Genomic DNA, 223117 nt, shown 5'->3' with positions numbered 1-223117 from the left:
AAAAATAAGGTGTGGCCAGGGCCTGGCTGTCACCCGAGCTGCAGCCTGACCTACTTAGAGTCGGCTGCAAACGCCCGACTCCCGCAGACAGGGGGGGTGATCCTGATCCGTTTGTCCCGCTTGCCCCCGCCCTCAGGCTGCTTTAGGGCCCCGGCTCTTTGTTCTGGAGTCAGACTCCCAGGACGAGCTCTGCTTTATTTGCGGGCAGGACGGTTGGGGCCACCCGGCCGCCGAGGGGCTGCTCCCAGCTCGGTGCCCTGGACCGGCCAGGCTCCGCGGTGATAAACCTGTCACCAGCCCCTGCGTCTCCGTCCTGCCCCAGGGCTGGATTTTATCTCTTTCATTCATTCATTTATTTATTTGGGGGCCTGGGGCCACCCCTGGCACTGTGAGGGGGCTTCTCCTGGCTCAGCGCTCAGGAGTCACCCCTGGCAGAGCTCAGGGGACCCTGTGTGGTGTGAGGGACCAGGCTGTGAAGGCTGCAAGGCCTTAGCCCAGCGGCCGAGCACCCAGAACTGGCTTTAAAGGGGACAGGAGCGGGCACGGGGGGCCTGGGGCCCCCTCAGACTCCCAGCTGGAGGGTCTCGCTGCCAGGGCTCACTCTGCAAACACAGCACTCTGGAGTCTTTGCCCGCGGTCCCTGCAGCGCGCGCGGGAGCCGCCCACTGGACTCGCGCGAGAGCTCGGGGCACTTGGAGGGAGGCGCGGGGGCTGCCTGAGGGCAAATGCTGGGCTGTGGACAGTCGCGTCTCCGCGCCGGGTGCCCTGTCCCGGCGGTGCCCCGTGCCCGGCCCAGGGAGGGACGTGGGAACCCGCTGGTGTGTGGGCCCTGCCCTGCGCTAACCGCTCTCCGCCCGGCGGGGATCGACCCTGGGGTCACTCACTGAGTCCTGGAGCTCGCAGCCTCTTGCCCACGTCAGGCACAGCTCCAGGCGCGGGGCGGGCGGGCACGGGTGGGCGGGCACGGGCGGGTGGCGCGGCTTTGGATGGAGGAGCCCTGGACCGGGCCCACCGCCGCACGCCAGGACCAGGGCCCAAGTACAGACGGGGTCATCCAAACCGAAACGGGGAGAGCGAAGGCAGAGCGTTCCCGGGCCTGTCCCTGCCAGAGCGACAGCACAGTGGGGACGACGCCTGCCTTGCACCGGGTTCGATCCCCAGCTCTGCCTGGAGTGACCCCTGGGTAACACACCCCAGTGGGGAGCTGCTGGTTCGTGTGTGTGTGTGTGTGTGTGTGTGTGTGTGTGTGTGTGTGTGTCCCGTTTTCCTGACGAGGGCACAGAACACAGCTGTGTTAAGCGTGTTCCTGGCCCTGTTCAGAAAAGTGTCTGCCATAGAGGTGGGCTGCGGGGGTTGATGGGGAGGGGACCTGGGGACACTGGTGGTGGGAGATGTGCCCTGGTGAAGGGACGGGTGTCGGAACATTGCGTGACCAAAACCCAACCAGGAACAACTTTGGTTTTTTTCTGATTATTTTTAATTTTTTAATAGTTTTGGCTTTTTGGGTCACACCCAGCGATGCTCAGGGGTTTCTCCTGTTCTGCACTCAGGAATTACTCCCGGCGGCGCTTGGGGGACCTTGCGGGATGCCGGGGTCGATCCTGGGTCAGCCATGTGCAAGGCAAACGCCCTCCCCGCTGTGCGCCCGCCCCACAACTTCGTCACTGTGTATCTCACCGTGATTCAATTAAAAACTGAAAAAAGAGGGGCGGGAGCGATAGCACAGTGGGTAGGGCGTTTGCCTTGCATGCGGCCGACCCGGGTTCGATCCCTGGCATCCCATAGGGTCCCCCAAGCACCGCCAGGAGTAATTCCTGAGTGCAAAGCCAGGAGTAACCCCTGAGCATCGTTGGGTGTGACCCAAAAAGCAAAAAAAAAAAAAAAAAAAAAAAAAACCCTAAACTAAAAAAAGAACCATTTACACAAAAATTTTTTCAAAAAGAAAAGAGTCCTCCTGGGAATGAGGAAATAGGGTCACGGGCAGCCTCTGCCCGCGGTGCCAGGTTGGACCCTTGGCCTCCGCGCGGTCCCTGGAGCACCGCTGGGAGTGACCCGTAAGCACCAGGCTAGGGTGGCTCTAGGGCCTGGCGGGTGTGGGCCCAAGATTACAAATAAGTAGGTAAATTAATCAAAACTTTAAAATTGGAAAAACAAAGATAGATCCTGGGGACTGGAGCAGCAGCATGGCACGGGTCAGGCCCTGGCCTTGCGTGCGGCTGACCCGGGTTTGATCCCACACGCCGTGTGCTCCTCCGAGCACCACCAGGGGGACCCTGAGCACTGAGCTGGCAGTAAGCCCTGAGCACCACCGGGTGTGGCCCCAAAGACAAAATAAGCAAATTAATTTGAAAAAACAAAGAAGGTCCTGGAGTCTGAGCAAGCAGCGTGGGAGGGACGCTTGCTTTGCTTGCAGTCAGCCCGGGTTCGAGCCTCCTGGCCCTGCACACAGTCCCCTGAGCCCCACTGGGAGTGATCCCCGAGCACAGAGCCAGGAGTGGGCTGAGCGCTGCCCGGTGTTGGCGGGTGGGCGGGTGGAGCGCTTGCCCGCCTGGGGACGCCCTCCCCGGAGTGGGGCTTCAGCCTTGGGAGGAGGCAACTTTGCGACGGCCCAGCCCAGCCTGCCTCTCCCCGCCTCACCGTCCCGAGTCTGCAGGGCCTCCCCGGGCTGGGCCAGACCTGCTGGGACGTCCCTGGGTGCTCTTGGAGCTCAGGGGCAGGAAACAGAGCCGTGAGCTCGGGACCTGGGTGTCTCGGCCGCTAGTGACTCCTGCGCCCCGCCAGCCCAGGGGGGCCCCAGCCCCGGGGTTGGCCCCTGAGGACACAGGCTCCCGGACCCTCATGCTCTGTTCTCCCACCCTGAGTCTATTTTTATTTATTTTTGGGGCCCAGCATTGTCACTGGCTTTGGCATATGCATACGCCACGGGGAGTCTGCGAGGCTCTCCCACATGGGCAGGAAACCCTCGGTAGCTTGCCAGGCTCTCCAGAGGGAGAACTAGGCTGTAAGATGTTGCCTCCGGGAGCTTGGTTTGATAGTCTCTGGATGTTGGCTGTTGGTGGGATTACACGGCGCCGGGGGCAGTCCCTGGGTGTGACCGCCTGGCTTCTGGGAAATGGGAAATCTAGGCGGAGCAGGCCCAGTCCCAATCGGAGCAGGCTTGGAGGTCTCAGCCCCGGGTCCCACACACCTGGGTTCCTCTGCCGGTACCTTCATGCGTGAGGTTTGTCCGAACGTGTGGAGAGGGCCCTTGAGCATGTCTGTGGCTGGGCTCCGGAGGTCTTCAGCCAAGGGAGCTCTGCTCGAGGTGGGGAGGGAAGCTGGAGCCCACCCCCTGTGAGGGGGGCCCTGGGGGAGATAGCCAGGCACGCGGGCAAGAGACTCTCAGTGGCATCGTTGGGAAGGACGAGTGAAAAGAGGCTTCTAAAATCTCAGGGCTAGGATGAATGGAGACGTTACTGAGACTGCTCGAGAAATTCGACAATCAACAGGATGATGATGATGATGATTTTGGGGGCCACACCCGTTGGTGCTCAGGGCTCACTCCTGGCAAGCTCAGGGGACTATAGGGGATGCCGGAGACTGAACCTGGGTCAGCCGCATACAAGGCAGGTGTCCTGCCCACTGTACTAGGCCCCCATGAGTCTATTTCTTTTTTATATTTTGGTTTTTGTGCTTGTTTGGGGCCACACTCAGCGGTGCTCAGGGCCGACTCCTGCCTCTGCACTTAGGGGACCATATATAGTGCCGGGAATTGAACCCCCGCCGCACCCAGGTCGGTCACATCAAGGCAACCCGCTACTCAGTATACTATATCTCCAGCCCCAGTTTTTTGTTTGTGGGTCACACCCTCACACCAGGCAGGGCTCAGGGGTTACTCCTGACTCAGTGCTCATGGCACTCTAACTCTGGGCGTCCTCGCCCTGCCCTCGACTCCACACTTTGCCTTAGCAGTTAGCCAAGCTATCATGGAATGATACAGCTCAGGGCTGGACAGCGGGGAGGGCGTTTTCCTTGCACGCAGCTGTTCTGGGTCCGATCCCCGGCACCCATGCCATACCTGTACAGTGCCCGGAGTGATTCCTGAGTGCAGAGCCAGGTGCGACCCCTGAGCACCGCCAGGGGTGACCCAAAGAACAAAACAAACAAACAGAAAAATAACTATATCTTTAGTCTAGATAATATTAGGCTTAATGGAGTCAGGTTTGTGAAGTTGTTATTATTATTAATTATTATTATTTTATTGCTTTTATTTTCTGGGTCACACCCAGCGGTGCTTAGGGCTTATTTCCTTTCTCTCCCCACAGGCCTACCTGGGGTCCCAGCGGCTCTGTTGTGTGGGGGGTCCCTGCACCGTGAATTTGGGGCACCCCAACATCAGAGGAAGGGACTGAAAACAACAGCGGGGGCTATCACCTCACTTCTAGGAACACCCTTAGTTTTTGTTTGGGGTTTTGTGCTGCATCCTTGCTCAGGGCTGACTCCTGGCTCTGTGCTCAGGGATGACTCCCAGCTCTGTGCTCAGGGTTACTCCTGACTCTGTGCTCAGGGCTCTCTCCTGCCAGCGCTCGCGGCTGACTCCTGGCTCTGTGCTCAGGGTCACTCCTGGCAGGGGTTAGGGGACATGTAAAGTGCCGGGATGGAGTTGGGTCAGCACGTGCAAGGGAAGTGCCGTTAGCCTTGTTCTGACTCTCTGGCCTCAAGAACCACCTTAGTCTGGAGAAGTTGCTTAACGCACAGTAAAACACACAAAACACTGAGGGGATTGTCGGAAAGCATCACGACTCCCGCCACCCAGGTCAGGCCTGGAGACACCTTTTGCCCCCACGGAGTCTCCTTTGGGAGGGTCCCTCCCCCACTGGCAGGGACCCCACGTCCTGACTTTGTGGTCATTGTCTTGTCCTTTGTCTTAATAGTTCCACCACTTACCTAAGTTTTTCCAATAAATAGAATTTTGTAACTTGTTTATGTTTCTTTTTGTTTCTTCTTTTTTTTTTCACAGTGCTGGGAATCGAACCCAGGACCTCACACAGGCCAGACAAGTACTTTGCCAGGATGTTTCACCTCTGGCTGTCAGTTAGTTCCCATTTTGTTATATATCACTTGTATCATCCCCTTGCTCATCAGTTTGCTCAGGCAGGCGCCAGTAACGTCTCCATTCGTCCCTGTCGCATGCTACTGTAGCCCAAAGGCGCCTGCTCGCTCCAGGGACAGGAAGAGCCTCAAACGGTTCACTCAGGGTTTTGACGGAGAAGTCTGACCATCTCGTCGGTGGGTGGCCATGCGTTCTTTTGACGTCCCGTGGAATCTAGTCGGTAACAGCTCTAGTCTAGCGGTCGTCTCCAAATCACATTTCGTGTCCGGCCCATCTGAGTTTTGACACCTTGGCAAACGAGACAGCGTCTCTAATTCTTTTTTTTTTTTTTTCTTTTTGGGTCACACCCGGCGATGCACAGGGGTCACTCCTGGCTCTGCACTCAGGAATTACTCCTGGCGGTGCTCAGGGGACCATATGGGATGCTGGGAATCGAACCCGGGTCAGCCGCGTGCAAGGCAAACGCCCTCCCCGCTGTGCTATCGCTCCAGCCCCTCGTCCCTGATTCTTGATCATTGACAGAGGTCAGGACTCTGGATTCCTTCTCTCACTTGAGTGAAACGTGATACTCCAGGCATAGCTCTTTCGATTCCTCTTTAGGAGACCCGAATAGCGTTCTCATCCTGTTTCCGTAGGGCCCGGGTCTCTGAGGCGTATGTTAGTGCAGGAAGAACGGTGGAGTCAAAAAGATGTGCCTGGAGTCGGAGGTTCTTTGTCCTCTTAACACTTCTTTGATGCTCTTGAAGGTGTTCCATGCCGCTCTCTTCCTCCTGTGCAGCTCAGGTGCCAGGTCATTCGTCATGTTGAGTTCTCGACCCGGGTACACACAGCTGCTGCACTCGGACATGTTTGTTCCGTTGAGAGCAAATGGAACGTCAGGGACTAGTCCGTTTCTCATGAACATTGTCTTCATGAGATTCAGCTGCAGTCTGACCTTTCCACACTCACGGTCGAAGTCGGCCAGCATTCATGTCACTTGGCTAATGTTTGGTGTTACGAGAACGATGTCATCAGTGAGACGGAGGCGGTGTAGTTGCCGACCGTCTGTCTTCACTCCCGTTCCTTCCCATTCCAGTCGTCGCATGATGTTCTTGAGGGTGGCACTGAAGAGTTTCAGTGAAATGGTATCACCCTGCCAAACCCCTCTCTTTTTTTTTTTTTCTTTTTGGGACACACCCGGCAGTGCACAGGGGTCACTCCTCTGGCTCTGCACTCAGGAATTACCCCTGGCGCTGCTCAGGGGACCATATGGGATGCTGGGAATCGAACCCGGGTCGGCCAAATGCAAGGCAAACGCCCTCCCCGCTGTACTCCCCAAACCCCTCTCTTAACGTTGATGGTCACTTCCTTGTAGAATGGTGAGATCCTGGTGGTGAATCCATAGTACAGCTCTTGGAGGATCTTGATGTACTGAGTTTGAACACCCTGTTTGGCTACGGCTTCGATGACCACTTCCGTCTCAACAGAATCAAAGGCCTTCTTTGTTTTTATATTTTTATTTTTTTGGTCACACTCAGCAATGCTCAGGGGTCACTCCTGGCTCTGCTCTCAGGAATTACTCCTGGCAGTGCTTTGGGGACCACATGGGATGCTGGGAATCGAACCCAGGTTGGCTGCATGCACAGCAAAAGCCGTCCCCGCTGTGCTGTCGCTCCAGCCCCTTATATTTTGGCTTGGGGCCACATCGGGTGGCGTGTGGGGGACTGCTTTTGTGTTCAGGGGACCATGCAGTCCCGGGTGTCAGACCTGGTGTCCCCCATGTGGTCTAGCGGGCAGGCAGCCTCAACCCCCGCCCCCACTCCTGAGAGGCCTGTGCCGGGGCCAGCCGAGCCCCGTGCTGGGGTCCACCCGGGGCCTTGCATGTGGCTCTGTGGCGGCCCAGTGCAGACCCCAGCCCACAGGCCTCTCCTCTGCGCATCTCCTGGCTCGGGGTCCCTGCCGCACGGAGCCACTGACACATTGGGGTCCCCTTCACACAGGGCTGTTGTACTTCTCTCAGTGATGGGGCAGTTCCCCCGTCCACTCTGTGGGTGGGCATTTGGGCTACTGCCGGTTTCAACATACTACTTGTTTGTGTACCCCCTCTTTTGAAGGGGGCTCACCTACCAGGGACTGAACCCGGCCTCATGTTTGTTTGTTTGTTTTGTGTTTTGGGGCCACACCCGGCGATGCTCAGGGGTTACTCCTGGCTCTGCACTCAGGAATTACTCCTGGCAGTGCTCGAAGGACCATATGGGATGCCGGGGATCGAACCCGGGTCGGCTGCATGCAAGGCAAGCGCCCTCCCTGCTGTGTGATCGCTCCAGCCCCGCCTCATGCTTTCGAAGTTGTTGAACCCCCACGTGGCTTCCCCACTGTCGCTCCCTTGAGCTGGCCTGAACTCTCCCAGGCTCCACAGGTAGGATAGAAATTTCCGGGCCCCAGAGTGACTTTCGCCTGAGTATTTACTTCCGCTTCCCCAGGAGGCCGGGCCTGCTGCAGGTCCAGCTGCCGCCCGTGTGATTGCTCTCTGTCTGGCTCTCCTGACGTGGGGGAACCCCAGGGGGCGGAGCGGGGGCCAAGGGTAACGGGGCGGGGGGGGGTTGGAGCGTCTGGTGCGCTGTGAGGTGGGTGGGCGGCTCGCCCCAGGCTGAGTCAGACTCAGTTCCTGCCTTTGAGATCTGGGAACCACAACCCAGAGCAACCACAGGGCCCGGCAGGGGGGCCAAGGGAGGGGAATGTCCGGGTGGTGACAGCAGAGGGGCAGCCCACTCTGTTCCCTGGCTTCTCCCCCGCCCCAAAAGGTCACCAGTGTCAATTCTAGGAGACGCTATTTGTGTATCACGTATGTGTTGATCTGGGGGCCTTGGGGGTCACTCCCAGCGATGCCCAGTGCTGACTCCTGGCTTTGTGCTCGGGGTCACTCCTGGTGGGGCTCGGGGACCGTGCTGGGGGTCGAACAAGCTGGCGGCGTGCAAGGTCAGCGCTTATTCCGTCCCCGGCCTCTCTGCTCCTCCCGATTCTCGGCCATGTCCAGCCGTGCTCAGTGACGGTCGTTTGCGGTGTTCTCGGGGGACTGTGCAGTGGCTGGGGTCGAACCTGGGTCTCCCACATGCCAAGCCTGTGCTCAGCCTGGTCCCCTGGCCCCTCCTCACCCGACAAGCACAGCGCTGGCAGCGTCTGGAAGCTCTGGACGCATCACACGCCCGAGTCTCAGTTCTGCTGGGGCAGCCCTGCAAAGCAGCGCCTCTCGCTGCTGCGAACTTCGCTACCTTTGTATCCAGTCACGTGACTCCGCAGGGCTACAGCAGGTAACACTGTAGCACTGCCCTCCTGTTGCTCATCGATTTGCTCGAGCGGGCACTAGTAACATCTCCATTGTGAGACTTGTTACTGCTGTTTTTGGCATATGTAATACGTCACGGGTAGCTTGCCAGGCTCTGCTGTGCGGGCGGGATACTCTTGGCAGCTTGCCGGGCTCTCCGAGAGGGGTGGAGGAATGGAACCGTGTGCAAGGCAAGCGCCCTACTCTCTATGCTATCACTAAGTCTGGATAATTTTTTTTTGCTTTTTGGGTCACACCCGGCGATGCTCAGGGGTTACTCCTGGCTCCGCACTCAGGAATTACCCCTGGTGGTGCTTGGGGGACCCTATGGGATGCTGGGGATCGAACCCGGGTCGCCCGCATGCAAGGCAAACACCCTCCCCGCTGTGCGATCACTGTAGCCGCATTATGCATCATTTGTTCTGGTCGACACCTGGTGGTGTTTCGGGCCGACTCCTGGCGCTGGGGCCCCAGATGTGGTGCTGGGGATCGAACCCGTGTCAGCAGTGAGGGAAGCAGCACCTTCACCCCGGCCGTGTCTCGGGCTCCTGTGGCTGATCCTGATAATCCACAGAAGAGCCAAGGCAGGGTCGGAGTCCCTGCGGCCACATAGCCCACGGACTGCCGTGGCCTCCTGCAGTACTGAGAACCCCCGATTCCGAGAGACGCTCTTCTCGGAACTAGGTGCTGGTAGTAGGTAAAGCTGCCAGCTGCTCCTGCCGGAGGAGCGCACGTCCTCGTCGAGACCGCGGACAGGGACCCAAGTGACCGGTGTGCGTGGTCCCAGGGCTGTGGAGGTGGCCAGGGAGCTCAGCTCGGCCTGGGAAGTTCAGCGGGAGGTGACAGGCACTTCCTATTTTTGTTTTGGGGTCACTTGGCAATGCGCAGGGCTCACTCCTGGTGGGGCTCGGGGGGACTGTAGGGGATGCCGGCCTGGAACCCAGGCCCGCCGCTTGCAAGGCCAGTGCCCTGTTCGCTGTACCATGACCCGGGCCCCTGGGGAAGACATCAGGAGCGCCCTGAAGGCACGTGCATCACTGTGGGACATTCAGGGAGGCAGAGGGTGGCGGTGAGGCTGACCCGCCAGAGAAATGCCATGACATCCACTCTGAGCGTCCCACGGGCTGGGTGGGGCGGGACCAGTGGAGGCTCCCCGGCTGCTGGCTTGAGCAATGGGCAGCCAAATGGTCAGACCGGATGGGCAGTGGTCTGGGCAGGGGGGCGGAAGCAGAAAGTCAGGGCAGGTGTGGGTCACACGCGTGCGAGGAGCTGGGGCTCGGACGGGGTGTGTAGTAACGAGCCGGTGCCCAGCATGGGGGTGGAGAGATGGCACTGCCGGGGGGGGGGGGGCGTTTGCCTCGCATGTGGCGGCCCAGGGTCAACTCCCAGCAGCCACAGGTCCCCTGAGCACCTCCAGGAGTGATTCCTAAGCACAGGGCCAGGAGTGAGTCCCCAAATAAAATCATCATCATCATCATCATCATCATCATCATCATCATCATCACATCATCATCATCATCCCATTGTTGATCGTCAAATTTCTCAAGTGGTCTCAGTACCGTCTCCATTCGCCCTAGCCCTGAGATTTTAGAAGCCTCTCTCTACTCATCCTTCCCAATGATGCCACATTGGAGGCTCTTTCAGGGCCAGGAGAATGAGACCCAGCTTGTTACTGGCTTTGGCATATGAATACGCCACGGGGAGTTTGCCAGGCTCTCCCGTGTGGGCAGGAAACTCTCAGTAGCTTGCCAGGTTCTCCCAGAGGGAGAACTAGGCTATAAGATGTTGCTTCCGGGAGCTTGGTTTTAAGTCTTGGATGTTGGCTGTTTGTGGGATTACACGGCGCCGGGGGCAGTCCCTGGGTGTGACCGCCTAGCTACCGGGAAATGGGAAATCTAGGCGGAGCAGGCCCAGTCCCGATCTGAGCAGGCTTGTAGGTCTCAGCCCCGGGTCCCACACACCTGGGTTCCTCTGCCGGTACCTTCATGCGTGAGGTTTGTCCGAACGTGTGGAGAGGGCCCTTGAGCATGTCTGTGGCTGGGCTCCGGAGGTTTTTGGCTGCGGGAGCTCTGCTCGGGGTGGGGAGGGAAGCTGGAGCCCACCCCTCCGCGGGGACCCGGGGAAGACAGCCAGGTGCGCGGGCAGGAGGCTCTCTGCCCCCCCAAATAAAAACAAATTAAAGACCAAAAACCAAATGCCAAGTGTGGGAAAGGACTGGGGAAGGGGACCCTTGTGCTCAAGACAGATATTGGGGCCGTGTCAAGGGTGCCACCGTGCTGGCTGACGGCTCCAAGGACTTCGAAGCCGACCCCCGTAGGCGCAAGCAGTCACACTTGTTTTGTTTTTCAGGAAAGTGGAAAAGTCTATTGGAAAGTCAAAGAAAGAGGAGGGGCCGGAGCGACAGCACAGAGGGGAGGGCGTTTGCCCTGCACAGGGCCGGCCTGGCTTTGATCCCTGGCATCTCGTAGGGTCCCCCGAGCACCGCCAGGAGTGATTCCTGAGTGTAGAACCAGGAGTGACCCCTGTGCATTGCCAGGTGCAACCCCCAAAAACAAACAAGCAAAAAGAAAGTCAAAGAGGAACAGGAGGGATGGTGACCCCCAGGTGGGGAGGAGCCTCGAGCAGGGCTAAATTCTCAAGCCCACTCTGGCTCTGAGGGAGAAAACGATGTGAACTCGGTTGTCCCCACCCAGTGGTCTATTATTTTTTGCTTTAGTGGGGGGCCACACCTGGCAGTGCTCAGGGTCACGCCTGGAGGTGCCGGGATTGCACCTGGGGTGTGTGAGGCCAGTACCACCCCCCTGTGTGGATTCTTTTTTTTTTCTTTTTGGATCACACCCGGAGATGCACAGGGGTTACTCCTGGCTCTGCACTCAGGAATTACTCCTGGCGGTGCTCGGGGGACCCTATGGGATGCTGGGAATCGAACCCCGGGGTGGCCGGGTGCAAGGCAAACTCCCTGCCCGCTGTGCTATTGCTCCAGCCCCCCTGTGTGGACTTGAGCACCCCCAGTGTCACTGGCTCGGCTGGAGATGGCCACGTGCCTGTCCCCAAAGCATCTCCGGCTGCTGGAGTGTCATGCCGTTTGGCCAACAAGGATGAAGCGGGTCCCGCACGGCAAAGAGGAAGGAGCTGAACAGATCCCGTGCAGTGAAATGAGGTGGAAGGAGAAAGACAAATATTGGATGATTTCACCCACGTGTGCAGTATAAGGAAGCGGCGGGCGGAAGAAAAACACCAGATGATTAAAAATAAATATTTGGCAACAACTGAGGTGAGTGGAGGGGAAGTGGTTGGGGTGGGATCAAAGGTCATGGGGGTGTCTAAGGAGAGCCCTTGAAAAAAACCCTGAGATGAATTTGTAAGTTGAAATCCACAGGCGACTGAAGAACAATACAGTATGGAAATGAAGATGCGGGGCTGGAGAGACGGTGTGGGGAGGGGGGCACTCGTCTGGCACTCGCTGGGCCTGGGTTTGATGCATAGGGTCCCAGAGCACCAGCAGGAGTGGTTCCTGAGTGCCAAGCCAGGGGGAAGCCTCAGCACTTCCGGTGCGGCCCCGAGGAGAGAGAATTAAGACCCCGTTGCCTGTTCTCCTCGCTCTTTCTCCACAGAGGACGGGCGCTGGGGGCCCACAGTTTGTGCTGGAACCGGCCTCTCCAAAGCGCGGGCATTGCGTGGTGGGTACCAGCTTGACCTGGCACTGACGGTTCTCCAGGAGCCACCCAGGAACAGCCCCGAAGCATCGCTGTGTGTGGCCCAGAAACCCAACACACACACACACACACACACACACACACACACACACACACACACACACACAGAATAATATGGAGAACAATGAATCTGAGCTGCTGGGTCCAAGCCAGGCTCCAGAGGCCCTGGGGGGTCCCCAAAGAGCTGAGTGTGGGGGGCAGGGGGGTGGGGAGCTCAGGGGTGTGTCCGGACACCAAGGAGAAGTCTTTCAAGAAAAGGGACATCCTGGGGCAGGAGAGACCGTGCAGTGGGTGTTTGCCTTGGACACGGCCAACTCGGGTTCAATCCCCATAACCCCATGTGCTCTACTGGGCCCCATCAGGAGTGACCCCCGAGCACTGTCCGGGGTGGCTCAGAACCCCAAAGCAGAGAGAAAGAAATGGGCCTCCTCTGGCTTAGCCCTGCAGAGGCCACGTAAGATGACTCCCAAGCTCGGTCACGGGGTGAAGCAACGAGGGAGGATGGAGCAAGCTTGGTTAATGGAGCTGCAGAGACAGAACCCAGACCCGCTCCCGGGGACGTGGGGGGAGAGGGGGGAGCTATAAATAGCTCCTGGGAGACGGTTTGGGCAGAGACAGAGCAACAGCCCAGAAGCTGGAGGGGAAGGTAGGGAGAAGCCCAGGGGAGGAAGGGGGGTGTCTGTGCTAGGGGCCCCCCTCCTCTCGCCACCTCGGCAACGGGACGCGCAGTGGACAGAGGCTCCACGTTCCTGCCCAGAATCCTGGCCAGTGGCAGCTGGCCCGCCCGCCGAGGGGACAGGTGCTCCCGACACAGACAACCCTAACCCACATCACTCTCTCGCTCCCCTCCAGGACAGCGTTAGTCAGTCCGAAACCGTTCAGGCCTCTTGGCCAGTCGAGTTTCTTATGTGGTCAGCAGCAAACACTGTGTGTCGCCCACCATGCAAATGAAGAAGCAGAACCCACCCGAGGGGACTGGAGAGACAGTGCCGTGGGTAAGGGGCTTCCCTTGCACGTGGCCAACCTGGGTTCGACCCCCCAGCATCCCATGTAGTACCCTGAGCACCTCCAGGAGTGATTCCTGAGTAACCCCTGAGCATCACCGGGTGTAACTCACTTAAAGGGGGAAAAAAAAACACACAACCACACCAAAACCCTACATTAAAAAAAACCCAGTAAAACAAAACAAAACAAAAAACCCCTAAAAAACCCCTAAATTTTGGTTTCGCTTTTGGGACCCACCACCCGGCTGTGCTCAGGGCTTGCTCGTGGCTCTAATCTCAGGGATCACTGCAGGGAGACCATGTGAGACGCCGAGACGGAACCTGGGCTGGCTGTGCCCCGTGGCAGATGCTATCTCTCCGGGCCGGCTTGCCACCCCCCCTCCCGCCACGGTACTGTCTCTCTGGCTCCTTCCTTGTTCCTCTTTGCCCCTCACTGCACAATCTTCCCCAGACCCCCCCAGAGTTTGGGCTTTTTAAGAACAAAATGTTCCCAGTGGGGACACACATACTTGAACCGGGCAGGGCCTCAGTCAGCCCTTGACGCCGGCTCCGCGTGGCCGGAAGGCTCTTCAGAGAAAGAATGTTTGAGCAAGGAACGTGCGGTCCTCCCAAAGCGGGGCTGCGACTGTCTCACCCGTGAGGAAACAGCTCTGCCCTGGCCGCGCCACGTCCAGAAAATCAGGCCTTGGTGTTCCGAGACCCCTCAGAGACCCCTTCTGAATGAGGCTTTACAGGAAGCACCTCCTGGGGTGCAGGACCCAGCTGGCCCTGGGTTGTTTTGTCTGGTGCCAGGAATAGAGTTCAGGGCGCCCTGCGTGCAGAGCACATCCCCAGCCTCATGCATCATTTTGTTTTTTTGGTTTTGGGGCCACACCCCCAAGGGCTCAGGGGTTACTCCTGCCTCCACACTCAGAAATCAGTCCTGGCAAACCGGTGCTAGTGATCCAACCCAGGTTGGCCACATGCCGGCAAACGCCCTAACCACTGTGCTCTCTGCCGCACCTCCGGCTGTCTTTATTCCGGGAAGGGCGGCACACGTGGGGTGTTCAGGGCTTTCTCCTGGCTGTGCGCGGGGGCCCGTATGTGGTCCTGGGGATGGAAGGTGGGTGGGCTGCGCGCGCTGCAAGTGCCCTGCTCCCTGGCTGGCTGGCACCCCTGAGCTCCTGATTTTGCTTTTGGGCAGCACCGCCTGTGCTCGGGGATCATTCCCGGTGGTGCTGGGGCACTCGGTGTGGCTGCGTGCAAGTCCAGCCCCTAGGCCGGACTCTCTCCTGCCCTCCTTCTAGCTCCTTACAAAGCTCCTGCTGGGGGGTGATGCCCTCTCGGGTCCTGCCGCTGTCCGGTGCGCACCCCCGTGCCCAGGCGGGCCGGAGTGGGCTCCCCCGCGCGGGTGGCTGGCGGTGGGCTTCGGATGGCCGCGGGGGCCCTTTACGTCTGCAGCGGCTTAGTTGGACGCCCTCGAAGCCGGAGAGCCCCCGGCCCGCGCCCCCCGCCGCTCCCGGCCCGCGCCCCGCCCCGCCCCGCCGCGGTCCTGGGCGCGGGCGGCTCGCCCCTCCCGCCTGCCCGGCAGCGATTTCCGCTCCTTGTAAATATTTGGAAAATCCCGACTCCGCCGCGCAGCCCGCGCGCAAGGCCCGGGCTTGGTCTGGGGGCGGGGGTCCTCGGCCCGACGCCGCGGGGCCCGGGGGCGGGGGGGGGCCTCGAGCGGCCGAGGGGCGCGTGCGGGCGGCGGGCGCGGGGCCGGGGCCTCCCGCCCTTCCCGGCCGCTCGGGCCGCCGCGGGCTCGCCCGCTCCCGCAACGTGCGCCGCGCGGGCCCCGCCCGGGCCGCGCCGGCACCGCCCAACCGCCGCCGAAGCTTCTGGAAGCGGCGCCCGGCGCGGCGCGGGCGGCCTGCGGGTCGGGCGGCCCGCGGGGCCTGCGGCGGGCGCGGGGCGGGGCCGGGCGGGGCGTTAGGGGCGGGGCCCCGGCGGGGCGGCGCCCGATTGGCTGGCGGCGCGCTCGCCCCGCCCCCGCGCCGGCCCCGCCCCGGCCGCCCCCTCCATGGCGCCGCCCGGGCCCATTCATTCCGCGCCTGCCGGGCCGTCCACCTGCGCGCTGCTCCGGGCCCCGCCGCCGCCGCCGCCGCCGCCGCCAGCATGTCGGGCCCCGCCGCCGAGCCGCCGTCGGCCATCCAGATCTGCCGGTAGGCCGCGCCCCCGCCGCCGCGCCCGCGCCCCCCCCGCCCGCCCGCCCGCCGGCCGCAGCCCCGCGCCCCCCGCCCGGCTTTCGGGGCGCGGCCGGGCGGGGGGCGACCCGCGCCCTCCCGGGGGCGCGCGGGCCGGGCCGCCAGGGACTGCGGCGCGGGCCCCCGCCACCTGCCCGGCCGCCGGGGGATGTCCGGGCGGGGCCGCGCACAATGAGGGGCCGCCCCGGGGGGCGCCCGCAGGGCACGGGCCTGGGCCCCAGGGCACGCCCCGCCGCCGGCCCCCGGCCCCCGGCCCCCGGGACGGGCGGGAGGCGCACGGCGCCGCCTGTGCGGGCGCAGGCCCCGGCTGGGCGCTGGGCATCACGCTGACCTTGGGCCCCAGCCAGCCGCTGCCCGCACCTGCGTCTGCCCGCCCGCCGGGTGGGCTCGGGGGCCGGGGCCCGCTAGGTGGGGGCCGGCCCCACCCTCGCCCTCTGCTGGCCTGACCTCAAGGTCACCCCGACTTCCCTGCGGGGAGGCGCTTTGGGGGGCTGATCTGCAGCCTGGGGTGAGTCCTGGGCCGGCCCCACCCCCTCCACCTTCCCGGCCCAAGACCAGGCGTAACAGATCCCGGACGGGCCGCAACCCGAACTGGGCCCGGGGCCACCCGCTGGCCGCCTGTCCTTGGGGTCCTCCTCTGCGGGGGGCTCTGCGGGGGCTCTGCAGGGGCTGTGCGCTGTGCTCAGGCCCTGGCCTGCAGGGGGCCGTGCGTCCCGTCCCTGGGGGCGACCGCCAGCCAGTTGCGCCCCATCTGGCCCCAGTGTCTGCGGCTCAGAACCCAGACCTGAGCTCGGCCCCAGGGCCCAGCCCGGCTTTCCTGGTTTCCTCTGCACACGGTTGTCGCTTTGTTCCAGTAGCTGCTCACAGGCCTGGGTTTGGGTGGCTCGGGGCACACAGAGTGTGTGTGTGTGTGTGTGTGTGTGTGTGTGAGTGGATCTGCATCAGGGTCTGTGTGTCTCTGTCGGTGTGTGTGTGTGCCGAGTGTGTGAGTCTGTCTGTGTGAGTGCTTGTGTGTGTGTGTGTGAGCGTATCTGTGTTTGTGAGTGTTTTCTGTGAGATTGTCTGTAAATGTGTGTGTCTGTGTGATTGTGTCTGTGAATGTGTCTGCGTATGTCTGAGTGTGTGTTTTTGTGTGAGGGGTGTCTTTGTGTGTGTCTTTCTGAGTGTGTGTCTGTGTGTGGTTTGTGTTTGTGAGTGTGACTATGTGTGTATATCTGTGGAAGTGAGTGTGTCTGTGTCTGTGTGAGTGTATGTGTCTGCGTGTCTGTGCCTCTTTCTGAATGTGTTAGAGTGAATGTGTGTGTCTGTGATCTTGTCTCTGTGTAAATGTCTGTGTGAGTGTATCTGTGTGTGTCTGTGTGAGTGTTTCTGTGTGTGAATTAGTGTCTGTGTGTCTGAATGTGTCTGTATGTCTGTGAGTGTGTGTGTCTGTGTGTCACTGTGTGTCTGTGTGTGTGAATGTGTGTGTGTCTGTATTTGTGTCTGTGTCTGTGAGTGTGTGTGTCTGTGTGTCACTGTGTGTCTGTCAGGATCTGTGTGTCTGTGTGTGTGAATGTGTGTGTGTCTGTATTTGTGTCTGTGTCTGTGTGAGTGTGTGTGTCTGTGTGTCTGTCTTTGCGAGTGTGTTGTGTGTGTTCCCCTGTCACCGTGCAGGCTGCTGCCTGGTCCCTGAGTGGCTGCTGTCCGTGGGCCGTGGGCGGGGTGCTGGTGCCATGCTGTGGGCCAGGGCTCTGTGGCGCCCAGCCTGAGCACTCAGTCCCGAGCAGACCTGGCCAGGTGGGGGCTCTTTTCCATTGTCATTGTTTTGGGGCCACACCCGGCGATGCTCAGGGTGACTCCTGGCTCTGCACCCAGGAATTACTCCTGGCGGTGCTTGCGGGGCCCTGGGGGTTGCTGGGATTGGACCCCGGTGGCCCCACGCAAGGCAAGTGTCCGCCCCACTGTCCCCTGCCTGGGCCCCAGCGGGGGGAGTTGGGACACGTGGTCCAGCCTGAGCCGCTCTCCCAGGGCTCGCGCGGCCGTGTGGTCAGCCCAGAAGGACCCTGAGCTCCTGGCGTGGCCTCGTCATTGCACAGGTGGGAAACTGAGTCTCCGAGGGCCCTGGCTGAGGGGACGGCCAGGCCACACCCCTGAGTGCGGCTCTCGGTGGGGCCGGGAGGACCCCGAAGTGGAGTTGAGGGGCCTGGCGTGGAGCCGTGGGTGAGGGGCCGGGCTGGGAGGGACACTGTGACTAGGCCAACCCAGCAGCGCTCGGGCTGATCCCGGGGGCTGGGAGCCCAGCCAGGACCCCCCACGGGGAGCACTCGCACTCCCCCCGACCCTCACTCTGGCCAGACACGGGACTTCCCATGGGGCTTTGGTGGTGGTTTGTCTCCGGGCCAGAGCCCAGGGGTCACTCCTGGCGGGGCTCAGGTGGTGCTGGGGCCCGAACTGCGGCCAGCAGGTGCACCCAGAAGTGAATTTTCAATAAAAAGACTGATTTGCAGGGGCAGGGCGGGCTGCACCTCACTGCTGTGCGGGGCTGTTCCTGGCCCTGGGCTCAGGAGTGACCCCTGGTGGCACCTGGGGAGCAGACCTGAGCCGGCCACATGCAGGACAGACGCCTCGACTCCTGTGCTGTTGCTTTGGGCACCCCCCACCTCCGTTTTAAATTTATTTATTGTTTTGCTTTCGGGGCCATAACCGGGGATGCTCGTGGGTTGCTCCTGGCTCTGCACTCAGAAATCACTCCTCGCTGGGGCTGGAGCGATAGCACGGCGGGGAGGGCATTTGCCTTGTACGCGGCTGACCTGGGTTCAATTCCCAGCATCCCACATGGTCCCTTGAGCACCGCCAGAAATGATTCCTGAGTGCAGAGCCAGGAGTGATCCCTGAGCATTGCCGGGAGTGACCCAAAAAGTAAAAAAAAAAAAAAAATCACTCCTCGGTGCTCGGGGACCCTATGGGCTGCCACAGATTGAACCCAGGCGGCCACGTGCAAGGCTGTGCCATCGCTCTGGTTAATTGTGTTCCTTGTTCGGGGGCCGTGCCCGTCAGTGCTCAGGTGGTACCGGGCAGGGCTTGGCGGACCAGGTGGTGCCAGGGACCAAACCCACACGTGAAGTGTGCACTCTCGCCCGACGCCTTCTCCCGGGCCCCTGGTTTTGATTTAAACGTAGGTATCTGTGAGTCAGTAGCACTGGAGCACTGTCGTCCCGTTGCTCATCAACTTGCTCAAGCGGGCACCAGTAATGTCTCCATTGTGAGACTTGTTGTTACTGTTTCAGGCATATCCAGTATGCCACGGGGAGCTTGCCAGGCTCTGCCGTGTGGGCGGGATACTCTCGGCAGCTTGCCGGGCTCTCCGAGAGGGACAGAGAAATTGAACCCGGGTTGGCCGCATGTGAGGCAAGCGCCCTGCCTGCTGTGTGAGTCAGTATGTAGAGGAATCTAGACCCAGCGTCTAGGCGGGCCTTGCCGTAAGGGCCTGTGATGGGGGAGTCTGGGGGGCCTGGAGCGGTCGCGCAGACCCTCCCGTGCCCACAGGCTGCGGCCCTGACTCCCAGACCCTCAGCTCAGGCCCACCTGCCCGCCTGCCATCCTTCGTTCCTTCCTTCCATTTCCTGGTTTTGAGGCCACACCTGGCAGTGCTCAGGGGTTACTCCTGGCTCTGTGCTCAGGAATCACTGCTGGTGGGCTCAGGAGCCCATGTGGGCTGCCGGGGATCGAACCCGGGCCAGCCGCGAGCAAGGCGCATGCCCTCCCCGCTGTGGCATCACGCCAGCCCCTGCGAGGCCTCCGTTTGCTGGCTTTGTTCTTCTCAATGCTGTGGGGGGCCGTGAACCCCTCCTGCTGTGCCTGGCCCCTGGCCCCGGGCGCCGACGCGCTCGAGAGAAGGCGCCTCTCCCGTGGCCGCCCACTCTAGCTCCCGGGCGGGGTCTTTGGTCTCGGGGCAGACGGGACCAAGAACGCAGGATCTGACTTTGGGACTCGCCCTCGGAGCTGTGTTCCGGCACCTTCTCCAGAACGTGCACGGGGCTGGTGGGGTCTTGGCACGCAGGGGCGGACGCAGTCGGCCAGGGGAGCTCGGTCCCGCTGTCCGGCGTCCTGCCCGTGGGCCAGCCTTGGCATCGCCCCTGGCCAGCGGCGCCCTGTTGCAGATGGGGCAGGTGCTCCCTCCCTCACCCGGCTCCTCCCAGCCTCCCCGTCCCCCCGGGGCGCAGTGACACCTGCCGTCCGGGGGCGGGAGCTCCTTGGAGGCAGAGGCCGGCTTTCGCAGAAAGATACACAAAGTGTGAGCTCCGTTGCTCCCCCCGGCGCTCGGGAGCTGTTCCTGTGACCCCTGCCAGCCTGGCGCCTCACGCCCGTCCTGTACTTCCTCTCAGTCCCAGAGGGAGGTTCTGAAACATTTATGAGGTGCTTGGGGGCACGTGAAGGGTTTCTGATGACCAGAGGTAGAAGCGCGTCCCGGGGTTTCGCTGGGTGTGGGCGGGCTCCTTCCTGGCTCTCGGTGCTCCCGGCCGGCTGCCAGGGCCAGAGGCTGAGCCTGAGCCCCACACGCACAGCTGCCCTCTGCGAGCTTCTCCCCCTCCTTACTGTCAGGTGTGTTCACGTGAGTTACGTGTTTAAAGACTTAAGAGAGGCGTCATGGGCGAAAGCAGCTTTTTTTGGGGTTGGTTTGTTTTTGGGCCAAACCTGGTGTTGGGGCTCCGGGGACCTTAGGGGATGCCGGGACTCGAACCCGGGTCGGCCCTTCCTGGTGGACTATCGTTCTGGCCCCTGACATGCAGCTGTTTTGGGGGAAGGAGGGGCACCCACAGGCGCTCCGGACCGCGTTGCTGGGCATTGAACTTTGCTCAGCTCCGTGCCAGGCAAGTGCCCTGGCCGCTGCGCTCGGCCCCTAAAGCGCAGAGTTCTAATCACCCGGTTCCTGCTCCCCGTGCCCAGTGCTCTGTGCCCCCAGGGCTGGGCAGCGCCTCCGGCCCCACGGGCTGCTCTGGTCCCGGCTGGCCTCTCTCTCTCTCTGTGATTGCACAGCGGGAGGGCGCTGGCCCAGTGTGGCCCCCAGCACCATGGTCCCTTCAAGCCTCGCCAGGATCGTGCCGAGCCCTGAGCAACACTGGGTGTGACCCACACACACAACAAAAAGCAAATTCAGATTTATCTTTTTTTTTTCTTCTTCTTGGGTCACACCCAGTGATGCTCAGGGGTCACTCCTGGCTCTGCACTCAGGAATTACCCCTGGGGACTATATGCTCAGGGGCCCATATGGGATGCTGGGAATCGAACCCGGGTTGGCCGCGTGCAAGGCAAAGGCCCTCCCCGCTGTGCTATCGCTCCAGCCCCCAGATTTATCTCTTTATCAGCTGCGTGTGGTGCTGTTTCCTCCCACCCTGCCCCTGGGCGGCTCCTGCCAGGCCCGGCCCTGCTCAGTTTCCTCTCCAGATCCTGCCCTGGCCCAGGCCGTGGCGCGGGGAGTGTGAACGTCACGGTCAGGGGCCTGCATGCCCGCCGGCACGGCTGCCCCCCAGGGCTCTCTGCCTCCCGGGGAGCCGCCGGCGGGGGCCGCAGGCGGGGGGGGGGGCGGGGGGGGCCCCCGCGGGCGGGGGCTCAGCGGGGGCTGCTGCTGAGCCCCGGCCGGGCCTTTGATGTTCCTTTAACTGCCGCACCGAGACGCGGCAGGGGCGGGCGGTGGCGCCAGGCCTGCGCCCGGCTGCCCGGGCAGGGCCCAGGGGTGCTCCTGGCCAGGTCGGCGCCGGGGATGGCGCATCCCCAAAAGCCACGAGCCCGGCCGGGCCGAGTCCCCACCCAGCGCTGTCCTTCCTCTTCCCGGGAAAGGCCGGAATGCGAGAGCGAGAGCCGCGAGAGCCCGGCGGGGCGGGACTTTGTCCCGGGACCTCTGTGCCAGTTGGCGGGTGGCCGGCGGCCCAGGTGGAGCGCGGCCGCGACCCTCCGGCCTGCTCTGACTCAGCCTGACGCAGGATCCTGGCTTCCCCGCCGCGCCCGGCCCCGCCGCGCAGGGGGAGGGGGCCGGCCCCCTCGGAAGCCCCGAGGGGCGGGCCGGGCCCGGCGCCTCATTCATTCCGCCGCGGCCCCGCGCGCCGGCCCGCCCGCTCGCGCCTGCTCGCCATGCGGCTGCTCACGGCCGCCCGCGCCCTGCGCCTGGCCGCGCTCGGCCGGCCCGCCGCGCCCCGCGCCCCCCGCGCCCCCCGCGCCCCCCGCGCCCGGGCGCCCCCCGCGCCCAAGCCGCTCGAGGCGGCAGGCTGGGCCAGCGCCCCGGCCCGGGCACTCAGCGCCGAGGTGCTGTCGCCACCCTGCGTGACGTCCAGGTAGGACAGGCACCGCCTCCCCCCTGCACCCCGCGGGAGGGGGGACCAGGCTGGCGGGAGGGGGCCGCGGAGCGCTGAGCTGGGGTCCGGCCCCCCTCCCGGCCCCCTGCGCTGACCTGTCCCTCAGCCGTGCTTTAGTGCGTGCTGGCTGCGGAGCCTGGGGCTGAACCCGGGGCCTCGCACGCCAGACAGTGCTCTCTCCCCTGCCAGACAGTGCTCTCACCCCCGCCAGACAGTGCTCTCGCCCCGCCAGACAGTGCTCTCACCCCGCCAGACAGTGCTCTCACCCCCGCCAGACAGTGCTCTCACCCCCGCCAGACAGTGCTCTCACCCCGCCAGACAGTGCTCTCACCCCGCCAGACAGTGCTCTCGCCCCGCCAGACAGTGCTCTCACCCCCGCCAGACAGTGCTCTCACCCCCGCCAGACAGTGCTCTCACCCCGCCAGACAGTGCTCTCGCCCCGCCAGACAGTGCTCTCACCCCCGCCAGACAGTGCTCTCACCCCCGCCAGACAGTGCTCTCACCCCGCCAGACAGTGCTCTCTCACCCGCCATACAGTGCTCTCTCACCCTGCCACAGTGCTCTCTCGCCCCTGCCAGACAGTGCTCTCTCACCCCACCAGACAGTGCTCTAGTGCTCTCACCCTGCCAGACAGTGCTCTCTCACCCCTGCCAGACAGTGCTCTCACCCTGCCACAGTGCTCTCTCACCCCTGCCAGACAGTGCTCTCTCACCCCACCAGACAGTGCTCTAGTGCTCTCACCCCGCCAGACAGTGCTCTCACCCCTGCCAGACAGTGCTCTCACCCCGCCAGACAGTGCTCTCTCACCCCTGCCAGACAGTGCTCTCGTGTCCCTCCCCGACCCCTCCGTGCCACGCAACGCCATCGCCATCCACCTGCGACAGTTCTTGCAGCCCTGGCACCCCCTGTGGCCTCCTGCCCCGGGCCGAGCCCCCACCGAGTGCCGCCTGCTGTTGTGTGTCCAGCCGGGGCCGCTGTGGGCACCGCGCTCTCCACTGCCGCCCTGCTAGTGTCCACGTCCCCCTGGCCCGTGTGCGGATCCGTGTGGCTTCCCGGACCCCATCTGGCAGTGCTCAGGGCTTCCTCCTGCCAGACGCCGGGACCACCCTGGGTGCCGGGCCCGCGGGCAGCCCGGCGCCTGCCATCCTGTCCTCCTTCCTCCCCCTCCCTGGCTCCTGACTCAGTGCCCCTAACCTTGCTGTCTTTTTTTTTTTTTCTCTTTGGGTCACACCTGGCGATGCTCAGGGGTCACTCCTGGCTCTGCACTCAGGAATTACCCCTGGAAGTGCTCGGGGGACCATATGGGATGCTGGGAATCGAACCCGGGTCGGCCACATGCAAGGCAAACGCCCTCCCCGCTGTGCTATGGCCCCAGCCCCAGTGCCCCTAACCTTGGAGGTTTCCTGAGGGGAAGGTGTCCTGTGTCCTCTGCCTCCCCCCACCCTTTGGCTGCGAGTGGCTTTTGTATGCTAATGAGGAGGGGGAGGCCTGTCCCCTGGAAAGGTCAGTGCTGGCGTGGGCAGGAGGGAGCGGGCCCAGCACCCAGTGGGGCCTGTGCTGTGTGGGTGAGGGCTCGGCCGCGAGTGACCCAGGCTGCTGGCCCCTGGCACGGCCCGCCTGGCGCCTCAGTCTTCTCGGCACGGGGGCTTCATGCCCCCGTCCCTGCAGGACCCCTGAGAGAGCGGCTTAGGTGGGCATCAGCCCCGCCCCTGCAAATCCATCTCCTGTTGTTTGGCTTTGGGGTCGCCCCCGTGCTCAGGGCTGACCCCCAGCTCGTGTGCAAGGTTCCCCCGGACATGCTGTAGGGGGTGCCGGCATCAACCCAGGGGCCGCGTGCCCCCCAGCGCCTCCCCCGCCCTCCCTGCCCGGGACAGCATTTGCTGGGAGAAGGGAGGGGGAGGGCGGGCGCCATCCCTGGGCCTCGGGGGACGCGAGCCTGGTGCTGCCCAGGGGCGAGGGACAGCAAGAGAAGCTGGGCCCGGCCAGGCCCCGCCGTCCTGACTGTGTCCAGCGCGTGTCCAGAGGGGCCGGGGGCAAGGCAGCCCGAGCCCCACGCGGGCCGCAGGACAGCATGGCCCCCCCACCCCACTCCTGGCGGCTTGGACTCCGCCCCCCCCGGGGGCTTTCTGCCCTCCTGCCACCGTCCTTGTCCCTCTGCTCTGTCGCCCCTCGGAGGAGTCCTGAGGGGTGTCCGGAGGCCTCGGGCAGCTGGACCCCAGGAGCTCCTGCCCCGCCGGCCTCAGCCCTGAGGCCCCGCCTGCCCGGGCTCTGGGATACAGGCGGCAGCTCTGTCCGGAGACCCACGAGGGGGCGGGAGAATGCCGTGGGTGCGGGCACAGGGCCCCGGCCGAAAGTTCAGGGGACAGAGGCGCCCAGGGCCGTGGGCCGAGGTGGCGGACCGTCCTCGGGGCCTCCTGCCCGGGGGTCTGGGGTTCAGGCCTCCTCAGGAACCTCCCCGGGGCCGGGGTGACCCCCCCGCCCTCACTGCTCCCCCCACCGTGGGCACGTGCTGGGCCGGGTCCCATGTCCGCCGCCCTTGCCTGTCCTGGCTGCCAGGGGTCGTGCACGCGTGTGGGTGACCGTCCCAGCCCTGCTGGAGGCCCCCGGCCCCCTCGGCCTCCCGTCTCCCTGGCACCCCATCCTGGCTGCCGGGGGGCTCCAGGGGGGTGAGGGGTTGTTCATCAGGGCCTTGCACGACCCCCGCACCCCGTCTGCTGGGGGTTTCTCTGAGAGCCCCCGTCCTCGCCCCCTGGAGAGCACCCTGGGCCACTCCCTGCCCGGCCCCCATGGGCTGGGGACCCTGTGCGCAGGCGGGCAGCCTTAGAGTTCGGGCGCCAGGTGGGCCCCGGCTGGGGGGATGCCTCGTCAGTGCCGCTCTCCGAGCGTGTCGCCGCCTGCTCGTGGGGTCGGTGCTCACGGCTCAGCTCGGGGCTGGCGGGTCCCGGGCGAGCGCCTTAGCCCCGCACCTGCCCTTGTGTCTCTTCTGGCTTCCCGGCCCTGCTGACGGTGCTCGGCGCTCGCTTCCGGCCCCGCACTCAGGACTCACTCCAGGCAGTGCTCCAGGCAGTGCTCAGGGGATCGCCCGCCCCTCCCTCCTGCACTGACCTTCTGGCCTCAACCGTTGCACCGTTGCTTCTTTTTTTTTTTTTTTTTTTTTTTTGCTCTTTGGGTCACACTCAGCGATGCTCAGGGGTTACTCCTGGCTCTGCACTCAGGAATTACTCCTGGCGGTGCTCGGGGGACCATATGGGATGCCGGGGATCGAACCCGGGTCGGCCTCGTGCAAGGCAGACGCCCTCCCCGCTGTGCTATCGCTCCGGCCCCAACCGTTGCTTCTTGAAGCTCCAAAGTTGTTTCATTTTGTCTTTCGCTGGTGGGACTCAGGGCCCTGGGGGTGTTTCTGGCCGTGCTTGGGGGGGACTCAGCCTGGCGGTGCCGGGCAGGAACTGAACCCGGGTCTCAGCCGTCTCTGGGCCTGAGCGTCTGTTGCGACAGGGGCGGCGTCTGCATGCGTCCGTGCCGCCTTGTGAGGTGCTGGCCCACCCGGGGGGCTGCATTTCCTGGCAGGGCCTTCGAGTTCGGGCACCAGGTGGGCCCTGGCTGGGGGATGCCCAGACGCCCCCTCCTGGGATTCTCCGGGACGGTAATGGGGTCTGTTTGGGGGCCACACCCAGCGAGGCTCACTTCCTGCTGGCTCTGTGTCCCGGGATCGCTCCTGGTGGGGCTCAGGGGACCCCGGGGGGTGCCGGGGGGAGCCCGAGGCGGCTGCAGGGTGGATGCCCGCCCGCTCCCTGTGCTCGCGGCCGGCCTGGCCCCTTTGCTGGGCTGCAGTGCTGGCCGGGCCATGTCCTCCCCCTGATGCCCGTGTCTCCGGTCACCACGCACCCTCCACACACCCGCCTCGTCGCCCCATTTCTGGGCTCAGGGGGCGTGGCCAGCCCCCTGCCTGGTCCCCTGCCCCTCGGACCCCGAATGCTGCTTGCGTCACGGCTGTCTGGTCCGGGCACCCTGTTTCCTGTCCACTCCTGTGGGGGTCTTGCCCCCGATCTGCTGTGGGCCTCTCTGAACTTCCACCCCCAGGGGTCATCCGAGGACTCAGTTTCTCTCCCTCGTGTGTTTTGGGCTGTGGGGGGCCAGCGGGGTGGAGGGCGAGGCTCCCCGTGCTAGCCTCCCGCGTCCCGTGGGGCCTGTTGGGGCCACACGAGGTCCGGCGGCAGACCCCCTGCCCGTGTGCCTCGGAGCCCCCAGGCCGGACGGGGCCTGTTGGTGCTGGCCTGTGGCAGGGGCAGCCCAAGCCGGGCCCCGCCCTCCCCGCCACGTCCTGGGTTCCAGCACGCGTGTCCAGGCCCCATAGGCAGAGCCCGAGCCAGGGGTGTGTCGTGCCGGGCGGGCAGGGCCGGGCGGGCGAGGCCCCGAGAGCCCAGGTGCGGCTGCACTGTGGCCCCCTGCCAGGACACGCGCGGACACGCGCGGGGCTGGTGCCCCCCGGCGCGTAGGCAGCTCCCGCAGAGGGCACCCTGGGCGCCTAGGGCCGAGAGGCACCGCCCAAATCTGGGCGCGAGGCCAGGCGGCTCGGGGCACCCCCGCCTGAGGAAGGGGCCGGCCCGGCTCTACCCCAGGGATGGAGGCAGGAGCCGAGGCTGAGTCGGTCGCTGGTGACCAGCCGTGGAACGAGGTCCCCGAGACCCCCAGCGGGGTGGGCAGGCCCGGGCAGACAGTCTCGGTGGTCTGCCTCGTCTCTGCTCCTGGACGGCCGGGCACCGGGCGGGAGGCGGGGGACGCTGTCCTCGGGGTGGGGTGGGGCGGCCTGACACCCGCGGCTCCGAATTCCTTGCTGTGGCCCCGGTGCCCCCTTCAGTGGGCCCAGGGCCTGGCGCCTCTGTTGGAACTCAGCTTCCACGTGGGTTTTTTTTTTTTCTGAGGGGACCACACCTGGCAGTGCTCAGGGGTCACTCCTGGTGGTGCTTGGGGGACCCCGTGTGGTGCCAGGGATCGAACCCGGGCCAGCCACATGCCAGGCAGGTGTCCGGCCACTGTCCTATGGCTCCGGCGCCTGCATTTCTTTTTTTTTTTTTTTTTTTTTGCTTTTTGGGTCACACCTGGCGATGCACAGGGGTTACTCCTGGCTCTGCACTCAGGAATCACCCCTGGCGGTGCTCAGGGGACCATAAGGGATGCTGGGAATCGAACCCCGGTCGGCCGCATGCAAGGCAAACGTCCTACCCGCTGTGCTATTGCTCCAGCCCCCGGCGCCTGCATTTCTTGGTGGCCCTCGCAAGCCTCAGGAGCCGTGAGCAGCGCCCGGCCCCGCCCGCCCTCAGGGTCGGCTGGTTCTGCCAGGTGCGGGGGGGTGGGTGGGGTCTCCCCAGCAGTGCGCAGGGGCACTGGGGGCCCCTCCTAGCAATTTTGGGGTTTGTTTGGGGGCCACACCCAGCGGTGCTCGGGGGACCCTACGATGCCGGGGATCGAGCCTGGGTTGGCCACGTGCAAGGCAGACGCCCTCCCCGTGTGCTGTCCCTCTGCCCCCTCGGCGACCCTCGGCCAGCTGGGGGCACGCTGGTGTGGAGACGGGGAGCACTGCTCTGCTGAGCTGCAGGGCTCACACGGGCTCCTCGCAGGCCCTCACTGCCTCCCCGGGGCCCGCCTGCCTGGGCCTCCCCCCCTGGGGGACGGGCCTGCGCAGACACGGGCCGCTTCCCTCGGGTGCCCCAGGACCCCGCACTGGGGCTCGTGCTGCGGACACGCCTGGGGGCGGCCAGGCGTCACATGGGCCCCCCCCCAGTCGATCTACGGCACTTGGCCAGACATGCTCCGGAGCACTGAGCTGTGAGCAGCCTGAGCACTGCCGGGTCTGCCCTGACCCCCCTCAGGAAAGGGGAAGATGGCTGGGTGCACGGAAGCTGCCCCTGGCCACGTCTCGGGGCAGACGGCCGGGCTGGGGCTCGGCACCGCCCTTCCCCGCGTCCCCGCCGAGGCCCCCTCGCCCCTGCACCCCCTCCACGCCCAGGCTCGAGTGGTGGGCGGGGCACGCGGGCCCCAGGAGGGCCAGGCCCAGGGTCAGCGGTCGGGGACACCGTCCACCCGTCCAGCGGGGCCTGCAGTGGGAGTGGGCGGGGCTGGGGCCTGCGGAGAACAAAGATGCTTCCATGCACCACAGGGCCCGCGGCCCGGGAGTGACCCCAGGAGGCGGGAGGGGCGGGGGCGGGGGAGGCCAGGCCCAGCCCCGTCCAGAGGCCCCTGACGCCCCTGACGCCCGCCAGGGGGCAGCTCAGGGGGCCACGACGCCATGTCCGCGCCATGCTGACCCCGGGTGCGGGTCAGGCTGTGATCAGCCGAGGGGGTGGGTGCCCACGGCTGCGGAGGGTCCCCCAGGTAGGAGATGGACCTGCCCAGGCCTCAGGGGCAGCGCGGGGGGCTGGGGGGCTGCTGGCCTCGGGGTGCGGCCCCCCTTGTTCCTGTGCCCCCGGGCCTGGCGGGCTGTGCCCAGCTCTGCAGGGCCCGGGGGGTGACCAGGGGCAGGGCCCCAGACTCGCCCCCCACCCCCCACCTCGAGTCGCCGGCTGTGGCAGCTCCCGTGCCAGTGCCCCGCGTGGTCCCGCCCGGCTCCCCCTGCCCCGCCAGGCAGATGGCGCGCTGCTCGTTCTGGAATGTTCTCTGCTGTGGCGGGAAGGTGGCGTCAGGGCTGCTGGTGGGAGCTGCAGCACAGGCCTGCGGCCAAACGGCGGTGGCGGCAGTGTGGGTGCAGATAAGGGCCTGTCACCGCCCGTGCCCGCTGCCCTCCCGGGGCCAGGAAGGAAGGGGCGTGCTGGACCCCACTTCCTGCCGACTTTGCACCTGGAGGCTGCAGGGTTCCCAGGAAGGCGACCCCCGGGGGCCACGTGGGGCACCAGACGTGTGTCCTCCTCGGGCCCCGCGGGTGGGGCTGTTCCCAGGCCCCGGGGCCCCTCCAGCCGGGAGCTGTGCTGTCCCCGCGATCTTTATCTCCACCGTCATTATTTATGGTGACGTTTCCCGGGCAACGGGCAGCTGGCGGTCCCCTTCCTGGGGAGGGCGGGCAGTCCCGGAAGTGGGGTGCTCCCTCAGAGCCCAGCGTGGCAGGAGTCGGCGGACACCCTGGCATGGCCTGGCAGCTGAGCAGGTACCCGCTCGCCGCCCCCACTGAGGTGGGGTGCAGCTGTGGCGTCCCCGGGCTGGCGCGGGGTTCCGGGGGGTGCGGGCACCGCCGTCCTGGAAGTACGAGCCAGGCTGGCCCTGCCGGACAGAGCAAGCTCCAGCCGTGCCCGCCCCTCCCATGAGGAGGGCCCGGCAGCTCCGTCCGTCCGACTGTCTGTCTGTCTGTCTGTCCGCCTGTCCACCCCTCTGTCCCTCGGGCGCTCCCCAGAGTCACCCCAGTTTCCGGGCTGGTCCTTGCAGCCCAGGTCAGTGGGGCCTCCTGGGCGCTGGCGGGAGGCAAGGCCCGCCCCTCCCGCGGGGCCGCAGGGGTGCAGCCGCCACGGACCCCCAACCTGCCCGTGTGGTCTAGGTCGGCCCCGAGCAGGTCGGGGGGCTCAGTCGCTCGCTGCCTGGGCTGGTCTGTCCCGGGGTGACCCCGAGGGCCGAGGCCAGGGGCCGGTCAGTCCTGCCCTGCGCCCGACTCGCCCAGACCCTCCCCCTCCGTCCTCGGCCCCTCCAGCCTTTTATTGATGGTGTTTTGGGCCCCCCCACCACATGCTGCTCTGAAGGCGGGCCCCCCCGCCAGGGCCCCTGTGGGGCGGGGGGCAGGAGCCCACCCGCTGGCCGGGGCTCTGGCGTCCCCCTCTCCTGCCTCTGCTGGGGGCCGATCCGGTGCCACCAGCCCTGGCACTGGCCCTGGGTGGGCGACCGTCCTCCGTCTGCAGTGTCCAGCGGCTCAGGACACTCCGGGCTTTCCTGGGTGCAGGTGGAGGCCGACCCCGACCTGCCCCTCACGCCCCTCTGTCCCCCGCACCTGACTGACACCCCCTCAGCAGCCTGGGAGCTGGAGAGGCTGGAAGGTTCTAGATTCTTGTGTGCCAGCCCAGGGGCTTCCAGTGCAGGGCGGGATTCAAACCCGAGGCTGGGCTCCGGCTGGGGGCGGGGTGGGGGTGCCTGGGCCCGAGGGCAGGTTTCTGTTCCCCCCCTTGGGACACCCCACCCCTTCCTCACCCCCTGGCCCTCCCCGCCCCGCCCTGCCTCTGGCCAGCCCAGGAGCCGCTTCCTGCTGGAGCTTTCCTGAGTCCAGGTGGGCGCTTCCTGGGTGTGGCCCTGCGGCCCTGTCACCCGTGTCACCATCGGGTGCCCATCAGCGTCCCGGGAGGGGGGCGCCGAGCTGAGCTCTGGGATAGGCGTGGGGGACGGAGGGGCGAGGCCTTCCCTGAAGCAGCCCCCAGGCCCCTCCGGTGTCGTGGTGGCGGCACCCCAGCTCGGCGGCCTCGCGCTGGGCGTCTCGTCACCCTGGGTGTGTCGGTCGCTCGCTCATACCGGGTGGCCCAGGGTTGGTGGCAGCGGGTGTGTCTCTGGGCTGTGGTGTCACACTGGGCCGGGTGTCACTGGGTCAGTGTCACCTGGCTCTGCTCCCGAGGGGGTTTGTCCCGCTCTTGACTGTCATACTGGGCTGGGGCGTCCTGAGCCCCGCGGTCACCTGAGGGGCGGGGCCAGGCCGGCAGCCCTCGCCCCTGCTGCAGGGCGGGGTGCACATGTGTGACTGCGGTGGCCTTGGGCTTTGCCCCTTCGTGGATCAGAGCGTGTCGGGGCCCGGGGCCCGGCGGGCGGGTGGAGCCTGGGGTCTCTGGTCTCTCAGGGCCCCTCGGTCCCGCCCCTGCTCCGTCGGGGCCGGGCTGCCCGCCGGGAGGCCCCACCTGCCCGGGAGTGCCCGGGCCGCTGGGCAGCGCTGTCCTCAGACCCCAGCGGAGGGCGGGCCCCCCTTCCTGCCACACGCAAGGCCTTCCTGGGGTCCCGTGTCGCGTCACCCCCCACCCTCAGGGGACCGGACCCCGTCAGCCCCGCCCCGCGGGTCCACCCCCAGCCCACCCCCGAGAAGAGTCCAGAAAGTTCCTTCCTCGCGTCTGGGGTGGGCGCGGTGTGGAGGGAAGGGTCTCTCCCTGAGACGTCACCCCCTCCCCTCCCAGGATCATGCGGCCTGACGACGCCAACGTGGCGGGCAACGTGCACGGGGGCACCATCCTGAAGATGATCGAGGAGGCGGGCGCCATCATCAGCACCCGCCACTGCAACAGCCAGCAGAACGGGGTGAGCGCGGCGGGGGGTGCCCGGGGCGGGGCAGCAGGCAGGCTGGGGGGGGGGGTGCTGGGCACACCTGAGAGTAGCCTGTGTTGGCCCCTTGTGTGTCCCCGGCGCAGAGCTGGGGGTGGAGGTGGGGCTGTGCACGTGTGTCATGTATGTATGTGTGTGCACCATGTATGTCATGTATGTGAGTATGTAGCATGTACGTGTGGGTGGGTGCAACATGTTCAGGTGTGTGGCATAAATATGTGTGTGACACGTAGATGTGAGTTGCATGTATATGTGTGTGCAGCATGTGTGTTCATGTAAAGCACACATGTGAGCATGTATGTATGTGCAATGTGTGTGCAGTGTGTATGTGTGTGCATGTGAGTGGGCTTGAATGGATGGGGAGGGCTGGAAGGCAGCCCATGGGCGCCCCCTGCTGGCCGCGGGGGCGGGGCAGAGCCGGGGCTGCCTGGAGGGGCCAGGAGCTGGGTGCGGGTGCGAGGGTCCTTCAGGGGCTGCTGGAGGCGGTGTCCCCTCTCGTCCTTCTCCAAGTCCTGTGCGGGGGCTCAGTCCTCTGTTCTCCGTGCACCCTGGGGGTGCTGTGCCCGTCTGTCTGTGTCCGTCTGTCCGTGGAGACGGGGTGGTTGGGGCCCGTGCCCTCTCCGGACCTCAGGCGTGGGGGGGCTGCCCTCGGGATGGGGTTCGGCCCTCCCCGCTCTCGCCCTCGGGGCCCCTCGCGCACCGCCGGCTTCCCTGCAGCGGGTGGGTGCAGGTAGGCGGGCACCAAGGGGCAGGAGAGCTCCTGGGTTCCTCCCGGGCCGGGGGTCCTGCCCCATCCTCACCCGGCAGCCCTGGCCCAACTGCCCTGCCCCCCACACCGGACCGCCCCTCAGAGCTGCCGCCTGTCCCCCATCCGGGCCCCCCAAACTACGTTCCCCTCACCCAGGGCCCTGCCCGCCTGGTCAGGGTGGGGGCGTGAAGCAGGCGTTAACCGAAGGGGCTCTGCAGGGCGGCATGATGGGGCGAGGGACCCGCGGAGCCGAAGGTGGGGGAAGCAGCAGGGGGCCAGGAAATTCGGGGGTGGGGGGCCACCCCTCCTTCCTGGTCCTTCCCAGGCTCTGCCAGTGGGTGGCGCTAGAGCCACGCCGATGTCTCCAGGGACTGCGCTGCCGCTTGCTTCGCTCTCGCCGAAGCTGTGTCTCGGCGTGTATGTCTGCACTCACGCATGTGTATGGGTGTGTGAGGTGTGTTCATGTACATGTTCGTGTGCACCTATGTCCGTGTGAATGAACACACGTGTGTACAATGCGTGCACCCATGTGAGAAACGTGTGAATGCACACACCTGCCGTGCACATGTCTGTACACTTGGTGTCACGCGTGTTTGTGGAGGGGGATCCAGTGCCCTGTGCACCTGTGGGCAGCGAGGGCAGCCTGTGGCAGGCGGGGACACGGCTGGCCATGGTCCTGTGCCCCGGGTGGGGAGCCGGGAGGGTGGCACGACCCGCCCGGCAGCCTCGCGCCCGGCCCCTTCTCGGCCGGCCAGGTCGGCACATGTGGGCCAAGGTTCTTGGAGGACAAGCGTGTCTGTGAGCTTGACCTCCCGGGGGCCGGGGGCGGGGCAGGGGGCCCAGGCAGAGGGGCTGCAGCTGCCCTGCCCGCCGCCTCACCCCTGCTGCCCGCCGCCTCACCCCTGCTGCCCGCCGCCTCACCCCTGCTCCAGGAGCGCTGCGTGGCGGCCCTGGCGCGCGTGGAGCGCACGGACTTCCTGTCGCCCATGTGCATCGGGGAGGTGGCGCACGTGAGCGCGGAGATCACCTACACGTCCCGGCACTCCGTGGAGGTCCAGGTGCACGTCATGTCCGAGAACATCCTCACGGGTAGGAGCCCGCACGGGGGCGTCCGTCTGTCCGTCCCGCCCTCCCCGGGAGCACTGTGGGGGGGCGCACACAGGGGGCCGTCCGTCTGTCTGCCCCACTCCCGTGTCCGTCCCGCTCTCGCCCCGCCCTCCCCGGGAGCACTGTGGGGGGGCACACAGGGGTCCATCCTTCTGTCCGTCCGCCCCACCCCCACCCGCCTGTCCTGTCCTGCTCCCGCCCCGCCCTCCCCGGCCCTTTATATCCGGCGAGAGCACAGGAGCGGCTCCTGCCACCGGGGCCCTGTGGCGCCCAGCAGCCCTGCCCAGCTCGGGCTTCCGGAACATTCCTGTGCCCGCAGCAGCCCGGCAGGGTGGCCCTGTGGGGGGTCTGCGCTCCAGGCTGAGGCCGGGGAGAGCCCAGCACCAGTGGCCCCCCAAGGCCTCCCAAAAAGGGACCCCGGGTGATGGGCGGTCGCCCGGCCGAGGCTGCGTGCAGGAGCCCCCAGCCGCCCCCTCCCCCGCAGGGACCAAGAAGCTGACCAACAAGGCCACCCTGTGGTACGTGCCCCTGTCCCTTCGGAACGTGGACAAGGTCCTGGAGGTGCCGCCCGTCGTGGTGAGGACCCCGCCCCCGCCCGTGGGCCAGACCCGGGGGCAGCTCCTGGGGTGGACACGAGACTCTCCCTGGCCGCTGCCCGCCCCCGGCCCCCGAGTCCTCCCATCCCTCCTGGAGGCGCCGCTGCTGACCGTGGCCAGAGGCGGATGGACGAGTGGCCCCGGGGTAGCGCCGGGCACTGATGTCCCGTGCGGCCGTGTGCCCGCCTGGAGGGGCCCTAGGGGTCCCAGGGGGCTGCTGAGCGGGCCCTGGCCGGCCAGACCGTGCTCCCGCCCCCAGTGTCCACAGGCCCTTGGGCACCGGCCAGGGACAGACACTGCCTGGAGGCCACGGGCCACCCGTCTGCCGGGGAGTGGGCAGCGCGCGGGGTGCAGTTTCCTCCTAGCGCTGTCCACTCCCTGCTGACCGTCGCCCCGTCCCGGGTCCCCGTGCTCAGCCACTGCCTCCCCTCGGGGTGCTCCCTGGGCCCCCCGGGGTGAGAACATGGGCGTTGGGAGGGGTGGGGCGTGCCGGGAGGCGGGGGAGCTGGGCCCCTGGGGGTGGCCTGACTCCCCCCCCCACCGCGCCCAGTACTCGCGGCAGGAGCAGGAGGAGGAGGGCCGCAAGAGGTATGAGGCCCAGAAGCTGGAGCGCATGGAGACCAAGTGGAGGGACGGGGACATCGCACAGCCCGTGCTGAACCCCGGTGGGTGCCGCGGGGGGGGCGCGGGGGCTGGAGGCCTCAGGCAGTGTCCAGTCTGGGGACCCCTGTGGCCCAGCCCTCGGGGGCCCGTGTGTCCCGGCAGCACCGAGGGGCAGGCGGGTGGGCGCAGTGAGGGGGTCCTGGCCGGGGAGGGTGCCCGACCGTGGCCGTTTCCTGCTGGCCTCTGGGGGTGCCGGGTCGGGTCGGGTGCAGCCAGGCCCGTGCTGAGGCTACGGGGGTCTCGGAGAGACGGGGGAGCCCCACCTCCCGGCTCCTCGTCAGTCTGCCCGGGGGGCCCCGTCGGACCCCGTCTGTGTTGCCCCGGGCTGTGACGTTTCCCTGGTGCGTCCACTCCTGCAGGGGGCGGGCTGCTTCCCTGCAGCTGGCCGTGCTGGACTTTGAAGGCCACGTGCCCTTCAGGCTCTGAAAGGAGGGCGGGGCTGCCCGGGGTCTGGGAGCCTCTTGTGCGCGGTGCGGCCTGCAGGCCCGGCGGCCTCCCAGACCCTCCCTCTCCCAGGGCTTCTGGGGCTGTGCAGTGGCCCTGTGGCCCGTGCCTTGGCACCGTGACCTGTACGATGGCACTGTGGCATGTGCTATGGTCCTGTGGCCTGTGCCGTGGCCCGTGGCTGGGCGTGACAGGTGTGCTGCTCTCGGGGGAGCCGCGATGCGCAGGAAAGGGCAGTGTGTGCAAGGCCTGGCGCCCTCCCGCCCTGTCCACAGGCTGGGCCCGAGGCCAGCCGCCTCCTGGCCCGTGTGCCCTCGCGCCTGCCAGTCCCCGAGCCTGCAGCGACCAGAGAAACCAGCCCGCCCTCCTGTTGCCTAGCAACCCCGAACACAGCCGGCCACTGACTGTCCTTAGAAAATAGAGAAATTCTTTATTTTTTTTAATTGATTCTTTTTTATTTTTTATTTTATTTATTTATTTATTTTTGCTTTTTGGGTCACACCCGCCATGCACAGGGGTTACTCCTGGCTCTGCACTCAGAAATTACCCCTGGCCGTGCTCAGGGGACCATATGGGATGCTGGGATTCGAACCCGGGTTGGCCGCGTGCAAGGCAAACGCCCTACCCGCTGTGCTATCGCTCCAGCCCCTGATTCTTTTTTAAAGTGTTGGAGCCACACGTGGTGGTGCTTGGGGCTTCCTCCCAGCTCTGTTCTTGGGGGTCTCTCCTGGCAGTGCTCGGGACCCTGCGGTGGTGGGGAGCGAACCCCGGTCAGCCTCGTGCAAAGCGCCCTGAGCCCCTTCCTGCCAGAGCCGTGTGGAACCCCGTCTCCTCTCTGTGGGCGTCACAGTGCAGGGTCCTCGGACACACACGCACCCAAACACACAGTCTCTGTGCACACACACACATACAGTCTGCGCACACACACACATGTACACACATACAGTCTCTGCACACTCATTCTCCACACACACACACATACACAGTCTCTGTGCACACACACGCACACGTACAGTCTCTGCACACACACAGTCTGCACACTCAGTCTCTACACACACACACACACACACACACACACACACACACACACACACACACACACACACACTCTCTCTCTCTCGCTGCAAGCCTGTCTGTGGGGCAGGCTGCCCAGTTGCCTGTGCCCCCTGCACTGTGTCGGTCCGTCCGAGGGTCCCCTGAGGTAGGAGCAGGGGCTGCAGCGCCGAGGGGGGCCCTGGCGTGAGGAGTCTGTGTCCGGCCCCACCTGCTCTGCCGGGCAGGGGGGAGAAAGGGAGCTAGAGCCGCGGGGTGGAGGCGGGAGAGCCCGGTGGGGTTGCTGCGGCCCGCGGGGGCCCCGGAGAGGAGCCCCCGGCCGCGCCCATCGTGACCCCCTTGGATTCCAGAGCCCAACACGGTCAGCTACAGCCAGTCCAGCCTGATCCACCTGGTGGGGCCTTCGGACTGCACGCTGCACGGCTTCGTGCACGGAGGTAAGGGGGCCGCGCGCGGCCGCCGGGCTGTTCCCCGAGTGCCGCCAGTCAGAGGGGGGAGGGTCCTGCCCCCTCGGGACACTGAGGCGGGGGAGGGGCTGCGCTGAGGGCGCTGCCATGGGGGCTCCTGTGCCCTTGGGGCTGGGGCTCGGCCTCTGCCTGTCCCGAGCGCGAGCCACACCCGGTGTAGCCATTCGGAACACTCGGGAGCGAGGGTCGGGTGGGGCTGGCATCGCCGTCCGTTCCCGCTGCCCCCGGCTTCCTTGGAGTGGTCAGCCTCAGCAGACTGTGGAGGTAAAGGGCAGTGTGGGGCCTGGGCCACAGTGACCTTTCCTGTGGGCACAGTGTCATGTGGCAGCCAGGCGCGAGCCACCGGTGGTACGCACCTGCGCGGGCGTGTGGAGAAAGCAGTGGGTGGGCGTTGGCGGCCATGTCCTGGGGCTGGACATCGACCCTGCGCCTCCCGCGTCTCATCCCTCAGGCGCAGGTGGCCCTGGGCTCCGGGGCCCCGCCCAGCGGGCTCGGGGCTGGCCTGGCTCTGTGCTCGGAGTGCCAGCTGGCCCTGATGGGGGCCATAGCGCGTGCGAGACAGCTGCCCTGGCCGGCCCGTGCCCCTGGCGCCTGTGTGGCACGGCCGGGCTGTCCCCGGACGGCGTTGGTGACCGTTCCCCAGGGAGCGGGAACGCCGGGCCGCTGCGTTATCTGGGCCTCGGGACAGCACTGACCCCCACGGGGCCGGCCGCAAGCTGTTCTCGGAGCAGAAGCGGGCAGCTTGGAGCCGAGACTTAAAAAGAAAAGTTAAAAATAAACACCCCAGTGTCGGCGCTAGAAAAGAGAGCGTCAGGATCCGCCCCCAGGAGGGGGCCCAGTTCTGGGTGTGAGTCTGGGTGAGAGGCCGCCCACCCTGGCCCGAGCCCGCCTGCCTCCCCATCGTCCCGGGCCCCGTCCCTCTGTCCCCTGGGGGCACACTGGCCACCCCTCGGGGTCCCACCCCCCTCCGTGAGGCTCACTCGGGCTCTCCCGCCCCGCCGCCCGCTGGGGTGGACGCGGAGACCGATCAGGGGCCATGGTGTGGACGGCTGCCGGCACGCGGTCTCCGGGCCGTCCTGGGGGACACGGTGCCGGCGGCTGGGCTGGAGCAGGGGGGCGGCACCGGCTGGCGGCACCTGTGGGAGGGGCTGCTGTCCCGGCAGCGGCTCTGCTCGGTGACCTGGTTTCTCCGGCTGCGCGGTCGGGAGAGAGAGAGTGGGCGCAGCCGAGGGGGCCAGACCTCCTTCCCGCCACGCTGAGCAGACGGGCAGGGGACAGGCAGGGAGGGTTAGGCAGGGGCGGGCAGGGAGGAGCGGGCAGGGACGGGGAGGGTTAGGCAGGGAGGGGCGGGCAGGGATGGGCAGGGGACAGGAGGGACGGGCAGGGACAGGCAGGGCACAGGCAGGGAGGGACAGGCAGTGATGGGACAACAGGGGTGGGCAGGGGTGGGCCCTGGGGACACCCCGAGGGACAGGTGCCGTGGGTGGGCGTCCCCTCGTCCCCCTTTCCCGGGCGCTGGCCTCCTGGGCAGTGCAGGGGCCCAGGGCGACGCCCACAGTCCTGGGGTTCTGGGCGTGGGGCTGGCACACGGACCTAAGTCCAGGACCCCCCTTTCTCGAAGGGAAGGCAGCAGTGGGGGCGCCCGCTTCCCCCTGGTGGAAGGGGCCGTCTCCCGGGGCTCGGGGTTTGGTGCTCGTCGGCTCAGCATTGGCTGCTGCCCTTGGGGCCACGCCCCCCCGGGCACTCACAGGGGCTCCTGCAGGGTGGGGGGGGCCGGGGGTCGGCAGGTTCAGGGCTCAGCCAGCCCTCAGGAGTGTCTGCCCGTGGGGCCACACTGGCCAGGCCGGAGATGCCCGACCCCCCACAAGCCCGCTTTAAGCTGAGGGGCGGGGGGACACGAGGGCGGGCTTGGGCCTCACAGCTGGCAGTGGGGGCTCCCCCCGACAGCTCCCCGTGTGCCCGGCCCCCAGCTCACGCTCCTGGCATCCGGTGTCAGGAGCCCGGGGTCCCGGGTACACAGGCGCGAGCTTCCCCGGCCACCGCCGGTCGGTGTGCAGTTCCTCCTGCCGCGGAACACACAGGGCCCTTCCGTCGGGGGCCGGGCGCGGGGCCCTTGCGGTTACCCGGGGTCGGGGCGGCTGAGAGGAGACGCGCTTACTATGGTTTCCTGATATAGTGGCCGCCCCCGCGCGGCAGCCGCTGGCAAATACAGAAACAGGACACGTCACAGCCGCCCCGGCACACCAGGCTCCACGGAGGCGTGACCCAGGGACGGGCAGGCAGGGGGGAGGGGGAGGGGTCGCTGTGGGGCCCGGAGCGGTGCCCTCCCGTGTCCTGCCAGGACGCCCAGCGGCTACGGGGCCCCCGGCGGGGCTCAGGGATGACCCGGGGCGTAGTCCTGGCTCTGAACTCAGGGATCCCTCCTGGCAGTGCTCGGGGACCAGGTGGGATGCCGGGGATCGAACCCGGGTCGGTTCCGTGCAAGGCGAACGCCCTGCCTGCTGTACTGTCGCTCTGGCCCCTTGCAGGGGTTTGGTCTTGGCTGGTTCGGTTTTGGCTTTTGTGCCACCCTGGCGGCACTCGGGGTCACTCCTGGCTCTGCCCGGGGACCAGAGGGCCGCAGGGACGGAGCCCAGGCTGGTCCCACGCGTGCCCTGAAAACTGGAAGCTGCTTCCCAACTGGCCTCGCTCCCAGCCGTGGGCCCTGTTCACTGACGGCCTTTCCTGGCCCCGGGCGTGCGCTGCCCGGACACTGGCCCCGCCGGCCTTGGGCGCCACCCACTGCTCTCTGCCACCTTCCTAGAGGAGGCGGAGCAGGCGCCAATCTCTCAGGGGTCTGGCGAGGGTCTGCAGGAGGACGGGGGTGCGCCCCGCCCCGCCCTCGCCCGTCCCCACTCTCCGTGACCCCCAGTGTCCTGACCCCCGGTGCCACAGCCACCTCTGCCGTGGCTGTGGCCGTGGCCGTGTGTGTGGACACTGGGTCATCGTGGTGGGCGGCTGTGTCTGGGCTGGCGCTGCCCGTCAGCCCCTGGGAGAAGGTCCTTATGCACCCACAGCTGTCGGGGCGGGGGGCCTCGGGCCCGGCACGCGCCTGCCCCGCCCCCTGACCGCTTCCCTCCGCAGGGGTCACCATGAAGCTCATGGATGAGGTGGCCGGCATCGTGGCCGCACGCCACTGCAAGACCAACATCGTCACGGCCTCGGTGGACGCCATCAACTTCCACGACAAGATCCGGAAGGGTGAGCCTGCCCGGCGTGGCCCCGGGACTGGCCCTGCCGTGGCCGTGGGCGGGCTCCCTGCGTGCGGACCCCGGGGAGCTGCCTGCTGCGGAGACGGGGGTTCCCGCGTGGGCCCCAGGGCACCGTCCGGGCTGGACAGGGCCAGCCCCGGGCGTGTGTGGAGGACGGGCGAGTGTAGCAGTGGCCCCCGGGTGCTGCTTCTGTCTCGGGGCAGCCCGTGGCACTGTCCCCACCGCACACCATGGCGGACACACAGCGGGTCACCGCGCCCAGGAGAGGCAGAGGTGAGGGGCCGCTGCCCCTGGGGGCTTCCCGCTCGCCTGCCCTGCGGCGCGGGGTCCTGTCCTCCGCCTCCAGGCCCCGCCACCCTGCCCTGGGGCCTCTCGGGGCACGGGAGCCCGTTCAAGGCCCCTTGGCCCCTGCTCTGTGGTGTGTGGGCGACGGGAAAGCCGGGTGCCCTGGGCTCGTGTCCCCGCACGCCTCGGCCTGTCCCTGCCCGACCCCGGGAGCAGGCCCAGCCGTACTGGCCTCTGGGCTCTGCTGGTTGTGTGGGACCCACTCACGGGGGCAGGGGATGCCCAGGGACTGGCGTGAGGATGAGACGCCGCGTCCCCCTCTGCTCAGGCTGAGGTCACGGCCCCGACAGGGGTCCCAGGCAGGGGGGACGGACGTGCCAGGAGTCGGCCCCAGGCAGGCCCAACTGTAGGGGCGTCGCAGGATCGCACCGGTTGGGGGACCCAGGCCGTGGGGTGCGACCCTGCCCACCTCGTCCCGGGAGTGGTGGGCGCCAGAGCAGCGGCAGGCCGGGCCCCGCTGACCCTGTGACCCCGCACAGGCTGCGTCATCACCATCTCGGGCCGCATGACCTTCACCAGCAACAAGTCCATGGAGATCGAGGTGCTGGTGGACGCTGACCCCGTGGTGGACGACTCGCAGAAGCGCTACCGGGCGGCCAGCGCCTTCTTCACCTACGTGTCCCTGAGCGACGAGGGCCGGCCGCTGCCCGTGCCGCAGCTCCTGGTGAGTGGCCGGCCCTGGCCCCAGGAGGCCCAGGTCGGGTGGGAGAGGGGCTGCCCGCTCAGGTTCATGCCCTCCCCACGGCCCCGTGGCCACCCCCCCCCGAGGCTTGGCCCGTGTCCCGTTGTGTCCCCTGCATCCCGCCACATCCCGCTGTGTCCTGCTGAGTCCCGCTCTGACCCTTTAGTGGAGCAGCCGTGGCCCTCGGGTGCCCTGCGGGACCCCAGTTCCCGCCGAGAGGTCCCGCGGGCAGCCTGAGGGTGCAGAGGGGCCGGAATGGGGGGTCTCTGTGGGAGACGAAGTGGCCGAGGGGACCAGGCTCAGAGCTGGGGTCCCGACTCTGCCCAGCAGGACGCTCTGATCTAGGCTGGTCTAGGTGGTGGGGCTCGGGGACGGTGTGGTGGGCTGTGCCTCACACATGCACAGTCAGGGCACTCGGCTAAGCGCCCTGGGCGCCTCCCCCCCAAGCAGTCCGTGGGCGCTGCCCCGGGGGCTCCTGCTGAGGCGTCCCTGGGTGGGAAGCGGGCTGGGGGAGGCTCTCCCAGGGGCAGGAAGGACAAGCCCCACACTGACCACAGCTGCTGCCCACACAGTGGGGCCACCCCGGGGCGGCCGTCTGCAGGGGAGGCGAGTGTAGGGGTGTCCCAAGGGGGCTGAAGCATTGTCCCCGCCTCCCCTCACTCAGCCCGTTAGCCCTCCCCGAGCCCCCTGACCTGCAGGATGACCCCCCATTCCCATCCTGTCTCACACACGCATGCACATGCACAGCCCTTGTGTGTGCACGCACCTCACATGCGCACACCTTCATGCGTGCACGCAGCTCACATGCGCACACCTTCATGCGTGCACAGACCTCTCGTGCGCACACCTTCATGCGTGCGCACACCTCTCGTGCGCACACCTTCATGCGTGCACGCACCTCTCGTGCGCACACCTTCATGCGTGCACGCACCTCTCGTGCGCACACCTTCATGCGTGTGCACACCTCACGTGCGCACACCTTCATGCGTGTGCACACCTCTCGTGCGCACACCTTCATGCGTGCACGCACCTCTCGTGCGCACACCTTCATGCGTGCACGCACCTCTCGTGCGCACACCTTCATGCGTGTGCACACCTCACGTGCGCACACCTTCATGCGTGTGCACACCTCTCGTGCGCACACCTTCATGCGTGCACGCACCTCTCGTGCGCACACCTTCATGCGTGCACGCACCTCTCGTGCGCACACCTTCATGCGTGTGCACACCTCACGTGCGCACACCTTCATGCGTGTGCACACCTCTCGTGCGCACACCTTCATGCGTGTGCACACCTCACGTGCGCACACCTTCATGCGTGCACATACCTCGTGTGTGCACACCTTCATGCGTGCGCACGCCTTCATGCGTGCACACACCTCTCGTGCGCACACCTTCATGCGTGCACGGCTTCACACACCCGACGCACCTTCACTCACTGGGCCCAGCCTTGACTCCTCCTGCTTCCCCTCTGCGCCCCCTTCTGGGCCCTCACTGCGCCCTGAGCCCCACCCTGTCCCCTGCAGACCACCCAGGCCTGAATTCCCTTCGGCTGCGAGGCACCTGCCTCCCCCCTCCCCCCGCCCTGCGCGTCCTTGGCCTCCCCTCGAGGCCTCCCCTGCGGGCCCAGCCCTGGCCCAGTCCCTCCCCTCCCTGCTGGCTCAGTCCCGGGCCCCGCCCTCACCAGGTCTACACCGCAGCTGTGAGTGGGTTAATCCGGGCGCTCCGAGCCCAGGCACCAGCAGGCCAGCGGCAAACCCCAAGCTCTGGTCTGTGACCCCCCCCGGCCCCGGCCAGCTCCTCTGCGGCCTCTCCTGCCCAGGAAGTACCCCGGCCCCGCAGGGAGCCCCGGAACCTGCCTGACCCCAAGTGACCCCCAAAAGGGGGGCCCTAGGGACACAGAGGTCCCAGTACATGGGGGGTCCCGGTATATGGAGATCCCGGTACACAAGGGTCCTGGGACACGGGGTCCAGGTAAACATGGGTCCCGGGGCACTGGGATCCAGGTACACGGGGGTCCCGGGGCATGGGGGTCCCGGGGCACAGGGGTCCAGGTACACAGGGGTCCCAGGCATGGGGGTCCAGGTACATGGAGATCCCGGTACATGAGGGTCCCGGGACACGGAGTCCAGGTAGGAGTCCAGGTATACGAGGGTCCCGGGACACGGGGGTCCCACAGTTGTGCCCCCCCACCCCCAGCAGCCGTCCGGAAGCGGCAGGTGTGGCAGCTGTCCCCTCCCGTGCCCCTCAGCCCCGAGCTGTACGGGGTCACATCAAGGTGCACCCAGAGGCCTGAGGGCCCCAGCGCTGCTCTGCTGAGCGGGGCAGACGGTCACACAGACCCGCCCAGGACACCAGGGTCCCCTGCACTGCTGGGCCCGGCCCTGGGCAGTAACCCAGGTGACAGGTGGGAGGGGTCAGGGTCAGCGCCTTGCTCCTTCCCGTGCCGGCTCCTTGCGAGTTGTCGGGGGCCGTCCCGGCAGGTCCCCTGAGCTCACCCTGGCCCACTTCCCCACCTTGGCCTGGGGTCCTTCCCCAGCAGACCCCCAGCAAACGCCACACCCTGGCCTGTGTCCCTCCTGCGGGCGTCACTGACAGGCCTTCCCGGGACAGGGTAGCCCAGCCTCGGGTCCACCATGCCGCTGTTGGGGTGCCACCCCGGCCCACCCAGGCTGGGGGTGCAGGGCATGGGCTGGATCCCCCCGTGCCACAGGGACACCTCCCACGCACAGTCCTGGCCACGGGCCACGTGTGGACCCTCAAAGCCAGGCGAGGGTCGCCAGCTGCCCGCCCTGACCGCAGCCCTGCCTTCTGTGCCTGGAGAGGCTGGGGGGCCCTGGGGGCCCTATTAGTCAGGGAGGCCTCAGCACCCCTGGGGCTGACGGGGGCCGGAGCTCAGCCTCGGCAGGGTCTCGGGCCGCTCGGCTCGGCCCCCACTGGGCCTCCTGCCACCTCTGGCCAAGGCTGTCTCGACTTTGTCCCCGTCCCAGCTGGCCTCCCAGGCACCCCATGTCTGCGTGGGCCCCGGGGCACCGCTGAGCATCCGCCCGGAGGACCTGCCGGGTCCCCTCTGAGCCCACACCCGAGACTCGGGAAAGAGGCCCCGGACCCCGCCCCACTGCGGGCAGGCAGCCCCTCTGGCTGTGCGTGAGCGTGTGGGTCCCAGTGCAGCCTGCTGGAGCGGGCGTCCTCCCCGGTCACTGCAGTGGCCCCTGGGGACTCTCAAAGTGGGACAGCCCCTCCCCGAGTCTCCCCCAGCAGCTCCCGGCCCTGCAGGGGTGGACAGTGGGGCCGGCGCGAGAGGGCGCCCCCTGGCGGCCAGGTGGGGCAGGAGCAGCAGGGGCAGTGGGCAGGTGGCTGCCTCTGGCCCCCTGAAGTCCGTGTCGCCCTGGACAGCCTCCTCACAGCACCAGAAGCACAGGTGTCGCGTAAGGACAAGCTCTCGACTCCCTGGGCCTGGCACACACATGTTCTCTCGTGCCAATGGTGTTCTCCGAGCCCAGACAAAGACCCTGGCAGCCGAGTCCACATGGGCCGGCCCGGGGCCCCGGCGTGACCCTGGTGTCCCTGGGGCTGGCTGGGGCTCCAGACCCCTCCTCAGGGCTCCCCTGGTCATGCACGCGGCTGTGAAGGTGCTGGGGCTCCCGAGAACACACACACACACACCCAGCGCTGACCGGGCTGGGGGGAGATGTCACTTCCCACCGCAGTCGCCAGCAGCCACCGCCAACAACTCCTGTCTTTGTTTACTTTGCCGGCTGGAGGCGGGCGGGAGGCAGGAGGCTGCCAGGGCGCAGCTGGGGGGTGGGCGGGGCCAGCGCCATCTGTCTTGCACGTCAGCCCCAGCCCGCAGGAGGGCCCCTCTTAGTCACCTGACCGGGGCTGCTGCTTGTCAGCGCTGGGGACAGCCCCCGGGGTCGGCCCAGGGGCTGCTGAGACCCCAGACACGAGCCCACTCAGGCCTGGCAGCCCCGTCCAGCCCCACCCACCTCCTGTGCACGGGCCAGAGTCCCCCTGCCTTCTGGGGCCCAGTGTCCAGTGCCCCTGCCCAGGGTTACCTGCCCTGACACAGGGGCTCTGCGAACTGCCCCCGCCCCAGCCGCACCGGAGTTGGGGACCTGCAGAAGATCCCTGGGGACCTTGGGGTACGGCCCGAGGCCTGGCCATCCTGTGAGGGACCTTGGGGTGCGGCCTGAGGCCTGGCCATCCTGTGAGGGACCTTGGGGTACGGCCCGAGGCCTGGCCATCCTGGTGTCTGCGACTCCGCAGTCTGCTGCTAAGCTGGGACAGTCGGACATGGTGCCCTGGCGGCTGACGTGGCCCATGGGAAAACGGGGGGGGGGGCAGGCTACTCTGCCCGGGACCCCCCGCTGTCCCTGGCCTGTCCCCTCTTCTGAGTGAAGGAGGGGATGTGGCCAAGAGGACACCAGGCCGTGGGCAGCCACTGCGGGGGGCTGACGGCCACGCTGAGCCCAGCCCGGGGTGGGGGCCATGAGCCCCCTTGGGAACTGCACCCAGTTTCTGAGCCAGGTACCAGCAGGGGAGACGGGGCCGTCCCTCAGCTGTCCCCTCCCTAGCTGCCCTCGGGGTCCCCTTTGCTCAGAGGACGGGGGTGCGGGACAGGGCTGAGGGGCACCTCTGCCGCCAGCAGCCCGGGGCCCCGCCCTCCCGCTCCTGGGCAGCAGGACAGCCCGTGGGCCGCGGGCAGCCCTTTTGGGCCGGGAGCTCCCCCAGAATTGAGTCCCCCAGAATTTAGGGAGGAGCTGGAGAGAAGATACGGCGGGGAGGGCACTTGCCTTAGTATGCGGTGACCCGGGTCCGATTCCCGCACCCCACAGGGACCCTGTGCAGAGTGCAGAGCCAGGAGGGCCCTGAGCATCGCCGGGTGTGACCCAAAAAGCAATTTCAGGGGGGCCCAAAGGCAGTATAGTGGACAGGGCATTTTCCCGGCACACCGCCAGCTCGGTTCAATCCCCGGCACCCCATGTGGTCCCCTGAGGCCGCCAAGAGTGGCCCCTGAGCAGAGCCAGAAGGAAGCCCCGTGTAGCGCGACCTGTGACCCCGCCACTAACAGAGAGGGAGGGAGGGAGGGAGGAAGAACCGTCCAGGGGAGCCATGAAGGCTGGGCTCGGGCTTTGCATGCCAGAGGCCCACCTCAGGCCCCAGGGGACGGTGCTCCGGTGGGCGCTGCAGCCAGTCGCACCGTGTTCTCATCGCCCTGGCACACGGTGCCCCCTGCAAGCGTGAGTGTCTGGTCTGTTCTGGAATCTTTATCCCCTGGGGCCCCGCACGTGGGGCTGGACTATTGGGGGTCTGGGTACGGCAGGAGGGCTCGGGGCTCCCAGGCAGGTGGCCAGGATGCTCCAGGCCCAGGGAGGCCTGACTCCATCGAGAGTGCTCGGGGAGAGGAGGAAAGCGTCTCCCTAGGACGGGGGCGCTGGGCGAAGCCCCCAGAGGCCCTGTGGGACAGGCCGGTGGCCAGCTGGCAGAAGTCCCCATCTGGGGTGTTTGTGGTCCCCCCCTCCTGGCCCCCGCACACTGCCCCCGCCACGCCTGTCGGTCTCAGCTCGGCCCAGACCCCTGCGGGGGCATCTCTGCAGTGGGGTCTCGGCTATCCATGTCCCTGGGCGGTGCCAGCTCAGCGGGCATCACCGCCCGTTCCTGGCAAAGTCAGCAGAGACGGGTGGGGGAGGGCTGCTCCCCCCGACCCCGGCACCTGGCTCTATGCTGGTTCCGTGGTCTGCGCTCCCAGTGCCCATCCACGTGAGCACTGAGACATGAGCTTTGGACGCTCACACCTGGCGACATTTGGGGGTGCTTTCGGGGGAGGCGGCAGGCGGTGTGCTTGTGGCCTGACGTGACACCCTCCAGCTGACCGTCCTCGCCACTGTCCTGTTCGTCCTCAAACACTGGGCCCAAAATAGCCGCTTGGGCTCCTGTCATCACAGGTGAAGGCCCTGGCCTGCTTCCTGGACGGCCCGGCACCGTCAAGGCGGCGGGGCCCCGAGGCACTCGCGGGGCCGGTCGGGGCCCGGTGCCCACCCCATGGTGACAGGCGCTCTGGGGGCCCAGCGCGGGTTCAAGACCCCAGCGTGGGCGTTTCTGGAGGCACAGGGCACCCTGGGGCCCTGGGCTTGGTGCCCTCGGGCTGACCCGCGGGGCCCGCCTCTGACCGACTGCCTCTGCCCGCAGCCCGAGACGGAGGACGAGAAGAAGCGGTTTGAGGAGGGCAAGGGCCGGTACCTGCAGATGAAGGCCAAGCGCCTGGGCCAGGCGCAGCCCCAGGCCTAGACCCCGCCCGCCCGCCTGTTGAGAGCTGCCGTATCAAGCCTCCGCCTCTCAGTATTAGCCGACTCCTGAAGCCCCTACACCAAAGCTTTATTTATACCCTTCCAGTGTTGGCCCGACGGCCGGGGCGCGGGGCCCTGGGGGCCCTCGCAGCGTCTGCTTGAGAACCCGCCTCGCTAATAAAGCTGCTGTCCGGCTGGGCCTGCGTCCTGAGTGGTGATTACTGCGGGCCCGCCGGCCTCTGCCCGGCACATGGGGTGCCACGGGGGAGCCCAGGGGAGCGAGGGCTCACCCACATGGGAGTGCCACACGCTGGCCTCTGCCCAGGCACTGCCACTGCGCCAGGATGGCCGCAGGGGCTTTGTGCATGTGTGTGTGTGCATGTGTCCATCCCTGCTGTGCCCGTGTGTGCATCCAGTTCTCTGCACATGCCTGTCCCTGTGCCCATGTATGTGTGCAGTCATGAGTGCACCGACATCTTTCCCTGGTGTGCACGTGTGGCTATGTGTGCACACTCGTCCATCCCTAGTGTGTGCATGTGTATATCTAGTCACATGTCTACACATGTCCTTGGTGTGCACATGTGTGTGTCCAGCCACATGTGCACACATGTCCAGTGTGCACACGTTTGTGCCTCTGGTCTTGTGTACACACATGTGCATGTGTATGTATACATATAGTCACATATATACATTCATATATGTATGTATACATATAGTCACATTCCATCTATGTGTGCGCATGTCGTGTGCACAGTCCATCTATGTGTGTGTCTGTCATGTGTGCATGTGTCCATCCCAGTGTGTGCACGTGTGCTTCCATTCAGGTGTACACAGGTGTGCACGTGGATGTGTGTAGTCATTTGTGCATTTATCTGGCCCTGGTGTGTGCATGTGTGTGAATATGATCATGTGTGCACATGGCCACCCCGGTATGCACAAATGTGCTCTGGTTATGTGTACACACATGCACTTGCGTGTCTGCATATGGTCACATGTATGCACATGTCCATCCCTGGTATGCATGTGTGTATGTGTGCATAGGGTCATGGTGCACACGCCCATCCCTGGTGTGTACATGTGTGTCTGGTCGAGTGCATAAACATCCATCCCTGCTGTGTACCTTGTGTACAGATCTGGCCCTGCATACACATACACGCATCTCTACACACGTGTCCTGTGTGTGCAGACCACACACCATCCCTGTGTGCACAGGTGCGTGTGGATGTTCGCGCCACAGGCCCCGCCCCGCCGTGGTTGAGAAAGATGCCCCGTCCACCCGCAGCTCCGGTGCTGCCCCGGAGAAATGTTCCGGACTCAGGCAGCGCCCAGAAGGCGGGGGTGGGGCTGCTCCGCCAGCTGCAGCTCCCGCGGGGCTCGCCTGTCCCGGCGGCTCCAGATGGGCCAGCACCTGCCAAGAGCCTGGGGGTCCGTCCCAGCGGGGGTCCTGGCTGCGGAGCCTCTTTCCCTGCCAGGAGCAGGAACGCGCCCTGCCACCTCCCCAGGGCCACGGGAGGTGTCAGGCCCGGCCCAGGGGTCACGCCAGCCACGGCAGTGCCAGAGGCGGGGCCCCCAGGGGACGGCCCTGCGCGTGCCTGCCCTGGTGAGCCAGGCTTTCCCGCTCACTCCCGGTTTCTTGAGGCAGCCACGCGTCTGCTGAGGGCGAGCCTGGCGCGCCTGTCCCGGCTGGAAGGAGCCCAAGCCAGCGGGCACTGGGCGCCAGCACTCAAGGCGGACATCAGGCTGAGGCACCCCCACCCCAGCCCTCTGAAAGCAGGGCCAGGAGCCACAGAGCTGCCGGCCAGGGTGCTCCGAGCAGGGTGCTCACAGCACTGGCGAGCGCTCTGACGTCTCCACGGCCCGGGACTGGCTGGCTGACTTGCTGCCTTCGAAATGCCGCACTTGGAGGCAGCTGCCCCGTGCTGGAAGCTCGTAGCCAACCGGCCTGTCCACAGAGGGCTCTCTGGGACTGAGCGTGTGACGCCCAGACCTGGGCTGGGCTGCACTGGGGGGCTGCTTCTGGTGGGTCCCGCGGGCCAGGGACCCTTCTTCCTGCCTAACTAAGGCTGTCACTCACAGACACCCCCCGGAAGCAGATGGGCTGTGACCGGCCGCCCCGAGTGACCCGCATGGACTTGTTCAAAGCCCCAGGAAGGACCGTGGGCGGCGGGGGTCTCCGAAGGCCCCGCTAGGGGGCCGGATGTTTCCCCCACCTGTTCCCCACTGGTGGCCACCAGGAGCGCTGGAGGGTGGACGCTCCTCAGTCTGTCCCTCTCCACCTGTGTGGCCTGCTACTGGCCCTGGGGCGGTGAGCCCCACCTACTGAGCTGCAAGCCCCCTGAGTCAGAACCCTCCCCTGGGCCCGCGCGCTGCTGCCCACCCCAGGCCGCCACCCCCACCCCCGCTTCCAGCGGCCACTAGACCTGCCCCAAGACCCGCCGCGAGGATGGTCCCGCTGACCGTCCCGGGAGGTCGGGTCCAGGGCTTCCCGGAGGCTCGGAGGCGGCGTGGGGAGCGGGCAGGGGGGACAGCGCGGGGCGGGGCGCGGGGCGGCGCCGAGAGCCCGCGGGGACGTGCGCCCCGCTCCGCCCCCCGCCCCCGGGCGCGGCGGCCAACGGCGGGAGCCAGGCGCGGTGGCCGCGGCGCGGGAGGACGTGGGGCCGAGGGAGCACCTGGCCACGGGGGCCGCCGCCGCGATGCCCGGGCCCGCGGGCCTCCCCGCAGCCCCCCGCCCCCGCGACCCCCGGCGGGAGCGGCGAGCCGGAGCCCCGGGCGCCCGCACGCAGGGTGAGCACGGGGGGGACTGGGCCCCTGCGGGGTGACCTCCCGGGGCAGCTCCTCGGGGGTCCCCGACCGGCCCTGCCCGGCGCGGCGGGCGTCCGGGAGTGGGCAGCACGGCAGGCGGGGCACCCCGGGGCGGAGGGGGCCCCGCGGGGGCGGGGGGCGTGCCGGGCCGCGGGCTTGGAGCTGCCGGTCCCGCCTGGGCGGGGAGCGCGGGGGCGCGGGGGGCGCGGGGGCGCGGGGGGCGCGGGGCGCGGGCGGGTCCGGGGAACCCTTTCAAGTTCCGCTTCTTTGTTGCGCAATAGCGCCCGGGGGCCGCGCGGCCTCATTGGCCGGGGCGCGTGACGTCACGCCGGGTCCGCTCCGGCCCCCGCGGCCCGGGGTGGACTCGCCCGGGAGGGTGCGAAGCTAACGGCCCCTCACCGTGCACCCCGGAACGCTCAGGGGGCGGGCGGAGCGTCCCTGGGTCCCGGGGAGGGGGAGACGGTGCTGCCGCGGCGGGCCCTTTGGAGGGAGTTGGGGAGAAACTTCCCAGCGGGGGGCGGCGCACGGGCGGGGGTGGGCACCGCGCGCCCTGGCCGGGGTCCAGCCTGGTCTCCGCTCGGTGGGGAATGAGTGCAGAGGTGCCCTGCAGGGCGGCGGGGCCCCAGCGCCCATTCAGCCGCCCCTTCTGCAGGCGCTGTCCACCTCCCGGCCCCACCTCAGAACCCCTCCCTCTGCCCAGAGCCACCAGGCTCAGGAGTCTGGGACCCCACACCCTGCCCCCGCCTTGCTCCCAGGTTGCCCTGGCAGCACAGTGCTGGGCCCGGAGTTGGCCAGCGCACTCCTTCAGCCCCTAGGGCACTGGCTTTGCATGGGGCTGGCCCGGGTTTGGGCCCCAGGGCCTCATAGGGTGGGTCCCCCAGCCCGTCGGGAGTGACCCCCAAGTGCAGAGCCAGGAGCAAGCCCCGAGCGCCCCAGATGTGACTAAAAGAAACTGTAGCACTGTCATCCTGTTGTTCATGATTTGCTCCCATTGTGAGACTTGTTGTTACTGTTTCTGGCATAATCGAATACCCCACGGGGAGCTGGCCAGGCTCTGCCATGGGGCGGGATACTCTGGGTAGCTTGCCGGGCTCTCCGAGAGGGACAGAGGAATCGAACCCAGGTCGGCCGCGTGCAAGGCAAACGCCCTACCCGCTGTGATCGCTCCAGTCCAGAAAAGGATAATGAGGGGCTGGAGCGATAGCACAGCGGGGAGGGCGTTTGCCTTGCACGCAGTCGACCCGGGTTCGATTCCCAGCATCCCATATGGTCTCCCGAGCACCACCAGGAGTGATTCCTGAGTGCAGAGCCAGGAGTCAGCCCTGAGCATTGCCGGCTGTGACCCAGAAAGAAACAACAACAACAACAACAAACCAGAAAAGGATAACGAGAGACGGGGCTCATTTTTGAGTACGGGAAGGGTTGCGGGCCCGGCTGCCGCAACCCTGCTCCTGGCAGTGCCCGATTGTCTCTAACACTGGCGCCCAGGGCCCTGGTCATCAGAGTCGGACGCCGTTGGCAGGAATGGCCGGCTGCAGGAGCTGAGCCGCCCCCAGGCACGTCCCCTCCTGCAGAGCCCACCCCACCCCCTCTGCAGGAACAGCACACCCCCCACACCGCTGTATATGATCAACAGGGGGGCAGGTGACGGCTGGGGGCCGGGCAGGGACAAATAGCTGCTCGGTACCTGGCGAAGAGGGGTTTATTTTGTTTCGGGCCCCACGTGGGGTGCTCAGGGCTTAGTCCTGGCCCTGCAGTCAGGAGTCACCCTGCTGGGGCTCGGGGGACCGTGTGGGATCCCGGGTCAGCCGTGTGCAACGCAAGCGCCCTGCTGGCCCTACTCTCCCCGCCGCCCGGATTTCCTTTTGTTTTGGAACCACACCTGTAGTGCTCCCCGGTTCTGTGCTCCAGGGCTGCCTCTGTCGGGCCCCAGGGGACCGTGCAGTGCTGGGTGGAACCTCCTGTACGCAGAGCTTGGGGGGCCGTGTCCTCTGGCCCCCCTCCCCAGTACCCACTGAACTCCCTTCCTACTTCACCCATCACCCACCCTCTGCCCATCCAGGCCCCAGCAGGCAGCCTGGAGCCCCTGGGGTCCTCCCCAACTCGGCTCCGGTAGGGGGAGACACATAGAGACCCACATACTCAGGGATGTGAACCTGGCAGGTCCCCGTGAGGTTGGAGCCAGATGCTCTGAGTGAGCACTGTCAGGATGAGTCCACTGACCACCCACAGTGCTCTGTCCCCGGCCCATCAGGCCACCCTCATGGACCACCCCACAGTCCCCCTTTCCAGACGGCGGCTGGCCTCGCTGAGCACCGACTGCTCTGTCCGAGGCACTGGCCTGCTGCTGGCCAGGTGCCTCCCCCAGGGACATCATGGCTTCCAGATGGGGCAGCTTGGGGCTGTCAGGGGTAGCAGGGGTTCTGCAGGGGCCTGGGGTCCCCTTGCCATGAGCCTCTGTGCAGATGTGGGGGAAGACTTGGGGGACACCAGAACAGCTGCTCTGGCATCTCGGGGTGCTGCTGGGTCAGGTGGGGGTGGGGCCACTCTGTCAGCACCCCTGGCCCCCGGGGTTCGTGGCAGGAGCACCCCGATGAATAGGCCTCAGTCTCGGAGGTCAGGGGGCCTGCCCTGGACAGGCCAGTGCAACTGGAATGAGAATAGAGGTGCCTGCCGGCTGGCCAGGCCAGGGTGGTCCCCCACCCTGAGAGCCGGGGCCTGTCCACAGGGCTGCAAACCCCTTGGGGGACCCGAGGCTCTACTGGGCACCCAAAGCCAAGACCAGAGCTTCCAGCCGTGAGATCTGGGGGTTCCAGCCTGTGACGTCTGGTGTAAAATACTAAAGCTCGCCAAGGGGTGAGTGCACTCTCAGGCTCTCCGGGCGGCTCTGTCTCACCGCCCGCATTCAGTGCTCTGGAACCGCAGTGTGTGGACCAGATCAGGACGGTCGGCGGTCAAAGAAAGGCGAAGTAAGAATGAGGGCCAAGCTGGTTGCTGATTAGTTACCATTTATTCAATCTTCCATCTTTCTCATCTCCTGCACTCCCAGCTCCATCCTCTCTCTGGATCTACTGCTGCCTCTCCCTGGCTTCTTTGTCTCCTCCTCCTTCTCTCCCCCACCTTGCCTTCTAGGCTACACCCAGCCAGGTAGCAAAATCAACGTAAGAAAGCCCTTCCTGAGGGCAGGGCATTCCAAAGCCCTTCCTGACTCTTAAGGTTTTTTTCTTTTCCTTTGTCCAAGAACTTATTCACGTATGAATGCTTGTTATTTTTGTATGGACATAGCAAGGGATACATTGAGGCTTGCAAGGCAGCTCTCCTGGGAACATCTTGCCACAGGCTCAGACCACAGCACTCAGGCCAGATTAATCATTCCTCACCCTAGCAGGGTCCAAATCTAGTTATCACTGTTTGGATCATGACAGCATTTGTCCATAATCAAGCTCTTAACTTATAGTTAAGCATTAGGCACTTTGGCCAGGCCCATCTCGATGCCAGGGTAGCACACAACTCACCGCTTGCCCTGGGTCCTTCTTGTCCCACGTCGGGACCCTGCTTTGGGGATGCTAGGAAGTAAGGGCAGCTGAGGCTTAGGTCAAGAGAACAGATGCCCTGGAGGAAAATATCATGTAGAAAATATCATGTAGAGTCAAATGACTCCCAGATTACAAAAGCATAACATTTGTTAAGTCTTCCTGTGCCCATACAAAAAGGACTTGCTCTGAATAAACTTTGCAAAGGGCTCAAGGAGAAGAGAAAAACATTATTTACAAGTCAACAGAACACTAAGAAAGAAGCTACAAATAAACACGGAGGAATGGGAGCACTGTGATGGGAGTAACCCAATAAACCTAAACTACCTGAAGCTATGTTATCCTACAGTCTGGGGCTTCCCGCAGTGAGATCTGGGGTTCCAGCCCTGAGATCTGGGGGTTCCAACCCGCGTTGCCGAAGGCTCTCAGCTCACCGAGGCAGAGACGCTTCCTGGCGCCTCTGTGGGCTCCGCATGGCTCACCCACCCGTGCGGGGCCAGTCAGAGAGGCCACCCTTGTCCACTGAGAGGTGCAGGCTGCAGGTGAGGGTGACGGGGCAGGGGGTGAGGAGCGGGGTGCAGGCACCCGTGGCCCAGCGGCAGGAAGGATGGGCCCCACGCACGCACGTGTCAGCGGCATCCCCACTCCCCTGCACCTGACCCTTCCTCGGGGTCTAGGCCAGCAACCTGGGCTGTTTCCCGGACTGGGCAGCCCTTTGCCTAGGACTGCCCCCAGGGCGCCTGTCCTCCCAGGACACGGGGCCCAGAGTGTCCCTCCGGCTGGCCTGCCTGCCTCCCTGGGGACATGGGCCCCGCGGGCCCAGACTGGGCAGGGGCAAGGGCCCGAGGCCGCGTCCCACCCCCTCCCGCCAGCCCCAGCAGCAGCCGCGTCCTCGCTGTCCCCCACAGGCGTTGCAGGCCCCTGGACGCCATGAGCGAGCAGTGGCGGCCCCCCGGTAGCGCGGTGGGCTGGCTGGCCTGCGGCGGCCTGTCCCTGCTGGCCAACGCCTGGGGCATCCTGAGCGTGGGCGCCCGGCAGAAGCGGTGGAAGGCGCTGGAGTTCCTGCTGTGCGCCCTGGCCGCCGCGCACATGCTCAACGTGGCCGGGCCCATCGCCACCTACGCCGTCATGCAGCTGCGCCACCGCCGGCCTGAGGACGCGTGGAACGAGGGGCTCTGCAAGGTCTTCGTGTCCGCCTTCTACACCCTCTCCCTGGCCACCTGCTTCTCCGTCACCTCCATCTCCTACCACCGCATGTGGATGGTCCGCTGGCCCGTCAGCTACCGGTGAGGGGCGCGGGGGGCCGCTGGGGGGGCTCCGAGGCGTGCCGGCATCCTGCCCGGGGGCCCTGGGCGCGGGAAGCCCCCGGGTGGGCGGGCCCCTGGCGGACAGGCTTGGGGACCCCAGCAGGGAGTGACCGCCCGCACCCGCTCTGTGCCAGGCTGAGCAACGCCAAGAAGCAGGCCGTGCACACGGTCATGGGCATCTGGATGGTGTCCTTCGTCCTGTCGGCCCTGCCCGCCGTCGGCTGGCACGACACCACCCGGCGCTTCTACGCCCACGGCTGCCACTTCCTGGTGGCGGAGATCGGCCTGGGCTTCAGCGTCTGCTTCCTGCTGGTGGTGGGCGGCAGCGTGGCCGTGGGCGTGGCGTGCACGGCCATCGCCCTGTTCCAGACGCTGGCGGGCCGGGTGGGGCGCCGGGCCCCCCGCCGCGCCTTCACCGTGCCCGCCATCGTGGTGGAGGACGCGCAGGGCAAGCGCCGCTCCTCCATGGATGGCTCCGAGCCTGCCAGGACCTCGATGCAGGTCACGGGCCTGGTGGCCGCCATCGTCACCGCCTACGACTGCTTCATGGGCCTGCCCGTGCTGGTGAGTGTGGCCGGCGGGACGCGGGCTCCGGCAGGGCACGCGCCAGCCTCAGGGGGCTGGGCCTGATGCCACAGAGCCGGGCCTGCTGCCCACCAAGGACAGAGGGAGGGAAGGGGGTGCCCTTCGGGAGCCCATAGGGGGTCCTTTGCCCCCTTCATAAAGCAGCTGAGCTCAGAGAGGCCAGGGTCTTGCTGAGGGCTGCACAGCATGTCCACAGGACTGAGACAGATGCCCCTTGCCCAGTCTGCCCCAGTGGATGGAGGGGAGTGAGGGTACCTGGGCAGTGACCCAGTGGTCACCTGCAGAATCTGCCCTGGGCTTCTCGGAGTCCAAGGCCCGTGCGTTTAGTGGGGGCTGGGGCAGGGGCAGAAGACCGTGAGGCTGGAGACCAGGTTTTCTGAGCTCTTCCCTCTTCAAGGAGCTGGAGATTTCAGAGTGAGGGGACAGCGGGTAAGACCCCTGCCTGACCCGTGGCTGAGCCGGATTCAATTCCCTGGACCCCCTGCGGTCCCCCAGCCCTGCCAGGTCCCCCCAGCAGAGGCGCTCTTGCCGTATATGTGAAGGGCCATGTGCAGAGTGCTCCAGAGCCCAGTGCTCCCCGCACGCTGTGAAAGTGACAATTCTCATTTGTTGGGGGGTCGCACCGGCTGTTCTCAGAGGTTCTTCCCGGCGCTGCGTGGACATGGCTCCTGGGGCGCTCAGCAGACGCGGGCGCGGCAGGGATCTCACGCCTCATCTGGGGAGACCGCCCTCGGGACCCCAGCGCCACCTCCCTGCAGGGCTGAGCAGGGCGGGGCTGTGTCAGGTGCCAGGGAGCCTGTGCCCACAGGCGGTGACTCTCCGCAGCCTGCGGGCGGACGCCGCGGCACCGTGGATGGCGCTGTGCGTGCTGTGGTGCTCCGTGACCCAGGCGCTGCTGCTGCCCGTGTCGCTCTGGGCCTGTGACCGGTACCGCGCCGACCTCAGGGCCGTCTGGGAGCAGTGTGCCGCCCTCATGGCCAGCGACGAGGGCTCAGACGATGGTGAGCGCGCCGGGGCCAAGGAGCAGGGGCTCGTGCAAGGGCGTGGGGCCACCCCAGCCTTAATGGCCACACCCCCCCCAAGTCCCCCCTGCTCCTGAGCTCCGAGGGGCCCCAAGCCCGTCATCCTGTGGCCATTCTGGTCAGCTTGCCCCACCCTGGTGAGCGGCTGCAGACACCAGACTAACCTCAAGGGTCTTAAATAAATGGCCCCGCAGACACCTGACGCTGTCCTGCTCAGCCAGCAAGGACAGGGTCACTTTAGAGGGGCCCTGGCCATGTGCCGGCCGACCACTGTTGACTCCAGGTGAGTGTTTAGCCGCTCCGAAGCCCTTCAGCCTCATGTCCTGCTTCTAGTCGCCCTCCAGTTACCTGGTGTCCTGCCCCCCAGTCCCAGTGAAGGGGGTAGACTCAGATCCCCGCCCCCCACCAAGCCCGGCCCCTCTATCTGTCCCCAGTCCCAACCCACCACTAATCCCGTCCCTCTTTTATCAGCTCCGCCCCACTAGCCCCGCCCATCCTGTCTCCAGCCACGCCCCACCACTAACTCCGCCCCTTTATAATTTCAGCCCGCCCCACCACTAAGCCCCGCCCCTTACATACCTCCAGCCACGCCCTTACTACAACTTAAGCCCCGCCCCATGTGTCTCCAGCCCCGCCCCACCACTAAGCCCCGCCCCTTTCCCTGTCTCCAGCCACTCCCTTGCTGTAATTTAGGCCCCACCCACCGCCAAGCCCCGCCCTTTCCGCCTGGTGTCCTAGGGAATCTTGGTATGAAACTGCAGCCCCCCCACCCCACTCCACCCCACCCCCGCACTCCGAGGCCCTACACCTCTGCCTCCCCCGCAGACGCCAGCCTGGACGGTGGGGTCCCTCCGGAACTGCTGTCGGGGCGCTCCCTGAGCTCCAGCTACGGGGACCTGGTGAGCCTGGACCCGAGGGCCAAGTATGAGCTCTCGGCCCTGGACGGGGCGCTGTCCCCGCTCTTCCCGCTGCGCGCCCTGCAGGAGGAGCGGATGCAGTACCTGCAGGTAGGGAGGCCCCTCTCCGAGCCCCCCACGCGCCTGCGGGCCGCCGCGCCCCGCCCCGCCGCGCCCCTCACCACCCTCCTCCGGGCGGCCCGCAGGTGCCGGCCACGCGGCGCTTCTCCCACGACGACACGGACATGTGGGCCGCCGTCTCGCTGCCCGCCTTCCCGCCGCGCTGGGGCTCGGCCGAGGAGCCGGCCGGGCTGGCGCTGCCCGCGGGCCCGGGGCGGCGCGGCGGGGGCCCGCGGGGCCCGGCGGGGGACGCGCCCCCGTTCCGCGCGCGCCGCCGCTCGGCCGAGAGCCTGCTGCTGTCCCCGCGCGCGCCGGCCAGGGACGGCGCGGGCCGCCGCCTCGGGCCCGGCGCGCGCTCCGCCTCGGCCTCGCGGCTGCCCGACGCCTCGGCGCTGACCCCCTTCGCGCTGACCACCTTCGAGCGCGAGCCGCGGGCGCTGCGCCGCCCGCCCGCCGCGCCCCGGCCCTTCCCCGCGCGCGCCGCCCACGGCGAGGACGCGGCGCCCCCTGGCGGCGGCGGCGCGCGGCGCAGCCCCGGGCCGCCCCGCCCCGCGCCCGCCGCGCCCCTGCGGACCTGCCTGAGCGCGTCGTGGGCCGAGCCCGGGGCGCTGCGGGCGGCGGGCCTGGGCGCCGACGGCAGCACCAGCAGCTTCCTCAGCTCGCCCTCCGAGTCCTCGGGGTATGTCACGCTGCACTCGGAGTCGCTGGGCTCCGCGTCCTAGGGGCTGCCCTGGAGCACCTCTGGGCCCCCTGGCTCAGCCAAGTGGGGCCGGGTGGGAGGGGTGCCAGGGGCAGGGCCACCTTCCCCAGGGTCTCAGACTGGCCCTGGAGGAGTGGGAGCACCGGGCTACATCCAGTTACCCCCCTCTGCACGCTATTGCACTCCAGAGCCACGGGTGCGGCGTTCTGCCTCAGTTTCCCCGTCGCCCATGAGCAGATGACCAGTGTTAACTCAGGGTCATGGGCGGAAGTCACCGATCCGTGTGCCACTGAGTGGGAAGTATGCTGCGTCCCAGGCCCTCAGTGGGACCTTTGGGTCACCAGTCTGGCCCGCTGTGCACCCACTCACAAGGCCCCACTGGGTGTCCCTCTGCCCCGTGGGCACCCATCCCCCATCCCAGATAAAGCACAAATACAGCAGAGCCCTGCACACACAGGCAGCTCCCCTTGCTTCCGGCCCCTGCACTGGCCTTGAGCAGGACCCGGCCATCCTGGACCAGGCGGGAAGGGCGGGCAGCAGGGCTGGTGGGCGGCCCCTCCCCGGCCTAATTCCTGGAACAGGCTTCAGGTTTCCGCCTCTGGTTTTCAGTCCCTGGTACTACCCCCCCCCCCAGGGTGGAGGGAGGGCTTCCCTGGCCCCCTCTTTGCAGGGCTGGGCAGGGACTAGCTCACTGTCACCGGGAGTGGGAGGGACAGTCACCATAAGGGCTGAAGCTCTGGTCCCTCCTCGTCCCGCTCAAAGGGGCACAGCCACTGCCGGCTCCACCCATGGAGCCCGAGACAGGGAGCGGCCGGGCACTGCCCAGCCTGCTCTCACCTGCACGGCCCGTCCAGTGGCTCTCTGGGGGGTAACAGGACCAAGACCAGGGACTGCTGTCCAGCCCTGGCCCTGCTGCCGTGCCTTCTCGGACACATGAGCCGTCAGCGCGGCCGCCAGCCGGGTCACCTCCATCAGGCCGGCCCACCCGTCACTCTGGGTTTTCACTCTGCATTTCTTATCCAGTGGCAATATTTACAGGCCTCCCGAGCCCCCCACCCCAGCCCTGGTTTTTACAGAATAAAGAGAAAGGGCCACTTCCTCCCCCAACTACCACGACCATGTTTTAAACAACTGAGCATTTTTCTTCTGTACAGAGTCCAATAAAACCTAATGATTTGCACCCGGCATCCGCAGGCTGATTGCATGGAAACTGACAGCCCGAGCGGCCCCACACACCTGTCCCTCTGGGTCCTGGTTTCCCCCAGAATCTGCCGTTCCTTCTGGTCAGACCTGTCCTGGGTGCAGACTGCACCAGCGCCCCGGAGAGGACCAAGCACAGACAGGCTGCAGCGCAGGTGTGGGGACCTAAGGCGGGAGGTGCCCGCGGGTTTCCTTTCCGACGGGCTTCAGGGGCGCCCGTTTTCAGGAGGCTGATTCAGAAGAGCGGGGCTGCGGGGACCCCCAGCTTGGAGGCGCACCCGCGGCTTCCTCTGGGAGTTTGAGGCCACGCCCTGAGTCCACGGTGCAAGGTCGCCACCGGGTGGCCAGCAAGGGTACTGCTGAGCCAACCTCTCCCCCACCCCCACCCGCTGCGTCCCCAGACCGCTACCGCCGGGACCCCGGCCCCGCCCGAGCTGCCGGGACGGATACAGCGCCGCGGCGGCCCAAAGGAGGGTCTTTCCTATAAAGTTGTTATCTGCCGCTCCCAGGAAGCCCCCAACTGCGCGCGGGGAAGCACCTTCGTGGTCTTAGGCCCCTTTCACAGATTCACACTGTCTTTATTCGAGTTTCAAGCAGGACAGGGGATGTGTCGCGCTGGACAGGCCGGGGACCCCCCCCCCACAGCCCCTTCGGAGAGAGTACAGAGGGGAGGGCGCTTGCCTCTGGCATCCCGGGTGGTCCTCCCAGCACCGCCAGGAGTTAAGCCCTGCACACCCCCGGGTGTGGCCCCCAAACGAACAAAACTGGGGCCCTCCGCACCTGTCCCTCGTGGGCCGGAACCTCCAGAGTAGGGGTCCCAGGGAAGAAAGGTGTCGGGGCCTCCACCGCCCGGTCCGAGGCGTGAATAAACCTTCCTACGCGGTACCCCCAGCGCCCGGCGCTGCCCCCAACGGGTGGCACCCTGCGCGGAGCGCGCCCAGGAGTCGGGCGGGGCATCATTGGGGGGGGCGTCCCGTGGGGCGGGGCGTGGAGACGGGTGGTGCCCGGGCCCCGTGCGGAGGGGGTGGGGGTCCGTGGAAGCCCGGACAGGCCCCATCCCGGCGGCGGGGCGGAGCCGGCGCGCATTGTGCCGGTGGGAACCGGGCGTCCCGGGCCGGCTGAATGGGCCGGGGCGGGGCAGCGATTCTCCTCGCTGCCAGGGGTCCGCCAGCGCCGCGCAGACGGCGACCTTCCCACCGCGGCGCGGCCGGGGGGCGGGGGCGGGGGCGGGCCGCGGGCTGGGGCCCCTGGGAACAGGGCGCAGCCCCGTCTCGGGGGAGGGAGGGGGCAAGCGGGGGTCCGGGCCGAGCCTGGCGTGGGGGGGCGGCCCTGCGCCTGGCCGCCCGTGCTTCCTCGCGTCCGAGGGGCGCGCGGGCCCGGGGTGCCCGGAGTGGACGGGGTCGCCTGGAGTCCGAGGCGGCGCGCCGGGGTCTCACCAGGGCCTCCAGACGCGCAGCCCCGGCCCCGGGCTCTCGGAGCAGCGGGCGGGCGCGGGCGGCGGGGCGGGGGCGCCGGGGAGCGCGGCCGGCGGCGCGGGGCCGGGGGCGGGGCCCCAGCGGGCGGGGGCGCGGGCGCGGGCGCCGGCGCTGTCCATGGTGCTGCCGCCCGCGCGCCCGTGCGCCAGGGGGCAGCGCAGGCCGCCGCCGGCCTCCTCTCGGCGCGGCAGCAGCGGGTGGACGCCGGGCGAGCAGCCGCGGAAGCCCGACGCGTAATCGGCTGCGCTGGGCAGCGGCCAGAGCCCTGGGGGAGGGGAGCGGACGGGAGACATGTGGACGGGTCTGGGGGACGGCGGGGGAAGGGGAGGGAAGGGGCAGGGCGGAGAGGAGGGGAAGGGGGAGTGGACACAGCCCTTCTCTCCCCGGGGTCCAGGCCTGCCCATCCCGGTGAACACCCGAGGGCTCTCCCCCTCCCCGGCTCTGCCCCCCTCCCGCCACCCGGGGTCTTCTCTACCTTGCGCGGAGCCCTGGAGGCTCTTCATGTACTTGACGCTCAGCTCCAGGATGTCGGCCTTCTCCAGCTTGCGTTTCCGGATCTGCGGGTGCGGGAAGGGCCGGTTGAGGGGCAGGGCCCGGCCCGGGGGGCCGCGGGCGGGCCGGGCCTCACCTGGTGCGAGTAATGCTTCTCCAGCAGGGCCCGGAGCTGCTCCAGGCACCTGTTGATGCGCGCCCGGCGCTTCTTCTCCATCAGCGGCTTGGAGATCTGTGTGTGTGGGGGGAATGACCTTTGGGGGTCGTGGCTGCGGCCAGCCCACCCTCGACCCCTGCTGCCCGGTCAGGACCCCCCCCAGGCCCCCTGCAGACCCCACACCTTGCGGAAGCTGCCGGAGGTGGCTTCCGGGCCGCCCTGCATGTGGGGCTCGGTGCCCATGTCGTCAGTCTCTGGCCGCGGGAGGTGGGCGGCCTTTATAGGGGCACCTCGTTTACATGTCAATGAGGTGTGCCTGGACTTCTGGAACCCCGGGGGAGGGGAGAAGTGGGGGGCGCTGCCCACCTCTCTGCCCGGCCCCCTCCCAGGCTGCTTCAGCCCTGCCCCTCCCCAGGACCCGGGGCCCTTTCTCAGTCACCCCGGCTCTCCCTGCTGGCGTCGCCTCCTGCCTCCCTGCCCCGCACCCCGGCCCCCCCTTCAGTTCTGCCTCTGGCCTCGGCCATCGTGGCCCCCCAGGAGCCGGCCTGAGGAGCCGGTGGGCCTCGCCGGGCCTCCCGGGCCTGATGAAGACGCGGGGCCTGAGCACCCCAGCGTGGAGCCTTTCTGTGGGCTTCACGCTCCGGCCGCGCCGGCAACGCCGCATTACTCACCCTAATGTCGGGACAATGCAGCGATTTTCTGCCTGTGGCCGCTGAAAGCCCGACGCAGGCCGGGCGCGCGGGGACCACGCAGCGACATGTGTCCCATTAAAGCGTGCAGCCCACCCGCCGCTCAGCCCCCCGCGTGTGGGGGTCGCGGGGCTGCGAGGAGCCTCCCTGTTGGGGGCCTGGCTCCATCCTGCCCTGGCAGCCCCGGCACCGGACCCCCGGCCCTGAGGACCCTCCTGAGGGCCTCCTCTCAGCCTCCAGGCGGGGCGGCCTGCAGAGGACCTGGCACCCTGAGTGACCACCTGGGCTTTTGGACGTCCGACCCACCTCCATGAGGCTCGAGACGGGGTTGGTGGGCTCGCTGCTGGGGGTGGGGGGCTGTCCTGGAGAAGCCAGGGCCCACAGCTGGGTCAGGGGCAGCCCCGGGTGGGTGTCCAGGAGGCTGGACCCCAGTGGATGCCCCCAGTTTGGAGCCGGGTGTGCAGGGCCCCCCCTAGCTGGCCGGGCCTGATGGAGCCTGGGAAAGGCTGGGGGAGCCATGTGCCCCCCCCAGCAGGAACGCAAAAGCCCCCCCAGAGGAAGGCCCTCAGGGTGTGGGGGGAGGGAGAGTACGGTAGGCGGGTGGTTCTCCAGCTCCGTGGGAGCGGGGACGGACCCCCACGCAGCGCGGCGAGACCCTCCCCGCGGGATGGCGAGGCTGGCACGTGCCCGGAGCTTTGAAGCGCCGGAACCGGCCCCGGCCGGGCCCAGCGGCCCGGGCGCGGCGGGCGAGCCCAGGGCGCGGCGCGGCGCCCGGTACAAAGGCGCCGCGGGCGGGAGGGCGGCGCTGCGGGCACAAAGGGGGCAGCGGAGTGTTGAGGGCATTGTGACGGCCCCACAAAGCCGGGCCCGCGCCCGCCCCTCGGGGCCAACCCGGGCGCCCCGCGGCGCGCGGCCGTCCAGATGCCGCACATCTGCAGCCCGGCGGGCGCGCGCCGGCCCGCCCGGCCCCCCACGGGCCCCGCTCTCCGGCGGCCAGCGGGGCAATTTGTCGGCTAATGACGACCCCTCCCCCCTGGACCCCCGCCCGCGCCTTTCAGCCGAGCGGGGGAGCCGGGGCCCGCCCCCTCTCCGGGGCTCGGGCCATAAAGGGGCCCCGCCGGGCCGCGCGGGGGACCCCGAGCCGGGCCGCGCAGGGGGCGCCGCTCACGTGCGCGCTTCCAGGGTCTCTTAAGCAGTGGGAAATTGACCGCCCAGTGCGCTTATTCGCCGCGTTCCGCTTGGGCTGCGCGCGGCCGGGCGCGCCACGACGGCTCCTCGGCCCCGCCCCATCACCCCCTTACCGCCGGTCCTCAACCGGTCTCCCCTCCCCTCCTTGGGCTTGCCCGCCCCGGCAAGATCCGTCACCCCTTCCTCCGGGTGCCCAGGGACTGCCCCCCCACCACCCCCAGCTACCCCTCTTTCCGGCTCCTTCCTCCACTAAAGTTAGACCCTTTAACTAACTTTTGTGGGCAAGGACGGGGAGAGCATGGGACGTCCCCACCCGGGTCCTTCTGGGGGATGCAAGGGGGACGGTGTCCACCGCCTCCCCTATGCTGCCGGAGCCCCGAGGCCCCCAGAGATCCGGGCGCAGCCGCCGTGTCACCCTGTCCTCAGAGCAAACGGGACAAAGTGCTCCCGGGCCTCGGGAAGGACGCGGACCGACTTAGAAACCGGCTTATGCAAGCGGGGATGTAGGCCACGGCCCTTTCCTTCTTTAGCATCTGGGGTCCTCGGGGGCCAAAAAGGAGCACAAGGCCTGGCCAAGGGCAGCGGCCGCCCAGGAGGCCCTTCCTCAGCTAAGGGAAAAGGTTTTCTCTCCAGCGTGGAGGTTCCCTCTGCGTCCCGGAACGGGGACTGAAGGTAGAAACGACAGTTGTCCTCGGTCCCTTCTCGGCCCGGGCAGAAGCAGCACTTGGCAGGGGCAGGCGTGGGAAGGAACTGGGGAGAGGGTTTGCGCCCACCAGAGTGCAGGGGGTGTCGAGCCCCGCCCGCCCTGCACCGTCTCTGCACCCTGGATGCAGCCAGCCCCCAACAAAGGACAAACTGAAAGCCCTCCTAGGAGGGGTGCGGCCCCTGCGGGAGGGGGCTACTCCCTGCAGGGTGGCTGCCCGCCATTCTTCATGCTTATTTTGTTTTGGGGGGCTCCTTCGCAATGCTCCTGGCCTGCGCCCCAGCCACTGTCTGGCCTCTAGACGGGCCGAGGAGCAGGCAGCTCGGGCATGTAGCACACGCCTCACAAATGCAAGGCCCTGGGGGTCCCTGAGCACTAATGGCCCCAGGCCCTGCTGAGCCCATGCCTCCCCGCCCCCCAAAAGCAGCTTAGGGCTGTGAAGGCATCTGCCCCAGCCAGTGGCGATTGGAGCAGAAAAAGCCGGTCCCTCCGCAGATGCATTTCAAAGTGGAATGAAGTGATCGCTCGTGTAATTAACTACCCGGACACAGCAAAAGCCCCGAAATGACTCGGCCAATTGTCCACAGATGGGGTTGGAGAGGCCGATTGTTTAACTCTCTTTGGCCGTGCTGGGGCTCCCAATAGCCCGGCCTCTGGGGCCCTCCAGGGGACAAAGGCGGGTACTCCGGAGAGTGCATCAACGCTGAACCGGGCTGGCCCGGCGCAGGGAGAGTGAATCCAGGGAGACCCCCATTGTCCGGGCCTTTTGTGTTCCTCCCCAGCTGGCTCTAATCTTTAAATATTTACCCGGTCCTTTTGTGCACGTGTGACTTATGCACGCGGGGATGTGCTCATAAATTCCACGCCATTTCCCCGCTTCCAGACTGGAGCGAGCGCGGCTTCCGTGCCCGGGACTCGGTGACCGAGGGACAAGCGAAGTTTCCTTTCCTGCAGAGCTGCCGTCGCCTGTGGGAAGTGCCCGGGCAAAGGCCTGCAGAGGCCGAGGAGCTCCGGGGAGGCCGGGCTGCCCACCGGTCTGGCTGCCGTGACCCCTGGAAGGAGGAGCGGGACTCAGGGCTTTTTCTTGCGGAGTCAGGCTGGAGCAGGTGGGCAAAGTTTTCTGCAGGCCAAGCTGGTGTGAGTTGAGTGTTTGGTGACCACCCCCTTGCTGTCCCCCATCCCCCCAGCACTTTCTTGCTCGAGTAAGTGGTGACCAGCCCTTTCAGCAAAGGAAGCTAGTACAGAGATGGCGCAGGACCCGGTGCGCCTGCTTTGCTCAGTTCCGTCCTGACCCCTGGCACTGCCGTGGGAGTAGCCTCTGGGCGAGTGAAAGTGGCCCCCCAAAAGGTGGGCAGGGTGGGAAAAGGAACCCCACCTTTTTTTTGTTTCTTTTTGCTTTTTGGGTCACACCTGGCGATGCACAGGGGTCACTCCTGGCTCTGCACTCAGGAATTACCCCTGGCGGTGCTCAGGGGACCATATGGGATGCTGGGAATTGACCCCGGGTCGGCCACATGCAAGGCAAACGCCCTCCCTGCTGTGCTATCGCTCCAGCCCCCAGGAACCCCACCTTTATCTCAGCCTGCTAGAGCTGGAAAGATCAGGTGCTTCGACTGGCTCCTAAAGCTTTTTGGGGTTTGTTTGGGTTTTTTGTCCTTGTTTTCTGGGCCACACCTGGTGGGTGCTCAGGGCTTGCTCCTGACTGTGCTCAGGGATTATGCCTGGTGCCTCGCGGGCTCCGGGGACCCTACAGGGGGCTGGTTCTTGAACACAGGCCGACCTACCTGCTGTAGCATCTCCCCAGCCCCTTTGAAGCACGAGAGACTGTGCCCAGAGTGCTAGCACAGTGCGTAGGGACTGGCCTTGCCCAGGGCCAACCCAGGCCAATCCAACCCAGAGGGTCCCCGAGCCTGTCAGGAGTCATTTCTGGTGTAGAGCCAGGAGTAACTGGGAGTAACCCCCGAGCATGGCCAGGTACGGCCCCCAAACCAAAAATCAAACAAAATAAAGCAGGAGGGCTCCCGGGGGCCGGGGATGGCCTGGAGAGAGGGTGCGGAGGCTTCCGGCCTGAGGAAAGCCCCTCCGTTTGTGCCATACTCCCAGCGCCTAGAACAAAACACATTCAAGTGTTTATTTAGAGGCTGAGCTGTTGGGATTCAGCCGCAGGTCGGGGTTACGCAACGGGCGCCCTCTAGTGGCCCCAGCGGGTCCGGACCCCGAGAGACAGGTCCTGAGTTTGAAAGTGATCTTGAGAAAGGGGGGCTGGTGGCAGAGCCCCCCTCCCCGTAATGCCCAGTCCTCTCCCACATCTGGCGCTGTAGCTGGGGGCCTCCAGAGGCTGCAGAAGGGTTGGCAGTGCCAGGGATGGAAGCTGGCATCCATCCCCAGAACTATCTCACCCCAGAACTATCTTGCTAGCTCTGACTTTGCGTCTTTATCTCCCCCACCTAACTTGGCATTATTTTTAGCATTATATATATTTTTTTGGCTTGCGGGTCACACCTGGAGGTGCTCAGGGATCACGCCTGTGGTGCTCGGGGAGGGGGGCATCTGGGGTGCCGGGGATTGAGCTCAGGGCAAATGACTCACCCCCCAGATTCTCTCCCTCTGGCCCCCAGGTTAAAGCGGTAACCCAGCAGGCGTCTCTGAGCTTCACTTCCACGGGGTTTCACAGAATGGACCCGGCAGTGCTGAGTTCAGGGCCCGACCAGGCCTTCCCGCCAGGAGCTCAGATGCGGCTGCTGGCTCCGCCTTCTGCCCCAGTACACCGGGCTCCCTGGTGGCCTGTCCCCTATTCTGCCTTGGGCTTCCTCCCTCCTGCCTCTGGGCCTTCGCAGACTCCCTCCCTCCTCCTCCTTGCCCTTGCTCTCATTTCCAGGAGCTGCTGGCCCTGAGGGCCGGGGCCTAGCTCTGGGCCATTGCCCTGGAGAGCCCTGCCGTCCCGCCCTCCCACTCCTCCGGCTCCGGGACCCTTCTCCCGGCTGCCCTTCCCTCCTTGGCTCCTCCGGGTTATTCTCATCACTTGCTTCTCTCTTCCATCATTGTTCCACGGCCCCCAAGGCGGGGGTATGAATCCACAACAAAGTGAAGAAGGGTGTGTGTGTTGGGGGGGCTGGAGCCATAGGACGAGGGCAGGGCGTATGCCTTGCACCCGGCCAAACCCAGTTTGACCCCTGGCTTCCCAGATAGTCCCCTGAGCAATGCCAGGAGTAATTCCCGAGTGCAGAGCCAGGAGTAATCCTGAGCACCACCTGGTTAGGCCCCAAAACAAACCAAAGCAAAGAATGGGCCAATGAGAGTCTCAGGATTGGTTTGCCCCAGTAATGCCGGGAGTGCCTGTCCCCCTGAAAAGAGGCACAAAGGAATTTCTTTTCTTTCTTTTTTTTTTTTTTTGCTTTTTGGGTCACACCTGGTGATGCACAGAAGTTACTGCTGGCTCATGCACTCAAGAATTACTCCTGGCGGTGCTCAGGGGACCATATGGGATGCTGGGAATCGAACCCGGATTGGCCACATGCAAGGCAAACGCCCTACCCGCTGTGGAATTTCTCTTTTTGTATTTGGGCTACTGGTACTGAAGGTACCAGGTCATTGCTCCTGGGGGCACCAGAGGTCTGGGTCTGGGCTTCCTGCGTGTGAAGCTGCACCCCAGCCCAAGAACAAGTTCTGATTATGACACTGATGTCTGGGGCCCAGAGCCACAGGATGCCAGGCTGGAGCATTACATGGTCCCTTGAGCACAGCCAGAAGTGTACCCCCTCAGGCCCAGGCAGGAGTGAGCTCCAAGCACTGCTGGGTGTGGCCCCCAAACTAACAAGAAATCAAAGGGGCCAGAGACACAGAACAGAGGTGAAGGCTCTGCCTTACCCAGGACACGGGGTGGTTCCATCCTGGGCACCACCCGGAGTGGTCCCTGAGCACAGCTGCGGGCGGCCCCGCCGCTCCCGCAATAAACAGTGTTGACTTTAGACAATGGAGCCGGCACAAACCCAGCACCAGCCACTTCTCCCACTGCAGGCAGCTGCCGCTGAGCGCCCGCTTCTATTTCCAACACCCTGTCGCGGTCACACGTTCGGTCGTTTTCCCGGGTGAAGTCAGGCCCACATGATGAAGTTCTGCCGGCTGCCTCCCTAAAGGCCGGATGTCACACGAGTGCTGACATCATGGGACAGCGCGCTCCCAGCCGGGGGTCAGGAGGGGCCACCCCGCTGGCCAGCTCCCGGCAGCCTGGGGGCCCCTCCTCCCGCAGCGCCGTCGGAGGGGGCGTGGCCTCTGTGTTCGGGGCGGGGCCTGCGCCTGGGGCGGGGCCGGAAGGGCGGGGCCTCGGGCGGGGCGGGCCGCGCCAGCCAAAGCCGGGCCCCCGCGGCGCGGCGCGGCGTTCTCGCGAGAGCGCGGTGCGGGCGGCTGCCCTCCGCGGCCGGCGTCGGCGGCGCGGGGCGCAGGCGCGGAGGTTGTCCCGGCTACCGCGGCCGCCCTGCGCCATGGCGGGCGGCGGGGCGCGGGCCGCGCGGGGCCCCGAGGCGCGCCTCAGCCTGGCCGCCTTCCTGCTGGGCGCGTCGGTGCTGGCGCTGCCGCTGCTGGCGCGCGCCGGCCTGCAGGGCCGCGCCGGGCTGGCGCTCTACGTGGCGGGGCTCAACGCGCTGCTGCTGCTGCTCTGCCGGCCGCCGCGCTACCAGGTGCCGCGCCGCGCGGGGCCGCGCCGGGCGGGGCCGGGCGGGGTGGGGCAGGACCGAGCAGGACGGGGCGGGGGTCGCGGGGCCGGGAGGGGCAGGGGTCGCAGGGCCGGGCAGCGGGGCCGCAGGGCGGGGCGGGGGTCGCAGGGCCGGGAGGCGCAGGGACCGGGCGGTGCAGGACGGGCGCGGGTCGGGGCGGGGGTCACAGGATGGGTCGGGCTGGGAGGGGGTCGCAGGGCCGGGAGGGGCAGGCCCTCGGGTGTAGGCAGAGACACGGGCTGGGCGCTGGACACGCCTCGGGCCGAGCGTCCGGCTGCGCGCCCGATCCCGGCCGGGGTCCCCATGAGGCAGGAGCGAGATCGGGACCGAGCTGGACATCTCGTGCTGCTGACGGACGTCCGGTCCGGGACAGAGTCGGTGGTGGGCAGGGCGGGGTCTGGGCCGTCCCTCCGTCAGGGTGGGGATCCCCGGAGGGGCGACCTGACCTCCCCGGGCACGTGCTGGAGCCACGAGCGTCGCGGGAGGGAGCCCGTCCCGGGCAGGGCGGACAGGGGTGGCCGGGCCGTCCGCCCCGCGCGGGGTGTGGGGGGCATGAAGTGGGTTCAGCAGCTGCGGCACTTGCGCGTGGGGAGGGGAGCCGGGAGCCCACGATCCTATATATAATTCAGGGTGTGGGGGCGCCCTGCCCGCCGCAGGTGAAAGGGCGGGCGCTGGTGGCAGGGCTGTGTCCGGGCTGGTGCAGAGCCCCCCGGCCCAGGTTAGCTGCGTGGACTTGGGGCGAGTGGACCGTTCCCCCAGACTGCAGCCCCGTGGTAGTGGCCCTCAGAGTGGGAACTGCAGCTCAGACGTGGGGCTTTCCCCCGCGGGAGCAGCCTCACCGCGTCCTGCCCTTCCCGTTGGGTTGGCTGGAGAAACCCAAGGCCCAGAGAGGCTAAGCGACTGGCCCAAGGTCACACCGCCACAGAAGGGTGGGCCCGGGGCCTGAACGATGACAGAGGGGAGGGCACTTGGCTTACACGCGCAGCTGACCTGGTTTCTATCCGTGCTGTCCCAGCTGGTCCCCGAGCACTGCCGGCTGTGACCCAGACACCAAAGAGCAGGGTGGGTGGGTGGGCGGGAGGGCCCGCCCGAGTCACGGTGCCTTTCAGATCGCCATCCGCGCCTGCTTCCTGGGCTTCGTGTTCGGCTGCGGCCTGCTGCTGAGTTTCAGCCAGTCTTCCTGGAACCACTTCGGCTGGTGAGCACTGGGTGAGGGGCCCGGGAGCTGCGGGGCTGTGCCCTGGGTTGCTTCAGGTGCAGGCAGAGACGGGCCAGGCCTCCCCCCGCGGGTGACCCGCTGCAGCCGCAGTGACGCCCGGCAGCGGGGCAGGCGGCCTCCCCTGGCACCCTGACCTGGACAGGACAGCGGCCCAGGGAAAGGCTTGCTTTGCTGTGGTCAGCGCGCTGACCCTCTGCCCTGCTCGCCGCCCGCGGTGACGCCCCTGTGCTGGTCTCTTCGACCCCCGCTCCCCGCGGCCCCTGGCCTGTGTCGGCTTAGTCTGTCCCTATGAGCTTCGGGCGCGTGGGCCATGCGGGTGTCCACCCCACCCCTTCCCACGAGGCCCAGCCCCACCGCGGCCCTCGGTGGCTCCCGGCAGGTACATGTGCTCCCTGTCCCTGTTCCACTACTCCGAGTACCTGGTCACAGCCGTCAACAACCCCAAGAGCCTGTCGCTGGACTCCTTCCTGCTCAACCACAGCGTCGAGTACACCGTGGCTGCCCTGTCCTCCTGGGTCGAGTTCACCCTGGAGAACATCTTCTGGCCGGGTGAGTGCGCCCTGCTGTCCCCTATGGAGTGGCCCGAGGACAGGGGCGGGACGGGGCTCTCCCGGCGTCTCCCTCCCTGGCCACACGGACGCGCGCCGTGCTGTCCTTGGCCCGTGCCAGCCGGCAGCCGCGCATAGGCCAGAGGCGAGTGGGCACTGTCCGTTTTCCAGGGCTTGAGAACTTGCTGGCGGCTGTCACCAAAGCCTTTAGGGCTGGTGTCGGGTCTGAGCGAGGCTGTCCCCAGGGTCTGGAGAGACAGGGAGGGCTCTTGCCCGCGGCCGTGCAGGTTCCGGCACTCCGCGGGGTCCCCAAGCCCACTAGGGCTGAGTGCGGAGCCTGGGGTACGGCCTGAGCACTGTCGGGGGGACCCAGTCGCAGCAGACGGGCACCGGCGGGCGGTGGCCGGGACCCGGGAGGGCGCGGCCCGGGACAGCTCCGTCCTCGCTTTCTGGTTCTGGTGCTCGGGAGTCACTCCTGGGGTGTGGGCACCCGGCCCCCCCCCCCGCCCAGGGGGACCCCCCGACAGCCGCTGAGCGCCCGCTGCCCGCAGAGCTGAAGCAGATCAGCTGGCTCAGTGTCACGGGGCTGCTGATGGTGGTGTTCGGGGAGTGCCTGCGGAAGGCGGCCATGTTCACGGCGGGCTCCAACTTCAACCACGTGGTGCAGAACGAGAAGTCCGAGAGCCACACGCTGGTGACCAGCGGCGTGTACGCGTGGTGCCGGCACCCCTCCTACGTCGGCTGGTTCTACTGGAGCATCGGCACGCAGGTACGGGCCGCTTGCCTCTCGCCCCCGCGCCGGGGCGGGCCGCATCAGCGCTGCTCAGGCCTGACTCCCGCCGGCGCGGGACCCTCCACGCTGCTGGGCGTGAGATCTGGCGTGGCGGCCCCAGGCGGGACGGGCGCCCTCGTGCCCTGCTGTCCGGCTGCGGGGCTTGTTCTGTCTCGCTCAGAAACTGACCTGAGGGTCACAGACCCTAAACGCCCCATTCCCGAGCGTGCGGTCCCTGGTTCCCGTGGGTGTCCGGGTTCTGGGGTCCCCTTTAAAGAGGGGGCTTGGGCCAGAGAGACAGCAGCGCGGTGGGCACTTGCTTTGTGCGGCCACCTGGGTTCAGTGCTTAGGCCCCACCCAGTGCCCTGAGCCCCGAGAACGGCAGAGGCTCTCTGTGGACTCCTGTTGCCTGCGCCCTCTGCCTCTTCCCTCAGACCTGGGGCGCCGGGTGGGTGAGGGCAGAGGCGGGCTGGGAGCTCAGGGCTTCCCTCCCCGTCGGGCACAGGGCCTGCCGCGCTCACCCGGCCCGGCCTCTCGGCTGCAGGCCCAGCCTTGCTTTTCGTTTCTGTTTTTGTTTTTGTTTGGGGGCCTCACCCAGGAGTACTCAGGGCTGACTCCTGGCTCTGTGCTCAGATTTTGGGGAGTGCTCAGGGGATCATGTGGGGTGCTGGTGATGGACCCAGTGGGCCTCGTGGAGGGCCTGCTGCCTCTCCCATCCTTCAGATACGGTCTTTTCCTTTTGGCCTCACGTGGAGGTGCTCATGACTGCTCCCCGGTCAGTGCTCATAAGGCCGGGGTGAAGGCATCTATGCTGGCTGAGCCCGCTCTCGGCACCTCTTCCCGGCCTCAGCCTCGCTCCCTGTCTCTTATCTCTTGAATCTACTATTGGGTCGAGACTGCACCAAGCTTAGCACACACTCAGCCTCGGGGCCTCGCCTAGGCAAGGCCCGGGTCCTGGGGGCTTCCTGGTGACCCTGGGGCGGGGTCGCCGGCTGGTTCCATGTGTGCCTGGCTCTGAAGGCAGCGGCGCGGTCTGAGAAACCAGGCCCGGAGCACTGACCCTGAGAGCTGGACTTGCTGGGGCCACACCTGGGCTTCTGGCCTGTGCCTCACTGCTGGGCTGGGCGGAACCGTCTGGAAGGGCCACTGAAGGTACTGGCCCCACGTGGTGGTGGAGTCATCGGGTCCAGCCGCCACCGGGGACCATGTGGCCGGGGTGGACCCTGGCCCCACCCAGAGCAGGGGTTCCTGTGGGGGTCAGGCGCTGCCGGCTGCCCTGGACAGTGGCGAGAGGGTGGGTTGAGGCTCAGAGCCGTCCCCCCTCGGGGGACACGTGGTGGGCCCCGGCCCGGACACCTGACAGCCGCTGGCTCCCCGGGCAGGGCCGTGAGGGGGTGTCGGGAGGGGCCCCTGGGGCGGGAGTGGGGCCGTGCTGCGGGGAGGGCGCTGGCCTGGGACGGTCCCCGGGTCCGATGGCGCGGTGCCGGGCCCGTGACTCGGCGTCCCCCCGCAGGTGGTGCTGTGCAACCCGCTGTGCGGCGTGGCCTACGCGCTCACCGTGTGGCGCTTCTTCCGGGACCGCACGGAGGAGGAGGAGATCTCCCTCATCCACTTCTTCGGCGACGAGTACCTGGAGTACAAGCGGCGCGTGCCCACGGGCCTGCCCTTCATCCGCGGCGTCAAGGTGGACCTCTGACCGCGAGGGCCCGCCCTGCCCGCGGCCCCCGCTGCTCTCCTGAGGGACCACCCAGATGCCAGGGGCCGCGGGGGGAGCGGGCGGGCCGTGTGCAGGGCCGGGATTCGGGGTGACCCGGAGCAAACATAGCAATAGTCTCGGGGCCCCGCCCCGCACTCCTGAGCCACTGTGTGCTGCGGTCACCGCGCCCCCCGCACTGCGGCTTCCCCCGCGCGGCTCGTCTCCCCCGTGGGCGGCGGCTGTCTCAGGACGGGCACCTGGGCGGAGCCACGGGCTCCCGCGTTCCCAGCGCACTTACCATCCGGTCTGTACCAGTAGCTGCACGGATTCGCGCGGACGCCGCGGGTCAGAACACGCCACTGTGCCCGGAGGAAGCGTGAACGCCTCGGGGTCAGCTGCCTGGTGGCAGCGCCCACCAGACTCCGCCCGGGAGGGTCTCCGCACGCGCGGGAAACGCCCTCCTCCCTCTCCCAAGCACAGCTTCGGAGCCCCTGCTGCGAGGGCCCCCCGGCCACGGCCAGTGCTGCGCCGCTGTCTCCCGTCTCTCCGCCCCTCACACACGCTTGCGTCTAGCCGCGCCCCCTCTCCCACTCTCTCCCGAAGGGGTCCCGGCAAACGCAGCCGCACCCCGCAGGGCCGCTGACTCTTGGTTCTGTTTCCCAGTTGGGGGCTGCGCTGGGTTGTGTTTCTGCAAGGGAAGGTGTCGGGGTCCGTGTCGGGCCCCTGCCAGCGTCCCCACCCGCAACACGAGCCCCACCAGTGCAGGGAACCGGGGTGGGGGTCTCGGGCGGGGGGCGTGGCCAGCTCTCAGAGCTGCTTCAGCTGTGGACCGGGGAGGACCAGGGCGGGGCCCCGGCGACTCCTTTGTGCCGGGCGACCACCGTGGCCGGAGCCCCGAGGGGCCACCGCGAGAGAGCCACTCACCTTTCCGTGCCTACACGTCCCCATCTGCGGGATGGGGGGATACCACCTACCTCACAGGGTGTTGCGGAGACTCGGAAGGACAGTGTCCAGCTTTGGCCCTGAAACCGGGACCCGCGGGAGGCCGCCCGGGCCGGCCAGACTGTGTCCACGCTTCTTTGGACGTGGCCGCGGTGCTTGTCCCTCCCGAGCCGCGGCCTGTGGCTTTCCCCTTCGTTGTCGTACCAAAGAGGGTTACGGGGCTGCCGGCTGTGCCGGGGCCGCCTCGGGCACTGCTGCTGGGCACCGGGCAGGGGGCCCCTCCGGGCGGGACACTCTGGCACCGGAATCTTCAGGCTGCTCCTAACGCAGAGCCCAGGGCTGGCGAGGTACAGCTTCGGGAACACCCAAGAGCTGCTCCACCCGTCACCTCATGGGGACCGCCCCGGAGTTCCCTGTGCCGCAGCCCTGCCCAGGACCAGGCCGCAGGGGAGCACGCACCGGCTGTGTTGGGGGTCTCGCCAGCGCAGCTCAGCGGAGAGGTGATGTCCCCACCCCCTTCCTGCGCCGCGGCTCCCTCGGGAGAGTGAGCTGTGACCGCCAGGGAACCCCGCGGCCCCTCCGCGGTGCGGCTAGACTAGGGTCCCTGCTCCCCGCCCTGGGGGCCGCCGCTCCCAGGCACCTCCCTGCGGCCTTAGTGCACTGCGGTGGCCTCGCAGCCGGCCAGGCCACCCCGGGGGTCCCAAGCGCTTGCTTTTGAGGAAGCTGCCCCATAGCTAGGAAAGTAACAGTTACTGGAGTAATTCTTCTACTCTTCTTTTTACATGCAGAAATGTTTATTTAAATATTTTAAATGGAATTTTCTTTCACAGATACTATTCTTTCCAATTCTTAAATAAAATGTACTTGATTTCACTGTGCGGACGGGCTGGCTGTCGGGTACCCAGGCTCCCCCCACCTCCATCAGTGTGGCCAGCTCGAGTGCTGGGCGTCCCTGGGCGGGGCCCTGGGGCCGAGGCTCCCGCTTCCTGTCTGAGCTCGGGGCGGCGGGGCTTGGAGGAGCGGGTACGTGTCGGTGTATTACGAGCGCCGAGTGACGTGTGCGCACATGTGAGCTTTGCATGTGTATGAGACTGGGTGGGCGTGTCTGGGTTTGTGTGTGTCATGTGGTTCTGGGTGTGCATGAGTGAGGCGGTGTGTGTGTACGCTTGCGTGTGAATTGTGTGCTGTGTGACTGCGTATGTGCGCACGCGTGCAGGAGGCGTGTGCAGGTGTGCCCTCCCCGGCCGGCGCTCTATGCGGGCAGGTCTCTCCGCGCGGGCGCGTCGCCCCCGGCCTTCTGCTTGGGCCTCTGATGCTCTTTGCTCTTCAGCGGCTCCTCGGCGGGGCAGCCCGGGGCCCAGCTGGTCCCTCTCGGCTCCGAGGTCTTCTCTCGCTTCTCCGGGACACACCCCAGCTCATTCCTAAGGGCGAGTGGCCCGTGGGCTCTGCCTGCCGCACCCCTTCCCCGGGTCCTCCCTGGCCTCCACTGCCCACGGGGGCCTCGGGTGGGATGTGCCGTCACAGACGGACCAAGCGTGTTGCTGGTGATCGCCGGGGACCAGCAGCCCCGCGGGGGTGTGACACCGAGCTCTAGACTGACCTGAAACCCTGAGGCCCTCCGGGGGCCACAGAGGAAGGCGCCCCCCAAGTTCACGGGGTGCCTGCACAGCACCCCCCATGCCAGGACTGACTCGGTTCACCAGGGCGAGCCTCGGCTGGGGCCCAGATGGTGCTTATCTGCTGCCCGGGCTTCCCGGGTGGGGCTCAGGCAAACCTGGAGTCCCGAGAGTGACGGGTGGGCACGGGGGGCACCCCCAGTCCCAGCTGCGGGCCATGTCCTTCAGACCTCTGGCCCCGAGGTTGGCTGTTTGGGGCCACCCAGCAGTGCTCAGGGCTGACCCCTGGCTTCGCCTGTGCACGGTTCTCCGGCCCTAAGCCCGAGTCTCACCTACGGGGCAGGAGGGGGACGGGCCGCGGGGGAGCGCCGTCTGGCCTGTCCTCCGCCATGTGAGGGCCCGGGGGTGCTGGGCGGGGCAGGACCCCTTACCTGGGCAGGGCCTCGCCATCTGCGCCCTCCTCGTCCATGCCCTGGAGACGCTCCGCCTGCTCGCCTGCGGGGGTCTGGAACCTGCCGGAGGAGCCAGCGCTGGGGTCCGGCGGAGCCCTCGGGCCCAGGGCCAGGGGCCGTTCCCCTGGGCACAGGCCGAGGGCGGGGCAGAGCTCAGTGGACTCTGGTGGACACTGCTCAAGCCGGCAGCAGTGTCCACCGGCCATCGGAGGCAGGAAGGTTCCAGAAGGAGCCAGGCCCACTTCATTAGGATACAGGAAAGGTCATCGGGATGGGGTGGGAAGGCGAGTGGGCCGGCCCCCCTCTAGGTGGCTGAGAGGAGTAGGGGGCAATGCTGGGGACCAAACGGGCTGATGGAGCTGGGGGGCGTGGGGAGGGCAGGAAGGAGTCGGGCAGTACTTCCGGTTTTTCGTGGTTTGGTGGGCTTCCTTGCTCTTTTTTTTTTTTTTTTTTTGTATTTTTGGTTTGGGGACCACACCCAGCCATGCTCGGAGCTTACTCCTGTCCTTAGGAATCGCTCCCGGCGGTGCTCAGGGGCCACATGTGATGTCATGTGCACGGCAGGTGCCCTGCCCCGTGTACTTTGTCTCCGGCCCTCGGACTCGAGCAGTTGATGGAGTTTGGAGTGACCTGGAAACCGGTTTTTTAGTGTGTGTGTGTGTGTGTGTGTGTGTGTGTGTGTGTGTGTGCGCACGTGCGCATGTGGTGGTTCTGAGCACACCCAGTGGTGCGCGGGTCTTCCCTGGCTCCCAGTGCTCAGGGATCACTCCTGACAGGTGGCGAGCTCAGGGGACCTTACTCCGTGCCGAGGGTTGGGCTCGGCCACCAGCGAGGCAGCAGCCCGGGGAAGTGAGGAGCCGGGGCCGGAGCACAGCGGGGAGGGCGCCTGCCTCGCCCTGGGCATTCCACGCGGCGCCCCGAGGCCCACCAGGAGTGACCCTACACAGTCAGCGCTAAGCCCTGAGCTGAGCGTTGCCGGGTGTGACCCCAAAGCTAAACAGGTTTTGAGGGGCGGAGGCAGCACAAACACCAGAAGAGGCCTCGGGACTAGCTGGGCCTCGGCTGGGGGAGGGGCGGACCCTGGGCGGGGACAGGGACTCCGGGTCTGCCTGTGTCTGTGGGGGCGCGTGGAGCCCGCGGCAGGGCGTGGCGGCCAGCAGGGCCAGGGTGCAGCGGGCAGCTCCTGCAGGGGCGGGCCCCAGACGCCCAAAGCCGCCTTCCCCGCAGAGCTGCGGGTGCCAGCACAGTGCCGGAAGGCCGGGCCGGTTCTGCCACTGGACTGGCCCCTGAGCACGTCCGCCCAAGCTCAGACGTGGTTTTGTCACTCTGAACACCCCCTGAGCACTGTTCTGAGAGCCTGAGCTCTGGAAATGCGGCCAAGGAAGCTCCTCTGAGCCCAGAGTCCCGGGACAGCCGGGGGGCCTCATGATGCCCACCAAGAAGTGTCTTCTGCTTCCACCCACTCCCGGAGCCTGTGGGGTGCCGTGCGCCTCAAATTCACAGCAGCCCGTACACCTGCCTGGCCAAGCCCCCCTCACCTGCTCACTGACCCCCTAACGGGGCTCTCCTGCGGCCAGGGATACTGGACAGGGGTTTAGGCACCGGCTTTGCATGTACCCGAGCCAGGTTCAACCTCAGCACTGTAGGGTCCCGAGTCCCACCAGGAGAGAGCCCTGAGCACAGAGCCAGGCGTGAGCCCTGGGCACTGCCAGGTGTGACCTGTAAACATCAAACAAACTGCACTGCTCTGGCCCCGTGGGGCTCCTGCCAGAGGCCTCTCTGGGCTTTGTCTTGGGGTCACACCCAGCAGTGCTCGGGGGCCACGCCTGCCCGTGCTGGACAGAGCCGCAGGGAAGTGTCTCGTGTGGCCCCGGGGCCCCGCTCACCTGGGCTCCAGCCGCTCCTTCACCTTGGCGATGGAGCGCACGTAGGGCGTGATCTGCGTGGTGATGGTGGTCAGGCACGCGTTCTCCTGCTTCAGCTGCGCCAGGTCTCGGAGCTGGGCTGCGGGGGCCAAGGCCGGGCCTCACTCAGCCTCACCCCGGCTAGCCAGCAGGAGCCAGGCAGGACTCTGCAGCCACGCAGGGAGGGAGGCACTGGGGGAGCCGCAGGGGGCATGCCTGGTTAGTGGGGTGCTGGCTCCCTGTGCCTGAGCCCGTGTGGGTTAGGGTCAGCCCAGGGGTTCAGGCTGCGCAGCCCCCGCCGGGACCTTCATAGATCTCCTGCTCGTTAGCCACGCGCTGGTGGGCTTCCTCCCAGATCTGAAAGAGAAAGGCTCGTGGCACGTGCCACCGAGTTGGGAGTTTCCCGGCAGGCAGGCGCCTGCAGCCTCGTGAGCCAGCGGGTCCTGGAGGGGCGGGCGTGGTGGGCTACCTCCTGGAAGACGGCGCGCATGCCCTGCACGCAGGCGTACTCCGCGGCGATCTGCGCGTCCACCTGCAGGGCCTTGTGCAGGATGTCCCCCATGATCTCGGCCTTGATGAGCGAGTGGTGCTTGGTGAGGTCCCGGTGCAGCTCCTGGACCTGGTCCTTCAGGTTCTGCGTCTCGGCCTGCAGGCGCTGCGCGGAGAGGCGGCTGAGCGGGGCTGCCCGCGGGCGGCGCCACCGCAGGGCCCTCCCGGCGCTCACCCGGTAGGCGGCCTCGTAGTGGCGGCAGTGCTCGGCGAAGGGCGAGTCCTCGCCGGCCGACAGCAGCACCTTGGTGCTGATGGAGCGGTGCAGCGTGGGCTTCTGAACCGGCGAGCCCAGCGCCTTGCCCGCCGGGGACGGGCAGCTGGGCCGGGTCAGCGCCTTGGGGCCCGCGCCCCCGGCCAGCCTGGGAGAGAGACCGCGGGGACGCAGATGGCCGGCTGGAAAGGCCTCCCCTGCCCAGCCCGGCACACAGGGCTCCGCGCTGGACCCCGGAACCGCCAGGGAACCCAACGCAAGGACATCAGCACGGGGGGGACCTTCACGCTAGGGGGGTGCCCACGTGCCCGGCGCCCCAGGACGGGCCACAGAGGGAGCGCACAGCACAGGGGTTTCTCCCAGCTTCCCAGGCTCCCCGGTCCACCCCAGCCAAGCAGCTCCAGGGACCCCCCCATCAGGCTCCACCCCTTCCCGGGCCCCACCGTCCAGGTTCTATCCTCACCCAGGCTCCACCCTCGCCCCATCCCACGCCCCTGGCTCCCCCTAGCGCAGGCTCCTCCCACCGGGGGTCCAGCCCACTGAGGCTTTATCCCTATCAGGTATCACCCACCTTAGGTTCCACGCCAGGACCCCACCCCCGCCCAGGCTCCACCCACCCAGGCCCCGCCCGTCTCGGGCTCCACCCGTTTCGGCCTCGCCCACCTCAGGCTCTATACCCGTTTCGGCTCCGCCCATCTCGGGTTCCACCTGTTTAGGCTCCGCCCACCCCAGGCGCCACCCGTTTGGGCTCCGCCCATTCACCCTTTCGGCCCCACCCACCGGGCTCCCTCTGAGGCCCCGCCCACAGGGCTCCGCCCCCGCCGGCTCCGCTCCCACTTCGGGGTCCGCACTGAGCCTCCTTGTCCATCGCGCGAGCAGAGTCGCCAGCACGGCTCGCGGGCGGCCGCCCCACCCCGTCCCCGCTGCTCACGTGTTGGGGGCGACCCCGGCCCCTGCGGCCCGCCGTGGTCCCAGCAGCAGCAGCGGCTCCAGGCAGCGCGCGAACTCGGCGCGGTGGTCGCTGGCGATCTGGGCAGCGAGGCGGGGTGAGCGCCCCCCGCGCGCGCCCGCCCGCGCCCCCCGGCCCCGGGCGCACCTTACTGCTCTGCGCCGGCCGGAGGCGGTGCGGCCGCGTCACGATGCCCTGCAGCCGCTCTATCAGCTCCTGCGGGGGGCAGGGGCGGGGGCCGCGGGGGGCCGCGTCGGCGGGAGCCTCAGCCCCCTCCCGGCCCCTCTGCAGGCCGGGGCTGCGGGGGGCGCTCCGGAGGACCGCACCCCGGGGGGCGGAGCTGCTTCGCGTCAGTCGGGGCGGGGGCTGGTTTTGCGGTGCTGGGGTTACCCCAGGCTCTGGGATCGCTACGGGGGGGGCTCAGGGGGCCATACGGGGTGCTGGGAATCGAACCCTGGTGGCCTCCCGCAAGGCAAAGACCCTGCTGTAGACAGCTCTGGCCCTAATCGGGGGTTCTCTCCCGCTGATATGAACCCCACTAATCAGGCTGGACCACCAGACCTAGGTGTTTGGATGTGTTCCGGGGGACCCCAGGGGTGCTGGGGGGGTGCTTAGACAAGCTGGGAACGGAGCTGGGGGCTGGAGCGTGCGCCTGTGCGCCTGTGCCCCGCCCCGGGCCGGCTCCAGCCCCTGGCGTCCTGGCAGAGCCGGGCTGGGTGAGATGGGCAGAGCACTGGAGCCCCGGGACTGGGGGGGACTATCAGCTGCCTCCAAGCAGGGCAGAGATGGGGGGAGAAGGGAAGCCAGGGACCCCTACTCCGGCCCCAGGCAGTGTGGAGGGAGCAGGAACTCACATAGCCCAGGTCCAGGAACTCAGCCTTGTTGGCCAAGCTGAGGAAGGAGGAGCAGATGACCAGGTGGACCTGCCGGGTGTGGGGGGGGACAGCTCAGTGCCGGCAGGGGGTGCTGCCCCCCCTCCCCCACGTACCTGCAGGGTGGGCAGCAGAGTGGCCAGGTGGGTCAGCTGCTCCTTGAAAGCCTTGTCCTTCTCTTCATACTGACTGGGGGGTACAGACGGTCTCATCTCCCCGCTCAGGACGCCCAGCCCCCTCCAGGGTCCCTCTCCCCTGTGTCCCTGTCTCCTCCCGGGGCGGACACCTGGGCTGGGGAGCAGGACCTGCCCAGCCGGGAGCCGGGGATGGGCAAAGGGGTGCTGGACCCCTCACCCCAGCACAGCCTGGAGGGGAGCCCAACCCCCCTCACCTCTGCACAGCCTGGAGGGGGAAGCCCGCCCCCCCTCACCTCTGCACAGCCTGGAAGGGGAGCCCAACCCCCCTCAACTCTGCAAAGCCTGGAGGGGGAGCCCACCCCCCCTCACCTCTGCACAACCTGGAGGGGGAGCCTGCCCCACTCACCTCTGCACAGCCTGGAGGGGCACCCAACCCCACTCACCTCTGCACAGCCTGGTGCCTGCCCCCCTCACCTCTGCACATCCTGGAGGGTGGAGCCCGCCCCCACTCACCTCTGCACAGCCTGGAGCAGCAGCGCCTTCCTCTCTGCCAGCTTGTCCTGGGGGGACCACGGGCTGCTGGGGCACCCCTGCCCGCAGCCCCATTCCCTCTCCCAGAGCGCCCAGGGCTGCGGGTCCCGTCTCACCTGCATGCTGCCGAACAGGGCGTGGATGGCGGCCTCCTCGTCCGCCGCGCTGTGCCGCACCTCCTCGACCATGGCCTGCAGCAGTGCGATGGCCTCGCGGGTGGCCGTCTGCAGGGCCTTCACCGCCTGGGGACAGCGGCCTCAGTGAGGCAGGCGCTGGCGCCCGCACCCCCCCCCCCCGCTGGCCCCGCACCCCCCACCCCTGCACTCACCAGCACGGCCTGCTCCAGCCGCTCGCAGCCCTGCACGTAGGCCGACTCCAGGTCCACGCAGTGCGCACGACCTTCCCTGCGGGAACCCGCATAAGCCCTGCGCCGGCCCCCAGGCTCGCCCCCCCCCGCCCCCCACGCCCCCTCCACTCACCCCTGCATGTCCCGGAAGCAGCGGATACACAGCAGCGACTTCTTGTCGGTGGAGAACATGATGTAGGGCTCCGCGTGCAGGGCTGCGAGGGGGGGGGCGTAAGGGCCCCGGCGGCCCCCCCACGCCCGCCAGGCCCCAGGCTGCGCCCCACTCACCACATTTGGGGAGCACGTCGGGGCTGCGCTGGCCCAGGACCACGACGTCGTGGCGCGCGAACATACGTGCCCGGTGCGTCTCCTCCCGGCAGCGCCCGCACAGCGGCTGCCCGCACGTGTTGCAGAAGTACGTGGTCTCGGCGTCCTGCGGGCAGAACCCGGGCTCAGCCTCCCCCCGCGGGTGCCGAGCCCCACCCAGTGCCCCCCGTGTGGCAGCCTCCGCTAGTCCTCGAGTCACTCAATGAGATTCCCTCGCACGGTTCTGGAGGGCGCCCGGTGTGCCCATTTCACAGGTACGAACACTGAGGCTCTGAAGCCCGCCCCATTGAGCTCGAGGAGGCCGTTTCAGGGGGTGGGAGGAAAGGGCAGGCGCTGTCACAGTCTGACCTGTCCCCTGCTGAGTGTGTGGGGCTCGGGACCCCGCCCAGTGCGGGTGTTCCTGGCGCTGTGCTTAGAGACTTCCTGGGGGTGCTCCTGGCACTGCTCCGGGGAACACAGCAGAGCCTGGGGTGGGGCGGGGGCCGTCACCCCTGAGCTGGCTCTGCCCCCCCCCCCGAACATCTAGGAGCCTCTCGGGCGCCCCTTGTCACCAGTGGCGACACTGTGACACGGCACCCCCCACTGTGCGCTCTGGTCTGCACCAGGATTGTGTGTTGCCCTCGCCCGACAGCACGCACCCCTCCCCGCCGCCCTCGCCCCGCAGCACGCACCCCTCCCCGCCGCCCTCGCCCCGCAGCACGCACCCCTCCCCGCCGCCCTCAGCCCTCCCACCTCCCCCAGCCTCTCGCCGACCCTCTGTGGGCTCCAGGCCGGGGACCCCAGCACCTGCCCAGGCCCCAGCTTTCGTCAGATTTCCACCTTGGGGGGCTCGGAACCCCCATGAGCCAGAGACCCCCATGCCCTCCTGTCCAGACTCCCCGCAGAGACGCCACGCCGTGACCGCCCGCGGCCCCCACGCCCCCGTGGGCTGCTGGCCGCAGGCTGGCACCAGCAGTGAGCGGCCCCCACACCGGACGGCCTGTCTGCCCGGCGGCGCCCCGCACTTGCTCCAGACCTCGGTGTCCCTGCCTATAAAATGGGCCTGCATTTGGGAGGGGCCCAGGAGTCGTAGGTCAGCGTCCAAGTCGCCCCCCAAGCGTGGAGACGGCAGCCCCCCGGCCCTCCCTGCCTGCTCCGTGCACTCCCGGTCACAGTTGGCGCAGCGCACCAGCTCCAGGCCACCTCCTGAGCTGTCCACCAGGAACTGCAGCAGCCGGTCCACTGGGGGGAGCCCCCCGGGGCCCTTCACCGCCGTCGGGTGCCTGCGGGAAACGGCAGCCAGGACCCAGACGCCCCCACCCGCCCGGCCCCTGCTCGGCACCACCTTCCACTGGAGCTAAGAATAGTGCCCGAGGTGTGGGGCTAAAAATACCCCAGCCGGAGTCCTGCCCCCCGTCCTCCCCTGCACCGCTCACACCCCGGGGACCGGGGGACAAAGGCCCCTCCCGGCCCTCTGGCTGCCTTAGGGAGCAAGGAGGCCCCCCACTTTCAGAACCCGCACACGCAGGTGCCTGGGACCCCAGAGCCCCTCATGGGTGGGTCCTTGATGTTTTGTTTTTTGGGGGCCACCTTTGGCGGTGCGCAGGGTTGACTCCTGGCTCTGTGCTCAGGGATCACTCCCAGGGGTGCTTGGGGGATCCTGTGTGGTGTGGGGGGTCTCCCCGGGGTCGGCCCCCTGCGAGGCCAGCCCCTTACCCGCCCAGCCTGCCGCCCCGCGCGTGGGCCCCAGACCTGAGCCCGCACCCCGGGAGCAGCCAGCGGGGGCCTCCGTGATGCTGTTCGCCAGGGCCGGGGTGCGGGGGCCCTGCGGCCCTCCCGGCCCCCACGCGCGGCGAGGCGGGCACTCACTGGCACAGCGGGCAGGCGAGGCGGCCGTCGACGGCGCGCCCGCGCAGGCAGCTGCTGCAGAAGCCGTGGAAGCAGTCCAGGAGGCAGGGGCGCTCGTACTGCGCGTGGCACAGAGGGCACACCAGCGGGTGGCCGCCCGCCGCGTCCAGGGCGCCGGGGCCCTCCAGGGGCGGGAAGATCGCGCCGGACATCCTTGGGCAGGGCGCGGGGCTGGGATCAGGCTGGCCAGCTCCCGGCGCCCCTCCGGCCTCTGGCGGCCGCGCGGCAGTGAGCGGCCGGGCTGGGGCGCAGGGGGGTGCGCAAGGAGGGGCCGCCGTGGGCCCGCCCCCGCCTCCTGGCATCCCGCAGGCCGCGAAGGTCAGGCTGGCCAGGGCGCGCCAAGGACGCCCAGCCAGCTCGGGGCCTGCTTCTCCCACCTGCCTCCCCCCACCCCAGGAATTCCCTCCCCTGCCCCCCGGGTGACCCGCAGGCGATACCTCTTCCCGGGCCTCGCTGGGCTGGGGCGCGGCTCCCCGCCTACGCTGCCCGGGAAGGCTGGACCCCCCAGGAAGGCAGAGCTCGAGTCTGGACCCTGGGCCGGGCAGCAGTGGGTCCGCACGATGCCACTTCCTCGTCTGCCAGGTGGGGGCGCCAGAGAGCAGCAGGAGGCCGGGGGTTGGGGGCTCCAATTCCCACCGCAGGCACCCTAGGGGAGGGCATTGCCTTGCAGCAGCCCACCCGGGTTTGGTCCCCGGCATCCCATATGGACCCCCAAGCACCTCCAGCAGGAATTCCCGAGTGCAGAGGCAGGAGTGACCCCTGAGCATCACCAGGTCTGGCCCAAACACAACAAAAATGGATTAATTTGAGTGTGGGAGCGTTTGGGGTTCCGGGTCACACCCAAAGATGCGCAAGGGCTGACTACTGGCTCTGTGCTCAGGGATCAGTCCTGGGTTGCCGGGATCCAGCCTGGGTGAGGCGCGCGCAAGGCAAACCCCGCTGTGCTGTCTCAGCCCCTCTGGCCCGGTTTAGCGCCGTCCTGGCCAGCGTTGGCGGCCAAGTGCTGCTAAGGCCCTTTACTCCTGTCGATTCACTTACTCCAGATGGTCTCCCCAGGGGACGGGGCGGGCGCGCAGCCAGCTGGACTCTGGAGCTGGGCCCTGCCTTCGCTCCTCGCTGGTTCCTGCCACTCGGACACTCGGACCATCCGTATCCTAGTTGCTCCGAGTGGCCCGTCGTGAGCTTCTGCCACAGGCCAGGGATGGAGCCGGGAGCAGCCGCCAAGGTGAGTCCCGTGACAGAGACCTACAGTGGAGGAACAGCTGGTTCATGCCCCGGGAGCTGAGACCCGTTAAAGGCGCGACCGTACAGCAGGGGGGAGGCACTTGCTTTGCATGCAGCCGACCCGGGTTCGATCCCCGGCATCCCATAGGGTCCCTCGAACACCACCAGGAGTGATTCCCGAGTGCAGAGCCAGGAGTCACCCCTGAGCATCGCGGGTGTGACCCAAAAAGACAAAGTAAGAAGAAAGAGGAGGACGTGGGTGGAGAGGAGGCAGCTCAGGGCGTGCTGAGGACAGAGGGTGGGCATGAGGGTGCCTGGGGCCGGGATGAAGGTGGGCCGGGGGGTGGCAGGTGAGAGGGAGCCTGGGTGGGTGTGGTCGGCCTGTCACGCAGAGGGAACAGCTGTCAGGGGGACGTGGGGCTGCCCAGTCTGCGTGTCACATTTGCTGGCACGACGCTGGCCCCGGGCACGAGCGGGGGTGAGCTCTGTCTCCGTAGCCGGCCAGCCTGGAGGAGGAGGGTGGCACCTCCGGGCTTAGATGCGGGGGCCATCGCGCCCACCCTCCTGCGAACCGTCCTGGTGGTTGGGGGTTAGAGCCTGACCCCTTGAGTGGGTCTGACAGAGCACGGAGGGAGGAGTCCCCCAGAGGCAGGCTGCCTGTGGGCCGGGGGAAAGGTGGAGGCTTTGCTTTCTGAACACCCGGCGGTGCTCAGGGCTTATCCTGGCAGTGCTTGGGGGACCCTATAGGGTCCCAGGGACTGAGCCCGGGCAGCCGTGTGCAGGGCAAACGCCGTCCCCACTGTCCTATGGCCCCAGCTAGAGACTCCTTGCCTTGGCTACCAATGGCCTCGACACCCAAGCCCCTACCCAGAGCCCCTCCCAAGGCCCCCCAGGGGGCTTGGGCACCTCCACACCCACGCGGTGGACACAGTGCCCCCAGAGAGGGAGAGGGGGGATGGGGATGTGGGTGGGGGTGCAGCGGTGACCTGACTCACCCGGGGACACGCGGGGGCCAGGACGGAGATGCTGCCGGATGGGCCAATGCACCAGCTTCCCTGGGAGGCCGGGGTGGGGGGGAAGGGCTGGCGGCCAGCCCAGCCCAGAGACCCGGAGGCAACTGGGGTGCGTTTAAGGCCCGACTCTGCCCCAAGAGCAGCGTGAGGTTGGCGGGTCTGTCAGCGAGGGGAAACCCCACTGTGGGGGTTCATTTTGCTCCACTTCTTCTTAGACCACACTGAGAGGCTGCTCCTGGCTTGCTGCCCAGGGGTTGCCCGCCGCAGTGCCAGGCTCACCTGTGGTGCTGGGCAGCTGAGCTGGGTCTTCTGAACACGCCCCATGTGCCCAGCCTGGTGGGTGGTCATTGATTTGTATTTATTTATATTGCTGTTTGGGTCACACCTGGCGATGCTCAGGGGTTCCTCCTGGCTCTGCACTCGGGAATTACTCCCGGCAGTGTTCGGGGGACTCTATGGGATGCCGGGGATCGAACCCAGGTCAGCTGGTGTGCAAGGCAAATGCCCTCCCCGCTGTTCTACCGCTCTGGTTCCCTTGGGTTTTTGATTAGGAAGCAAGACTTATGGGGTGGGGTAGCAGGGTCGGGAAGGGGTCCGAGGGCCGGGGCGGGGACAGTCGGAGGCTCTTAGGGGTGCAGTCCCCCATGTGGCCCGACGCCCACAGTTATGGGTGTACTTGGCCCCGCCGCCATGTGAGATGAGCTCCAGCCCCGGTCTTCACGTCCGTCCCGTGAGACCAGGAGGAGTCCTGCTTCCTGCAGACGCGGGTCTTCCCCGTGTCCAGGGACCCGGATGGCGCCCAGGGCAGCCTCTGATGCACACGGCTCTGCAGTTTGCTGGGGTGGACACGATGTGGCCACGTGTCCTGGAGCTCTCCAGAGGTGCCCACACACCCATTGGGAGCTGAGGACCGTGGCGGGCATGACAGCGGGCAGACGTGTCCCCTGCCAAGGACGTGCTCCCGGGCCCCTCGGGGCTGTCCGCACGCCACCCTGCCACACCACCCCGCTGCTCACTGCCACCGGAGATTAGTCCTGGTTTGGGGGCCACAGCCGGTGGTGTTCAGGGCTGACTCCTGGCACTGTGCTTGGGGGTCACCCAAGGTGGGGCTCCGGGATCATTTGGGGTGCTGGGGATCGAACCTAGCTCCTCAGCTGCACGGTGAGCACACCCCCCTGCACTGTTGCTCCAGCCCCCCAAGACTTGTGTTTTTGCTTGTTTGGGGCCACACCCAGCAATGCTTGGGGGGCTACGTGGAATGCTGGGGATTGAACCCGGGTCGGCCATGCGCAAGGTAAGCGCCTACTTGCTGTCCTTTCCCTCTGAATCATTTTCACTTGCTGCTTCTGGAATGTTCCAGGGACCATTTAGCCAGGTGAAGAAACGAGAGTGGGTGAGCCTGACAGTGGAATGAGCAGGAACCCAGCAGGAAGAGCCTAAGACACGGCTGCTGTGTGGGGGCTGAGGCACATGTGGGCTGCCCAGGTTCCATCCCTGGCATGACACGGTCACGAGAGCATTGCTGAAGGGACCCACGAGCACCGAGAACCTAGCCAGGAGCAGCTGGCAAAGCAAACACGTGGTCTGCAGTCCAGAGTCGCGGGGGCCGAGAGAGAGGGCAGCGGTCAAGGCACTACCTTGTAGGCAGCGCCCTGGTCTGACCACTGCTGCGTATGGCCCCAGAGCACTGCGAGTGACCCGAGCAGAGCCAGGAGTCTGGGCACGGCCAGGCACGCCCCCCCCCACCCCCCCGAGACACATGGCAGAGGAGGGCTTGCATGAGGACACACCCGGGCCAGGGTAGGCGTGTCCTTCGCTGCTGGGGACTGGAAGGCTCTGTAAGGTGAATGCTTAATTTTTGGGGGGGTTGATGATGCTCAGGAGTCACTCCTGGCAGTGCTCAGGGGCCCAGATGAGGTGCTGGGGATGGACCCTGGTCTGCTGCACGACGGCAGGAGCCTCATCCGCTGTGCCACAGCGCTGGCCCTAGGCGGGTACCTTTAAGTCAGGGAAGAGGCACTGAAGAACTTGTGCAACTAAGGGCCCCGGTGGCAGCACAGTGGGGAGGGCATTTGCTTTGCATGCAGTAGACCCGGGTTCAATCCCCGGCATCCCATATGGTCCCCAGAGCACTGCCAGGAGTGATTCCTGGTTGTAGCGCCAGGAGTAACTCCTGGGCATTGGGTGTGCCCACCCCCCAAAAAAGAAAAAAAAAAAACCCAAAACCCCCAAACTCTTGTGCAACTAAGTGATGAGCTGAGATAGAACCGGCCCAGACCGGGATGCTGAGAATTTGGTTATTCCTTATTGTTTCGCTTCGGGGCACAAATGGCAAAGCTCAGGCTTACTCCTGCGGTGTTCGGAGGAACCATATGGGATGCCCAGGCTGGAACCCGGGCCGGCCTCCCCGCTGTGGCAGGCGCTGGCCCCCTCGCCTGGCAGTTTGAACTTTTATTTTTTTAATTTTTTTTTGCTTTTTGGGTCACACCCGGCAATGCACAGGGGTCACTCCTGGCTCTGCACTCAGGAATCACCCCTGGCAGTGCTGGGGGGGGGGGGCATATGGGATGCTGGGAATCGGACCCAGGTCGGCCGCGTGCAAGGCAAACGCCCTCCCCGCTGGGCCATCGCTCCAGCCCATCGCCCGGCACTTTGGAGGAACCGCCAACTCGGGGGTCGGGGGTCGGGGGCCCGCGGGCGCCAGGCCAGGCCTGCCACGTGCCGGGGGCTCGCCCGGCGCGGCGGGCGGGGAGGCCGGGCCGGGGCGGGAGGCTCGGGGCGGGGCTGGGGGGCGGCGGAGGGGCCGCGGCGAGACCCGGCCCGGAGCCCCCCGGCAGGAAGCAGCAGGAGACGCGGGCCGGGGTCCCGGCTTCCCGGTGGGAACCGGAAGGCGCCGCGGGCGCGGGGGCGCCGGGAGGCCGGGACGGAGCGCGGCTGCCCGCGAGGCGCGCCCCCGCCCAGCCCGCTGCCCCGCGGCCCCAGGTCAGTGCAGCCCCCCGACCCTGACCCTCGGGGGCCGGACGCCCGCGGGCGCGGAGCCCCCCGCGTCGGCCCTGGGCTCGGCCCGGCGCGCGTCCCCCCCGCGCGCCCCGGCGCAGTGGTACGTGCCGCCCCCGCCCCGCCCCCCGCGGGGTCGCGCAGGGAGAAGCAATCGCGCGCCGAGCGCCGGGCGCCGGGCGCCGCGCGGGCGGCGGGGGCCGCGGGCGAGCGACTGCGCGGGTCTGGGCCGGCGCGCGCCCGGCCGCGGCTCTTGGCGCCTGCGCGCTGCGCCCGCCGCCCTTTCTGCCTCCGCCGCCGCCATGGCGCCCGTGGTGAGTGCGGCTCCGCGCGAGGCCCGCGCCCGCGCGCACGTGGGCCGCGGGGTCTGGCCCCGGGCGGCGCGCGGCGCGCCCGGCTGCAGCGGGGTCCGGCCCGGCCGCCGCGGGCTGGGGCGCCGGGGCCGCGCGGGCGCCGGGGCAGCCGCGGGGACGCGGCCGGGACGCCCCAACGGGGAGGGCCGGGCCGGGCCGCGCGTCGGGGGGCGCGGGGGGCGCCGGGCGGGGGGCGGGGGCGGCCCCGGGGCCGAGCACGTGGGGGGCGCCGCCGGGGCCCCCCGAGAGCGGGCCTGCCCGCGTGCTTCCGGGGAGGACCGGGCTGGGCTCGGGCCCGGGGAGCCGGCGGCGGCCCTGGCCCCCGTGACGTGCGGGGGCGCCGGGCTGGGGGTCGGGGTGCAGCCCGGGAGCTGCCCGGGGCCGGGCCTGTGGGGAGACCCTGCCTGGGCGGCGGGGTCCAGCCCGCGGGGAGCCGGGCACCCGGCAGCGAGCCCGGCCGGTGTTTCTCGGGGGAGCCGGGCTGGGGGTGGGGGTGCGGCCGGGAGCGGGCCTGGCGGTGGGCTGGGGGTGGGCTGGCGGTGGGCGTGCGGCCCGGGACAGCCGGGCCTCGCCGTGTCTTTTCCGCGAGGCCCGCGTGGAGCTTCTCTGGAACTAGCCTGGGAAGTGTCCTCGGGCCGGGGGTGCAGTTCTCCCGGGGCCGCTGCCCGCCCCTTCCAGGGTCTGGGCTGGGACCAGGGGGCTGTCAGCAGCCTTCTGGGAGGGCCGCAGGGCCGGGTCGCCCCGGGTGTCAGGGGCGACTCGCGGGACGGTCTTAGGTGCGAGGGGCCAAGCAGGCCTGGGCAGGGCTTGGCCGTCCGGAAGCGCTGGGCAGTGCCCGCCGCGAGGGCGTGTGTGTGGGCGGGCAGCTCCCCGGTGACCGGCGGAGAGGGCTAGTCCACGGGTGGCGCAGGCAGGACCCGCACCTGCACCTCCCCGGCCCCAGGTGTGGCTTGAGTCCACCCTCTCCCGGGACTGCGCCTAAAGCTGCCGTTTCTGCTTTTGTAGAAAAAACTTGTGGCCAAGGGGGGCAAAAAAAAGAAGCAAGTTCTTAAGTTCACCCTGGACTGCACCCACCCTGTGGAAGATGGGATCATGGACGCTGCGAATTTCGTAAGTCACAGCCTGGTGTGCCCGTCGGCGTGCCCCCAGCAGCGTGCCCAGCCAGGCCCGTCTCTGCCCGCACTTCCGGTTCCCGGGGGCTTGGGAAGGGGGCATCCCGTGCAGTGCTTTGAGGGGCCCGGTGAAACTCAGTGCCCGAACCCTCTGCTTCACTGATCGCGTGGGGCTGGCCCTGGGCACGCAAGCCCCTGGGCCCTGCCTGTGCGTCTCCCCTGGACTCCGGGCTGGGCCGGTTCTGTTGTGATGCCGTGTAACAGCCGAGGGTGGCCAGGGGGCTGTGCCACGTGCCTGCCACGCGCAGCAGTGCTCAGGACTTTATCCTGGCTGGAGACTGTGTAGGTTGTTGGGGCTCGAACCCGGGTCGGCTGTGTGCAAGGCAGGCGCTCTCCCGGCTTTGCTGTTGCTCTGGCCCCTTCACTGCTTTTTTTTTTTGCTTTTTGGGTCACACCCAGCGATGCACAGGGGTTACTCCTGGGTCATGCACTCAGGAATTACCCCTGGCGGTGCTCAGGGGACCATATGGGATGCTGGGAATCGAACCCGGGTCGGCCGCGTGCAAGGCAAACGCCCTACCCGCTGTGCTATCACTCCAGCCCCCTGCTTCTTTTCTTTAGCGTGTGTCACTTTGGGGGCTTGCTGGCAGTGCTCGGGCCGTACTTCTGACTGGTGGGGCCGGGGCTGACCGGGCTGACTGTGGCCGGGTCCCTCCCTGCTGTGCTGTCCCCGGCCCTGTAGCCTCGCCTGAGCCCTGGCTTGCTCGCGGTCCCGGAGACAGGTGCCTTTCTGGGCCCGGCTGGGCGCCTGCCCTGGGCTGAAGGCTCAGCTGGACGCCTCGGCCCGCCCACGCCCAGAGCGCTGGTAGTACGTGCCCCGCTTCCGTCCTCCTCTGGCTCCTCTCTGATTTGGGGCCCATCGCCACTCCCGGGGCGGGGTTGCGCCCTGCGGTGCTTTAGGCCTGGGCTGCAGCTGGCCTCCCACGCAGCCTTGCCCTGGCCCGTGGGACTGACCCCTGCAGGCGCGAGCTGGGTCCGAGATGCAAAAGGCCAGACCTGATCGCTCATGCCGCATTTCGAGTTCATGGGTGTTCAGAGGTCTCTGGTTGGCTGATTTTGGGGTCGCTCCTGGGGAGGACCATGTCGTATTGGGGTCCCCACAGCAGCAGCTGGGAGGGCATTTGCTTTGCATTTGAAAATGCCAACCTGCGTTTGATCCCCGGCATCCCATACGGTCCCCCGAGCACTGCCAGGAGGAGCAGTCACTGCGCTGAGCAACGCCGCTGTGACCAAAAGGGCAGAAAGGGGAGGCTGCCTGCACCCCCCTCCCCTTTTTTGTCATATGTTTTAGGTTTTGGGTCACACCTGGTGATGCTTCAGGCAAACTCCTGGCTCTGCACTCGGGAGTCGCTCCTGGTGGTGCTCGGGGGACCGTCTGGGATGCCGGGATCCAACCAGGGTCGGTTGCATACACGGGCAGGCGCCCTCCCCACTGTGCTTTGGCCGAGGCTGCGGCTGCGAGGGGCCCCTGGGTGCTGGTCTCCGGGCCTGTGGGTCGGGGCTGGGCTTCCTGTCCGTCTTCGTGTTGGGCCCACGTGGACGCGTGGCGGTGGCGGCAGCGCCCTCTGTCCTCAGCACCACTCCAGGCCCTGGCCCAGGCCCGGACCTGAGCCACGGCTGGCCACGGATGCCTGAGAGCAAGCCAGTGAGGTCCGGGAGCTGGTCCGGGCGCCTGGGGCAGGAGGCAGCCCCGGGCACTGCTGGGTGTGGCCCTGCCCGGGGGGCCGGTGAGTCCGTTCCGGGTCTGGAGTGGGGGATCTGCCGTGGGCGGCGGCGACCTGGGCCTCTCCCCGCAGGAGCAGTTTCTCCAGGAGCGCATCAAGGTGAACGGCAAGGCGGGGAACCTGGGGGGCGGTGCCGTGACCATCGAGCGGAGCAAGAGCAAGATCACCGTCACGTCGGAGGTGCCTTTCTCCAAAAGGTGCGGCGGGGGCCCGTCCGTCTCAGCTGGCAGGCTGGGGGCGAGCTGGAGGCTTCAGGTGGTCTGTTCCCGGGAGGCGCTGGCCTCGCTCAGGCCACCCTGGTGGGCCCCCGGCATCCCGAGTGGTCCCCCAGGCACTGCCAGGAGTGCGGCTGGGCCCGGGAGCCAGAGCAGAGGAGGGGTTTGTTTCCTCTGAGGATGCAGCCCGGGGCGCTCGGCGTGGCCCCGACAAGGCCCTAAAATAAGGCCCCGCCGGGGGCTGCCCCTCGTGTGCAGATCCCCCGGGGGCTGACATCACTGGCCTGGGATTGGGAGTCGCCATCTCTCTGGAGTGGCCCGGGCGTGTCTGAGTTCCGGCTGGGGGGGCCTGGCCCACTGACACTGGGGATCGGGCTGGGCGCGCCTCTGTGCTCCCGTGCGTGTTCGGAGCCGTGTCCTCGGGGTGTAGCGCCACACGCCGTCTCCTGGGCACTGCCCTGGGTGTGGCCTGACCCCTCCCCCCATTTCTGTGGGGTTTTTCTTCCCTTCTGTTTCTGTGTGTGGGTGTCTGGGCTGCTTTGGGCAGGGCTCAGGGCTTACCCTTCCCTTAGGGATCATCTGGCAGTGCTGAGAGGGCCCGTGTGACTGGGGACTGAGCCTGGGCTGGCTGCGCAGTCGGATCCTTCCCCACTGACCTCTCTGACCACCCACCCACAACCCCCCCCAAAAAAAAAACACAACACTGTGCAGTTGCCACGGCGCAGAGCGTGGGTGCGGTGGTTACCCCTTCTCCGCCCAGAGCCTTCTCGGGGCTGCTGGGGCCGGGCCTTGACCCCAGGTGCAGGTGGGCCACGGTGAATACAGGAATGCCCGGGCCGGGCTGGCCGGGGGGCGGAGGGGCTGGTGGCTGGTGGCTGAACACGGGCTCCGAGAAGGGCCCCATACCTTCTCTCCCGTCCTCTCCCGAGGTCCAGTCCCTGTCTCAGTCCCCGCTGTAACTGGCCGTGCTGAGCCATCGGGCGGGGGGGAGGGGGGCTGAGTCCGTGTGCCAGAGCAGGCCCTGTGTCCCCCAGTTCCCCAGCGCTTAGTGTATGGGCCACACCCAGTGGTGCTCCGGGCTGACTCCCGGCTCTGTGCTCAGGGCTCTCGGCAGGGGATGGAGCCCAGGTTGGCTGTGCCCTCCCCACCCCCGCGTTTCTCTTTTCTGTAAGGTTTTTGTGTTTGGGGGGTTCCTGGGCTGTTTGGGGCCTACTGTTTCCTCTGCATTCAGGGCTCGAACCCAGCCCAGGAGTTTGCAGGGCAGGTGCCTTGCCTGCCGTCTCTCACCGCCCCTGCGAGCAGCCCTGGTGGGCCTGGTGCTCGGGGTCTCTGAGCGTGTCCCTCCCTGCCCTGCGAAGGCGCTTCCCGCCCGGGGCTGCCCCTGTGCGCCCCCCGGAGACAGCGCTGTAGACGCTGGGCTTGCACAGGGTGTCACCTGGGGGGGCAGGGGCGGTGCCTGCGGGCTGGGCTGGGTTGCCGGGGTTGGTTCTCAGTTGTTGCCTCGATTGGTCCTGCCAGCACGGCTCCTGTCACGGGGGGCGAAGGGGCTCCACCTCTCTGGGCACAGTGAGTGCCCGGCGGGCAGGGCGCACTGGCCCCTGAGGGCCCCCGGCGGGGCCCCAGTCCTGAGCCGCTGTCTCTGCAGGTATCTGAAGTATCTCACCAAAAAGTACCTGAAGAAGAACAACCTGCGGGACTGGCTGCGCGTGGTGGCCAACAGCAAGGAGAGCTACGAGCTGCGCTACTTCCAGATCAACCAGGACGAGGAGGAGGAGGAGGACGAGGATTAGTCCCGTGCCGAATGTTTTCTATGAGTTCTTGAATAAAACTTGGGAACCAAAGCGGTGGTTTTGCTTGTGTGCCTGCCGTGGGCACCCTCCCTCGAGACCAGGCTAAGGGGCAGTGCCCCGGGGGGCTGGGGCGGAGGTGGTGCCCCCGGGTGCACCCTCATTGCACTCAGTGGGGGCGCAGCCTGGGGGTTCCTGGCAGAGCCCGAGTGTGCGCTGGGCCCGGCTCCTGTCTCTGCAGCTTCTCCCACAGGCCCTGGGCCCTGACCTGCCTGACCGCCAGCTCACTGGTCTGCAGGGGGCCTGAGAGCTGGTCCCCTCCCAGGTCACTAGCCCAGGAGCTCCGGCCTGTGACCCCCCTGCCTCAGCCTCGCCTCCTCCCGCCCGCCCCGCCGCGGCACTGCACCCAGCAGGGGGCGCTGGAGGCTAGGACGCCTGGCAGGCCCAGGGTGTGGCTGGTCTCCGCCCCGCCCCAGCCTGTGGTGAGGGTGAGGTGGGACCAGAACCCCTCTGCCCTCGCCCGGCATGTGGCATGCCCCGGAGTTCAGGCGGGCGGACGGGTCTGAGCCCGGTGCTTCCTGCTTCCCTTCCAAAATCCTCACGAGCCTCGGGATTGACGCTTCCGGTTGCCATGTGCCAAGTTCACGTTTCGGAAGCCGGCACAGCCCTGAAACGTGCTTGGCCCTCGGCTGAGCCGGACACAGGCTGAGGCTTTGCATTCTGAGACCGGCGTCTCCCGCCGTGCGGCCTTCCGGGGACTGTTGGCCGCCCTCCGCCCGCCAGCGGTGGCTCCCGTCACCGGGTTGGCATCCGTCCCCCCCCCGACACCCCGTCACGGGGGCCGCTGCCGGCCGGACGTGGTGTCTGTCCCTGTAGCGACTAGTCTGATTGTTAAAAGGCGAGAATGAACCTTTTTCAAGAATTTTTAAACAATTCTTGGTTTTAAAACCTTGTAATAAAACTGTGACTCGGTTCTCTCTGATCTCTTGTAAATCACGGGGCTCCGGTGGTTTCTATTAAAGCGGCTGACGCGTGGCTACTGTTGCTGTACCGGGCTGGTTTTTTGTGGTTGTGGAAGTTGGCGTGAGTTTGGCAACAGAACCTGGGCTGTTGTCTCGGTCAGTGTGGGGAGGAAGGCCCTTTGCTTCTGTCTTCAGCTTAGGACGTTCTCGATTCAGAGCTGGGAGGAAAACCAGCACGCCCCGTCCTGTAGGGGATACGGACCATGAAGCTGGGTGCTGGGACCCTCGTTCCAGCAGGGACACCCGAGCCTCCCCTCCCCCTCAGCTGTGCCTGCCTTGCCTCCTGTCTCGGCCCGGGCCAGGGCTGGGGAGGCGCTGGGTGCCGGGCGTGCTTGGGCTGGAGCAGAGACTTCCTCACCCACCCTGCATGACCCCCCCCCCAGACTCGGGGCGGGGGAGGCATTTCTGAGCAGTTACTCTCAGGGGCTGGAGCAATAGCACAGCGGGGAGGGCGTTTGTCTTGCTTGTGGCTGGGTTCAAATCCCAGCATCCCATATGGTCCCCTGAGCACCAAGAGCCAGGAGTAACCCCTGCGTATCGCCCAGTGTGACCCAAAAAAAAAAAAAACCAAAAAATGAGCAGTTACTCTCCGGCTTCGGGCAGAGCTGACGGCCCAAGGCAGAGGCACCCGACGGGCTTGGCTTGTGCACGACAGACCCTGGTTCCGTGCCCTGTGCCAGCCTGTTCAGAGGGTCCTTGATGTCTTAGAAGAGGCCTGGGGGGCTGGAGGGATGGGCCGACAAGGCACCTTCCGCGCCTGCACCCACTTCGGTTCACCCCCAGGAGTGACCCCTGAGCACAGCCGGAGGTGGCCGGCCACAGTGGGCCACTGGGGGTCGCTGACGGTGGCCCTGGGCAGTCGGGAGCCGCGGTGCTGCCTTCACTCTGCCCTGAGGAGGAAGGTGGGCTCTGGCTCCCGGGGGTGGGGCCCAGGCTGGGTCAGGGTGGGAGGCTGGGGTCTGCCCGCCCGCAGGGTGGGCCTCTGGTATTCTCTGTGGGGCGGCAGCTTTCCCGAGAGGAAGCAGGGAAGGCTCGGAGTGCAGGCCAGAACAGGAAACTGTGCTACCCACTGCACCGCCTCTCTGGCCCCTGGAGAGTTGGGTTTGGGGCCACACCCAGCTGCGCTCCTGACTGCCCGGGCGTCACTCCTGGTGGTGCTGGGGCGGGTCAGGGACCAAGCCAGGTGCAGCCTCAGCGCCTGCCCTGTCCCCAGCAGGGAACATTTTTTTTTCTTTTTTTTCCTTTTTCTTCTTAGGTCACACCCGGAGATGCTCAGGGTGACTCCTGGCTCTGCACTCAGGAATCACCCCTGGCGGTGCTCGGGGGACCCTATGGGATGCTGGGGATCGAACCCGGGTCGGCCGCGTGCAAGGCAACGCCCTCCCCGCTGTGCTGTCGCTCTGGCCCCGCAGCATCTGGATGCCAGATGGTGCTTCTCTGAGGAAGGGGCAGTCTTGGCCCCCCGCACCTTTAGGGGCATCTGAGAGGCCTGGCTTGGAGTCCCAGTGACCAGCAATGAAGCTGTGCCCAACTGGGCCCGTGGGGCCTGCCTGTGGCCCCCTCGCTGGCCCTGGGTTCAGGGGGGCCGGGCCCAGGCGGTGGGGGTGCTGCACCTCAAAACCCAGAGGGACCCCAAACCCAGGGCTTCCTCCACCCCAGGCGGGGCTCTTGCACCTGTCACATCCTGGCCCCACCCCTGCGAACAGCCCTCCAGAATCCCCGTCTCTCAAGGCCCCGGGGCAGGATTCTCCCCCGGAGGCCAGGGGCCAGCCCAAGCATGTACCCCGCGCTGACCCAGGTCCAAGAGAACCTTCCCTTCAAGCCAGTGTATGGGGGGGTGGGCCACATTCAGCAGAGCAGCCCCCGCCCAGGGCGTACCCTGCCCTTTGAGGAAGTGTTGGTTTATTAAAGGGCCACAGCTACATTCTGCACTTGGGAATACTCGTAGCAGGCCTCAGGGAACCAGATGGGATTGGGGGATTCCCCTGTCAGCTGCAGGCAAGACAAGTGTTCTACCCATTGGGCTATCTCTTTGGCCCTAGAAAACTGTTGGTTCCACGCAGGTCTCTGAGACCCGCAGAAACAGGAACTTGTCTCCTCCAAAGGGGAGCCTAGGTGCGGCTTCTTGGTTCCTAGCCTTGGGTTCTTGAGTGTGTGGGGCTTTAGGTGACCTGGCATCGCTTTCAGAGATGTCCACTGTTGGGTCTGTTGTCACTCTGAGCCCGTTTAGTGGTTGGACGATAATCATGTGTGACTGGTGCTCTTGCATCAGGGCCCCGTGTAACTCTGCCTCTTTTTTCCGGCAGAAACTTCTCTCCTGGGTCTGTGCTTGGGGTCACTCCTGGGTCTGTGCTCGGGATCACTCCTGGTCTGTGCTCGGGATCACTCCTGGGTCTGTGCTTGGGATCACTCCTGGGTCTGTGCTCGGGATCACTCCTGGGTCTGTGCTCAGGATCACTCCTGCAGGACCGCATGATGTGCTGCCGGGCCGAGCACGCAGGGCCCGTGCCCCACTCATCCTGCTATACTGTTTCTCCAACCCACAGCTGTTTGCTTTTCCCTTGGGTCACACCAGCGATGCTCAGGGGTCACTCCTGGCTCTACACTCACTCAGGAATTCCTCCCGGCGGGGCTTGGGGAGGGACCCCGGGCTGGGCACGTGTGTGAAAGACAATTAAGGGCCTTCCCCGCTGGGCTCCTCTCCATCCTATGAGCTGCTCTTTTTAGAGACCTTTCTTTTTTTTTTTTTTTTTTTTTGCTTTTTGGGTCACACCCAGCGATGCACACGGGTTACTCCTGGCTTTGCACTCAGGAATTACTCCTGGCAGTGCTTGGGGGACCATATGGGATGCCAGGGATCGAACCCGGTCAGCCGCGTGCAAGGCAAACGCCCTACCCGCTGTGCTATCGCTCCGGCCCCTTGGAGACCTTTCTTGGCTGACTCAACCTCACCCACCCCGGGAATTGGAGCCAAAGTTAATGGCGGGGAGGGGGGCATTTTCATGTGATGGAAAATCTCTGAGGTGGGCTGGGGCCTCGCGCTGGGGGGAGATGGGTTCTCCTGACGACATCAGAAGACAGGAGGGCGCGGCCAGCAGGGAGCCCCCACGACCCTGGCCTCGCCCTGACCATGCCTGTGCTGGTTTAAAAGGGGTCTGGAGGGGCCGGGACAGTGAGGGCGTTTACCTTGCACACGACACACGACGCCCCGGGTTCACTCCCTACACCATGTGGGCCCCAGCACGGCCGGGGGCAGCCCTGGAGGCCCCGGGCACCATCGGGTGCCACACCCTCGGGCCTTGCTCGCTGTGGAGGGGAGGCCGGCCCCCTGAGCGTGCCGTGGGAGACCCCCAGTGGTCTGGCGTGGACCAGGCGCCTGGTGTCCTGCCTGTTTTGGGGGACGGGGCCACCCGAGATGCTCAGGACCGACTCCTGGCTCTGAGCTCAGGGATCTCTCCTGGCGGGATGTGGGGGACCGTATAGGAGGGTGGGGTGGGATCGGGTGGGCCGGGTACAAGGCCGGAGCCCTTCCCACTGCACCGCTGCTCCGGCTCCACCTGCTCTTGCACCCTGGGGTGAGCCGCCCCGCCCTCCCAGAACAGGGCCGGGGAAGCCCGGCGGGGGCTGCCTCTCCCCCAGTCCCCTGCTCAGAGGCCGCCTCAGGCTTCCCCTCAGGCCCAGGAAACGCTGAGCCCCCAGGCGCTGCCTGGCTTGAGTGTCCACCTGGAGTGGACACCAGCTGAGACCCAAGGTAGGTGACAGAGAGGAGACCTTGGCTTCCCCAGCCGGTGGCCACCCTGACGCTGGTCTTCAGGGCTCCCCCGACTGGTCACCGAGATGACCCTCCCTCGGGGGTTGGCCCCGCTGTCCTGGCCGCAGAGAGGCAGGCGCCCCCCGGAGTCCTCGTGCTCCCCTGGGGCAGTGGCCGCCTGTCGCCTTCCCTCCACCCCTGGGGCTGGCGGCGGCTCCCGCCCAGACAGGTGTGGCTTCTGGCGCAGGGCGGGCAGGTCGGGTGGGCCTCGGGGGTCCAGCCCGGAGGTCTCAGAGCTGGGCGTGAAGGCGGGGCCGCGCGCTCAGACTCTCCAGCAGCAGGTGGGAGCCCGGCCCGGGGCCTTCCCGTGCCCGGCGCCGCTCCTCTGGGAGATGCGTGTCCGGAGCGCGCGTCGGGGCCGGGCGCAGGGCGGCGCGGGGGTCTGGGCGCGCGGGAGCGGGGGGACCCGGGTCTCTGCGCCCTCGGGGGCCCCGGTTGGGGGGACCCCGGCGCCCAGCGCCTCCGGGGCAGGGGCGGCGGCGCGGCCGGGCCGGGCGCGCGGGGGACCGTCGGGGTCCGGGGCGCGCCCCGACGGCGCGCGGCCCCTCAGCCCGGCCGGCGCCGGGACTAGTCCCCGCAACTTGTTCGCGCGCGTTAACTAGTCGCCTGCCGGAGAGATGGGATGGGGTTGCCACAGCAACCAGACTGGACGTCACAATCCGGGCCCGTGCGCGCCCCCCCGCCGTGCCACCGCGCCGCGGCGCCGCCGCCGCCACCCTCGCGGGCTGCGGGACGCGCGCTGCGGGGCGCGGCGGGCGGAGCGGCGGGTGCGGGAGCGGCTCAGCGGCGAGCGCGGGTGGGCAGGGGCGGCGGGGGGCGGCGGGGGCCGGGGGGGCGCCGCCGCCATCTTCTCGCCGAGGCCGCCGCGCCCGCCGCGCCCGGCCGGCAGCGCACGGGTTAAGGCTGGCACCGCGCCCGGCGGGAGGGGGGGCGCCCACCTCCCCTCCCCCCCGCGCCGGGCATGCGGGGCCCGCCGGGCACCGAGGACGAGCCGCCGCGGCTGTTCGCGGACGAGATGGAGAACGAGGACGAGATGTCAGGTGCGCGGGGGGCGCGGGGGCCCGGGGCGCGGCGGCGCGGGGGGCGCGGGGGGCGCGGGGCGGGGGCGCGGGGTCAGCCCGCTGCCCTTGAGAGGGGCGGGCATCGCGCGGCCGCCCGGCCCCGGCCCCCCGCGCCCGCGACCCCCCGGGCCCCCGCGCCCCGCGCCGGGCTGGGTGCGGCCGGGCGCCGGCCGAGGACGGGGCGTGCTCCGGGGGTCGCGCGCGGGCCGCGGGGGCGCCGCGCCCGGACTGTCCCTCCCTCCCGCGCCGCTCCCGGGCACTTAGCGGCGGCCGGGCGGCGTCCTGGCGCGTGGCCTTTGGCTGCCCCCGGGCCGCCGCCCCTGCCCGGCCCGCGCCCCCGGGACCCGGCCTCCCGCCGCGCCCCCGGCGACTCGCGCACCGTCCGCTCGGGACCGGCCCGGGTCCCCCCTGCGCCGGCGGGCCGGCCGCGCCCTGGCCCCCGCCTCGCTCCCTGCCTTCCGGGGGACTTTGCCGCCACTTGGAAACGGGGCAGGGGCCTTCCTGGAGCACGCCCCCCACCCGAGACCCGCGGAGAGGAGGGACCCTGGCACACCCCACCCCGGATTCCGAGGCAGCAGCTTGGGGTGCAGGGGCCCCTGGGGCTCCCCCAACTCGCGGCGGAGCCAAGTTCCCGAGCAGCAGGGCAGAGGAGTTGAGTCCCCAGCTGGACTGTCCGGCCCATGCCTGGGCGCGGGGCCACTGCCCGGGGAGCCCAGAGGCCCCGCAGGCTCCTTGCAGGGTGTGGCCCTCAGTGGGGCTTGTCCTGGGGGGGGGCAAGGCGGGGCAGGCAGTGGGTCACCAGGCGCCCCGCCCCTCGCTGGGGTCCCCCTTTCCCTCTCCTGAACACCATGTGGTCTTCCTGCCATGTCCTGTGGTGGGGGATGGGAGGAGGCCGGGCGTGGGCACGGGCAGCCCTGAGCCCGCGTCAGGTGGCCCGCCTGCCCGCTCGGATCCCCCCGTGTTTGTGGCCACTGTGCCAGGGGCGGCCCCTGGGCCTCTGGGACTCTCCCCCAGACCCTGCTCTGGCCCCTCCAGCCTGCAGCGAGACCCCGAGTGCCGCGTGCCCACCGCCCCCTCCTCAGACCTAACCAGCCCCCCTCACCCAGCCTCCTGCTTCCCTCTGCCCCTAAGTCCTAACCAGTTCCCGGCCAGCCCCCAGGCCAGGCCCCGGGCCACCCCCTAAGAGCCCACCAGCCCACCCCGGTGTCCATGCTCCCTGCCTCATCCAGGGCCAGACCCCAGAGAGGCCCTGCCCTGGCCTCCCCCCACCTGCCCCCCCACCTCTCCCCTCCCCCCCACCTCTCCCCTCCCCCACCTGTCCCCCTCCCCCTCCCCCACCTCTCCCCTCCCCCCACCTGCCCCCCCTCCCCCTCCTCCCCAGCAGAAGCCTCCGCCCCTTCTTGGGGGAACGTGCAGGAGGCGTTTGGGCCCCGGGTCCGTCCATCCCGAGCACTCAGGGCTGGGCAGCACCCCCGAACTCCCTGGGCTCGTCCCCAACCAGAAAACAGGACAGCTGTGGTCTCAGCCTGAGGGCTCGGGGCCTGAGGTCGTAGGTGGCCACGGATGCCGCGCCCCCCTGTCCAGGTGCCATGTCCCCCCCTCCCCCCCGCGTCGGAGGCCCAGCCTTCAGCACCAGCGTCCGTCCGGGGCGGGGAGGAGCTGGTCTGTTGGGAGTGCCGGGAATTTTCACATCTGCCGCAGCTGCACTGGGTCCTCGTCAGATTCATCCTCTCCACCGTCCCCCCCCACCCCCGTCTCTCTCTCTGCACTGTCTCTCGGGTCCCCTGCCTCGCCACCTGCCTGCCCTCCGAGCTGAGGCAGGCCAGTGGGTCTTCCTGGAGGAGGAGGACTGGGCGGACCCCTCAGGGCCCGCAGCCCCCCCGTCTGGGTTGGGAGGGCAGCAGAGTGAGGGTCCAGAGTCCAGGGTCCGGGTTCTGCAGGTGCGGATGCTGATTGGCAGATGCCGACGCCCGTGTGCCTCAGTGGCCCCGGTGTGGCATGAGGTTGTCATCCCGCTACGTCATAAAGGGTTATTGTGAGGGCCGGGGACGGGGCCTGTGGAATGCCCAGGTCACAGTGCCCGCTCCGGACACGCTCCCGATGCCCGGGACGGCACAGGCAGCGCCAGTGCAGGGGCCCAGCTCGCCCGCCCGGGCAATGCCTCCAGGACCCGCACCCTCGCCCAGTGAGTGGGGGCCGGCGGGCCTTGAATGTCGCACCCTGGGCACGGGAGTCACGGGTGCTGGCAGGATCCCAGTCTCCGGCACGCCACACGCTGGCACGCCCGGCTTCCCTCCTGCCCGCACGTGGCCTCTCGGGGACTGTGGCCCTCGCTGCCCCTGAGCCCCAGGGCTGACCTTGGCCAAGGAGCGTCTCTGGCCTCTCTGGGCACAGCTGCAGGCGGCCGTGATGGCCGCGGGCCCCGCACGGTGCCAGCTCGCCCTGGGTGTGGGGTCTGGGCGCCCGGCCCTCCAGGCTCTGCCGCGAGCAGGGCCTCCCCGGGCGGCCGTCTCTGCCCGGGGCCTTCGGGTGCTCCTCTCAGTCCAGATTGACCAAGGACAGATTCATTGATCCACACCCGCCCAGACATCTCCACTGACCACTCACCGCCTTCTCCTCATCCTGCTGCCTACTCGCCTATCCATCCGTTCTACCACCTGGTCTCTCCGCCATCCACATCCCATCCGTCCTCCCACCCATTCCCCACCCACCCATCTGCCCACGCACAATTTCATCCATCCACCAGCCACCCACCCACCTACCTGTATGCACTCACCTGTCTATACACTGATCTGTCTACCCATCGACCCCCTCACCTATCCATCCATCTGCCCATCCGTCCATCTACCTACCCACACACCTATTTATTCATCCACCCACCCATCCACCCACCCATCCCTCCACCCATCCACCTATCTATCCATACACCCATCCATCCATCCATCCATCCACCTTCTCATCCATCCATCCATCCATCCATCCATCCATCCATCCATCCATCCATCCATCCACCTATCCATCTATCCATCCATCCATCCATCCATCTATCCATCCATCCATCTTCTCATCCATCCACCCATCCATCCACCTATCTATCCATCCATCCATCCATCCATGCATCCACCTTCTCATCCATCCACCCATCCATCCACCCATCCATCCACCTTCTCATCCACCCATCCACCCATCCATCGATCCTACCTCCCACCCACTCATTCACTCTACTGTCTATCAATCCACCATTATCGGTTCATCTACCAGTCTATCATTTCTATACATGTTTTTTCTTTTTTCTTTTTTTTCTTTTTGGGTCACACCTGGTGATGCACAGGGGTTCCTCCTGGCTCTGCACTCAGGAATTACTCCTGTTGGTGCTCGGGGGACCATATGGGATGCTGGGAATCGAACCCGGGTCAGCCGCGTGCAAGGCAAACACCTACCCACTATGCTATCGCTCCAGCCCCTATACATGTTTTTTCTTTATTTTTTGCTTTTTGGCTCACATATGGCAGTGCTCAGGGCTGACTACTGGGTCTGTGCTCAGGAATCACTCCTGGCCGGCTCGGGGCCATCTGGGCTGCCGGGGATCGAGTCTGGGCTGGCCACGCCCCACCCACTATACTCCTGCCCTGGCTCCTACTTCTTTGGAGGGGGTATAGGCCATACGCGGTGCAGCCCGGGGTCTACTCCTGGCTCTGTGCTCAGGGGATCATACGGGGTAATTTTGAACCGGGGAACTGAAGCAGGTCAGCAGGAGGTGAGGCCGGCGCCTTAAGCCCTGCAGCATTAGGCTGGGTGGACAGGACAGCAGGGAAGGCACTCGCCTTGCATGGAGCCAACCTTGGTGGCTCCCTGGCGCCGAGCGTGGTCTCCTGAGTACCACCAGGAGTGACCCCTGGGCACAGTGCTGAACGCTGTACGCCGCCTCCCGCCCCTCCCCCACCCGCGTCCTCTCCCCCACTCCGTGGATGCTCCCCTCTGTCCATCCAGCCCTCTGTCCTTGTGTCCGTCATCTATCTGTCCGTCTATATTTGTGCGCCATTCTTCCATTCTCTTCACACCTCCTTCTGTCTGTCCTTCCATTTATTTACCACCCACCCACCCACCCACCCACCCAACATAGATTTTTTCTTTTTTAATTTCGGGTCACACCTGGCAGTGCTCAGGGACCACTTCTAGTGCTCAGGGGACCTCCCGGGGCTCCAGGGACCACGCGCGGCTTGGCTGCGTAGACGGCGAGCCCCCTACCTGTGCCGTGGCTCTGTCCCCTCTACTGCCCTGTGGGCCACACCCGGCAGCCTCAGGAGTGTCCCCGGCAGTGCTTGCGGCTGTGTGTAGCGCCGGGGCCAGCTGGAGTCGGCGCATGTGAGGACGCGCCTTCGCCACCGTCCCGCCTCCGCAGTGTCCGGGGCTGCCCCTCGCAGACCCCTCGAGTACCTCCTCTGGGCGGGGTTGACGCCCACGCGAGCACAGTCCTGAGTGGTTCTGGAGACCGGGGTCTTGTCTGTGTGGGGTCACACTCTTGGCTCAGGGCTGACTCCCAGCTCTGTGCTCAGGAATCACTCCTGGCAGTGCTCAAGGGAACCATGTGGGATGCCGGATGCCGGGGATTGAACCCGGGTGGGCTGCATGCAAGGCCCTCCCGGCTGTCCTATGCTCCAGCACCCCACCCCCACTCTCTCTCTCCCCTCCCCCTCCTCCCGCCCCCCCACCTCTGGAGACTGTATCTTGGAACCTTCGTCCTTCTCTCCACCTCCCGTCTCTCCCTCGCTGCTTCACGTCTGTCTCTGCCTCCCTCTTCCCTCTCCCCCGGGCCCCGAGGGGACCGCCATCACTGCCTTTGCTTCTCCTTCCCTTCGTGCAGTGCTCTGAGCAGCTGTGAGCATCCCTCCGGCCACCCTGAGGCCCACCTTTGGGGTGACCACCTCCCCCGTCACCCCTCCCCCTGCGCCATCTCCTTTGATGAGATACCCATGAGGTGACGTCTGGGTTTTGTTAAATTATAATAAATAAGTTATTACTTGTCTCCTGGGCAGGCGCCCCCACTCTCAGTCGGGGCCTGCGAGGGTGGGTGTCCCACAGACACCCACAGAAGAGGGGTGCTCTTCCCTGCTGGGACTAGAGTGGTCCCGAGGACCCCTCGCCGCGCGGTGCCCCAACCACGACCCTCCCCTGCCTCTGCCGGGCACTGCCCTGGGCTCAGCAGCCTTGGGCACCTGGGCTCCCCTTTTTACCCTCCATCGCCCCAGAAGGGCTGTTTGGAAGAAAGGAGCCCAGGGGGGAGGGAACAAGGCGCAGGGCAGCGCCCCCCCTGGCCTGTGGGGGTACACAGGGCCCCTTCCTCCAGAGGGCGTGGTGGGCCCTGAGCTGTCCCCAGACTCCCCTCCTTCCCCCCCTCGCCGATCCCGTCCTCGTCCTCGCGTCTGATGACTGGGGGGCTGCCTTCCTGCCCAGGGACCCTCCCCAGACGAGGAGGCTGAATCCGGACCCTCCTGTGGGCTGGGGAGGACCCCCTGTGGCATCCAGACCCTGGCCGGTGCCCACAGCTCATGTCCCTGCTTGTGGGCGGGGCTGACCCTGGAGGGCGGGGCTGCCACCCATCCTGGGGGTGGGATTCTCCTGTCTCTGGACCCTCTGGCCCTTCTGCCTGAGCTGTGGGCAAGATTCCCCCAGACCCAGCGTCCTCCTCTGCCTGCCGTGTCCAGATGAACTGAGCAGAACCGTGCCGTGTGCAAATGAACAAGCAGGCCTGTGCCGTGTGCAAATGAATGAGCAGGACTGTGCCGTGTGCAAACGAATGAGCAGGGCTGTGCCATGTGTAAATGAATGAGCAGGGCTGTGCCATGTGTAAATGAACGAGCAGGACTGTGCCGTGTGCAAATGAACGAGCAGGCCTGTGCCGTGTGCAAATGAACGAGCAGGCCTGTGCCGTGTGCAAATGAATGAGCAGGCCTGTGCCGTGTGCAAATGAATGAGCAGGACTGTGCCGTGTGCAAACGAATGAGCCGAGCTGGGCTCCTGCACTGCGTGGGGGCTGGTGTATGTCTGAGCCTCTGCTCTGGACCCCCGTGAGGGGGATAAGCCCCCGCCCTGCCCAGTCCAGCCCTCTGGATTCTTCCCCCAGCCCCCAGGCCTGAGCCGAGCAGGAGCTAGCCAGGCGCTGGGGGTGGGCTCAAGAGAAGCCTCTGAAGGTGCCCTCTGCCCCGTGGCCCCTCCCTTTGCCCCCCCCCCCCCCCGCCGCCCTCGACTCCCCACCCCCCTGCAGGCCGCTTGGCCCTGGCCGTCTGGAGGTAGGAGCGCGGCCAGGCTAATGCACCCTAATTGCAGCCGACGTGGACGGATGGCGCCTGTGCAGGCTCCGCGGGGGCGCGGGCGGGCTGGGCACGAGGGCGCTGCTCAGGGCTGCCAGGGCCGCGGGGCACGGAGGGCGCTGCTCAGGGCTGCCAGGGCCGCGGGGTCCCGCCCCGCACCCAGGGGGGCCCAGCTGGAACCTGGGAGAGGAGGGGCTGGGCAGATGCTGGGGGTGGGAGGGGGCGGGCAGCGTCAGAGGTCTCCGTGGGCAGGACACGGGCAACGGCTCCAAACTGCACTGGACCTTCCTGGGGGGCGTCACCCGTGGGCGGAGCCTGGCGCAAGGGCTTCTGGGAAAGGCCCGTGTGTGGGGGGTCTGAGCCCTGCTCCTCCCTCCCGGACCCGCTGGGCACGCAGGAGGCAGCAGCTGCCCCGGCAGAGCACAGCTGTTCTTCCAGAACCTTCTGCCACCACCTGTCTCACTCCTTGTCGGCTGGGCAGTGGGTCGGCCAGAGGCGCTGCGCTGGCCTGAACTCTGGGGCCGGGACTGGCCCGCAGGGTTGGGGGTGCCGGGAGGGGGGAGGCAGGTGGGGGAGGCCCCCTGGGTCACTCGCACCCGAGCCTTGGCATGAGCCGTGCTGGCCTTGCTGGGCGCGGGGGCGGGGCCACCCTGTCCTGCTCCTTGCCAGCTCCCCTCTGGCCCACCCCGGGGTTCCCTGTGCCCGTGCGCCCACCCCCTGGCCCCACCGCTGTCCCCTCATGTCCAGACGAGCCCAGGAGGTGCCCAGCACGGTCCTGCCCTCAGCGCTGACCCTGTGTCCCTCGAGTGGCCGCGACCCCGGCCTCGTTCTCCTCACTGCCGGCCTGGAGTCCATCGCCCAGCAGGGCTGGGGCTGGGGGGGCTGACCAGGGCAGCCACTCGCCCCTGCCCACACTGCCCCTGCACGCCTGGGGGAGGGGTCAGGAGGGAGTGTCAGAGTGGGGGGTCAGGATGGGGGGGTCAGGATGGGGGTCAAGATGGGGTGTCAGGATGTGGGAGTCAGGATGTGGGGGTCAGGATGGGCGTGTCAGAATGTGGGGGTCAGGATGGGGGGTCAGGATGGGGGTCAGGGTGGGGTCAGGATGGGTGTGTCAGAATGTGGGGGTCAGCGTGGGGTGTCAGGGTGGGGGGGTCAGCGTGGGGGTCAGCGTGGGGGTGTCAGGGTGGGGGGCTCACGTGTCTGAGCGTGGGGGTTCCCGCCTCGCCCCAGGACTGGGAGTTCCCGTGTCAGTCTTCCCGGGGTGGGATTGGGGCGCTGGCCTGGTGTGCCCCCGTGAGGACTGAGGCGCTGCCCGCCCGAGCTGGGGAGGCTGTGCTACGCGGGCCCGGCTCCTGCCCAGGGCAGCAGGTCCCTCCAGAACCACCTTTGCCCAGGCCCGGCTGAGTCTCCCCTGCGGGATTGCTCCCTGGGGTGGTTTGCCCCAGCTCCGCCCAGGACTCCTCTCCGCCGGGGCCTCTTAACCCTTTGGGTGGGGGCTGGGCCCCCTGAGGCAGAGGGACCCCCCTTCCCGGGCTGGGCGCCAGCTGGTCTCCGCCCAGGGTGCCCACCTGGGGTGCCCCTTCCTGCCAGACTGCGGGGCGGGGCCTGTGTCCCCGGGTCCCTGGAAGGGTCCTGCCCCGGGAAAGGCGGGGGGAGGCCTGTGTGACCGCGCCCCGCTCCCCGCAGAGGAGGAAGACGGCGTCCTGGGGGGCTTCGAGGAGTTCTTTGCCGAGGAGCCCGTGAGCCTCCCCAAGAAGAAGAAGGCCCGGAAGCCCAAGGAGAGCAGGCCCAAGGGGAAGCGCAGGAAGAAGGAGGTGAGCGGCTGGGCGTGAGGGCGGGTCTCCTGGGCGTGACCCCATTTCCAGAAGCTTCCTCATGTGCCCACTCAAGGGCCCCTGTGGAAGGGGTGGGGCAAGGACGAGCCCGGCAGAGGACAGAGGGAAACTGAGGCTGACGCAGCACGAACTTCCCTAGACGGGGGCAGCCGGGCTGGGTCAGGTCACTGCTCCGGCCGCCCTGGCCGCTGTCCACCTTCAGGACCCGCCGTTGCTGAGCTGAGTGCAGGGGCGGCTCAGAGGCCCCATAGCACTGGCCCCGCCTCCTCCCTTGCCCTCCGTCCCCTGCCCAGGAGACTCTGTTTCATGGGGGCGGGGTGGGGGTCCAGGAGTCCTGATTCCCCTCCCCCCACTCCTCCTCACTCCTTACCCAGGTGCAGGCTCTGCAAGGGGGGAGACTGGGAGGGGGGATGGAGGCTGCGGATGAGCTTCCTGCCAGCCGGGTCCCCAAGGTCACCCTGGGCCACTGCGCCCCTGGCCCCGTGTTCCTGCCAGCCTGTCTCTGGCCGGCTCTGGGGTCTTAGGGGGGCTCAGAGGCCTGAGGCAGGATCCTGGCCTCCGAGCCCCCCTCGCTGTGTGGGTCCTTGGAGCGTGGGGAGGAGCATTCACCCTCCTTGCTGGTCATCCCTACCCAGGTGCTCCCCAGAAGGGGGGTGCAGATGAGCCCTGCAGGGGACAGGCGGGTGGCCTTTTGGGGAGCACAGCCCCAAGCTGTGGTTCTGATGTTCATAAAATACCCGGGAACCTGAGCATATGTAGATGAAGCGGCTTGTCAGACCCAGCACAGGACGAGAAACGGTTTCAACCTGTACCGCAGTGGTTCCCATGGCAACCAATTATTCAGTGCTAAATTGTAACTGTTTATAACACTCGTGAATGGGAAGGCTCGTATTTCATTCCTTCCTTCCCTCCCAATCTGGACGGCCCCAAATCGAGAGTGACCAACTCCCAGAGTCTGTCCCTTGGAGTTTAAATGCCTCCTTTCCCCGCGAGGCTGATGGGGTGTGCATGCGCGCGAGCGCGTGTGTGTGTGTGTGTGTGCGCGCACACACACATGCCTGCGCGTTGCGTTGCGTGTGGAGGCGGCGGCCTGGGCGGGAGCTGCAAGGGTGGGCACTGCCCGCAGGGTGGGCCCAAGGGGCCGGGCTGCTCTGCAGAGGGACTCAGTCAAGGTCTGCAAGTGCTCTGAGGTTCGACCCTGGGGTGAGCGCGGCAGGGGGCCCTGCCCACCTCTTCTGTCCCCCGGGAGTTTCAGGGTGCGAACACAGGTCATCCCTTCCCTCTGGGTCCAGATGATGGCAGCTGCTCTCGGGGGGGGGGGGGTTCCGGAAGCATCTGTGGCCTTTTCTTTGTGAAGAAACATTTGGGAATGTCCGGAAAGGTTTGGGAATGATTCGGAAAGGTTTGGGAATGTCTGGAAAGGTCTGGGAATGTCTGGAAAGGTTTGGGAATGATCCGGAAAGGTTTGGGAATGTCTGGAAAGGTTTGGGAATGATCCGGAAAGGCTTGGGAATGATCCGGAAAGGTTTGGGAATGTCTGGAAAGGTTTGGGAATGTCTGGAAAGGTTTGGGAATGATCCGGAAAGGTTTGGGGATGTCTGGAAAGGTTTGGGAATGATCCGGAAAGGTTTGGGAATGTCTGGAAAGGTTTGGGAATGATCCGGAAAGGTTTGGGAATGATCCAGAAAGGTTTGGGAATGATCCGGAAAGGTTTGGGAATGATCCGGAAAGGTTTGGGAATGTCTGGAAAGGTTTGGGAATGTCTGGAAAGGTTGGGAATGATCCGGAAAGGTTTTGGAATGTCTGGAAAGGCTTGGGAATGTCTGGAAAGGCTTGGGAATGGCCTAGAAGCGGCCAGCCCTCTCCTGGGAGTGGCATGTGCCATGAAGACGCGTCCCTGGTCTCCCTGAGCCCCTCCCGAGGCCTGTCCTGCACCCCACCCTGACGTGCCCGAGTTCTGACCTGCTGGGCGGGCGGGGCAGTGAGCGCCACCTGGTGGGGGGGAGGCGGCCGAGGAGCTGGTGTGGGTCGCAGGGCGGGGGGGCGTCGGGTGGCCTCAGTGCCTTTGCCCTCCTGCTCGAGGACTCGGAGCTGCTGGAGGAGGCCCGCCCCTCCCCCTCCCGCCGGCCACGCCCCACTGCCTGCACGTGGGCTGCCGCCCAGCTGCTGCCCAGCAGATGGCCAGGTTGGCCCCCTCAGACGCCACAGCCTGGCTGCGGGCACCGTGGGACGTGGCTGTGCGGAGGTCGCCCGGGCGAGGGGGGCAGGAGCCGATGAGACTGGCCGTGTGGTTGGCGTTCACGGGGGGCTGGGGTGGTCCTGGGCCACTGGGCCACTAGGCGGAGGGCAGCTGGGGAGGCAGCATCACGTCCGAGTGGTGTCCCGAGGGGCTGCCGGACAGTGGGTCTGGGCCCTGCTTCCTGGTCAGGTCCCTTTTTCGGAACGTGCCAGGTTCTGCCATGCTCGTTGCAGACAGAGGTCTGATGTCCCAGGGACATTCCTGTCCCCAGGCTGGCAAATCAAGAGCCCCCGAGGGTTCCAGCCTCCAGCCCCTCTGGGGAGCCCCGGCAGCCCCCTCCCCAATCAAGTGTCACCCCCTTCCCCCCCACCCCCCTCCCCGCCTCCACCCGGTCCTGCGGTCCTGGGCTGGCCGTGCCTCTGTCCATGGTGCTGAAGCTTGAGGCCCCCTCTGGCCGCCACTGGGGCAGGGCAGGGACGCTGGAATGGGCTGGACGCTACACCTGTCACCCTCTGCCTCAAGGGACACTCGGAGCCGGGCAGCTGCGGCCCCGGTGCCAGAACGGGAGCCGGGATCTGCACGGCCTCTGGGCTCTGTGCAGCCAAGCCAGCATTCCGGGAAACGGCCCGTGTGCCAGCCAGCAGCCGCCACTGACTCAGGCTGGGGGAGGAGGCTGGGCGCGGGAGCCAGCAGGTGGGGGATGGGCTCCTCTCCCAGCTGCATCTGGGGGTGCCTGCTGCTGGAGAGAAGTTGATCATGCGGTGGAGCGGCTCCTTCTGAGGTTCCTCTGCCCCCACCCCCACACGCCCCCTCCCTCTGCTCCCTCCACCCTGTCCCCTCTCTGGTCCTCTCACCCTTCCACGCTCCTCTCTACTCACCTTGAAGCCTCTCGCTGGCCTGAATGCCAGCCAGGAGGGGCCTGGGAGGGGCTTCCCAGCCACTGACATCTCCAAGGGCTGCAAGGGAACAGCTTTCATGGAGGGGCTGTACCTTTGGGGGGCGCTGTGCTCTGGCTTAAACCTGATCTCCATATAGATGGGCCGTTTTCTGCCCCTGCAGACAGGAGCCCTAAGTACGGAGGCTGCGTTGAAATCCTTGTCTCACAGTGAGATGGTGTGTGTGTGTGTGTGTGTGTGTGTGCACGCGCGCGCATGCATGTGTGTGTGTGCGTGCACACGTGTGTGTACATATGCATTTGGTGTGTACTAGGACATTTGGAAAGACCGTCAGAGCCCCCGGAGACAAGGCTTTGAGCCAGAGCCTCGCCCCTGCTAGCCCACAGCTGTGAGCACAGGCAGAAAGATCCAGGCAAGGGAGCAGTGGGCTCTGGGGGGGTCACTTGGGGCTCCTGTCCCTCCTGACCACCCCCTGCCCTCCAGGGGAGCAATGACGAGCTGTCCGAGAATGAGGAGGTGCCGGGAGGGAAGTCTGAGAGCGAGGGCAGCGACTACTCCCCGACCAAGAAGAAGAAGAAGAAGCTCAAGGAGAAGAAGGAGAAGAAGGCCAAGCGCAGGAAGAAGGAGGAGGAGGAGGAGGACGGCGAGGACGGGGGCCTCAAGGTACCCGCACTTGCTCCTGGGACCTGGCTCGGGCCAGAAGGGCAGCGGGTCTGCACATGTGCACTGAGTGTGAGTGCACACAGCTCATGTGGTCAGGCATGTGTGTCCACATGTGTGTCCCTATGTTCCTATGTACACAGGTATGTGCCTTGTGTGTACATACATGCGCCTGTATGCACCAGAGTACACATGTACCTGTGCCTGTGCGCAGCCCTGTACACATGCATATTCCTGTGCATGTACACATGCAGGTGTGCCCTATGAACTGTGACAAGTGCATGTGTGTCTATGTGGACCCATATACACATATGTGCATATATACATATGTGCTGTGTACACATCCACATATGCACCTGTGTACATGTGTGTACCATGTACATATCTGCATGCACCTGTGTACACATGTGTCCTTGATATGTGCCCTAGTGTACACGTATGTGTATGTATACACCCACCTACGTACACATTTGTGTGCACCAGTGTACACATACATGTGTCCATGTATGTGCCCTGTATGCACAGGGTCCACATGCAACCATTACATATGTACATGTGCATGTATATATTTGCACATGTGTGCATTTATGCACCCAGACACACATGTCTGCACCATGTATGCCTGTATGTACCCATGCACACATGTATGTGTCCATGTGTCCCTGTGTGTACATGTGTAGGTACCTATGCATGTGTAAAATACCTGTGTGCATGTGTGCATGCCAGTGTATGCATGCCTGAGTGTGCCTGTGTGCACTCACTCGTGTACCTGTGCATGTGTGTTCATGTGTGCCTGTATGTAGTACATCCATGTGTGCCTTATGTGCATGTGTGTGCATGCCAGTGTGTGTGTGTTTGTGTGTGTGTGAGCGTATGCATGTCTCAGCCAGGAGCGGTTTGGGGGAGTGGAGACCAGGGAGTTCTTGGCCTCATCAGCCCCTTCCTCCCCTGGGGGGGTCTGCTTGGGACTGTATGGGTGGGCCTGAGCCAAGACTTGGGCTGTGAGGGAGGGCTCTGGGGGACCATGCGAATTCATGGCCCAGGGCTCGTCACCCCCAGTGCCCGTCACCCCAGTGCTCGTCACTCCAGCGCTCATCACCCCAGTGCCCATCACCCCTAGTGCCCATCACCCCCAGTTCCTGTCTCCCCCAGGCTCCGTGGGAAGGCCAGGACGTAACCGAGGCACGGGTTCAGGCCCCAGCTGTCGTGGTCCCGTGCTCTCCCTAGCCGGCCCCTTCCTCCCGGGGGCCTGCAGCTGTCCCCTCTCCCGGGACACTTCCCTCCTGAACACCCACTGCCCGCCAGCCCCCTCTCCCGGGACCCCCTCCGGAACCTGTCCCCGCCCTGCAGCCCCTGCCAGCCCTTGCACCCTCCCCCCCCACCGGCTTTCGGTGTGAGCCCGGCCCCTGTGCGGCAGGAACCCAAGTCGTCCGGGCAGCTCATGGCCGAGTGGGGGCTGGACGACGTGGACTACCTGTTCTCGGAGGAGGACTACCGCACGCTCACCAACTACAAGGCCTTCAGCCAGTTCCTCAGGTGGGCGGCAGGAGGCGCCCCGAGGGGCCGCGCACTCGGTGCTGGGCCAGGGCCCCGGTGAGGAGGTTGCCAGTGGCACCCCCAGGAAGCGGGGGAGGGGGGCCCCACCTGGGGACCACCCATGTCCTGGCCTTTGTCCTCTCCTCGTCCCCCCTCCCTTTCCGCCCAGTTTGCGGGGTCTGACCCGCCTCGCCCCTGCAGGCCCCTCATTGCCAGGAAGAACCCGAAGATCCCCATGTCCAAGATGATGACCGTGCTGGGCGCCAAGTGGCGGGAGTTCAGCGCCAACAACCCCTTCAAGGGCAGCTCGGCCGCGGCGGCCGCGGCGGCGGTGGCCGCGGCCGTGGAGACGGTCACCATCGCTCCGCCACTGGCCATCAGCCCCCAGCAGCCGCCCCAGCCCGTGCCCATCCGCAAGGCCAAGACCAAGGAGGGGAAGGGTGAGGCCCGGGTGACTCGAGGGGTCCCCTCGGGGCTGGGGGGGGAGAGGGAAGCAAAGGGGTCGGAGAGGCGGGGTCAGGTGACACTGTTTCCAGGGGCGCCCAGACAGGCCCCTGGTCCCCAGACCAGCGGGGAGGGCGGGTTCCAGCAGGGACCAGACGGGGGACAGGACCAGAGAGACTCAGTGACCAGGCGTGTGGGGCCTTGGATCTCGGGGCAGCAGCTCAGCTTCCCCAGGTGCCTGTTGGGGCTGGGGGCGTCCTAAGTCAGCGCGAGGGACCTCTGACTTCTGGGGTGCTGCCCCCCGCCACCTCCTCACAGGGGCCCGAGGGTCCTGGGGGCTTTCCAGCCCCACCGCCTCTCACCCCGACCCCGCTCCCCGTCTCTGCGGGGGCTCCCGGGGAGGCTGCGCCTGGGCCGGGGCCCGCAGGAGGCCATCTTGCGGACCCCTGCTCGTCCCTACGTGCCGTGCAGAGACGCCTGCAGCAGGGCCAGCGCTGTCCGGGCCAGTACCATGGAGGCTGGCAGTGCCCGTCCCAGCCCGGCCCTGCAGAGGGGACGCTGGGAGCCTCGAGCGGAGGCCACGCTGGCCGGAGGGGCCTGGTGGGCAGCGCAGGCGTGGCCGGGCGCCCTCACCTCTGAGCTTTGGTCTCACGCCCGGCAGGGGGCTGGGGTCCACCGCAGGGGTCGGGAGGGCCCACTCTGCCTGTCCCCACCAGGGCCTGGCGTGAGGAAGAAGATCAAGGGCTCCAAGGATGCCAAGAAGAAGGGCAAGAAGAAGGCGCAGGCGCTCCGGCTCCGCCTTGGGGGGGCGGGCGGCAAGAGGAAGAAGGGGTCCTCGGTGAGTGGGGGGAGGGAGAGGGTCCTCAGTGAGTGGGGGGGAGGGGGAAGGGTCCTCGGGGAGTGGGGGGAGGGGGGAAAGGTCCTGGGGAATGGGGGGAAGGATCCTCAGTGAGTGGGGGGAGGGGGAAGAGTCCTGGGGAGTGGGGGAGGGGGAAGGGTCCTCAGTGAGTGGGGGAGGGGAGGGTCTTCAGGGAGTGGGGGGAGGGGTTAGGGTCCTCAGTGAGTGAAGGGGAGGGGGAAGGGTCCTCAGTGAGTGGGGGGAGGGGGAGGGTCCTCAGTGAGTGGGGGGAGGGTCCTGGGAGTGGGGGAGGGGGAAGGGTCCCTGGGAGTGGGGGGGATGGGGAGTGCGTGTGCATGGTCGTGTGAGAGACCCAGGAGTGAGTGAAGGGGAGTGGGAGTGACTGGCTGTGACAGTCAGAGGGAAGGTGGGCGTGTAACAGGGGAAAAGGGAGTGTGAGTGGATGGGCGTGAATGGGCGTGTAAAGATGCATGGAGGGGCTGGAGTGGTCTAGCGCAGCGGGAGGGTGTTTGCACTGCACGTGGCCGACCCGATTCCCTCCTCGGCATCCGGTCCCCTGAGCAATGTCAGGGAGATTCCCGAGTGCAGAGCCAGGAGAAACCCCTGAGCATCGCCAGGTGTGGCCCAAAAAGCCAAAAAAAAAAAAAGTATGAACGAATGTGTGAGCGCGTGAGTGGGTGTGCATGAGAGTGGGGGGTTCGTGTGAGGAGGGATGGGTGTGTAAATGAGAAAAGGAGCGTGTAAACGGGGGCAATGAATGGGTGTGTGAAGAGTGTGAATGGGAGTGAACGGGAGTTAACAGTGGGAGAGGGAGTAGGCGTGAGCAAACATGTGTGTGAGCGTGAGTGAGGAGGAAGAATGTTCTGGAACGTACACCACAAGGCACGAGCAGGTGAGCACAGGCGTGGGAGCACTGGGGCGAGCAGCTTGGAGACACTGCGCCTCACGTGGGTGGCCCAGAGAGCGAGTGGGACGTGGGGCCAAACGCGGCCAGCCCCCACCCTTTCGCGTGCTGAGAGCCCTGCCTCCATTTCCCCTGCTGACCTGCGGGTCCCCAGACTGGACTCCCCAGCATCTCTGCCCACACGCTCCCCCAGTCCCCAGCTGCCCGGTGGGCTGGGCAGGGGACAGGGGAGGGCTGGCTGGAGCCCCTGGATGCTTGTCTGCCCAGAACCAGCTCTGGGCTGGGAGCCTCAGGCCCGAGCTGAGCCCTTGGCTCCGTGTCCGCGTGGGGAGGACGTTCCCGCCCCGCTCGCAGGCACCTGCTCCTCCGACCCGCCCGCCCTGCGGGTCACGGGGGCAGCCCGTCTCTGTCCCTCGTCAGGCGGGTCACGGTCCTGGTTAGTCCTGTGCGGGGGCACCGGCCAGGCCCCGCCTCTGAGCTGCGGTCCAGCCCAGCTCAGCGAACCTTCCAGTTGGTGTGCCTGCAACTGGCTCTCGGCTCAGCCCCGAGGAGGGTCCTCCCCTGGGGGTGGGGGGAGGCGGGCAGGTGAGACAGGCCCACTGGCATCAGGAGAGATCTGGGAAGGCTCCCTGGGAGAGGTGTCTCCTGAGAGCACTGGAGGTGGAGTCTGGGAAGTCGGAGGGCAGGAGAGCGGGGGTAGGACTTCCCTGCAGAGCCTGCCATGGTCCTGCCCACCCCGTCCCCCATGGAGCTCACAGCCCACCCCCTGCAGAGCGAGGAAGACGAGCGGGACGAGTCCGACCTGGACAGCGCCAGCGTCCACAGCGCCTCGATGCGCTCCGAGTGCTCCGCGGCCCTGGGCAAGAAGAACAAGAGGAGGCGCAAGAAGAAGAGGAGTAGGACCCCCAGCTGCCCTGCCCCCGACTGCCCCCGCCCCCTGACTGCCCCCCGACCCCGTCTGCTTCTCTGGACCGTCCATGCGGGCAGCGGGGAGGGCTCCCGTGCAGCCCCTGGCACCTGGTCAGGAAGGAAACCCCGTGGCAGGAGGCCACAGAGGGGCCACGGGGGCTCCTTCGACCCAGGCGTCCCCTCGCAGTCCTCTGTCCGTTGATGTCCGACTCGCCCGTCACTCTCCCCTGCCCCCTTCACGCCCCCTGCCCTCTGCCCCCCACCTTCCTGGCTTCCCCGGCACCTCCCATCCACCTCTCCCCCCTTGCCCTCCGCCCCTCCGCAGTGGACGATGGGGACGGCTACGAGACCGACCACCAGGACTACTGTGAAGTGTGCCAGCAGGGCGGCGAGATCATCCTGTGCGACACCTGCCCGCGCGCCTACCACCTCGTCTGCCTGGACCCCGAGCTGGAGAAGGCCCCGGAGGGCAAGTGGAGCTGCCCGCACTGTGTAAGGCCCAGGGCTGGCCGGGGCGGGCGGCGGGCGGGGGGCGGGGCGGGCCCGTCCGAGCTGCCGCCCTGCGTCCCGCCCAGGAGAAGGAGGGGATCCAGTGGGAGCCCAAAGACGAGGACGACGAGGAGGAGGAGGGCGGCGGCGAGGAGGAGGAGGACGACCACATGGAGTTCTGCCGCGTGTGCAAGGACGGGGGCGAGCTGCTGTGCTGTGACGCCTGCCCCTCCTCCTACCACCTGCACTGCCTCAACCCGCCGCTGCCCGAGATCCCAAACGGTGAATGGCTCTGCCCGCGCTGTACTGTGAGTGTTCCGCCGCCCGCCGAAGCCCCGCCCCAGCCACGCCCACGGAAGCCCCGCCCCGCCACCAGACCCCGCCCACCTGAAGCCCTGCCCGCAGAAGCCACGCCCCAAAGCCACGCCCCGCCGCCAGGCCCCGCCCGCCCAAAGCCCGCCCACCCGAAGCCCTGCCCCTCCCACGCGAAGCCCCGCCCCGCCGCCAGACCCTGCCCAACAGAAGCCCTGCCTGCAGAGGCCACGCCCCGAAGCCATGTCCCTCCCACACGAAGCCCCACCCCGTGACTCCAGACGTCCCGCCCCACTCGCCTGAACCCCGCCCTGCTCCATCCTGCCCAACAAACGCCCTGCCCCTCTGAAGCCACGCCCAAAGCCACGCGAAGACCCGCCCAGACCCGCCCCACTCTACGCCACCAGAACCCACCCGCCCACAGAAACGCCCCCCAAGAAGCCTCACTCAGAAGAAGCCCCCACCCGCCCTACTGAGGCCTCGCCCATCTCAATACTGCCCACCAGGAGCCCCGCCCCACCTCGCCGAAACCCCACCCCGCACCTCGAACCTGCCCACCCTAATCCCGGCCCCTCCATGCCCAGCCCCACCAAAGTCCCACCCACAGGACCCGCTAGGGAGTCCCGCCAGCTGTTCGGACCCGCCCCACCCAGTCCCGCCTCTGGAAAGCTCAGCCCCACCAGCTCCCGCCCTGCTGTCCAGGCCTCGCCCACCGAAGAGACATCCCCGCCCTGGCTTTCCCAGACTGGCCTGGCCTGCGTCCGTCAGGCCCCGCCCATCTCGCTGCCCACCCACCAGGCCTGCCGGCAGTGGGCGCTTTCTACCCAGGCCCCGCCTTCCTCCAGGCCAGACCACGCCCTCCCACAAAGCCCCCCTAGGACGATGAAACTTCGCCCACCCACCAAAAGCCCCTCTTTGTCAGGCCCGAGACCCCCAAATTCCACCCCTGTTGGGGGCCACACCCCCAAACCCAGTCTGCAAAGGCCCCGCCCCGCCAGCTGTCACCCCACACAGCATTCCCCCCTCCCGCGGTGGGTGGGGGCGGAGACCCTAAGGGCCCTTCCCACCTCCTGCCCCAGCAAACCCGCCCCAGGCCCTGCCTGGAACACAGGTCACACCGGGTGTCTTTTCCTCCGACCCCGCCCCACAGCCCTGTCCCTGCAGACCCCGTGTCCCCCAGGGTCTCCTGCTTCTCCGTCCTGTCCTGGTACTGGGAGCACTGTCGGGGAGCCCCTGGCAGCCAGGGCAGAGCGCAGCCCAGGGAGACACAGTGACTCAGCCCACCCGGGCTGGCTCCAGTGCCCGGGCTGGGGAGGCAGGAGCCCCCTGGCAGAGCAGGGTGCCCACACGAGTCCCCAGTCCCCGCAGGCCTGGAGCTGTCCCTGAGCCCCCCGGGCCCTGTGCCGTCCCGCGTGTCCGTGCGTCTGCTGTGTGAGCAGCACGTGTGCCCCCGTGGGGGCTGCAGTCCCCGGCGGGCTCAGGGGTGAGGCCCTGCGGTGAAGCCCTGCGCTTAGGGACCCCCCTCTGTCCACAGTGTCCCCCACTCAAGGGCAAAGTCCAGCGGATCCTGCACTGGAGGTGGACGGAGCCCCCAGCACCCTTCATGGTAGGGCTGCCAGGGCCCGACGTGGAGCCCGGTGGCCCCCCGCCCAAGGCCCTGGAGGGCCTCCCGGAGAGAGAGTTCTTCGTCAAGTGGGCGGGGCTGTCCTACTGGCACTGCTCCTGGGTGAAGGAGCTGCAGGTGAGCGGCCGCAGGTCGGGCCCTTGGGCAGGCGACGCCCTGGCAGGTGACACCCTGGGCGGGTGACACCCTGGGCGGGTGAAGTCCTGGGCAGGTGACACCCTGGGCAGGTGACACCCTGGGCAGATGACGCCCTGGGCAGGTGAGGTCCTGGGCAGGCGACGCCCTGGGCGGGTGAAGTCCTGGGCAGGTGACACCCTGGGCAGATGACGCCCTGGGCAGGTGAGGTCCTGGGCAGGCGACGCCCTGGGCGGGTGACACCCTGGGCAGGTGACACCCTGGGCGGGTGACGCCCTGGGCAGGTGAGGTCCTGGGCAGGTGACGCCCTGGGCAGGTGACACCCTGGGCAGGTGAGGTCCTGGGCAGGTGACCCCCTGGGCAGGTGACACCCTGGGCGGGTGACGCCCTGGGCAGGTGAGGTCCTGGGCAGGTGACGCCCTGGTGTGTGAGGCCCCTAGGCAGGTGAGACCTCGGGCAGGTGAGGCTGTGCCAGGCAGAGCGGAAGGTGCTGACAGCACCCTGGGGCGGGGCGTTGCAGGGAGCTGGGGAACTGAGCGGGAGGACCCCGGGTGCGGGGAAGCTGGTTTGGGGGATGTGACCCCGCGCCCCTCCCCCGCCCGGGCAGCTGGAGCTATACCACACGGTGATGTACCGGAACTACCAAAGAAAGAACGACATGGACGAGCCGCCGCCCTTCGACTACGGCTCGGGGGACGAGGACGGGAAGAGGAAGAGCAAGGACCCGGTCCAGGCCAGGATGGAGGAGCGCTTCTACCGCTACGGCGTCAAGCCCGAGTGGATGCTGGTGCACCGCATCCTCAGCCACAGGTGGCTGCGGGCAGGGGCTTGGCGAGGGCGGGGGCGGGGGCGGGGGCGGGCTGTCGGGCTGCGGGGGGGCGGGGGATGGGCTGTCAGGGGGCAGGGCGGGCTGTAGGGAGCGGGGGGAGGGGCTGTGGGGGGCGGTGCAGGGGCTCTGTCGGGAGGGGTGAGGGGATGGGCTGGCGGGGGGCGGGGACGGGCTGTGGGGGGGCGGGGCTGTCAGGGGCGGGGGTGTGGCTGTCGGGGTGCGGGGGCGGGCTGTCGGGGGGGCTGGGGGCGGGGCTGTCCGGGGCGGGGCTGTCGGGGGGCGGGGGCGGGCTGTCGGGGGGCGGGGCTGTCAGGGGCGGGGGTGGGGCTGTCGGGGGGCGGGGGCGGGCTGTCGGGGGGGCTGGGGGCGGGGCTGTCCGGGGCGGGGCTGTCGGGGGGCGGGGCTGTCAGGGGCGGGGGTGGGGCTGTCGGGGTGCGGGGGCGGGCTGTCGGGGGGACGGGGGGCGGGCTGTCGGGGGGGCTGGGGGCGGGGCTGTCCGGGGCGGGGCTGTCGGGGGGCGGGGGCGGGCTGTCGGGGGGCGGGTGCGGGTTGGGGGTGCGGGGGGCGGGCTGTCGGGGGGGCTGGGGGCGGGGCTGTCCGGGGCGGGGCTGTCGGGGGGCGGGGGCGGGCTGTCGGGGGGCGGGTGCGGGTTGGGGGTGCGGGGGCGGGCTGTCGGGGGGCGGGGCTGTCGGGGTGCGGGGGCGGGCTGTCGGGCTGGATGGCAGGTGGTGTGGGCAGGCGGTGTGCTGGCTCTGCTGCTTGGGCCCCGGTTTCTCCTTGGGGGCTGCTGGCCAGCCCCGCCCCCAGCACTGAGCCCCTCGGCTTGTTCTGGGCGGTCTGTGCCTGTGTGTGCCAGGGCCACCCGGCCCGGTCCGGGGTCCTCCGGTCAGGAGCGGGTCGGGGAGCTTTCCAGCCCCGCGCTGGCCTCCTCTGTGGGGTCCGGGCGCTGCTCCCGGGGGTCGGGGGTGGGGGGGCTCTGGCTGCTGACGGCCGCGCTGTTTGCCGTGGGCAGCTTCGACAAGAAGGGGGACGTGCACTACCTGATCAAGTGGAAGGACCTGCCCTACGACCAGTGCACCTGGGAGATGGACGACATCGACATCCCCGACTACGACAGCCTGAAGCAGGCCTACTGGGGCCACAGGTGCGCGGCCGGCCCTCCCCCTGGGACCGCCCCGCCCCCTGGGCAAGCCCCGCCCCTGAGCTGCCCCTCTCTGAGCCCCGCCCCCTATGAACCCGCCCCGCCCCCTGGGAAAGCCCCGCCCCCTGGGCTGCCCCTCTCTGAGCCCCGCCCCTTATGAGCCCGCCTCGCCCCCTTTGAGCCCGCCCCTCCCCCCGGCCTGCCCCTCCTCCAGCCTGCCTCTTCCCCCCACCTCCCCTCCTGCCCCCCTCCCCCTCCCCTCCACCTGAGTCTGCCCCCCCCAACCGGCCCCTCCCACCTCTGACCTGCTCCTCCCTCTTGAGCCCCCTCTCCCCTAAGCCCCCTTCCCCTCCCCCGGCTCACTGACCCCTGCCCGCCCAGGGAGCTGATGCTGGGTGAGGACAACAGGCTGCCCAAGAAACTGGCCAAGAAGGGCAAGAAGCTCAAGGACGAGAAGCAGGAGAAGCCTCCGGACACCCCCATTGTGGATGTGAGCAGGGAGGGGGCTCCCGCCGGGGTGGGGATCTCCCCTCGCGCGGGCGGCCCTGTGAGAGGAGTGGGTCTGTTGCAGGAGCTGGTATGCAGACCACAGGCGCTCTGCCCTGTACGGATGGCGGCGTGGAAGGTGGCCTTGGTTCACTGGGCCTCTCTGCGGTGCCCACCGGCCCCTGGCCCTGGGATGGCCCCGGAGGATCAAGGGTTAATAGCCCTGGTCCCGTTTCAGCAAGTCCCCACTTCCCAGGGCCCCAGTGGGGGGACCCCGGAATACGGGGGTTCAGCCTGCGGGGTGGCGGGAGGCAGGGGAGGGGGCGGAGCGGCGGGGGCTGCGGGACAAAGGGTGCGGCAAGTGCAGGTCTGGGTGCAGTGGAGGAAGCCCCCAGGGTGCAGCGACCTGTACCAGCTAAGCGCCCCCGCGTCACAGGCACAGGGGACCAGGGTAGCAAACAGCACCCGGGGCGTGATCGCAACCTGGCCGCAAGCCAGGGGACGCTCATCCGACAGACAGAGCAGCCATCTGTGGGCGCACGGTTGTTGGGGGTGGCTGGAGGTCAGGGAGGGCTTCCTGCAGGAGGAGGCAGGGTGACGGAGGTGGTGGGAAGCGTCTCCCGGGCAGAGAGAATCGCCTGTGCCCAGGCCCCGCGTTCAGGGCCTGTCTGCCCCTCTGCGCCCACAGCCCACGGTCAAGTTCGATAAGCAGCCGTGGTACATCGATGCCACGGGCGGCACGCTGCACCCCTACCAGCTGGAGGGCCTCAACTGGCTGCGCTTCTCCTGGGCGCAGGGCACCGACACCATCCTGGCCGACGAGATGGGTCTGGGCAAGACCGTGCAGACCATCGTCTTCCTCTACTCCCTGTACAAGGAGGTGCGGGGCCGGGAGCGGCGGGGGCGGGGGGCCCTCGGGTGGCCGCCTCACGCCTGCCTGCGCCCCGCTCCCTCCGCAGGGCCACTCCAAGGGGCCCTACCTGGTCAGCGCGCCCCTGTCCACCATCATCAACTGGGAGCGGGAGTTTGAGATGTGGGCGCCCGACTTCTACGTGGTCACCTACACGGGGGACAAGGAGAGCCGCTCGGTCATCCGGGAGAACGAGTTCTCCTTCGAGGACAACGCCGTCCGCAGCGGGAAGAAGGTCTTCCGCATGAAGGTGGGCGCGGCCGCGGGCGGGCGGTGTGACGGGCGCGGGGGCCCGGGAGACCCCAGAGCCTCTTGCTTGCAGGCGGCTGCTCTGGGTCCCCAGGGGGCGCCTCAGACCGTGAAACGCAGACCACGAAACTCTCGCCCGGGTGCCGGTTCGTGGGGCCGGAGCAGTAGCACAGCGGGGAGGGCGCTCGCTTTGCACCCTTGCGGCTGACCCAGATTTAGTCCCCGGCATCCCGTGTGCGCCCCCGACCCCCACCGGGGAGTGACTCCTGAGCACAGAATTAGGAGTAAACCCTGAGCATTGCCAGGTGTGCGTCCTCAGTGCAGAGCCAGGGGTAACCCTGAGCCCTGCCGGGTGTGACCAGCCCGGCCCCGAAACCCCCTCCAAACCCCGGAAGGATTCTGGTTCAGCCACGGTAGGCCGTGTGGGTTGGGGTGGGCGGGGGTCATGCGGCCACAGCCCCCCCTCCCCGGAGCTGCGAGTGGGCCAGTGGCAGTGTCGAGCACTCAGACGGGGTTCGGGGAACGGCCCCTCGTGTTCTGAGCAGGACCACGGTGCCACGGCTGACCCCTGGGCCCTGTGACCTCCTTGGGCCCTCGGGGTTCCCGCGGACGCCCGCCCAGGCTGAGCGGCTGCCGCCCCCGCAGAAGGAAGTGCAGATCAAGTTCCACGTGCTGCTCACCTCCTACGAGCTCATCACCATCGACCAGGCCGTGCTGGGCTCCATCGAGTGGGCCTGCCTGGTGGTGGACGAGGCCCACCGGCTCAAGAACAACCAGTCTAAGGTGGGCGCCCCGGAGCGGCTGCCCGTGCCACGCCCCCAGCCCCCTCGGCCGCCCAGAGCTGCTGCCCGGGCCCCTGACCAGCCCCCTTGGCCGCCCCCCCCCCCAGTTCTTCAGGGTCTTGAACAGCTACAAGATCGACTACAAGCTGCTGCTGACGGGGACACCGCTGCAGAACAACCTGGAGGAGCTGTTCCACCTGCTGAACTTCCTCACCCCCGAGCGCTTCAAGTGAGCCGGGCCGGCCTCGGTCTCCCCGGGAGGGAGGGAGGGAGACTCGGCGTGGCGGTGTGACCCTCCCTCCCCGACACCCGATTCTCCTCCACGGGGCCCTGGGCGGTGGGACAGGATGGGGGGAACAGGGCGCCCGCGTGTGGGAGTCCCAGGGTCTCCTCCCCGCCTGACCGGGGTCAGGTGAAGCGGCTGACTGGGCTGTGTCCCCTGGGGCCCCGACAGCCAGCCTCGGTTTCCCCAGATGGTTCATGTGTTTGAGAGATGGGCAGGATGCGGGGCAGGGGTGAATGCCACGGGCTTAGCCGGTCAGCCTGCCGGCCCCGTGGCCTGCAGTGATGCTCTGGCCGGTGGCAGGGGCCAGGCGCCTCCCCCTTCACCTCTGCCGTGCCAGGTTCTGGCCGGATCCGCACACCCCTGTGCCTGGCGCCCAGCCCAGCTCTCCTCCCCTGCAGCAACCTGGAGGGCTTCCTGGAGGAGTTTGCCGACATCTCCAAGGAAGACCAGATCAAGAAGCTGCACGACCTGCTGGGGCCGCACATGCTGCGGCGGCTCAAGGCCGACGTGTTCAAGAACATGCCGGCCAAGACGGAGCTCATCGTCCGCGTGGAGCTGAGCCAGATGCAGAAGTAAGATGGGCCGCGCCTGGCGCTGGCCCCGCCGCCCGCCTCTGCAGGGCCCCGGGCTGTGCCCTCCCCTGCCCCGCCGCCCCTGCCTCTGAGCCCCCCCCCCGCCCGCAGGAAGTACTACAAGTTCATCCTGACGCGGAACTTCGAGGCGCTCAACTCCAAGGGGGGCGGGAACCAGGTGTCTCTGCTCAACATCATGATGGACCTGAAGAAGTGCTGCAACCACCCCTACCTCTTCCCCGTGGCCGCCGTGGTAGGTCCCGCCTGCTCGCTAGGCGCTGCCGTGCCGGCGTGGCCACGGGGACAGACCCCTGTGGCCGCTGCGGTGGGCTGTGGGGCTGCTGTGCTCGGGGCCTTGTGGTTGGGTCGGTTCTGTGGCGTCTGCAGTGGGTTCTCTGGTCACTATGGCCACTGTGGTAAGTTCCCTATGGTCACTGTGGAAGGTCCCCGTGGCCACTGTGGTGGGTTTCCCATGGTCACTGGTAAGTTCGCGTGGTCACTGTGGAAAGTTCCCCATGGCCACTGTGGTGGATACCCTGTGGTTACTGGTGGGTTCCCCAGTGTCACTGTGGTAGTCTCCCCGTGGTCACTGTGCTAAGTTCCCCGTGGTCACTGGTGGGTTCCCTGTGGTCACTGTGGTAGGTTTCCTGTGGTCACTGTGGTGGGTTCACCATGGTCACTGAGGTGGGTTCCCCATGGCCACTGTGGTAGGTTCTTGTGGTCACTGTGCTAAGTTCCCCGTGGCCACTGTGGCAAGTTCTCGTGGCCACTGTGATAGGTTCCCTATGGTCACTGTGGTAGGTCCCCGTGGCCACTGTGGTGAGTCCCCGTGGCCATAGCGATTGGGTCCCCAGTGGCTGCCATGGGTGGTTTCTGTGACCGCTGTGGCAAGTTTCCTGTGGCCACTGTGTTACCTTGCTGACTGCTTGTGGATGTCCCGCATCCCTGGCTGTTGTGGCCGCTATCTGCAGGCTCCGAGTGTCCGAGTGCTGCTCCTGCCCCTGTCTGGTGACCTTTTCCTTTCTCGGCCCTCAGGGACCCCACGGTCCACTCTGGCCAGCATTCTGGGGCTTTGGCTGCGGCGGCCAGCAATGGGCCCGGGAGTCTGCGGGCCTGGCGGGTGCCGAGCCCCTCTGGGACGCTGCCAGTGGCTCTGAGCTGCGTCCCTCCCTGAGGGGCCACCGAGGCATCACCTGGCAGGGTGGGCCTGGGAAGCCCCGCGTGAGACCACCGTGCTTACAGACCCCCGCAAACGCTCTGGGGCCCAGCTGGCCTGCACATGCCCTCTGGTGGCCGGGAGCAGGCCACGTCCCCAGGGAGACCCAGGGTTCCCCTCCCTGCCCCGATCTAGGAGTCTGGGCCGGCCCGAGTCCTCTGCTGGGCCCGCAGCCCCCCAGGCCCCACCTGCCCGTTGTGCCCGCAGGAGGCCCCGGTCCTGCCCAACGGCTCGTACGACGGCGGCTCCCTGGTCAGGTCCTCGGGGAAGCTGATGCTGCTGCAGAAGATGCTGAAGCGGCTGCGGGACGAGGGCCACCGCGTGCTCATCTTCTCCCAGGTGGGCGGGGGGCACGGTCGTGGGGCTGGGGGTGGAGACCACCGCTTCCTCTGCCACGCGGCTCTGCCTGCTGCACCCCGTCCCGTGAGACTAGACTCCGTGTGAGCCCCCCAAGGCGGGGGGAGAGGGGGACATGGTCCCCCTGGAATGCTCCTGCACCCAATTCTGAGACGGTCCCCAAGCGGGAAGCACACGAGAGGGTGTAGAATAGCCTGGAGAATAATAATTAATAAACACCGCCGGGACCCTCAGGAGAGCAGAGCACGCGGGGCAGAGAGTTCAGCGGCAGCGCACGCGCCTGCCTGTGGGAGACTCCTGAGTTTGGTCCTGGTGTCGCATGCACCCCAACCTCCAGCACCCTGGAGGGCCCCAGAACCCCCAGGCCAGAGCACGGAGCCACCAGGTCACATCTTGCTGGGAGTGACCTCAGGTCCCATCCCCCAAACCCCACTGCTGGGTGTGACCCCAGTGGGAAAAAAACTCATGAATTAAGAATCAGTTTAAGGGGCTGGAGTGATAGCACAGCAGGTAGGGGGTTTGCCTTGCACGCAGCTGACCTCGGGTTCGATTCCCAGCATCCCATATGGTCCCCTGAGCACCGCCAGGGGTAATTCCTTCATGCAAAGCCAGGAGTAACCCCTATGCATTGCCAGGTGTGACCCCCCCCAAAAAAGGATCAATTTAAAGGGACTAAAGCAATAGTACAGCAAGGAGGGCGTTTGCCTTGCACACAGCTGACCCAGGTTCAATCCCCGGCATCCCATATGGTCCTCCAAGCACCGCCAGGAGTAATTCCCAAGTGCAGAGCCAGGAGTAACCCTTGAAGCATTGCTGGTGTGACCCAGAAAGCAAAAAAAAAAAAAATCAATTTAAGAACTGGAGCGATAGTACATCAAGGAGGGTGTTTGCCTTACACGCAGTCAACCGGGTTCAGTTCCCAGCATCCTATATGGTCCCCCGAGCACTGCCAGGAGTAATTCCTGAGTGCATGAGCCAGGAGTAACCCCTGGGCATCACTGGGTGTGACCCAAAAAGCAAAAGCAACAAAATAAAAGAATCAATGAAACGCTAGTCAGAAGCGCAACCCTCAAAGGAGCAGGGTGTCCGCAGACTTCCGGCAAGGCCGGGCAGGAGACGCCTCGGAGCTGACCTCCGGGCGCTCGGGGGTGAAATCAGGGAAGACTGCAGGAGGAGGTGCTGTGAAGGGAGGCCTGGCGAGGGCCGTCTGCAGGGGCCAGGGGGCCATGGCTTGCTCGGGGGTGAGGCTGGAGTCTGAGCCAGAGACCCCGGGTGAGGTCTGCTGGGCTCCCCGGGCCCTTCTCAGAGTGGCTGTCTGCCCAGCCGCCCTGGTCATGTGATTCCCCCACAGATGACCAAGATGCTGGACCTCCTGGAGGACTTCCTGGAGTACGAGGGCTACAAGTACGAGCGGATCGACGGCGGCATCACAGGGGGGCTCCGGCAGGAGGCCATCGACAGATTCAACGGTACCCGCCCCGGGCTGGGGGGTCGCCGAGTCTGCCTCCCCCAGCTGACCCCTGGGCACCCTGGTGGCCGAGGCGGCAGGGCCGGCTCTAGGCCGAGCTTCCCCGCGTTCCTGAGGCCGAGAGGGCTCACGGCGCGGAGACCCCGGCCAGGGTGCCGGGAGCCCCGTGGACGGCAGACGGGGCGGGAGGCCGGGAGGCGACGGCCTCTGTGGCTGAGGGCCTGGACGCTGGGAGAGGATCTGGCCGTGTAGACAGAGCTGCTGCCCAGTGTAGATGAGGTTGCACCCAGTGTAGACAGAGCTGCTGCCAGTGCCGAGTTCCGCCCAGTGTAGACGGAGCCCGGCCGGCCCTCCCCTCTGGGGCGCCTCCCCAGAGGAGGTGAGAGGAAGGGGTGTGGCCGGGACCCCGTCTCTGGGCCCCTTCCCTCTGGGGTCCCCGCCGCCCGCTCACCCCGAGGGCGTCTTCTCTCCCCCAGCCCCCGGGGCCCAGCAGTTTTGCTTCCTCCTGTCCACGCGGGCCGGTGGCCTGGGCATCAACCTGGCCACGGCGGACACGGTCATCATCTATGACTCGGACTGGAACCCCCACAACGACATCCAGGTCTGCACGCCCCCCCCGCCGGGGCCCCTCGGTGGTTTCCTGGGCTGCTCCTCGTCTTGACACAGGCCCAGAACGGTCCAAGGCCAAACAGCACCCAGGGGCCCATCAGCCGGCCACTGTCCTGTCAGCTCTGACCAGAGCCATGGAGAGGAGCAGCACGGGGTCAGGGCCGCTGCTGGGAGGGCTGAGGAGAGGTGGGGGCACAGCCCACTGGAGGCTGGAGAAGCAGAGGCGAGGAAGGATGGGAGGGCCGGCGGCCATGACAGGGCCGACCCCTGGCCACCCTGTCCTGTAGACAGACCTGGTCCCCGCAGCCCCCAGCCCGGGTCACCTCTGCACCCCTCCCGCGTGGGCGGGCCCTGCCCCGGCCCGTGTGCTGAGGGTGCTGAGCTGCCACCCACCCCGCCCAGGCCTTCAGCCGCGCCCACCGCATCGGGCAGAACAAGAAGGTGATGATCTACCGCTTCGTGACGCGGGCCTCGGTGGAGGAGCGCATCACGCAGGTGGCCAAGCGCAAGATGATGCTCACGCACCTGGTGGTGCGGCCCGGCCTCGGCTCCAAGTCGGGCTCCATGACCAAGCAGGAGCTGGACGACATCCTCAAGTTCGGCACAGAGGAGCTGTTCAAGGACGACGTGGAGGGTGCGCGGCCGGGGCGCCGGGGCCCGGGGCCTGGGGCCTCCGTCCCCTCGGGCGCAGCCGCCAACCAGCCCCTCTGTGCCCACAGGCATGGTGCAGGGCCAGCGGCCCGTCACGCCCATCCCCGATGTCCAGTCCTCCAAAGGGGGAGCCCTGGCCGCCAGCGCCAAGAAGAAGCACGGCAGCACCCCGCCAGGTAGGAGCCAGCCCGCCCAGCCCAGCTCAGGTCAGCCCAGCCCTGCCCAGCCCGGCTCCTCCTGGGCCCTGGGGCTGCGCCCTAGAGAGAAGGCGTTTCCGTTACAACGTCAGTGCTCCATGGAGGCGTTTGGCGCTAGGGTTACACCTGCTGCCCCAACAGCCCCTGGCTTAGGTGCCTGAGACTGCCCGGGGCCCAGAGCGGTGGGTCCAGCTGCTCACGTGCGCGGTGCTCCTCGGCTGCAGGACTCGAAGGGCACTGCTTGGGAGATGACCATGACGAGGCTCAGCTGGGGCCCCTCCTGTCCCCTTACTCTGTGCCCTGTCTGCACCAGGTGACAACAAGGATGTGGAGGACAGCAGTGTGATCCACTATGACGACGCGGCCATCTCCAAGCTGCTGGACCGGAATCAGGACGCCACCGATGACACGGAGCTGCAGAACATGAACGAGTACTTGAGCTCCTTCAAGGTGGCGCAGTACGTGGTGCGGGAAGAGGATGGCGTGGTAAGCCCCGCCCCTGCTGCGGGCCCCGCCCTGGCCCCGCCCACCGTATTGGCCCCGCCCCGCTCACCCCAGCTTCCGCATAGGCTCCGTCCACCACACAGGCCCTTCCCTGCCCCGCCCCCGCCCTCTGCATAGGTCCTGCTTATAGCTACTGGCCCCGCCCCGCCTAGGTCCTGCCCACCACATTGGCCCTTCCCCGCCCAGTCCAGTCCCCGCCCCTCGCGTAGGCCCCGCCCCCCGCCATCCTCATAGGTCCTGCTTAGCCACTGGCCCCGCCCACAGCGTAGGCCCCGCTCCTGCCGCGGCCTAGGCCCCGCCCCCTGTGACTATGGCCACGCCCACGCCCCGCCCTCTCCTGCTGCCCTCTGCCCCTTTTCTCCACCGCAGACTGACCCCCCTTTTTCCCAAAGCCCAGCTCCTGGCTGCTCCTTCTACGTCGTCCCCAGCTCCCAGTGGTGCTAGTGACCCTCCACGCCCGGGTTCCCAGGCCGGGCCTCTTCACTGTGGCCCGTCAGGGTTGGGGGTGCAGAGCAGGGAAGGGCCAGCAGAATGAGCGCCGCCCCCCGGCAGGCAAGGGACGGGGCGCAGAGGCCGGCGCCCAGGGACGCGCCCTCACGCGTCCCGCCGCCCGCGCCCCCAGGAGGAGGTGGAGCGCGAGATCATCAAGCAGGAGGAGAACGTGGACCCCGACTACTGGGAGAAGCTGCTGCGGCACCACTACGAGCAGCAGCAGGAGGACCTGGCGCGCAACCTGGGCAAGGGCAAGCGCATCCGCAAGCAGGTCAACTACAACGACGCGACGCAGGAGGACCAGGGTGCGCGCGCCCGGCGGCGGCGGCGGCTGCGGCTGCAACCTGGGGCAGGCAGGACCCTGGCGGGCCAGAGAGGGCGGCGGGCGGGCGCGGGGCTCGGGGCTTCAGGGCGGCGGGGGCCGGGCGCGGGGCCCTGGGGCTGGCGGGCGCGGAACGCCAGGGCGGTGGGCGGCGGGCGCAGGGCTCCAGGGTTGCAGGGCGCGGGGCTCCAGGGCAGTGGGCGGCGGGCCCGGGGCTCCAGGGCAGCGGGCGCGGGGCTCCAGGGCGGCCGGGCACGGGGCTGCGGGGCTGCGGGGCGCGGGCTGCGGGGCGCGGGCTGCGGGCGCGGGTCCCCCTTCCGGGCCGCTCACGGCCGGCCCCTCTGCCGCCCCCAGAGTGGCAGGACGAGCTCTCGGACAACCAGTCTGAGTACTCCATCGGCTCCGAGGACGAGGACGAGGACTTTGAGGAAAGGCCGGAAGGGCAGAGTGAGTGGACGGGGGCCAGCCTGGGGTGCGCGAGGGGCGGGGCGCGTGGAGAAGGCCATCGGGGCGCGGTGGCGGCTGCTCGCGCCCAGCGGAGTGAGGCCAGTGTCTGGGCTCCCCGCAGGTGGACGGCGCCAGTCCCGGCGGCAGCTGAAGAGTGACCGGGACAAGCCGCTGCCACCTCTCCTTGCTCGCGTGGGCGGCAACATCGAGGTGTGGCCCCGCCCCCACTCACCCGTTCCTCCCCCCCCCCCCCCCCCCCGCCGCCGCCTGTGCCGTGGCCCGCGCTCCCCGCTGACCACCCTGTCGCCCGCACAGGTGCTGGGCTTCAACGCGCGGCAGCGCAAGGCCTTCCTGAACGCCATCATGCGCTGGGGCATGCCGCCCCAGGACGCCTTCAACTCCCACTGGCTGGTGCGGGACCTGCGGGGCAAGAGCGAGAAGGAGTTCAGGTGAGGGGCCTCGGGGTGACGGAGGGAGGCGGGCAGGGGGGTCCCCGGGCCCAGCGGGGAGGGCGGCGTGTGTGGCCTTGCCCTGAGCTGTGTCCCCGCCCAGGGCCTACGTGTCCCTGTTCATGCGGCACCTGTGCGAGCCGGGTGCTGACGGCGCCGAGTCCTTCGCCGACGGCGTGCCCCGCGAGGGGCTGTCCCGGCAGCACGTGCTCACGCGCATCGGCGTCATGTCCCTCGTCAGGAAGAAGGTGGGTGAGTGAGGCCCTCGCGGGCACAGCAGCTCCGGGCCCGGCCGGGCGCCGAGGGTGTCTCTGGGCAGGGGGGTCGGGCCGGGGGCGGGGGACGGCGAGGAGTGGGGGTCTTGGTGGACCCCGCCATGGACGCCTGTCCCCCCGCCCCCCCGCGCCCTCCTTCCCACAGGTCCAGGAGTTTGAGCACGTGAACGGGAAGTACAGCACCCCGGACCTGATCCCCGAGGGGCCCCAGGGCAAGAAGCCGGGCGAGGCCGTCTCCTCCGACCCCAACACCCCCGTGCCCGCCAGCCCTGCCTACCTGCCGCCCGGCCCGCTGGGCCTGCCAGGTCTGACGTCGGTGACGGGGGAGGGCGGCCCAGGCCCCAGCGCCCCTGTCAGAGGCTCCGCCCCCTCACTCCCGCCGTCCCCCAACCCTCGCTCAGGCTCCTGGCATGTGTCTTAGGTGGGGTCACCATCGCCCGCCCCTAACTCCAGGGTATTTCACTGTGCCCCAGAGTCCCCTGGGCTCTGGCCATTCCCCGGTCCCTGCCGAGCCGTGTCTGTCCTGGGCCATCTCTGGGACCTTCAGGCCTGTGCCCTGTGCCGGGCTGGGGCTGGGTCTGACTCCACTGCAGGTCACTTAACTTTCAGGGGACATGCCGGGTGGCTCCCGGCTGTGCGGCGGAGACGCTGGCAGGACTGGCACCAGACTCGGGGCTCCCCGGGCAGCCCTCCAGCCCCCGACAGCGCATCCCCACCCGGCACCGGCTCTCAGGGTCCCCTCAGTCAGCGGCTCAGTTCCTGGGCGGGGGCCTGTTTGCGTGTTTTAGCGTGTGGCCTGTCTGTCGGCCTCCTCGTGTGTGTGGGTGTGCCTGTCTCAAGGTGTGGGTGTGATTAGAGTGTGTGCGTGCATGTACGTAGGTATGCGTCTGTGTGCCTATGTGTGTGTGCATGTGTGTCTGCATATGTACATGTGTCCAGGGACCCTGGACGTGGGGTCGTGCTCAGGTCTTTGGAGGAACCACAGAGGTGCCCCCCTACCACTCTGCTTCTGGGGGTCCCTCGCTTGGCTCCTGGGCCTTTCACTGGGGGACGCCGTCCTTCCCCTGAGGTGCCGGCTCTGCTCTCAGCCCCCCTGCCCCTCCTCCCTCCCCGAGCTCCCCGTCTCACGGTGCCCCTGCCTTGGTCTTTCAGACAAAATGGAAGCCCCGCTGGGCTACCTGGACGAGAGGGAGCCGGGGGTGCAGAAGCCGAGGAAGCCTCCGGAAGTCCAGGTGTGGCGGGTGTGGGTGCAGGAGCGGCTGGCGGCCCCCGGCTTCATGCTCAGGCTCTGGGAAGGGAGCGGGAGGGGCCGTGGCGCTGCCCCCACAGCGCCGCGATGTCGCCCCCAGGCCCTGCCGACCACACTGGACAGAGCGGAGGGCGAGGCCAAGCACGAGCGCTCCGAGGGGAAGGACCCGGCCCGCGAGGGGCGCCTGGAGGAGCCGGAGAAGACCCCGCCCTCCCCAGAGCCGCTGCCCAAAGGTGCCGCTTCCCCGCTGGCAGCCTCTCCCCTTCTCGTCGGGCACCGCTGGGCACTGCCAGCGGCCAGAGCCCGTGCAGGATGTCCCGGGGCGTCTGCGTGTGCGTGGCGTGTTTCTCCGTGTGGGGCTGCTTTCCTGCCTCTCCCTCCCCAGCCGCGCCGTGGAGAGTTCGGGCGAGTCCACACTCCCATCACTTTCTCGGGTGTCGGGCCTCACCTGACGGTGCTCAGGGCTTCCTCCTGGTGGGCTCAGGGGACCCTCGGGGGTGTTGGGATGGAACCCGGCTGGCTATGTGCAGGGCCAGCGCCCTCCGTGCCGTGCTGTGCTGTGGTCCGGCCCCGAGGTGCCCTGACTTGTCTGTGCCCGCTTGCGTGTCCTGCTGGACAAAGGCCTTTGCAGCTCTTGGGGTCCTGCCACCCTGGAGGGGTCCGGCGTGCTGTCTGCTGGCGGGGCGCCCCCGCAGACACTTCACCAGCCGGGCAGGGCGGCCCACAGGGGCCCTCGGGCATGTCCGGGGGTCACCGGCCTACGCACGGTGCCACAGTGTGCCAGGCCTTGAGCATCCCGCAGCCCTGCCCTGTCTCCCGGGTCTGTATTCGGGTTCTTCACACTTGCGTGCTCCTTGGCAGATGCGGGGCTGTGAGCTTTCCCTGCCCGCCCTGCCTCTTTTTTTTTTTTTGGCCACACTCAGCAGTGGCTCTGGGGTCAGGAATTACTCCTGGTAGCCCTGGGCTGCCATATGCAACGCTGGTGGCCATACCTGCTCTGGCTGTGTGCCGGGCAAGGCAAGCGCCCTGCCCACTGCACCCCTCCTTAAGCGGGGGGGGGGCACCCCGCGGTGCTCAGGGCCTACTCCTGGCTCTGCGCTCAGGATCGTCCTGGTGGTGCTCAGGGGACCATAGTAGGCGTCTTGGGGCCACACGGGGCCGGGTGGCTGGGAAAGTGCCTTACCGCAGGCAGCACCCCTGCCTGGTCTCCGTGCCCCCCACGGTGCGGCCGAGGACGCGGCTCTGACGCCGCTTCTCAGCCTCTCGGTGCCTGCAGCCGACACTGACGAGGCCCGGAGCCTCCCGGCTCTGGGTTACGCTGACCCCCACCCGCTGTTCCCGGGGGCTCCCCGTGAGGGCACTGTCCTCCCCTTCAGCAGCTAAGCCCCCCTTTCCACATGTGGGCACCTGCAGGCGAGGTCCCTGCCGTCTCTGGGGGTCCCGGGGGGCCGAGACCCCTGCTCCCCCCAGGATTGCTGCTGACCGTTCTGGGGGCCTGGGAGGGCTGCCCCCCGCCCGCCTCTCCTGGAGTTTGCTGCCCCCGCCCCGACCCCCAGGGAGTGCTCCGTGGTGGCGCCCGGTGGTGGAGTAACGGCCGGGGCCCCCCGTGCCACCTCGGGGCGCTTGTGTCTTGCAGAGGAAGCGCTTCCCGAGAAGGAGCGAGTCCTGGACAAGCTGGAGCTCAGCCTGCTGCACGGCAGGGGCGACGGCAGCGACTTCAGGCCAGGTCCGGCTCCCCGCAGCCCCCTGGCCCTGGTGGGGCTGGTGCAGTAGGGGCCAACCCACCAGCCCCTGCGGAGCCTGCCTGTCCTTGGGGCAACGCGGGGGCTGTGGGGGAACCCGTCCCACTGCCTCTTGGGGGTGAAGCCCCTGGACAGGGAGGCGGGTCCCCCCCGGCCCTGGGTCCCCAGCACCCGCCTAGGATGTGCCCGTCAGCACCGCTGGGTGGTGAGCGGGGTCTTCCCTCCCGCAGAGGACTCCAGAGTGGATGAGAAGGAGCCCGTGGAGGCCCAGCAGAACGGCGACAAGGAGGAGGAGGAGGAGGGGAGGAAGGAGGAGCGGCTCGGGAAGTTCAAGTTCATGTTCAACATCGCAGACGGGGGCTTCACAGGTGCGGGCGGGAGGCCCGGGCGTCCTGGCCGAGGGGCTGGAGGGTGCCAGCGCGCCCCCGGGGTGAGAGGTCGGGGCACCTCTAGCTGCTCCCTGCCGGCTTCCCCAGAGCTGCACACGCTGTGGCAGAACGAGGAGCGTGCCGCCGTGTCCTCGGGGAAGACCTACGACATCTGGCACCGCCGCCACGACTACTGGCTCCTGGCGGGCATCGTGACGTATCCTGGCTGCGCCCCGGGGGCGGGCAGCACCGGGGACCTTTCCTGGGCCCCGTAGCGGTGACAGTGACGGGGACACTCAGAGTGGTGGCCGTGGGGATGGCAGGGACAAGGGTGACACGATACGGTGACAGTGCCGGGGACTGGGGTGGGATGGCGGAGAGGACGTGCCGGGCGGTGACAGTGGGGGGGTGGGGATGAGGACTGTGGTGGAGACGGTGGGCGGGGTGCCGGGGACAGTGACATGGCGGGGTGGCAGCCGAGGTGGACACTCGGCACCCGCGAGTGTGCTGGGCCTGTGTCCTGTGGGGCTGTGCTGAGTATTGCCAGGAGTGGCCCTAGGCGCCCCGTCACACCACCAGTCCCTGGAGAGGGGCCCCCTTCACCCGCTTACACCCTGTTTCACGCCATTGCAAGGGTAAAGGGCCGAGGCGGGGTGGGGTGGGGGGGCCGGGAAGTGCCCTCAGTGCCACGCCGCGGCCCCCGTGTGTGGCCAGCAGCCGGGTCAGTGCGGCAGGGGCGGAGCCAGGACGGGGGTCCAGGCCGGCCCCTCCCCCCAGGCCCCGGGTCGCGTTCTGTATAAAAATAAAAAGAAAAGGCGCGGGCGAGGGAAGAGATACCTCACCGCACCGAGCCAGGCACAGGGCCTAGGGCAGCAGCTGTCTCTCCCGCCACCCGAGTTCGGTAGCCTCCAGCCGCTTCCCCCACCCCGGGGAGGTTGATGGCGAAGATGTGGCAGGCGAAGGAAGGAACGGAGCCAAGATGGTTGGTCTCACTTGCAGTTTATTCCAATCTTCCCTCTATACACTCTCCTCTGGAACTCCCCCCTGCCCCCTCATACAGCTACCTTAAATCTCCCCGTCCCCCAGCAGCCTGGGGCTTATCTAAAGGTGTGGTTACAATCCATAGGGGGTATAGTTCTATCTCTTAGGGGAATGCCTTCACTAGGACAGAATCTCTCTTTCAGCAGGAAGACCCACCCAAGGGCAGAGTCCCATGAATGTGTTTCTCTTCTCCTCAGCCAGCAAACATATAAGAATTCATAATATTAATCATTTTGTATGGACACAATAAGAGATGCATTAAAGCTTATAGAATTGCTCTCCTGGGGCCATCTCAATCTCAGACTACAGTGCTCAGGCCAGATCAGTCTTTCCTATCCCTGGCAGGGTCCCAGTCTCATAATTACTATTGGATCATGACAGCATTTGTCTATGATTAAGCTCTTAACTTATAGTTAAGAATTAGGCACTTTGGCCAGGCCCATCTCGATGCCAGGGTAGCACATAACTCACCGCTTGCCCTGGATCCTTCCTGTCCCACGTCGGGGACCCTACTTTGGGGTGCTAGGAACTGAGGGCAACTGAGGCTTAAGTGGAAAAAGCAGATGCCCAGGAGGGAATATCGAGGCCAATTAAGTCTTAAGTTATAAAAACATAATATTGTCTTCTCGTGTCTATACAAAAAAGACATAGCTTTAAAGTAAATTATTCAAAAGGCATAAAGAGGAGAGAAAGGCAAAGTTATAATATTCAGTGTCCTAGGAAGTTCTGACCTTACCAATTAACAGAGTTTGATTAGAGGAAGAGCAGATAAACTGGTAGAAATGGTTACAGATAAACAAAGGAATGGGAGTGACTTGGAGCACTTTGATGGGTGTGACTGATAAACCTAAGCTCCTAGTGGCAAGGGGGAAAGGACAAACCAATGATATCCAACAGCGTTCGCCTTAACAGAGCTGCAGGCACGGCTACGCGCGCTGGCAGGACATCCAGAACGACCCCCGGTACACGATCCTCAACGAGCCCTTCAGGTCGGAGATCCACAAGGGCAACTACCTGGAGATGAAGAACAAGTTCCTGGCCCGCAGGTTCAAGGTCCGCGGCAGCGGGCAGGGGCGGGCAGGGGCGGGGGGGGGCACCGAGCTGACCCCAGGGGGCCTGCCTGGGCGATCAGGCCAGGCTCAGCCCCCCGCCCCGCTGCCCCCAGCTGCTGGAGCAGGCCCTGGTGATCGAGGAGCAGCTGCGCAGGGCCGCGTACCTGAACATGACCCAGGACCCCAACCACCCCGCCATGGCCCTCAACGCCCGCCTGGCCGAGGTGGAGTGTCTGGCCGAGAGCCACCAGCACCTGTCCAAGGAGTCGCTGGCGGGGAACAAGCCGGCCAACGCCGTCCTGCACAAGGGTGCGAGTGGGGGGAGCCGTGGCCAGCCCGAGCGTGCGTCCACAGGGACTGGGTGTTTCGGGAACCTTCCAGGCTGCTGGTGGTGGCGGTGGGGGGGAGGGGCTGAGCCCCCCCAGCTTGCCGGGACCCCCCAGGCTGCAGACCCTTAGTGTCTGCTGCCGTGCAGGTGGGCTGGCAGCGCTGCCCAAGGGTCCCCCTCTGTTCCTGGGCGGCCCAGACTGGCCCCCTGGGGTGAGGCTGGACCCCGCTGCCCCCTCAGCCCCCCGCTCTCCCCGCAGTCCTGAACCAGCTGGAGGAGCTCCTCAGTGACATGAAGGCCGACGTGACTCGGCTGCCCTCCATGCTGTCACGCATCCCCCCGGTGGCCGCCCGCCTGCAGATGTCCGAGCGCAGCATCCTCAGCCGCCTGACCAACCGGGCCGGCGACCCCACCATCCAGCAGGTCGGGGGCTGTCGGGCTCCCCTGGGCGGCGGCTGGGGGGCGGCCGGACATGACCGTTAAACTGGGTCCTTGCCTCCAGGGCGCTTTCGGCTCCTCCCAGATGTACAACAACTTTGGGCCCAACTTCCGGGGCCCCGGACCGGGAGGGATCGTCAACTACAGCCAGATGCCCCTGGGCCCCTACGTGACTGGTAGGTGGCCACCGCGCCCGGGCAGCGCACACGAGAGCCCCGGGGCCCCGCTGAGCCGAGCTTCTCCCCGCAGATACCTAGCCGTCCCTGGACAGCCTCTGCCGCCGTGCTCGTGGCCAGCGCAGGTGAGCCCCACGGCTGCCCCCAGCCCGCTGGTCCCCTGCGGGGTCAGGGCCCTGAGCCCCAGGCCTCATGGCTCGGCACCGAGGGTCTGTCCCAGCCTCCTGCAGCTCACGTCCTGGCTCCACCTGGGGCCGGCGTGTCTGCCTGGCCTTCTAGATCCTTCCCGGTGTGTGTGTGTGTGTGTCCAGGAGGCGGCAGCCCCCCGGCTTTGAACCCGTGTCTGCAGCTCGGACGCAAGCCCGTCACCCACTCACACTCCCGTCTCACCCTCGGTTCCCCAGGGTGGCCGAGCGTTCGAGGGCTCGCTGCATAGTGGGGCTTGTCTTAGGGGCCCACAGTCCCCGGGGCTGTCTGCTGTTGCACTCTGTCGTGAAGAAACGGCACCACGGGGGCGCGTGGGCCCAGATGGGGGTCCAGCCTCCCGCGCGGCGAGCCTCTCTCCTCTCGCCCGTGGGGGCAGGGCTCCCAGCCCGGGACCTGACCCCCACCTCTCTGGTCACCTGCCCCTGCAGCCCCACCTGCCGGCCACCTGCCTTGATTCTGCGGGAGAGAGAAGCTGCTGCCCTGGGACGGGAAGGACAGTCCGTCGGGGGAAGGACGCGGTGCAGCCCCGCCGGGCCTGAGTGTGGACGCGCCACCACGTCCGACCCGGGCGCCGCCAGCCGGGCGACAGCAGCAGGTGTCCCCCTGGCCTTCTCCAGAGCAGCCCCAGACGGGGTCTGGGTTACCTGTCCGACCTTTGCACTCTATTGAACACTTGCACACGTTCCTCTCCATGGCCCTTCGTCACGCCCGAGGGCCCGGCCAGCAGCGCCTCCAGCCACGGCCCCCCGCCTTGCCCCCCCAGGTCCCGGCTCCTGTCAGCACGGGCTGGGGGGCCAGTCCCCGCGCGCGTCCTGACCCTGCAGGCCCTGGGCTCTGCCGAGCCCGTGGGGGACAGGCCTGGGCTGGGCTCTGGGGGGCTGGGGGTGGCATCTGCCCCAGGTCCTGTGGTGAGTGCTGAGGGGCAGACCCGGTCCCCGTGGCACAGAGTGTGACCCGATGTCCAGTGCATTCTGGGTCCCGGACCCCCCAGTTCCCCACCTGGAGTGGCCAGGCTCCGGCGGACCCCTGCCCCCCCCCCCGCCTCCCCTCCCCGGGAAGAATGGCCAGAGGCTCCTGGCCTGCGGGGACTCTCCAGCGCGCCCCTCCCGTGTCCCTGTGTCCTGCCTGGGGGTGGCCGGGCGGGAGTGTGTGGGGGCTTACTGGGGCGGTGCCCTGCGGTGTTGGACCCTGATCTCCTGGCCCGGCCCACGGCGAGTGTCCCCGCGTCTCATGGGCACTCTGGGCAGACGGTAGCCTTCCCGGAGCCCCTTAAGCCTCACCTGTAACTGCTCTCAGCGCCCCTGGTGGGCTGGACCCCCCCAAGGCACTTTCCATCTTCGTGTCCCCCAAACGGGCTCCAAGGCCTACCAGCTCTGGCATGGCCCCTGGATGGATGGAGTAGGGCCTCGATGCAGCTGCTGACCCCCCGTGGGGTCCAGTTAGTGCCACCGCCACCAGGAGTGTGAAGGCCACTGCGCCCGCGCCCACTCAGCACAGAGCACGGGGTGTGGTGGGCGGGCCCGGGCCCATGGCCACGCCCCCGGGCTGGGGTCCCTCCTGGTTGGTCCGTGGCGCCCCGTGCCCCGCCCCCTGCCGGGATCTCCCCGCCCCTCGGCCCTCGGCCCCGCCCCCGCAGCGGGCCGGGCGGGCGAGGCCGCGGGTGGGTGGGCGCGGGCGGGCGGGCGGGGGTCCGGACGGCTGGCGAGGGAAGGATCTTGGCGCGTTTTCTTCTTGGTTCTCCTTGGTTGTCGTCGCCCGCCGGGGCGGGGGGCGGCCGCCGGCTCGGGCGTTTTCCGGCTGGCTTTGCTTTCCGCGGCGGGTGGTCGCGGGCCCGCGGGCAGGCGGACCCCCGGTGCCGCCGCGTTTTCTTTCCAGCCACCTTATCATTTCAGCCAGTGTGGCCGGGGGTGCGAGACCCGCGCCCGCCCCGCTCGTGCTCCTGGGGCCGCGGGCCGCGGGGTGCCGCCCGCCCACCGTCATTGGCGTTGTTGTGTTTGGGGATTTTTTCTTAGTTTTCAGGTTTTTTTTTTAAACAAAGTATTTTTTTAGGTGCGATGACCCGGGAAGGGCGCTTTGGGGATATGTGTGTGTGCGTGTCCTGGCCCCGGCCCGGGCGCCCTCGAGCCCACCGGAGAGGAGGGGGTCCCCGGCCGGCGCTGCGGGAGGGGCGGGCGGCTGGGCCCGGCCACTGGCCCTGACTTTGTACTCTGCGTGTGCGTCTTGGTTTTCTGTGTTTTAATAAACCCTTGGGAGTCTGGAGGAGCGTGCGCCTGAGGCTCAGGGCCTGCCTGGGGTGCCCCCAGGGGTGCGGGGCGGGGTCGTCCCTCTGCCCACACCCCTGCCGCAGGTGTTGCTGGAAACCCGTGTCCACCCAGCAATGTGTGTGTGCATGAGTGCTGTGTGGCGCGATGCGTGTGTGTGCATGAGTGCTGTGTGGCGCGATGCGTGTGTGTGTGTGTGCATGAATGCTGTGTGGCGCGATGCGTGTGTGTGCATGAGTGCTGTGTGGCGCGATGCGTGTGTGTGTGTGCATGAGTGCTGTGTGGCGCGATGCGTGTGTGTGTGTGTGCATGAGTGCTGTGTGGCGCGATGCGTGTGTGTGTGTGCATGAGTGCTGTGTGGCGTGATGCGTGTGTGTGGCGTGGCATGTGAAGGGAGCACGCGTGTAGGCCTTCATTTCTGAATCACGTGCAGGACTTCCCGCCCCCACCCTCTTCCTGCCCCCTCCAGGGCCCCCTCCTCCCAGCCTACCTTGGGGCTCAGGCCCTGGAAGCCCCCCTACCCCCCAGCTCTTATACCCCACGAAAGAGGGGGGCAGGAAGCCGGGCCCCATGGGCCTTGGGTTTTATTTTCATTCCGTAAATACAGAGGCTGAGTCTGGTGGGGTCACTGGGTCTGGCCTCTGCCGGGGAGGGAGAAACGCCTATTTACACCGGGTGGGGGAAGGCGGCAGGGCCGGCGGCCGATCCGGACATCTTCCTTGGACAGCAGTAACTGGACGATGGGCTGGGGGCGGGGAAGGAAGACAGACCCCCCCCACCACACTCTGCAGTCTGGGCAACCCCCACCGAGGGCCCCTCATCTCCCTGCTCACAGTCTCCCTAGGGGGGGCTCTCGCACCCTATGCCCCCCCAGTGGTGCCCATGGTGGTCCTGGCCAGGCACTGGCCTGGGCCCCCAGCTTGGTCAAGGTCACGGCAAGGGCGCAGCCTCCCCACAGACAGGCCCCTGGCCCCCAGCCCGGTGCCACCTCCACCAGCGCGAGACTCGGGGGGGGGGGTCCAGGCTCCCCAGGGCAGGGCAGGGCAGGGGTGACCCCGCACTGGTGATGGTGCTGTCTGGGATGGGTGTGACGGGGTCAGGCTGTGGGGGCAGCACGGGTGGGGAGCAGCTGGCCCTCAGCCCGTCCCCACGGGGTGGGAAGGGGCCCTTTCTGGGGGGGGGCAAGCCTGGCTCCTGACCTCCCTGCTGGGACCCTTCCCCTCCCCTCCCCTCCAGCCCCTGCAGCAGGCCGAGGCTGCAGAGGGGCTGCCCACCCTTCTTTCCTGAGCCCAGTGTGGCCACGGCTGACCCTCCGGCCTGTTACAAGCTCTGGCTCCCACAGCTGAGCATGTCCCTGTGTGGTCTGGGAGGCGCTGCGGGGCCCCCTGGCCCTCACACGCTCTCGAACACCCAACGGGGTCTCCCTGGGGGGCTGCAAGCACGGCCTGGGGCCTTGTGGGGGTGCAGCTCTGGGCCGGGGGGGGCCTGGGCTGGAGCCTGCTCCTCCGGACCCCACCCGAGGTCCTGGCCTCCCTGTCGGGGCTCACGCCTGGTGTGTGAGGAGGGGTGTCACCGTTTCTGGGGGTCCCACGCTGCAGAGCCCGCCCCCCAGACCCCTCCCCTGCCAGCAAGGGTGGGTCGGACGGCTGGGAGGGCCGGGGCGGTGGAGAAGGGGCCTGAGGGCCCAGACTGCTCTCCTCCTCCGAGTGGGGGTCCACAGCCTGTGGACACCGGGGTGGGGGCTGCGCTGGAGGCGGGGCAGAGGCGCTGGCGGGGACGCGCGGGGCTCAGGGCCGCCCCCCACCTCGGCCCCGTGAAGCAGCGGCGGGGGCTGGCAGAGGGCAGTTTCCGGGCCCTCGGTGCTAGTTTGCTCTGGGTGCCAGCCACGTGCCTGACTTGGCCTCAAGACAGCTGGAAGCGGACAGACGGGGGGGGGCACAGCGTCCGGCGGGGCCGCTCACGACCGGTAGTCCTTTTTGCTGTAGGGCTTGTTGCCCAGGATGCTGTCAATCTCGTGGATGATGGAGGACGACAGTTTGGGGAGGACCTGGGCAGAGGCAAGCACCCGTCAGAGGCCGCGTGGCCGCGGAGCCTCCCGCCGGCCCCGGGCAGCAGCGGGCAGTGGTCAGCCCTGGACTCCAGCAGGCTGGTGCAGAGAGGAGGCTGCCCGGATTCACAAGGCCCTTCAAACTTCCAGGAGGTTCTAGAACCTTCTGGAAGTACGGCAGAGGCGTGGGATGCCAACTGCAGGGCCAGAATGCCTGATCGCCACAATGCCCAGCCTCTGGCCTCAGAGGACAGCAGGCGGCCCTCAGGTGACAGAAGCCAGGGGCCCGTGACCCTCCTGTCCCCAGTCCGCCGGTACCTGCCTTCCCCCAGGCCTCCCGAGAGCCCGAGTCAGGCCGGAACTCCCAGCGACCCGGGCCCGCACCCCACCCCAGCCCGTCTCCTGCTCTGCGACCCCCTCGCTGTTCCGACTTGCCCCCCCCCCCAAGCCTCCCGCTCAAGCCTTTGGGACAATGACAACCTTGCACCAGCGACCTGGAGAGCGGCTGGAGCCGAGGGCCTAGGCGGGGTGGCCAGCAGGGGGCGCTGCCCCGCGCACTCACCTGGATGGCCCCGATGTTCTCCATCAGCTGGTCCGCGCTGGAGGCGCCCAGGAGCACGGAGCTGACCCCTTCGTTCCGCAGGCACCAGGCTGGGGACACGGGCGGGTCAGGCCCTGCCGAGGCCGGGAGAGCCAGCCCCGGGTCCAGGGGAAGGGGCACTAGGAGGGCTACCGGCACGGCGCTGGGCACGGGGGGCTTTAGGGGAGACAAGGCCCCGGCGCTCAGAGGCCCCCTGGCCCGTGGACCCTGAAACCCAGGGGCGGTCACCTATGGCCAGCTGGGGCAGGGTGCAGCCCAGCCGCTCGCTCAGAGGCCCCCTGGCCCGTGGACCCTACACCCAGGGGCAGTCACCTATGGCCAGCTGGGGCAGGGTGCAGCCCAGCCGCTCGCTCAGAGGCCCCCTGGTCCGTGGACCCTACACCCAGGGGCGGTCACCTATGGCCAGCTGGGGCAGGGTGCAGCCCAGCCGCTCCGAGATGGCCTGCAGCTCCTTCAGCTTGGCCTGCTGGCGCCGGCCCTCCTCGCTCAGGATCTTGTCCTTCAGCCACTGGTAGCCCTGGAGAGGGGCGGGAGCGGGTGGTCTCTCACCGGGCCCTCTGCCCCGCGCAGCCCAGCGGACCCCAGGGGCCCTGGGGGTCCAGGCCCCCGCACCACCCCACAGACGGGCCCGGGGGCGCCCCATGCCCACAGCGGTCACCTTCAAGGAGGCTCTTGAGTAGGGCGGGATGCCACTGTCGTACTTCCCGGAGACGATGCCGCAGGCCAGAGGGGACCAGGTCATGGCGCCGACGCCTGGGGTGGACAGCCAGAGAGAGGTCAGGGGGGCGATGGGACAGAGGGAGCAGTGGGCAGAGGGGCGTGGCAAACGAGAGTGGGCAGAGAGCAGGGTGGGAAGAGAAGGAAAAGTGGGCGCGGCAGGAGGGGGCTGGGTGGGGGAGGGGCGAGGCAGAGACCAGTGGGCGTGGCCACCGGGAAGGGGCATGTCCGACAAAGGGCGGGATGTGAACAGGAGGGCGTGGCCAACGAGGGGCAGGGCAAGGGGCGTGGCCAACAGGAAGGGGCGGGGCCTGAGCCAGGCGGCTCGGGGGGCGTGGCCGAGGCGAGCAGGCGGGAGCAGCGCGGGGCGGGGTGGGGGGGCGCCCTGCCCACCGATCTTGTGGAAGAGCTCAGGCAGCTGCACCTCCACCTTCTCCCGCTGGAACATGTGGTACTCGGCCTGCTCGCAGATGGGCGGGATCAGGTTGAACTGCCGGGCCACGGAGTAGGCCTCCTGCGGGCGCAGAGGGGAGCGGTCGGCACTGGGGGGCGTGCAGGGGTGCCGGGGGCAGCCAGGCACCCCGGGGAAAGGCTGGTCTGCCTGCCCACTGCTCCCCGCCCACGCTCTTCCTGGGACCCTTCAGGCACGCGGTCTGGGTCCTGGGCCCCACGGGGTTTGGTGGGCACAACCAGCACGGAGACTCGGCTCCTGGGGGCTCCTGGGCGCGGGCATCGCGGCAGGGCCGTGGCAGCCCCCCCACGCCCCCCGGAACCCTGCTGCCACCTAGCGTCTCTTGCTCGTGACTCAGGATGCAATGTCCATATCCGCATAACACGGTTAGCCGGCAGAGACATCCGTTAGCTCAGCGCTGACCCGAGGCAGCTTTGGGAAGAAGCCAGGGCGGGCACTGGCGTCTCCTGGGTTACTCCTGGCTCTGCCGGGGCCACTCCTAGAGGTGCTTGGGACCACGTGATGCAGAGGATGGGTCTGGGGTCCGCTGCCTTCCTCCCTGGACTCTCTGACTCTGGCCAGTACCGTGGCCATTGGAAATTTTTTCCCTTTTTGGGTCACACCCGGCGATGCTCAGGGTTTACTCCTGGCTCTGCACTCAGGAATTACTCCTGGCAGTGCTCGGGGACCACAGGGGATGCCAGGGATCCAACCCGGTTGGCCGTGCGCAAGGCAAACGCCCTCCCCACTGTATTATCGCTCCGGCCCCAGTGGAAAATGTGTGTAAGGCCTCCGGGAAGCAGGCAGAGGCCACTCAGCCGACCCGCTCTCGGGGAGGGCTGTGGCTTCTGGGAGCAGGGCGGAGGGAGGCAGGGACTGGGCCGGGTGGGGGTCTGAGAGGGGGCTGGGGGAGCCGCGGTCACCCTGCCCAGAGCGTCAGGAACCCTCTGCCTCTGACAGCATCTGCGTGGCAAGTGACAGGGCAGGAGAGCCCGTGTGGACGGGGCAGGGGGGAGGGGGCACGGGAGCCGAGTGTCAGAACTGGCCGGGGCGCCCCGTGACCCCGGCAGGTCTCTCAGAGGCCTCTTCTGTACAGAGGTGACGGGCGTGCTGCCCTGGAGGGTCTGTGGGGGCTCCTGGGATCCCCTGAACTTGGTGCCAACGTGGTGACCACTGCTGAGTCCGGCTGCACTCTGGACTCTCCCCCGCCCCGTCAGGGTCCCACAAGGCCAGGAGGGCCAGGCTGGAGACGCCGTCGTCTCAGCAGATGCTCCCACCCCCTGTGTCCCCCTTAGTCCAGTCCCAGTGTGAGTCTCTGGGGCCCTGACCTTCACCAGAGTGGACAAGAGGGCCCTGAGTGCGCACACAAACACATGCTCTCAGACATGCTCCACTGTGTACACGTATGTACCAGACGCTCAACATACCACATACATGTGCACACAAGCACATGCACACAAATACCAGCACACATGCATGCACACACATGAACGCACAATGCCTGTACACTTGTATGCACAGGTGCATGCATGCGATGCCTGAACACATATGCACAATGCTTACACACGAGTAGACACGAACACACACATGCACAGAGGTACGAAGTACCACATGTGCACACACACTGTGGCCCCTACCATGATCTCCATGGAACTCCAGCGTGACGTGCCCCAGTACATGGCCATCCCCTGGTTGATGACGTGGGTCATGGCTCGTACCGTCTCTGTCATGAGAAAAGGTGACAGTGCAGGTGGGGGGCGGGCGGGGGCAGGCGTGCAGCCTGGGACCCTGTGCAGACGCAAGCGAGGCCGGGGGGGCGGGTGCTGCGGAGACGGCTTGCAAGCAGTGTGCGCCCGGGCGGAGCCGGGGTGCGGGCACTTGGGGACGACAGGAAACGAGTCCCGTGACCCGGAAGGGGCTTCCACAGCAGTGCTCCCCAGCGGGTGTCTGAGCTGGGGTGGGGGCCGCTGGTTCCGGGGTGGGCGGTGGGGAGGAGGGCGAGGACGGGGGTGCCGTGCCAACAGGCTGCCGGCGGGCGGCCCAGGCACTTCCCCGGGAGCCGGGGGGCACGGTGGCATGTGGGAGGGCAAGGGTGAGGCCCTGGGGCCCCCGGGAGCAGCAGCGTCCTGTCCCTCCTGGGCTACACCCGCTCGGGCCAGCCAGGTTCAGGGGGGCCTGGGGCAGGACCGTCCATCTGTCCATCTGCACGTGAACCCTGACTTGGCCCCAGCAGATCTCTAGTCAGCCCCCGACCCCCGCAGCCTCCAGCCATGCCCAGGGGTCACCCCGGCGGGTTTGGTGACCATACGGATGCCGGGGGTTGAACCCGGGTCGCCTGTGTGCAGGACTGCGCCGTCCCCGCGGTGCTGCCTCTGGCCCATGTGGTTAGGAATCAATCTGGCCTGGGCTCGGGGCCCGCCAACACCTCAGCTTTCCGGGGGGAAAGGCCCCGTCCAGTGCTTGCCAGTCCAGCTGCCGAGGCCGCAGGGGCAGCTGGCAGTGCCTGAGACAGAGCGTGGCCTTCCCGGGCGTGCTGGCCCCGCGGGCGCCGGGCACGGGGCAGGTGGGAGGAGGAAGGGGAAGCCAGGCTGGCCCTGGAAGCGGGCACCTCCGGGCAGAAGCGGCGCTTCTCTCACACCACGGCCCCCAGCCCTCCAGGGCGCCCTCAGAGGGCCAACCCCGCATGGCCCCCGGGGAAGGGGGCCGGGGCCCGCTCAGCCCACCCCAGGGCGTGCGGCATGGAGGCTGCCAGGCAGGGCCTGTCCCCTGCCGTCCGGCCCCCCCGCAGACACGGACGGGAAGGAGAGAGCCCGCCGCCCGCTGAGGCCGTCTGGCCCCCGCCCAGACTCTCGGGGCCTGTGACATGCGGCATCTTTGGCTCAGGCCGCATGCCGGGAGACAGCCGGGCACGGCACGCCCCTCCCAGGCAGAGGGGACAGTGGTCCGGGCTGCCCGCAGGGGCCTGGGTCCTGAGGGTCTGTAGCAGCGGCTGGCAGGGTGCCAGGCCTGTGGACCCCCGCTCAGGCCTGCTGCCGGGGGATCACGACACAGGGACGGTCGGGGTGACTGCCCTTCGCCCGGTAATCAACGCGGCTAAGGTGGGTCCCTCCTGTCGCGTCACCAGCGAGACAAACAGGGCCCAGGGGGGTCCAGTGGCAGTGCCAGCTGGCGGAGCAGGCCCGTCCCCGGGGGACCAAGGCCTGCCCCTGGCATGGTGCCCAGCGGTCAAGCCTGGCCTGAGGCCGCCCTGCCCAGTCCTTGGCTCAGGCGGGCAGCAACATTTTCTCATGAAATCATCTGGCCGCATGGCACGGGCTGAGGGCACCCGGGCCAGACAGGCCAGAGGGGCCAGTGGAGGATGCGCCAGGACGCGCGTCGGGGGTCCCTGAGCTGACTGCCCCATGGGAACGGGGGCTCCCCTTGCTCCTCCCAGACCATCCAGGGTCAGGGCTCCAGGTGCTGACCACGGCACCCCCGAGGCCAGGGGAGCTGAGGGCCGCAGCGGTGCCAGGCGGGCGGGCGGGCGACATGCAGGGTGGAGGGACAGCGGCGTGGGGGCCCACCGCGGGCTCGTCCCTCGCTAGCAAGATGTCCTGTGGGGCACTTATGTTTGCTCTCTGCATTTTATGGAGAAGTCTGCCACCGACAGCGTAAATAACAACGCTCTCATAAAATGCAGCGGGCCCGGGGTCGGCAGTCGGCGGGGCCTGTGTACCTTCTATGACGAATGTCCTGGACTTGGAGGAACTAAATGGGTCCCCTGGTGATAAAAGAAAGATTTAAAGAGACCAGAGTTGAGGCTGCGGGCGCCGGGTGGCGGCTGGGACCAGGTGCTCGCGGCTACACGCACGCACAGCACGGGGCAGCGTGGCCGCAGAAACGACCCCGGGCCCCGAAGCAGCAAAGCGCAGATGAGAAAACGGCTGGAGCGGGAAGTGGGGGCCGAGGGACCCGCTGCGGGAGCGGGAAGGGCGGGCAAAGGGAGCAACTGCCTCAGGCGCGTCAGTGCTCCTGCCCTAGGGAGAGGCCGGCCAGCCTGGGCCGGACCCCCGCGGGCTGTGGCAGGGCAGAGGGCGGCGGCTGCCCGTCACGTGCCACGCCCTGTGGCTCGGAGGAAGGGCAACGGCAGGGCCTGCGGGGTGGGGTGCCCGCCCTGCCCGCCGCCCAGCCTGGCCGCCTCGGGCCCGGAACCTTCCATCCTCCGAGGAGCGTCGACGCCGCAGCCAGTGGCGCCCCCCCCCCGGGCACATACCTTCCATGGGCGTATTGGGGTCCGGGCGGTTGGCGAAGACCACGTCCACGTACTCCAGCTGCAGCCGCTCCAGAGACGCCCTCAGGCCTGGGGGGCGAGAGCAGGGCTGGGTGGGCTCGGCCGGGCGTCCCAAGCCAGCCAAGGGGGCACCTCCCGGGGGCGGGGGGCACAGGTGTCGCAGGGCCAGAGGCGGCTCGGGCGCCCATGGGTGGGGCCGTCCCAGCACCCAGCCTGGCAGGGCACGAGCACTCCCGTCACCCGCCCCGGCGTAGGGCCCTGGCTGGAGGCAGAGGGATGGGTGGGGGGCGGGGGCCAGGCGGGAGGCGGGGCCAGGCGGGGGGCGGGGCCGCTCTGGCCTCGCGCGTGTCCGCGGAGGACGCCCCGTCTCACCTTCTATGACGTGCTTCCTGGAGAGGCCCCTCTCGGTCTCCGCTCTGAAAGACAGGGCGTGGCGCTGGGGGACACCCCGGGATACAGCCAGAGGCACCAGGCGTGGACGCGGCCTTAGGGACACGCTGCCCCGGGCAGGGGTGCGGCCAGCTGGACTCCCCAGGGGCTGTGCGCCACGGGACCCCGCCTCCGCAGGGGCTCTGCCACCCCCGCCTCTCCCCGCCCCCCCTGCACACTCAGACCCCCCAGGCCCCCTAACCGGGCCCCTTGTGCTCCCACACCCCTGCAGGGAGGGGCACACCTACTTTCCTCCCCAGAAGATCTTGGTGGTGATGACCAGGCTGGACCGCCTGTGGCAGGAGAGAAGGGGGTCACTGGGCGCTCCCCGCCTCGGGTCTCACAAGGGTCCGGGCCCTTCTCAGTACGAAGCGGGCGGGAAAGGGGGCGAGTCTCCACCCCCCGAGGGGCAGGAGCGGCCTGTCACGGTGCCGGGGGGACAGAGGGGCCCTCGGGGGCAGGGCAGTGCCGAGAAGGGACGGAACTATCCCCCCGGGTTCTGAGAACTTGGGGGGCCCTGGGGAGCCCAGGGGAGGGACGAGGAGGGTCGGCCCAGGCTCTCGGCCCCTGGGACAAGGGGAGGGGTCAGCGCGGGGCCCGGGGCTGGGGCCAGCGGTCACCTCCAGCCCTTCTTCTTGATGATGTTGCCGAGCACCACTTCAGCCCTGCAAGGAGAGACGAGAGTCTGGAGCGGGGAGAAGCAGAGGGGCTGCGTCGAGGTGCCCGGAGCGGGAGCCGGTCACGGCAGGCCCCGCCCTGGCACTGCTGTGGGGCGGCACCTCCGGACGGGGCCGGGAGAGAAGGGGCGTCACCGGCCCAAGCGCCCGTTTCCTGATAACCCGTGTCCCAGGTTCATGTACACCTGGTACATGCAGCACGGATACACACGCATCAGGGGCTCACACACGCGTACAATGCACACGCTTGTTCGTGTGCGGGGCCAGGCATCTGTCCGTGTGTCGGGGTGCACACGTGCTCACATCACAGCACACGCACACCTGCAGAGCATGTGTCCACGTGTCAGCACACACATACACACAGCAGGGCGTGTGCAGACGGGGAGCAGCCCCCCCCCGCCACGCCCCGTGTCCCGGGGCTCTGCACGCCTGATCGTGTGAAAACGTCCCTGGCAGTGAAACACGTCTGAGCCAGAACAGACGGGGCAGTGGCCGCCCAGCGGGCGCTTTGACCGGACAAGCTGCCCGCCTCCGGCCGCTCCGGGTCTGACTGCAGACTCTGGCCTCGGCCCTCACCCCTGCTCCCGCTTTGGGGGGACACGGGAGCAGGGCCTGGCGGGGGGAAGGGCTGACGGCCAGCAGCAAGCGGAGACGCGCCCAGGTTGGCAGACGCCCAGCAGGGGGCCGGCCTCGGGGCTCCCCAGGGACGGCGTGGGTCCGCGTGGCTACGGTGCCCAGCAGTGACCGCCCGGAGGAGGCTGCCAGGACCTGTCTGCTGGCCCCGGCCGGTCAGCCCGAGCTTCCCGGTGCCCAGCGCAGGCGAAGGCAGTGACCCCGGGGTGGGCCAAGCCCAGGGCGCCTGGAGCTGGAGCTGGTGGCCCCGGGCTGGCGCCGTCACACGCTTGTGGGCAGGAAAACCAAGGCCGGGGGCCGGGGCCGGAGCAAGCGGGCCGGGCTGGCCTCACACGGCGGAATCCGAGCTGGGTCCCCAGCAGCCTGGAAGGGCCCCTGAGCACAGAGCCAGGGGTCAGTTCTGAGCACTGCTGGGAGTGGCCCCCAAACCAAAAGCAAAACCGAGGTGGGCACACGGAGACGGGGGTACCGGGACGGGCCCTGAGGGCTGGCGCCTGACCATCACCTTCGCCCACCTGTCTGGGCGCCCGTCACCGGGTGGGGGCAGCGTGGGGAGGGCCCTGGGAGGCGGCTGCTGGGGGACCCCACGGAGACCCCAGGACTGTAGCTCCCGGGACTCAGGGCACAGCCGGGCGGGCCCGCAGGAGGACGCAGAGACCACCCAGGATTCCAAAGCCGGAGCTGATACTGAGAAGCCGAGGGGCCGAGCCCCTGCTCCTAGCCTGCGGCCTTGGCTTCCCGCCACCGAGGCAGGGTCACAGCCACGCCGCGCCCCGCAGCCCCCACGGGCTCCCAGACCCACCGGCCCCTCCTGATTCTCGCCCTGCCCCCGAGGTGCTCGGGAGGCCGAGACTGGGCAGGACTCGGCGCGTGGCAGTGCCCAGGCCTTGCGACCGGCTGGCACACACTCCGCCCGCGGGGCCGGCTCCTGGGGGGCCCCGAGGGGGCGGGGCCCCAGCGCGGGGAGCTGGACACCTACTTGCCCGCCGCGTACACCTCCGCCGTGTCGAAGAGGTTGATGCCATTGTCGTAGGCCAAGGTCATCAGCTGCTCCGCCATCTGGAAGCAGGGAGGGGGTCTCGGCAGCTGCGCCCCCGCCCAGGGTGAGGGAGAAGCAGCTGCCCACCCACCCCGGGGCGAGGGCGCCCCCCAGGCCCACCCGCACCCGGGGCCGGGAACACACCCGGAACCGCGGCAGGCGGGAAGGTGAGCCCAGGAACCCCCAGCACCCGGCCCTGGAAGGGGCCACCTGCGTCCACCCCAGGTCCTGGGCTCAAGGGGCAGGCGGGGGCACCACGGAGGGAGCCCGGAACCCTGCGGCCAGGAGCCCCCGACCGAGGCCAGGGCGCCTGCTGCAGCTCAGGGGCCGGCCAGCTCACGGCTCGGGTTCAAGCCCGGGGCCCCGAGGGGACGCCTGCACTCAGCTCTGAGCCAATGCCCGGGCCCCAGGCTGACCTGGGGCCCCCGGCTGGGCTCCATCGGGGGCTCGGCCCCAGGCCCCCTGCTGTCCGCGACCCCAGCCTCGGGGCAGCGCAGGGTTCTCTGGGTCAGACTCCACTGCGCCTCCCCCCGCCCCTGCGAGCTCAAAATCCCGGGGGCACACGGGCCGGTGGGGGGCTCAGGGGAAGCGCCTGCCCGCTCCGCACACAGCCGGGCTGGGGCGAGCCCCCGAGCACCGCGGGGTGTGGAGGGAGGGCCGGCCCTGTGGGATTCAGAAGCCGCCTAATGCACGAGGCAGGGCCGGGCGAGAGAATCGGGCTATGGGAGCAGCGCCTGGGCGGGGGAGGGGGCACCGGGGAGGGGGCTGAGTGCTCGAGAGCCGGGGCTGTGGCTGAGAGGGCTGGAGCACTGGCAGCATGCGGGGCTCTGAGTCAGCCCCAGGCCTGAGCACTGAGCCGCCTCCCAGCCGGGCGAGCCCCCCGCTCCGGGGCCTCACAGCAAATGCCCGTCTAGGCTGGAGCCCCAATAACATGGTTTAAAGGGCGTCTGGGAACTAGGAAACGGCCTGGAGGCTTGTGCCACGTGGGGGGCCGGGACCCCTCGCTGCAGGGTGACCGCGGAGGACCCACACTGCAGGGTGCTGACCCCCAATGGAAAACAGGCCCCAGGGGCAATTCTTACATTGCTCGTGTTTAAGGGAACACCAGAGAGAGGAAACAGCCACTCGGGCCACACTGGCCTGGGGGGCGACACGCGGCCCGACATGTGGCCTGACACGTGGCCCGACACGTGGCCCCTACTCGGCTGACCTGCTGTCTTGAGGCCCCCCCCAATCCTGCCCCTTCTTAGGTTCCGACATTGCCCCCTGCACCGGGACCCTCCGGAATGGGGGTCCCGAGCGGCCATCCTGGCCCCGCCAGCGCCGTGTCCCGTGTCCCGGAGGTGCCGGCAGAGCCGGGCCCGGCCGGCCGTGTCTGCCAGTGAGCTCCGGCTCGAGCGACCCAGGCGACCGAGGGCTCTTCTGAGTGCCCCAGGTGAAATGACGCTGCGGGCCTGAGTGCCCCGAGGCCCCGCGGGCAGGGCGCGGCTCTGCCCCAGCGCCCCCAAAGGAAACAACAGTGACAGGCGGCAGAGCTCCCCGGGGTGGGGGGGCGTCTCAGCCGTCCTGATGGACGCGCTCATGAATTTTTCACGGCAGCCTCTCCCGCAAGGGGGGGGCGGGCAGGGGTGTGTGTGGGGGGCTGCCGCCACCCTGGGCGGGGGGGAGGAGCCTCGGGAGGGGCAGGAGCTGGGCTCTGTGCTCTGCGCGGGTGCCTCCCCTTCCGGCCCACGTGGAGGGGTGAGGGGTGGGGGTGTGGCCGGGCTCCGGCCCCCGGCCCCGCGGCCAGCACCCCTTCCCGATGGAGAAGCCGGCGCCTTACCTCGTCGGTGATCTGGCCTCCAAAGGTGACCCATGTTCCTGCAGGGGGACACGGGCCGTCAGGGCCACCCCCGGGCTGCCCGCCTGCCCACAGCCCGTCCCAGTGCGCGTGTGTGACAAGGGCCCAGTGTGAGCGTGCGAGCGAGTGACTGGTGTGTACGTGTGTGTGTACATCAGTGTGTGTCTGTGTGTGTGTGTCTGTGTGTATGTGTGCGCCAGTGTCCGTGCGTACAGACGTGTGTGTGACTGTGTGTTAGTACACTGTGCACGACTGGTGACTGTGTGATGCTTGGCGGTATCTGCAGTTGTCCCGGGGCCACGGGGCAGGGCTCAGGCTCCCTCCCGGGGGACTTGGGGACTATCTTCGTGCTGGAGACTGACCCCGCCTGCTGCGTGTGCAGCCCCGTGTGTGGTCACGGCTAGTGGTGTGTGTCTGTGTGCAGTGTGCGGTCTCTGTGCTGTGTACGTGTGGGCGCTGTGTGCTGTGCATGTGCGGGTGCTGTGTGTGGAGGTATGTATGTGGTGTGTGCGGTAGGTGCATGTGTGTGCCGTGCTTGCATGTGTGTAGCGTGTGCAAGTATGTGGCGTGTGCTGTGACTCCCCTTCTCCCCGTGGCCCCTCCGCCCGAGCCTGCAGCCCTGCCCCCGCCGGCCACCCAGGCCTGTGGTCACTGAGCTGCCCCGAGCAGGGGAGACCCCGCCCGCGACCCCGCCCCCCGCACTCACCGAGCCCCAGGCAGGAGACCCGCAGGCCCGACTTCCCCAGGTTCCTGGAAAACAGACGAGTGAGCCCGGGGCAGCCCCCCAGCAGCCCCCCAGGGATACTCGGGCCAGAGGGCAGTGCTCAGTGCTCAGTCCGCCTGCCTCCCCGCCTCTGTGCCCGCCCACCCTGTCCCTCCGTCCGGACGGGGTGGGGGAGACGCTGTCCCCGCTGGCCGCCCAGCAGAGCTGGGTGAGAGGGTCCCAGGGCCCGCCCCCGGCAGGGCTCTATCAGTCTCCCCTCGGACGAGCAGAGACGGGCAGGCGGGTCCCCTGGCAGGCCCCGCTCCCCTCCCGCCTCCCGCTGCCCTGTCCCCGCACCCGGCTGTCTCCAGCGGAGGCTGGCACAGGACGGCTCTTGAACCCGTGCCCAGTCTGGGGTCACTGGGCTGGCCCCGCACCTGGCAGCCCCCACTGTCTCTGCACACGCACGCACAGCCCGCAGGGGCTGGGCTTCCACCCCGGCACTGCATGCTCCCTGAGCACTGCCAGGTGAGCCGAAGAGTAAAAGAAAGCTACCGTGTGAAAGGGGCAGAGCCCTCCCCAGCCTGCACGTGTGTCCCTGCCCTGGCGGCCATCGCACCTGCTGTCCTCAGCTCCCTGGGCCCCTGTCCAGGGTGCAGCTTCGGGACACAAGTCAGGGGCTACACTTCCGGCCGGCGGCTCATTTATTTATTTATTTATTTATCTTTTTTTTGGTCACACCCGGCGATGCTCAGGGTCACTCCTTGCTCTGCCCTCAGGAATCACCCCTGGCGGTGCTCGGGGACCCTATGGGATGCTGGGGATCGAACCCGGGTCGCCCGCGTGCAAGGCAAACGCCCTCCCCGCTGTGCTGCGGCTCCGGCCCCTGCCCCACCCTCACGGCCAGAAGGTTCTGTGGTGGCAGATTCAAATGTTCTTTCTGGTCACGATGAATTTATCTATTTGCTTTTCTGGGCCGCCAGACAGTGCTCAGGGGTCACTCCTGGCCCTGCACTCCGAGATCTCCCCTGGAGGTGCCGGGGCCAGACGGTGCCTCGTAACCTCCCCTGTCCCGCCGCTCCGGGCCCTCGAATGTTCTATGCCTCCCCAGACTGAAGCCAAAGGGCAGAGGCTCCGCGCGGGGAGGGAGCCGAGCGCCCTGCACAACCCCCCAGCGCCACACCGGGTGGGAACCAGGCGGGTCTCCAGCTTGGGACAGAACTGGGAAGCCCTGGGGGGCGCACACCAGCTGAGGCCACTCGCGCTGCCTCAGACGCTGCCTCAGACGAGACATGACGGGGCAGGCTGACGGGGACAGGCTCTCTGCGGGGAGGGAGCTGAGGGGGGCAGAATCTCTGAGGGAGACAGGCTCTCTGAGGGGGACAGGGACAGACTCTGAGGGGGACAGGCTCTCTGAGGGGGACAGGCTCTCTGAGGGGGGACAGGCTCTCTGAGGGGGGACAGGCTCTCTGAGGGGACAGGCTCTCTGAGGGGGCATAGGGACAGACTCTCTGAGGGGGACAGGCTCTCTGAGGAGGACAGACTCTGAGGGAGACAGACTCTCTGAGGGGGACAGGCTCTCTGAGGGGGCACAGGGACAGACTCTCTGAGGGGGAACAGGCTCTCTGAGGGGGAACAGGCTCTCTGAGGGGGGACAGGCTCTCTGAGGGGGACAGGCTCTCCATCCTGACAGGCTTCACAGAGTCGTTGCTCATCAGGGTGACGGGTCCCTCCGGCGCTGTCCCCGGGAACTCTCAGGCCCTGTTTTCTCCCCGAATAGAGCCAGTCAGGGCTGGTCAAGCCCGGCTCAGGAAAGTGGCTAAGGAGATGTGCGGCCGGGTCGGTGGCACAGGGGCCCAGGCAGCAGCCCAGCCCTGGGAGTCACAGACCCCTGAGAGATTGGGAACTCAGACGCCTAACGGGCTGGAGCGCACGTGTGCACGCAGGAGCCCAGGCTTAATGCCTGTGGCACACGGCCCTGAGCACTGAGCCAGGAGTAACCCCCCGAGCACTGCTATAGAGTCCCGCAGACCACAACAGTGAGCGTCGGAGAACCCGGGATGAGAGCGGGTGCCTGTCTCGCTGTTGGGCGAAGCCCGTCCCGTCACTGGGCCCGACACGGCGCCCTGGGGGTCTCCTGCGCGCCCCCGAGCACGCGCCAGCAGGGCTGAGTGTGCAAACCGGGGCGAGCACTGTCCCGCCCCCGGGGCTCTGGGGGTCGCACCGCTGACAAAGCTGCAGGGACGAAGGGTCAGGCTGCAGATGGGCCACTCGGACAGCACGGCACACACAGGCGTGTACACATAGCAGCACACGCACAAGCATGCACACGCATGTACACATGTGCACACAAACACACACGTACACACGTGTACACGCATGTGCACACGCGTATACACAAGCACACGCGTACACACATGCACACACATTCTCTGGGACCGTGCGGCAGATCCCAGGGTCCGTCCCCCACCACGGGCCCACGAGGGGCGTGCCCAGGCGGCAGGGGACCGGCTCCTGGCCGGAGGCGCGCGGCCAGGCAGGGACAGGGTCGTGGCCGCGAGAGCCGGCTGGTCAGCACCTGCCCCGGGGCCTTCCCTGGGGCTGTGTCCAGGGCGACAGCCACCGACTGCAGGGTTGCCCAGGAACTCGGGGAGCACTTTCCGGGGAGCCAGCCGAGACCCCCCAGAGCCGTTCCCGCCCTCTCGTCCTGCAGAGAGCTCCAGGCGTGACCCCGAGTGGACACGGGCCAGCGCGAGCAGGCAAAGGCAGCCTGCAGGGCGGCCCCTGACCCCATACCCCCGCAGGGCGGCCCTGCACTTGGGCGCCCCCCAGCATGGGCTGACCCGGTGTCAGGCTGGGGGGGGTGGGGGACAGCTGCAGAGGCGCCTGGCGGTGTCCCGGGGGGACGAGTCGCCCCACTTCCCAGCGTGGCGGCCGGGGTCAGGGAGCCGCGGTCTGGCCCCTCGCTCGCCGCCTCCCACCCCCCGCCCCCCGCCTACCTAAGCGCCATCCCCCGCCGGCTCCCGCTGGCCTTGCCGGTGCTCAGGGGACTCCGCGCCGACGGTGGTCCCGGGCTCCGCGCCGCCAGGACCCCCGCCCGGGAGTGGCCGCGGGCCCCCGGGCTGCTGGCCGCAGAGCCCCGGGCCTTGAGGCCGTGCTCGGAGCACACGAAGGACACTTGCATGCTGGCCGCCGCGGCCTCACGCCCTGGGCCCGGCTTTCCCGGGGCCCCGAAGGAGCCTGAGCTGCCTGTGAGGGGCCGGCGAGCGTCCAGGGGGGTGCTGGACCCGAGGGCCGGGTGCGGGCGGGGCGGCTCTGCTGCTCGCTCTCCTCAGCCAGCCGCAGTGCTCGGGAGCGTTTGGGAGGCGGGAGGTGGGGCCGGCCATCCGTTATTAACGAGGCCCGGGGGCGGCAGCGGGCGGGATGTGGGGACGGGGGAGGCTGGCCCGGGAGGCCCCGCGAGGCCGGGGAGGTGGAGGGGAGAGCAGAGGGGCACAGGGAACCCCAGACGGTGCCCGGGGGGCCCCCCTCCCCTGCCCATCACGCCGGCCTGCCGCGCTCACAGGGACCGGGTGGGGCTCGGCGCCGGGCTCCTCCCTGGGTGCTCTCCTCGCGCGCCCGGCCCCCTCGGCCTCGGCGACAGGCGGCCACTGAGGGCCCCAGGGCGGCCCCCGGGCCCGGAGGCTGTGGGGGCCCCGGGGGAACAGTCTGGAGGTGGCCGGGGTCTGTGGGCCGGGCTGGCGCTGGCCCTGACTGCAGGGGAGAGGCCACGGGGCGGAGGTGGGCGTGGTCTCTAGCGCCTTGCTCGAACCCCGGCCCAGCCTCCACCCTGCAGGGTCCCGCCCTGTTCTAGAGCCCAGGGCGCGGCCCGTGCTCCCCATCCTCCCCCGCCTCCTGCACACGCACAGGGACCCGCCGGGCCGCCTCCTCTTCCTCCAAGTTCAGGAGGGCCTGGGAGACCCCCCCAGGCCGGAGGGGGTCGCCCCTGACCCCACCCCACAAGCCCATTGCTCAGCGCAGAACCTGAGCACTCGGCTGCACACGGCTGTCTGCAGGGCACCCGAGTGGGGACACCTCGGGGAGGGGGGAGAGGGAGGGGGCGGGGGAGGGATGGGGGGAGAGGGAGGGAGAGGGGGAGGAACGGAGGGAGAGAGAGGGGGAGGGAGGGGGAGGAAAGGGGGGAGCAGCCCCCCCGGCTCAGGGCGACCTCAGAACTCCCGGGGCACCTGGACTTGGCCATCTTGGACCGGCCCTTGCGGGGACAGTGACCAGAGCGCGGCCTGTCAGTGCTGGGGGCTCCTGTGGGCTCAGTATGGCCAGGCTGGCGCCCTCGCTCCACCCTCCCCACAGACAAGGGCGTCCCAGACACGGAGGCCCGCCTGTCCCCACCCCTGCCCCCACAGCCAGCTCGCCCCACCCCTGCCCCCACGTAGGCTCATCCCACCCCTGCCCCCACAGCCACCTCACCCCACCCCTGCCTCCACGGCTGGCTCGCCCCACCCCTGCACCCACAGCCACCTCACCCCACCCCTGCCCCCACAGCCAGCTCGCCCCACCCCTGCCCCCACAGCCAGCTCGCCCCACCCCTGCCCCCACGGCCGGCTTGCCCCAACCCTGCCCCATGCTGCCCCACGCAGGCCCTGTCTACAGCAGGCCACTCGCCCTGGGCCTGAGCCCCGGGCCCCGCCCTGTCTTGCCCAGGGGTCCCACCGCACAGCCCCGGGTGGGAGCCGCCACGCCAGCCCATGGTGCATGGGGATTGCTCCTGGTGGGGAAGGGGGGGCACTATGGGCTGCCGGGGACGGAACCCGGGTCAGCGTCTCAAAGCACAGGTTCCTGGAGCTGAGAATCCAACCACACCCCTCCCTGGGCCCTAGCGGGACCCCCACGCTCAGGTGACGGGCGCCATGTGAGTCCTGTCCCGGGAAGGCCGGGAGGGCGGGTGGGCCCGAGGCGCTTCCCAGAGAGCCGGGAGCCTGCGGAGGGCAGAGACGTGCCGGGACACACGGTCAGCACTGCCCACACGGGCCGCCTGGCGCCTGGCCAGACTGTTCCCTGGACGGGGCGGCCTGGCCCGTGTCCGCAGTTCCCAAGGGTGCCGGCGGCACAGGCCGGGCACCGGCGAGAGGGACACCCAGCCGGGGGGTGCCCGGGGGACACTGAGGCCCCAGAGCCGAGCGGGCAGCGGGGCCCCAGCTGAAGGCGGGTCTCGTGTCTGAGCCTCGGCTGCCGCCCGCCCCGGGCGGGTCTCCGGGGTCCCAGGCACAGGCCCCAGGCCCCGCCTTGCCCTGGCCCGTCCCCTGGGACCAGAGCCTGGCGCCAGGCCCCCCGGCCCCGCCCTTACCGGTACTTCATGCCCGTCTGCCGGGCGGTGCAGCCGTCCAGGGAGAGGCCGTGCGTGCGCAGGAAGCTCTCCATGTTCCGGGCCCGGGCGGCTGCCCGCACGTCCCGCAGCCGCTGCAGCTCCAGCGTGCCGGCCTGGCGCACGGTGGGCAGCGCCCAGTCCGAGGGGCAGCGGCTGCTCACGCTCCGCAGGCTCTCGCTGTATGTCATGGACAGCATGGTCCAGCCCGGCCCGCCGGCCGCCGCGTCCGCACGGGAGATGCCGGAGGGTCCTGCCCGGAGAGCCCGTGGCCGCCTCAGCACCCGGCCAAACGCCCGCCTCCACCCAGCCTCGGCCTGGGTACGGGCCCCCGGCAAGCCGCATGCCAGGCGCGTGTGCCAAGGGCCTGGGGCAGACGGGAGCAGAGAGCATGCGCAGCGCGGCCGGGGACTCGGCCTGGAGCGGACCTGGGGACTGCCGGAGCCAGCGTCAGAGGCCAGGCACCGCCTCCAGGACACCCCGTCCGGGGACCGTGTCCCTTGCGCGTCTGGGCTGGGGAGGGGGCCCCAGAGCCGCGCCACGAGCCTGCAGCAGAGACGGAGCAGAGGGGAGTAGGGAGGGCGCGTCCCCGGGCTGGACAGAGGGCGGCGTGACGCAGTGCCCACGAGGGCCCAGGCGGGGCAGAGGGAGACGGGGTGGGCGCTGGTTCTTTTTTTTTTGTTTTTTGCTTTTTGGGTCACACCCAGCAATGCACAGGGGTCACTCCTGGCTCATGCACTCAGGAATCACCCCTGGCAGTGCTCAGGGGACCATATGGGATGCTGGGATTTGAACCCGGGTCAGCCGCGTGCAAGGCAAACGCCCTACCCGCTGTGCTATCACTCCAGCCCCTGGGCGCCAGTTCTTCGCCTGCCCCCGTGGGCGATGTCAGGGTGCGGGCCCCGAGGGGCCGGCGCTGCCCCCGCCTCCTGGTGCTCCCCCCTGGTGCTCCTGCTCCCCTCCCCGGGCGTGTGACGGTGTCCCTGGACGCGGCGAGGCCGGTGCGGCCTTTGTGCCTCTGCTGGTTCCCGGCAGCCGCGGGGGCGGGCAGGCGGGGCCTGAGGACCCCCAGGACCGTCCAGGCATCGGGCAGCGCCCTCCTGCCTGCCCTGGCTTGGGGCTGGGTGGCGGCAGTGTCCCAGGGCTGGGCTGGGTGAGGGGGCCCAGGGCCTCCGTGGGGCCCCGGACAGGCCGTGGCTCCGGGGGCTGTTCCGTGAGCGGCAGGGCCGGCCCGACGCCCCGAGCGTCCCCAGTGGGTCTGGCGGTCGATAGTCATTAGCTTTCAAGGCACTGGCGGTGAGAAGCCGGGGGGGGGGGGGGGGCCCTGGGAATGTGCCCAGTGGGCGCCGGCCCGCGGCGGCTGAGCGTCCGGGAGGGGGAGGTGGCCAGCGTTGGCGCCGGGAGGGGTCGGCACAGGGGCACGTGCTCGTGTGTCCAGACACCGGCGACCCCAGGCAGGCCCGCGAGGCCGTGGGCGGGGGGCCGGGACCCCCCGAGCTGGGAGGGGCTGGCGCCCACCAGAGGCTCGTGCACGCCCGGGGTGCGGGGTCCGGGCTGTCCGGGGGGCCGCGGCCCAGCCCTGCGTGGCCCCCACGGGCACTGATCAGAAACGCCCAGAATTCCGGGGGAGGGCGCTGCCCCCCCCGGCTCCCGCCTGCAGGACCCGCCCGAGCGTACAGCTCTCCCCACGGCCCCCGGCCAACTGTCCCGGCGGGCGGCCCGGGACCCGCGGGAGCTCGGGAACGCAGGGCGGGGGGCGCCGGCCTCCTTAAGCCGCGGCTGCCGCGGGCATCTCGCCCCCAGTCTCCGGAGAGCCGGGGGGGGGGCCCGGGCAGCAGCGGAGAGACGGGCAGCGCGGCTGAAGCGGGACACCAGGAGGGCAGCACCGGGCGCATGGTCAGGGCAGGGCCAGCGGGCGGGGGGGGGTCGTCTGCTTCCAGAACATTCTGCAACAGCCAAGGCCCCGCAAGCAGCCCCCAGCCAGCCATCACGCCCGCCCCCCCTGCCCGCTGTCCACCTGCGGAGCCCCGGGCCGCGCCGGACGCCCCCAGCACCCCCGAGTCGGCTGCTGCCCAGGGGTGCAGAGGGCGGGGGAGGTCTTCAGCCTCGCAGCGACACGGAGGGGCTCAGTTCCCACCGCGGGCGCCCGGTGCTCACCTGCCTTCCCGCGCTGGGGCTGGGGCCGGGCGGCGTCTGGCGCGGCCGAGCAATTGGGGAGCGAGAGCGGCGCGGTCGCGGGCGGGGCGGCTCAGAGCAGCAGCCCTCAGGCCGGCTGAATTATTCAGGAGCCGGGTGGGGCGGGCGCGAGGCAGCCGCGGGCGGGCGGGCGGGAGGGCCGGGCCCGCCCCCGGGGGTCCGGCTGGTCCCCCCCTTCCTGCCTCGGGGTCCCCGCAGGCCCGGCCCGGCCACGCTCCTGGCCGCCTCTGCCGCAGGAGCCACGGCCCCCTCTCCCTCTGCCCACACCGACGCCCCGTCCCCTCCGCCGGGAGGTGGCCCAGATTGCTCTGCATTCTGCTGCCGCATCTATAAATGGACGGAAGGTTCTGGAAGCTGGGACTTGGACCCGGGCAGGGCTGCAGGACGCACCCTGGCCCAGTCTGGGGGAGACGCTCTGGCTGGGAGCCGGGGGGGGGGGGTGGGCGGTGACAAGGTCGTGACCCCAGAGGCCCGTGGGGTGGCCCCGGGGCCCAGGTGGAGGCACAGTCACCCCTGTCCCCGTGCGGCTCTGAGCGTGGCCATCTCCTGGCCCTGTCCAGGCTCCTGCTGGGCGGACACGTCCACGGCCCACTCGGGTACCGTCCACGGCCCACTCAGGCACCGTCCATGGCCCACTCGGGCACCGTCCGTCCCCGCCCCACTCGGGCACGTCCCCGCCCCACTCGGGCACCGTCCCCAGCGCGGGCGCAGGGCCGACTCCCAGAGCCGGGCGCGTCTGCACTGGGCGGGGCCACGCCGGCCAGGACCCCCGGGCACGGCAGAGACGGGCGCCACAGAGGGACCCTCGTGTCTGCATCGGGTCCACGGAGGCTCACGGGCCGCAGCTGCGGGTGAGACGCGGGGGCCCGGGACCCCCGGCCGGGGGCTGAGTCTCAGGGGCTCAGGCCCACACGGACGCCCTGGGCAGGGCCCTGTGACCCGGGTGCCGGCCGTGGGCTCCCAGGGTGGCCAGTGGCTGGGGGTGAGGCCAGTGCCCTAGGAAGTCTCGGCTCCTGCATGCCCACAGGGGACGCCTCCTCAGGGAAGCCCTCGGGAGGTCCGGGGGCCCCACGTGCTCCCTCCCTGGGTGGCCCAGGGGTCCGAGAGGCCCGAGAGTTTCTTGGTCTGCACCAAGGCGGCACCATGCGGCTATTCCCCACGGTCTGCGCACACCCACATGGCCCCCCTGGCTCCCCCTGCGCCCCCCACGGGCACACACGCGTGTGCAGGATGGTCCTCTGGGCAATGCCAGAGGCCCGGCGGGTCCAGCAGGTTCCGCAGCAGGATGGAAGGACGGACACAGTGCCCCGCCCTCCGGGAGGCGCCTCGGAGCCAACAAGGACCTGCTCCTTGTTTGTGCCGTGGGGACTGCGTGGGGACAGGGTGGGGCTTGACGCAGAGCCCGGCACCAGCACCGACCCAGCACCCAGCACCCATCCAGCACTCGGCACCCAGCACCCAGCACCGACCCAGCACCCAGCACAAACCTGCACTGACCCAGCACCAGGTGAAGACTCAGCACCCACCTGTGACCCTGTACCCAGCACTGACCCCAGCCCAACCCGTGACCACAACACCACCTGTGACCCCAGCCCCTTGCCCAGCACCCAGCACCCAGCACCTGGGGCCCCAGGCATCAGACAATAGAGGGGGGCAGAGGGGAGCGAGTGAGGGGGCAGCAGGGCCGCCTCCATGCTCCGAGGGACTCGGCCCCTGGGCCGGGGAGACGCAGGTGCTGGGGGGGGGCGTTACCTGTAGAACTGCAGTTGTCTTTTGGGGCTCCCATAGCGAGTGCTGCGACAGCGACAGCGTGTGGAGAGAGAGGGGAGAGCCCGCGGGCGTTAGGGGGGCGGGGGGGGGGGAGAGGCCACGGGCGTTAGGGGGCGGGGGGGGTGGGGGAGAGGCCGCGGGCGTTAGGGGGGCAGGGGGAGAGGCCGCGGGCGTTAGGGGGGCGGGGGAGAGGCCGCGGGCGTTAGGGGGGCAGGGGGAGAGCCTGCGGGCGTTAGGGGGGCGGGGGGGGGGGAGAGCCCGCGGGCGTTAGGGGGGCGGGGGGGGAGAGCCCGTGGGCGTTAGGGGGAGGGGGGGAGAGGCCGCGGGCGTTAGGGGGGCAGGGGGAGAGCACACGGGCATTAGGGGGAGGGGGGAGAGCAGGGGGAGAGAGGCTGCGGGGCCATAGGGGAGGAGGAGGGGAGAGAGCAGGGGGAGAGGGGGGAGAGGCCGCAGGCATTAGGGGGAGACGGGAGAGAGCAGGGGGAGAGAGGAGAGAGGCCGCGGGCCCTAGGGGCGGCTGCAGTGCGGGAACAGCGCCACCCAGTGGCCGAGGCAAAGGTGCGCGCTCAGGCCCAGCCCTCCCCGCCCACGGGGCAGTGGGGAGGCTCCTGGCCAGAGAGGCAGGGGGAGGACGGAGGAGCTGCTGCCCGGGGCCGGTCCAGCCCACACGGGACGCCCCTCTCCCCCAGGGCCCCTCAGATGCCCCCGGGGGTCTGGAAAGGCCCGGGGCTCGGGTCTGGGGGTCTGGGTCCGGGTGGGCCGTGAGCAGAGGTGCAGGGGCAGAAACAGGCAGCCCGGCCCGGCCCGCCCCGCGCGCCCCGCCCCGCCCACCCCGCCCGGCCCCGCCCACCCCGCCCGCGCCCCGCCCCGCGCGCCCCGCCCACCCCGCCCGGCCCCGCCCACCTCACCTGTAGATCATGCCGGGGGAGCCCGTCTGCCGCAGCGAGAGCCGCGCCGGGGAGCCCGTGGTGGATTCCGGGTACATGGAGCCACTGGGCCGCGCAGGGGTGGGTCCTGCGAGAAGCAGAGGGAGGTCAGGGCGCCCGACAGACACGGGGAGAAGCTCCCGCAGACTCTCGGCGACGGACCCCAGGGCCGGCCCATGGCGCATCGGAAAGGCCTCAGTGGCCGGCTGGACTGACGGACGGGCGGGCGGGCGGGACAGGGGCCCGTCCACCCACGGCACGTGGGAGGCTTTACTCGCCACCCTCCGCTCCCACACCTCCCCGGTCTCCTGAGGCTCCAGAACATTCTTCCCGCACCAAGCATGGGGAGGCCTGGGGCTGTCCGACCGTCCGTCTGTCCGGCCCCCTGCCTGGGGGGCCCCTCACCCCCAGGCCGCAGGAAGGCGCCACTCCCCGGCGGCGGGCAGAGCCCCCCCAACCCCCCACAGCTGCCCACCAGGCCTGAGACCCCGACCCCCCGCCCCCGCCCCCCAGCCCTGAAGCTGGCAGGGCGGGTGATGGGGCGGCGCCTGCTTCCCTGCGGCCACCCTTTGCTTCCCCCCTGCACCCACCGCCACACCCACCCCGCCCCGCAGAACCACACACAGCAGGGAGGGCACCTGCGTGATGCAGCCCACCCGGGTCCCTGTCACAGTGCTCCCTGAGCACTGCTGGTGTGGCCCCAGGCAAAAGACTGAACAACAGAAAGGTCACTTCCTGGGTCCTCTCTGCAGCTCAGTCCCAAATCTCAGGCCCACCCTCACGGTGGCCCCAGGACACTTGCCCCTGGGCCCGCTCCACCCCCAGAGCTCTCAGGACAGCAGCAAACACCAACAGGCCCCAGACTCAGCCGTCAGAGGCCTTGCTCGGCGCCCGGGCCCAGGGGACAGACGAGGCCCCGAGGCCACCACTGTCCGGGGGAAACGCCGTCTACACTGCACGAGCCACTCTCAGGCGCGTGTGGGGACAGGCTGGGCTCCAGCCACGCAGGCCGACACGTCTGGGAGCCCGAACCCGGGATGGCCGGGGCTCAGCGCCCTCCCCCGCCTCCCCTACAAGGAAGCCCACCCTCCGCCTCCTGTCCCTCCTGGGGACGCAGGTGGCCCTGGGTTCGAGTCCCGACGCCCATGGACTAGTCCCGACCCGGGGAAGGCTCCTCTCGCTCCCGATGGTTCGTCCCCAGTGAAGTGGGGTGACCCAGAGCGGGGAGGGGACACACGGGGCCACGCCGGGGAGCCAGGAGGGGCCCCACCGGCACCCAGGGCCGCGCTCCAGGCTCCAAACCCTCTTGCTGGGGCCTCGTCCCCCTGAGCGTCCCAGGGCCAGGTGCAGCTCGCGCCACCTCCCGCACAGGTGTGCGGGGCCCCTGGGGGCCGCAGGGCCAGCGGGGCCCCTGGGCGAGTCCCCTGGGGCGGCGGAGTCCGCAGACGCTCCCGATGTGAGACCCTCCTGGGTGGCAGGTCTCCGGCTCTCCCTCAGAGCCCCCGCCCCAGGCTCAGGGCCCCAGAGGCGCCAGGGAAGCCCCAGCACAGCTGCGACACCCGGGGCAAACACGCCCACAGGTGCCGGTGCCCACAGAGACAGGAAGAGCCGTGGCTGCAGGCCGGAAGGCGCTTGCGTAACCTCCACCACACACACACGCACACAGACACACGCGTGCACACATACACATATACACACGTGTGCAAACACACACACACGCATGCACACACACACATGCGCGCACACACATGCGTGGGAGGGCTGGGTGTGGGCCCCGCTGGGCGCGGCCCCAAACCAAGGCAGCAGAAAGAACACCCGAGGGGCTGGAGCAATAGCACAGCGGGTAGGGCGTTTGCCTTGCACGTGGCCGACCCGGGTTCAAATCCCAGCATCCCATAGGGTCCCCCGAGCACCGCCAGGAGTAATTCCTGAGTGCAGAGCCAGGAGTAACCCCTGAGCATCGCCGGGTGTGACCCAAAAAGCAAAAAAAAAAAAAAAAAAGAAAGAACACCTGAGTCTCCAACAGGCCTCTGTCCCCACCCGCCCCGCAGCCTGGGACCCCGGCCAGGGGCGCCCTGGGCTGTGCCTTCCCAGCACGCGGGCGGGGGACCCGAGCTCAGCACACGGGGACAGAAGCCCCAGGCTCCCTCCGCCCGCCGGCCACGCCTGGCCACGCCCCGCGCCACATCCTGCTGGGGCTTTCCTGGAAGAGGAAGCCCCCACGGGACCAGGGATGCACAGGACACGTCCGACACCCCGGGGGCCCTCCAGGGGCCCTCCAGTGCTCGGGGGTCCCTGCGGCACAGGCAGGCCCGGCGGGGATGAAGGCAGGAAGCGCGTGGGCAGACCAGCGTCTCCCGCGGCTCTGCCCCCCCCCCCCCCCCGTACCCAGTGTTGGGGGCAGGGCCTGGTGTTGGAGTGGGGGTGCAGCCGGGCCCTGCGGGGTGGCCCCGGCCCCCGCTCACGAGTCACGAGTCGGGGGCCAGCAACAAGCCCGCCGAGGCAGGGCTGGCCGTGGTGCGGTCACTGCGGGGGGCCCGCGTCCCCGAGGTGACGGGCGTGGCCCCTGGTCCCAGGAGTGCCCGGCCTCAACACCCCGAACTTCCTGGCAGGCGCAGGAGCGTGGGTGGGGCAGGAGGACGCAGCGGGTCGAACCCCTCCGCGCCGGGCCCCTGCAGAGCCGTCCGGGGGGGCCTAGCCCGGGCGAGACTTTCTCATGGGCCGAGCCAAGGGTCCCGCTGGGCAGAGGCGGGTGCGGGGCTGCGCCTGGCCCTGACGGGGCACCCGAGGGAGAGGGAGCAAGTGGGGGATGGGCGGGGGGGAGGCTTGGGGGGCCCAGACGCTGCATGTAACCGGGGGCGGCCGTGAGTCGGGGGGCCGGTGGGCAGCGTGGGGCGGGCGCCTGGCCAGAGGGTGGGGGTGGGGGCCCGGGCCCAGCCCTCCCACCCCGACACGCCCAGGGAAGTCACGGCCCACAGGGCCGGGCCCGCGGGCGGTGTCTGGGCGAGCAGGGGCACACGCATCGCCCCACTTTCCAGGGATCGGAGTTGGGGCCCCTGGGCACACAGGGGGGCCGCCCGGAGCCAGGCTGGGGACACAGCCCTGATGGGGGAGCGGCATCCCCGTGTCCAGGCTCTGTCCCAGAAGGCAACGGGGCTGACCCGCGAGCCGCCCCCGGACTCCCCGAGCACTGTGCCGGGATGGTCTGCCTCACACGCTGCAACCAGCTCAGCCCTGCCAGGAAGCAGCGTCCACTCCGCCCCGCGGCCAGCCTCGGAGACACCGGGGCTGAGACCTCAGACCCCTCTACAACGACTCTCATTTGCTGCCACAGCGACCCTCAGTGCCCGTCACTCAGACCCTCAGTGCCCGTCACTCAGACCCTCAGTGCCCGTCACACAGACCCTCAGCGCCTGTCACACGAACACTCGGCTTCTGTCACGGGGGCTCGCAGCTTGAATCGCAGGGACCCTCAGTTTCTGTCACACGGACCCTCAGCTCCTGTCAAATAACTCTAGGATTCTGTCCCAGAGATACTCAGGTCCTGTCCCAGGGGCCCTCAGCACTTGTCACATGATCAGTTCCCGTCGGAGACGGTCAGCTCCTGTCACACGGAGCCCCTAGCTGCCACATGAACTCTCAGCTGTCACAGGTACCCTCGGCTGTAACTCGGACCCTCGGCTCGTGTCACAGGGTCCCCGAGCATGTGTGACAGGAACCTTCAGTTCCAAATGGCCCCCGTCTCCCAGGCACCTGAGGCCCCTCCAGTGTGGCCGCCCGCAGGGCCGGGCGCTGGGGGGTTGGCGGGAACCGAGAGACGGACAGACTGGGAGGACGAGGGACGCGGGTTGGGACCGAGGTGGCTTCCGGGCACCGAGAGCCGAGCTCTGGCGGGCGGCCTGGGCACGGCGAGGGCCGGGCCTGCGGGGCCGGTGCTCCGGCTCCTGGCACGAGGCTGCGGGTCTGACTCCGGGACCACCCGGTGGTGCTGGGACACTGGCCCGAGGCCTCGCGCACCCCCAGCCGGACCACAGGGAGGCTCCTGGGAGGGTGGGGGAGGGGCAGACGCTCAAGGTCAAAGATGGCCCCGCAGTCCAGCAGGGGTGGGGCGGGAGGGGGAGGACGGCAGAGGCCCTCGAGGGCCCCTGGCCGTGGGCTGGAGACCCCGGGTCGCCGCCCCGAGCCCCACCTTGCGGCCGCGCTATTTCCGGGGACTCTGTCGCGCTTATTCCGGGCCTCGCCGAGAGTCGCGGTGTTTGTGCTCCTGGTGGCGCTGCCCCCCGGGAGGTGCCGGGGCCCTGGAGGCCGCCTCGCCTGCACTCCTGACCGCCTCCCACGGAACGGGGCAGCCCTGGGCCCCGCGGGGGGCCGGAAGAGGAGAGGCCCACGTCTCCCTGGCGGGGGCGGCGAGAGAGCCGCAGGCTGAGGGGTCCTGCCCACTCGGCACGCGGGACGGGGCCGGGCGCCAAGCCCACCCACCGGCAGCGCGTCCGTCCCCTGCAGCCCCGTGCGGGAGCGGTGCTCCTTCGGGTGCTCCACCCAGAGAGGGGCCCCAGGGGGTCTGGGCAGGGGCTCGCCCCACCGCGGCCAGCATGGACACGGCACTGTCACCTCAGCCACCGCCGGCATCTCCATCACCTCCAGCGACCTCATTACTCCCGGGGAGCATCATGCTGAGTGAGGCGAGTGAGAGAGGGACAGATGCGGAGGGGCTGCACCCATCTGGGGAGTGTGGGGAGCACCACACGAGGCTGACACCCAAGGACGGCAGACACAAGGGCCGGGGGGTTGCCCCAGAGCTGGAAGCCTGCTTCATGAGCGAAGGGGAGAAGGAATAGAGAAGGGAGCACTGAGAGAATGACGGCTGGAGGGACCAGTCGGGATGGGAGATGCTGAAAGTAGATCATGGACCAAACATGATGACCTCTCGGTGTCTGTGCTGCAAGCCATGATGCCCATCAGTGGAGACAGAGTATGGGGCATAGTGTCTGCCATGGAGGCAGGGGAGGGTGGGAAAGGGGGGTATACCCGGGATATTGGTGGTGGGGAGTGTGCACTGGGGGAGGGACAGGTGTCTGATCATTGTGAGACTGTAACCCAAACAGGAAAGCTTGTAACTATCTCATGGTGATTCAGTAAAATTAAAAAAATAAAAAAAATCTTTATTACTTCCGTCACCTCCACCACTGTCACCACCTCCATCACCTTTGTCCGTCTCACAACCTAATGTCTCCACCATCTCCGCCACCTCCGTCACCTCCGCCACCTCCACCACCTCCAACCTCTGCCGCCTCTGCCCAACACCTCCCTCCTGTCGCCTCCAGGATTTCCCTAACCGCCATCTCCTCCGCCCCAGGTGGGCTCCTTCCTCTTCAAAGGCCCCGGGGTCCCGCTGCCGGAGACCCGCCCCCAGAGCCTCCACTTTCCCCACCGTCCACGTGAGGCCCCGCTGTCCCCTCAGCCCGTGTCCCTCTCTCTGCTTCCGCTGTGGCCCTGCCCCTCACCAGCCCCAGGGCCCGGGCGGGGGCCACTGGCATGGCTGGGGGTGAGCGTGGGGGGGTCCTGTCTGCACCCTCCCAGGGCCCGGGGCTGCACGCGTCCTGCCCTCGTGGCACGGCTCCAGGGCCGAGCACTGCCCACAGGGGCTCCCCGGCCTGTGCTTCGTGTCCAGCGGGAGCTCACGGGGCGGGCAGGGGCCCGGGGCGGGGGCTTCGCTGAGTGGCCGCCAGCCCAGGGCCGCTGCAGCCGTGGACACAGGAGCCTCCACCCTGGCTCCCGGGGAGACGCCGTCGCAGGACAAGGCGGGCTGGGTGCTGCCGGAAGCAGGGTGCCCCCTCCCCAAAGGACTTGGAGCCCACGGTGCCCCCTGGTGGCCGAGACTGTCCCGCTGGCCCTTCCCCACAGGCCGCCAGGCCACAGCTGCTCCTGGGGCAGACGGGGCTCCCAGGCCCCCCGGGGGACCCCCGGCCACGCTTCAGGCACCCAGAAGGCAGCTCCTGGGAGATGAGGGTCACTCGGGGCGACGCCCCGGCCCCCAGCAGCCCTCAGGGCAGCTAGAGCTGTCCGAGGTGCTGACCGCCCCTGGGCTCTCTCTGGGCGCACAAAGCCCCCCTCCCCCCGCCCTGTGGTCAGCGGGAACAGGACACAGGGTGAGGACCCCGTCCCAGGGTGCTGGCGAGGACGCCCCTCCGGCCGCAGCCCCTGCCCCCCTCCCCAGCTCTCCCGGCCGACCCCAGGGCACGGCCCAGTGCAGGCCGTGGAAGGGCAGCGCGCTGGGGGTGTCCGTGAGGGGCAAAGCGATGCGGTCTGGAGCTGGGCTGCGGGATGACCCGCGGGAGCACCCAGGGAAAAGGGGAGCACGCGCAGACAGGAGCGGCGCCTGCCGCAGAGCCCGACTCAGCAGGGGCCATGGCGGGGTGCTGGGAGCCCCCGCTCTGCCCGTGGGCGGGTGTGGGCCTGGTAGCCGCTTACACCCCGAGCCAAGCCACCCCGACACGTCCCCATGCTGAGGGGAGGGCTCCCAGGCCTCCCCACTGGGGACACCTCCCGCCGGCCACGAGGGGTGCTGGACTGAGTACGCCAAGCACTGTCCAAGGGGTGCTGGACTGAGTACTCCTAGTGCTGTCCGAGGGGTGCTGGACTGAGTACGCCAAGCACTGTCCAAGAGGTGCTGGACTGAGTACGCCTAGCGCTGTCCGAGGTGCTGGACTGAGTACACCCAGTGCTGTCCAAGGGGTGCTGGACTGAGTACGCCAAGAGCTGTCCAGGTGACCCGCTAGGTGGGGCACACCCTGTTCCGTGCGGGGATCAGAAGGCAAAGGAGGGGCGGGGGGGGTGTAGGTTTGCTGGGACCCCCCCTGGGGCCCCACAACTCCCCCCAGGGGTCAGGTGACAAGCGAAGGGCCCGCCCTGGCCCCTGTGCCCGGGTTGGGCAGAACCACCCAATGACAAGTCGAGAAGTCATCACACCAGAGGGAGAACACAGAAGCTTCCGGGAGGAGGTCAGGGCAGGGGTCTTGGGGTCAGAGGGTCAAGTGGGGTGGCCCTGGAAGTGGAAGGGGCTGCTGGTGCCTGGGGCATCGCCCCCAGGGCAAAAGCTTCTTTGTGTTTTCCTGGGCTGGCCTCGCCTGGCAGTGCTCAGGGGTCAGGCGCAGGCCCTGGCCGGGGCGCCTTTGGGGGCCACTCCCGGTTGGGCGCTGGGTGGGCACGAAGGCGTGTGCGGGCGCCCCAGGCGAGCCTGCGGGAGGTGAGGGACCCCCGGGCGGGCGCCAGGACGCCCCCAGGGGCTGAGACGCTCCCGCTGGGGGAGGCTGCGCCTGGGGCAAGTCGGGTCCTCCGAGACCCCAGGGGCGGGGCAGGAGTGGGGGGCCGGCACGGCGGGCACTCGGGGCGTACGGGGTCAGGCGGCAGCCGCGGCCGGTGCAGCGGAGACTGACGGCCGTCCACCCTCCCCGCGGCCAAGGCCACCGGCCCCAGGACCACCCCGCGCCCCTCGCTGCCCCCCCACCACGTGACCTTTGTCCCCTCGGTCCCCCTCAGTGGCGACCAGCGGCACCCGCTGCCGAACGAAGGGCTGCTTCCCCCCGCCCGGGCCCCCGCCCCCCGGGTTCTCAGCTCCCGGGAATCTGCGCGTGGGCCGGGCCCTCCGCCACCTGCACCCGGGAACGGGCCATGTGGCGCGGGGACGGCCTGGCAGGGACGGCGCTCTCTCTCTCTGCATAATCAGGCGGCCCCAGCGCCAGGAGCGCCGTCCTGGGTGCCCGGGTGCCGGGCTGAGCGGGGGAGGGGCCTGGTGTGCGGCACAGCTGGTGCCCCTGCCCGCTGCCCGCCGGCAGACCGTGCCCCGGGGACGGCCCAGGCGTGAAGCCCCACGGCCCGCCAGGGGCCACGGCTCCTGGGGCCCCCACAGCCTGAGGGGCCCGAGAGAACGGGGCTGTCCCTCCGGCCCTCGCACCCCCCGGGACGGGCTGACCGGACGCTGCCGGCAGGACGCCTGGGTTCAATCGGGGGCTGCACGGACCCCCCAACACCACCAGGAGAGGGTCTGTGGAAGGGCTGAGCTCAGGCTGAGTGGCTTGGGGGGCTGCCTTGGCGGGGTTCGAGCACCCCAAGCCAGGGGCCCCAGAGACTCGGGTGTGGCAGAGCGCCCCCTGCTGGCCCGAGGGGGCGGTGCCCGCCTGCCGTGGCTCAAGGTGCGGGCGCGGGGCGGTGCGGAGTGGCCCCACGTGCGGGATGGCCACTGGGCGCAGGGGGAGGGCCAGCACGGTGGACATGACAGTGGCCCGGTGACAGGCTAGCTACGCCTCCCCTGGCCCCCAGGGGGCTTCAGGAGACGAGGGGTGCAGCCTGGGGGTGGGGCGTGGGCGAGGCCTGTCCCCCCACTGTCACCGGGCGCCAGCCTCAGCCTGGTAAGCCCAGCAGGTGGCCGGGCCGCGCGGCTCCCCCATTGCCATGGTTACCAGGCCGTGGGAGGGCGCGAGAAACGTCTCCCCCACAAGCCTCCCAGCTGCACCCCGATCGCCTGGGGGTGCAGCCGTGTGGGAGGCCCCCCAGCCCCCGCCCGGGAGGGGAGGCAGAGGGCATCTTCGTGGGGGGCCGGACAGGCCCCGGCCTCACCGTGACCCCTGACCCTCCGTGGGCCCGCCTGAAGGTGGGCGGCAAAACCTGACCCGTCCACCACGCGCCTGCGGACACGGGCACCGTCCACCACGCGCCCACGGACACTAGGCACTGCCCTGCACTCGCCCGTGGACACCGGGCACTGCTCTACACCTGTGGACGTGGGGTACTGGCCTGTGTCTGTGGACACTGGGTACTGGCCCTCGTGTCCGATGTCCCTCGCCCGTGACCTGTGCCCTGAGGCCGGGGGCTCTTCAGGACCCACTTTTTAGGCCAGTGAGGGAGGGAGCCGCCTGGCGCCCCCTGCCCGGGGTGGCGGGTGACCCCCACTCTGGTGCGGGGGCTGCTCAGGAGGGTGAGACTGTCCTTGGGGTGGGCCCCCGGCCGCTGAGTGCCCCGTGTCTGTGTGGCCGCTGCCTGTGGGGGCCCCTGTCCGGGGGTCTCTGCTCTGTGGCCCCGTGCTCCTGCGGAGGGGCAGTTGGGCTGGATCTGGTTCTGATTCTGGTGTGTCCTGCCCTGGCCCGCCGCCTGGACCCCTGCTGGCAGGGACCCGGCCTCACTGTGGCCGTGGGGGGAACAGGGGCCTGGCTGGAGGCCGCAGGCTGTCTGTGCAGAGGCAACGGGGACGGGGGGTCTGAGGGCGGGAGGAGCTGGGAACCCAAGCCGGGGACTGGAGGGGCCCCTCCAGGCCCCCCACGCGCCGGCCTGCCGCGCTGAGCCCAGAACACGAAGGGACAGAGAAGGGCGCTGCCCTCGCAGGCCACCGCGTGGGGACCAGGAGCTCATGCAACGGGGGGGGTCTCTGGCTCCTGCACTCGAGCCCCAGTGCCCCCCAGAGCAAGCAGCTGAGCGGGCACCACGGGCCGCCCCTCCCCCCGTCCCCTGCCATGCGCCCTGGGCTCCTGCTTCTTGCTCCGCACACGGGGACCTGGTGCCCCAAAGAGACCCGGCCAGCCTGTCCATGCCGGAGCTGGACCGCACACCTGGACCGCGTGTCCAGCGCCGCCGGCGGGGGTGCTGGCCCTAGGTGCCCGCCCTGTCTCCACGACCCTCCCTGACCGAGCACACACAGGAGAGGGACAGTGGTCAGGGTCCCTGTGCCCCGCACGGGTCAGGCCCCGAGTTCGACCCAGCCGGCATGAACTCCAGGGAGGCGGCATTCTAGGTCCTTCTGTGCTGGACTGCACGGGCGGTGCATGGACACTGGACAGCTCCTCCTAAGCAGACCCCGCCGGCCTGTGAGCTCTGCCCCCCCTGCCCCGTCTGGGGTGACACCTGGCCGCCCGAGGGCACCCGTGTACAGGAGCAGACGTGGCCGGTGGGGGGACAGCTCGCAGGGTGCCATCCAGAGGGCACTGCCCGCCAGGGGCGTGAGAGGGTCTTAGCTGCCGCAGGAAGGGGGGTCTCAAGGCCGAGATCCAGGCCCAGTTGGGGCGAGGCCCCGGGCTGGGCTGCAGTGCGGGGACAGGGGGGCAGGGAGGCGGCCTGAGTGGGGGCTGGGCAGGGCCGGGGCATGAGCTGAGATGGGCACAGAGCTGGGCATCGGGGTGAGCCGGGGCCCTCGGGGGACTGGACACTGCCCTGCAGGGCTGGGAGAGCCGCCGAGCTCGGCGTGCGCCTAGGGGATGGGAGGACACTGTCCACTGAGGCCGGGCAGACAGAGCCGGCACCTGGGTGGGACGGGCGGGGGTGCAGGGCAGGACGGGGCGGGGGTGGGGGGAAGGACGGGGAGGTGAGCAGGACGGGGGGGGGGGGGGTGGGGGCAGGACATCTCCCCGGGCTTCTCCTGTTCCCGTTATCTCCTCCCCAGTGTCTGCGCAGGGAAGGGCTCTGTCCCTGTCCTCCCGGTCACCCCACGAAAGGACCCCCTGGGCCTCCCCCCAGTGACGAAGTGGGGGACCCCATGTCCTCAGAGCCGGCATATTCCAGCCAGCACCTGTGGGGGACGGGGCTGTCTCCCGGGGGCCCATCTCCCCCTCCAGCTTCCCTGGGCCTCCAGGTGGCCCCTCTGCCGGCTGTGTCCTTACGGGGCGGGGGGGGGGGAGGGCGCCAAGAGGGCAGCACCCAGAATGTTCTGTGGGGGGCATCTTCCCCCCAAGGCGGAACCCCCCACTTCTGGGCCCCCCTCACGCCTCCACGGCGGGGCTGTGGGCACTGCGGGACAGTCCCCACGGCTGCTCCCTGACCTCCGGCACGGGGCCCCCGAGACCCGCTCCCCAGACTCTGCCGTTACCAGGGCCCGCGCCCACAAACAGGAAACTCTCAGGGGCCTCCTCCCGCCCGCCCCAAAGTGCCAAATCACAGTGCAGAGCCGCTGCCTCCACCCGCCCGCAGCCGGCCACGACCGACCCTCGCTCGCTGGTGCTGCAGAGCCCCCAGACCGAAAAGGGATCTGAGCACCCGAGACCTGGTCTCCTGCTCGGGACCCCCGTCCTGCGGCCCGGCAGGAAGAAGCCCCCCACCGCAGGCTGGGGGTGCAGGCTGGGGGTGCGCGCTGCCCTGCGCAGCCCCCTCCCCGCCCAGCCGCCCGCGCAGGGGGCTGCCCGCGAGCAGGGAGGGGCTGGCTGGCGTTTCCCCGGGGAGAGAAGTTGCAGGGAGAGGTGAGGCCGGCCAGGCAGGGGCCCGCGGTGACCTGGACGCGTCCCCGGTGATGCATTAATTTCCATACCCGCGAGGCCGCTTCCCCCGCTCTGCTCGCGGCCCGGGGATGTGGCTGGCGGCAGAGGCGCAGGGGCATCCCCCCGCCCGAGCCCACCCGCGACCACCGCCCAGACCCGCGGCCCGGCCGTGCGGGGAGCAAAGAAAGTTACCAACCCCCAAAATGCTGAATCACCAAGTGAGGCTGACAGGGGAAGTGGGGGCGGGGTGGGAGGGCGCCGTGGCCAGGCGCGAGGCGGCAGGGGTGCCGCGGGGTCCCCTGGGGGTCCTGCCGGTCCCTCCCGGCCGCCTCCGGGCCGGGGCTGCAGGGCGGGCGGGCTGGAGGCCGGGGCGCGGGGATGCGGCGCGCGCGGCGGGGGTCAAGGTCCCTAGGGGCACGCCAGGGTGGGGGGCCGCGGGGCAGCGGGCCGGGCGGGCTGCGGAGGGCGGGCGGCCGGGCCGGGCGGAACCGGGCGGAGGGCGACGGGGCAGCGGGCCGGCGGAACCGGGTGGGCTGCGGGGGGCGGGCCGGGCGGAACCGGGTGGGCTGCGGGGGGCGGGCGGCCGGGCGGGGGGCGACGGGGTAGAGGGCCGGGCGGAACCGGGCGGGCTGCTGCGGGCGGACGGGCGGGCGGAACCGGGTGGGCTGCGGTGGGTGGGCGCGCGGGCGCGCGGGGGCGCGGGGGCGCGGGGGCGGCGCGCGCGGGGGCCGGGCCCGGCGCGGCCGGGGGGCGCGGGGCGGCGGGCCGCGGGCCACTCACCTGGGGGCGCGGGCTCCGGATCCCCTGCCCGCTCCGGATCTTCCTTCCCGCCCCGCTCCCGCCGCCCGGGCGCCCCCGAATCGCGCCGCCAGGTTCCGCCCGCAGCAGCCTCACCTCGTGGGACGCCCGCGGCCACGCCCCCGGCCGCCTCCCATTGGCCGGCTCGTCCGCCGGCCGCGCTCCCGTTGGCTGTCGGGGTCGCCGCTCACGCGAATCGGCCCGGGCCCGCCGCTCCGCCGATTGGCCGGCGCAGGCCGAGCCGAGCCGCCGACTCGGGCTCTGATTGGCCCCCGCGTGACGTCGGGGCGCGGGGCGGGGCGCGGCGGGCCGGGCCGCCGAGGGGCTTCTCGGGGCGGCGGGACCCCGCGGCCCGCGCTGCGCCCCTCCCGTGCGGCCCTGCGGCGTCGCGGGCGCTCCCGGGGACGTCGGTCCTCGCCGGGCCGCACGCGGCCGGACCCGCCGTCTCCTAGGTAACGCGGCCCGCGGGGCGGGGCGGGGCCGGGGCTCCGGGGCGGCGCGGCCGGCCCGACCCCCGCCCGCGTGGCTGCCCCCCGCCCGGAGCAGTCCCGGCCCCTTGCGCGGCCTTTCCCGGGGGTCCCCGCGGGGATGGCGCCTGGGCCGGCCCTTCAGCTCTGCCCCCCGCCGGCGCCTGTCCCCCCGCGTGTCCCCTCCCGCCGCCGGCCCCTCCCGGGGTGCCTGTCCCCACCTGCCCTCGCTGGCCCGCTCACAGCCTCGCTGCCCACCCCAGCGCCCACCCCCTACCCCCGCGCGCACGGTCCTGGCTTGCTTGAGACCCACGGGGGCGGGTCAGGGCCAGCAAGTGCCGCAGACTGTGGTCCGGCCCGGGCCCGTCCGCAGGCTCCCAGGCGGTGCCCACCGGCCACTCTGGGCGGCCGGAGCCCGGTCCAGCGCTTGCCTCCCACCCGCTCCCCGGAAGGCTCCCCCGGGCTTTGCCCGACAGTCCAGGTCCTGTGCAGTGCTGGCAAGGGGACTCCCCTGCGCGGGGCAGCTCCTGGCCAGGCCGCCCCTTTGCCTGGCCAGCGGCTGCCCCCGGACCTCAGCCTCCCTAGCTGCGGAGTGTCCGCTCGCCGCGCCCCCTACCGGCCGCCGCTGGACTTCCTGGGAGGCTGGACCGCAGCGCTGGTCCCGGGCGGACCTGGTTCTGGGTGCCCGTTTGCGGGTGGAGCTGCAGCAGCAGCACCCCGCGCGGGCACCGGCGCCCTTCGCATCTGAGGGCACTTGGTGAGGAGCTTAGAGGGGCTCTGGGTTCCTGCTCCAGCCCTCCTTGGCCGCTGGGCTCCGTCCCTGCCACACCTGGCCTGGGCATCTAGCTTCAGGGGCCTCCTGCCGGCCCCCTCATGTCACGGGACAGCAGGACTTGCTCCGACGAGCACTGCAGGGGCACCTGGTGTTGCGAGGACCCGGAACAGAGTCCCTTGTGCCTCCCCCGCAGCCCAGTGCATTCCCTGCCTGTCACTCCTGCAGGCCCTGAGCCCCTGAGCCCGCCCCTGACCCCTGCAGCTGGGGAGGGGGCCGGATCCCTGGTCCCGCTGCCGTCGCTGGGGGCTGTCTCCCCGGGGTCCCTCCCCAGCCCCCATAGGACAGCTGTCCCGGGCGTCTCGGCCGCAGACCGCTTTACCGGGGGGCCTTGGGGAACTTTGTGGTCTAACCCCAGGAGAAATGAAAACAGAAGGCCCACAGTCGTAGTCACTGAAAAAGCACAGCAGAGGGGCCAGAGAGAAGGTGCAGCACTCGGCTGGCCCGTGCTCGGTCCCTGGCATTCCCGAGCACCGCCAGGAGTGAGCCCTGCGCGTCGCCGGGTGGACCCCGGACAGTAAAAGGAGTGACTGGTGAACCTGTTATATGTTCTTTGCGTGGGGGATTCGGGCCACGCCTGCTCAGGAGTTGCCCAGGACAGCTTGGCGGCGGGGGGGGGTGGGGGCGTAGGTGGTGCTGGGACCAAGCCAGGGTCCGCTGCTGCGTGGACCTGACACTGGACCGTCTCTCCTGCCCCCCTGCCCCAGGACGTTTTCTTTAAATGAAAACCAGCTTTGGTCTGTGGAACAAGGGTGTATGTGTGCGTGTATGCGTGTGCGCATGCATGTGTGTGCGGGTGTATGTGCATGGGTGTTGCATGTGTGTACGTGTGCGTGTGTGCATGCATGTACTCAGCTCATGCTGGTGTGTTTGGGCCTGAGTTCCCTCGGGGGTCCTCTCTGAGTGGGCCGGGAGGGCAGCCTTTTGGTGGAGCCCCCGCCCTGCTCCCTTGGGAAGCTCCCGGTGCCGCGTCTCACCGCCCAGGTGCCGGGAGGGGCGCGCTCCTGGTTCTGGGCTTCACACCGGGCATAGGTCTCGGTCTCAGGTTTTCGAGGCCGCGGCGCTGTGGGCTACCGGGTGTCTGTCTGTGACCCAGCGTGTCTGGAGCGCGGGGCTGGGCTCTAAGCCGGGTCCGAGCTCTGCTGGGCGGCACCCTTGATGCGACCTTGGGGACCCTCAGGGGTCTGCGCCCCCCCCATACCTGCCACCCTCGAGGGCCTGTGTTTGCTGGGGCCCAGGGTCCAGCCTTATTGGGGCCCGGGCTCACGCTTGGGGGTGCCGGGAAGGGGCCGCTGGCTGGAGGTTCGTGTCCTGTGGAGCCTGGTCGCCGGGAAGCCGCCCCAGCAGTGGGGGCCGGCAGTGACCACAGGACACTGTGGGGACTCAGTTGCCCTGGGCAACTGGCCGTTGTGTCGCCGTGAGCTGGTGCCCTGGGCGTGTCCTTGCTTTCTCCCACCCGTGTGCCCGTCTGTCTCGGGTCTGCGCAGGGCTGGGGCAGAGCTGGCAGGAGGCCCGTGTGTCCCTCCCGGCAGACCAGTGGGGGTCGGGGCTCAGGGTCACGGCTCTGAGCTGCCCCCGCTGTCCCCTCCCCGACAGCCGCAGCGCCCAGGCTGCTGCCCCCAGACCTGAGCTGAAGGAGGCTGAGGCCCTGGAGTCAGGTGGGCACGTGTGCCGGGGGAGGGCTGGGGGTCCCGGGCTGGGCGGGGGGTGGTGACCGCCTCGGAGCCGTGTCCGGCTGATGCCCCCGCCCACCGCTGCAGGATGGGCGAGTGGCAGCGGGCGTTGGAGCAGCACGCGCTGGTGCCCCCCCACCCCCAGAGGCTGCGCCAGCCGCCCAAGGCGTCCCGGGGCTTCCTCTGCCTCCTCAAGTTGCTCGAGGCCCCGCCCGCCACTCAGGTGAGCCCCCCCCGGCCCCCCCCCCCCCCCCCCCGCCACCGCGGCGCCATCGATTTGCGCTTGTTTATCCGCGGGTCCCCCGAGCCTGGGCCGGCCGGGCAGAGTGTCCCGTCAGCACGGGGACCTGCCAGCTCAGCAGGCGGCCGGGCCCAGCGCAGGGTCAGAGGCCGAGCTGGGGTGCAGGGGGGCCGCGCCCGGCCCCGCGCCCTGCTCCCAGCCTGCAGCCAGCCCCGCGGACCGCGTCTGGGTGCCCGGCCCCTCATGCACCCGGCCGGCGGTCTCTGACTCGGGGCCCCCTGCACGGGGCAGAGCCGGGGACCCAGGACAGCTCTGGGTGGGAAGACGTGTTCACGCCTGGGGAGGGGGGAAACGTGCGTGAGGCAGTCTGAAAATATGCATGGGGGGCCTGAGGACATGCGTGAGAGGGGTCCCAGAACATGTGTGAGGGGCTCTGAGAACATATGTGCGGGCCCGAGAACATGCGTGAGGAAATCTGAGAGCAGATGTGAGGAGTCCAAGAATATAGGTGAGGGTCTGAGAATATATGTGAGGGGGTCTGGAACATGCGTGAGGGGGTCTGGAACATGCATGAGGGGATCTGGAACATGTGAGGGGGTCTGGAACATGCATGAGGGGGTCTGGAACATGTGTGAAGGTCTGGAACATGCATGAGGGGGTCTGGAACATGTGTGAGGGGGTCTGGAACATGCGTGGGGGTCTGGAACATGTGTGGGGGTCTGGAACATGTGTGAGAGTCTGGAACATGCATGAGAGGGTCTGGAACATGCATAAGAGGGTCTTGGAACATGTGTGAGGGGTCTGGAACATGCATGAGAGGGTCTGGAACATGCATGAGGGGGTCTGGAACATGCATGAGAGGGTCTGGAACATGCATGAGGGGGTCTGGAACATGGATAAGAGGGTCTGGAACATGCGTGAGGGGTCTGGAACATGTGTGAGGGGGAGAGGGCTGTGAGGGCCCCGCTGTGGAGCAGTGTGGGGTGTGGGGAGGAGCCTGGAGAGATTTGGGGGTGCGCAGGTCCGGGTGGGCCGTGTCTGCCTGGGCCTTGGGGGTCCCGGGCGGGGGGCCGGGACGAGCTGCGGGTTCTGGTCTGTGGTGCTTTCCGGCAGCTTGTAACCCCCGAGATGTTTCTCTGCGGCCCAGGCCTGTGGGCTCTGAGCCGGGACGAGTCGGGGGGTGTCTGAGGGTGACCCCGGCCCCTCGCGGACCAGGTGCTCTGATGGTCAGAAGGGGCCGCTGCCCTGGGGCTCAGGCCCCACCCTCCGTCTGTCCGCCCGTCTGTCTGTCCGGGCTCAAGGGCGGCGGCTGTGACCTGTGTCCCCAGGGCGTGCTGGAGGCGCTGTCCGATGTGCGCTGTCACCTGCGCGTGTCACTGTTTGATGTCGCCTACCGGCACTTCTTCGGGAGGACATGGAGGACAGCAGAGAGGCCGGTCCAGCCGCTGCCGGGGTCACCGCCCAGGATCGTCTTCAACGAGGTGGGTGCCGGCGGGGGTGCCAGCCGGGGCGTGTCCTCTCGAGCCTCGTGTCCCCTGCTCCCCCTCCCCTGCCCCGGGACCCCTGCCCTTTCGCCTACAGGCGGAGAAAGGCTCAAGTGGCCTCAGGCCCCCCGCCCGCCGCTGACCCGGGCCTGAGCCCTGAGCACTGCTCGGTGAGGCCTCGGCCGGGCACAGACCGAAGCAATCCCTTTGGAGAGTGCGTGACCCCGGGCACCCTCTGTGCTTCCGGCACCCCAGGGGGGTGACCCCCGAGTGCAGGCCAGGTGTGGCCCCGAGCCTCGTCTCTGCTCCCCCCAACCCGAAAACCAGCCCCTCCGCCCTGTGCCCCGACCAGCCCCCGCGGTGGCGTTTCTGTTTTTCGGGGCGCCGCAGGCTGCCCTGTGCCCGGCTGGACGGGGGCGAGGGGCGGCGGCAGGGGTGGTCTGGGGCTCCCCACGCTCCGCCCCTCCTGAAGGCGGGAGCCCGGCTGTGGGGCGAGAGGCGGGTGGGGCACGGCCCGGAGTCGCCCGCGAGGGGACACTGCTGGGGGCTGCGGGGGGACTCGCACAGCTCAGTGCGGACGCCCCAGCTCTGGCCTTCCCTGTGCCTGGAGCCCGGGTTCGAGGACGGCATTGTGGAGCCCTGCGGAGAGCCGAGTATGGGGGTACAGCCGAGCCCCCGGCCCCTGGGGCAGACGCTTCCCGGCCCTGGGCCTGTGGCCTGTGGGGGCGCAGCCTTGGTCCCCTGGGTGGGCCCACCCCGCCCTCTGGGGCCTCTCGGCCTTCCTCTGCTCGGTCTCCGAGGGGCCGCGTCGCCCTGGGGGTGCCCGAGAGCACGGAGGGGGCTCTGACTCAGGCCTCAGGCCCCGAGTGGCCCCAGCCCCCCGGCTCCACCCAGCAGGGCGGGGCTGGGGTCTGGGGGGGGGGCTGCCCCTGCTGGTCCTGCTCGCTCCTCCGCCCACCCCACCTGGGTGGGCCTTGCACTGGGACCTTCGCCCCGGGAGCCGGAACTGGGTGAGCTCCCGGTTCAGGCCCACTTTAGGGAAACTGAGGCGATTAGGGGGGCCTGTCAGAGCCCACCCCTGCTGGGTCTGGGCTGCTGGCCCGTTTGCCCTGCTGGCAGGGCCCGCGGCCCCCCGTTTCCAGAGAGGCTGACGCCCTGGGGCAGGACACCGGGCCTGGCGCTGTGCCCGCCAAGGCCAGGGGCACTGCCCAGGGACAGGCTGTTGGCCAGACGCCTCTCTCAGCGGCCGGGCCGGACCCCCTGTTGGGGGCACTGGCTGGCACCTGCAGTGGGGTGGGGTGTCCCGATACCCGGCTGGCCCGGCTCAGCGGGGACCCGTGCCCATGGGGCCAGCGTGCCCAGCTCGGGCGGCCTGAGCCCTCTGCCTGTGCTTGTCCGGCTCGTTGGCCCAGGGGCTTCCGGGGACCCCCACTGTGGAGGGCCAGCGGCACTGACTGGGCCGGGCCCTGCCCGCGGCTCCCTGCGCGGGCGCCTGAGGCATTCACCTCCCGGGCAGGCGGGAGGCGGGGCCCAGCCAGACTCGCTGCTCCGGCAGGTGCTCCGCCCTTCTCCGGGGTGCGTGTGTGTGTGTGAGAATACGAGTATATGTGAGTGTGTGTGGGGGGTGCACAAGTGTATTTGTGAGTGTGGGTGAGTGTATGTGTGAGTGTGAGTATGAGTATGTCTGAATGTGAGTGTATGTGTGTGAATGTGCGTGAATGTGTGTCAGTGCGTGAGTGTGTGTAAATGTGTGAATGTGTGAATGTGAGTGGTGTGTATGAGTGCATGTGTGTGGGTGTATGTTATGAATGAGTGTGGGAGTACATATAGGAGTGTGAGTGTATATGTGTGAGTCTGAGTGTATGAAAGTCCACAGCGGGGAGGGCGTTTGCCTTGCATGCGGCCGACCCAAGTTCGATTCCCAGCATCCCACATGGTCCCCTGAGCACTGCCAGGAGTGATTCCTAAGTGCAGAGCCAGGAGTCAGCCCTGTGCATCGCCAGATGTGACCCAAAAAGCAAAAAAAAAAAAAAAAGCCTGTGTGAGAGTGTGTGTGTGTGAGTATATGTGAGTGTGTGCATGTGTGAGTACGTGTATAAGTATATGAGTGTGTGAGTACATGTGAGAGCATGTGTGAGTGTGCATGTGACTGAGTGGATATGTATGTTAGTACATGGGAGCATGTGTGTGTTGTAAGTGGATGTGTGTGTGAGTGTGTGAGTGGGTGTGTGTGTGAGTGGATGTGTGTGTGAGTGGATGTGTGTGTGAGTGTGAGTGGATGTGTGTGTGAGTGTGAGTGGATGTGTATGTGAATGTGTGAGTGGATGTGTGTGTGAGTAGATGTGTGTGTTTGTGAGTGTGTGAGTGGATGTGTGTGTGAGTGGATGTGTGTGTTTGTGAGTGTCTGAGTGGATGTGTGTGTGTGAGTGTGTGTGTGAGTGTGTGTGTGTGTGTGTGTGTGAGTGTGCGTGTGTAGTCAGGCTCATCTCTGCTGCTGAGACTCAGGCCCGGGCGCGGTCACAGACGGGCACTGTCCTCCACGGGACAAGGTGACTGTCCTGCCCCTTCCCCCCCAGCCCTAGAGACCCGCCCCTCAGTGCCCATTTGCAGGGGACGTGGGTGCCGAGGGACTTGAGTGCTCTCCATAGACACTTCTGGAAGCTCCCCCAGGGGGTGGCCGGTGTCCTGAGCAGGGCACTGGCGAGCGGAGCCCCCGGGGACCCGGGATGGGGACCCTGACCCAGGGTCAGGATCTGGGACCAGGAGCAGACCCGGGGGCGGCTGGCCTGGCGCTGTGCCCGGCCCTGGGTGCAGTGAGGCCAGCCCTGGGGACTCGGGCCGACGTGCTGGGCGAGGACGGACCCACGGTCGTGTCCCTGGTGGTTCTGGGCCGGGGTGTCGCTGGACGGAGGTTGCTTTGGGGTGGTCCACACCCGCGGTGCTGGGCTTCCCCGGCTCTGCGATGAGGAGCCCCCGGGAGGGCTGGGGGGCGAGTCTGGGCTGGCCGTGTGCAAGGCCAGTGCCCTCCCTGCTGTGCCCTCTCCCCCGCCTCACCCCTGCTGGTGGAGGGTCAGGCTGGGGCTGACCCCCCCCCCCCCCGCACAGACCCTGGGGGCGTGACTGCCCGAGCCCCGGCCCCGGCACAGGCCGGAGTGGGCATGGTGTCTGGGGTGACAGTCTTGCAGGATGGAGCCTCGGGACCAGTCTGGTCAGGTCCTGCTCGCGGCCCCCAGCTGGCCGTCCTGTCTCCTGGGCCCTGCTGTGGACCGCAGGGCGGGGCCTTCAGCCCCCGACTCTGCTCTCTCTCGACTCCCAGACGCGCCAGACCTTTGTCCCGGCCTCTCCTGCCGTGTGCGTTTTCAGTGAAGCCTCCGTGGGCTTCCCGGGGGCCAGCCGGGTGGGCGCCGCGCTGGGCTTTGTCCTGTTGCTCTCAGGGAGGACAGTGGCGAGACCGCGGTGTGAGCTGCTCCCACCTTCTCTGGGAGTCTGGGGTCCGCTGCAGCTTGTTTGGGGCCACCCCAGGTGGTGCTCAAGGCTGCTCCTGGCTCTGTGCTCAGGGACCGTCTGCGGGGCCGGAGGTGGGCCTGGGGCTGGCTGCGTGCAGGGAGCTGCACACGGCGGGGGGGCTCGTCTCTCTGGGGGGCCCGTAGCGCCCCCCAGCTTCTGTCCAACCGGGCTCGCTCTCCGCCCCGCAGCCCCTGTATTTCCACACGTCCCTGGACCACCCCCACATCGTGGCCGTGGTGGAGGCCGTCATGGAGGGCCGGAGGCGGGACGGCGCCGCCCAGGCCCTGGCGAGCGGCTTCGGGATCCTTCGGCTCTTCAGCAGCAAACCGGAGTCGCCCACCCCCGCCTCTCAGGACAAATGGTACCAGGCTGCCCGCGGGACGGGCACACGGCAGCCCACGGGGAGTGCCGGGCACGGTGGGGGGCATCACTGCTCTGACCTGACCCCCGCCCCCCGCTCTGACCCGCCCCCCGCCCCCCCGCTCTGACCCGCCCCCCCACTCTGACCCGGCCCCCCGCTCTGACCCGCCCCCCGCCCCCCGCTCTGACCCGACCCCCTGCTCTGACCCGACCCCTGCTCTGACCTGAACCCCCACTCTGACCCGACCCCCGCTCTGACCCGCCCCCCCCACTCTGACCCGCCCCCCGCTCTGACCCGCCCCCTGCTCTGACCCGACCCCCCCCCAGCTCTGACCCGACCCCTCTGTTGTGCATAGGTTTCCTCTGCAGACTTGGTCCTTCTGACTGGGTCCCTTCCCCTCTGACTCGACCCCCTCCAGCCTGGCCCCTCCCCTGCAGGCACCAGTGCGAGGGTGGGACAGGGGTGTGGCTCTGCTGCTGGACGCTGTCGGTCTGTGGGGTGGGGCTCCACCCCTGGCCAGGCCCGGGCTGGCAGTGTGGGAGCCTGGGGACGCCCCCAGGGACACCAGTGTCCTGCAGCCCCCGGTGGTCTCCTTGGCGTGTGCTGGCAGCAGTGTCCCGTGTCCCGGGTGCCCGAGCTGGGGGGCGCCCTGGCTAAGCGCCTCCTCCCTGCAGGCTGAGGCTGTACCACGGCACCCCCAGAGCCCTGCTGCACCCCCTGCTGCTGGACCCCATCGAGCGTGAGCCCCCCACCTGCACCAGCCCTGCCCGCGGGGCCCCGGGCGGGAGGCGGGGGGTCCCACAGGGTGCTGTCCCGGCAGTTCCAGAACATTCCCTGCCGGGCGAGGTGGTGAGGGTGGGAGCCGGGAGAAGCCCCCAGCCCGTCTCCTCCGCAGAGAGCCGGCACCTGAGCCCCGTGAACGGCCGCGGGCTGCGCTACAGCCTGCAGGCGCACCCCCCGCTGGAGCCCGCCTTCCCGCTGCTCCCGGAGAACCTGCTGGTGTCGGGGCTGCGGCCCGTCCCCGGCCTGCTCCCGGCCCCCGCCGGCCCCGGTGAGGCAGCGCGTCCCACGGTGTCCCGTCCCACGCGCGCGCTGTTGGGTCTGGCCCTCTTTCTGCCGCCCCGTGTGTGTGTGTGTGTGTGTGTGTGTACACACGCATGTGCCTATGTGTGTATGCACGTGCATGTGTGTGTGTGTGTGTTCGTGCATGAGTGTGCTGGCATTTCCTGGGCGTGCTCTGGGCCCTACACATGGTCCCGCAGCGGGGACACCACCCCCCTGGCCCCACAGGACTGTTCTCGGGCAAAGCCCACCTGGCCCCACCCAGAGCCCCCAGCCCCACCCCGTCCCTGTCCATCTCAGAATCAGAAGCACTCAGCGCCCCCCCTCCCCGGCCTCATTGGGGTCTGTTCTTCTGGTGACGCCCACCACCCAGCACCCCCACCTCCCCTGTATGGTCAGGGCAGACCCAGCCTCCCCCGCCCCCTGGCCCCTGGGGGAGGACCTGGCGTTTCTCGCTCACCTTTGGGGAAGAGAAACGCCTCATGCCGCCACCTTCTGGCCGCTGGGGGTACTGCTGCGCTCACCGCGCCTGGGTCCCGGCTGGGACTTCGGAGCTGGCGACTGACCAGGGGCACAGGCGCTTCTTCGGAAGCTCACAACCGTGCACCTGTGCCTGGGGAAGGGGGAGAGCCCTGCGGGGGTTGCTCACACGCACACAGGTGCACACACACATGGACACCTGTACACATGGCACATAACGCACATGCACACACATGCACACATGTCTGCTCAGTGCTCGGGTATTGGTTCCGGCCCCTCCCCCCTGGCTGGACAGCGGTTCAGGTCTCCCGGGCTCTGGGGTTTCCTCTAGGCGGCCTCGGCCCCGTTCTGCAGACTGGGCTGACGTAGCGGAGGGGCCAGATACTGGGTTCACGGCCTCCCGGGCGGCAGGCAGGGGCAGCTACCCCCACTCCGGTCTCGCGGCCGTCCCTGTCACTGTCCTTGCAAGGACGCTTGGCGGCGGAGGCCTCGTCCCTGCAGCGCCAGCTAGCCTGGAGCTCTGGAGCAGAGGTGACAGCTCAGGGACGTCCTCGGGGGCTCCTTCCGTGGGCCCTTCTCCGGAGCCTGGAGGCCGTGTCCCTCGTGGGCATGGCCTGATGCGGGAGCCCCACCGGGGAGACGCTTTTTTTTAAATTTTTTTTTTTTTTGGTGAATCACCGTGGGGTACAGTTACAGACTTACAGAGTTTCATGCTTACGTTTCAGTCAGTGAGTGATTGAGTGCCCAGCCCTTCATCAGTGCCCGTTCTCCACCACCAGTGACCCGGTAGCCCTCCCCCACCCCCTCTGTGGCAGGGCATCCCCTTTCTGCTGAGAAGACGCCTTTTTGTTTTGGCTTTGGGCCACACCGAGCCCAGACCCACCAGCTCTGCACTCAGGAATCACTCCTGGTAGCTCGGGGACATCCAGGGTGCCGGGGATCGAACCCGGGCCGCCCGCCTGCAGAGCCCTCCCTGCTGTGCTACTGCTCCAGCCCCCGGCGCCCGTCTGGGGCTGTCTCCGTCAGGACCCGCTTTTCTTGGGTGCACGCGTGTTGCTGGCTGACCGTGGTCCAGGACGGCCAAACCGGCCGAGCTGCTGGGAGCAGGTGCTGCCCTGCCCTGGGGCCCCGCTGGCCACTGGCCTTCGTCTCCCCGGCAGCTTCCAAGCCTTGCACAGCTGCGGCGGGTGGAGCACACACAGAACCTCAGCACTTCCTTTGTGCTGCAGCCCACCCCCCAGGTGACCCTGGGGCCTTTGTCCTCCAGGGGATGCCTTCCGGAAGCCTCGCCTGCAGAAGCCAGTCACGTGGCTCCTGGACGCCGTGTCCTTCACCCTCTACCCCTCCCTGGAGAAGTTTGAGGAGGAGCTGCTGGAGCTGCTGGCCAGTGACCACCTTTGGGAGGTACCGGCCACCCGGGAGGGACCCTCCAGCCTCCCGCGCTGCCATCCTGGACGGTGGCCACTGGATCTCGACCCTCCCGGGAAAGCCTTTCCCCATGGGGGGGTCTCTGGCACCTGTCGGCTCCGTGTGGCTTTGCCCTGCAGCTGGGCTCCTTCGCCCGGGCACCTGTCCACACCCGAGCGGCAGACAGCCAGACTGGTGGGCGTGCCCCCAGACTCAGGGGCTCACTGCGGGGTGGGGGACAGGGGCGCGGTTGCAGAGGGGCTGCCCAGCTGGCCTGTCCCACGCGTCCCCTGCAGGAACTCTGAGCTTCTCATCCTGGGCCCTTGCTGGCGGTCACACTTGTGTGGCTGACCACTGCAGAAACGTCCCCACCCGCTGCCCCGTCCCCCCCATCTGTGCTGGCCCCATCATCCCTCCCCTTCTCCGGAGGAGCTGGGTGGCTGGTCCCGGGTACACCTTCACCACCATGGGTCCCCGGGCACGGAGGGGCAGGCTGGGCCAGTGCTCAGCTGTGTGGGATCCCCCCTCACGTGCGCCTTCCTAGGGGGGCGCGCTGGAGATCCAGGAGCGGCGGCTGCACGTGGGCGCGCACAGCGGGCTGGGCTTCGTGCACCGGCCGCAGGTGCTGGTGCTGCTGCCCGAGCGCGAGGTGGCCCTGACGCGCTCTGCCAGCGGCGGCGGGAGGCCGGGCGCCTCGGCCAAGGCCAGGTACTGCCCGGCAGGGGAGGCGCGGTGGCCACGGGCAGAGCCGGCCCCGCCCCTGGGCGGGGGCTGGGGGTGGGGCAGGGCTCAGCAGGGGACCACTCTGCTCTTCACACCCGGGGTTGCAGCCAGAGGGTCTCTGGAGAGCCCGGGGCCGCCCTCCAGGTGGGCCTTGGAGTGGACAGGCGGAGAACACAGAGTCCTGCCGCTCTGCGCAGCCCCTGCTTCCCCCATCCAGAACTCACGGCTCCCTGTGGCCCCGCCCCACTGCCAGAAGCCCCGCCCCTCGCCCTCCCAGCCCCGCCTCTCAGCTCCTCTGCCTGAAGCCCCGCCTACACCCCTAGCCCCGCCCTATTTGCCTGAAGCCCCGCCTGCACCTCCTTAGCCCCGCCCCATTTGCCTGGAGCCCTGCCCACAGCTCCCTAGCCCCGCCCCACACTTTCCCAGCCCCGCCCACACCTTCCCAGCCCCACCTACCTCTTCCTGAAGCCCCGCCTCTTATCTTCCTAGCCCCTCCCATAGCCCTGCCTCCACACTCGCCCCGCCCAACTGCTTGAAGCTCTGCCCCTGGCCCTCCCAGCCCCTCCCCCTCTGCATGAAACCCCCCTCCTCACCCTCCCAGTCCTGCCTCCCCTCTTGCCTGTCCCCACCACCTGAAGCCCCGCCCCATGCCTCCCTAGTCCCACCCATTTCCCAGCCCCGCCCACTACTTAGTCCCACCCATTTCCCAGCCCCACCTGTGCCGGGTGCTGGAGGCTTGGAACTCAGGGTGGTCGTGGCGCTTTAGGAGTGTAGGGCTGGGGACTGGCACGTGTTTCTTGAGCGCTTCCGACACAGGGTGGGGCAGTGGCACCGGGCTTGGGGTCCTCTGGCCTGACGTGGCGGGCGCTGTCTGCCCCAGCCCCGGCAACCAGGCCCTGGTCTCGAGGAGCTGCGTGCGGCTGCCCGGCATGGTCCCGCACCCCGCCTTCGCCGTCGTGTTCCAGCTGGAGTACGTGCTGAGCAGCGTGGCGGGGGCCGACGGCCACGTAAGCGCCGGGGCTGAGCTGCAGAGAGGCAGTGTGCGTGTGTGTGCGCACGTGCATGTGTGTACACGTGTGTGTGCGTGTATGCAACCTGGGCTCTTGAACACACCAAGGGACGTGTAGAGCCAAGCCCCGCGTTTCTGCAGCCAGTGAGCCCGTGGGTGCCAGGGCAGAATTGCGCCCTGGTGTTACCCAGTGCCTGTGTCTCAGCCTCCCCAGGGCCCTCCCCTGGGCCCTGCCACATGCCGCAGGGGCGGGTGTGGGTGGGGAGCGCGTCCCCCAGGGGTGGCCGGCCCCTCACCCGCAGAGGGTGGGCGGGGCCGGGCTGCTCACGCGTGTCTCCGCAGGCCGCCGCGCCCTCGCTGTCCGCCATGCACATGGTGCGCTGGGCCTCCTGGAGCCCGTGTCCGGGGGCCAGCTCTGGGACGGTGACCGTGCCCCTGCAGGGCGGCACCCGGCCCAGCCCCGCGCGCTGCCTGGTGTTCAAGGTGCCCTCGGCCAGCCTGAGCTCCCAGGAGGTAATTGCGGGGCCTGGCCTGGTGGTCTGGAGCAGCCGGAGGGGACACCCTCTCTGTGCTGTCGCTGTGGCCCTGAGACCCCCCTTTTGGGTAAAGACGTTTTCTCTAAACCCGAGTAGAGGGGCAGGAGCGATAGCACGGCAGGTGGGCGCCGGCCTTGCCTGCGGCCCACCTGGATTCAGCGCCCAGCATCCCCTGTGGTCCCCCGAGTGCTGCCAGGGCGGAACCCTGGGCACTGCTGTGTGGCACCCCCCAAAAGCCCAAAAACCAAAAAGCAAAGAAACTTCCTGGTGGAGGCTCAGGCCTTAGGACAGGGCCTGCTGGTGGCGTGGTGGACGGCAGCCACGGTTCCAGGCCGGCGTCTGCCCCAGCTGGACTCTCGCCCCCGTCCTGCCTCCCTGCAGGGTCCCTGGGGTCACTGCCCCGGTGCCAGCCGTGCCTGGAGGGCAGGCTCCGAGGGACCCTGGCCCTGGGTGCGAGTGGGGAGGGAGGGGCTGTGTGACCATCCCCGCCCTCGCAGGTGCAGCAGGTGGAGTCAGGGACCGTCCAGTTCCAGGCCTCGCTGGACCCCGACACGCACCCGGACGCGCCCGCGGGCTCCCAGCTGGAGCGGCGGCCGTCCAAGAAGCTTCCGGGGGCGCCTCCGAGTGAGTGTGGCGGAAACAAGGCCGGCAGGGCGGGACCCTGCGGGGGTCCCTGCCTGTCCCCGGAATAACGTGACCTGCTGGTCCAGCTCCTTGCTTCCTCTCCTGTCCCACCGGACGGTGACAGCCTGGCCAGCGCCTGTCCCCCCAGTCCTGGCAGCCCCGACCCAGGGCCTGTGGGAGCTTCCCGGGACTCCCAGGGGATCAGGCGAGGGACATCCGGGGCGGGCAGCGGCCTGAGGGTGCTGAGAAGGCTCTCGGGGCTGCGGCTGGGAAAGGGAAGGAAGAGACGCGTGGACGGGGGGTCACTACAGGGCCAGGCCAGTGTCGGGGCAGCCCGGTGTGGGGGAGGAGCCAGGCGTAGGCCAGTGTTGGGCAGAGCCTGGTGTGAGGGTGTCGCCCAGCGTCGGGAAACCGCCCTGGGTGGGGTGACTCCGCCCCTGGGCTGCGGGACCGGGTGTCCAGGCCCTGGCCGTGCCCTCCCCCGCTGTCCCCGCAGCGTCTGGAGGCTCGTTCCTGGGGTGCCTGCCCGGGTTCGGGCTTCCAGCAGCCCATCTGGTCCCCTCAGCTCCCTGGGGTCACTCTCGGACCCGAGGAGAGGATGTTCTCGGGGGGGGGGCAGTGCACCCTGGTCCCTGCAGGACGGGCTTCCAGGGCCCTGTCTCCCGTGACCCTGGGCTCCCCGCAGGCCCGCCCACGCCTCCGCCCCAGCAGCCCTCTGGCCCCCAGGACTCGCCCGTGGGACCCGGGGTAAGTCCCCCGTCATCGTGACCGGGTGCTGCCCGCCGCCCTCCCCAAGCCCCTGACCGCCGCCGCCCTGGCGTCCTCACCCCCTGCGCCGGCTCACTCCTGCCGTCCTCCCCAGCTGTCCCTGTCCCAGCTGGCCGTGTCCCCGGACCAGCACCGCCCGGCCAGGCCGCTCTCACAGCGGCCCCCGAGCCCCGAGGCCCCCGAGGCGGTGAGTCCCCTGCGCCCTGCCCGGCCCCCGAGACGCGGCCACCGCGGGCTCAGCTGTCCCTGGCACTGGGCTCCCCCCCTCTCTGTTCCCGCCCTCCCCGCCCCCGCGTGCCCGGCGGTGACCCGTGTGCGAGGGGCTGAGGTTCGGGATCCCTGCGGGCTGCTCCGGGCGAGGCCCCGGGGCCCGTGTGACCCAGGGTCCCGCCAAAGCCCGTCTGCCGCAGGCGCCGCACTGGGGGGGCGCCGTCTCCCACCTGGAGGCCGACCTCCGCCGGACGCCCCGGCTGCCGGGGCCCTCGCTGGCTGAGCCCCTGCAGGAGCTGCCCTTCACCCCGCTGCACGCCCCCATCGTGCCGGGGGCCCAGAGCCGCGGGTGAGGCCCCGGGAGGGCCGGGCGGGGGCCGCCGGGGACCCTTGGGCGCGGCTGAGCGGGCTCCGTGCTTGCAGCCTGGGCCGGAAGCCCTCGAGGGCGTCCATGCTCCTGCTGCAGGCGTCCGGCTGCCCCCCGGTGCTGGATGCCGACCAGCAGCCGGCCGAGGAGGTGGACCCCACGGCGGCCGTGAGCTTCAGCGCCCAGAAGGAGGCGGCCGACCCCCTCCAGGGCAACGAGATCGCGCTGCACTTCCTGGCCTTCAGCAGGTGCCCCGGGGTCGGTCTTGGCTGTGCCCGCCCGGGCCAGCTGCGTTGGGGGGCCCTGGGGAGCTCCCCGCGGTGCTAGCCCTGCGCTCAGGCCCGCCGCATCCGTGACGTTCGTGTCTGTGTGCCCGCTGCGGCCGCTTCTCCTGGACTCTGCAGGCGGTTCTGGGGAGGCGTCCCCGCCCTGTGTCCCCCCCGCGCCCCCACCCGCCCCGCGTCCCGGCTCCCGCCCATGCTGTCTGCCATGGCGGTGCTGGCTGCTGGCCCGGGGCCCTGCCCGGCCTCCAGCTGACCGGGACTTCTTGTCGGCCGCAGGGTGTCCCAGGACCCCCAGGGGCTGCCGTGGCCGAGGACCGTGTACTTCACCTTCCAGTTCTACCGCTTCCCCCCGGCCACCACGCCGCGGCTGCAGCTGGTGGAGCTGGCGGGGGCCGGGGAGGGCGGCATGGGCGCCCTGTCCCACGTGCTGGTGCCCGTCGGGAAAGACGGCTCCTGCGACCCAGGTGAGTGCCCGCGGCCCCGCGGGGCTGATGGACGTGGTTCTGCATGGTGGCTGCACGCTGCATGTCGCGTCTCGTGTGGGGGCCCCCAGCTGTGCCCAGGAATCTCCCCGGCACAGCTCGGGAGCCCTGGGTGCAGCTGGGGGTTAAATCCAGGCGGCCTGTGTGTGGAGGAGGCACTTCCCACTGTCCTGCCGCTCTGGCCTGGGCCGGGGTTTCCTCGTTTGAGGAGGCGCCTTGGGGGGGCCTTGAGGCCTCTCGAGCCCCCCCGGGGCAGGGCAGTGTCTGGGCACGGCTGTGGTCCCGGCTCCAGGGCCCCCTGGGGTATCTGCCCCTGGTTGGTCCTGCAGCTGCCTGCATGGAAGGTTCTGGAACCCATGTGGCCTGGTGACAGCCTGTGCCAGGGCCCCTCCGGCCTTCAGTTCTGTGGGGGGTCCTGCTGTCCCCCCTTCCTTGTGAGAGGACGACCCTGCAGACCCTCTGCTGCCGCCCTGTGCCCCCTTCCCGTGGGGTCTCTGCTCCAGTGGGCCTTGGCTCCGCGCACGCGTGTCCGTGGTGTGTGCGTGTGCTGACCCACTGTCCCAGCAGTGGGCCCGGTGGGCAGCGGGGGGGCCAGGCCCTGGGTTTCCCGGCTGCCCCCGGGCGTGGGGGTGCCCGGGACGCAGTGGGCAGACTCGCCGTGCGCCCTTGGCCCAAGCACCCTCCGAGGAGTGTATGTGTGAGCGGGGTTGGCATCGGAGCAGGGCCCCCTCCCTTCCCGCGCTGCCCGGCTCACCCGCGCTGTGCACAGGGCCCCCCGGCGTCCGGCTGCAGTACCTGGTGGGCCCCGGCGCCCCGCCCGGGGAGCGCGGCGGCCTCCCCCGCTACCTGGCCGCGCACAGCCTGCAGATCGACGTGTGGGACGGGGACTCGCTGCTCCTCGTGGGCTCCACGGCCGCGCCCCTGAAGGTAGCAGCGGGCAGTGGCCCGGCCCCCCCACCCGCCGCTCGGAGACTGCCCTGCTCTCAGCTCTGCCCCCGAGCTCCGTCCCCGGCTCCCGGCTGGGCCCTCTCGGCCGGCCCGGCCTTCTGCTCTGCCTGGTGCAGACGCCGGCTTTGCCAGCTCCCCGGGGCCACGGGCCCGTGTGCCCGTCCCCCTCCTCAGCACGGGGCAGAGACCCCGGAACAAGCCCCGTTTCCAGCGAGCTGGGTTTGGGGGCGCGTTCTCCATCCCTGCCCGCCCCACCCCCAAGCTGTGGGCCGGCCCCCCCGCGGCTCTCAGCCCCACCCACCCCCTGCAGCACCTGCCCCGCCAGGGCCGCCCGGCTGTGAAGGTGTCACTGGAGCTCGAAGTGGTGTCCACTGAGTACGCGCAGGACGCGGCCGTGGTCAGCGGGGACGTGGCTGGCCTTGGGGGCGTCCAGCCCATCGGCGTCCACACGGTGGTGCGGGGCCGCCTGCACCTGACCTTGGCCAACGTGGGTGAGTGTGCCGGCCCTTTCCTGTCCCCCGCTGGGTGGGCTCCCTCGGGCAGTGTCCTCAGTGGGCAGCGAGTAGCGGGGAGTGGCCTGGGCAGTGCCCGGTGTCCTCTGAGGGCGTCGGTGCTCGGGGGGGCATGGAGCCAGGGCTGTGCCCTGAGGGAGCCCCGGCCCAGTGACCGGCCTGGGCCTCCTGGGGAAGGTGAGGCGGGTGGGCACTGTGGGCACTGTGGGCACCGGCCCTCTGCCCTCCTGGACTGTCTGCCTGGCTGGCGCTCGGCTCTGTCGCTCTGCCTGGGACCCACAGGGCCTCGTGCTGGGATCAGAGCCGGGGGGCAGGCGGGGACCAGCAGCGGCTGAAGTGGGCGACCGAGTGTCCCGCGACCCCGGGGTGGCGGAGGCAGGTGCTGTGGGCACTGCCCGCCCCAGGCCCGCCTGCTGTCCCTGTGGAGCCGCCTCAGTCCGCCTGTCCATCCTCCCGGGCCTCGGGGCAGCTGCTCTCGGAGCAGAGCCCAGGCGGTCGCCGGCCGCTGGACCTGGGGGCCCTGTGCAGGCAGGGTGGGCGGGTGGTCAGCGCGCTCACTGGGGCCGGCCCAGCTGCCCCTCCTGCCTGCCCATCCCCCTCCTGCCGAGCTCGAGCGTCCGGCGGGGCCACCGGGGAGGCAGCAGCGTCTCCCAGCCGGGGCCCGGGGGCTGCTCGCACCCCAGCACCCCACCCGCTGGGCTGCCCCACGCCCGCGTCAGCTGGGAGGCGGGTGCCAGGGGTGGCTGGGGGGCTGGGCCCTGGGGCTCAGCGCGGGCTCCTCCCCGCAGGCCGCCCGTGTGAGCAGAGCCCGAGGAGCGACAGCCCCGCGCCCCCGCCCCAGGCCCGGGTGATCTACAGCGACGCAGCCGGCCGCTTCCCGGGAGGCAGCCTCCTCACGAGTGCGGGCCCCAGACGTGAGTGGGCGCCAGGACCTGGGCCCTGTGGGGGGGAGGGAGGGCAGGACACACGTGTCCGTGCACATATGTGTAGCATGTGTGCACACACGGAGGTACGCAAGTGACAGGCACACCTGTGTACACGTGTGCAAATGCCAAGGCACACATGAGTGTACGTGTGAACATTGACCTCTGCACATGGGAATGCATGTGTATCTGCACGTGTGAGCATATACCAGCATTGTTCATGTGAGCGCATTTGCTTTCACATGCATGAGTGTGTGCACGTGACTAAACATGTACGAGCCCACACAAGTGCACACACCATGTGATTATACATATACATGCACCAGACACATATGAGCATGTACACATGTACGTGCATCTGCATTCACACATGTACATGTATGTGCAGAGTGCACATTTACACACGCATGCATGTGAGCATGAGCATTGTGCATGTGTGCATGTGTGTGCCTATGAGCATGTATACACATATGTGCATGCTTACACATGTGTGTTTTAAGTTTTGTTTTTGGGCCAGACACTCACGTATGGGCTAAGTCCTGGCTCTTCGCTCAGGGGTCACTCCTGGCGGGTTCACGGGACCATATGGGGAGCCGGGGACTGTACTCAGGTTGGTCGAGGGCCGGGCAGGCACCCTCCCCGCTGCACTGATAACACATGTGACCATGAAAGCATGTGTGTATGTGTGAATGGGCATTGAGTCCAAGCATGTGCATGCATGAAAGCACATGTATCTACATGCATGAGCACGGGTATGCACCTGTGCACAGGTGAACATGCATGTGAGCAGCACATATACGCTTGTACACATCACGTGCATATATATGGGCATATATATGGGCACACACAGCATCCACTGTGCGTATGAGAGCACATGGCACTGTACGTGTGTGTGGGTGCATATGTACATCCATGTGCAGACATGTGCGTGTGCGTGCATGTGGACTATGTATGCATACGTGAGTATCAGCATGTGTGTGCAAGTATGCACGTGTGTAGTGGATGAGTGTAAGTGGCCTGCAGCGCACGTGTGAGCACATATGTGCATATGTGTGCTATATGAGTATGTGTTAACTCCAGCTGGACTTCATGGGTGCTCGCTCTTTCCTGGGCGTGGGACCTGCAGCAGGTTGGAGTCTGGTCACATGGGAGAAACTGAGGCAGAGAGCAGTCAGGTGACTGTGCCAGTGGCGTATTTAAAGGTGGTGACCTAGGGTGAGAATCTGAACTTGCCACTTTGGGGCTCCTCTGGCCCCCGGGGCCTGTGGGACCAAACACGTGCATGGGGCGGGGTCCCCCAGACACTGCCCTCGGCCTGGCGGTCAGTGCTCTGGGTGGAGCAGAGGGGCGGGGCCGGCAAACTCAGGAGAACTGGGGACCCCCTGAGTCACCCACCACCAGCCCGTCTGTCACTGCCCTCGGGCAGTGCTGGTCCGGGAGCCGCGTGTCCCCCATGTGGGCACCCGCGAGGCGGGGGCTGGCGCGGGGACAGGGGACAGGGCTGTGCTGCAGTGGCCATCTGGTCCCCGGAGCACGTCCTGGGCGGCCACGTGTGGCCCAGCAGTGCCCGTGTGCAGAGACGTAGCCGGGGGCCGGGTCGCGGCGTGCACCGTGTGGGCTCCCGGCCGGCAGGACGCGACTGGCACCCACCCCCTCCCCGGGTTTCGGGGGTCCTGAAGGTCCCCCTCCTGTCGGGTGCCCCCCGCCAGCCCGCGGGCCGCCTCCTGCACGCGTGATGGGCGTGGGTCCGTCTCCCCTGCCCGCGGCAACCCCGCCTGCAGCCTGCTCAGCTCCGGGGTGGTCGCGGCTGCAGAGGGGGCGTGGGCGGGGAGCCCTGGGGGAGGTCGGCCCGGGCACCGCAGGTCCCTGACCCCGCCGGAGGGGGGCACGGCCAGGACCAGGCTCCAGGGCCCGACTGGCTCTGGGCGTCGGGAGGGCGTGGCTGCATGGGGGTGAGGGAGCAGCACCCAGGGTCTGAGAGCAAGAGCTGGGGGTCCCGGGCGGGAACGGGGGCTGGGAACAGCAGTGAGAGACCTGAGTGCTGGTTGGTGGGAGGCATGGGGCGCGGGGAGCACGGAGAGCATGTGGGGAGCACGGAGAGCATGTGGGGAGCATGTGGGGAGCATGTGGAGAGCATGTGGAGAGCATGTAGGGAGCATGTGGGGAGCATGTGGGGAGCACGTGGAGAGCATGTGGAAAGCATGTGGGGAGCATGTGGGGAGCATGTGGGGACACGGGACACAGGGCTCAGGCCTGCAGCTGCTGGGGGAGCCGTGCAGTCGCGGGCGCCCCCGGCCCTGTGCCCTGACCTCCGCCCCCCCGCACCTCAGCCCTGAAGAACGTGGTCCGGGCGCAGAAGCTGGTGGACCTGGACGGCGAGCTGGCCGCCCTGCTCTTCAGCCCCTGGCCCCGGGAGCGAGCCGGCCCCCGGCTGGCCGAGGCCGAGGCCGTTCGCCGGCGGAAGCTGGACCGAATGCGGGCCGTGCGCGTGCAGGAGGCCGGTGGGGAGCTCGGCCCGAGGGCCAGCGCGCTGGTGAGGCCCCTCCCGCCCCCCCTGCCCTGGCCACCCTCCGAGCCGGGGCCTGTCCGGGCAGGGCTCACTCTGGGCTCTCTGCGAAGGGATTCGTCCTGGTGGGCTCAGGGCCCCCAGGAGTGGCCAGACCAGGCCCTGGACCAGCCCCTCTGGCCCGGAGCCCCCGGGGAGCCAGGGGAGCTGACGGGAGCCGACGGGGAGCTGACGGGAGCTGACGGGGAGCTGACGGGGAGCTGACGGGAGCTGACGGGAGCTGACGGGAGCCGACGGGAGCAGGCCCCTATTCTCTGCAGCCCGGCGCTGTCCAGAGTGGACACGGGGCACCTGGCCGGGCCTGTCCTGGGCCAGAGGCGGCTCTCTCCTCTCTGGCCCGAGGCCGCCTGCCCCCGGCACCTCCCAGCTGTGGACGCGCCCCCGGGGCGACACCGGGACTCGGGCGGGGCGGGGGCGGGGACTGAGGCTACCCACTCCGCAGGCCCAGCAGCGCGTCCACGCCCAGCACGCGCGGGACCTGCAGGTGATCGCGGCGTACCGGGAGCGCACCAAGGCGGCGAGCATCGCGGGCGCCCTGGGCCGGGCGGTCACCACGCAGCACACGCTCCACGCCTCGCTGGGCACCGCCGAGTTCTTCGAGTTCGTGCTCAGGAACCCCCACAACACGCAGCACACGGTGACCGTGGAGATCGACAACCCCGAGCTCAGGTGCGGCCCCGGGGGCCCCCCCCGGCAGCTGGCGGGGGAGGGGGCGGGGGTGGGTGGGGAGGGGGCCCCCCCTCGGCCCCGCGGGACCAACGCTCGCCCGCGTCCCGCCAGCGTCATCGTGGACAGCCGAGAGTGGAGACACTTGAAGGACGCGGCCGGCCTGCCCTCGGCGGTGGAGGACGACATGTTCCACGTCGGGGGCGGCCTCGGCCCCCAGCTCTGCCTGCGCCCCCGGGAGACGGCCCACATCCCCTTCAAGTTCCAGAGCTTCTCGCTTGGCCGCGTGGCCCGGCCACAGGTGCGGGCCCCTCCCGGGTGGGGCCGAGCTGGGACCCCCAGCTCCGCCACGGGCCACGAGGCCCCGCCTCCCGAGGGGTCTGATGCCCCGGGGCCAGCAGCCTCTCCCCTGCCCCCCACTCACCTGCCCCGTCTTCGGGACGTGGGGGTCAGCGGGCAGAGGGCATGGGGGTCAGGAGGGACGGGACGGGGGCGGGGGTCGCGGTGGGGAGGGCAGAGCGTGGCTGAGTGGAGGCGACCCCGTGTCGGGTCCATGCGGCCCCGCCTGCCCCGGGGAGCGCGGCTGGTCAGTGGGGGCCTCCCACAGGTGCCCGCCCCGCCTAGCACAGAGAAGGACGCAGACGCCGGGTCCCTTCTGACGTCAGGGACACCCCCGGACACGTCCCGGCACGCCAAGGTGAGCGTAACACGGCTGCCCTGTGGCCTCCTGAAGCTCCGGGGACTCGGGGCTGGCCGGGCAGTGGCCGTGTGGACCAGCTGCCTCGTCCATTACTGTCCAGATGCTTGGGGTCACCCAGTATCTGTCCTTCTGACCCACATTCTGGGGGGCTCTGGGTGTGGGGGCCTCTGGGGAGCCTGTGGGGGGCTGTGGGGGCTCCGGAGGGGGGGACGACAGCTCTGCGACCCCCCTGTCCTCGGCCTGGACCCGCTCCCCTGCCCCGGCCAGCCACATGGTGACCTCAGGCCCGTGCCTGCGCTGACCGCTCTGGGTGCCGCGTCTCCTTCAAAGGCTCCGAGCCCAGCTGACCCCGGGGTCCCGGGGTCCCGCGAGCCATGCCTGGACAGTCCCCCCGCAGGGGGCTCCGTCCCCGGGCCCTGGGGCACAGCCGCCCTGCCCGGCGGGATGGCTGTACTGCGGACGCTGGGTGGCCGTGCAGGTCCTTCCGGAAACCTCCCCGGGTGGCCGTGCGGGTCCTTCTGGAAGCCCCCGGGTGGCCGTGCGGGTCCTGCCGGAAGCCCCCCTCTGCAGGCCGTGTTCCGCGCGGGCGGCAAGGCCCTGGCCGTGCTGTGTGTGACGGTGGTGCCGCAGCCCCACATGGTGGACCAGATCTTCCGCTTCTACCAGCCCGAGTGCTCGTTCCTGAAGAAGGCCATCCGCCTGCCGCCCTGGCACACGCTGCCAGGCAGGTGCCTGCCCGCGCCCGCTCAGGGCGGCCCGTGTCGGGTGGGGGTGCTCTGGGCCGCCCAGCCCCCAAGGGGGTCCGCGCAGGTCCCCGGTGGGTTTCCAGCCCGCCCGCCCCGCTGTGCCGCTCGCCGGGGGCCTGTCAGGAAGGGCGTCTGCTCCCCCCGCAGGGGCGCCTGTGGCCATGCCCGGGGAGGAGCCCCCGGTCCACGTTCGGTGCAGTGACCCCAACGTCATCTGCGAGACGCAGAGTGTGGTGAGTCGGGCCCCGTCCCCGCGCCCCGTCCCCAGGTGGGAGGGACCTCGCGCTTTCTTGCCTGCCGCAGTGAAGGACGGCGGCAGGCTGGGGGCGGGGGTCGTTTGCCTGGCACACGGCTGACCTGGGTTCGATCCCTGATATCCGGGATGGCCCCCCGAGCCCACCAGGAGTGATTCCTGAGCACAGAGCCAGGAGTCAGCCCTGAGCACAGCCGGGGGGGGGTGCCCAGCAGGCGAAGGAAGGTGAGAAACTGCGTGGGGGAGGTGAGGGGGGTCGCGGGCTGCAGGGCTGGGGCGGGGGGGGGTCTCCCCAGCTCCCGGGGGCAGAGCAGCCTCTGAGGGCCGGAATTCTTTTTCTTTTCTTTGGCTTTTTGGGTCACACCCGGGCGATGCTCAGGGGTGACTCCTGGCTCTGCACTCAGGAGTCACTACAGGCAGTGCTCGGGGACCCTGTGGGATGTTGGGAATCGAACCCGGGTCGGCCACGTGCAAGGCAAACGCCCTCCCCGCTGTGCTATTGCTCCAGCCGTGAGGGCCGGAATTCTGACTCCACGGGAACCCAGACACTCGGCCGGGAAGGGGCCGGGCCCCTGCCTGGGTTTTGTTGCTCGGACCTTGGGGTTCGGGATCAAGGGTCAGACGGGCGGGGGCTCATGACGTGCCCGCGGCTGCAGGGCCCCGGGGAGCCACGGGACGTGTTCCTGAAGGTGGCGAGTGGTCCCAGCCCCGAGACCAAAGACTTCTTTGTTGCTGTTTACACGTAAGTGGGCCGTGCCGAGGGCCAGGCCCCCAGCGGGGGGCTCCCTTTGCTCCGGCAGAGCGGGGTAGCCAGGGAGGGTGGGGGTCGCGGGAGCGGGACAGCTGTGCCCACCGTGCCCGGAGACTGTCCCCGGCCCTTCCTTGACTCCTGCTGCCATATGGACCCGCCCTCCCGCCTCTTCCTTGGGGGGCACCGGCCAGCCCTGGATTGGGGTGGGGTGCGGGCGTGCTCTCTGGGGGAGGGGCGCCTCTTCCAGCGGGCTGTGGGGCACAGGGGTCCCTGTGTGCTGGGGGGTGCGGGGGTCCCCGTGTGCTCTGACCCTGGTGCTCTTGCTGTTCAGGGCCCTGCTGGGCTCGGCCCTGCCCCCCAGTCCATGCCCCAGCCCCCCCCTTCTCTTGCCTCTCGTACCCCTGCGGGTCTCCCTGTGGCCCTGCGGGGTCTCGGGGCCTCAGCGCCGCCTCCCGCAGGGACCGCTGGCTGGCCGTGCCCGCCCAGATCTGGCAGGTGCACGTGCACGCCCTGCAGCGAGTGGACGCCTCCTGCGTCACCGGCCAGCGCACCCGCCTGTCCCTGGTCCTGCGGGGGACACAGGCCGCCAGGAACGTGCAGGCCTTCGCCTCGCACCCTCAGGAGCTGACGGTGCGTGCCCGCCGCCCAGGCCTGGGCCCCTGACATCCTGACGTGTGTGACCCACGTGACCCGCTGTGACGCCCTGACGGGCTGTGGCGGGCGTGTCAGACCCACACACTGTGGCGTCCTGAAGAACGCCAGGCCGTGTGTCAGTGACGCCTCCCTGCCATGCCACAGCACGCCGTGGGCCCTGGCGTCTGGTGACGGGCTCTGGGGTCGGCCCGCTGCGTGACGCGTGACAGGGTGTGGCCCTGACGGGCGGGCTGTGACATGGGGCGTGCAGGTCCCTGTGGTGGGTGGGGAGGTGGGTCCGGCCCGAGACCCCCGTGTCCCGGGAATGCTTGGCTGGGTGTGGCCGCCTGGTGGCCCCCGGACCTGTCCCGGGGTGACGGCCCCTCTCCCGGCAGACGGACCCCCAGGGCGTCTTCGTGCTGCCGCCCCGCGGGGTGCTGGGCCTGGCGGTGACGCTGCGGCCCCGGCGGCCGGGCAGCCGCTTCCTGCACCTGCACCTGGTGGACGTGGAGCAGCACCAGCTCGTGGCCGCGTGGCTTGTGGGCCTCTCCTGCCGCCCGCCGCTCGTCTCCAAGGTCAGTGGCCCCCGCCCCAGGCCTCGGCCCCGGCTGGGCGGGCGTGTCCGTCCCGAGCCTGGAGGCCTCTCCCGACCGACCGCGCCTCCCCGCAGGCCTTTGAGATCCGGCTGGCGGCGGGCGACGGGCGGGGGGTGCACAAGCGCATCACCTACACCAACCCCTACCCCGCCCCCCGCGCCTACCGCCTGCACAGCGACCGGCCCGACCTGCTGCGCTTCCGTGAGGATGCCTTCCAGGTGGGCTGCGGGCCGGGCAGGGCGGGGAGCAAGGAGCCGGGCATGAGGGCCGGGGCGGGGGGTGGGGGCAGGGGTGAGGAGTTGGGAGCTGGGGGTGGGGGACAGGGCTCAGTGGGGTGGGGGCAGGGCTAGGGAGTGGGGAGTTGGTGTGGGGGCACAGGCGTGGCGTAGGGGGCTGGGATGGCGGCAGAGGGTGTGTGGGACTGTGGCGTGGGGGTTGGGACAGGGGCCACAGGGTGGGAGCTGCCGGGGGGGTCTGCCAGGTGCTGCCCCTCCAGAACCCGAGGGGTGGGCACCCACGTGGGGCCCATGCTGTTTGGGTGCGAGCCCACCCGAGGTGGGTGGGCGTCAGGAAGCCGGCAGTCGGTGGGGTGCCCGGGGCAGTGGGCACGCAGAAGCCCCTGTAGGCCGTGGGGGGAGCCCCACCCCCTCCTGGTGGCCCCTGGAGCTTCTGGGCAGGACACTGTCCGCCTGCCCCTCTGCTGACCTGCCAGCCAGCTCGGGCCTCGCCGGTCCTGAGGGCCGCTCTGGGGGCTCCCGGCCACACGGGGCCAGTTCCCAGGAGAGCTGCTGCCTGGGGCGGGCTCCTCCCCACGGGACCCTGGGCCCAGCGGGCGCCCCCAGAGTCCGCATGTTCCAGGTGGGCCCCGGGGAGACCTACACCATCGGCCTCCACTTCCTGCCCGCGCCCAGTCCGGCCGAGATCCTCATCTACATCAACGACCATGAAGACAAGACCGAGGAGACCTTCTGTGTCAAGGTCACCTCCCAGTGACGGGTCAAGGTCATCTTCAGTGACAGGTCAAGATCAGACCCAGTGACGGGTCAAGGTCACACCCAGTGACTGGTCAAGGTCATCTTCAGTGACAGATCAAGGTCACACCCAGTGACGGGTCAAGGTCCTCTCCAGTGACAGGTCAAGGTCACACCCAATGACTGGTCAAAGTCATCTTCAGTGACAGATCAAGGTCACCTCCAGTGATGGGTCAAGGTCACCTCCAGTGATGGGTCAAGGTCATCTTCAGTGACAGGTCAAGGTCATCTTTAGTGTTGGGTCAAGGTGGCCCCCGTGAGGACAACCCAGGACTCCTCCAGCAGAGGAGAGGCTGCCGCCCTCAGGGACCCCCTCAGACCAGCCCCCTGGGTCCTCCTGGGCTGGGAACTGGCCGGAGCATCTGCGGAAGCAGCAGGGAGCCGGGCACCAGCGCCTGCACCCTGGACGCTGCTCCAGTGACTGTTCCCGTGGGAGCGGCCGGGGCTGTGCCCGCGCTGTCCACTGGCCGTGTCCACCTCCGTGGGTGCTGTTTTGTGTTCAAGCTCCTCCCGGGCAGTAAACACCGGCCTTGCCGGGGATGGTCCTTCTCGAGTGCTCGCCGCGCCCCTGGGGCTTTCGCGTCCAGGGCAGAGGGATGGGTGGGGCTGGGGGCCTGGCGAGGCTGTCTGGTGCTGACCCCTCCTTTCCCACCAGAACCTGGGTGACGCCGGGGCCCCTCAGAGAGTCCGGCCCTGACCCAGCCCGTGGCGGTGCCCCCAGGGGGAAGGAGCTCACGCCCAGCAGTAGGGGGTCAGGGCTCAGGACTGGGGGGTCAGCGCCCAGGATTGGGGGTCAGTACCCAGGACTGGGGGGTCAGTGCCCAGGACTGGGGGGTCAGTACCCAGGACTGGGGGATCAGTGCCCAGGACTGGGGGGTCAGTACTCAGGACTGGGGGGTCAGTGCCCAGGACTGGGGGGTCAGCACCCAGGATTAGGGGTCAGTACCCAGGATTGGGGGGTCAGTACCCAGGATTAGGGGTCAGCACCCAGGACTTGGGGTCAGCACCCAGGATTAGGGGTCAGTGCTGGAGCAATAGCACAGCGGGTAGGGCATTTGCCTTGTACGCGGCCAACTCGGGTTCGATTCCTCCGTCCCTCTCGGAGATCCCGGCAAACTACCCAGAGTATCTCACCTGCATGGCAGAGCCTGGCAAGCTACCCGTGGCGTATTTGACATGCCAAAAACAGTAACAACAAGTCTCCCAATGGAGACATTACTGGTGCCCGCTCGAGCAAGTCTATGAGCAATGGGACGACAGTGACAGTGATTAAACATGGGAAGGCTTTCTTTAGACTTTTGTTTGGGGGCCACACTTGACAGTGCTCAGGGCTTGCTCCTGGCTCTGTGCTCAAGTAATCGGTGGACTTGAACCCGGGTCAGCCACATGTAAAGTATCTTTCAGCCTCTGTACTGTCTCATCAGCCCCTACAATTTTTTTTAAGACCATTTTTATTGAGGCCCGGGATTTACGATGCTGTTGTTCGCTGTTTCCCCACATCCCTCCTTCCAGAGCCCGCCCACCCCGGGCCTCCCCGCCCTCCCCGTGAGCTCAGCTGAGACCCAGCCTCTGGTTCCTGCTTTGCCGTCCCCTCCCTGCGTTTCCATATACCCCACACACGAGGGAGAACTTTCTAGATTTTTTTTTTCGTGGCGGCGGTGACATCTACCCGATCAAAGCTCCCGAAATTCTGGAATTTGTCAATGATAAGTTGACAAATTTTTTCAAAAACTCCCATACCTAGTATGACTAATTTATGCTAGTTTTAAAAATTGACACAAGCTAGATAAATAAATCTTTCAAATATATAATTTAGGAAGAGGAGAAGCAGGAAAATGGAAAGGGGAAATGTGAATGGGCCCGTGAAAGTATCCGAGTGGCTGGCGCTGGGAAGGGCATGTTGGCTTGATGGTAGAAGACGTGATAGATAACGCTCACGCAGCCGCATTAATCAGTAAGAGGTCGGGAGAAAAGTCTCTGTGGTGTAAGATCACCTGCACAGAAATATTCAATAGGATGGACACAGTAGTTTACTATTGTTATTGTTATTATTATTATTAGTTGGCTTTTTTTGGGTCACACCCAGCGATGCTCAGGGGTTACTCCTGGCTGTGCACTCAGGAATCACTCCTGACAGTGCTCGGGAAACCATATAGGATGCTGGGAGTTGAACCCAGGTCGGCCGTGTGCAAGGCAGACGCCCTCCCTGCTGTGCTATTGCTCCCGCCCCTTATTACTGAAAAAGTGTAAAATCCCTTGGCAGACTGGGACGGAACAGCCCTTCCTTCCTCGAGGAGGGCGTGGCCCGTGCCAGCGCGGCGCTCGGAGGCGAGGCCTGACTTCCCAAAGCCACCCCGGGCCGAGTCCTGAGCCGTGCCCGTACAGAGCCGGGTCCAGTGGGCGCGGGCTCGGGGAGGCGCTCACTAACCCACCCTCTCTGCCTCGGGGCCGCTCAGCTGACGTCTGCTGTGACAGCCTGGCCCCCCCCCCATATTCTCCCGGGGGGGCCAGGGGAGTGGCCCAGCAGGGAGGGCGTGTGCCTGTCACGCAGCCGGCCCGGGCTCGGTCCCCGCATCCCCTATGGTCCTCTGAGCACCGCCAGGAGCAGTTCCTGAGCGCAGAGCAGGAGTAAGCCCTGAGCGACGCCGGGCGTGACCCCCAAAGGTCCCCCAAACCCCCACTTCTCTCTGGCTTTATTGTCCCCACACAATGTGTCTGTTTGGGCCGCTTTTCCCCGGACCTTCTGGTCGCTGGTCTCGGGGCCTGCGCTCCTCGGCTCCGGAGAGTTCTCAGCCAGGATTCCTGTCAGGAGTGCTCACGGGTGCGAGTCTGCCGTCCCGCCGGGACTCCTGACCTTCTCTGTGCTTGGCCTGCCAGAGGCTCCCGGCATCTCATCTGCAGCTCACAGGATCCTTCTGGGTGTGTGCATGTGTGTGTGTGCATGGACATGTGTGCCTGTGTATGTGCATGTCTCTGTGTGGATGTATGCATATGTGTATATTTACATGTGTGCGCACATGTGTATGCATGTGTGTGCGTGTGCATGTGTGTTTGAATGTGCCTATGTGTGTATGTGCATATGTGTGTGCACACGTGTGTGTGCATGTGAATACATGTGTCTATGCATTCGTGTGTGTATGTACATGTGTGCACGTGTGTGCGTGTGCATGTGTAGGTGTGTGTGCATATACGTGTGTGTGCGTGCAGCGTCACCTCCGCCCTGCTCATTTCTGTCCCCTCAGTCTCCGCTCACGCTTGCCCGTGCTTTGCCGCCTGCCGGGCCGTGTTTCTCTGCGCTCACTAACCCCCCCTGCCCCCCCATTGTCCTCTGGGCCCCGCTGAGCTGCCGGTGCCTCCCGCCGGCCTGGGGGGTGTCTGTGCGGGTCCCTGTTGTCTGCAGCCCGCCCGAGGGGGCTGCTGGGAGGGTGCTGGCAGGGTGGGCCCCGTGCCACCTGGAGGGTGGGCAGCTGCGGCCAGCCAGAACCCTGTCATGGCTCGGGGCCACCCAGCTGCTCCCCTCGGGCCTGCAGGGCCGCAGCCGGCAGTGCCGGGGGTCCCCGCGGTGTGGGGCACAGCTCTGGGCATGTACCCCAACTCCTTTTCTTTCTGGGTGATGCTCAGGGGTTTCTCCTGCCTCTACTCGGGAATCACTCCTGGTGGTGCTCGGGGGCCTTATGGGATGGGGGGCTCGGACCCAGGCCGGCCGCGTGCAGGGCAAACGCCCTCCCCGCTGAGCTGCCGCTGCAGCCCCTCCCGCCTCTTGCTCTCTCCCGGTTGCTAACAGATCTGTTACATTGTTACATAAATGCCCACGCGGCCTCCATGGCTGTCCCGGGCCCACGCCTGGCTCTCGGGGGTGGGAGGGAGGGACGGGCTCCTCGCCCCCGCCTTCGCTTGAGGCTGCCCGACACCCCCGGGGGCGCGTCCTCCCCGCTGCAGCCCCCGTCCCAGGGCCCCGTGATCCCCACAGGAAGGGCTGCTCCCCCGCCTCTCTGGGGACAGCCCCCACCAAGGGCGTCTGGGGATTATCTCCTCTCCTCCCCGCACCCCTCCTCGCACCGGGGACTCTGGGAAACGGGCCGGCGAGGGGCCGCTCGCCTCTGGGCTCGCTCTGATAATGATTCAACGCTGCTGCGTTTGTCTCTGTTCAGAAATAAATCAAGGCGCCTGAGACTGCTGCCCGGGGTCTGAGGGTCTGGGGGAACGGCCTCAGGTTCCTGACAACCGTCTCTGCTCCCCGGCGTGGGTGGCGCTGACCCCGACCCTCCGTGTGCCTCCTGGGGGTTCGGCTTCATCTGCAGGGCTGAGGCCTTGGGAGGCCACCCAGTGGCAGCGGGGTCCCCGCTCCAGCTCCCGGAGAGGTTGGGGTGCTCAGTGAGCACTGTCCCTTCCCCGGCCAGCTCTGCTGAGCCAGGTCCTGCGCACACAGCGGGGGGGCCTGGGCCCCCATGGCGGGGGGGGGGGCACCCCACAGCCGCGCCTCAGCCGCCAGGCCAGCACGCCCCTCAGCTCCGAGCACTGGGCGCTGCTGCGGGGGAGTGAGCGAGTCACGCACCCCCTCTCCTCGCCCCTCCCCACCCTCCCCCGCCGCCCCTCCCCCTTCCCTCCCAGTCCAGAGGCAGGTGAGCGGGAGGCCCATCCGTCAGCTGGACAGGAGGCCGGAGACAGGCAGAAATCGATGCGGCCTGGGGACAGATGCCCTGGGGACTGTTTAATCCTAGAAGCAGCAGGTCTGAGGGACTCAGCCGGGGCTTCCCTGCAGCCCCCCGCCCCCGGGGCCTCCAGCCGTGACGGCCCATAGGAGAGCGAGGCCGGGGTGTCGCTGGCTGACGGTTCAGCAGCCGTGACTCGGTCATTAATGTGCCAGGGGGGTCCCCCCCGCGCCCCCTTCCTCCCCTAGGACATGGCCAGCTGCCCTCCGACCGTTACGGTCACTGAGGTCGGTGCTGTCCCTGGTCCCCGTCTGCTGGGGACACGGGCTCCCAGGGGCCCTGGTGGGCAGGGGGGAGCAGGCACTGCCGGGTGTCGGGCGTCTGGACGGGGACTCTGGGCAGCAGCTTCAAGGCCCTGGGGCTGCTCGCAGGAGATTAGCGGAGGGTTTTCCGGAATGATCGCCTTCTGGGGGTGACGGCGACCGAGCTGGGGCTTGCCGGCCTCCGGCAGCCCAGTGCCATGACTGACCGGGTGGGAGAGCAGAAGGCGGGGGGGGGGTGTCCAGGCCGCTGGCCCCGTTATCTCGGGGTCTCTGGATTCACGGATGTGGCCTCTTGGGGTCCCCCAGAGGATGTGGGATGTGGGGGTGGTGCCGAGGGGCTGTGTCCTCTGACCTCTGACCCCACGGCCCTTGTCAGGAGCTGGTGACTTCCTGGCCCTGACCCCTGAGCCCTCTCCTGGCCTTGGACCCCGAGCTCAGGAGGGTCGATGGGAGTCGGGGCTGCCCCACGGGCCCGAGGCCGAGCAGGACCCCAAGTGTCTGGGGCAGCGCACGAGGGTCTCCCCGTAGAAGCGGCAGCAGGAGCAGGAGGCCGTTACCCCGTCCGTCCCTGCGTCCCCTCCCGCGTCCCCGTCCATCTCTGTCCGTCCCCGTGTCCCCTTCTGTCCCCGCGTCCCTGTCCGTTCCTGCGTCCCTGTCAGTCCCCCCGTCCCCATCTGTCCCCGTGTCCCTGTCTATCCGCATCCCCACTTATCCTATCTGTCCCCATGTCCCCACCTGTGTCCCAGTCTGTCCCCATGTTCCCATCTGTCCCCGTCCGTCCCTGTGTCTGTCCGTCCTCACGTCCCCATCCGTCCCTGTGTCTGTCCATCTCAGCATCCCCATCCGTCCCTGTCCGTCCCCGTCCCCGTCCGTCCCTGTCCGTCCCCGTCCCCGTCCGTCCCCGTCCCCGTCCGTCCCTGCGGCGTGGGCGCAGAGCAGTCACCCTGTGGATGACTCTGCAGTGGCCGCACGGCTCTCAGCAGGGGTCGTCCAGGAGCCGCCAGGCCCAGAGCGGGGGGTGGGGGTGGGGGGCGCTGGCGGTGGCCACGGCCGTGCCCCGGGGCCTGCCTCGCCTGAAGGGCCGCGCAGGTCTGGCCAGGGCTCACCGCGTGACCCAGCGCCACAGAGTGCCACGATTTGGTGACCCAGTGCCGTGGGGGCGCCGCTGACAGGCACCAGGGGGTCACGGATTCCACCCCTCCCCCTCCTGTGTCCCCCGGAGGAAGGGTCAGCCCTGACCAGCCCCTCTGCTGGGTGCCTCCTGGCTGCCTGGACATGGGTCAGGAGGGACCTGGGGGAGTCTGTGGGGCCCCCGGGGATCCCCTGGAGCCTGGATCCTCAGCCCGGCACTTCCCGGGGTTCGGGCGGGCCTGGGGGGCCGTGGCTGTGCCCCTGGCAGGCTCCCGGCCGCACTGACACAGGCTGAGCCAACACTGGGGCTCGGGTGGGGCCCCATCTCCTGAGGGGGGTCCTGCCGCCCAGTGCCAGGCCAGACCCCACGAGGGCCCCGGGGCGGGTCCCAGCGTGGCCGGGGTAGGGCTCCCTCCCGAGAGATGACGGCCAGCGCACGGTGGCACCTCCCGGGGGGCTCCAGTCTCGGGCCCCTGGGGGCTGGCGGGTCCCTCGCTCTCTCTGGGCGTGGGCGCCCTGTCCCCCCAGGTCTCACGGCCCGGGGCACACGACCGGGGGCCACAGCCTCGTCCGGATCGAGGCTTGTTTTCTTTTTGTTTTGGGCATAAGAGCGGCTTCCAGGCGGGAGCCCTGGGTTCGATCCCGCAGTGCCCCCACTCCCTCCCCCACCCCATGCGTGTCCCCGGCACTGCAGCCCATGAGCCACAGCAACAGGGAAATTCCCCCGAGGCCCCAGGAGACGCTGGGAGGGGAGGAGAGCCCAGACAGAGCCAGGGGCCTGACGGAACCAGAGGGGCCCCCGCAGGCTGGAGCAGGGGGAGGGCCGGGGACAAGGGGCTCAGTGCACCCTCCACTGGCCACTCTGGGGGGCCCCACTCTGGTCCCGCTCACAGCCCTCCCAGCCTCAGGGGTCCAGTATAGAAACTTGGGGGGCTTGGCTGCCCCTTCCTCGGCACCCCAGGAGAGGCAGAACCTGACACAAAGGCAGGAGAATCTGCGTGGGGGGGGGGGGTTTGGGCTCCAGGACGCTCCTGGCTGCCCTCCCCGGTGACCCCGTCCAGCCTGGCTTCTTGCCCCCCTCTGACGCTCAGGTGAGTCCTGGCCAGTGACGTCCCCCACTGTCCATCACGCTGGCCAGCTGTCCTCGTGGACCAGACGGACAAGGGGCAGGAGCAGTGGGGGAACAGGTGCCGCCCTGGTGCCAGCATGGGTCCCCTGGTGCCCTGGGGCTACTCCTGGATGGCTGAGTCACTCCCCCAAGGGCAGCCTGGGAGGGGCGGCACTGGGGCCCCCCAGCCGGCCGGAGCCCCGGTTGTGACAGGAGCCAGCGCTTTCCCCGGAGGCGCCTGATGGTGGCGCTGTTGGCCCGTGCCAGGCTTCCCCGGCCGGGTGGGCGGGAGGAGCCGGCAAGGAGTGTGGGGGCAGCGCCCCTGCTCTGAGCCCGCAGCTGGGCACGGAGGCCTCCGGCCGCACTCGTGGGCACTCACGGGCCTGGCTCAGGGTGACCTTCGGGCGTCCCGGGGGGTGGGGCCTCTGGCAGCCTGGTGGGCCGGGCCGGGAGCCGGGGCCAGGGTCTCCCTGTCCGGGTCCCGGGCCCAGGCAGCCCCAGACTGCCTGTCTGACCTCCGCGCCCCCTGCCCCCACGCTCAGCAGGTGGACACGCCCCCCAGGCCCCTTGGGGCTGCCCACGAGTCCCCGCGAGGCGCCAGGAGCCCAGCGCCCGTGCCTGGCACTGCCAGGTGCTGCCCATGGACGCTCAGTCCCGGCCTCAGCGGGCCGTGAAATGGGCGCTGGGCAGCGGGGCTCCTGCCAGCCGGGGCCTCTGTTCCCCCGAGCCCCTCGCTTCACCGGAGGCCACCCCGCAGTTTCTGCGACCTCCGTGCACCTCGACGGACAGCTTCCTGCCCTCGGGACCCTGTTCCCTACCCGCCTCGTGCCCCCTCACCCCTGTCCTCACCCCACCCTCTCTATCCCCCCACTTCAGCCCCTGGCGGGGGGGACGGCAGGCAGAGACTCCATCTGGATCAGACTTCCTCCCCCTTCCGTGCGTCCATCTGCAGAGTGGGCAGCGCTGGCCCTCGGGGACGAGGGGTGGGCCGAGTGCCCCACGCGGGGCCAGAGCCCCGGTGCTCGCCTCTCCCAGAGGGCGCCTGCGGCTCGGGCCTCACTGCGAGAGATGCGCCCTCACCGGGGTCTTCAGAGGCTTTCCGGGGGGCTGGGGCAGTTGGGGTTCCACTCCCTGCAGCCTGGGCTCTGCCGTGGGGCCCCGAGCACCGCAGTGGCCCTGGTGGGTCCCGGCAGCCACAGGCTGCAACTGCACGGGGTGGGGGCAGCCCCTGGCTGAGCCCCCGCGGCACGGGGGCTGCCCATCTCCTAGGGCCGCTGGGGAAGAGGAAGTTCGTCTCCTCCCGGCTCTGCCCCAAACCCTGGGGACTTGGGACACGGGCCCAGACGTGTGCGGGGCCTGGAGCTCATCGAGGGGCACCGCTGGACCAGCTTCGGAGTGGCCGCCGCACCGGGAGGGCTGGCCACACCCGGGGGTGGCCCAGGGCCCTCGAGTCTGGGCACTCCAGGGGGGCCTGAGTTCAGGGGTGCCTCGGGGTGGGGCCCGGCAGGCCCCACGGGCTGCCCGTCCACTGCAGAGGGACAAGAGCCTGGACAGACGTCCCCGTGGGTGCAGCTCCGACTTGCACGCTGGCCGCGCGGTCCCCTGGGTGGCGCCCCACCCCCGGCCCCTCTCTGGGACCCCTCCTGGATCCTGCTCCCGCAGCTCCGTCCCCGGGAGAGGAGCTGAGCAGACCCCAACCCACGCCTGGTGCCCGCGGCCTCGGTGTAGACGGATCCGGTCTCGGCGTAGACGGACTCCGTAGTGCTCTACTGGCTTTCGGACTCCTTGGGGTGCCAGACGCGCAGGGCGAGCGCTAAGGCAAGCCTTCAGGGGCCCCGCGGCCCCCACTTCCGGGCGCCGCCGCAAGGGCTTCTGGGAAGTGTAGTTCCCGCCGGGGCCGCGGCCTGCAGGGCGTCGAGCCGCCGCCGTCGGGTGGCACGCGCGGTGCCCGCTGTGCACCGGCGCCCCGTGCCCAGCCCGAGGCGGGGGGCGCTCGGCTCGGCTCCTGCGGCCGTCTGCGCGCTCCTGCCGGCCCGAGCCCCAGCTCGGCGCCAGGGCGAGAGTTGACCCTCCCGCGTGCGTCCTCCCGGGGGCCGAGCTGGGCGTCGCCCCGTCCCCCAGCCCGCTCTGCAGAGGGTGTGCACACGGGGCCGCTGCCGGCGCGCTGGGCAGGGGCGGACGCGGCTCTAGTTAGGTTTACCCGGCCGCACCAGGCCTGCAGGAACGCTGGGCTGGACGCAGAGTTCTCACGCCCAGTGCTCCTGCAGCGTGGGCCTGTCCCCGGCTGTCCTGGTCCACTCGGGAGAAGCCCTGACCTCTCTCCAAACGCGCTTTCCCCTCTCTCTCCCCTCACGTTATTCTGTTTTGAGTTAAAAGCAGTTTATCTGAAACTTTATTTTAGTAAGTCACAGCCGTTGATACCGTCCTAGAGTTGAACTTAGATAACAAAACTCCAATATTAAAATCAGTAAGTATAAAAGACCAACTTTCTTTTTTGGGGGGGTCACACCCGGCGATGCTCAGGGGTTACTCCTGGCTCTGCACTCAGGAATTACTCCTGGCGGTGCTCAGGGGACCATATGGGATGCTGGGAATCGAACCGAACCGGAGTTGGTTGCGTGCAAGGTAAACACCCTCCCTGCTGTGCTATTGCTCCAGCCCCAAAGACCAACTTTTTTTTTTTTTTTTTTTTTTTGCTTTTGGGTCACACCTGGCGATGCTCAGGGGTTACTCCTGGCTCTGCACTCAGGAATTACCCCTGGCAGTGCTCAAGGGACCATATGGGATGCTGGGATTTGAGCCCGGGTCGGCCGCGTGCAAGGCAAACGCCCTACCTGCTGTGCTATTGCTCCAGCCCCCAAAGACCAACTTTTTAATGTGAAAATTGTATCTCAACATGGGCTCGGCAAGTCCTCTGAGGCTTTCCTGAGCTGTTGGTGGCTGGGCGCCTTCTGTGTTTCTGCTGTCTCTGCTGAGCCGGGTCTGCCTCTGTGCTGCTGCGTGTCTGATTTGATGGCTCGAACCCTGGGGAGGGGGGTTGAGGAGTTAGGAGTTGCCCAGAGACCTAGGTCTACCCAGGCGCTGTGGGAGTCGGGACTTGGGGTGGGCGTCTGGGGAGGCTGCCTACCCCCACTCCGAGAAAACCCCAGAGTTCTCTCATTTTTGTAAATAAGTTTTTTTCTGTTTAATCAGATTTTAAAAATTTAATTAATTTTTTAATTGAATCGCCGTGAGATACAGTTACAAAGCTTTCATGATTGAGTTTCAGTCGTTCAGTGATTGAACACCCGTCCCTCCGCCAGGTATGCTTTCCACCGCCAACGTAAATAAGTTTTAATAAAACTATCGTGTCTGAGCAAAGAAAGCAAACTCCTGTAAGTGGAGAGTGAGAGGGCCTCGGGTTCATTGGGCTCGTGAGTGAATGAAGGGCTCGCCAGGAGGGGACCTCGAGCTGGTCAGGGCCAGGAACCAGCTCCCTGGGTTCGCAGTGCTGGCCGGTGGCCAAGGTGGGGGGCGTAAGTTGGGCCTTTGGGGTCTTCTGTCCTGTCAGGGCCTACCAGGCTTGACTGCGCTACCCACTGGGCTCCCCACAGCCCCAAGGAAAACTGAGGCACAGCCTGCTCAGAAGGCGTCTCAGCAGGTCCCCCGCGGGTGGTGACAAGGCGACCTCTTGGGACTCCTGCTTCGGAAGAAGAGGGGCCCCCACGTGGGGGTCCTGAGGGTGACCTCGTCCTTCTGGGGGGCAGCTGCTCCCAGGACTGCATCCTCACTGTGGCCTCACCGCTAGGGGGACCGGGACCCCTGAGGAAGAGATGTGGGGGGAGCGCCACCCTCATGCGGTGGCCCCGACAGTTTGCATCGGGGTCAGTGAATCCGCGTGTGCAGGGCCGGGAAGCTGGGGGCTTGCAGAGACCCCAGACAGGGCTGGGCTTCACTTTCCTTCCTCCCTTGTCAATTTCCCCTCCGAGGACCTTCTGCAGGTTCTGGAGGATTTGGACACACTTCCAGAAGCTTCCAAACAGACCAGGGCTTGGCGCATGAGGAGGGGGTCTGGGAACTCTCCGGAGCACCTAGGTGTCAGGGGGCAGGACCCCCCCCCCCGCCCTGCGACCCCACGCAGAGGACAGCTCTTTTATTTCTTGAAGGAGTGTTTTGCAGTTTTCTTTGTCCAGGTTTTTCACCTTTTAGTTAAGCTGATTCCGAGGCACTTGATTTTTCTGAGGCACAGTTGTGAATGGGATCTTTAAAAAAATACACTTTTGCCCCCAATATTTGAATAGACGGAAGCCATGGGCTTTTGCAAATTAATTTTGTAGCCTATCGCTTTACTATATAAATCGATGTTTCTAGGAGCTTTTTTGTAGAGTCTAAATTTAGGATTTTCTAAATTTAGTATCATGTCATCTACAAATAGTGAGAGCTTGACTTCTTCCATTCCTATCTGGATGCCCTTGATATCTTTTTTTGCCTAGCAAAAAAGTACTTCCACTACTATATTGACCAGAAGTGGCGAAAGTGGGCAACCTTGTCTTGTGCCCAATATTAGAGGGAAGAAAAAAGATTTTCAGTTTTTCCTCATTGAGAATAATGCTTGCTGTGGGCTTGTGCTAAATAGCTTTGATTATATTGAAAAAAGTTCCTTCAGCTCTTATTTTGGTTGAGAGTTTTTATCATGAATGGCTGCTGAATCTTGTCAAATGCTTTCTATGCGTCTATTGATATGATCGTATGGTTTTTAATTTTTCTTTTATTGGTGTGATGTATTATGTTGATTGACTTGTGTATGTTAAACCATCCTTGCATTCCTAGGATGACTCCCGCTTGATCATGGTGTATGATCTTTTTGATGAATGGTTTGATTCTACTTGCTAGTATATTGTGAGGATTTTTGCATCTGAGTTCATCAGGGATATCGGCCTGTAATTCTCTTTTTTGTGGTGTCTCTTTTGGTATCAGGGTGATGTTTGCTTCATAGGAACTGCTTGGGAGCGTTTCTGTTTCTTAAATTTCCTAGAAAATCTTGAAAAAGACTGGCAGTATGTCCTCCTTGAAGGTTTGAAAGAATTCACTAGTGAATCCATCTGGGCCTGGGCTTTTGTTTTGGGGAAGACTTTTGATAACTATTTTAGTTTCTTCAGCAATGATAGGTTTGTCCAAAAATTCCAAATCTTCTTGGTTCAGCCTTGGGAGGTTATAGGAATCCAGGAATTAATCCATTTCTTCCAGTTTCTCTTGTTTTTGTGGTATACAGATTCTCAAATCTCTGATAATCCTTTGAATTTCTGTGGTTTCCCTTTCATTTCTGATTCAGTTTGTTAGGGATCTCTCTCTCTCCCTCTCTCTTTTTTTGTGAGTCTTCCTAGTGGTTTATGAATCTTGTTTATTTTTTTCAAAGAACCAGCTCTTGGTTTCATTGATCTTTTGGATTTTATTAATATCATTTGGATTCCAGTTCATTAATTTCAGCTCTAAGTTTTGGTATTTTCTTGCTCCTGCCTGGTTTGGGTTTCTTTTGTTGGTTGTTTTCCAAGATCTTAAACTGTGAAATCAAATTATTTATGTTGGCCCTTTCTTCCTTCCCGATGAACGCATGCAGAGCTATAAACTTTCCTTTTAACACCGCATTTGCTGTGTCCCACAAGTTCTGCTAGCTCGTGTCCTCATTCTCATTTGTTTCCAGGAATCTTTTGATTTCCTTTTTGATCTCCTCTCTAAGCCACTGGTTGTTCAGCAGTGAGCTGTTTAATTTCCAGGTGTTTCATTTAATTCTCTGTTTCTGTGTGTGATTAACTTCTATTTTCAGTGCATCAGGGTCTGAGGAGATAGTTGATGTAATTCCTGTTCTCTTGATTTTTATGGAGGCATGTCTGTGGCCCAGCGTGTGTCCTACCTCGGAGGATGTCCCATGTCCTTCGGAGAAGAAAGTGTATTCAGCTTTTGGGGGATGAAAACCCTGTACATATCTACTGCCCCCTCTTCCTTTTATTCCTTCAAAATCAGAATTTCCTTGCTGAGTTTTAGTGTGCTTGATCTATCAAGAGGTGACAGAGAGGTCTTGAAGTTTCTAATTACTATTGTGTTGCTACCAATGTCCTCTTGAAGTCTATATTAGCAATTGTTTTAAGTACTTTGCTGGTCCCTCATTGGGTGCATTTACATTTAGGAGTGTAATTGCTTCCTGACGTATGTATCCCTTGATCTTTAGGAGCTGACCTCCACTGTCTCTTCTAACTCTTTTCAGCCTGAAATCTGTGCCATCGGGTCTGACGTCGTATGTATATGTCATATCATAGTATGGCCACCACAACCTTTTTGAAGGAATTGTGTGCTTGAAGAATTGTTTTCCAGTCTTTCACTTTGAGACTGTGTTTGCTCTGACTATTCAAATATGTTTCTTGTAGGCAGCAGAATGTTGGATTCATTTTTTTAATCCATTTTGACACTCCGTATCTCTTAATTGGGGCATTTAGACCATTGACATTGAGGGAGATTATTATCATGGAGTTTTGTGCCACCTTTATTTAGAGGATTGTTGTGTTCGTGGGGTTTGTTTTGTCTTATAGGAGTCCTTTCAGTTCTTTAAAAGTTTGTTTTGACAGTATGACAATAATAGCTGGGAATGATCACAGTGAACAAGAACTGAGTGTTAAAAGTAGGTAAAGGGACATACCTGATGACCTTTCAGTATCAATATAGCAAACCACAACGCCCAAAGGGAATATATATATATATATATATATAGAGAGAGAGAGAGAGAGAGAGACAGAGACAGAGAGACAGAGAGAGACAGAGACAGAGACAGAGAGACAGAGAGGCAGAGAGAAGACTGAGAGAGAAGAAAAGTGCATGCCATAGAGACAGGCAGGGGGTGGGGGTGGGGGTGAGGGGAGGGGCCCTGGGGACACTGGTGCTGGGAAATGTGCCCTGGTGGAGGGATGGGTGCTGGAGCACTGTATGACTGAAACCTGGTCATTATCAGCTTTGTAAGGGTCTGTCTCACAGGGATTCAATTAAAAAAGTTTAAAAAATGATAAAGAACACTAAAATAAATTGAGATACATGTCTGAAAAAAGTTGGCTTTGTGTCAATGAAGTTCCCGAGCTTTTGTGCTTCCATGAATTTGTGTATCATTCCTCAGATCTCTCATTCAGAGTCTAGCCGGGTGAAGTATTCTTGGTGGGGCCTCCTCCACTTCTTTAAGGTTGCTAACTGTATCCCACCCTTGGCCTCGTGCCTGGAGCTTCCACTGGACAGTCGGATGTCCATTAAGGGATGCTCCTTTGGGTGTAACGTCCTTCTCTGATCTTGCTGTTTTCGGGGTTGTATTTGTCATTCTGATTAGCATGTGTCTTGGAGTGTCTTGGAGTCTTTCGATTAGAGTCTCTTTTAGCTGGTACCCTTTGGGCTTCTTGGATCTGGATGCCGAGTTCCCCAGCTCTGGGAACTTCTAGGCAATGATGTCTGTGACCGTTACTTCCTCATCGGGTTGCCTTCCTGCCCCTCTAGGACTCCAATGATTCTCATGTTGCATTCACCTCCTGAATTGACCTCAAAGTTCTCATGTCTGTCATTGATTTCTTTCGGGGTCCTTTTTTCTCTTCCGTTGTTGCTGGAGGTTTTCTGCGTCTTGTCTTCAAGCTCACTGATTCTGTCTTCAGCTGCTGTTCCTCTACTGCTGAGGACATCCACTGAGTTTTTGATTTTACCGACCAAGTTATTAAATGCTGACATTTCTGCCTGTAGTTTTCTCGTTTCTGCCCTCATTTCCTCAGTGTCTTATTGGCTGACCATGCCACTGTTTCTCTCATATCCTCCTGCATTTTATCAGATATCCATTTCGCTGTTTGAATTCTTATTTTTTTTTTCTTTTTGGGTCATACCCGGCGATGCTCAAGGGTTACTCCTGGCTCTGCACTCAGGAATTACTCCTGAGTGCTCAGGGGACCCAATGGGATGCTGGGATTCGAACCTGGGTCGGCCGAGTGCAAGGCAAACGCCCTACCCGCTGTGCTATCGCTCCAGCCCCCCCTGTTCAAAGTCTTTAGCAGAGAGATGAGGTTGGTGCTTTCCTGGTTGATGCTCGGGGCTCTGGCATCTTCGCCTCATGATGGCTTCTCCGCTGTTTCCCCACGATGCCTGTGGTAGGTTGGGGGCGATTCTTTCCGATACACCAAGTGCGCCCCCTCAGAGGGAGGACTCTGGGGGCCTGGGTGGACGATGGTCTTTTCTTTCTCCTCACAGATATCCCCTTCCTCTGCGGTGTCCCTGGGCCGTGTGTGGAGCCCCTTGCTCTGACTCAGCGCCTGCGCCCTCGGCCTGACTTGCGGGGACTCCCGTTAGGGTCGTGTCGCTTCTTCTTGCACTCCCCGCTGCTTGCGTAGGTCTCGGCGGGCAGAGGTGGAGGGGAGTTGGGGCTGGGGGCGGTGGCCTGTGGCTGAGTAGCCAGCTGCCCTGCTGGGGGCCCAGTGTAGAGGCCGAGCTGTGGTCTTACAGGACACAGAGGGGGACACCAGCCCCCGCCCGCCGGCTGACCCATGGGAGGGGCCGAGCGCTTGCGGGGTTCAGGTCCTGGCCGGAGTGTCCAGTCCCGCGGCTGCTGGCAGGAACGCTCCTTCCCGCAGCCCGTCCACGCGGCGAGGGTCTCGCCTCGCCCAGGAGCGCTGGGGCACGAGGGCGGGGGAGCCAGCCCCCCGCGTCCCGCCTCCCCCCGGAGCTGCTCCCGTGCTCCCTGCTCGCTGACTGACTCCCTCCGAAGGGAAATGTCCCTCTGCGCGCTAATGAGATGTCAGAACCGCTTTCCCTAGCTGAGGGTAATTCATGGAGACGGGCTGGCGGGAGGGGGAGCGTCTGCGAGTCCCGGCACAGCTGGGCCCGCGTCTCCTGCTCCGTCTCTGTCTTCTCTCTTCCCGCTCTCTCCCTGTCTCTGTCTCTCCCGTCTCTGTCCCTCCCCATCTCTGCCCTCCCCATCACTATCTCTCCCATCTCTGACTCTTTCTCCGTCTGTCTCTCTCCCTCTCTCTGTCTCTCCCATCCCTGTCTCTCCCCATCTCTGTCTCTCTCCCCATCTCTGTCCTTCCTATCTCTGTCTCTCCCCATCTCTGTCTCTCCCATCTGTCTCTCTCCCCATCTCTGCCTTTCCTGTCCTTGTCTCTGTCCCTCTCCCTCTGCCTGTCCCTTGGGGAGCTCAGCAGGGTTGGGGTGTTGGGGACAGATCCCCACTGAGCCCAGACATGGCCTTCGCACCCCAACTCAGTTCTGGTCCCCAGAGTCCCACAGCCCGGGGGCGCCTCCCCTCCCACTCTCCCCTCTGGGGGCCTGGTCTCTGCTGTTTCCACCTGGCTCAGGGGCTGCAGGGAGTGGGTGGTCCTCGGCACTGGGAGCCCCTTCCCCCAGGGCCTCCTAGAAACGGGCAGGGGAGGGAGGAGGGAGAGTCCAGTCTCAGCTGAGCATCCAGGTGGGCTGCACCCCCTTCCCTCGCCCACAGGAAGTCACTCGTCACAGCTCCCCTGGGGTGAGGGCAGCGCCCAGTACTGGGGTCCTGGCGGGAGGGACGAGCTCGGGCACGGGGTGTCCCCCCAGGGCTGGCCGTGGTGTCGCGTGTGGCCACTCCGCGTCCACCAGGCTGTCCTCATGGGACGGGGGACTGTCTCCGCGTGTGGGTGAGCCCTTCGGGCTGTGGGGCGCGTGGGTAGGGCCCACTGAGCACTTCGCTACGGAAGCCTCCAGAAGCCCCCAGCACCTCCTCCCCTAGGCGTGGTCAGTGACACAGCAGGCCCAGCATGTGTGTGGGGCAGTGTGTGCATGGGTGTCTATACACATGTACACGTGTGGGGGCTGTGTGCACATGTGTCTGTACTATGTACATGTGTACATGTGTGGGGGCAGTGGGCGTTTGGGTACCTACACATGCGTACACATGCGGGGCAGTGGGGACACGGGTGTCTGTACATGTGTACAAGTGTGGGGCAGTGTGCATGGGTATCTGTACATGTGTATACATGTGGGGCAGTGGGCACACGGGTGTCTGTACATGTGTACAAGTGTGGGACAGTGTGCATGGGTATCTACATGTGTATACATGTGGGGCAGTGGGCACACGGGTGTCTGTACATGTGTACACGTGTGGGGCAGTAGGCACACGGGTGTCTGTACGTGTGTACACGTGTGGGGCAGTGGGCACATGGTCTCTGTACACGAGTACATGTGTGGCAGTGTGTGCAGGAGTGTCTGGGTCCGTGTCTCGGCTGTACTGTGCACACACACTCAGCTGTCACTAATCAGCGTGGCCCGTCTGGGGTTCTGGGGTGCTCCAGGCCCGGGCTGGGGTCTCACACACAGCTTCCTCCTTCAGGATGCTGCTCAGCCGTGCCCGTGGCCCTGCGCCTCCCCGCCCTCACCCCCTCTCACGCCCGCTTTAGTGTGGCTGCCCCGCTGAGGTCACCGGCCCCTCTGAGCACCCGGGGCCTCCGCTGGGCCGGAAGCGCGCCTCAGCGGCTGATGCATCTTCATTTTTAATTGCCCATTCTGGATGGATTCACGGAAAAAGAAACCTCGCAGCTAGAAACGCATTTTTTTATTTGTCCTTTCGGGGAGTTAAAGCACCAACCAATGAATTATACTGACTCCCATTTTATTAAGTACAGCGTGCCTTTTGATTTAAGAATATTCTTACCTCTCCAAGAGCTTTTAAAAAAGGGGATGCAAAAAAAAAAAAAGAGAGAGAAAAACTCCATTCAGCACGGCAGTATATTTGGTTGCTTTTCATAAATTGTCTAGATTGCATTTTAAGGGAGTGGAAATTGAATCTAGTTTTTTTTTTTTAATTGCTGAAGCCAATTAGCTGCTGAAGTGTTTAGTTAAGTGAATGGCGCTGAGATCTACAAGCATGGAAGCCGCTAAAGGGCTTCCCAGCCTCGGGCTGCCTCTCATCCCCAGAGAATGTTCCAGAGGTCTCTTGATGGTCCACTGAGCCCAGCACCTCCTCAGCTGGGGGCGGGCATCTGCGTGGGCCCCTGGGCTAGGAGAGGGGCTCACCTCTCTCCTCCGGGGGCCTTGCTCAGCTGCAGGAAGCCGTCCTGGGAGGAGGGGAGGGGAGTGGCGGGCAGAGAGGTGGGCTGGGCTCAGCATCCTTCTCGGGGATACACTTCTTTATTATATTTTTTTAGGCAGAGAACCCAAACCACATGGTTTACTGGCAAGGCTTTACCAAGGAACAGGACCCAAGGGTGCTGGAAGATCAAAGGGAGGCAGCAAGATGTGGATGCAGGGCTAACTGGCGGGCGTGAAGGTTTCCGGGCCAGGCGGAAGAAGGTCAAAGCACAGGGAACCGTGACACTCGCCGCACCCCTGCGGAGAAGCTGGGATGGGAGCTGGCTGGGCGAGGAGGAAGATCCCGGTGTGCCCAACCGGGCTCCAGAGCTCCCCGAAGCCGGAGACGCCGAGAATTCCTGTGGGTCCTTCTGGAATGTTCACAGCAGACACAGAGCGGCTGGCACCTAGCACAGCACACATGTCCCGGCCCGCTTGGGCAGTGCATGCCCACAGCGCACACCCCCCTCCTGTCTCGTCTCGGCTTCTTTGTGCTGCCGTGGCAGGGATGGGGGGTCTGGAGGGGGAAATACAGCGTCTCTGTCAGGCTCACGTCCCTGGCGCCTAACATAAAGCATCGACGATGGAAAAAAATGTCTAATTAAGACGTAACGTCATCTTCCACTTTTTTTTTTTTTTTTTTTTTTTTGCTTTTTGGGTCACACCCAACGATGCTCAGGGGTTACTCCTGGCTTTGCACTCAGGAACTACTCCTGGCGGTGCTTGGGGGACCATATGGGATGCCGGGGATCGAACCCGGGTCGGCCGCGTGCAAGGCAAACGCCCTACCCGCTGTGCTATCGCTCCGGCCCCCATCTTCCACTTTTTAATACTTGGGCGGAGAAGACGGACAGGTCAATTAAAACATTGTCCCTTGGGGAGAGGAAGTGGGCGCTGTCCACGGTCCTGAACCGCAGGCCCGCCCGCCCGCGCACAGGGAGAGCAGGATTCCTTGGCAGTGATTAGAGCTTTGAGCTGTTGGTGCTGAAGTCCCAGGGGTTCCTGGGCTCACTGTCCCTCTGCTCGAGGCAGCCGTTCCCCGGGGAGGCTGCTGCGCGTCTCTGCTCCTTAATGATGAGAAATGGCTTTGGAGTGTCCGCGAAGCCAGAGGAGACGGCGTCCGCGCTGAAAGGAGTCTCCGACCCCGGCGTCTCTCTGAATCGCACTTACTGTAAGTGGGTTTGTAAGTGCCTGAAGGTCAATTAAAAGTATGTTTACACTGTCCCTGTCGCGCGGGGACAGCGAGGTCTCCTATTAGCCACCGAGGCGGTGTTTATGTTCTAAATGTGGACACGAACTTGGTGCTTTATGTTAGAACTGAAATCGATCGTGAAACACAGCAGCATTACACTCGATCCATTCTGAAAGGCCCTTGAAATCAATCCACATGGCACAAAGAGAGATGGAGGTAGTCAAAATATTTGGGCCAGCTCATTTTGCTAAGTTCGGGGGAGGGTGAAGCTCAAGCAAAATGTTTTTTTTTTTTTTTGGAGGGGGTTTGTTTCAGTGACTCTGAGCTCTTAGAATCCATTACCTCTTCTCTGTGGGGGGGGGGGCACAAGGACGAGGAGGTGAGGCGGAATGTCCCGTGGGCACAGGGAAGGGGCCCGTGGGAGGGAAGCCACGACATGGAGCAGAAGGCCCTCACGAAGGCGAGGTCCGCAGGGCCCCCTTCAGGAAAATGGATGAGGTTTCTAAGCAGAGCTGAGCCTTCCTGAATAATCAGCCCCAAAGAGATCGCTCTCAAATACTGTGATGACCTCAGAAGAACCAGAGTGGGAATAATCCAAAGAACGGTTTTATTGCTGAGAGATGGAAAAAAAAAGTCGCCATCCTTCTTTTCTGATGAGAGAGAGAGAGAGAGAGAGAGAGAGAGAGAGAGAGAGAGGGAGGGAGGGAGAGAGAGCGTATATAAAAATATCCTCTGGACCCCCTAATTGTGGTCTAAATTAGGGTGACCTCCAAGACTTGGTGGGGGAGGGATCCTGTGTGTGTGTGTGTGTGTGTGTGCGTGCGCGCGCATGCAAAACCCTTTGGACAAAAAATCAAATCACTTGCAAATAAATGGACAGACAGCAGAGTGAGCAGCAGGATGGACAGAGACAAGGCGGTGAGGCCGGGCACGTAGACTCGAAATACGTGGCTTCCTAGGGGGTCTGCAGGGACCACCTGCACCCCAGGCCTGGTCCTCTCGTCCCGTTTCCTGTCTCAGGCTCTGAGCAGCCTGCTGGGGGCAGACGGCTGAGAAAGCGGGGCCCGCAGGGGGTGTGCTGGGATTTTCAGGTGTCGTTGAGTTTGCCTCAAGCTGTGCTGTCAGAGTGATGAGAGGGTCTTGTGGGGAGGGGCTGGGGGGCCTTTGGCTGTAGCTAGTGAGAATATGAACATTTTTTTGTTTTGTTTTTGGGTCGCGCCCGGTGATGCACAGGGGTTACTCCTGGCTCATGCGCTCAGCAATTCCTCATGGCGGTGCTTGGGGGACCATATGGGATGGTGGGAATTGACCCTGGGTTGGCT

The 223117-nt window shown here is 67.5% G+C and overlaps 10 protein-coding genes across 23 annotated transcripts; 6 read left to right on the top strand and 4 right to left on the bottom strand.

Annotated features, from left to right (window-relative positions):
• Positions 1-15157: 15157 nt before the first annotated feature.
• Positions 15158-46783, top strand: ACOT7 (acyl-CoA thioesterase 7). The gene is given in 10 exon segments (XM_055137581.1): positions 15158-15242; positions 15245-15299; positions 30796-30916; positions 32621-32777; positions 33280-33371; positions 33942-34056; positions 35902-35988; positions 39142-39258; positions 40094-40278; positions 46488-46783. Coding segments are annotated over 10 exon segments (1113 nt in total). The 3' UTR covers positions 46587-46783.
• A 2409-nt stretch (positions 46784-49192) lies between these two features.
• Positions 49193-58737, top strand: GPR153 (G protein-coupled receptor 153). The gene is made up of 6 exons (XM_055137573.1): positions 49193-49369; positions 53829-54206; positions 54362-54791; positions 55621-55813; positions 56660-56841; positions 56937-58737. The coding sequence occupies exons 2-6, from the start codon at positions 53851-53853 to the stop codon at positions 57570-57572; spliced, it is 1797 nt and encodes a 598-aa protein (XP_054993548.1). The 5' UTR covers positions 49193-49369; positions 53829-53850; the 3' UTR covers positions 57573-58737.
• Positions 58738-59422: 685 nt separating this feature from the next.
• HES3 (hes family bHLH transcription factor 3) lies at positions 59423-67566 on the bottom strand. 2 transcript variants are annotated; one of them, XM_055137598.1, is made up of 5 exons: positions 67322-67566; positions 64262-64506; positions 60854-60949; positions 60701-60782; positions 59423-60490 (listed from the first exon to the last, which is right to left on the bottom strand). In XM_055137598.1, exons 3-5 carry the CDS (start codon positions 60932-60934, stop codon positions 60183-60185), a joined length of 471 nt encoding a protein of 156 aa, XP_054993573.1. In that variant the 5' UTR covers positions 60935-60949; positions 64262-64506; positions 67322-67566; the 3' UTR covers positions 59423-60182. The 2 variants fall into 2 exon arrangements, with proteins under 2 accessions (XP_054993573.1, XP_054993574.1); XM_055137599.1 differs by lacking the exon at positions 64262-64506.
• On the bottom strand, positions 61022-67937 carry LOC129404850 (basic proline-rich protein-like). The gene is made up of 4 exons (XM_055138242.1): positions 67615-67937; positions 62274-62368; positions 61870-61925; positions 61022-61150 (listed from the first exon to the last, which is right to left on the bottom strand). Exons 1-4 carry the CDS (start codon positions 67935-67937, stop codon positions 61022-61024), a joined length of 603 nt encoding a protein of 200 aa, XP_054994217.1.
• ICMT (isoprenylcysteine carboxyl methyltransferase) lies at positions 67915-74216 on the top strand. Its single transcript, XM_055137591.1, has 5 exons — positions 67915-68130; positions 69276-69364; positions 69765-69934; positions 70485-70702; positions 72219-74216. Exons 1-5 carry the CDS (start codon positions 67936-67938, stop codon positions 72399-72401), a joined length of 855 nt encoding a protein of 284 aa, XP_054993566.1. The 5' UTR covers positions 67915-67935; the 3' UTR covers positions 72402-74216.
• A 149-nt stretch (positions 74217-74365) lies between these two features.
• Positions 74366-83650, bottom strand: RNF207 (ring finger protein 207). The gene is made up of 18 exons (XM_055137572.1): positions 83565-83650; positions 83089-83280; positions 82370-82502; positions 81202-81346; positions 81047-81128; positions 80896-80971; positions 80684-80809; positions 80550-80596; positions 80016-80088; positions 79882-79950; positions 79175-79243; positions 79010-79107; positions 78040-78226; positions 77785-77970; positions 77621-77672; positions 77298-77415; positions 75391-75471; positions 74366-74764 (listed from the first exon to the last, which is right to left on the bottom strand). The coding sequence occupies exons 2-18, from the start codon at positions 83277-83279 to the stop codon at positions 74596-74598; spliced, it is 1902 nt and encodes a 633-aa protein (XP_054993547.1). The 5' UTR covers position 83280; positions 83565-83650; the 3' UTR covers positions 74366-74595.
• Positions 83651-87911: 4261 nt separating this feature from the next.
• Positions 87912-94649, top strand: RPL22 (ribosomal protein L22). 2 transcript variants are annotated; one of them, XM_055137592.1, is made up of 4 exons: positions 87912-88346; positions 89720-89824; positions 91683-91807; positions 93471-94649. In XM_055137592.1, exons 1-4 carry the CDS (start codon positions 87927-87929, stop codon positions 93613-93615), a joined length of 795 nt encoding a protein of 264 aa, XP_054993567.1. In that variant the 5' UTR covers positions 87912-87926; the 3' UTR covers positions 93616-94649. The 2 variants fall into 2 exon arrangements, with proteins under 2 accessions (XP_054993567.1, XP_054993568.1); XM_055137593.1 differs by lacking the exon at positions 87912-88346 and adding an exon at positions 88628-88675.
• Positions 94650-99275: 4626 nt separating this feature from the next.
• CHD5 (chromodomain helicase DNA binding protein 5) lies at positions 99276-139759 on the top strand. 3 transcript variants are annotated; one of them, XM_055137550.1, is made up of 42 exons: positions 99276-99485; positions 107504-107631; positions 111271-111450; positions 112865-112983; positions 113185-113423; positions 114144-114265; positions 115963-116086; positions 116425-116591; positions 116675-116896; positions 118435-118641; positions 119267-119469; positions 120501-120632; positions 121011-121119; positions 121804-121995; positions 122075-122275; positions 122923-123057; positions 123164-123285; positions 123741-123914; positions 124026-124167; positions 125338-125469; positions 126839-126956; positions 127432-127556; positions 127967-128198; positions 128284-128391; positions 128726-128898; positions 129539-129761; positions 130085-130177; positions 130299-130387; positions 130493-130626; positions 130730-130874; positions 131047-131206; positions 132054-132133; positions 132251-132383; positions 133787-133876; positions 134123-134260; positions 134369-134477; positions 136222-136354; positions 136467-136662; positions 136941-137104; positions 137184-137295; positions 137369-137420; positions 137931-139759. In XM_055137550.1, the coding sequence occupies exons 1-41, from the start codon at positions 99407-99409 to the stop codon at positions 137374-137376; spliced, it is 5892 nt and encodes a 1963-aa protein (XP_054993525.1). In that variant the 5' UTR covers positions 99276-99406; the 3' UTR covers positions 137377-137420; positions 137931-139759. The 3 variants fall into 3 exon arrangements, with proteins under 3 accessions (XP_054993525.1, XP_054993524.1, XP_054993526.1); XM_055137549.1 differs by having other exon boundaries at positions 122920-123057; XM_055137551.1 differs by having other exon boundaries at positions 99277-99485; positions 122920-123057; positions 129539-129713.
• A 571-nt stretch (positions 139760-140330) lies between these two features.
• KCNAB2 (potassium voltage-gated channel subfamily A regulatory beta subunit 2) lies at positions 140331-175586 on the bottom strand. 4 transcript variants are annotated; one of them, XM_055140198.1, is made up of 17 exons: positions 175442-175482; positions 163407-163512; positions 162481-162522; positions 158515-158785; positions 153174-153217; positions 152450-152487; positions 150568-150647; positions 148899-148943; positions 148527-148571; positions 148222-148265; positions 147832-147918; positions 145217-145302; positions 143522-143642; positions 143070-143164; positions 142808-142928; positions 142373-142461; positions 140331-141810 (listed from the first exon to the last, which is right to left on the bottom strand). In XM_055140198.1, exons 3-17 carry the CDS (start codon positions 162512-162514, stop codon positions 141721-141723), a joined length of 1290 nt encoding a protein of 429 aa, XP_054996173.1. In that variant the 5' UTR covers positions 162515-162522; positions 163407-163512; positions 175442-175482; the 3' UTR covers positions 140331-141720. The 4 variants fall into 4 exon arrangements, with proteins under 4 accessions (XP_054996173.1, XP_054996175.1, XP_054996176.1 ...); XM_055140200.1 differs by lacking the exon at positions 158515-158785 and having other exon boundaries at positions 175442-175586; XM_055140201.1 differs by lacking the exons at positions 158515-158785; positions 162481-162522 and having other exon boundaries at positions 175442-175586.
• On the top strand, positions 174497-202846 carry NPHP4 (nephrocystin 4). 7 transcript variants are annotated; one of them, XM_055140193.1, is made up of 31 exons: positions 174497-174643; positions 178355-178416; positions 178519-178654; positions 180001-180153; positions 183852-184024; positions 184699-184763; positions 184920-185075; positions 186834-186970; positions 187518-187681; positions 188577-188703; positions 189048-189218; positions 189739-189865; positions 190551-190612; positions 190728-190820; positions 191044-191192; positions 191267-191458; positions 191771-191958; positions 192746-192903; positions 193235-193415; positions 194225-194350; positions 196690-196892; positions 197368-197594; positions 197706-197892; positions 198199-198288; positions 198862-199015; positions 199185-199270; positions 199947-200032; positions 200500-200671; positions 201070-201249; positions 201345-201488; positions 202129-202846. In XM_055140193.1, exons 3-31 carry the CDS (start codon positions 178520-178522, stop codon positions 202261-202263), a joined length of 4221 nt encoding a protein of 1406 aa, XP_054996168.1. In that variant the 5' UTR covers positions 174497-174643; positions 178355-178416; position 178519; the 3' UTR covers positions 202264-202846. The 7 variants fall into 7 exon arrangements, 6 of the variants coding, with proteins under 6 accessions (XP_054996168.1, XP_054996169.1, XP_054996166.1 ...); XM_055140194.1 differs by lacking the exon at positions 174497-174643 and adding an exon at positions 174720-174879; XM_055140191.1 differs by lacking the exon at positions 174497-174643 and adding an exon at positions 175738-175911.
• The last annotated feature ends 20271 nt before the right edge of the window (positions 202847-223117 follow it).

The sequence above is a fragment of the Sorex araneus genome, chromosome 5 (assembly GCF_027595985.1).
Source record: "Sorex araneus isolate mSorAra2 chromosome 5, mSorAra2.pri, whole genome shotgun sequence".
Lineage (NCBI taxonomy): Eukaryota > Metazoa > Chordata > Mammalia > Eulipotyphla > Soricidae > Sorex > Sorex araneus.
The sequence above is the reverse complement of the archived record's forward strand: the minus strand, read 5'-3'. Positions and strand labels throughout refer to the sequence as shown.

Coding starts and splice junctions, on each gene's coding strand:
- LOC129404850 (XM_055138242.1), bottom strand. CDS start 67,937: ATGGCGCAGGGCGGCCGCGGTAGCCGGGACAACCTCCGCGCCTGCGCC. Junction 62,369..67,614: donor GGAGCGCGCTGTCCCATGAT/GTCAGCACTCGT, acceptor TTGTGCCCGCAG/CGCCGCCCTCCCGCCCGCGG. Junction 61,926..62,273: donor GCTGGGCCCGGCCGGGGCCG/GTTCCGGCGCTT, acceptor TGGCTTCTCCAG/GACAGCCCCCCACCCCCAGC.
- CHD5 (XM_055137549.1), top strand. CDS start 99,407: ATGCGGGGCCCGCCGGGCACCGAGGACGAGCCGCCGCGGCTGTTCGCG. Junction 111,451..112,864: donor GCGAGGACGGGGGCCTCAAG/GTACCCGCACTT, acceptor CCTGTGCGGCAG/GAACCCAAGTCGTCCGGGCA. Junction 121,120..121,803: donor CGGACACCCCCATTGTGGAT/GTGAGCAGGGAG, acceptor CTGCGCCCACAG/CCCACGGTCAAGTTCGATAA.
- KCNAB2 (XM_055140198.1), bottom strand. CDS start 162,514: ATGGGAGCCCCAAAAGACAACTGCAGTTCTACAG. Junction 148,944..150,567: donor GAGGTGTACGCGGCGGGCAA/GTAGGTGTCCAG, acceptor CTCTCCTTGCAG/GGCTGAAGTGGTGCTCGGCA. Junction 141,811..142,372: donor AGAACATCGGGGCCATCCAG/GTGAGTGCGCGG, acceptor GCCTCTGCCCAG/GTCCTCCCCAAACTGTCGTC.
- ICMT (XM_055137591.1), top strand. CDS start 67,936: ATGGCGGGCGGCGGGGCGCGGGCCGCGCGGGGCCCCGAGGCGCGCCTC. Junction 69,365..69,764: donor TCCTGGAACCACTTCGGCTG/GTGAGCACTGGG, acceptor GGCTCCCGGCAG/GTACATGTGCTCCCTGTCCC. Junction 69,935..70,484: donor GGAGAACATCTTCTGGCCGG/GTGAGTGCGCCC, acceptor CGCTGCCCGCAG/AGCTGAAGCAGATCAGCTGG.
- RNF207 (XM_055137572.1), bottom strand. CDS start 83,279: ATGTCCGGCGCGATCTTCCCGCCCCTGGAGGGCCCCGGCGCCCTGGAC. Junction 80,810..80,895: donor GGCTGGAGCAGGCCGTGCTG/GTGAGTGCAGGG, acceptor CGCTGTCCCCAG/GCGGTGAAGGCCCTGCAGAC. Junction 74,765..75,390: donor GATGGCGAGGCCCTGCCCAG/GTAAGGGGTCCT, acceptor ACTCGCCCTTAG/GAATGAGCTGGGGTGTGTCC.
- HES3 (XM_055137598.1), bottom strand. CDS start 60,934: ATGGAGAAGAAGCGCCGGGCGCGCATCAACAGGTGCCTGGAGCAGCTC. Junction 60,783..60,853: donor AGAAGCATTACTCGCACCAG/GTGAGGCCCGGC, acceptor CCGCACCCGCAG/ATCCGGAAACGCAAGCTGGA. Junction 60,491..60,700: donor CCTCCAGGGCTCCGCGCAAG/GTAGAGAAGACC, acceptor CCCCTCCCCCAG/GGCTCTGGCCGCTGCCCAGC.
- GPR153 (XM_055137573.1), top strand. CDS start 53,851: ATGAGCGAGCAGTGGCGGCCCCCCGGTAGCGCGGTGGGCTGGCTGGCC. Junction 55,814..56,659: donor CGACGAGGGCTCAGACGATG/GTGAGCGCGCCG, acceptor CCTCCCCCGCAG/ACGCCAGCCTGGACGGTGGG. Junction 56,842..56,936: donor AGCGGATGCAGTACCTGCAG/GTAGGGAGGCCC, acceptor GGCGGCCCGCAG/GTGCCGGCCACGCGGCGCTT.
- NPHP4 (XM_055140193.1), top strand. CDS start 178,520: ATGGGCGAGTGGCAGCGGGCGTTGGAGCAGCACGCGCTGGTGCCCCCC. Junction 187,682..188,576: donor GGCGCCTCGGCCAAGGCCAG/GTACTGCCCGGC, acceptor TGTCTGCCCCAG/CCCCGGCAACCAGGCCCTGG. Junction 194,351..196,689: donor CACGAGTGCGGGCCCCAGAC/GTGAGTGGGCGC, acceptor CCCGCACCTCAG/CCCTGAAGAACGTGGTCCGG.
- RPL22 (XM_055137592.1), top strand. CDS start 87,927: ATGGGATGCTGGGAATCGGACCCAGGTCGGCCGCGTGCAAGGCAAACG. Junction 89,825..91,682: donor TCATGGACGCTGCGAATTTC/GTAAGTCACAGC, acceptor CTCTCCCCGCAG/GAGCAGTTTCTCCAGGAGCG. Junction 91,808..93,470: donor GAGGTGCCTTTCTCCAAAAG/GTGCGGCGGGGG, acceptor CTGTCTCTGCAG/GTATCTGAAGTATCTCACCA.